The 288,358-nt window shown below is 33.5% G+C and overlaps 6 protein-coding genes and 1 non-coding gene across 13 annotated transcripts in view; 4 read left to right on the top strand and 3 right to left on the bottom strand.

The window, feature by feature from the left end:
- LOC143910016 (uncharacterized) overlaps positions 1 to 44,147 on the bottom strand; it is a 358,729-nt gene extending 314,582 nt beyond the window's left edge. Inside the window, exon 1 of the mRNA XM_077428351.1 lies at positions 44,073 to 44,147. The gene's annotated coding sequence lies outside the window, so the exon portion shown is untranslated. The remainder of the gene's footprint in view (positions 1 to 44,072) is intronic.
- LOC143909550 (kelch-like protein 25) lies at positions 23,889 to 26,650 on the top strand. 2 transcript variants are annotated; one of them, XM_077427592.1, is made up of 11 exons: positions 23,889 to 23,915; positions 24,001 to 24,136; positions 24,214 to 24,353; positions 24,430 to 24,611; positions 24,687 to 24,884; positions 24,958 to 25,131; positions 25,211 to 25,366; positions 25,436 to 25,617; positions 25,688 to 25,907; positions 26,001 to 26,181; positions 26,368 to 26,650. In XM_077427592.1, exons 2-11 carry the CDS (start codon positions 24,024 to 24,026, stop codon positions 26,499 to 26,501), a joined length of 1,680 nt encoding a protein of 559 aa, XP_077283718.1. In that variant the 5' UTR covers positions 23,889 to 23,915; positions 24,001 to 24,023; the 3' UTR covers positions 26,502 to 26,650. The 2 variants fall into 2 exon arrangements, with proteins under 2 accessions (XP_077283718.1, XP_077283719.1); XM_077427593.1 differs by having other exon boundaries at positions 23,892 to 23,915; positions 24,004 to 24,136.
- Positions 44,148 to 70,469: 26,322 nt separating the features above from the next.
- Positions 70,470 to 77,693, bottom strand: LOC143910011 (nucleolar pre-ribosomal-associated protein 1). Its single transcript, XM_077428340.1, has 3 exons — positions 77,358 to 77,693; positions 72,724 to 77,263; positions 70,470 to 71,612 (listed from the first exon to the last, which is right to left on the bottom strand). The coding sequence occupies exons 1-3, from the start codon at positions 77,575 to 77,577 to the stop codon at positions 70,598 to 70,600; spliced, it is 5,775 nt and encodes a 1,924-aa protein (XP_077284466.1). The 5' UTR covers positions 77,578 to 77,693; the 3' UTR covers positions 70,470 to 70,597.
- A 1,182-nt stretch (positions 77,694 to 78,875) lies between these two features.
- Sting (transmembrane protein sting) lies at positions 78,876 to 81,457 on the bottom strand. Of its 4 annotated transcripts, none has more exons than XM_077446507.1 (8): positions 81,019 to 81,457; positions 80,909 to 80,944; positions 80,575 to 80,837; positions 79,802 to 80,086; positions 79,555 to 79,726; positions 79,367 to 79,480; positions 79,212 to 79,271; positions 78,876 to 79,125 (listed from the first exon to the last, which is right to left on the bottom strand). In XM_077446507.1, the coding sequence occupies exons 1-8, from the start codon at positions 81,104 to 81,106 to the stop codon at positions 79,109 to 79,111; spliced, it is 1,035 nt and encodes a 344-aa protein (XP_077302633.1). In that variant the 5' UTR covers positions 81,107 to 81,457; the 3' UTR covers positions 78,876 to 79,108. The 4 variants fall into 4 exon arrangements, with proteins under 4 accessions (XP_077302633.1, XP_077302635.1, XP_077302637.1 ...); XM_077446509.1 differs by having other exon boundaries at positions 78,877 to 79,122; positions 81,019 to 81,135; XM_077446511.1 differs by having other exon boundaries at positions 78,877 to 79,122; positions 81,056 to 81,135.
- A 23,844-nt stretch (positions 81,458 to 105,301) lies between these two features.
- Positions 105,302 to 186,632, top strand: LOC143910010 (long-chain-fatty-acid--CoA ligase 6). Of its 2 annotated transcripts, XM_077428338.1 has the most exons (14): positions 105,302 to 105,369; positions 143,299 to 143,468; positions 174,846 to 174,969; positions 175,044 to 175,187; positions 175,264 to 175,389; positions 176,732 to 176,931; positions 177,008 to 177,208; positions 177,291 to 177,508; positions 181,337 to 181,487; positions 181,563 to 181,673; positions 181,747 to 181,914; positions 182,952 to 183,095; positions 183,169 to 183,342; positions 184,456 to 186,632. In XM_077428338.1, the coding sequence occupies exons 1-14, from the start codon at positions 105,348 to 105,350 to the stop codon at positions 184,591 to 184,593; spliced, it is 2,091 nt and encodes a 696-aa protein (XP_077284464.1). In that variant the 5' UTR covers positions 105,302 to 105,347; the 3' UTR covers positions 184,594 to 186,632. The 2 variants fall into 2 exon arrangements, with proteins under 2 accessions (XP_077284464.1, XP_077284465.1); XM_077428339.1 differs by lacking the exons at positions 105,302 to 105,369; positions 143,299 to 143,468 and adding an exon at positions 149,937 to 150,345 and having other exon boundaries at positions 184,456 to 186,580.
- Positions 186,633 to 200,590: 13,958 nt separating this feature from the next.
- for (cGMP-dependent protein kinase for) overlaps positions 200,591 to 288,358 on the top strand; it is a 214,908-nt gene continuing 127,140 nt past the window's right edge. The window contains exons 1-2 of one of the 2 annotated variants that reach the window (XM_077428327.1): positions 200,591 to 201,062; positions 258,860 to 259,517. In XM_077428327.1, the coding sequence (XP_077284453.1) occupies positions 259,099 to 259,517 (419 nt within the window). In that variant the 5' untranslated portion in view covers positions 200,591 to 201,062; positions 258,860 to 259,098. Of the gene's footprint in view, positions 201,063 to 240,320; positions 240,647 to 258,859; positions 259,518 to 288,358 lie in introns of those variants that run through there. The other variant, XM_077428328.1, reaches the window with a different exon arrangement.
- Positions 276,120 to 276,281, top strand: LOC143910105 (U1 spliceosomal RNA). The gene has a single exon (XR_013260437.1). It is a non-coding gene; the product is annotated as a U1 spliceosomal RNA (small nuclear RNA).

Here is a 288,358-nt window from a genome sequence, read left to right as displayed (position 1 = left end):
GTGAAGAGATTGAAATGGCAATGGGCGGGTCACGTAGCTAGGAGGATGGACGAAAGGTGGACAAAAGAAGTGCTTGAATGGTACCCGAGAGAAGGCAAAAGAGTAAAAGGAAGACCGCAAGGAAGATGGGTGAACGAAATTAGGAAAATGTGCGGAATGAGATGGATGAGTGTTGCGCAAAACAGAGACGAGTGGAAGCGTGTTGGAGAGGCCTTCATCCAGCAGTGGATGGCGAATGGCTGTAAATGATGATGATGATGTCAAATCTGACATTTCACTGTATATCTCCTCAGTCGGTTTTATCTGCGAGATAAGTATTCAATAAGAAGTTATGTTGTATCTAATTGTTAATATGATTTACAATAAGCTTACATACATTTAGTTTTTTACAATAAGCTTACATACATACATCACATACAATTATTTTTAGTTATCAGCTGATTTAATTTATCTGATGATTGAAAAGTTCATTTCTGTAAATACATAAACTCATTTATGGACAATCACTCATTGATAATCTATTCTTAAAGCAAATCATTAAAGCAATCTTAGTATTAATAACCTATTCTTAACTGCATAAATGAGTATACATATGTATCTCCGGCTGCAACTCATAACCTCAAATTTAATTGTTTAATCCTCCAAAACAAACTTTCTAACCAATACAAGTTACATACATATGTACACAGATCAAACAGTGATAGTTTTATTTTTAGTTATCAGCTGATTTAATTTATATGATGATTGAAAAGTTCATTTCTGTAAATACATAAACTCATTTATGGAATTTTAAGATCCAAACATCTTTGCAACTGGACTTGATGACTATGATTTATAGAAATACTACATATTGAGATTTTAAAGTGCCTTTAAAGTCATTTAGATGCGATATTACTCAACAATGAAAATAATTATAAATAATAATTAAATTAATTTGTAAATAATTATAATTAATTTGTAAATGATAATTAAATTACTATGTATAAAATAGTTAAAATAATTTGTAAAATATTGTATTCATAAATAAATGTAGCATTTAAATCAGTGCTACTCTAACATTTTCAGTTATATACACCAGCATATATTTTTATTAATTCTCACGGGCTGCCTGCGGTATTGTAGTAATTTCTGTAACACTAAAAGGTAGAAAGGCCGCCTTGGTATGTATGTGATGATCTAAAAGCGGCCCATACCTCTTAGTAATATATTTAATTACATTAGTTTAAGCCGGGATCATAATTTTGATTGAAACCCCAATCATTGAAATCTTTTTGATTGAAACCCCAATCATTGAAATCATTTTGATTGAAATTTTAATCCCACACATTTGTACATTTGTTGTTGAAATATTGTTTAAATTGCCTTTTTATTTTAATAAATTAATTGTATTTAATGTATTATATATTTATTTAATTATTTATTATATTTAAGTACATTATTTGTTTATATACATTTATGTACGATGTAAAAGCTAACTTGTGAAATTTATTATGTACCTATTGGTAGAAAACAACAGAAATTATATAACTAGTGTTATTTAGAATCATAATAATCTGTTTTCAAATAACGAAGGCTAATTTAATTGTGCAAAAATTGGTCTACAAACCTTTATAATACATAATAATAAAATTTAGTCTAAAATAAGAGTTATTTATGTGAAAAAAAAGCACTTAAATAAACGACAATTTGTCTTGCTTACAACACTTTCTAACTAAAAAACTCAAAGATTTTACTCTCCCTTTTAGATGTTCATAGTTCATTAAATAATTATACGCAAACACAATATCAATGTTAAATTTCAGCCATGTGCTATTTTTCAGTACATTTTCCATTACAAAGGTCGAAATTGTAACTTTTCGATAAAGTTTATGACTGAATACAAGTGAAAGTCATATAATTTTGATTTCATTAAAAGAAAATAAATTCTAAGATACCAATAATTTTTATTTTAAAAGGAAAAATGATTTCAAATGTTTCAGCTTGAGAATGGTATGTCTTTAAGTCTTATTAGAACATAATTTATTTTGCATATATGTAAATAAAATCCAGTTAAATGAAACCAGAAAACAATAAAACACACATCAATTTCGCATGCATCTACTATGACTCATTTTTAACTGTTAATTACAAATGATTAACGATTAAAATGCTCATTATATTATTCGTCATCTCACTGGAATGCTGTCAAAGTATCATAACAATATATCTACTTTAATTTTAATTTAAATAAATATTCTAAAAGTCTAAAAAATTCTAACTAAATCGAAAAGATACCCTTTGTACTTATTTAGTGAGTCATTTAAACACAAAAATACCTATTAATCACTGTTTCATATCAATTAAACACTCATTACTGTAATCTCTAGCTCTCTCTATCTCTCTCGAGGCGCCGAGTATACGAAGTTCATTAAACTGCAATAAATTAAATATCGCAATTCATAAACGTACAACTAATACAGCGTGTAATAAATTTAAATTACGGCACTCAATCATTTAATAAAATTACAAAACGACATCATCGCCATATACGTACAATACTAAAAAGTAAACATACAAACGATACCATCGTCCATTTATATGAAATTTAACAAATTATTTATTCATTTCGAACGAACGTATATGGGGAGAGCTGGCGACAACGCAACACCGCAAATTTGTTTAATTTATTAAATGAATTCGACTCGAACATATTCAAATTTACGCTCGACATTTTTTTCTCATCGGAAGGAATGCCAAAAAATATATTACACATTAAAAAAAAATTAGAACGAGCCGCGCGCATTCGGAGCGGAAAACGAGTTTGTAACAGTTTTTCGATAATGACCCAAACACGCTAATTAAATCAATTTAACCCATTACGTGCTGTCTGCGAAAAATAAAACAAAAAACGGAATGAAAAAACACAGACGTTTAGTACTCGTGTAACCTTTTCAACTACATACATTTTATTGGAGCGATGTTATTAGAACAAAACGTGACGCGAAATAAAAGCCACTTTTGCGTGTATATACATTTTTATGATGCCATAATAATAAAAGTTTTGCCTGTAATCGAAAGACAGGTGCTCTCAATCGTTCAATGGAACTATTTTTCTATATATGTAATAACACTGTTCGACAATTCGTTTATTTTATCGAGGTAAGCCAGTTATCAATAGAATTTTTGTTATTAATCCACAAGACTAGTCGAAATATGATTTTTCTAAGAGGAATTCTATTTAATTCTCATATTAAGACAATTTAATATATTATCCCTATTAATTCAATTCAGATTCGTATAAATACGAGTAAATACTAGTACGAGCTTTTACCTCGCAATTTTGCCGATTTAAAATTCAGCACACTTCCAATTAACCCTTTTAAACAAAAACAAAAATAAGTGTGGCCAGAACATTATCCCAATAAACATGTTTCAATAGAAAAAAACTCGATATAAAATAGAATTAACAGTGGGAATAAATCCCAAGTGAAAATATGTACTTTTGACATTTGATTTAAACTGGACGACTACTTAGAGGGAATTGAAAGCTGAAAAGTGCCACAAATGAAAGATAAAATACCCAATTATAGATTTCAATATTCATTTTGAACAGAAAATTGACAGATTTTGAGACATCGACCGAACAACATCAAGATATAGAAACATCGCGCGATTTAAAAAACACATGTATATCTCCGAATCTCGAGCCAATCAACATTTTTTATTACCAGATTCGTATTTACTGGGCATAGATCTATAAGAAAAGTCATATCTCGTGTCTGAACCATTTTTCGTGTCGAACAGTTTGATATTAGATAATAGAAAGTATACAACTTCATAGTAATTATAAAAATTTAAATCCCGTAATTTTACTCACGTATATTTAAAAGCTTTTTTCTTTATTTTAAAATATATTGAATAACTTCAGCGAAATAACTGTATGTGAATACATGAGATTATCTTAAAACTATTGTTTATTATTGAAAGAATAGTATACTTTCACTTTATAACTGTTATCAATTTAGTATACGTATATGTTACGACGATAGCACAATTCAAGTGAAAATATATTTTCACTGGTATAAATATATTTTCACCAATTCAAGCAGTGAAAATGTATCAATCAGTGAATTTACAACGTACTACCAACCCTAAAAACCAAATCTTAAATGAACAAAACCAACCCTAAATGAACTTAACTTAACCTAACCTAACCTTTAAATAATGCCAACCCTAACATGTAACTGGATATCATTTCACAAAATGTAACTGGTTATGATTTCACTGAAACGACAATGAAAATATATTTTCACTGCTGTTATAATTTCACTGTGACATATACATATATAATACAAAGCTGTTTTCTTATTTTCAATTACTTACACATACGCAACAAAAATATACATCAAAATTCTTTGTTGAAAAATTTGCATCAAACACACCGATTTGTGCCAATTCGAATAACACATTATGCGAATGTAAAGAAGTCCATAAGTATTTTTTATTTGGAACCCTCTAAACACCCTTAATTCGTTATTTTTCAAACTGAAAAATGTATTAATCCTACTTTAACTATTTACAAGATAGACAAGTGTCTTTCCTATAATATATATGTACATACATAAAAACGGATGCGATGTATTTTTGTGTGCATGTATGTGGCGGACGCGTGGATAAGTATGGATATAAAAAAAAAACAAACTTTAAAATGCCAGGAGTATATTGTATATGCCAGGATGTGGTGTATCAACCGATATTGTCGAGGAGACGCGGGGAAGTGGAGGGAGTGTGGAGAGTTTGACATGTGCTCCTGATATTGAGCGCCTGAATTGGAACGAGTCTAAGCATGTGCTGGAGCATACTCACATACACACATTCACGAAGGCACATACATGCATTCATCATTTCGAGCGATTAAAGAGCGCTCAACTTTTTACTATTAATACGCGAGTGCGCCTATAAATTACCTTACACTATATTTATATAACTATAACATACATGTAACTTTATTTTAATTCGTGTATCAATGCTTTTCCGAAGCCACCCGTTGAAATCAACCGGCACAACACTAGTTATATAATATTACATAGATTACCTAAACACAATCTGCTTTAGGTCATCGACTTTAGAGAGTCTTTAATTAATATTATGTATTAGATGTATTATGAGCATTTATAAGAATTGTAAATAGGTTTTTGAGCTCTTTTTCCTATTACGCTGTACATATTAACGTTATACTAATGAATACTAACAAAAGTAAATTAAAATTGTAAAATAGAAAATGATCAGTAGATCAGTAGCTATTAAAATAGATATAAGATGTATTGTGAACATAATTTAGTAATAATAAAAAGTATTTAAAAATCAAAATATAATATTACATATACTTATAGAATACTAGATATATTCGTCCAATTAAAATTGACTAATATTTGTGAATAAGGTAAGCTTTTAGGTTTTCATATACACCACTCATCGATGTCTCTGAGTTATCATATTTTTTAATCATATAATTGAAGAATTGACCACACGTGTGTACCTGCTATTTTCTTATTTTTTCACTCATATTAACCGCAAAGCTTTCCTTCTCCAAATTATACTACGCCATCACTATATTGCACTATCGCAATGGAAAGGGTTAAAAAACCAATTGTGCCGCGGAGTAAAATCATAGTCTGAAGACCGACAAATCCGTATGAACCCATAAAACCAGAGTGGAATCTGTGTGGGTGGTCAGTCCGAAGCGAGTGCGGTTGGCCGGAATTTAACCAGACGCATTATACATACATAGATATGCCACATATTTTTTTATTATTATTTTTAAATCCACAAAAGGGTTGATTTGAGCCGGTCGCGTCGAATGAAGATGTTATCTGAACGCAATTAACTTCCATCGGAAGCCAGGTTGGATCTATTGCGCAACAAGTGCGGCGGCACAGTTGATCAAAATGAAAACTAAAATAAAAAAATGTAAATGTATTCAATTAAAAATAACAACGTTTAACGTCCAATTAAAATGAATTATTCCTACACGAAATACACTGAAAAGGAAATTCAATTTGAAACCTTACGATTCGTACTACAAATAAGCGATGATCATTAAATATGTACATATGTATGTATATTGGATTGTGTCCTTTAGAAATATTACAACTGCGTAAGTACTCGACCTTGGCCTTTATATTATTGATGACTTTGATGTGCTTTTCAATATTTTTTCATCATTCGAACCTGAAGATTTCGATCTTAATGGCTGATGACCGTATCGAACGATCGATCGCCGTTTCGGATTGATTGACTCGCATTGTCGTTCCGAGGATGATCCAAATCAATCGTTGTGAAGGTCGTTAAAAAAGTGCATGAGAAATTGCTGTTAGCTTTGAAAATATGTGTTGACAAAAAATATTCATTGAAAAAACTAGCTTTATTCCCGTTGATATTCAAACAAGAATTGAAGTATTGAATTATTGCATAAATTCGTGCTCGATTTTAGTGAAAGTTTTTAATGGAAAACGGGCATGAACTTATGCAATTATATCATATGTACATATAGTTTTACATAACAGACAAACGCACTTGATTTTAAGAACCATTTCACGTACGATTTTGAATGGAAGCCCTTCAATCTATGCCTCCAAATCCTTCCCAAACCTGATAAGGTTCTAAGTTGAGGTGGTACCTTTAGATAATATACCATTGAAGTCAAAAACTTAACATGTATACATTCAAACAAACATTCATTTGTATACACGTAAATGTATTAGCAATATTATTAGTGATTTTTAAGGCATAATGATTAAATCTGCATTTATATTTTATTTATTTTAGAATACTTGGTAAAGGCGTTAAAGCCGATGAACCCAAAGGGTTTGATAGTCATAGAGTAGTACAGAAATACAAATATCAAATAAGATAATGAAAATAAAAATCCACAAAGAAAATCGAAAGGAAATGTGAACCAGTCAAAATAGATGAAAAAAATGAAAAAAAAAAACAAAGGAAAATACAAAAGAAAAACTTAACTTAAAAAAATAGGAAAAACTACAAAAACCCATTTATTTTAAGGAAATCGTCAAGTTTATTTTTAGAAAGATTTGAGTTCCTAGAAGTTACTAATTCATTGGATAGACTATTCCAAATTTTAGCCAGTCTATTTGAAAAGAAGGATTCTCTTATTATTTTATATTTAATACAATAAATAATCTTTTTTTCTCTTTGAGAACGTCTAAATTTTCAGCACTCTTTCTGTTCGCTAGTAGGTACTTTTATTTTACAATAGGGTGGAAATAATCCATTAGGAATACATAGAATCGCTCTCGGATATGACTCTGCACCTTTTCCATTATATTTTATCTCATTCACCTGCCACGAGAACAAAAAGATCGGACTCAAATCGAGAACATACACGAGCAAAGGTAAGCGATCTCGTAATTTGTTTAATTGATGATACTCGGAGAGCCGCACTCGGGATTATTATACACGTCGCTGAGGTGTTGTAGAAAAAATTCGAACGCGATTATGACTTCAAAAGAGACTGCTTATTATTATTTATATTTATTTTTTTATTTTTCCACACAGACAGAAGTCGTTGCCCAACAACTCGAAGATTAATCGCACGACGAAAGGTCGCATCGCCAAAAAAAAAATTAACAAAGCCAAAATACACATCTCGGGGATTTTCTATCAACACGTGAGAATCCGCGATACGCCATCGTATTGTGAATTTTCGATTTTTCACAGAAACGAGCTCTAAGCCGGAAGTGTTGTCGTGTGAAAAGCGTGTCGCTGATGCGGTTTGCATCATCCCGTGCTCCGAATTAAAGAAAGCGCTCGAAAGTCATCAAAAACCCATCATCCGGAAGTAAAAATAAAAGGTCGAAATGCGCGATCATAACAACCATATTATTCTCGATGTTTATAATGGATCTAATGACCGAATTCCGACGTATACTGCAATCGCTGGCACGATCGTATAAAAATTGTATTTAGGAGAAAAAAATTGTGGAAAAAATAATGCTTCCTCAACAAACATATGACATACATTAAATTTCATATACATAGATGTATCAGTTTGGCTTACAATCTTATTGAATAAAATTTCGGATAAATCTCAATACACCCATCGGACGACACACGTTGTCGTCCAACATCTTTACTCTTTCTTTACCGATGCGAAACACCATAAATCGACCATAATTACACGTCACATATGGCAACACCACGAAGATATGTATGTAGGTATAATACGCACGTTATTTATGGGGAAGTGACACGAGATATGTATGTACGTTGAGATGCGGATGTGCATTGCGCCACGGACCAACAAACGTTCAATTTACACAACAAACCTCGTCCGAATCAAACAAACTGACGATTCTCAATCAAAATAGAACGTTTACGTAATATGATTGCGATCAAAATGTGATCAAAATGTTGATTTATAATGTGCGAAAATTTCAGCTAAAGTTGGGTCTCACTATTATTCACGAAACGCGCGCGCAAGTGTGCGTAAAGGAAAGTGTTATTAAACAATACATTTTTCTTTGGGGTAATGACTGGTGTCAGTGTTCATAATATGTGTATCGATGGTAGATCCGTCCCATGTGGATTATCAATAAATAATGATCCGAAGATTAGAGAAGGCAATGGAAAAAATAAAGCAATGTCGTCGCGCCTCTGTAATTGAACGTTTTCATCGCTGACTGTACACAGACATAAATCAAACGTGGAATAATAATAAATAAATGTGGAGAAAAAAATATGTACGAGCACACTTACGACGATCTACTTTTTAAAACTGGTTTTGTTTCTGTTTTTTGTTATCTTCTTCAATACCAATCTAGGTGTAGCGAAAAGAGATCGCATAATATCCCATCGCGGATATTACGACGTGTGTAGTACGTTGACAGGAGCGTAACTTATTATTTATTTTTTTAATTGAAATAGTGGTTTGCGATTTAAAAAAAATTATATCGATATTGATTTGGGATTATAAATTTCACATTTCATTTTAAAATATTAAAATACTTTCGATTTGTCCAGAAAATATGATCGCTTTAATATTATCATCGTCAATATTTAACATTCATATAATCGGTACTTTTTCTACGATTTTTTTTCAGTATAAATTTTTGATTATATGCATTTAAAAATGAACAGAAAATTAGTTGTACTTGAAGTTTTTTTCATTTAATAAATTATGTGTATTTAACCTTGGATATGTTCGCTTTAAAACATGGAAAAAATCGTACGTATTTTTCATTATATGGGATGTATGTAATAAAGCATATGTTATATACAATTTTTAAGTATGCACGCTAATATTTTATTAACCTACATATTAAGGAAATTAAATAATTACACTGTTTTTTTTTTTTTTAATTAATGTGAATTTAACCTTCAAAACAATCAATTTCCAATAAGCAAAAATTTTTCATTATTTTGCAGTGTTTTTCATAGCTATTTTTATATTTTATACATACATACATATAGCCAGCAGTATGGCTCAATGGTAGCGTGTATGTTTAGCACCAAGAGATCAGTGGGTTCGATCCGCTATACTGCTGGTTAGATTTGGGGGTATTTGTGACTCCAAATCGATCGTTTCTTATCAGAGTTTGCCAATTTTATCAATGTTGAAACGGTTCCTCAAAATTGGCAATAAATCATATTTCCTGTTGTCACAAATCTTCTGTATTTATTGTGTGTATAATTTGTAAAAAATATGTACAAAATCTAAATCCATAGATGTCTCAATGGATTAATTCTGTAATTAATTAATTAATTGTTATTTCGTGTTCTTCAGCTTTTGGAAATACAGTGATTTATGTAATAATAAAATGCTGCATTGTTTGTAATTAATTGTCCAGGAAGGCGCATTGGGATCTTCCTGTCAAGCCTTCCTGGTATATATCTATGTAAAAATAAAATAAAATATACATATACCAGGAAGCCCTAGCAGGTAAACCCCAAATGCACCTTACTGGCCAATTACAAACATCGATATACAATTTTTAGAATAATTTCAACAAAGCATTATAGAAACAATTATGGATACATTTTTGATAGACTTACATGTTCGGAGCATTTTTTTTTTTATATATATGTAAATCATCAAATTTCAAGTTGCTGAAATGCGAAAAATGAGTAAATGTTGCCAATTTGTTGGAACCGTTTCAATAAAATAAATAAATCAAATAATTTGTCAAATTCTGGTAGTAAACGATATGACCTGGAGTCACTAATCAAGGTCTGGCCAGCAGCGGGACTCTAGTGGGAATGGAACCCGTGACCACTATACTCGAAAGAATAATATGCTAACCACTAGTCATCATATTTATTTATTTATTTTATTCAATCAATCTATGTTCACTCGTCATTACAGATCGCTCCAATGCACATCAAGAAATTATATATATATATATATATTTTTAGGGTCTACGTGACGAGACAGAATGTTAAATGACAGAAAACGCAAATATCGGAAGGCAAAGATCGAAAATCGAAAGATCTTAAGTCGAAAGATCAAAAAAAAATGGTGCATGGTAAACGGTACATACTCACGTACATACTCACTTAATTTGTGCGAGCAGGATACAACAGAAACAAGAGGAACAGACTTTTCCTCCCGTATTAATGTGCGCGCGCAGAATACGGGAGGAAAAGCATGTTCCTCTTGTTCCTGTTGTATCCTGCTCGCGCAAATTAAGTGAGTATGTACCGTTTACCATGCACCATTTTTTTTTTGATCTTTCGACTTAAAATCTTTCGATTTTCGATGTTTGCCTTCCGATATTTGCGTTTTCTGTCATTTAACATTCTGTCTCGTCACGGAGACCGATATTTTTAATACATAATTATTAAATAATTACAAACCATACATGACATCTATGGTCCGACATTGCAAACATCATATACAACAAACATAATATACAACACGATCAATAAACATTGTTATACAACAATACGAATTTTATACAATAAACATCCACAGCGACATCTATGGAGATAAACCCGGCGAATCCTGGGATATAACACAATAGCTCAAGATTCCGCGAGGGAAATGGGAACATGGAGAGGGAAAGCCAATTTTGCAGGAATCGTTTCAATGAAAATCAGAAAAATTGCCAAACTATGTTAAAAAATGACCGACCTGGTTACAAACCAAGGTCTGACCAGCAACAACCACTCGAACTCTAACCACACTGACCGTAGCAAGATATGCATATAAATAATATCTTAATCATATAAATAATAATTGAATGCAACTACTTACATATGTACATACATACACACATAGACACAGAAACAGTAAATGAATACGCCTCGCTTAAACATACAACCTTTTACAACCAGCATTCAAAAACACGAATTTATAAACCGACTCCAAACGCGAACAAGAGGGTGCTATTCACGCCTACACTGTTCAATTTTTACATCAAATTCCGACACAGCACTTGCGATGTTCACAACATACATACATATATAAATTCCAGTTATAAGTGGTGTCGCAGATGTTCGATAAGGATCGCCGTGGTGACCCACCACTTCTGCAACTTCAACAACGAATGGGCCAACTTCAGTGGGAAAAACCGTCTACGGTACGATTTCACTCCACTATATGTATGTATTTGAGAATTGTCTAGACTCACCTCGTCAGGTTCGTTGATGGATGCTGTGGAAGCCTGCAGGATGAGCCCCACTTTGGTGACGTCTCCTCTGGCTGAGGCTTCCCTCAGTGCCGCCCCAGATTTGGGGCCAACCCCTGCCGTACCTCCCGTAGGGGCCATAGTGCATCATTTAAGCCCCACAATCTAAAACATAAACAAAATAAAATCATTTAAATATTGATTTATACAAAACATTAAAGTACTTAGTACAGGTTCAGTCAGAAAAATCGGCATAAGGAAAAAATTGTACATATGAAATATCATTTTGCAAGTGTTGACAGTGCCAGTGCTATGACAGGTCACTCTAAATCAACACCAAGGGCGAAAGCACATTGAGTGGAACGTGGTACGTGTATTTTTTTTACATACTTTTAAAAATGCGTAAAAAACACAGCACCCCTAGCGGTACACGGTACACAGTTCTAAAAATCACCCCCTGGAGTGTTTTCAGTGATATTTTATCCGTGTATTTATCCTTGCTTGACAGTAATCGATAACTTAAAATGACAGACTCTCTTTTTTCAAGATCGCTAGTTTGTCTCATCGCAGAAGGGTTTCTGATTTGTTACTTTTATACAAGATTGTTCATTGTATCCTTGACACCGGTCTCTGTGACGAGACAGAATGTTAAATTACAGAAAACGCAAATATGGGAAGGCAAAGATCGAAAATCGAAAGATCTTAAGTCGAAAGATCAAAAAAAAAAAAATGGTGCATGGTAAACGGTACATACTCACTTAATTAGTAATAAAGGCGCTCGGGGTTCGAGCGCCTTTCACTCTAGTTTCATGCGATGTTTCAGCGTTGCAACACATACGAAAAGAGAGTTAGAAGGTGGGGGAGATATTTATATATAAGTAGAGTGCCTTCCCAATACCCCAATTTAGTTTCATGCAATGTTTCAGCGTTGAAAATTTTGATTACACGTTCAAAAATGTCGATTCAAAGCACTATTTAGCCAAGAAACTTTATTTAAATGTCATTTATCAGTCTCGTATGGACTAAAAATAGCATTTCATTGGTATTGACCAGTGGCGGCTCGTCCTAATGGGCTGCCGGGCTGCAGCCCCTCCTATAAAATTCTAAGATATATATTTAATAATACATTTAATATTATATTTATTAATGATATTTTTTTTATTAGTTGGATGGACTTAACTATTGGGGCCTTCGACAGAGTAAATATTACTTACAATATCACCCATATCCAAAAGGGTGATATTGTAAGTAATGTTGACCGTTTTGAAGACCCCACTAACTTGTATGGTGACAGATGAATTAAAATGTTGCTGTACTGGCTGTAAAGTGTTACAGTGCCGAGCTGAACGCTGCGCAGCCCGGAGTTTCGGAACGAGAAAGAGAAAGAGCTATTTGCAACTGCAGATAGCTCTTTCTCTTTCACTCACTCTGCCATTTTGGGCTGGACAGTCGGCAGCCTTCGCCTGTCTGCCGTCTACAGTCGGCAGTCTTCGCCTTCGACATTCATCTGTCAGTTTGTTTAAGATTTCGCGCGCTTGATCTTACATTTGATTAGTTGAATCGCACGATCACAGCTTTATTCGTTTTCGTTACTCTTAATTGGTTGTGTACGAGCCCTCATCAAATCTTCGGTGAGTCGTTTTCATTTTGATAACAGCAAACTTTTTTCAAATCTGTTTAACTTTTTCTCGTAATTTTTTATTTAAATATATTAAGATTTTTTTTCTTTTAAAAATGGAAGAACAAAAGAATTCAGTAAAATATTTACAAAATTTGCACTTTTCGCGACTAGAACTTACCGAAAAAGTCGCTATAAAAGCATTAGGCTGCCTCACGCCCAATTTAATTATTTCACAGCCTGCAACTAGTAGATCTTTTAGTTACTCGCGAAAATTTAATCCAGACATTTATAAAAAATACAATTGGTTAACGAGATGTACAGAAAAAAACGCGTTATTTTGTTATCCGTGTCTTTTGTTTGGAGGCGAGTCTCCAGGCGAAGCATCTTGGACGAAAACAGGAGTTATTGACTTAAAACATTTAAACGATAAATTTAAAAACACGAGGGAAGTGTCGAACACTTAAAAAATTTGTGTAATCTCACGATTTTGGGAAGCTTGTCGGCGGGAAATAGATAAGCATAACGAAAACGTCAAAAAAAAAATCGGGATGTTTTATTTAAAATTATTGATTGCGTTAAATTTTGCGGTAAATTTGAAATGCCAATGAGGGAAAAATCCAGGAGTTTTTCGGGGGCTTCTAGAATATTCACAAAATTTCGACGATTCTTTAAAAAAACATTTTCAAACTTCTTCGGTTTTAAAGGGACATCAAAAACTATTCAAAATTAACTTTTAGATTGTATTTTGAACGTGTGTAGGGAACAAATAAGTGCTGAAATAAAAAAAAAAACAACTTATCTAGCTGTTATGGCAGATGAAACAACCGATGTATCGATGCATTGTCAACAGGTTAATGTTTTTCGTTACGAATTAGGGGGTTAAGTTTTTGAAAGGTTTTGGGGTTTTTTTTAATCCACGTCGCGAAACCAGCAAGAACGATTTTTTTTAGCAATCTTACTGGAGTACCAGCGTATTTTTCGAAATCTTCATCGCGTTTGGACGCACCCCTTTAATGGGTGGTGAATTTTGCTAGTTTTTTTTTCAATAATACTTAAATCCACATGTAAGTTGTCGTACGCCAAAAATTGTGCTTATTTTGTCCTGTTATGACATGATAGAATAATTATGGTGAAATTTTTTAGACATATTTTCAGTGCAGCCCCGCCACTAAAAATTATCACGAGCCGCCACTGGTATTGACACTAATTCAAGAGACATTTTAATCCCATTATATTATAAGTAGATATTATATATAAATATATATATATATATATATATATATATATATATATATATATATATATATATATATATATATATATATATATATATATATATATATATATATATATATATATATATATATATATATATATATATATATATATATATATATATATATATTATATATATATATATATATATATATATATATATATATATATATATATATATATATATATATATATATATATATATGTATATATATATATATATATATATATATATATATATATATATATATGTATATATACATACATACATAGGTATAATATAAAATTAATCGTTATCAGTAAATGTTGAAATAATCTGCAATAAATAACAATAATATTAATAACAATTCCCGATATAAATTGAATGTTCGCTAGCTGTGCGCGCCTACAATTTATAAAATAAACGCTTTCCTCCGCCAGAATCGCGCCTAAATACTCACAAATATACAATATATATCATAATTTACAACGCTAATTTATGATAATGACCACATTATGATTGCGCCATTAGATTTTTCAACATTTCAACGCGACGACAAGATAAATTGGCGAGAAAATACCGAAGATTAACGTCAAAGCGATTACCGTCGTACATTATTCAATGTATAGATACGTATAGACCTACACCTACCAGTACGAACTTCGTATATATGTAATGTAAATATTCGTAATAAATTAGGAAGAGGCATAGTTTATGTTGCGGGGATAAATTAATATACGATAATCCATAATTCGACGTTAATTGATACGTATTATTTTCGATTCGGAACTGTTTTTCCGTAATAGCAGATTTGTAGGTCGATAAATTTACCAAAGAAACCCACGAGATGATCAAATCGTATTGAATTAACAATTCGTACTAATTATAACCGATTATTTTGTTATAGAATACAAATCTATCCATATTTATTTATTTATTTGACATACTTGAGTAGAAGGCAAAGCCGATAGATCAAAGGGGTTTGACTTAAATTAAATAAATTAAATGAGAACAAAAAAACAAAACATTCAAGAAAACAATTATAAAATTATTTGAGGAATATATAAAAAAGAAAAAATACAAAAAAATAAAAAAATAGAACAGTAAAATGATAAATCAAAGAAAACGAAAATTACTATTCAAATTTTGAACAAACTTAATCAACAGGAGAATACTTCAAGCATATGACATATTTTTCATAAATATAAAAATATACTATTCTATTAATTTAATTTAATTTTGAGCAAATTAAATTAACCATAACCGTGACGTCATGCATTGAAGCTACCTATACTGTCACCTATTTATATCCAATTTTAAAAGTTGAAAATAATTAAATCAATTTCTGGCTGAATTTTAGCAAAAAAAAAAAAAAATACTGCAAAATACGGCTACAAAATGATCACAAATATTCCAAATATTATATCTACAAGAAATGAAATGTACTAAAATATAAAAAAAATAATGATAAAAAGTTAGTTATGCCTCGTTTAAAATATAGATCATATTTAGACGTCAATCTAAAGCTAAAGCGCTAAAATGACTAATTTTTTAATTGAATATAAAAAATCAACAGTTACTTATATTACATTCACTATATAAACTTTCTATTAAAAATAGTAATTAGACGACGTATGTAAATAAATAAAAAAAGCATTGTGATGTGCTAAGCTTTAGCACATTTTGATGTGCTAAGCGGAAGTTCCCAGACTTTTCAAAATTGGGATTGGGAAACACAATTTCGACTAAGCTGATGACGATGATTCTATACTGTATTTGAGCATTTCAAATTTTCATGTGATAAAGTGTGAATAAAGCCACAGTTATAACTGTTCAAATGCGTGTGGAGTTGCGAGAATGCGCACTAAAAGGACAGTTGTCATCGCGTCGATCTGACATATGATTCTAATATAATTTTTATAAATTAAATTCCTCTAGCGTCATTTCACAGATATTTTCTTATTTTATCTGCAGCAAGTCCCCGTATTCCAGTAAAATGTCAAAACGATCGAAAGAATCAAAGTGGCTTAAAATCAACTCACAATATTTTGAACCCCATCTAACAAAAAATAAGTATAAATAGCCAATAAAGCAAAATCTAATAATTTCGAAAGAGACTTTATATGTATGTATGATTGTTTAAGCGGTTTTGATACAAAAACTAATGAATATTCAAATAAATTTAAATAAAATAAAACTATTCAAATAAATTTAATCAAATGTTTACTATTAGATTAGCCATGTTTAAGCGGTTTATATTACAAATACCGAGCGAAGCCGGGTAAAACCACTAGTATACAATAAACACTCAAAAAAAATGTTATATGTACATATATAGAAATACAATTTCAACGAAACTTTTTGCAAAAATAAGATCTTCCACTCTTGATTGCCAAAAATAAAAAAAGTCAATCTGAATCATTGAATTCTGATATTATAATTTAAATCAATTAAAGATATCTCGTTTGCGTGAAGAAATTTCCTGTCAAACAGAGTCAACTTTCCATATTAAAAATAATCAATTTAAACCTTCACAGAACGGGCACTGTTGCGTAAAATTGCAATGTTCAGAATTCGTTTCAAATTAATTAAAACAATCTATTAATCTGGCGGAGTCTATAAATTGTCGTAAATTTACATGATTATCATCGCATTTCGCACGGTCCATACATACATTACGCTAAACGACAGGTTCTGAAACCGAGCTACCATTGAATTTCAATAGAAATATTTAGAAATACACCACGTAGCTTTCGCACGTACCCAAGCATTGGCCAGGGTGTATTCGATCGATGGGTAATATACATTTTTTTTTTACCGGTAATGTCGTCCATTAAACGACGCTTGTTATTACCGAGACGACAGTAATTACACGATCAAGGAAGTATTATATTACGAGGTGGTCTGGAGCTACTGAAAGTGCCACCAGATCCTGCATTCAACGATTTTCTTAAATGGAATTTATCAGATTAAATTAATAAAAATTGCCTATTTCCTATCATTATACTTCAAGGGAGCTTTTTACGAACTTTATATTAGTTTTACTCTGTTAATTGTGTAGTTTGTTTCAGACGATCAACATTTGTGAGCTGCTTTTTTGGAATCACTTTTACTATTCCGATCGCTTTGAATATTCGAAGGTTAGATACAGTGCCGGTTTAAGGGGGGTTGGGTCAGGCAGCGCCCGAGGGCGCCAAATAAGCTAGGGCGCCGAACGATGCGCCAAAGGCGCTTTAAAATTTAAAATTAGAGCGCCAAAAGCCATTCAAAATTTTAAATTAGAGCGCCAAAGGCGAAAGTTCTTTCTAAGGGTGTTTAGAAAAAATTGCACGAGGGCGCCATCGGGTGTAAGGCCGGCACTGGTTAGATAGCCAGCAGTTTGGCTTAGTGGTAGCGTATATATTTAGCACCACTGAGGTCAAAGGTTCGAGTCCTCGCCATCTGCTGGTTAGATTTGGGGGTTTTGTGACTCCAAATCGATCGTTTCTCTATCAGAGTTTGCCAATTTTATCTGATCATTGCTGAAACGGTTCCTGAAAATTGGTATTAGATCTAATCCTGTTGTCACAAAAATCTGCCTGTGTATAATTTGTAATAATTATACACAGTAATCTGAAATCTATAGATATCTCTATAGACATCTCTATAATTTCGTATTTATTATATGTATAAAAATTGTATACAAAAAAAAAACAAAAATAATCCATAGATGTCTCTATGTTTATTATTTCTGATTGATTGTTATATGCTATATATTCTGATTGTATATGTATGTATTACTGTATTTCTGATTTCTGATTGTTTATGTATTCTGTATTTCGTTAACGTACACCCGTCGCATTGGAGCAAATCTGTAATGGCGAGTGTATATTGATTTGTAACAATAAAATAAAAAATATATTATGTAATAAACTAGGCAAATCTCTGCGACATTTCTCTTAAAGGTCTATTCATACTATCCAGCATTGGTGAGCTGCTTTTTTGGATCCACTTCCACTATTCCGATCGCTTTGAACATTCGAAGGTTAGACATTATTATGTAATAAAGTAGGAAAATCTCTGCGACATTTCTCTTAAATGTCTATTCATACTATCCAGCACTGCAAGGCAACAGCCCGGCACAGCAGTGCAAAGAAAAGCCTACTTCTATTCATCTATACAGTAGCGCACGTTCAGACAAGTTTTGACCGAGTACAAAGCAAAATCGGCTTAAATTTACATTACAGAGCGCAAGGATACGGCGCAACATTGCTTGCATTATATAATCGAGTCCATTTTGTCACAACATGACGATACCAAAAAATCCACTCGCTACAATGATGTCACATCGTGCGAGAATATTTCCACAGTGGCCAAAAATTTTGCTTGATACGTTAGGGTGAGATGTACTGCTGTATAATATGAATAGATTTCGTTGGCTACTGCTGTTACGTCTTACGTCTAAGATATGAATGTGTCCACATATAATTCACCAAAGAATACTTTTCCTACTGCTGTTTACGTGCAGTTGCCGCTCTGTGCTGTGACACTAAGGAGCTACATAATTAAAATTTTCATCGGAATCATCTGTCAAATCGACGTGATGACATTTGGCTATTATATTATACACACGTGTAATTTATTTACATAAATTAAAAATATAGTATCCAACTTTGAATACTCACTTGTAGTATTATATATGTTGCAGTTGAAGTATATCTTCCAGTTGTAATATATTTTGACTAGTTGGAACATACATATTCCAACTAGCCTGGTTACAACTAGCGTTATAGTTGAAGTGTATTTTCAGTTTAATATATTTTGACTAGTTGGAATATATTCCGTCTAGCCCACGTGAGGTGATTTATATGGTGAATTACATGCCAACTGGTCAAAATATATTACAACTGAAAATACAATTCAACTATAAGTTGGTAGCAGGTTAGATGGAGAGATTAAGTTTTCGTAAAAAAAAAAACACTCGACTAGTAAATTGAGTTGGAAAGTCACATTTTTGTTTTGAACACATTCTTAGAGTTATCGTAATACGATACTCATTGCCATTATTCGTAATACCTAGTAAATATTAACGCATTATTGAATTCTAAAGCATTCGTAAAACATCAATGCTGTCAAAATCCAACTGTTATATTACAACTGGCGCACATTGTTGAAAGTGAACTTGCGCTTGAAGAGATATAATGTACTAGTTGAATTGTGTTCGAATATAAATGGCCTAAAACGCCAGTTGGAATATATTACAAATGAAAAATAATGATAAAACAAAACCTTCCAAAGGAAGCACTCGACCAATTTCAAGGAAAAAAAATAGCATCGCTCTCACGTTCGGAGAGGTTGACGACCCCTGACATAACAGTGCACCGAATAAAATGGAGAATCGTCTCAATATTTAGCAAGAGACCTTGTTTGCACATGGAATTGCAATCGCATAAAATAAAGTCAACTAACATTTAAATCCACAACCTCTTATATGTAAAAACACGTCCGCTTGGCAAAAATAAAGACATACCATTGGATTTTTACGACTTCATCCAAGTATAAAACCAACCAGCACCTTTGACTTCAAATTTACATACATACGTTCAAAGTATGGATGTGTTTTTCTTTTTTCAATATATGCATATAATATAATAGATATATCTATTAAATAATAAAAAGAAATCATCGATTTATATACATATATTTTATGACTTTATAATCGATTGAAAAATCTCGCAGTTTATATTGCATATACATATTATAATATAATAATACTTTTAATAATATAATGTGACTCATCAACGATGAATATTATATGTAGGTTTATTGTAATAAAATATTTTTTTATTAAAATTGACGTCATGTCGATATAGCACTGTTGAATTTTACTATCAGCGTATTATTTTTGTCGCAATGAGCTTTGAACCGCAAATGGTATTTGCGATACTGCTTTTGCCATAATAAATGTGGTACTTTAAATACGCTTATGTGAATTTCGTTTAAATTGTGTATCTTGAATGTGAATTGTTATTGTTTTGAGCGCGTCAAACACAACTTATGCATTAAAATTGCAAATGAGATATTTGCTCGACTCAATAATATTTCGACGTGCATAATAAAATAAGCCAGTATATACTAAAATAATGTGCATTGATGACCGGTTTTGCCGACCGGTTTTCTGCCTCGTAAGAACGTACGCAAAATCGCCATAGGTGTATAATAAATATAATAATAAAATGTTGGATATGTAGGAGTTTAAGAAAGGAGAACTGTCGAAAGTGATGGACGGAAACGGTTTGAATTCGCGCCAATTTTTTTTTAGATTCTTTCAAGGTCGCGGTGTTATTTAATGCATTGAAACTAAAATTAGATGCGTGAATAATGTTGTGGATTTTTTTCAAAATTTTTGCACGTGATTAAGATACTAAACAACAGCATTTTTTAGCACAATATCATGCTAAGGAATACATACATTATTATATGCCATTGAAATATATTTTACTTTATTTATGTACGTAGTAATAACACTGTTCGACAAATGACGACTTTTTTTTGGTTCAGAGACGAGATATGACTTTTCTTATTACTTCTAATTAACCCTTTTAAACGAAAACAAAAAATGGTGTAGTCAGAACACTATCCCAATAAATATGTTTCAATAGAAAAAAACTCAATATAAAATAGTATTAATAGTGGGAAAAAATCCCAAGTGAAAATACGTAATTTTGACTTTTGATTTGAACTGGACGACTACTTAGAGAGATTTGAAAGCTGAAAAGTACTACAAATGGAAGATAAAATACCCAACTATAGATTCCAATATTCATTTTGAACAGAAAATTGACAGATTTTGAGACATATACGGAACAACACCAAGATATAGAAAAATCGCGCGATTTAATAAACACATATCTCCGAATTTAGAGCCAATCAACATTTTTTTTATTACCAGATTCGTATTTACTGGGCATAGATCTATAAGAAAAGTCATATCTCGTCTCTGAACCATTTGTCGTGTCGAACAGTGTAATAGATGAAGTTTTGTGATCGTGCGAAAATTCGAATTCGAGATTTTGACTGATTCGAACACAGAATCGATCACTGATCACGTTTTCACGATCTAAAAAAAATGTGTGTGATAAAAGTTTGGAATAGTCTTTCGAACAATGTAGTAATCTCGGAAAACCTTAATATTTTTATAAATAAGGTGGATGGAATTTTTTTTAACTATGAGGGTTTTATGAGGCCAGCACAGTTCTTTTTCGAATGGCTCCTATTCCAAGAGCTATTCGACTTCTTAATGAAATCGTTGCTGCCGAGACTGAATGTGATATTTTCCACCTTAGTGAGCGTAAATTGTCGGAAATTACTCTAACCCATTTATCTGGTAGTCTGCGCTCATCATTATTTTCATGATTGATTGTGATTTATGAGTGAAATTTTGATTAACTCTCTTCCATTTAGCCCTAACAGGGATGTTTTGTATTTGTAGTTGTTTCTTACATATTTATTGAAACTGGCTGTAGGTGCAAGGCATTCCTTATGCTATATTTTTTTTATTTGATATTTTTACTTTATCTGTTATTATTAAATGCTATTTTTTGTTTATGTATGGATGTATTTATGTTTATGTTCAAATGTATTTTTTTTGTGTATAATTGATGAGTATATTATTTTCGTTATGTATTAATTTATGTTTAATTGTTATTTTGTTTTTTTTTGTGTTATATCATTTGGATTTTTATATCTGAAGACATTTGGATTTTATCCATATCTGTTCCCTAGTGCCTTTGTCTTGGGATCTTTGGGTTTCAACTCCCTGGCAAAGAGAAGAGATTTATTTATTGGGAAACATTTCGTAAAATTACTTAGAGGAGAGATTCACAATCCCGCTATCGTGGAGAAACTAAAATTCTGGGCCCCGGAAAATCATAGAGTTTTAAGAAAACATGATATATTTTTGCCAATTAGGGCTAAATCAAACGTGCTCATGAACTCCCCCCTCTCGAGAGCTGTTCGACTCCTTAACTTACTGGCACATTACTTGGACCTCTTCGATGCCAGTTATGTTGAGTTGGTGGAACACATCCTATGTAAATAGCACGATATAAATTTTTCAATCTTATTTCTTTGTTTTTATTTTGTGTACATATTTTTTACTTGATTTTTATTATTTTTTTATGTTTTTTTTTTATTTATGATTTTTATTATTTTTTTATGTTTTTTTATTTATGATTTTTATTATTTTTTTATGATGTTTTTTTTATAATTTTTATGATTTTTATTATTTCTATTATAATCACATTGACGCTTTGGGGCAACCTGTCAAGTCTCTGTGGTATTGATTTTTTTTTTTTAAATAAAATATTTTTTGACCATTGTGGCGCTTTAGGAATTCCTGTTATGCCACAATGGTCTGTTTAGAATAAAATAAATAAACTACAAAATCATAATTCTCCTTTTTCTATGTACATATCTTCATTTATTTTTATATTTTCGTTTTATTTTTTTTATCGACATCTTTGTACTGTTCTATTTTTGATTTCTTTGTATTTTCTTTTACATGTTATTTGTTTGTGTGGTCAAGTGTCATTGCAATTATCATGAAGGAAAAACATTGTTTGCGGTTTTTAATAATGTGAATACTATCTCATTGATTACTAACTTTGTATTTTGTTTAATACGGCAGTATTCCTTTTAACAGATGAATGGAAATTCAACATATATGAATGGAAAGTATCTACGTGGTTCGCTAAATTCAATCATCGATGATCTTATTACATTATTTATGTACGTAGTAACAGTAGGTGAAGTTTTGTGATCATGCAAAAATTCGAACTCGAGATTTTGTTTTTATTATAATTTAAAGACGTGTGCAATCTGTCTGTTTATATGTATATGTAAATATTGGATGAGTGATAATTTAATACGGTTTTCCAGAAAAATAATTTAAACAACATGTTTTTCTGTGGTATTATTGCACATTCGTGTCAATTTATAATCTAACGCTAACCCTTCAAGTTATCAATGCCGTATATCTTTTGTTATTCGTTTATAAATTGCAGTAATTATTCAAAGTTACATACGCGAGATTGAACTTAGTGGTTTACCTCAAATCCTGACAGATACTGAAAAATTCATTCGATCGGCGAAATCTGTATGGATATTTAATCGTTGTCCTTGGTTAGTGTCAAGCATACACATGCTTACGGTTTTTAATTAATATCTGTTTACCTACATATGTGTTTGGATATCTACATATGTATGTATGTACATACACGGTTAACCGCAGTGTCGTAAATTTTCAGTAAATAATGCATAAACATGTGTACGTTTTATTCTAACAAGAAATGGGTTGAGATATCCTTATCTATCGTGATAAAAGCACAGATTCTTAGTGCCCGACATCAGTCATCGTATTTCTGTCCAGTTGGTAAGTCTAATTTTATTATGCTTAGCATTTACATATATTTCTACTGTATTTATGATGATTGCGAATAATTTTCGATTTTTTTCAGAAGAAAACTAAATCAGAGACAAGATGTTCGTAGCGAAGGCAAAGTCCGATTTTGCTGCGAATCGAATGGAATATCTGTATACTGCCACGAAACAACAAAAGTACTGCGATGCAGTATTTTTCGTTCGAAGCCGGAGGTATCATTATTCGAATCCAAAAATATTTAAAATGCAAACTGTTTGTCAATTTTAAATATCATTTTTCATAATTGCAGCTTCTATGTACACATGGTAGTGCTATCGGCCTGCAGTGATTTTTTCGTGAAAAACCAATATAAGCTGAGTGCGACTTTTTCCCCTTTTGACTTCGACGTTATCGATGCAATACTAAAGTATTGTTACACTGGAGAAATAAGTACGAGTTCATAAATATCAAAAATAATTCATTCAAAACGCGTGTTCTTGTCAATCGTGTAACCATTTGAATAAAGTTTTAGGTATAGACGACCATCACTACAAAAAATTTATAGAGCTAGCCAACCTACTCGGAATGGAAATTCCACCGCGGTATAAAACAGTTGATTTTTACAACTGCCTGGAAGTTTTGAAACTCACGGGTGATTCAAAATTGAAGAAAAAAGCAATGGATTTGACTCTGGAAAATTTTAAGACGGTGAGTGTTGATTATATAAATTATTCACCAAAATGTATGGTCAATTTGCTATGTTTCAATTTCAATTCTGCTTAGCTGCACAAAACACAAGATTTTCTCAACCTACCAGCCTCCTCTGTGATCGAAATCTTGAAGTCGGATGATTTGATCGTGCCTTCCGAAGAAGACGTATTCAATTCAGTGAAATTGTGGGTAAACTATGATGATGCAAGCCGTAAAATCGACTTGGCAAAGCTGATGAGTACCGTGAGGTTGTCTTTGCTGTCAACGGAGGTATTTGAGATTTATTGAATATTCAAGTAAGTATATTGAAAATTTTCATTCGAATAATATGTTATAATTCCAGTTTCTTGTCGAGGAAGTGATGAATTTCTGTAAATCGTGTGAGGAGTGTGTCGCCCATCTTAGACAAATAATTCTAGACAAGATTTCGTCGAATAATAAATCTTTTATCCAGAGAGAGACCCCTCGTAGAAGAAAAGAAATAAAAATAGCACTGGTTGGAGGGACTGATATAGACGTGAGTTTTACACCACAAGTATAATATTTTGATCGGATTATAAATTAATTACATATTTTATTGCATTACTTGTTTTCAGATGGCGAATACCATCGACATATATGACGGAGAAAAGAAAAGCTGGACTCTATCAAAATCTATTGAAATTAATAAATATAGATTTGCGTCTGTCATCGTAGGAGATTGGATTGTTATTATCGGCGGAGAAAATTCTTCTAAACAAACACTGACTTCAGTAAAGTTTTTGGTGTTGTGAAGTACCTTTATAGAGAAATCGGAATATAACAAACTTATTTATTTTCAGGTGGACTACATCGATTTGCAAAACGGTCAGAAGTATCCATTAAGGTCGTTGAATCAAGCTCGTCATAATTTATCATCAGTCACACATTATCGCGATTCGTCCACTGATATCTACGCCATTGGTGGTGCTGAAGTAACGAATATCGAAAAATACACAGGACATTTTTTAGCTTCAGTTGAGAGGTAATGACATTGCAATCACTTTAATAAATTGCTAGCAAGAGAGTTAAACGTTTTTATTGATTTCGGATAGGTGGAACAGCAAGACTGGGGAGTGGAAGATCGTCACTCCATTGTTGGTGACCACTGATTTACATAGTGCTTCTGTAATTGACGACAACATTTACCTAACAGGCGGGCGTGTTATTGAAAATCAAAAAAATATATCCACTAATAAAGTGCAAATATATTCAGTGGTGCGAGATTCTTGGACTTACGGCGCTCAGATGATTCAGGAAAGATGTGATCATTCGGTGAATATCAACTAATAGTATTAACAACTATCGCAAATAACATAAAGCTCTCTCAAAATAAAATGAACTTAATTTTGATTTCACTACTTTTAGAGCGTCGTATGCAAAGGAAAACTTTTCGTCGGTGGTGGCTATAGCTATCAAACAGACACTAGTACAGACAGTGTCGAGTTTTACGATCCGATCGCAAATCTGTGGACAGAATTTACCAAACTGCCGAAACCTCTGAAGTCAATCAGTCTCTGTTGTTTCCGAGATAAAATACTTTGCATGGGTGAGTTTGTCATATACGACTGAATTTGAATTTATATGTCTTCAATGCATAATGTAATGTCTAGTCACCGGAGCCTGAGGGGGCCGTGTATTGTTCAAAGGTTGTAAATGCATTGTTAAATGTTTGCCGAACAATGGATAGCACTGTGACTATCCTACCTCTAGTAATGTCTGTTTTAATTTTCAGGTGGATTTGATGGAAATACTCAATTCAATGATGTTTGGGAATACGATGACAAATCTTGGAATACTGTAAAAAGTCTTAACAAAGGGAGAACTTTGGCGGTAGCTCATGTCATTCCATATGATTCAATCATTTGATCGACTACAGTTCTTTTGTATTAAATGAAAATAAATGTAATATAAAATAATCATTGTACATACTTTTTCTACTGTTTGAATTTTTAATGTACTTGCCTTGTATCTACATATTTAAATAAATACATATAATATATTCAACATAACGTCATAAAAACTTTATTATTTATTTGTGATTATTATACATACATACATACATACGTATATCATATACATATAAGCTGATAAATATGAAATTGGCAAAAGTCAAATTATCAAACACGTATAATACACGATTTATGCATATAAAAATATTCAGGCAATTTTTATACTCATTGATATTATCAAATGATACGATTTTAAATTCTTAAAATTAATTCAAAACTGACTAGAACAACATTTTCTATAATTAAAAATAAATAAATAAGTGAACCAGTATAAACATGCATGTACATACACATATGTGAACAAATATATATTTCTGAACATTTCATCACATCAAATATTTTTCACACGTTTCGTCGATTAAAAAATAAATATATTTTAAATTTCTCTTTTGTCAGATTTTTAGTTACTTTACGTAAATAAGCTTATGCTTTCAAAGAAGCTATTAAAATTTTTTAATTGTTTTTTATTCTAAAGCTCGTTTTAAAATCATGTGATATCGTGAATCCAAATGTTTTGATATGTTTTTGTCATTTTATGAAATTCCTGTTTTCATTATTCATCTATTGTTACTACGTACATACTTTCTACATACATACATACGTACTACGTAAATCGATTGTCAAAGATAAAGTTTTGTCAAATTTATCAAAAATCGTCAAATCTAACTAAACGGAAGTGGGATTTTTTCCTCTTAGAAAAGTCAAAATTTTGTAACCACACGATTTTTTCCACACCCCTGAACGCATGAAGCTGAAAATTTATATTTCTATTTTTATGTACTAACTTAAAGTTAATAAGGTTTTACTCAGAATTCATAAACCCGAAGTAGTAATTTGTTTAAAACAAATTTTCATTATTTTATTTTGACCTTTTAAATTATTTTTATTTTCATGATATTTAATGTCTATAATATTTATGGTGATTTCAAGTAATAAAAAAAATGAATAAAATCCGACAACCGGAAGTAGAACTTTTGTTTTGGGTAAGTTTCCCTACTTTTGCGCTCAATTTGTAACGAAAATGCTATCATAGTCGGTTTGTGTGAAATACATATACATGTACGCATGTTTCACTATCGAAATTTGTTTTTTATACTTCTTACATTCCTCAAATACATAGACAAAGGCGTGGGTTGGTCACATCCAAATTTATTATTATTTATTTGTAATTATTAAATACACATACTTGTATTTAAAACGTAATTAACATCCATTATATGATGAGAATTCGCATAATTAGTACGTACATATGTATATTAGTAAATATTAGTACGACTAATTATGGATGGCTCAAGAAGATTTTAAAATCTTCAAATATTATATTTCATTTTATATGTAAATAGAAGCATATAAAAACGACCATAAAATAAATTATATTTGCTTTTAAGATACAATGATTGCAAAATGTTAAGAAAACATTCATAGGCGTCATCAAATTTATACATACATAATCATATTGAGGAAAATGGAAAACTTTTTTTAAGATTTTCAACATGTATATATTATATTACATGTAAAATTTACATTTTGCGTCGCAATTTAAGTACATTGGTTTTATTTTTCATATTTTACTATGTTTAAATTATGTGTCATGTTCCAACGAACATAATGTACCGAAAAAAAAAGCTTCTTTTTTTATATAAATTTAGAAATTATTTAAAATTCCTACAACACATAACTATATTATGACAAAATATTTAAATAGAACATATTTTCAATGATAACTATTTTTTTCAGATTTTTCAAACGCGTATAACATATATAATTTAAGCCATTAAGACACGCATACGTTCGAAACGCCTCACATAAACTTCACACGGCGATTATGTTTTGGTACGCGATCTCTTCTAATTAATTAAATATTCAATACAGAATTGACTCACTTATTTTCGGAAGGATTCGGACGATCGATCCCAAAGATAGTTCCACCAGAACTGAACATCATAACGGAAGTGAACGCCCTTATAGACGACGACGTTGATGACGCACGTCATTGATCCGAGTCCTCAATCCCAGAAAACACAAAAGACACGGGAAGACGAGCGAGACAATGGGATTGAAAACCAGCGACAGTCAATCTGCATACGAATCAATTAATCAACTAAACAAATCACTAGATTGATAGTTACACAACAATCCGATCGCAAGAATTCCATTACTCATGAAGAATCTCAGTATGTACATATTTCAGATACTAGAATGCACTCTAATGACCGTTTCACATTTTTATATATCGTACATTTGACAACATCTGATAATGCCAAATGCCGATGGCAGATTAGGCATAGGTAGTGTGGTTTATTTTGCCTTTTTTTCCCACGAGATCATACGGACCTTGTCACAGTTGATGATTTTATCTGGGGTATGTCGCAACAGTCCATTGATGCATAAAAGTACGACTTTTTCAATGAAACTGTATTCAATGATAATTTTCATATGTGCGAGCCGATCAATGATGCATTCCCATAAATAAATTGTATTCTTTATTGTCTACTCAATTTCAAATGACATCAAAATAAGACTCAATTCCTTATATGTAAGTTCTATTTGGCAGCTTTAATTTGTGATGTTCAATATTAAGATTAATATTATACATACATTTTTTCATCGAAACATTTAAAACAATCATCTCAAATAGCTGTTGGTATATTAATATTATTTAATTTTTTTAAAACAATATTGAATATGATATTAAAAAGTTAGGTCATTAAAATATTCCTACAAAAATCAAACAAAACTTTCAAAAATTCCGGATAGTATTTATACTTTTATGTAAAAATAAAATAAATCGTATCATCATCATCTACAGCCGTACATCATCCACAGCTGGTTGAAGGCCTCTCCAACACGCTTCCAGCCGTCTCTGTTTTCTTCTAATTTCCTAATTCCTCACACATTTTCATAATTTCGTCTACCCATCTTCCTTGCTGTCTTCCTTTTACCCTTTTGCATTCTCTCGGGTATCATTCTAGCACTTATTTCGTCCACCTTTCGCCCATTGGCATTTCAATTTCTTTACTCTATCCACTATGTCCACAACCATTGTCATACTTCTCACCCATGTGTTCCACTTCCTGTCTTTCCTCGTTATGCCGAACATACAGCGTTCCATACTTCTTTGAGTGCATTGAGCTGTGTGTAGCATATTGATGTTTAATGTCCAAGTTTCACATATATACGTCATCGCTGGCAAAACGCATTGACCGAAAATCGTTTTCTTCAGGCAGATAAATCGTATGTATATTAAAGTTAATTAAGCTAGTTTAAAAAAACTTAAATTCATACATTATTTAGTTCAAATTAATCAACTTCTATATGTAGAATAATGCTATAGAAAAATCGAACGCATTTCCACGGCTTTCCAAGCTTTTATTGCAAATATATAAATGTGCTTTCAATTTTTTATTAAAATTAAAAACTATCAAATTTATTGACACACAAAAAAAAATATTTATGGAATTTAAAAATCCATTGAAAATAATCACCAATTGTCAATCAAATAAATTTGTTTCTAAATAAATGGAAGTTCATATAAAATAATATTTATATTACATATACATATGTATAATAGCGCTATTCTGTCTGTGTTCTGTATGGCTGTGTCTGTGTGCAATAACGCTCGCCGTACTATAATAGTCGTTTCGATTCGACATACATATGTACCTCACTGCCAACAAAATTTACGAAGAAAAAATTCTATATATATACTGTTTGCTACGAATGTTTCCTCCAGGAAAATAGTCTCAGAGCATTTAGCGCCATCTATTGAATATGAATTTAATTAATTAATTTTTCTATTGCTGTTTCATATTTTATATACATATGTATATGTATGTAGGTAAGTAGGTACTTTTTACTTATAATACACCCGATTAAATTTTCATCGGGTATATCACTATATTGCATGTCTGTTTCAGACTAACTATTGCTTACGTCACACCGTATAAAAAATACAAAAATATTATTCGATGAAGCGCGGTTTTGAACCACTTTTTTTCATATAATACAATTAAATATAAACATTAAATGAATTATATTATAAAGGTATTTGCAAAACATACGACCGCGATGCTGATCGAACACAGAACCGACACATTTCTTTTAAATTTTTTTATTTAATAAATTAATATGCCATAATCTATGCGATGATATTTCATCGGGCACAACACTAGTATAATAATACGAGAGCAAATTTTAAATAATATGCGCATTTTTAAACCAGAAAAAAATATATAAAATTCAGGTCAATGAGAGACACCCGATACGATTCCGTGCGTCGATTTATGAATTAATGGAATAAATCATGGATAGAACATATTAATTTGCTTCCAACGCAATAAATCTGATATAGTATACGTCTTTTTATTATAAAATATAAAAATTTCGTTTGTCGGATAAGATTTAACATATAAATATGGCACCATTAGGGTCGCGCCCCGTCCACTAACAAAGCCATTACTGTCACGGCTTGTACGCCAATAAAAATGCTAATAAGAATCCATACTTACGATATGACTCGTATCATACAGATACGTATAAATGTATACATCTGAATTACTACTACAAGCAGACCTGTTCTTTGACGATATTCCTAACAGCGATGTTGCGAAATATGGAATTATGAGAATCATTTAAAATCCATTATCATCTGCGCCAAAACTTAAACCGCGTCTTTCAAATCAAAACAAAGAGCTTTCGGCGACGCAAATATGTGTGTGGGTCCCCTTATTATTCGCGTGAATTGTTCCCAACTTCCGGTGAGTTCCATTGTTCTTGTCACACACACACACACACACCGGAAGTAGACCGTTATCGACTTTGATGATGCTGCTGTGTCGTATCTTAATCTGAGCGACAATTTTTTAACAGCGGGAATGACAAACTATAGCATTTTCAAAGCGGAAAAAATCCACTTCCGGTCTAAAAAATATAATCAAAATTATTCGCATATGAAAACTAAACACTTCAATATAATATAAGCATTATCAAATTATTAAATTTATATTATTTGAGTACTAAAAATTAAATTATACAAAAGGGTCAAATCAATACGCAAAATATGTATGTAAAACGTACCCTATTCATCATTTAAAATATAATAAAAATACATATAAAACTACAGTTTTTGAATTGCCGATTTATTTCGCATGCTTTCAGCTCTATAACGACGTATTTAGCCTGTCGTTATCGTTAATTTTCGCGTCTATAACGAATTCGTTACGTGTGTCGTGCTCTGCGTATTTTTTTACTAACTCGCTGTATAAATCAACGTTCGACGATATAATTCTAAGCAAAAAAAAAATGGATATTATAAATATTTATTACATATTCTGCATCAGACATACGTCTTTAATTATTCCTACGTACGATACATCAGTGGCTTAGTTCTAAAAGGGTCAAAGTCACAATTAACGTATATGTATTATATTTGTATAGCTGAGTCAGTTTCGTAACTCTAGTCTAATCTACATACATTTTATATATGTATACACATCAATACAAGGCAATGTTTTATATACTATTGATTTTAGCCATATACATTATGCACATACACGTACGTGTATTATTATTGAAAATATAACCCATTTGTGAAAAACTAACGAAACGCACGTGCCTAATGTATGGAACGTGCGATGCGCATTTCAGTTCACGGTAAAAGCGTATTAAATATGTGAGTAATGTTACTTTTTTATTTTAAAAGCGTATTAAATACGTGAGTAATGTTAATGTTTGTGTCGGATCAAAACGAATGATACGCATTTAAAGTTCATCTCAAAATAACAATATCGAATAACAGAACCAACTCTCGAGTGAAATAAATCGATTCCGTTGAAATATATCACTTATAAGGCTATCAAGTGGTATCCGAAATCTTCATTTTCGACTTGAAATTAATTAACATACAAATTTGAAAACAGGTATTGAATTTTTGAATGAAAGATATATTATTTTAGATAGAGTTAAATTTTACGATCAATTTTGCATATATGTACATATGTATTTATTGATATTTTTAAATAAAAATATAGAAAATACACGTAAACCACTTCATAAGCAATGTATTGATTATCTTACTACTTGCCATCTCGCTTGCACCCACACTACATATCTGCGTCACAAATGTGTACGGACACGGGCACCAACGAAAGCCTTTCTAACGTAATTACCACTCGAGTTAGTACGCTTAGATAAAAAAAAATATTGAGATGGAAAACCAATCCTTATAAACGTGGTGAAATTAAAAAAAACTGGCCAAATAAACGCATAATAGCATGAAAAATAAATGTGTAACAAAAAATATATATTTGACTTTTAAAATTCGCTAGATAATTAATTATAAGTATTTTAAAGCAATGAAATATCACAATCAATAGGAAAAACATATGACTATTGATTCCAATACTCATTTTGAATACAGCAATACTAGATTATTAGTTATAGATCGCAAAAGCCAAAAAACTGTAAAAATTCCACCTTTTTTTAAACGCTCATATCTCGTAAACGAAAGCAAACCAACAAAAATCATTATCATATTCGAATTTAGTGGGTTAAACTTAGTAAAGATTGATTAATTTCTGCTAAGGTAATTTTTTTTTTGTTGCTCAGTGTAATTTGATCTGTAAAAGAGATAAGCAGATACAACTTAAATATATATGTACACATACTCATATATTGTGAGTTTACTCATATTTATTAAAAAAGAATTGTAAATAGATTTTTGAGCTCTTTTTCCTATTATTCTGTACATTAACATTAGAATAACATGATACTATGATTACTAACAAAATTAAATTAAAATTGTAAAATAGAAAATGATCAGTGGATCAGTAGCTATTAAAATAGATATAAGATGTATTGTGAACATAATTTAGTAATAATAAAAAGCATTTAATATTTTAAAATATGTTGGTATGTATTGAGCTTAACTTTTTAGAAATGATTTCATTAATTGTTTTTTACTTAAAATTTGAATACAAAAATCAATCAGAATGTCCAAGCAGTTTATCCTGCATTCCAAATAATTCCTCCTTTATTCATTTGATACCATCAAGATCACATATGAATAAATTGATGAACACTTATTTTATGAAATGAATCAATTTAAGGCAGGCTTGATCTTTATCATTTACATAACAATAAAAAAATTAAATGATTGTGATTAAATCCAAGCGTCAACTATTATTTCTATATACGTCTGTATATGTAAATCCAAACGACGCGCTCGCGCATGCGACTCTCAATTTTTTTTTTTAACAAATCAATTTCAAACAAAAAACAACTGAAATCTTAACAAAGCAATAGAGACACATTATTCAAATTTTTTCCAGCTCGAATAATTTATTTACAATCTTCGCGTCGGGATTTATACTAATTTGAAATGCGACGCTGTAAAATCGCCTCTCGCGTCGATAAGCCCGACTCTATTTATGGTGTACAATATCGTAAATTGCGCGATTTATACGCCGAATGATCGGACAACGACATGCAAAACCTCATACCATATAATACCCATACAGAACAGATGCAAATTGCGTACTTTTGCCAACGATGCGAAGCCGAGATTGCGAAAGACCCATAAATCAACACTGTCCGTAAGATTGAAGTTAGCTTGAGTGGGTATTTTAAACATTTTCCCAAAAACTCAATACAGCAACGGAAATAATACACCTATGCTTCACCTGTATGGAATAACGCCTCGAATACTAACCTTTCCAAACTCCAAATAATACAAAATAAATCCCTAAAAGTAATTTATAACACACCCATATATACTAACATGAAAAAACTGCATGCCATGAATAATAACATTACTAACAAACAAACTAGTAAATTACATGACAGAATCACTAATAACCATACTAACACACTTGTGAAGAGTCTGGGTGATTACAAAAAAATGTCTATACCCTTCAGGTATAAACACAGATTACCTCAACACAATCTGCTTTAGGTCATCGACTTTAGTGAGTCTTTGATTAATATTATGTATTAGATGTATTATGAACATTTATAAGAATTGTAAATAGGTTTTTGAGCTCTTTTTCCTATTATGCTGTACACTAACATTAGAATAATATAATTCTATATGATTACTAACAAAATTAAATTAAAATTGTAAAATAGAAAATGATCATTAGATTAGTAGCTATTAAAATAGATATAAGATGTATTGGTACATATAAAAATAAAATACACATGTACATCAGGTATGAATTTACCATCCCTGTAAAAGTTTACACTTCAATAAGAGTAACAAAAGCTTCGTACATATATACATATATGATGTTTACTACATGCATAGCATCTTTGACTGATAGTTGATTACAATACAGGCATATTCTTCGTCCACCGTTTATTATAATCAACGTTGAAAGCATTCCTGGATTATCTTTTAGTTTTGAGCGCGCGCATAAATCCATCCGCATAAAATTCTCTACGCACAGTTAACCCTCTGCGCTCGCGAAACATTTTGATTTACAACTTCGGTTACCGCCAGAGCGGATTGTTAATAATTAATTTATTTCGGATGGCCTCAGGCCAGTCCATCCCACGGAGCCCCGCCTAAATCATTCGTTTTATTGCCGTCGAAATCAATACGGACGCGATAATTGTCGGTTCGGTGCAATCGAACATCGAAGCAATCATATACTGTACGTCTACATACATAATATACATATAATACACATTCACAAACGGGAAATTGTCACTGACGAGAGCGTAAGTTACGCAATTTTCATTTTCAACGACGACGTTACGCATCGAAGAAAATTATCGATCATTAAATCACTTTTCCTCTCGATCGAAACGCCGGATGTACGCCTATTATTGAACACGCTTACAAGTCTAGTCGCCAATAATTATTCTGACGTTTAATATTTGCAAGACGGCTCAATCGTCTTATAGAGATTGATGCTCTTATGTTGGGGCAAAAAATGATTAAAATAATTATTCAGTAATTAAATCGATAATAGTCCATGAAATAGACAGCACTTTAATACGGATAAAGAAACACGTCACACATGACTACATATATAGCCAGCAGTTTGGCTTAGTGGTAGCGTATATATTTAGCACCACTGAGGTCAAAGGTTCGAGTCCTCGCCATCTGCTGGTTAGATTTGGGGGTTTTGTGACTCCAAATCGATCGTTTCTCTATCAGAGTTTGCCAATTTTATCTGATCATTGCTGAAACGGTTCCTGAAAATTGGTATTAGATCTAATCCTGTTGTCACAAAAATCTGCCTGTGTATAATTTGCAATAATTATACACAGTGATCTGAAATCTATAGATATCTCTATAGACATATCTATAATTTCGTATTTATTATATGTATAAAAACTGTACACAAAAAAATCTAAAAATAATCCATAGATGTATCTATGATTATTATTTCTGAATAATTGTTATATGCTTTATATTCTGATTGTATATGTATTACTGTATTTCTGATTTATGATTGTTTATGTATTCTGTATTTCGTTAACGTACACCCGTCGCATTGGAGCAAATCTGTAATGACGAGTGTATATTGATTTGTAACAATAAAAATAAAAATATGTACGATGGCAAATATTGATTTATTTTTTGTGAAATTTTAATCACGAAATCATTACATTTCTTTATTTATCTATTATTTTTATAATAACAATAACAATAATATGACCAATGTGACCTGACAGTTTGCCCCAAAGTGTCACACCAATCTTGCAACAAAAGAAAAGAACAATAAAAATTACCAATCATTCATCTCATTCAAAAAGAATCGTGTTAAATCTCAAGAAACTAACCATCTCATCAACATGACAATATAACAGGTCCAAATGTTCATCTATCACGTTAAGGAACCGGATAGCCTTTACAAAAGACGAGTTATTGAAAGCAGACGTTTTCGCAGGAATAGGTTGGAAAAGTAAATGATGACGCAAAGCTCTACCACATTCAGGCGCCGAAAATCTAAATTCCAATAAAATCGAAGAGTTTTAATTCTTCCCTTTAATACTCCAAAGAAATATTAAAAAATGTCAATAGTACTTCTCGAAGATAGTGAATCAAAGCCTAGCATAGCTTGTAAAAAGGCAGTGGGAAATAAATGGGGTAAATATTTATATTTCCTCTTTCTATCAAGAGAGAGAATTTAATTTCAGTGGGACTCCAAATTACAGACCCAAACTCTAATATGCTTCGGACAAGCGAACAATAAAGCAACACCATTATACTTAACTTGGATCTTGGAAGTAGTGAGCATTGCGCAAAACAAATCCAAGCATTTTGGTAGCCCTACAGCACATATCTGAGATATGAGTCGAAAATTTGAAATCACTCCTAAACAGTATGCCAAGATCAACAATTAAATGTCAAACTTCCTAATTATTGTATAAAAAATTTAATAATTCTTTACCATTTACTATAAATATAATATAATAAGAGTCGGAAAATTACAAATAGCTTGTATCGGACTTTCATACGACACTAATTCGTTTTTAATTTTTTGGTATTTTTGATGTTATGACTTCGCGTTCCGCCACTGCAGTCAAATTATCTAATGAACAGTGTTTTTATATCATGAATGCGTATTTTACAAATTTTAGAAGACAGGCTTTGAATGTATATCTACATACATACATTTATACGAAACAAATACACGTAAATAGAATCAGTATGATTGATCAATAATCAAAAAATCTTATATATTATATTGATGTAGACTTTTTCAAATATTGAAAATACCTCTCCTTTACTAATGTGAATAAAAAGAGTTTACACACACTCTATGAAATATAATGTAAATCAACAACTGACATTTAGATCTATTCGAATTTCTGTTCCACAAAAATCAATGCCGTCGCAATGACAGCTAACCATGAATGACAAATGAAAAAGCAAATCGTGTAAATTTGAAGCGCGTGATCATTTAATCAGCAATCAACTCATCTACGATAGTGCATGATAAATTACAAACATAAAAACTTTCATAGTTACATAGTTAAATTTACTCGAATGGATTTTAGTTCACCATTTGTGCACTAAGATTTTAAGCTGTTGAAAAATAGATATAAATATAATAATAAGATGAGATTAGAGCGTGGATATATGTATGTACTAACGCGATAGACCATAAATAATAGATCGTTAAAGAATTTCGTGGGATTTCCGCAATATTCGAGACAATGGAACTGTGGGTGTGTATTGGTAGGAATTTCGACCGAAAATACGTGATCAAAATAACCCAAAGATCTTATGGAAATTTGAGTACTAAGCGAGGAATGCATGCTTCGAAACTGTACATACATACATATGTATGTATGTATATCGTCCTGTTTCTTTACTTTCAATATTTGCCGTTTAATATTTTATTTTTATTTTATTTTACATATTAAATATATACGAGAAAGGCCTAACAGGTAAACCCCAATGCGCCTTCCAAGACAATTAATTACAAACATTGTAGCATTTTTTATTATATAAATCACTGTACATATTTCGACAGGCTGAAGAACACGAAATTAACAACTAATTAATCCATAGAGATATCTATGGATATAGACTTGTACATAATTTTTTACATATTGTACATAAATCAAATTCAGATATTTGTGGCACAGCGAGTAAGATGGTTTTTGCCAATTTTAAGGAACCGCTTCAACAATGAAATCAAATAAATTGGAAAACTCTAATAGGAAACGATCGACTTGGAGTCACAAATATCCAAGAATGATTTTTTACAAAATATATTCAATATATTAGGCATTGAAATACCTTCTAGAATACTTTCAATTGGAATTGAAAGAATTAGACCGAAGTTATACCTTTCGTTTAGAGTGAATTTAGTACAATAACGCTTGCGAGTAGAAGGAGACTATTCTATACACACTAATTTTAACTATTTGTAATCAAATCAACAATAAATATTTCTAAACAATTTTCAATACATTTACATATATAATATATGTATATATACTTCCTTGACTTCATACATAAATTAATTAGTATTTTATTACTCACCATTTACGATCTAGACCTAGTTAAATAATGCACACTACAAATTTCATATGATTTTAAATATATGTATATACATATTAGTATTAATGGGATCTCACTATGAAATTAATATTATAATAAAATCTACCACTATATATATGTATACCTAGAGTCTTCCTACACTCAAAAATCTCTACAAATTCCGGTTCGCTGAGCACGAATACGATCATTAACGACATTGAGACATTCAGACAACGATCCCTTTCCTCGGCCTTAATGAAGGGTTAAAGCTCAACGGCTCGCTTCAACATCGAAGATACCATCTCTTGTCTTCTCCTTCTATCCTCCACCTCCTCTGAAGAGCAAAGGCGACGTGCCGTGAAAAGGACAGGTGTCCAGAGAGGGCAATGAAGCGTGTGTCGTCCCAAATATCACTCAGATAGCGATCTAAACCCTCGAGCACATATTCGTATGTAAGCTACCTCGATATTAACACCGATCCCTGCTTACACGTATTCAGTTACAAAAATAAATTTATGCAAGATTGGAATCGTTTACTTATTACAGTTCGAATTAATATAGAAAAAAGTTTGGATGTGACCAACCCAAGACTTAATGTACATATGTATTTGATGAATATAAGAAGGTCATAAAACAAAATTCGATAGTTAAATATATGTACATACACGTTCACACGTAACGATTATGTGAGCACTTCCGGTTTTTTATTATTTAAAATCACGATAAATATTATACACATTAAATATCGAGAAAATAAAAATAATTTAAAAGTTCAATATAAAATAATGAAATATTGTTTTAAAAAAAATACTACTTCCGGTTTACCAAAACCTTAGCAGCTCTAAGTTAGTACATAAAGAATAAAAATATAATTTTTCAGCTTGATACGTTAAGTGGCGTGGACAGAATCGTGGCGACAACATTTTTGACCTTTCTAAGAAGAAAAAATCCCACTTCCGGTGTATTAAATTTAGTGATTTTTTTTTACTTTCATTACATTAGTACAAGAATTATACTTGAATTTTTTCGTGAAGAACACACATGTTTAAAGGGTCGAAAAAAATAGTGGAAGAAAGATCGAGCAAGGGTAAACTGCCACTTCCGGTTAACGGATGCTTAACAAATTTTATACATAACTTGGTATTAAGTTTAAACTTTTAGATATCAAATTTCAGTTCAATAAACTAAAGGATTTCCGAGAAAAACTTAAAAAACCTCGACTCTCTAGAGTAAAAGTGCTAATTCCGGTTCAGATAAAAATATTTAAAAAATATAAAGTTATAAAGAGTATTATTTTTATTACATGTAAAAAAATTTCAGTCCAATTCAGTTAGCGGTTTGGGAGATAATTGCATTAAAAAACTTAAAAAGAAGAGAACACCTATAAGGGGAGGTACCATTTCCGGTCAACTTATAAATTTGAAAAAAAGTTACGTCGTATCGATAAGAATTCTAGTAACCGATACTAAATTTCAGTTTGATAGGACGAACGGTGTTCAAAAAATCCCCAAAATACACAGACACCCAAATTTCTAGATCATGAAGACGTAATTAATGATAGTGATTCTGAGTTGGAATCAGTCAAAATCTCGAGTTAGTGCTTTGGCAAGATCACAAAGCTTCAACTATTATTACTACGTACATATATAGAAAAAGTAAAAATACTCAATTATGTACATATATAGCGTTATTAATAGTTGGACTTATGCAATTCGGGGGCATGTTTAGAAGCGGTGGCGTTTATAATGACAGTGTTTTGTGTGCCAAATAAAAAATTGTATTAGCCAAAATGAAACGTTGTCGAATTTTAATGGTGGCACTACAACCATCATTGACGCGTTTTATAATTCGATTAAGTGCTCGTTTAATGACGGCAATCGATGAGCGTCAGACGGCCAACGGTAGTTTCGAGCTTTCGTTATATAATATTTTAAATCATTAAATTTATTTCGTCTTATTTTTATTAACTTAAAAGCGACTTACACTATATGTATGTATATATAAAAAAATAGATATATATAAAAAAAACTTCGGATGTGACCAACTCATGACTTTATCTATATATTTGAGGAATATAAGAATGTAACAAAACAAAATTCGATAATTAAACATACATACACGTTTACACATACCGGTTATGAGAGTATTTTCGATACAAATTGAGCGCAAATGTAGGGAAACTTACACAAGACAAAAGTTCTACTTCCGGCTGTCGGATTTTGTTCAATTTTTTTTTATTACTTAAAATCACTATAAATATTATACACATTAAATATCAAGAAGATTAAAATAATTTAAAAGGTCAAAATAAACTAATGAAATATTGTTTTAAAAAAAATACTACTTCCAGTTTACGAATTCTGACCAAAACCTTATCAGCTCTAAGTTAGAACGTAAAGAAAACAAATATAAATTTTAGCTTGATACATTCAGGAGTGTGGAAAGAATCGTGGTCACAACATATTTGACCTTTCTAAGAGGAAAAAATCCCACTTCCAGTTTATAAAATTTAATGATTTTTTGATGACACCTATAAGGGGAGGTAGCATTTCCGGTCAACTTAAAAACTTGAAAAAAATTTACCTCGTGTCGATAAGAATATCAGTAACCAATACTAAGTTTCAGTTTGATAGGACTAACGGTGTTCAAAAAATCCCCAAAATACACAGTCACACACACACACACACACACACATCAGTGATCGATTCCGAGTTCGAATCAGTCAAAATCTCGAGTTCGAATTTTCGCATGATCACAAAACTTCATCTATTGTCACTGCGTACATAGATAAAGTAAAAATTGATCACCTGTGTATATGAAAGGTGACCGCTGAGCGTAGGTATTTGATCTTGTTAAAATATAATATCCAGCGGTGTAAACGCGCCTTTGGACAGGTCGTCATGTCTTTATTATCGAGTGGCTGAAGTCGTGTCTCACTCGCGAATTAATAACCCTTTCCGTCCGAGGCGACGTCGAAAGATGCTGGTACCAATTAACCGGTGAATAATTATCGATCTTATTTACGACAGTGATTCTTACAGAGTTCCTGCATAGCTGCCGTCAATTGTTGTGAACGACAACCTAACATGAATGGAAAAATTGAAGATTATAACTGATCATTTTGGTAAATATCATACATGGGCCCTTATATATCCACTTGTTTGATCCTTTTCACGTATTTCAACTATATGGAATAACGCCTCAAATACTAATCTTTCCAAGCTCCAAATAATACAAAATAAATCCCTAAAAATAATTTATAACACACCCATATATACTAACATGAAAAAACTGCATGCCATGAATAATAACATTACTAACAAACAAACTAGTAAATTACATGACAGAATCACTAATAACCATACTAACACACTTGTGAAGAGTCTGGGTGATTACAAAAAAATGTCTATACCCTTCAGGTATAAACACAGATTACCTCAACACAATCTGCTTTAGGTCATCGACTTTAGTGAGTCTTTGATTAATATTATGTATTAGATGTATTATGAGCATTTATAAGGATTGTAAATAGCTTTTTGAGCTATTTTTCCTATTATGCTGTATATTAACATTAGAATAATATAATTCTATATGATTACTAACAAAATTAAATTAAAATTGTAAAATAGAAAATGATCAGTTTTATATTTGAGCAGTATGCGCATTATGCACATTTTTAGATTTATATTTTTGGATTGTTATTTATTTTATTTGAGTCCAATACATTTTGTTCGAGTTCACTTTTTATATTGTACGCATTTTTTAATTTTCTGTACGGTTTTATCATAGAACCGATATTTTATTACAAAACAAGATATATTGTAATAATACATATGTACATAAGCAATACGTGCTTACATTTTAAGATTCATGGTTAATCAGTTAAATATACGTAGGTATAGCTAAATATATATGACGAATTATTACCGGAAAAATTCAAGATATTAAAAATATACATAGTTTTCAACTGAAATCCAGCCTTGAATGTTAATTTAATAATATTCTAAAACACACATCAAAACTGCTCAATTCAAATCTTACAATTCAGAATACTTTCCAAGCACACATTCCAACAGCACGTTCATGCGAATTTTTATTACCATATAGTTTCAAGCAAACATTCGTTATCCACTTACCCGAAATCACCTACACATTTTGTAAAATAGATGGATATAAAATACACATAAGAGAAATGGTAGTATTAAACCGATCGTTTCGAGCGGTGGTCCACATTCATACAAAAATGCGGCTGTTGGGGATATCGATTAATAATTCTAGCTCGGTAATTATAGGGTAGGTTGGCCCTTGGATGGACCTTCATGCCCTCGAGAGCCACCTCTCCTCGTCCAGGTACCAGAGAGGAGCAATTTAAAAATACCGCTCACGAGTTACTCTCGACATTCTGAGAAAAGTATCTAAGAAAATACGAATTCGAAAATTATACACCATTCGTTTATGAAAATATGTTTTTTTTAAATTACTATACGCACCATTTCACTTATTGGTATGTAAATAATAAGATAATTGTAGTAAATTGTGCATATATTTAAATAAGAATAAAATATTATAACAGGAAGTGAAGTGTATTGTACAATGAAATACGTAAGTGTGCCAAAGTTTCGCACGAAATGTCATGCTTTATAGCTATTTCATCGTCGCACATGAAATATTGCAAATTTTATATGTTTATTACAAATTGTAGATCAAGTTTGGATTATAAAGTTTAATATATCGTATTAACTTTTTTTCTTAAAAATATTTGTATTATAAATAACGGCGTGTTAACATACTTACATATTATGTAGATAAGTAAGTAATTTTAATATTTTACAGTTACGTCAAATATTTATTACGTTGAATCAACGTGTGCTGTTAAATTTTGATTAAAATCCAATTTTGATCACATTAAGTGGCGACTTTTTTAATATATTATATGTAGCATTCTAAGGGAAACTTTTTGCGTTTGACACGCGAAAGGTTAAAAGGCTTCGTTTGACACTTTGACCGCAAACGAAATTCAATATTAATCCTATTTTTTAATCAACCATTTATATGGATACTAACATCATATTCTAGTATTACATTTAATAGGCAGGGGCGCTAAATTTATTCTACAGTAATTATGAAGGAATAAACAATGAAATTTGAGGTTATGAGTTGCTGCCGGCAATATGTATACTCACTTATGCCGGGAACCTTACAAGTTTAGAATAGATTATTAATACTAAGGATGCTTTAAGAATAGTTTATCACTGTATGATTGTCCATAAATGAGTTTATGTATTTACATAAATGAACTTTTCAATCATCAGATAAATTAAATCAGCTGATAACTAAAAATAATTGTATGTGATGTATGTATGTAAGCTTATTGTAAAAAACTAAATGTATGTAAGCTTATTGTAAATCATATTAACAATTAGATACAACATAACTTCTTATTGAATACTTATCTTGCAGATAAAACTCCGTGAAGAGATATACTTTAAGCCGTGAAATGTCAGATTTGACACATTTGGCCATAAAACAATATATATCGTGTATTACCCTACAAGAAGCTACACGCCAAATTTGAAATTTATATATACATATGAGAGTTAAAACTATAAATATTTATATATTAGAGATAACGAGAACCAATAGAGCAAATTTCATAAAATATAGAGTGAATTATAGGCGTTTAAACGATTAAAATCTTATATCGCCATATCAAGGCGAACAGGTTGGAGATACGGGACGAACGCTTATTAAACGTCAGGGAGATTTACTTTCCGCGTGCTTAAAACGCGTTGTATACGATATTTTATCTCCAACGTAATGGCAGACGATACATTAACGTGTATTGATGACCAAAATGAGCAATATGGCAAAGTATGAAAACTATCGGATAAGAGATAAAAATGACCACTGACACGAAAGCCATGTGAAACGTAAAGGAGGTATGTAAAAAAAGCTCTCATTTTTCATATAATTCAAATATCATAGTTCAGCTCATTTGCTTGATTCAAAAACCAATTACAATGATTTTTGGATAATGAATAATTACATGTTAAATTGGTGAATATATGTACATAGTTAAACATTATTGGTTCCGCGATGTTTGGCATTGAATCGACATTTAAAGTACAAATAATGGTTTCATTAATTCCAGTATCATATACAGGAGGTTACATACGTACATGAGGATAAATGCTAAATAGTTATTTAGCATTTATAAACATTATAAAAAAATATAGAAACCAATTTTGACAAAATTATCACTTAAATTACATAAGACTATTTTGTTCATACTAAAATTATTTAAATTCGAATATACTATACAGTAAAAATTTTCCTGTACACTTCTACTATCCCACAGAGGATTCTGAGAATGAATAAATTTACCCGAGCTCAAAAGATTGGTTTGTAAGAAAATAAATAAAAAGCTGAACGTTGAACGTTGAATTAATAGCAGTATGCCGTTTGGACACATGTGATTACTCGGAACTAATCCAACTTCCAAAGCCATTCAAAACAAGGGAATATATAAAAAGAGTAATGAAACAACAATAATGGAAAAAACACATACAGATTAATCACGCTAAACGACCGAACACCAATTATAGTGGTTAATTTAATGCGATACAATTTATTTGCGAACGTGAAATATTGCACGAAGTTGTCTAGGTATTATCTTTATGTATGTAGTACCTATCCGTTCGTACGTTTAATATTTATGTACATATATAAAAATATATACACACATGTCGTGCGAAAGTTTCGCATGAGAAACGCAATGAGAGGGATGTTCTGAAAGTTATTTTGGCATACAATATGTAGCTAGATTTTTTTAATCAGCGTTTTTGATCTATGTATTCAAATCAATGGAAAAGCTATTTATTGTATGGAAATTTTAATAGATTTATTTAAGATAGTACTAAAACTAAAGAATCATATTAAGATTTTTACAGTAATTTAAAAAAATCATACAAAAAGCTTGGAAGCAAATCGAATACATCTTATCTAGATATGTACATATACGAATCAATAGATGGATTATTTTGATCATGATAAACCTTGGCTTTATATTCGGTATTTTTTTAACAAACATAGTAAGTACATCATTGAAAGCATCATATGCTAACCAGCAGCATGGACTAGTGGTTATCATACTATGCTTTCGAGCAAAGTTCGATTCCCATTAGTAGCTGTTGGCCAGACCTTGGTTTGTGACTCCAGATCGATCGTTTCCTTTCGGATTTTGCCGACTTTACACGCTTTTGGGTAACACGCAAGCACTTCTCTTATCTATATTTCATTCGTAATTAGCAGCGTGGACTAATGCTAAGCATATAATGCTTTCGAGCGGAGTGGTCACGGTTCCATTCCCACTAGTGGCTGTTGGCCAAACCTTGGTTTGTGACTAGGTCTTCCGATTTTCATTGAAACGGTTCCTGTAAATTGGTATTTCTTATGCAAATCTCAAGTTATTCAGCGTCTTGAGTTTCGCCAATTTCTATAATAAAATGCTGCAAAAATTTCTCCACAGATGTCACTGTCGATGATCGGCATTGTATAAAAATGCTTGTATTGTATCTGTATTAGTACACTCGTTGCTTTAGAGCAATCTGTAAAGGCGATTGTACATGTTCGATTGAAATAAAATAAAATAAAACAATGAGTACCATGATAGGAATTACCCCAGGCGACATACATACATGGTTAGATTAATTTTTGTACGTAAGTACTAACAATATTTCAAACAGCAGTACATATAATACAAATAGAGACATTTATAGACAATCAACAAATTTTTGATACACAGCAAATTTGCCAGAAATACATTACATATGTTATGTAGGTAGCTTTTATAATATTCAACAAATTCGAGATAATAATAAATAGAATTTGCGTTGAACTCAGAGGAAGGATCGAAAATCGGAAAATTCTAACAGGAAACGGTCAATCTCTGTTTTTTTTTAATAATAACGACTATACCTTTCCAGCAGCGTATTTAGCTGGGACTTGAACCCACGACCTACTATATAGCTACTAGTATGCAATAGCTCTATCATTGAACACTTTTTAGAAAATGTACCTGTATTGGAGAACTAATTCAATCACCGTTTATTTCAATCAACAATGAAACTGCGTACTGGTCAATTAAATTCAAACCGTTGTTATATTTTTTCAAATTTTTAAGTCGACTGAAATTGATACATCTCTTTTTAATTTTACTTTATTGAATTTTTTTTTATGAAAAACCATTTAAGGGATTTACATAGTTGAATCTTTTTCACACACTTATACATATAAGGTATGATAAATTTCAAACAAACCTATATATTCTAAATATTTTATGAAATATTAAATCATTATCATTAATTTAGCAATACAAGGCTCATGTCTACCGCACCGATACATGAATATTTAATACCTACACTAATCTAACGACCCTCGCAAAAAATGCTTGCACACATGTACCCATTTGTTTCATAGTACAAATTGTAATTTTACGTCGACTTTTTATCACACCGTTACGGATCGTTATAACTCAAATTTACACACGAAAAAAAACCAGCCAGAATTGACTTTCGATCCGCCTATATATGCACATACGAACACGTTAACCCTATCTCCGTGAAATAATAATAATGGTTAAAAAAAGCCATACAACTGAGAGACAGCCCGAAGGTGTGCGGTTCAAACCGGAATACAAAACATACTAGAATATGAAATTACATATCTCACTGGAAATGCACTCACCTACTAAACACTTGCATTGCATGTGTATTGTAAGCCATGTAGTGCATTCTTCAATGACAAAACGTTATGTTATATTATATGTATATAAATATTTAAACAATGCACAATTGTAATGCGATACAAACCACTATAAGGACAGTTCTAGTACATACATACTAAGGGCTTCCAAGCCGGCTTAAGCCGAGACCGAAAAACCGGCTTTTTTGGCTCGATCAACCGGCTTTTTCCGTTTTCCTTTTATTAATGTTTTAGACTAACAATTATGAATTTCAAATTTCTATAAAAGATCAAAAAAAATGTGTATTGTATCCAAACTGTCTTAGGGAATAGGCGTATGTATATTTCTTTGAACAACAAAAAAAAAGGTACGGCACTTAGCGGTGGCTTTGATATATAGTAATAGATGAAGACCAGATCATAAACCACTAGAATATAATATAATATTATTGAAAGTAGTTTCAATAAACTACACAAGGCCTTTCAAAATTTCGACAAATAAGGTTTTCCATTTTTTGTAGCTTTTGCGCGTTCTTCTTCTCGATAGTACATAGGCTTATTTGTGCGTATTCAGGATCTGCTATTTTACGGCTGACATATTTGTAATAATGATCTTATGAAAGTTCATAATATTTATAACTCATTTTAATTCATAAGCATTTTTTTACATAATAAAATATATATTTACAATTTTTTTTTCGATATAAAAATTTAATCTTAATTTTCTGAAACCGGTGAAAGTCGGAGAATCGGCTTTTTATTTGTAAAAAAGCTGAAAACCGGCTTTTTCTTTCGGGCGGTTTTTTGGAGCCCCTACATACATATGTATGTACATATATTCGAGATGAATGATTTGAATTTTCGTTGGTAAGATCTTGGGAATCGTCTCGGGACTGAATCTAAGTCATTTTTAATATACAATACGCTATCTATATTAGCTTTATAATACTTAAAATATGTTGGTAAGTACGTTTGAATACGAAAGCTTCGATCGAATATAAGAGTGCTACCTCGAAGATCAAGTTCTTGGGTTTTTACTCTCGTCTCTAGAGGTCCAATAAACGGTACGATTGAGGAATTTCAGCCCTCGGGCGATTCGCCGATGCATTATTATAATATCGGCGTGTTTTCGTGCACCTGTAAAATATGCAGTATGTTGCATCTTGTACATACATACATAGATATATACGTTTAAATAACAATCGTACGGCTTTCCAACTACGCATATTACTTATATGGAATAAAATTGATTGAAGTGTCTGATTTAAATCGGTCGGCGTTTTGTACGATCGGGCTTTCTATTCCCTTCTAATCCACGGTCAATATATTATGTATCTGTAATGAAATCTGCTGCTGTTCCAGTTACCGGACAAACTACTGAAAATTAACGATCGTATCGCAATTAGATCCGAATCGACCGAAGTCGCAGTATGCATTGCTCGCCGAAAATACAAACACGATTTGTTTTGATACGATTCGTTCTTTTGATTGTAGTTGAGTTCTGATGTGGTTACTTATAAGGTATAGGAAATTTGCAGTCGATTTCAAATTAAATAGTCATTTTGTATGATTATTTAAGGTCATATAATATGCTTTAAGATATTTTTAAATGCTCATTATTTGAGTAAAGAAAATGTGCATAACTGTATCGACCTTTTTATGTTAAAAAGTGATTCGCCAATACGTTGAACGGTAAATATTTGTGTACGTTATACTAAAAATATAGATAATCAATTTCATAGAAAGAGTCGTCAAACTTAATATATTGATTTTCAATATATGGATATAATAATTTTGGAATTAGAAAAGTAAACACAAGGTCGAATATATCCTATATCCTCCCTAATAGTCGAGAATATAAATTCCATCTATGTACATATGTAGACATGTTTTTCATAGAATTACGTATTTTGAAAATATTCGGTGTTTTTTTTTTTAATTTTATATAAATTTAATACATAAAAAAATAATTATATTTAGAAGCGTATATACATACATATACATATATAAACAAATAATTCAAAAAAGCTTAATTTACTAAGTACCTAAAAATAAATATAATCTTCAATATCAACATGATATTTAGACTTTCATGTTTGTATATTATTAATTGTGTTCATATTTGTATATCCCTGAGTTACAAACCCATCTAATTTCTTACTGAATTACTCTTATATGTATATCAATTAAAATCCAAATAACATTGAGAATAATGAAAATCAATGAAAGACATCGACGAGCGAGTAAGATTCAAACCTAAAAGCCCATATTCGGAAATTTTTAGATTTTTCCAACTTTAATACATCTAAAATTTTAATACATAATACATACATTAAAGAAACAACTACTTGTATTCTTTCTCTACTGTACTCCTTGATCTATTACCGCCGAGTTGCGGTTTCGAGCTATAATACACCTATTGAGAGATCATTTCGTGCGTCGTATAAAAATGAGCAACACTGCAACGCGGCAACAAAGCCCATCGCTCTTTTATTTTTTATACACACACACACACACACATACCTACTCTTTTGTGAGTTCTCGTTTTCGACAAAACAAAAAGAGGACTACCCTTCCCCCACCCTGCAAGAAGAGGAAGTGCACTGGCCGACAATTAACGCGTTTCGGTCCACATCTGGATCGTGATTCGAAGCGGGAGGGCCTCGCATGATCTCGGCCAGTTCCCAACAGTCGCCAGTGTCCTCGTAAATCAAAAAAGAGAAAGTCTAAATTCGCCATTTCAGCGTGGAAACCTTTTACTTTGTGATCTATAAATGCACGCTATAAATTTACGCCGACTAATTTTCTAAACGACCGCTAATGGCTCCAAAATCAATAAAGATTGGCAAACAAACCGAAGAAAAAAATCATTATGACTCTATCGATCCCAATCCAGACCACTTTAATGGACTTCTAAACGCTACATATACATACATATATACGCTTTCATTATAACCAATAATTCATTGAAAAATATACCTACATATAATACTATCATATCGTAGAGGCTTTTCATTGAATTTTTATTACCAATCCGGAAACTTTACAGTGGGATCTACATACATATGTACATATATACATATCTAAGTGTGAGACGTTCTTTCAATCCACATTTCAAAATTGATCTGGGCCGCGGGCCATAAATGGCATTAACGATCCACGCTAGTCTCCAATGCGGACCCGTCTACGTCGACAGCGTTTATATAATTACACCTGTCATAACTAATTGTTTCGAAAATTAAATTGGCGTCATTAAAAATGGAATTCGCCATTGTTAAAAAGCGAAACGGCGAAATCGTAAATTCGTCGAAAAGAAATTCAATCATAGACGCGCATCTATTATAATTCCAAATCTAATTAAAATTAAACTTTCCCCTATTGAATGGAAACACATGACTCAAAAATGCTTTAGTGTTATGCTTATGAAGAATAAATCTATTTAAAACCAATAGCATAGATCATTGGTGAGTGCGCAATGCTTTCAACTGAATGGTCACGGGTTCAATCCCCGGGCCGGTACTTCTGGTCACACCTTGGATATGTGACTAAAAGATTTAAATTTATCTGATTTCATACAAACGGTCCCAAAAAATTGGCAACCTTGTCCTATTTCTCGCAAAATTCTAGGTCAAATCAACATCTTGAATTTTTTGATTTATAAAATGTTAAAATTTTTAGCAAATTTATCCATAGAAGTCTCTATGATGCTCTTTAAAATAACTCTATAAATTGTTTAACGATCTTTTTAACTGGCCAGGAAGTCGCATTGAGGTTTACCTGCTAGGCCTTCCTGGTATATACAATGTAGATACATACATACATATACGTACATATGTATAATAATAAAAAAAAAGATTACACATGCTCAAAAGTTACGTCGTTTTTTTGTTTTAAAAAAAGGCTAGGATACTGCGAATTAACTGTACATATAATAATAATATTTTTATTGAGTCTTTTTAATCTAAATATAAATATCACCGGTTTTATTATTATTTTTTTTGACGCATTTATATTTATATAAAAGTTAAAACTAAAAACGCCACTCTTCTACATATGAGCAGGATTAATTCAATAAATTTAAATGTATACGTTCACCGTCGAATATTAATATATTTAAATATTAATCATCATTTAAAATATGCGGCGTAATGCTAATTTTTAACCCTAAAATAAACGAATCAACTATTAACACTCAATATAAAAATATATTCTAACTTAGTCCGTAGACTACAAAAGCTCATTCGCCAAACAATGCCAGGCATTTCGACTAACAACATACATTTATAATATAATAATGGTATTCACCTGTTCGTATTTTCTATATTTTTCATTACAATGTGAATAAAATCATTTATTTTAAATTTTTATTAAAAATTATTTCGATTATCAAAGCTTCAGCTCTACTATCTACATACATTGCAATAAGTAGTGTGAATATTTATACTATCCACTACTCATTACAATGTATAATAGCTAGTTTAAAAAAAACCCTAGTAGCTAAAGTTTTGATGTTTAAAATAATTTAACTAACAGCTAAAAACGAACATTAGAATGCTAATTAGAAATCATTAATACATCCTGTCGTAAAAGAGGACCCAACTATTACTACCTCATAAGTAGATGAGTACGTCGTTAGAAAATGTCGATTCTTCGAACACGCGAACTGACAAAGTGGAAAATTGGCATCTGAAGGGTTAACGAAACTTCCTTACATACACATCATAACATTACATAACGAATTTGCCTTGCAAATTAGCGTTTAATTGAATTTTACCTACGTACGTTTTCGTGTGTGTCTGTCAATACAAATTAAGTATCTCGGCAACGAATAATTTAATAACAAACATAGTGTAAAAAAAAATATGATAATAATCGACACAATCGTGCGAATTAATTTCAATCAAGCTCGTATGGCAATTATGCAAAAACGAACGTCGAAATCGGGTTATGCAGATGCCTTGAAACGGATTATACACAGTTTTACGAAATGGATCCAAACCACACGAGTGACATTTGATCTAATGAATAAATTTACAGTCGGTTTCAAAAATATATACATACATACATGTAAACAAGCTGAAATGTCTATCGTAGCTTTTTCTTTAAAAAAAAAAACAACTAATATAAATTCATAAGGCTTTTATTCACAAAGAAATACAATCCAACTTGTGATCAATTCGTTTTTGAAAAATTTACAGAGAACTCTGTCGAAATTGCCGTAAGTGCGAAAGAACGAGGAAGAGCATCCCTTTAAGGTGAACCAACACTCACTCCGTGTCTGCACAATACAAAAGACATGAGCATCAATCAATATCTTCAATATATAGATACTTATATGTGTGTATATACATATGTATGAGTACTCGTGTATTGTGTTGTAAAATCGATTAGCGTTCGAAGCGGTCTGGCTGGCAAGCGATCCGACCAGCCGCCATATTGCCGAGATCTCCCCGAAACCTGTCCTCGGCAGCACAGCTTTTTTATCCGACTTCTTCGTGGTCGACGAGACGTAGAGATGCGCTCGAATCGCGACAATCGCTCGACATTCGCACGAAAATCGAGTCCGCCATTTTAAATGGTAGTTCGGGACGAAAAACGCAACGGCGCGCCCTGATTGGTCGATCGGATCAGCCGTCGACCAATCGTCGAGCCGTATTTGAATTTGAATTAATTCTAAAACAATTCTACGATTTAAATATGGGTTTGATATTGCAATAGCGATAGAGCTGACTGTGAGTCACTTTATTGAATCTATTTAAAATACAAATCGAATTGCCAGGCGTTGCTCGGTCGGTTTTAAGTTACATAGTAACAAATAGAACTTTAAAAAATATATTTTGTATGAAGGCTCTTTGAAAGTACCGTCGCGGTCGAGAGCGAAACCAGACTCTGGGAAAATAACAATTCCGGGAATTATTTTAGAATTTCAAAAACAAATTATTGCCTGTATTCGATATGTTTAATCTAATAAATAATTTGGAATGAGACTTTGCATATATGTATGTATGTAACCTTCGTTCGTAGTTTTTTTTCGATTCAAAGGATTCGAAGTCCCCGGGGGGCGAAGGTGCCAAGTACGAAGCCCTTCGCGCCTGGGGCGAAGGGGGCGCCGAGGGCGAAGCCCTTTTGGTACTGGAGGCGAAGCCCTAGGGGGCGCAGGCGCCGGGGGTGGAGCCCTAGGGGGCGCAGGCGCCGGGGGTGGAGCCCTAGGGGGCGCAGGTGCCGGAGACGAAGCGCAGGCGCCGGATTCTGGTATACATATAATTTCGTATACATATATTTTTTTATAAAAGACTTATTATATAATATATGTTTGTTTGTTAGTGACAGTCAATTTAATAAAAAAAACAAATGAGTATTCAAATAAATTTATATAAAATAAAAATATTCAAATAAATTTAATAAAATGTTTACTATTGGATTAGTCATGTTTAAGCGGTTTATATAATATAACAAATACCGAGTGAAAAAATGAGCTGTTTAAAGCATTGTTATTTCGGCGGAGCCACAACGATCTACCCGTCGCATTACATGCTACCAACCTCATCATTCTTTCTACTCAAATGTAACAACCTAATCTTTCATATATGCATATATTTTTTATTATTTCATATATTTTTATTATCCCGGGTTAGAAAACTAGATCTGCAGTACTGCTGGTCAGATTTCGGATATTTGTGACACCAAGTCGATCGTCGATTTTGCCAATTTATCTGATTTCATTGAAACGGTTCCACAAAATTGGCAACCTTTCCCGTCTCGAAAAAACTCGAGTTAACAGCATCTTGCAGATTATTGAATTTGTCCATAGATGCCTCTATGATACTATATAAATATAATTGTTTATCCATGTTTATAATTGACTTCGAAGGTCTGCCTGTGCCTTCCTGGTATATATAAAAATAAATAAAAATAAAAATATATATTTCCATGTATTATTTTACTGTAATATAAATTACTGAAAGAATTACGGCTAATTTTCCAAGCCAATATATTATTAAATATTGAAATATTTTAATGGGTAATAAACATTTGTATTTCATTGACTTACCATCATCTACCGTGATTGATGTTTAATTGGTGGATGCGATATTCTAGCTCTAACTATCTGACTTTACAAAACCTCATCCGAGAGACATATGTACATAAATATTTATATGCCTTACGAACGTGTAGCAATTAAAAATAAATGGCGAACGGGAAATGTTCAATGTGATATACGAAGCTCGATTCTTTCCACCGAGCTATCGTTATTTCCTTTTAAATTGCGCTTAAGGTACGATTGTTGATATTTAGAATAGTCAATGTTGAACTACGACAACCTTACGGTCTGGTTTTGCTCTAGCTTCAATATATAGTATCTTTCTATCTTAAAATACGGTGATCCTTGATGAGTATGTATAGCAAGAAAGTAAGTATTCTTCAAAATAGCACTCTTTATAGTTGAAGTTGGTTTCGAATTATTAACCCTGAAAATACTTCTGGGTCTCAATTACAATACCTGATTCATGTTCTACGTTTAAGACTTGGTGTGGTGCGGATTGAAGATCTAATATTTCAAATCTACATTTACGTATAGTAATCTGAAATTAAATTTGAGACCTCAAACCAAGTATGAAAAAGAAGTAGCAAAACATAATACGATATTATCAAATACTGAACTAGAAAATTCAGCTTTATTTTTGAATATCTTTCACAAAAAAAAGGTATAGCATTATTTCATAATAAGTTCATTTTAGTTCGCATTTTATGGAAACCACTTTTTGTCATCCTTTTGTCAAGTGCTACAATCCCTATCCAATGTTCGAAATGTAGAGTTTGATTACTGCCAAGTTAATTTAAATGTAGATATGTATGTACGTTTGTTGAGATCGTAAGTAAGTTTAGATGTTTGGAAATGACTCGTCCATTACCAAAAAAAGCTTTGATAACACTGTTCGACACGAAAAATGGTTCAGAGACGAGATAAGACTTTTCTTAAATAACTATGCCCATTAAACACGAATCTGGTAATAAAAAATGTTGATTGGCTCGAGATTCGGAGATATATGTACATATGTATGTATTTTTTAAATCGCGCGATTTTTCTATATCTTGGTGTTGTTAGGTCGATGTCTCAAAACCTGTAAATTTTCTGTTCAAAATGAATATTGGAATCTATAGTCGGGTATTTTATCTTCCATTTGTAGTACTTTTCAACTTTCAAATCTCTCTAAGTAGTCGTCCAGTTCAAATCAAAAGTCAAAAGTACGTATTTTCACTTGGGATTTTTTCCCACTGTTAATACTATTTTATATTGAGTATTTTCTATTGAAACATGTTTATTGGGATAGTGTTCTGACTACGATATTTTTTGTTTTCGTTAAGCGTTAAGTGTGCTGAACTTTAAATCGGTAAAATTGCGAGCAAAAAGCTCGTACTAGTATTTACTCGTATTTACACGAATCTGAATTGAATTAATAGGGATAATATATTAAATTATCTTTATATGAGAATTAAATAAAATTCTACTTAGAAAAATCATATTTCGACTACATATTCTTGTGGATTAATTTAAATTAAAATTAAATTTAAAGTCTCACTTATTTAAATTCTCCGTTCCATAATTAAACCTGTCGGTTTTCGGGTATATCTACCAATAAGATAAATGTAACGTTTTAATAATAATAAAGAAATCTTGGTTAGTTAACCGAGTAGTTTTAAAAAAGAAAAATTATTTAATCTTTCATTGGAACGTGACAATGTATACTCATAATATCAGGGGTGTCCAAACGTATGATAGCGGTAACGAATTGGTGGGCAGCCCTGCTACGTGGCAGTTGGATTTTTATACACAGAATCGTCGAGTTATGTATTATATTGTCTGCATTTCGAGAAATTCAAATTTTAAAGCGTAAAAAACCGGACATTTGCCGGCGAACAATGGCCCGAGAGCATGAATATGAATTGATGAATGGCAACAACAGACACCCACGCGAATTTATTACCCAAAAGGCAGGCCCCTTGAAAGAGAAGATCACGGTCGTATATGAAGTTATTATACATATGTGATTGTATTGTATTGTATGTAGAGAGAAAGACATCATAGCGAGTCGCTTAACACTTTGACATCGCTCGGGTACCGTGACTTGTCTGCACTACGAGACTATAGGCTACTATACTTGACCATTTGTTGATTGGAATGATACACGCATTTATTCAACGTAAATGTTGATTTATATGTATACATAAACCAGCAATATAAATCAGTGGTTATCATGTAATGCATTCGACTGTATGGTCACGGGTTCTATCCCTGGTTTGGTTGCTGGTCGGACCTTGGATATGTGACTCCAAAGTCGATCGTTTCCTTTCACAGTTTGCCGATTCATCTGATTTCATTGGAAACGGTTCCAACAAATTGGCAACGTGTCCTATTTCTAGCAAAATTTTATAATTTGTTGATATTTAAAAATGCTGCAAAAAATTGTCCATATGTGTTTCTATGATGATTGTATAATGTTTGATGATCGATGTTAGAAATTGGTCATATAATAATACCTATGTACAATATTGACCATAGATGTCGTGTTAGTAAAAATGGGTGTATACCTGTATAAATAAATAAATAAATGTACAAAAATTTTACCATACATATGTGTCGTTTTGGGACAACCTATGATAGAAATGTAGAATGTATAATAAATAATAAATATGTTTTCGTTTCGTGAAAATGCAATAAAAATGCTTACATAGTTCAGGGATAGTGCAAGGTTTCGTGAATTTGTCAAAATTAACCGTCGATTTCGTGAAATATATACATACATAGATATATGAAAGAATTCATTGTTTAGTTCGTGAAATGAGTAATGCATATGATGAGCTTTTTTAATTTAATGTAAAATTTTTGTTTAATGTTCAGACCAATTAATGGGAATAGTATATTTTGAAATACATGCATAGCAAAGTTTTTCTACCTATAGAAATTGAGATTTAGATTTTTGCTTTGGTTACTTTAAATACTATAAAGAAATGAACTATATAGACTGTAAAGAAAATGAACTATATAGACTGTAAAGAAAATGAACTATATAGACTGTAAAGAAAATGAACTATAGACGTGCTAAATAAATCAAATGATATTTCGCTGTATAAAATAGTCCGTCTATTAAACATTTAAGTGTCAATATGATAGTTGCTCTATCAACAATGTAAACTAATGTACCCGAAGTGACTTTCAATAAAAAACTGTTTTTCGTGCATTTTTCTTAAATAATTCATATAATTATGAAACGTTCTCAATTTTATTACAGAAATATTTTAATAAATTCCCAATAGGCATCCATCCTCTAAAAAGGATGTAGTAACAAAAATAAAGGAGCGAACTCCGGTGTTTTATCGTCTCAATCGCCTTATGAGATTCGAGCGATAAAAAGAATGATCGATTAAAATTCTTGATAAATTGTAATTTTATGATAGGAATTCCTTTAAAGGACGCTGAGCTTCAAAGTGATGTAGAATTCTGAGAAAGGACATCGTTTGCCGGTATAAGTATGAGTTGTTTACGGTTAACAACTGGGTATTAAATTAAAAGAACATTATATAATATGTACAGAATTTTTAAAATGTTAAATAGATAGAGATCGAGAGATCTAAGAATATGATGATTGATTGAACCAATCCGATTGAATCGGCTTTAAGATCGATAACGTTTCCTGCTTTAATCAAATTCATATACACTCGAACCAGCAGAATAGACTAGTGGTTGGCATATAATGCTTTGAACAGAGTGGTTATGGGATCAAATCCCACTGGTTTCTGCTGGCCAGACCTTGGATTTGTGACTCCAGGTCGATCGTTTCCTATCAGAGTTTGCCAATCTATCTGATTTTCATTGAAACGGTTCCAAAAAATTGACAACCTTGCCCATTTTCTCGCAAATCTCGAGTTTTCAGCAATCTCGGATTTCAATGAAGTGTATAAAATGCTGCTAATTTACAAATTTATCCATAGATGTCTCTGTGGATGTTAATTGATATGTATTTACTGAATTTCACTGAATTGTTTAAAAAATGCTGCAAATTTACATATTTTACATGTATTGACATGAAAATTGATATGTATTTACTTTTATAATAATACTTGTATCAAATGTACAATATTTCTGGCCAGGGAGGCGCATTGGGGTTACCTGTTAGGTTAGGTTTGGTTATGTATTCCTGGTATAAATTAAAGATAAAATAAAACAATTAAAATATACTGTTGTAGTCGATAAATTAAGTTGGATATTTTGTTGGAATGACAAAACATTATTATAAGTATAACTTTTACAGGAAAAACAATCAAGTGGTCGAAAATATGAATAAAAAGACAAGAAAATTTTTGAGACAAAAACTGTCATTAATTCAGAAGTATTTCAATGTTGTGAAATATGTTTAATGTGTAACTATTTTAAGTAACATTATTTTTCTCTTTCCTCCAAAATATACTGATAAATATTTTCTAAATAAAAGCAGTAAATAAAAAAAAAAAGAAACTAGCCTCTCTAACTTTTGAAAACTAGCCTCTTCTATGTTTTATATATAATATTAAGATATATAAAAAAAATAATTATAAAAAAAAGTATATTTAAATAAACGTATATAAAAAAACCTAATGTACTAAAATATAACTAATAAAATAAACCTAATGTACTAAAATATAACCAGCAGCGTGGTCTAGTGGTGAATGTTGAATTATTTCGTACTTGATGTTACGAGTTCGATTTCCCGCTAAGTCTCGCTGTTAGCCAGACCTTGATTTGTCTAGGTCGATCGTTTTTTATTAGAATTTGCCAATTTTTCTGATTTTCATTGAAACGATTCCTGTAAAATTGGCGTTTCCTTCCCAATTTTCTGTTGCGAACCTTTAGTTATTGTTATGTCGTAGGTTTCGCCATATTGCTCACCATAGATGTCTCTGTGGTTGTTTATCGAATATAAAATTCGTATTGTTACATGAAAGTTATTCATCGTTATTTATCGTATTAATACGATGTTTGTAATATATGTATGTATACTGACCATAGACGTCAGATATTATTTAGATTTACATGTATCTATGTAATAATTATGTGGACCAGGAAGGCGCATTTGGGGTTTACCTGTTAAGCCTTCTTGGTATATTTGTAAAATAAAATAAAATAAAAAATAATTATTAAATAAAATTGAAAGACAATTCAAACAATATTTCAACAACAAGTGTACGACAATATAAATATATAAAATGTGCGGGATTTCATGATTTGGATTTCAATCAAAAACATTTCAATGATTGCGATATAATTAAATATATTACTAAGAGGCTTGGGCCGCGTAAAAGTACGTACGTATGTAATGATATAAAGGTCGTTCAATTTCATTCAAAGATCGAAATTTTTATCTCCGGAAAAAATCTTCTACGACGCATTTCATTTGATGATATTAAACTATGATTTTATAATTACTATTATATATCATATATGTAAGTGAATGTCTCTAGAACGAAACCCTGCAATATATGTACATATGTAGACGCATATTGACAGACATTGGAAGACATAAACGACAGACATTCACCCGAACGGGTCGCATTCCAAGGCGTCAACTTGCGTCGTTGGTTCTCACTTGAAAAATGAGCCTCGAACCCTGAAGCCCTGCTTACTTCACCACAACATAATCGAAATAATGACAACAAAAAAAAAACAGCACCAATTAAGTCATTTCGAGGGGCAGTTTGAGCAGCGCTGAAATGTCGTGACCGACACGAAACGACGGACAGTCTCAAATTGCTCCAGTTTTTCCAGTCTTCTTCGCAAACAACGACGCCAAGTAAACTCAACGTCGATAATAATCGGTCGACTCGTTCCATTCCGGGCAATAAACAAACTGTGGGTCGCGATAGACCACCCCTCTCCGTTCGGCAAACGTGGGAAAACAACCTATTTGAAATTCCCCTTCTGCGCATACATTTCTTTATTATCTACATACCTCGTATTTAATAACCAGTTGAAATGTACGAAAACACAATGTAATTAATCGCGTCGAGTTTACGACCCCTGGCTTTTAATAACTTAATCACTTTACGGGCTACTTCTAGGGAATTCTTAATCGTAATGCCAATTTGTGTCTCAACACGTTATTACGCGCCATGCTAAATCATCATCAGATTTATTATTATGCAACGCTTCTCAAACTGCTATACGCTAAATAATAACCAGAATGATCCAGACTTCAAATTAATATACTCAAATACATATGTATATATGTATGAATATACCCACAGAGATAGACTGTCCCAAATAAACGACTTACCCAATTGAACGCAAACTAATATGATAATTAATTTATTACCTGTATAAATCTAATATATAATTTCGAAAGAGACTTTTTATGTAAGTATGTAAGTATTTTTGATTGGGAACTTCGAAAAAAAAACGACAATTCAATTGCTTGAATATTATATTTTTTCGATTCAAATAAATTTAATGAAAAAAAAAATCTATATTTACTATTAGATTCGCCATGTTTTAGCTGTTTATATTACATACAAATACTGAGCGAAGCCGGGTAAAACGACTAGTAAATAAATAATAAAATAAAACCGCACACGAAAAATCCGAACGGATAAATTTTAGTAAAAACCTTGTAATAAGAAAGAAGTTCATATAGAAAATTCCGCACAGCTAAATATATGCATTAATTTTCAATTGAAACATGGTAAATGTATAAATAAGTATATACATCACTGAATTTTGAATATTTGTATCCGAATTTTTATTCAAAAGTCGAATCGATGCATTCGAAAAAGCATGAGAAAGTTTTCTCAGTGCTCATTTCATAGAAATTATCCGTGGAATATTTATAGAGTCAGGCGGTAATAAAAGTAATGAATAACCCATTGAACACTGCTGAGGGAAAAAAAGGTATATCGGAAAGTAAATAAATTGTTAATACCTACAGCAATCCATTGGAAAACTAAATGTCCAATTAATATACGAGAGCTGAAGTTAATTCAAGTCCGTATAATTTATAGTCCCTTTGTGTTTGTATTGAAGTTCGATTTTCGTTTTTTTTTTTTTTCGAAATGAAAAAATAAAATGTAAAATAAAAATTAATCGATGGGAACGAACGAGACTCGTTTTCGTCGACTTGCTTGTGTGTTAAAACAGTGTAATTAACCCGTTCACGTTCACGATTAATTAATTAATTATTTATACGTACAATCATTTCTGCTGTACTATATATATGTATGTAGTAAATTCTGAAAACCTTTATATTTTTTAAACAAACAGGATAGATGTATTTCTTAAACTAATGAATTTTGCAATTCTTGTTTTCCAATAGTTCTTCTTTAAAATATCTTTTCTATGTTTTTGTTTTCTTTTAGTATGTTACCATTCCAGATATATACTTTTTTTTTTGTTATTTTCTCTTATTTCGTATTTTTCGTGTTTTTCTTCTTTTCTTTAATCTTATTATTGCTATGAATATTTGTTTTTATTTTATTATTCATATAATATATAATATAGATGTCTATAGATTATTTATATAATATAGATGTCTCGATGGATTAATTCTGTAATTAATTAATTAATTGTAATTTCGTTTTCTTCAGCTTCTGGAAATTCAGTGATTTATCTAATAATAAAATGCTGCATTATTTGTAATTAATTGTCCAGGAAGTCGCATTGGGGTCTTCCTGTCAACCTTCCCGGTATATATCTATGTAAAATAAAATACAATAAGGCAAACCCCGTGGTTCTATAGTCTTTGCCGCCTTCCCCGTGTATTTTTAAATAAATAAAATAAAATACGTATATACCTCAATGCTTTTACTAAAATCGGGCATATTTCAATTACGCGAAATCATAATTATAATTTACACTACATATGTATTTAAAAACGGAAAGAAAGTATGTATGCTTTTTTTGCATGGACAAATATGGAGATTTCAAAAATAAATGTTACAATTATCACGAGTCCATGATAATGTAGGAGATCACGCTGACAAGAACAGGTACTCGTTTGTATATGTTCGGCTGGGTGAGAGTGCGGGGATGGAATTCAAGGGCAGCGCTGGGTGTGGAGTGAAAGGTTCATGCGAATGCTGAAACCACTAGCGACAATAGCCTCGGGTGTGGTTTATGTAATCAATTGCTTTCCAAAACCACCCGTTAAAATATAAATACATAAAAATGCACTATAAGTTGATAATACTTACATTGAAAAAAATCCAACGAAATCGGCACACTTGAATTATCAATTTTCACAACACTTTTTCCACGCTAAAATTCTCCAATATTGGGAAAATTTTCACATCATTTTATTGACTTTTTCGTCAGATTTAATCACATGTAATTTCACAGATTTTTTTTTATAAACTAACAAACAATTTTACATTAAGTTTGTTATTATTATTTGGTTTTCTTTCATTTGATTTACCTACGACGGAAAATCTATCATTCTTAAAATGGAAAATCTATCTTTAAATATTTAAACTATCTGACAAAACTGTATGAGCGTTCTTTAAAAGTGTTACCAGTCATGTTCGTATATGGAATTACAATTCAGAAATTTATTTTTATTCTATTTTTTTAAACAATATTTTTTACTATACTGCTTAGCATTATATCTTGAGCGCTTGTTCTGACAATCTTTTTTTACTATTTAAATTAAGTACGAACTGTATTTAAATAGTCAGGAGCTTTGTAAACGTAAAATGATGATCATAGTAAATTGTATTATCAATCACTGACTATTTTTCATAAAACATTATGCGAAAATAACAACATGTAGTATTTTTCGCTGAATTCCTACAAAAGTTAATGACCATGTATTGAAACAAATTGACCATTTAATTCATCAAGTATATATGTAAATATACATACATATTTGAAATATGTATTATAATTTATAATCTAATAATAGTAAGCAAATGAATACACACACATAATATATACAAAAATACAACACGTATGTATGTATGTATGTAGATACAAACAGCTTCTATTTGATTTGTTACGAATTTATAACGAATTCAGATTGATTCCATTCAAAATTGTACCTAGATATAGTGCGTTCACACATAATATGCAGGCACTAGTATTACAATACATGTAGGAATGTCACACGTCGTTGATTCCGAGTAATTTCTGTTTTATTTATTTCGCGCCAAACGAGCGCTTCCATCCGCGTCGATTTCGAAACCGAAATTGATATAATCAGCACTTCCGGTGGGGATTTATCAACAATAAAAACATGTATCAAACCGTCCTTGTTCAAAACAAAAAAACTATTGCAATGACGAAATAACACCAAAAATAATAAGCCGTTACCTTCGAAAGGCTCGAAAACCATCGCTTCGATATACAACTTATAAAAACAAACATCGACCGCAGACTCCAGACCGCAAATGAGTATATGTATATTAAAAAATAAATATAAAATAATAATTAGACCGATCGTAAAAATCACTAAATACCATTTGAACATTTCGAGTGCATTTTCAACACACTTGCACAATTTTGAAACACACTCGTATGCACTACACAGCGGCCGGCGAAACTTTGCACTCGGATTTTGCACGCGAAACTTGGCCGAAATCGGCCGCTTTTTTTTGGCACTCGTAGGGCACGCGTTTGAGGATTTAATCCGCGTGTAAAACGCCGGTCGGGGTGCGGAAAACGCGCGTTTCGAGCGTTTGTTTGCGAGCGATTAGAGAGCGGCAGGTGCGCGCGGAACGCGAGCCGCCATCTTCTGCCGTTGAAAGCGCGATTCGAACGCGGCGAAGGAGAGCTTGCGGTGCTCAAACCGTGGCTCGGAGCCCCCCCTCTTTCGTCATCATCATCACTCTCATTACCAAAGATCGGCATTGGGACGATGCGTTTTATGCTGCGTACGGACCAAACCAACGACGATTTTGGTCCAACGTTTTAACCAGCAGGATAAAACCAGTAGCGTACAAAATATCGAAATAAAAATTAAATTTAAAAATTGAAATTAAATATCAAAATTAAAAATATTATTATTATATTAAAATTAAATTCAAATATCAAAATAAAATTATAATCAGTATATTAAATTTAAAATAAAATATTGAAAGTTAAAACAGAACATGCCCAATTTAAATAAATTTTCGAGATTGACCTAAAATTAGATCATCAACAATCACATACAGGTAATCTTCGACTTTTGTTTGTCGAAGATGTTTTGACTTACGAAGATACGCACTAAGATCGAAAAAAAAATTAAAGAATTATTATTTTTACTTCCCCGTAATGCGCAGTTACTGAGAATATATCATGTGTTATTATGGGTGACCGAGCGATGGTCCCAACCCGGCACGTTGTCGGTTTATCAAACGAAATTTTTTTAGTCTTCAATTGTTTCTCTCGTCGAAATAAATCAATTAATTAAATCATTTCAGAGGTAAAATTTATCGGATAATGTGTGATTATTAATTTTATTTCGACGAAAGAAAAAAAAACCCTTTGACAAATCACCGACATTTTTTTTATTAAATATGTCATCGACGGCGAAACCCAGTAGTATATCGTGACGACTTATAAGAAACAATAACAAGGTTTTTTTCGCTCGTAATTATAATATTTCTCTGGTTGTAATGCGTATCGTCGTAATTCAAAACATTGTTGTAATTCAAAACATCAACGATGATCTAATTTTAGCTCAATCTCGCTCGTTAGCTTAATTTTGATATTTAATTTCAATTTTTATTTCGATATTTTGTACGCTACTGGTTTTAAAAGTTGGCCCAAAATCGTCGTTGGTTTGGTGCGTACGGACCATTATGGTGCTTACGGACTAAACCAACGACGATTTCGGGCCAACTTTTTAACCAGCAGGATAAAACCAGTAGCGTGCAAAATATTGAAATAAAAATTAAATTAAAAAATTGAAATTAAATATCAAAATTAAGCTAAAGAGCGAGATTGAGCTAAAATTAGATCATCGTTGATGTTTTGAATTACAACAATGGTTTGAATTACGACGATACCCATTTAAAACCAGAGAAATATTATAATTTCTCTGATTACGAGCGAAAAAAAATCTTGATATAATTTTTTAAAGTCGTCACGATATGTTACTGTATTCGACCGTCGATGATCGATAAAAAAAAACAATTCATAAAAAAACGCGGTGTCGGATGTCGGTGATTTGTCAAAGGGTTTTTTTTTTCTTTTATCGAAATAAAATTAATAATCACACATTATTCGATAAATTTTACCTCTGAAATGATTTAATTACTTGATTTATTTCGACAAGAGAAACAATTGAAGAATAAAAAAATCCGTTTGATGAGACAACACCCCGGGTTAGCAAAAATCGTTGGATCACCCATACTAATACATGATGTATTCTCAGTAACTGTGCTTTACGGGGAAGTAAAAATAATAATTCTTTGATTTTTTTTTCGATCTTAGTGCGTATCTTCGTAAGTCAAAACATCTTAAGTCGAGGATTACCTGTATGTGATTGTTGATGATCTAATTTTAGGTCAATCTCGAAAATTTATTTAAATTGTGCATGTTCTGTTTTAACTTTCAATATTTTATTTTAATTTTAATATAATGATTATAATTTTATTTTGATACTTGAATTTAATTTTAGTATGATAACAATAGTTTTAATTTTGATATTTAATTTAATTTTTATTTCGATATTTTGTACGCTACTGGTTTTAAAAGTTGGCCTGTGGGCCGTTCGTTGGCTTGGTGCGTACGCACCATTACAAAAACTATCGTCAACCGTGCTTTTTTGCTCTCTTGCTTTGTTAACTAATGGAAAGGTCTATTGTTATTTAACCCTTTGATTGCTGACCAACGCCGATCGGCGTTTTTTTTATACCAGCAATGCGCCTTCCTGGCCAATTACAAACAATACAGCATTTTTATTATTCAAGTCACTGAATTACGAGTCACTGAAAACTCGCAAAATAACGAGACATCTATGAATTGTACATAAATTTTATTGTACATTAATCATACTCAAATAGTGGTGACAAAGTAGGTTTTTAGCCAATTTTTAATCGGGGGCCGTTTCAACAATGAAATCAGAGAAAATTGGCAAACTCTGATAAGAAACGATCGACCTGGAGTCACAAATATCCAGGTCTGACCAGCAGCACTGCAGATTTATTTATTATTTTTATTGTTACAAATCAATATACACTCGCCATTACAGATTTGCTCCAATGCGACGGGTGTACGTTAACGAAATACAGAATACATCAACAATCAGAAATCAGAAATACAGTAATAAATACATATACAATCAGAATATATAGCATGTAACAATTAATCAGAAATAATAATCATAGAGACATCTATGGATTATTTTTAGATTTTTTTTTTGTGTACAATTTTTATACATATAATAAATACGAAATTATAGAGATGTCTATAGAGATATCTATAGATTTCAGATTACTGTGCATAATTATTACAAATTATACACAGGCAAATTTTGTGACAACAGGATTAGATCTAATACCAATTTTCAGGAACCGTTTCAGCAATGATCAGATAAAATTGGCAAACTCTGATAGATAAATGATCGATTTGGAGTCACAAAACCCCCAAATCTAACCTGATATACTCAGAAAAATTCTTTTCAATCGAGGTCAGCTCATTGGAACGAACCCGGCGCCTCTCAACGCTAAGCAGAAGCTTAACGACCGAGCTATGCTACTGGCTAAAGCAAGTTTTACCAACAATTCCATGGGACTGAAATACGCCGATGGGCGTTGTATTATATTTTGAGTATGAAAAAATGAACAAGAATACTACCCGCTAAGTTTTTCCAGGTAGCATTGAAAAAAAATGCATTGAACATGGTTCGTGTAATCCATGTCAATGTTTATAAAGACTGGTTTATGCCGGAATTTCTGAATTTATAACTAGAGATAGGACTGGAAGCGTGCTTTTTCCAGGAAACCGAGCGTTTTGGGTCTATTTTCCAGGAAATAAAGCATACTACAAAGCTAGAGTGCAAAAAAAAGGTTCATCATAAAAATGAACAATAAACAAAGAACGACGCAAACTTGGTCCGCTCTTTATTTATAACTAGAGGTAGGATAGCCAAGGGGCCGCTCATTGTTCCATTGTTGTAAATCCTTTGTAAAAAAGGTTCGGCAAACCTTTAACAATGCATTTACAACGTTTGAACAATACGCGGCACCTTCTGGGTCCGGGCATTATTTATAACCATAGCAGAATTTCCCATTAATACTACCCACTACGCCTTTTCAGGTATCTTTGCCAAAAAAAAAATGCATTGTACATTGGTCATTCATTTGTCAACGTTTATGAAGACTGGTTTACACAGGAATTTCTAAATTTATAACCATAGCAGAATTTCCCGATGGAAATCCCTAACTGCCGAGTATTTTAGATTGTGGCTTGGCATTTAGATTGTGAGCATTACATTTTAACAACAATGAAGAAGATGGAACTAGTTTTGGTAAAATATATTGTAACGCGACGTTCTCCCCATCGTCCCATAGGGCAACACTCGCCCTTTATTTCGAGTGGCCACACAGGAAAAAGCCTTATAGGCGCGCGCGCATGGAGAGCGACTCTCTCACCCGCCACCCACCGAGGAAGAAAGATCTCTCCTGTGCACGTCTCCACGGGGAGACGGGGCCCAGAGATCCGCCATCTTGCTGAAGAACCGCTGTGAGGTCGAGTGCAGCATCACGCCCTCCCCTGAGTTCCAGCACAACGTCTCCGGTATTCCTCACGCCGTTTCCGGAGAAACATCAGCCGTGAGAGGACCGCAGAGCCAGCTCCCAACCACGGGGAAGCTGTTATCAACGAGACGATTTGCAGTCAGGAGCCTCCCCGACTATATATAAACTGTATCCCAAGGTTAGTCCACGTTTCCATATAACCCGACCCTTGGAAGAAGAACGACGTAAACGCCCTCTGCATCACCCATCGCGAGATCAGATAAGCGCGCGTAAAACCGTTCGTTACAATATTAATTAACGATGAATTCATATGAAAAAGCTAAAAGTCAATTTACCGTCGGCAATTCAGTACTCAATTTTTGAGCAATAGGCCGATCGATTGATTGCTGATACTTTTTAAAGACTACTCTCTTAACCTTAGTCCACAACACAATACGATAGATCAGATGCAGGGCCTTCTCCAAACGAGGGTTCGAAAAGACATTTAGAAAAAATGTAAGCAACACCTACCTTAACAATTACATAGGACGACTCTCGTCTTCAGACCTTGGGTACTTGAGATGGCAATGTAATTGTTTTTATTTTCATAAAAAATTTAAAAATAAAATTCATTTATTTTAATTTTAAATCTAATTATTTTTTTCATTCAAAATACTTCTTTTTCATGAATTTTATTGGAATGCCTTGTGTCCGCCGCTCCGACTTGCTCAGATGATATTTATATATGTAAATATGTATCATGCAAAACGACGAAGCATCTTATTTTTTTCTCAATGTAATTAATCCCAAATTGTGTTTGTTAAAAATAAATAAATAATAAATAGTTTGGTAAATCAGTTGCTTGTAGGATTGCCTGCTACGAAAACTACCGTAGCATACAATTTAAAAAGTGACTTATCGTTAACAAATTACACTGAGCAACAAAAAAAAAGTTGCCGGAGCGGAGACTAATCATCTTTACTGAATTCGACCCACTAAGTTTGAATATGACAATGATTTTTGTTGGTTTCTTCTCGTTGGTGAGATTTTTTGCAGTATTTAACTCAAAATTTAGTATTGATGTGCCTTAGGTGAGTATTGGAAGTAATAGTCAGGTGTATTTTCCGTTGATTGTGATTTTTTATTGCTTTAAAATACTTTAAAAACGAATTTTAAGTCAAAATTAAATACATTTTTTTGAAGTTCTTCCTTTTTTAAATTAAGTTTATCCTTCATATTGTTGCGTGGACGTGAAGAGGGGGCTTCCAAGGACGGAGAGAAAGACGCGGGAGGGTTGTAGAAGTTGTTTATTGGTCTGCTCTCGTCGGCGCTCCAGGTCGGAATGGTTTCCAGGCCGAGAGCGCTCCATATTTATACCTGTTGGGCTCAACAACTATTGGCCGATGAGTCAGGCGATCCCATTGGCCGTTGCATACGGCTCATTCATTCGTAGAGGCCATTTTGGCGGGAACGAGAGGTCAGGTGATCGGCGGTAGTAAACCATATTTTGTCTTGTTTATTTTATTTTTGTATACTTTCAGTTTTATTTTTTGTTATCTTATTTGATATAAGTATTTTTGTACTACTGTATGTATTATCAAACCCCTTGGGTCCATCGAATTTGCCACCTTTCCCAAATATTCTTAAATAAATAAAATTATATTCTTTTTGTACACATTTTTTTCTCGGGCTATCGTGTATTTGTTAGGTCAGTTTCATATTTCAATACGTTATCAAGGATTGGTTTTCAATCTCTATATTATTTTATCTAAACGTACTAATTCGAGCGGCAAATGATTTTAAATAACATTATAAAATGTTCTAGGGCAATCATCGCTAGTGAATGAGGGTGAGCGAGTGAGATTGAATGATGCGCTAGAGTAGGAATCTTCAATCTTCATCTCGCTCTGACATTAAGACAACAGCATTTTTAACACAATTTAAAATCATTTGAATAAAAACCTTTCGAATTAGTACGTTTAGATGAAAAACAAATATTGATAGAAAAAAAATCCTTATAAATATCGCCAAGTAAAAAATTAGCGAAATAAACTCATAGTATTACGGAAAAAAAATACTTATTCAAATAGAAAATTTTTCTTGATATTAAAATTCATTAATTAAATTTCCCATACTCAACTCATTAAAAACCTCCAGAGTCTGTCTTAAAACATGTATTGATTAAATTACGAAACTTGTTCTAAAGCATTGAATATTTTAGAACCAATCAACAAATTTAGATAATACAGTCATAATAAAACAATCAACGGAATGAATGTCTTAACCGAGACGCCTTCTATTTTGCGTCACACTTTGAGAAGTGCCAACACTAAACACTTCGATAGCAATAAAAAAAAAGCTACCCAAAAAATCAATATGAATATAATAAAAAAGAATAAGAAAGAGACAGACATATCCTTTTTATATGAACGTTTCAAGAAAGAAAAAATCAACTTCATTTTTTTTAATTATTTAATTTATAAACAGATGATATTTACAATTTGCATAAAATTTCTTATGTTATATTACGACAACCAATTCAATACAATATTATGCAAATACTTGACAGATGTTTCTCCATCTGTCGGCGATTTTATATTATCCATCAGCGCAAGTGAAGTCGACAACAAACCGGGCTTTTTACCAGAGATGGCCAAGATGATAGTCCTGCATCGCCTTTTGGACGGATCCACAACAGATTCACACTCCCGTACCAACTTTGCAATTTGGACTGAGCTCAACTGCTTCACGGTAATGCCAGATAGTTTCTTAAGAACGTACAAATAGGTCTTAACATCGGCTACAGTCGTCGAAGACAACCTATCCAACAAACCAAGCAACAAAAACAATATTTCAGATTGTATAACTTCGCTTATCCTAAAACACTTCCCGCTCAAGATCATATCAAGGCCGTCCTTTTCAGATCCGTTCAAGATTTTCGCCGCCGAATCCAAAACCAGAGAAACGAACAGGTCGTGAACCAGCTGTATATTCTTCGATGTGATTTCTTTGCTTTCTTGATTCTTAAAAGTAGTATTCAACCAAGGAATCAAACCGTAACCGTCGGTTAGAATCTTAGCAGCTCTCGGTATCCGAATGGAAGCGTTCAATATATCCAAGATGATCGACCTGGTCTTCGCATCGGCCAAACTGCACGAGTAATAATCGAGCAGTATCTTAAATGTGACACTTTTGAGCAGTACTTTGATGTCGTCGAAGGTCCTGATGCCGTCTCGTAAAACTTCCAGGATCCAAAGCCTCCGTTCTGCGTACGTTATGTCCGTGTTGTGGAACAGGTCTAATAAATCGGGCACCACTGAGAAGTTGACGTATTGTTTTGATATTATGAAGTTGTTGATTGGTTTGAAGAGTGGATCTAATGGGTTGGTCATGACTATTGCCGCTCTGGCTAGGTACAGGGCGCAAACTGCTGGCAATCTCGGAGTATTGCCGCTGCCTTCGTCGATGACTGCCGTATTCAAACTGCTCCTGATTGTATCTAGAAATTGTGTCCATAGCAGTTTGTCGTTTTTGTAGAATCTGAAAGGCATTAAAAGTATTATAGATAGATCTTTCAATGTAGTGACGAGCTGACAATATTGCACTTCTTAAAATCTTAGTTTGTGTGTGTCTGTGTATTTGGGGATTTTTTGAACACCGTTAGTCCTATTGAACTGAAACTTAGTATCAGTTACTGAAATTCTTATCGATACGACGTAAATTTTTTTCAAATTTTTAAGTTGACCGGAAATGGTACCTCCCCTTAAAAGTGTCCTTTTTTTTTTAAGTTTTTGAATTCAATTATCTCCCAAACCGCTAACTAAATCGGACTGAAATTTTTTTACATGTAATATAAATTTTTATTTTATAACGTAATATTTTTTGAATATTTTTAGCTAAACCGGAAGTAGTACTTTTACTCTAGAGAATCAAGCTTTTTTATGTTTTTCTCAGGAACCTTTTGGTTTATTGAACTGAAATTTCATATCTAGAAGTTTAAGCTTAATACCAAGTTACGTATAAAATTTGGTAAGCATCCATCGACCGGAAGTGGCAGTTTACTCTTATTCGATTTTTCTTCAACTATTTTTTTCGACCCCTTAAACATGTGTGCTCTTCACGAAAAATCACTAAATTTAATAAACCGGAAGTGGGAATTTTTCCTCTTAGAAAAGTCAAAAATGTTGTAACTACAGTTCTGTCCATACCCCTAAACGTATCAAGCTAAAAAAATATATTCGTATTTTTTACGTACTAACTTAGAGCTGATTAGGTTTTGGTCAGAATTCGTAAACCGGAAGTAGTATTGTTTTTTAAAACAATATTTCATTATTTTATTTTGACCTTTTAAATTATTTTTATTTTCTTGATATGTAATGTGTATAGTAAATATAGTAATTTTTAAGTAATAAAAAAATTTCGAACAAAATCTGACAACCGGAAGTAGAACTTTTGTCTTGTGTAAGTTTCCCTACATTTGCGCTCAATTTATATCGAAAATGCTCTCATAACCGGTATGCGTGAACGTGTATGTATGTCTAATTATCGAATTTTGCTTAGTGACCTTCTTATATTCCTCGAATACATGAAGTCGTGGGTTGGTCAATAAAGTCATATCAAATTATAGTATAAAATCTAAAACAACACTCACATTTCTGCTTCTAGCTGGGTGTAGAATCTATAAAGTACATTATAAGCCGCTGTACGCATGATGGGACAGTGCGATGAAAGAGCCATCAACGGCACGGCTAGAATACCTCCACGCAGGATCCGATGGCAAGACACAGCCGACCCAGGAGCCAAGATATAGCTCAACAGCGGCATCATAAACGACGGATCGTACGTCCCACAATCGGCCGACTCGAACGAACGATCAGCACAATCGTTTCTCTTCAACTCTCTAGAGCACTCCTCGTACTTCGGCAGCATCATCTTATTCCGCACGAGTTCCTGAACATCGGTCGTATTCAAATTCAACACCTGATCATCGATGACTTTCAAAACTTGATCCGATTCAATCGCAGAGTCGGAATTCAACTCGGTATCGATCGGGAAGTGTTTTATAGTACGTTCGATGATTTCTCTATCAAGTAAATTCAGTACGTGATTAACTGTTGGATTTCCCCATAGACTCGCCTTTTTCCTGCTACTCCTCAATGCGAAGTGATTTGCACCGACGTCGCTCCAAAGATACGGCCTGTATTCGATCATTGACTGTCCACTGCTCTCGTACAGCTTCAGCAACGATAACAAAGTACGGTCTGAGCGATTCCTCGTCGCCTGATAAGCGCTTAAATACACCGGAATATGAGAGGCTTTCATGACATTCTTGTTTTTGCCAACCATGACGAGCAGCAATCGGACTAAATGCGTCTTTATATCCGAAGCCTGAGTGTTCAGCATCACATTGAGGAATTCCGAGTGAGACGTCGTCACATCGAACAGTTCCACAATGCCGGAATCATCTACCGGATATATCAAATCGACGAGTTGAGCCACATCTTTGATCAGATCTGAATTATGCTCTCCGACTCTTACGAAAGACTTCAAAGCGGCTTTGAAAAAGTTTTGCCATATTGTGCTTTTGATTACGTTGGTGAAATCGTTGCCTTTTGCCAAAACTATCAGCTGATTCAGCGTTGATGATATTTTCGATATTTTATCTTCACTCGGGTCGTCCCGTTTCAAGGCAACTACCGATAATTGAAGTATCGTCAGTAAGAAATTTTCAATATAAATAAAGTTCATATTAGATTTATCAGCTAGTGCGTGTTTAAAGAACATAGCTTCGAGCAAATGTATGTGGAATACTTCGGCAGCGTCAAATTTATGCACTTTCTTCAAGAATGCATCACACTCGGCAACGTCCATACAATAATAGACCAACTTCACAAACAAATCGACATTATCTACGTAGATTTGTGTAGCCTTTTGAGGCTTTTCCACAATCTTGGTAATGTTGGATTTGTAGTATTTATAAACGGCATTCAAAACCTCTAGATTATATTTGAACCTACCGTGATGAAAAGCGACTAGCGTGAGCGGTATTGCAAACTCCCTCTTTGACAATACATCTTCGTTCACAACATACTTACAAAACTTGTTCAATAAGTTTGAATTCGATTGCAATAATATTCCGGCTAATTTAGCCGTATATTTACCGACATGCTTAGCAGCGAACATAGTCTCGAAGACGGTTCCAGGCACGGCCTCGATAAAATCAGGATACGCCAACAAGTACTCGTACATACTACGTTCCAGTTCCGACACGTTGATTATAGAATTCAGCTCGGTGATGATCTTCGAATATAGATTAGTCACGTCGGTGAAGGTTTTCAAGTTCAAAGCCGTATTATTCTGCACATATAGATCAATGACGTGACATATTATATAAATCCAAGACGATGCTTCGTTGGCGCTCGTCTCCATACAAGATACATCCATGTCTAAAACGGCCGATAGAAGTAAAGAAGCATCGTTCGAGTCTAACTTAAATGACTTTAATACATCTTCGACGTTGTTGAATTTGATTCCTTTACCTTTCAAAGTCTCCGCAGCAAGTATTAAATAAATCTTATGCCGATACGGCTTCAATACTACTTCCAACAAAGTCCTATCAACGTCTTTATCCCTGCAAAAGGCAACCACATCAACTACAAACTCAGTCAAATGCGACTGGGTCGATTCAAACGGTGCAAAATTCAACAAAAGATCACCGTGTCCTAAGCATCGTCTAATTCCATCCATATAAGACGTAGTCGAAGAACTCAAGCATGATTCAAAAATGAAGAAAAGTGCTCGTTTCGCATTAGACAACTTGGCACGGTTCAAAGCGTTCAATCTCTGCTGCTGAACAACATAAAACAGAACCGTATTCAACAACACGTTCAATTCCGATTGATTCAAATCAGTATTACAATCATTGAACACTTCATCGGTGTCCAATTCGGAATCATTTAACAACGCACGGCTCAATTTAAACATGCGAGTCTTTTTATCGAAGACATTCCTTCCGATGCTGATCGGATCACTTTTCCAACTTGATACATAATCATCGACCTTAAACTCCTTAACAGTACTGTACAAACGATCAGGATTGTCTTGGAAGTGAAGCAAACATACAGTAAATTGATCGCTGAAATCCTGCAAGCTTTCGTGTACTTCAACAAGCTTCTTAACATTCTTTAACAATCCTATTATGAAGTGTGTAAAATACGGCCGATCCTCTACAAAATGCAGCTCTTCTTTGTTCTTATTGTAACGTTCCAAATTATCAAAGATTATATCGAAATTTTCAATGCTTTTCAAATCACATTCGTTCGAATCGACGGCGATCTTCTTAAGCTGCTTCTTATACTTATCATCATTTAATACGACGGCTTCTAATACGTCAACGATCATCGGAACGATGTCTGCACCGTACTTTTTAGACGTACAATGCGCCGCATAAAGAAACGCATCTATCTCAGACTTGTTACCGTCGAAGATACCCGTCGTGTCGAGGATTCCGCGCAATACATCACGAGAGGCTTCCGCCAATTGGACATCATTTGAAATCAGCACTTCGAACATAGCCGGGAGTATTTCTTTGAACAACGGCTTATCAGGAGCGAGAGCGAATCTATCGGCGCATAATAAAAACGACGTAGTCTTTAATTTCAATTCGATTCTATCATCAGAGTCTAAGAATTCAATCTTTTCGAAGAGTCTTTTAGTATCCAGCATCGTAAGGACGGGATCGAATGAATTCGGCACTAAATCATTGTATAGTAATAATAAATCCAATACGTTCAATAGAAATTTGCTTGTCGGAATCTCATCGTCGCTTTCTACGGCGACTTTATCTAAAACGGAATGCAGCGTCAATATTAATAAATCGACCGTCGGGAATACTTTCGGAATCGTCTCCTCCAGTCGGTTCTTCAAATTAATCCTTACACGTTTCAACGATTGGTCGGATTCGTTCAAATAATGTTTGATACATTTCAATATAGTGCTTAATAGGATGACTATTTCATTACGCATAACATTTTCGGTAGACTTCAAAACAGTCGTCGATGTCTTTAATACGGCTGAGGGTAGATAGAATTGTCTTATGAAGTTCATTAGGGACGAAACGTCCGAGTCAGTTGAAATTATGCGTTTCGGATCGACGCTCGTTAGTACGCTCTTGAGAAAGTTTACCGTTTTGAACCACTGCTCCGACTTGTTGGCATCGAACGACTCTTCTATGATTCCGCGGATCGGTCTGTATAAATCAGGACTTTCAGACAGTATCTTGATGATGCAACGTCCAGCACTTTCGTTATTCCACGGCGCTTCCAACGACTCAATAGCCTTCCATAAATATTTATTCTTCGGCACGTCTCCGCTGCCTAGCGTCTTATCGGTGAAATATATTCCATACTTATGAGAAGTGAACAGTATATATAATAGCTCATCGACGGCTTTGTCGATTTCGTCGCTTTCTTCCGAGCAATCGTTGGATTTCGACGCATGTTTCCTCCAATTGAATAAATTAAATATGTAAGAAATCACTTGATGAGTGAATGTGCAAATTTTTAACGTCTTCGAAATCGATGCATTGTTCAAAACAGATGTTTTTAACAGCCGTAAAACGACCAGGACGACGTCGGCTCCGTCTCTAGACAGATCCGGAATTATCAGCGCGATCAATCCATGCTTGTCGAGGATCGTCTTGACCAAAGTCGTATTGCCGTCTATAAGAAAAGACATTAAGAATTGTATGAAGCTTGTGCGTACATCTTCCTTGGCACTCTGACGATTTACTAAATGCCTCAGCATTTTCGGCTGCAACGTCAGTTGATTCAGGACGGTCAGACCCAGCTCGGAATTGAGTGTGACGATTGACGTCAGCAATTTCAACGCGACTCGTTGCTGCTTCGGGTTAGATTTTTCATTCAGCATCAATTCTATAGTCGGTACATATGTGTTAAGAAAGTAACGGCACGTGTCCTCTATTGATTGGAGCAAGTGAGCGGCCGATGATTGAATCTTCAATATGATCAAATGGAATATGTGGAATACGGTCGTTGCCAGGATCAGATCCTTTTGGCTCTGGCCTTCTAGTTGTTTCAAAATTTCTCCAGGACTTCCACCATTCTCTAAATATTTCATGATATAGTCAACCGATCCGTCATTGTTGCACACGTTTAAAAATTGAGTGAGTCCTGAAATATATTAAATTAGTGCTTTAATAATAATATTTAATATTAAATTACTGGTTTAAAGTTTAAGTTGTGGATCTATCTGAAGATAACTTACCGACTAGACGAGTCGACACGTTGTTGAGTCCTTTGCGGAAATGTTTGATGTCAAACTTCAGTGCTGACTTTGGATCTGCATCATTAGTTTGTGGTACTTCAGTAGGTTCAATTTCAGTTTCCAATTCAGTATTTGAAGACGATTTCTTTGATGGAGGGGCTCCTTCTTTGTCCCCATCTTCTTTTGCAGCTTTTCGCTTCTTTTTATTCATCACAGCCATGTGGAAATTAAGTAAATTTCAATAGTCGAGAGCACACGTGAGTCGTATCAACATAACCTATGAGCTAAACGTCAAAACAGTTAAACTTTTTTGGTCTAAGAACGACCAGTTTGTACAACCAAATCATATTATCAATGAGAAGTTTTTTAAATATTTATTTGTTATGGATAGGTATTTAGCTCAATAATTAGGGCTCGAAATGTATGGGAGCACATAAAATATTTTTGTGAAATCCAGAAGCACTCCCTCTCGTGAAAAATCCAAAATTTCCATAACTTTTGAAAAAAATTGAAATTCAATCATTATTGCCGAAAATAATGGCTCGGTGATTACTAGTCAAATGTGAACCGGTCACAGGACAACTGGTCGCTCTAGATCGGTCACTCGTGATCATCCGTCACGCTAAAACTGGTCACACCTGAAAATTGGTGACGAAAAAACTGGCCACACCCAAAAATTCGACCAATTTTTAATTTTTGCGTGTGACCAGTTTTCTCGTGACCAGTTTTAGTGTGACGGGTGATCACGAGTGACCGATCTAGAGCGACCGGTTGTCCTGTGACTGGTTCACATATGACTAGTAGTCCGTTTACCAAAATAATATGACAATATTGACTTTAGTGTATATCGATATTGACTATGTTAGAAGGCTAAAAAAAATTTCTTACATTATGAGTCATAATTTATTTTATTTTTTATTTATACCAGAAAGGCCTAACAGCAGTACCGGTTTTAGGGGGGGGCTAGGTCGGGCGGTGCCCGAGGGCGCCAAATAAGTTAGGGCGCCACACGATGCGCCAAAGGCGCTTTAAAATTTAAAATTAGAATGCCAAAAGCCATACAAAATTTTAAATTAGAGTGCTAAAGGCAAAATTTTTTTCTAAGGGTGTTTAGAAAAAATTGCCCGAGGGCGACATTGGATGTAAGGCCGGCACTGTCTAACAGGTAACCCCAATGCGCCTCCGTGGCCAGAAACATTGTCTGTACATTTGTATTATTATACAGAGTAAATACATATCAATTAACATCCATAGAGACATATATGTAGATGTCTCTATGGTCAAATTTGTAGATTTGGATCATTTTTAAAACAATTCAGTAAATACATATCAATTAACTTATATTAAATAAGCCTTATAATTTATTTTACTCATGAATATAAAAAGAAAAGCCTTGTGAAAATCATCAGCACAACCACAAAATTCTTTAATTAATATTGAATAATGAAACCCAATGCATCCTCAAAATAAGTAATTATTTCCAACCAATAATAATATACAAATTAAAAAAATATCATTATATAATATCATATAAAAATAAGAGAAATTTATTTGTAAATTTCATACATCAATCGCACATACATATACTAATATACATACAAAATATATTGATCTTATCAAACTAATTGTAAAATTACATCACGTTATTTAAAAATATTTGTACACAATTGTATATCATTTGGCCTGGCGTCAACTAGATCAAAATTTGTTTTTTATAAACTTGATTCATTGATTTGATAATAGTAGCAATTTCAGTTCGATATATCTGCTGATAATAAATAAAAATATACATTATAACACCAACAAAGGGCAATTTCACAATAACTTCATGCAATTTTTATTTAAAAACCGCACTTTGAATCTCAATAACTCTTCGGTACAGCAATTCACCTACATTAACATTTTCTTCAATATCTAAAATTAAAAAAAATCAACATAAGCAACAATCAAAATATATACATATATGTTTATATTTTGTATATACAAAACATATAGAAGCATATACTTACTATCATAATACACTAATTCACAAATATCTTTACATTCTACACTACTTTCAATTAGATGTTTCAACGTAAGATAAAATTGCAATATTATTTCATCCTGATTTTCACGATAGTACTCTGCAAAGATAACGAGTCATTTAGATCATACAATTATCCGTTTGTTACATAGAAAAACATGAATCACATCTCACTCTGATGAACACCATCATTTTTTATCGTCTCGAATAGAGTCAAGAGAGGTGTTGCACCTTCAGCGGCTACATACATAGGACCTTTCTGATCTCGGACATGGATTTTATACACAGAACTTGTATACATCCTTGACTTCACACCAGCTCTGTGTCTTTCTACAGCTTCCAAATTCTATAAAGACAAAAAATATATATATTAGCATATTAAACTTTCATCTTATGTAGATTATAAACATCTGGACAATACCTTTGCAGCTTCCATTCGAAATTTCGGTCCTTTCGAGACTTCGCACAGGTTCGGTGGACAGTATAGAGATCTTGGTATCATTATGAAGAGTTTTTTAGTGCCGAATTTGATGCGTTCTGAGCTTTCGAATATGTCCATTAGTTCTTTGAGGCCATAGTTTTGATCTCCCTTATTAGGTAATATTATATTGAGATAGCCGTAGAAAAAGCTGTATGCCATTCCGGATCCATAATCGAGACCATTTGAGTTTTCTATCCAAAGACTCTTCATATAAACACTATCAGACTATGAAAGAATGAATCAATATATTATAGAAATATGCATATACATACAATCAGTAAATTATTGTTTTATTTATATGAAAACTACTATGATTATTTTTAATATAAGAGTTCTGATACGGATACAAAGTAATAAATAAATAATAATGAATGAGCTTCAACAGTTAAAACCTAAATATCATTCATTCATATCTAATGTTCTGAATTGATGGATCTTTCAATTTAGCCATGCCATAAGAAAGTAAAAACTTGACTAGTTCTTGAATTCAAATTATGAGTAAGATTGATGCAAAAATTTTAAAAGGGTGGCTTTTACATGATTAAAAATACTAGAATAATTAGAATAAGAAACTATCGAAAGATAAATTAGCGATAAAGAGACTGTAGAAGTAGTAAATAGACTAAAATGCTTAAATGCAACCGATAAGAGACAAAAATGAAAGATCAGTCAGTCTATCTAACAATAGCTAAACAATTTGATACATCACTTACAAAGTTAACAGCTCTTATAAAGACATAGGCACATATCATCGGCAACAAATGGCGGAGATCAAAAAGAGAATTTGTCATGCTGAGACTGGTGACCAAAACCGTGACTATGAACACCGTGAATAAAGAAGCCTTGTTGAAGTTCCATATTTGATTGATAGTTCTTGTAGATATTGAATGTCTTCCTTCTAAACTCATATCATATTCAATCACTTGTGCAACTCTCAAAAGTAACTCGGCCACAATACACCATGTTGTAAATTTCACTGAAATACAATAGATGTGAAAATCAAGCTTGGTTTCAGTTGAAATTGGAAAACTTTCGATATAAACTTACAAATTTCAACCAATCCATTTAATATACCACTACCAGCTGAAATTTTTTAATAAAATAATATATTATGCTATCATAAATACAAATGTTGATTTATATATGTTGTTATTTACCACATGTAATAACTAACAAAACTACGAAAGTCCATACGTTGTAATTCTTCGGTCTTCGTGAGAGTGCCTTTTTACTGGCCAATTTCATGTTGACGTAATGAAATTATATCGAGAACTAATATTTATCATGATTCCAGACTCGGTAGTATCGATGACGATGAAAAGGAGATAAAATTTATCGGCGAAACGTGATAGTGAAATTTAAGTATGTATCGTTTTAAACTTTTTTTCCATTTGCATCAGAATTTAAAAGATAATCCGTTTAATACAATGGTCCAGTGTTTGACAAAGTTGCACCAATACAATTGGCGCCTAAATACATGTGCGTTTGTAATGTATGAATTGTGTGGTTTAAATGCGTTTAATTTGCAACAAAGTTTTTCTTATTGGATCTAATTTAAAACACGATACAAGTAGAAAGAAAGATTTAAACCTCAATGTGCCATAGTTCTAAAAAACTGACCTGGCAATGTTATTCTTTTTATTACAATTCATATGCAAAACACTTCAGTTGTTGGGCATTTGGATTTCAAAGTTAAAAAATAACAAACATGTGTGATTGCTAAGCACTTTTTATACTCTCATTCTGCCAAGTACTAACATTCATTTATTATTCAAATGGCCAATATCTATCGCATGCAAATAAAAATAATATCTTTTTTATTCCAGACGAAAGGGAGAATAGTGCAATTCCCATCGTCCATATAAATAATATATATGTAGATAATAAATACAATAATATTGAATCATAATAAAAAATTAAGTAAAAAATAAAATTAAAAAATATATAAATAATAATAATAATAAGAATGTAGGAATCTCGTCACCGCAATCGAAACATCTATTCCGACGGAGGATACATTTCTCACGCTCAACCATTGACGTCATCTCGAGTCGAGAAACTTCCACCCCAACAAATCAAGCGGAACGATGCGAAGTCGAAGAACAACTGCATCCATTAAAGTGCAGCTGTACAAACAACAACTACATTGTAACCCATTGAACAAACATCCAGACTCACTGGAGCAAAGGGTGATAAAAACAAAATCGAGTGGAACGACGCCACATATTCGAGAATGTTCCACCCTGACAAATCAAAGGAAACGAACCGCATTCCTCGCATCCCTTGCACACGAACCGCACACAGCGGACTACTATATAAACCCGCACAGCGGGCTCAACAGTCAGTCAACAGCCAGCAGCAGACCATGCTATACCAACAACCAGTCAGCTAGAAGCAGCCGACCAGCAACAGAGCCAGACTCACTCAACCTGCAACAACCAACATGGAAGAACCGCTCCAGAACACAGCCGCTTCGAGAACTTCCAGAACATACCCGCTTCATCGACATAACCTTTTATACACTTGTATACCCAAACTATATAATAAAAATAAATTATTCAAACAAACACAACAGTGTTTCGTTAGGCTGGGATACGGTCAACACCACCTACCCCCGCCTACAAGAAGAAGAATAATTAATTATTTATTCAATTTAATGTCTATTTAAAGCGGTCGGTGGAGTAGTTCCATCCATCGAACATATGTACAGTGTAAATGAGAAGACGCGTCAGCAAGAAGACAATTGGACGGTAAAAATACACGAAGACGTAGAGAGGCCGCTCTCATCCTGAGAATGACCTCAAAGTGAGGCACGTGCCCTTCCACGAACATTTGCGACGCGCTGCAACCCCTCGGTAGCCTGAAAATAGCACGGTAGCAGTTGTTATATTGAACCTTTATCTTCCTTATCGTCTCCCGCTTGTATCTGGTCCATAGTTCTCCAGTATAGAGGCTAGTACAAAAGGACATAAATAATTGTCAGCATATTTGCCCTTACACAAACAGCTCTCCCTTACCTTTCGATGGTCACCAGAGAGATCCTCCTGTTTCTTTCTGTAATTCTTCTGTAATGTTTCTCCTACATTTAAAATGATCTATGGCTATATAAAAGATTTTCTTCCATCATTCTAATAAGACTAGTGTTGTGCCGGATGAAATATCATCGCATGAGTTATGCCTAGAGACACGTATTTTGGGCATCTTTTTTTTCAATTTTAGCATTTTCATTTTGCATTTTAGGGCATTAAAAATGTTCAATTTTAGAGTCTATTTAGCATCTATTTTTATGAAGAGTTTAATTTTAAATAATAAACAATTTCGATTAATTTTAATAAAATTTATATACGTATATACAAGTTAAAGAAAACTCATCAATTAAAAAATAATAAAAAAAACATGAATAATAAAATACAAAGACAAAAAATATGAATATAAAAATATAATTCCAATTAAAATTTATTAAAACTCAACATGGAGCATATTTCAACAGATTCGTGCGACGATCGATAATAATTATAATATATTTACTAAAATACCTTTCAGCATCCACACTATTGACGGGACACAAAATAAATTTTAGAGCCGTACAACCAAAATCTTCATATTTAATTTTTGTTGCCATCAATAATAGCAATATATCCAGCGTGGATTCACTTTTTATATTCTCTATTAATTGTCTAAAAAAGTGCTGATATCCTTCCAAACATTGAGCCTCGGTTAATACAATAAACAATTGCAGGTTTCTAAAAAACAAAACTGTATCTTTAACATTAATATTAAATTTTGTATCTGCCACATATGGATTGAATAGTTTACTCAATGTTTGAAGGAATAGATTTGTCTCATTTAGTCTTGATTGCGATTCAAGTTTCAAGACGCTTTTTTGAGCAGCCTTTTGGATACACAGCTCCAACTGTCTTCTTTTGTTTGCAGTAGTAGACAAAAACTTGGTTTCGACAGAAAAAACACCGTCTATGGTAAACTGCAAGCTTTGTTTTACCCCCTCAATTTCTTCACATAGTAAACGGGCAAAGGGATAGGAAGGTTCTTCTAAATTGTCTTTTGATTTTATTAATTTTATGCAAATTTCACTTTTGTTGTCAAAACATCTTCGACAAACAAAAGTCGAGGATTACCTGTATGTGATTGTTGATGATCTAATTTTAGGTCAATCTCGAAAATTTATTTAAATTGGGCATGTTCTGTTTTAACTTTCAATATTTTATTTTAATTTTAATATATTGATTATAATTTTATTTTGATATTTGAATTTAATTTTAATATAATAATAATATTTTTAATTTTGATATTTAATTTCAATTTTAAAATTTAATTTTTATTTCGATATTTTGTACGCTACTGCTGGTTAAAAAGTTGGCCCAAAATCCGTAAGCACCATTACACGGACACAGAATAGCGATATTGTATATATGTATATATGATTATCATAGAAGTAGAATGCATAGAATCGCTCTCAGCCTCCAAAAATGTTGCTACAAAAACTGCGCGGCAGAATTTGTTCATTGTTTGCTTATTGTTTGCTAAACTTCGTCTCTCTCTCTCTTGTCTCTCTGCTGACTTTTCGTCTCTCTCTCTCTCTTGTCTCTCTGCTGACTTTTCGTGTCTCTCTTCGATGGCTCGCTTTTAGACGATACTTTTGTTAACAATGACCATTCTATGCATTCTACTTCTATGATGATTAGAGGTAGGACCGGAAGCGTGCCGTTTATTATTCAATTGTTGTAAATCCTTTGTAAAAAAGGCTCGGCAAACCTTTAACAATGCATTTACAACATTTGAACAATATACAGCCCCCTCAGGGTCTGAGCTTTAATGACGATTATTATATAATTCTATTTACTTAGTAATTAAATTTACAATTTATGTACATCATGTATGGTAAAATATGATAATATGTATACAATTTGGTAAAAATTTAATGAAAAAATTAAATAATCTGAAGAATTCAGGGTTACGGGCCAGCCTCGTCCCCAATATACCGAATTATGCACGTTTCTTTAATATATTTATTTTTCAATGAAACTGCCTCATAATTAGCATTCCTTTACGCATCTGCCCTTTTTATTGAATTTTTCATAATTTTATTTCTATTGAATTCCCTACGCAACGAGCTGAAAAACGAGGTTGGCAATCGTGACTCTGTGGCCTTCAATGACGTGCGAGAAGACTCAAATGATGACGCACACCCCCCTCTACACTACACATTGGCCATGTGGTGCTAATCGCGGAGAGCGGTAGGGGTACAAACTATATCGCTCTCTTTCTCACTGCGTCATTTGGCCCTAAGTGAAATAAGGATAACAAACAAGCGGGTGTAAATATTTCATCATAGAAGCTAAACCTTTTTCATTTTATAATGTCGTTTATTTACGGACAATTGAAAGCACATAGAGATATTAAAGCTAAACGATTTAATGTCGTCCATGGAACACACTTTTCAAGTCTTTGGAACATCGACTTGTTATCTAGCTCAAATTTAAGTTTCGAGATTTTTAAATCATAAAATATACATATGTAGTTTCTCTTGTTCTGTGTGATATTTTCAATACTTTTAATGATGATCATTAGAGCTAGCAGTGAAAGGCTTTGTTACAAGTTACATAATATGTACCTTGAATATACGATAATTGGATTATTAGTCACATTGCGATCGCCCAAAAGACAATTGTTGACATGAAAATCGCGAATACGGAATATTTGGCACTCAAGTTCTCGTTAGTATGATTGTTATCGTTAGTTTGATGGACTTTTCGGCTGCCAGATGTTCCGTTATAGAGATTTTAGTGACTGTTGGGCGAGCACTTTGTGCGCAATAATCACCGAACCGAATATACTTTTTTACATATGTATTTGTTACACCGAATCCGTGAAATTGTCTATTACACGCATTCGGCAAGAGAATTGACGAATGCGTGAAAAATGCAAGCACGTTGCCCAGTTCACGGATTCGGCAAATTAGAGCGACAAATGTTCTGGGACATGTGTAATGAAATTAAATATTTATAATATAATACTGATTCTTCACAAGGTATAAAATTCCGACTGTTAAAATATTGATCAAAATGTATAAAAATAGCATTAATTTATGTATAAGTTATATGAGATGATCGAAACATATGTATGTAGTCATATTATACATAATAATATGTAAATTAAACTAAATTAAACATCCTCATTCAGCTGTCACTTTGACACTTGGTTATAATATAACACGCTGTCCAGTTTACGCATTCGGTAAAGAATTTGCCGAGTCCGTGAACTGGGCAACGTGCTTGCATTTTTCACGCATTCGGCAATTCTCTTGCCGAATGCTTGTAATAGACAATTTCACCGATTCGGTGTAGCATATATATGTATATAAAAAGAGAATATCAATTTTATGAGATTTAATAAAATTTTACTTACTTATCGATTGAATAAAATTGTACTTAAAAAGCATGATATAATTTATTATAAAGATTTGAAATAGAATTTTCTATATCAATTTATTTTTGGTGTGTTTCCGGAAAATGAACAACTCATTAATCGGCAAACATAAGAATGAACATGCTGCATTTTAAGATGAAAATTCACCAAGAATTTTTTTCAAGTGCTCTATGTATCAGCTCCATATACAATTCACACATAGAACTCTTTGATGATAGAATACCTGGTGAATTTTCGTGTCGTAATGTATGGTCCACGGTTGCTCCATAATAGTTGAGAAGTGGATGAAATATCTTATTTGTATTTATAATGATCATAATCGTAGCAATTTATAGGAAAAAACTAATAGACATTAATCTGTAATGTTATCAACTCGTATATATGTTACAGTCGAAGTGTATTTTCAGTCGAAATATGTATATATCAACTGGCGTTTTAGGTCATTCGTATCCGAATACAATTCAACTAGTAAATTATAGCTCTACATAAGCAAATACTTTTTCAATAATGTGCGTTAGTTGAATTTTGATAGTTCTGATGATTTTACGAATGCTTTATAATTCAATAATGCGTTAATATTTGATTATTATTTGTTTGATTTGAGTATTACGAATTATGGTAATGAGTATCGTTTTACGATAACTCTAAGAATGTATTCAAAACAAAAATGTGACTTTCTAGCTTAATTTACTTGTCGAGTGACGTTTTCACGAAAGCCTAACCTCTCCATCTAACCTGGTACCAACTTATATGTAGTTGAACTGTATTTTCAGTTGTAATATATTTTGACCAGTTGGAATATAATTCGCCATATGAATCAACTTACGTGGGTTAGACGGAATATATTCCAACTAGCAAAATATATAACAACTGAAAATACACTTCAACTAAAACGGTAGTTGGTACCAGGTTAAATGAAATATAATCCAAATAGTCAAAATATATTACAAACGGAAGAAATGCTTCAACTGTAACATATATAGATATGGTACGTAGTGACTGAGGTACTGCAGCGCCCCAACTAAACCAGTTTTATATTTATAAGAAATTATAAACGGGTACATGCAATACCCGCAAAAATTTTGTTATGAACCACCACTGCCTAAATGTATAATTACGAATTATTTAAATTTTTGTATGATAATGTATATCCTTAATTTTTAATGCTCAAGGAAAATACATAAATTTAACATTTAATTTTTAATATTACTTATAACATACTTATTTTTATGTATCTTTTCTATATTCTTGATATATGCATCGTGATTCATGGTCCGTGAAACAGCATATACTCGTACATTCTTAATCAAATAAAAATACCAAATTTGCTGTGATTTCAAAACCAGACGAATACATTCAATGTATTTATACATAGAATATTAATAATACATATATAATTTTTATTATTTCTTCACCATCCCATGTATGCGTTGATAAGATACAATAATCACGTTCAAAATATGCATTTGATGTGCGATTGGATATGGAAACAAAGTTGGACACCGTCACATACATATTCCACGTAGTCTCGTATATTTCAAATATTTTTGTGATGGTGCGTCAGTTCCGGTTTCGGAGACCATTGTTCATCATTCGAGGAGATTTAAATTAGATTCAAGATCTGTTTAGTATTTATAATATACAAAATTGCGATTTTGTCGTGAATATGGTCTGCTGACATAACCAAGATGAATACGCTTGAGTTAACAATAACAATATCTCCCAAAAGTGGTACCCAGCTCAGCCTTGAGGATTTTTGTCGAAGCAATTGAAATGTGCTAGACGTTGTGTCACTTGGAATACATTTAAAAATAACACGCTGAATTTATACCACCGGATAATTGGCAGGTCTTTCACCTTCTCTGTCTTTTTTTTTCAGTTTTACGCCGGTCAAGAATGAAAGAAGGGAAAAACAAAACATGTAAGAATATTCCTCAGTGCTGAGTTTGCCAAACAAAGAAATAACACATTTAACTTTGCATTGTCCACTCGTTGTTTGTCCGCGTACACGCAATTTTCTGCATTAATCACAAGGCAACGGCTTCAGCGCATATGGTAAATGCCGATTTGCAAAACAAATATTAAAATCATACAAAAGAATTTGAAACGGTGTTGTATCACTCTTATTTTCAAGTCTTGTGAATTCGCTACAATGTGCTAAAAAATTGTATATGCGCTGGAATGTACACACTGCCATTATATCGTATAAATGTCCTTTATGCTGAGCATATTAATTGTGCAGTTTTGGTTCAGTGACCTTCTATGATATAAGTAATCGAATTAATGTATTTAAATTTTGATTTAATGAGTACATTATTCATATGGCGACACTACCACTATTAGCAATTCTAAAAGAAACCTAAAAGGAACGATGCCAAAATTTGCAAGAACGTACATACTCTACATATTCATTATATGCACATTAAGCGTTTAGAACTAATATGATTAGTACATTAAATGCAAATCACAATTTTAATTATCCATAAAATCTACATAAATATTCTTGAAACTGTTTTGTCGCATCCTCCATTTATAAATTTCAATTCGTTTGTCCTTAAAAAAAAAGAGTGTTTTTTTGTAAAATTAGCACTATTGAAAAAGATAAATAAACAAAAAGCAAACAATAAAACATGTTGCATTTGAATTGAGCCATAAAACATAAATAAAAATTAATATCCACACTAAAATTTAAACAGATAAAATACCCAACATTTATTTTGATTATAAAATTGCCAGATTATATGATTAAGACCATACAATTTTGAGGAATAGAAAAATCACCTATTTTTTAAAGCACATTTATCTTTATTAAATTACACAAAGGAAACATTAATCATTATCATTTTCATATACATATATTTAGAATGAAAAACTATACAAACAATAGTATCGAAGGAAGCATCTTTAGTAATTACCAAAAACGTTTATTATCAGAATTTTATCGTTGATTATATATATTATATGGTGGTGCAATACAACTAAGTTGGTAAGTACGGTGAAAATTGGGGATGAAGTATACATATTTCTACAGGCAAACGGATAATTTCGCACATTGTGATCCCGCACACGACAAACGTTGCCACGTAAATCGTGAATACGGAATATTTGGCACTCGAGTTCTCGTTAGTATGATAGTTCGCGTGGATAACTTTCGATGTATGGAGTTTTCAGGTTACAGATTTTCCGTGATCGAGATTTTAGTGACGTGTGCGAGATCGCTTTGTGCGGAACAATCAACGAACCATTTCTACACACAGGAGCGTCTTTCGAGAGTAGACCGACTCCATCAGCTTGATTGGTTCATATTAAAAATGCAGGCCAACTTTAGCAATGTGCATAATTCTAATAGCTTTATATTTACTATTTATTTATGTTGTATGTTGTACGTATATGGGGCTGCCAGATTTATTGATATCCAAACCGGGATATTTTAATTGTATTCTCCCCTCCCCCCCTAGGCATAGATATTACAAGAATGATAAAAAACTTTGTAAAAAGCGTAAACTTAACTAATTAAATTTAAGATCCTTCCTTTTATAAACCAGTATTTCCTTTCTTTTTTCCATTTTAATTAGTTATCTTAATATCAAATGAAATTAATTACACATTGCCAAAGAAGATTTAAAAAAAAATTGATTATCTCAATCTCGTTTTTTTAACCATGGATGTGGATCTACGGTGAGATTAGGATTCGTGCATTTTTTTGCAGTTTCATAACTGCGGGGGGTCGGTATTTCTTAACAATGAAAGGTCAATAAGCAGCAATCAAAAACCGGGATATTTGGGTGTCCCGAAAAGTTTGGTCCATCCACTCTAAAATCTGATAAACGAACGACAGATTAACAGAACGGCGGCTTTAAACGTAATTCTCGTTTTCTCGAATGATAGATTGCACATCAGATGACGAGTAACCTTTCGATGTGCACAGATGCAATTATTAAAATTGAGTTGGATCTTTCTGGCGAGATTAATAAGGCAAGAGACAGAACTTATCGAATCTTGCCTTATTAAACTCGCCTGAAAGATCCAACTCAATTTTGATAATTGCATCTGTGCACATCGAAAGGTTACCCGTCATCTGATGTGCAATCTATCATTCGAGAAGACGAGAATTGCATTTAAAGCAGTCGTCCGTTAATCTGTCGTTCAATTTGTCTGGCGATTTTAAAGCGGATGCACCGCATCCATATGAACTCAGATTTTTTTTTTAATTTTGGAAAACAATTTTCGAACAGGATGAACTCTAATTTTGCATTGCGGATGTGAATAAACTGCGATGATTCACGTCTCAATCAATTTTTGTCAGTCACCCTCTGTCGTGACGAATATTATTTTTTATTAACATACGCAGTGGATATTGCGTGTTTGGCGGACGGGTGACGTAATAATCCCCGTAGATTGAGTCACAGGTGGGGCTCGCGGACCACAGTTTGACTAGAGCTGGCGCGCCAAATCGGGGGTTGGAGTCGCCTTCACCCCGGCATGCGTCAGTATGGATTTTGACGCGGTCTGGCAAAGTCTCGCGAACGGCTATAATGTGCGCACGTGTCGGTAAATTGCATATACTTCGAATGGGTATGGCCATTTAGGTCGGTGTTAGGTGCTGATAGTGTACACTGGCGAGCATGCTGTTCGCTTGCTATTCGGTTTTCAGGCGTGCCAACGTGTTAATAGTGTTAACTTAAGCGCGAAAATCCGTTCAATGCATCATATGTTGTTTATTTCTAGTAAATTTACACATTTTTTCTTTAACATTGACTTTATATAATTTGTTTATCCGTTCTGAAAATTCATAGTCTTCAATTAAGAATCATCAAATTTAGTGTACATGTGTATATATTTAATGGTAAATAGTCTGAAAAAGTATTTTTTTTACTTTTATTTCAGAGACGCGCCGGGCATTTCGGATACTTAAACCTACACATATATAAATTCGAACTGACAGTCGAAATGAAATATCTCTGTGAATATTTTATTAAAGATTTGTTGTTGAAAAGCGTACTAAAGTGAAACTAATCTATGTAAATTTCATTTGTAAAACCCATAAATGTCTGTGAATTACAATTTCAATGACCAGATTGCAATTGAAATGGGTTGGGGAATGACGTGGGATCTGTTTTTAAAAGAAAAAAGAGAGCTGGGGTTTTTTTATAATCTATATTTAAAAATATGGTTGCCAAAAACGTTTAAAAACAACAACATAAAAAAAATAGAACAGGAACTGTCCAAGTTCCAAATAGCGTTAAACGATAATAGCACAATCTTTCAGAAGTAGAAACAATTAATGTAAGAATTAAAAGGAATCGTCAATTATTCAATGTTCAGATCTTATTGATTTATTCACTTGACCTCAATTTCGTGATTTATTTGTTTATCGCATGAGAACTCTATCGTCAAATAATAAAAATATACCAGTCGATATTACTTTTCAGAAACAATACACATATAGAGATAAAACTGGAAGCTTAACTATTGGAAAACTAACAGTCGAATTGGCGTCAAGTTACCTATTGAATATTTAATAGAGGATTATTTCAAAATAATATACGCCTGAGAAGTGCCAATAATTTCTGCTAGTAGATTGAAAGATTTAGCCCTTTGAGTACTGAAGTCATTTCTGTTGAAAGCCCGCCACGCTGAAAATTTCGCCCACATTTCCAATTAGAATTATTTAGAAATCCAATAGAAAGCAGGTATAAAAATTGTAGTTAATCCAAACAGATAACTACCGCCGAGATTTCGAGTTTTGTAAAGGCGTGTTTAGACTGTCTAATATATCTTGAAACAGTATGAAATAAACAAATTATGTCTATTAATGAATGAATTTTTCCAAAACTAATTCCATCTTCATCATTGTTGTTATCACGTTAACGAAATACAGAATACATAAAATATCAGAAAATCAGAAATACAGTAATACACATACAATCAGAATATATAGCATATAACAATTAATCAGAAATAATAATTATAAAGACATCTACGATTACTAGATTAGACTACTGTGCATAATTATTACAAATTATACACAGAAAGATTTTTGTTACAACAGGAATAGATCTAATACCAATTTTCAGGAACCGTTTCAGCAATGATCAGATAAAATTGGCAAACTCTGATAGAGAAACGATCAATTTGGAGTCACAAAACCCCCAAATCTAACCAGCAGATTTTGGCGAGGACTCGAACCTTTGACCTCAGTGGTGCTAAATATATACGCTACCATTAAGCCAAACTGCTGGCTATATTATAAACGTAGACAAAGAAATTTCACGGATTACACGACTCACGTTCAATGAATTTTTTTTCAATGCTACCTGGAAAGGCTTAGCATGTAGTAATCTTGTTTATTTTATACATGCTCAATGTGCAGCGCACATCGGCGTTCTTCAGGCCCATGGTCTTGTCAGCAAAACGCCGATCGGCGTTGTTCAGCATTCAAAAGGTTACACATAATACACATTCCTTATGTAGATTGAACTAATTTTGTAAAATTGTAAAACGTCTCTATTCTAAACTGTCTATAAGTATAGAATAAATATCACATACATATATCGTTTTCAGTTCGGTTCAGTAAATCGATATGCAAGTAGTTGAAATATCTTATTTACTAATAAGTTTATCCTTGATTTTGTATGCATGCTTGAAAAAAATCTGCTTATTATAACACTTTTGACTGTTTTTTTTGTAGAGTGGGTCAAGCATAAATAACAAGTAAACATACGTACATATTGTAAATAATATGAATTGCTATTTTTAGCACAGAAGAGTGTTTTTAATGCGAAATGCTACGCATTTCAACACAATCAGAATTGATTTTCGATAAGCAGTAGAATATCGTAATGTCAATAAACGTGACCCCCTCTCCCCTACGGAAATTAGTTTGTTTGAAATTTTGCAGAAATATCGTGTTTGCATTGAAAAGATAGGCCAGACGAATTTAATCGCTGAAAAAATAAACACCTGCTTCAGTTAGTTAATACGAAGTCGATATTTTTGAAGTATATATACATATGTGTGTACGTAGTGCTCATTTTGGTCACATGTTTTTTTTTTTTAGCATAATTAAACCATTCGAGGACATTATCTAGTTATTTCTTATCGTGTTGTGACGCATTACATCAGTCAGACTTGACTTGCATTTATTTTGGCGTTTATTGTCATTTATTCGTGTGTAATTCGGTTCGTTTTGGCTTATCAGTGAAGTTTTGTGCTGCTTTCTCAAGAGGAATAAGAAATCGTTTGCGGTATTTTGTGTATTCGAAAGCATAGAAAGGATTTTTTTGGCATCGTGCAAACGCCTTTCACTTTTTAATAAATTTAATAGTCATCGTCATTATATCACATATGATAGAAATCAGCCTATACTGCCCACTGCTTTCCCAGTAGATTGAGAAATATAATACTTTCCAATAGTATAATACTAGAATGTATCAATAGTATCATTGTTTTTATGAGAAATGTCGACTTTGTGATTGTGAAGTGAAGTTCTGATTATTTAGTGTCTTGTTTATGTATTTTGTGGATAATTCAATTGCACAATAACGAAAACGAAATATTAAATTTTAGTTCTTTTCGATTTTTGATGGAACAAAATTTAAAACGTAGTAATGGTTTGATAAAACTTATTTAAATTTGGACTTCTCCAAAACAATTTTTTTTGTTGCTTTCACACTTTTTTTTTAAATTTCAATATTTACATTACATATGTTTGCTTTGCTCATGACTCGTATATCCAATTAGTTCGAATTGTATGACATATTTTATTTATGTTTGGATGATATTCATTTAAGTTTACCGACATTGGTTGCCTAGGTTACAGTGCGCTAGTTTATATGGGGGTTGGGGTAATTTCACCCCCGAGGTTTTTCAAATATAAGACCCATTTCTTTGGAATATTTAGGTCAGAGAGAGGCAAGATTAAAAGTTTCGGCAAAATTGTTCAAATTCAAAATTGAAATTTGGTCCTGGTATAAAGCTTGAAATATGCCCCCCCCCCTAATTTTTAAAAAATATTAATAAGTGTAAATTTTGTGTATATGAAATCATTTGTTGGTAATTTTTATGAATTATTTATATTGAATATGTACGTTAAATAATCATTAGCGGTTAGTGATTTGAAACCAAGAGAATATTGCAACTTTCAAATTGTACGAAAAATTCAAAACGGTTTAAAAATAAGGAAATTCTTAATAAAAATAAGTGCCAGTTTACTTTAAAATTAACACAAATAAAAAAATATATATAGTTAGAAAATAGTATAAATATAAATTCTCAGCTTGATACGTTCAGTGGTGTCGAAAATGTCGTGGGGTCACAACATTTTTGACCTTTTTAAGAGGAAAAAATCCCACTTCTTTAGTGGTTTATTACATTTAATGATTTTTTTTATTTTCATCTCATTAATACAAGGATGATAGTAGAATTTTCTCGTGAAGAGAAAGCGAGGTCAAGGATAAGGAAGGAAGTGTCAAGCAAGGATAAAATGGGCCAAAAGGTCGTATTTAACGAAACAGCTCCTTGTGTTTCGTTTTGAAAGGACGGCACCATGTATGTATATACCACATGATACCACGTATGTGAACCATATGTTTAAAACTATGTATCTAAAAAAAAAACGTCCCATATACCGCGCTGTGTGATTTCACCCTTATAAGATGTAAGCCAGCACCGTGGATTAAGTGGTCACGGGTTCGAGTCCCACTAGTTTCTGCTGACCTTCGCATATAACACCTAAAACCAATACAGTAACTTGCGGTATAATATTTAAATATAAATAATAAAATTCAGAAGCGTTTTCTGCGCCATTTATCCCATAAGACGGTGTGATTTCACCCTAAGGGCGAGATCACACAGGTCGGGACGTCCCTTCATGCTATATCCAGTACATTCTTGCGATGCCCGGTATACAGTGTCTAAAGAGCGGACCCAGAGCGCGCCGTTCATTGTTCAATTGTTGTAAATGAATTGTTAAAGGTTTGCCGAGCCTTTTTTTTTGACTCTAGCTTTGTAAATAGAGCCAAACCACCCCGATTCCTGGAAAAAGCACGGTATCTTTTCGCTCTCAAAAAAAAGACCCCCTGGGTGTGTTCGGTAAAATTGTAGTCTTGTATGTATCCTTGCTTGACAGTGATCGATAACGGTTTTAAGAAATATAGGAGGACTTGTCGACGTACCACATACCTAATGTGACCATTTATTTTTGTCCTCAAAACGGGACATCTACCAATTTTACGTAATAGTATGTGTATTCAAGAAAACGCGTATTTTTTTATAGTTTTTATTTATTAATAAAAAGAACAGGACTGTTGATGAAGAAAAGAAAAGAACAGGAATGAACAGAAAAATTTATCTTGTTTTATATTTTTCTAATGAACAAATTTTCTTAAGTATTACTGGGTTTGCTTTTAAATAAGAATGAAATTCTTGGCAGGATTTCTTAATTTTCTTGGTTCCGTGGTTTGAAGCATCAGTTAATATAGTAACACGAGTGCATTCGTTGAGACGATCTTTTAATTCACCTATTACTATTGGCGCTAAAATATTTACAACAATAGCTTCTGTTTTCGTACGAGCACACCTAAATTTTTGTTCAAACCATGTTTGAATTAACTTAGAAGCATGAACTGTTTGAGCGAAAACTATGGTTCTCTTGCACCGTATGATAAGCCCAGACGGCTTCCGTCGCAGCAACTTCGAAAGATCTGGAAGTTGGTGAATCCGTTTTCTTAAAAAAATCAGAATTTCTATGTTTTTCTGATCTTAAGTGTTGCTCAATTACGCACTTTTTTTAAATTATTACCGTGTTTTGCTGGACATTTCGACGTCCGAAGCTGGGCTTGGGGACAACGGGACAGGCTACCTAAAAACGGGACGGTCCCGTTCAAAACGGGACGTATGGTCACTTTACACATACCACATCCTGCGCTGTTTGATTTCGTTAAGACGCGAACATAGATGTATAATACATAGATACGCCCTCACGCTTTATGACGGTCTCCCTGTTGGGGCTTGCAAAATACATAGCGCATGCACACTTTCTCTCAGTAGGTAGTTAGCTTCTAAGTAGAAAAGTTCGATTGGATCTTGTCGATAGATATGCGGAGATCTTGTCGTCACTAACTGAGGGGTGCGGGGGGTTTAACTAGCGGGGAAGTGGTGAAAAAAAATGACAACCGCAGCGTCGTAGGGAAAAAAACATTTTTTTTCCCAACTTTCCCGCTAGTTAAAACCCCCGCACCCCTCAGTTAGTGACGACAAGATCTCCGACCAAAATCACGCGTCAGAGCCCATCTATGTATTATGGGTCTACGTGACGAGACAGAATGTTAAATGACAGAAAACACAAATATCACAAGGCAAAAATCGAAAATCGAAAGATTATTTATTATTATTATACATACTCACTTAATATACTTAATTATATATATATTCACTTAATTATATTACGGTACATACTCACTTAATTTACGCGAGCAGGGTACAACAGGAACAAGAGGAACAGGCTTTTCCTCCCGTATTCTGCGCGCGCACATTAATACAGGAGGAAAAGCCTGTTCCTCTTGTTCCTGTTGTATCCTACTCGCGCAAATTAAGTGAGTATGTACGTGAGTATGTCCCGTTTACCATGCACCATTTTTTTTTCATCTTTCGACTTACGATCTTTCGATTTTCAATCTTTGCCTTCCTATATTTGCGTTTTCTGTAATTTCACATTGTGTCTCGTCACGTAGACCCATTATGTACATGGAGCATATTGACTGATACTACATAATATACATATGTATATTAAGAGGGCTGTATACCCGAAACCTTAATTTTGTTGCCGTTCCTTTCTTTGATATATATATTGAGTGAATGCGACAATATATATCAATATATATATTGAGTGAATGCGACAGTTGCGCTTCGATCAGATAATACGTATTTTCTTATTTTCGTATAATCTTTCGACTTTTCGATTTTCGATCTTTGCCTTCCTATATTTGCGTTTTCTGTAATTTCACATCCTGTCTCGTCACGGAGACCGATGTATTATGTATCTATGGACGCGAATTTCCGTACCCGGTACATAGCACACAGCGTCACCAGAACGCAAACGCACATCTCCGGCCGGTAAAGTGTTCGCGACTTCAAGTTTTCAGTCAACATATGATTGTTTTCGACATGAAAACGTATGTTCTCAAGGTACCCTGCCCTGCCCTATTGGGCCACGTGAGCGCTATATATTTAACCTGCGCGGCCCTGATTCGACCTTTGCCTATATAAATATATATATAATACACATGTAAGCATTTGACAAATTCGAAAGGCGACCACCTGAAGATGTGCACACGGAATGCGCAAAGTGCGCACCCCGCAAATTCGAGCTTTGGCACGAAAGCCTGCAGTAGACTGAGAGACAGCGAGCTTTGCGCAGCGCAACTTAGCCTAAAAATAATGCCAAAACGGCACACGCCAAAAACCACTAACTGTACATACAATACTCATAGCGGCGCTCGCACGCGGAAACCACGTCAGTGTATTTTTACCATAGCGCGATCGCGGCGTGTCAAGACCGACTCCAGATCGATAGACTGATCCCACACGTGGACACGTGCATATTCATATGTAAGACAAACGACGTGTGTTGTGCCTAATCGCGTTCGACGTGACGTACTCACGTGACGCTCCCGGCTTTTGAGGTTATGTCCGCGTTACGTGTCGGATCGATACGGGATATTGCGACGTCCGTTTTTCGGCCGGTTTTCTAGACATAAATGAGGCTTGCATGGAAGTGAGGCGCAATCATGACCGGTAGTCCGGTTTTCGGTTGTAGTTTGTGCGCAATGAGGCGGTTTCGGGCGGCTTTGACAGATGGCTGGGTTGACAGATCGAGCGGCCGCCATTGATTTTGGTCTAATTGTGTGTTGATTTGATGCATTGATCGACGAGTGATTGCGAAATGTGTGTTTCAATATTTTTTGGCGATTTAATTGTGAAATAATTCATTAGCAATTTGCTATTTAATAATAAATAATTAAATAAATTCGGGTAGTGTTTGCCAGTTGAATTATTTTTAATTTATTTGTTGCGTAAATTTTTCGATTCGATTTTATTGCGATAGTGTGTGTTGTTTTTGACGTTTCAAATAGCGTCAGTGCTGCCAGTCGAAATATTGTTAGTTGTGTGTTGATTTGATCGATGAGTGATTGCGAAATATATGGAGTGGGGTGTGTTTAGATATTTTGTGGCGATTCGAGCAGTGTTGCCAGTTGAATTATTTTTAATTTTTTTGTTGCGTAAATTTTTCGATTCGATTTTATTGCGATAGTGTGTGTTGTTTTTGACGTTTCGAATGACGTCAGTGCTGCCAGTCGAAATATTGTTAGTTGTGTGTTGATTTGATGCATTGATCGATGAGTGATTGCGAAATATATGGAGTGGGGTGTGTTAGATATTTTTTGGCGATTCGGGTAGTGTTGCCAGTTGAATTTTTTTGTTGCGTAAATTTTTCGATTCGATTTTATCGCGATAGTATGTGTTTTTGACGTTTCGAATGGCGTCAGTGTTGTCAGTCGAATTATTGTTGTTAATTGTGTGTTGATGTGATGCATTGATCGATGAGTGATTGCGAAATATATGGAGTGGGGTGTGTTTAGATATTTTTTGGCGATTCGAGTAGTGTTGCCAGTTGAATTATTTTTAATTTTTTTGTTGCGTAAATTTTTCGATTCGATTTTATTGCGATAGTGTTGTTTTTGACGTTTCGAATGGCGTCAGAGTTGCCAGTCTAAATATTGTTGTTTTTTTTTAAGATTGCGCAAATTGATTGATTATTTGGTTGATGCGTGTCGTTTTAGAAGTTTCGAATTGCGTCAGTGTTGTAGTCGAGTGGATGTAAAGTGAGATTTATGAGAGCCGAGCATGCTGTCGCATTCGTGCAATGTGTTGTAACATTGTAAGGACGTAAAATGATTTCTTAATTTTTTTTTAGTTATTTCTTATTTAATTATATAATATTATTACAATTCAAAGGTCAGGTCTTTAATAATGTTATTGTAAGTTTTTCTGTCCATAACATGACGTTGATAATTACTTTTGTCGTCTAAAAAATATAAATTTCCATTAACATAAAATATATACGCATTTCATAAATAAATTAATAATATTAACAACTTACGTATTTTGTATTAACATATGTAAATATTTCAAAATACGAAACAGGAACTCAAAACTAATAAAAGTTAAAAGACAAATTCTACCGGCCGCTATATGCACGAACAATGTTGTATTTCTTGACCAAAATGCAATGCGAAACTGAAACGAAATGTAATTGGCCATCACGGGCTGAGTGGGGGGTGAATGCGATAGCATGTACATTTTACTTAAGTCTCGTGCTAGATCGGTTTGTCTATGTTCACAATACATTATTGAATTTTTTATAGTGAAATATTGTCAATTTTTTTCAAGGTTACGTGAATTTTTCGTTTGTATATAAAGTTAAATGTATGTTTGATTTTGTTGATTTTTAAAATTGCGTGAATTTTTCATTTTGATTCATAGTTAGAGTGGTAAACTGGTTACATCCCAAATGTGAATCCTAAATATTGCTCAACAAATGCTTTTTTATACGAGATTTGGGCAGTTTTGAGCAATATTTGGGCAGTTTTCTGTACGGAAATTTTTCTGTGCGACGAATTTTCGTGCGACAGGAGACCCGCGCGAGCGATTTTCGTAGCGGCGGTTATCCTGGTAGCGATTCACATTTGGGATGTAATCACCGAACCAGTTTGAGTGTTGTGCTGATCTGTTGTTTTTGAGTTTTAGAATTATTGCGTCAGTACTGCCAGTCGAAATATGGTAGAATTTTTCAAGGTTGATATTATTGAATTCATGTTACGTCGTTAAAAATTCAATTTAATTTTGATTTTTTTATATACATTAATGTATGTGAGCCACCGCCGTATCCAAGGGGGAGCTAAATCCAAGGGGGGAGTTATATCCAAGGGGGAATTATATCCAGATGTATCACACGAGCGTGAATTAATTCTTTGATTGCTTTGAATTTACATAGTACATACTAACTTTTACATAATACATACTCATACTAAAACCAACAGTAAAAGCTGTATAATATTTATTTTGCCCCCCCCCCTCCCTTTAAATAAAAACCTGGTTATGATTATGAGACAGATACTAATTAGAGCAAAATGCTTTTGGGGTATTGGGAATATCTACTGTTAGATTCGTAAAAAACATTTTTTTGTATTGTTGGAACGCGTATTGTTATTTGGGATTGCCCTGATGGCCATCCGCTCTATAGCAATGATATTTCACATTTCATCAGGGTTGCCAATTGAAAAAAAATTAAACTAAGTGTTGTAATATGCAATTAAATTTAAATGATACGTTGCTGCGTAGCAGATGTTTTTGAGAACTTTTAATTATCATTGCGACAGTTTCAAATTTTTCGGCTAATTTATTGAATTGATAGATTCATTAGTTTCATGTGAAATAATTTTGTTTAGGCAAATATATATGTGTATTAGAGTAGCCAGTCGGAAACTGTGTGAAATTGCGATTTTGATAATAATTCACTTGCCCACTAATATCATTTTAGGATTTTATTTCTCTATCAGCGTGATATTGACAGAATGACGGAGTGACAGCTAATATTTAATATGTAGCCAATCAAAATGGATGATTACCTTAAATCTGACTCAATCTACCTGTAGATAGTTGATGCGATTGCATCATAATAAATCCTCGTCGATGTGATCGGCAATCAGCTGGAAACTTGGCAATATATTCCGATGACTTCAGACTGAAATTACAGTTTCTTAGCTTTTAGTTTTAGTTTAGTTTATCTTTTTATGATTATTCCAAGCAAAATATGATCATACTTAATGATTATATCGTTACGTAAATCGAGGTATTGACCGTTGGCCTAATCATATACAATATGTTATCTAGAATAATTACAGGAAAACTGAAAATACAGGAAGCCATTAAAATAAATAATTTCAAAGATATTCTGAGAATGATAATGACTTTGGACAAATCCAAAAAAATGGGGTACATTTATTTTTGGAAAATTACAGTTTAATTAATTACAAATAATAATAAAATATAATTATTAAAAGATTTATATGAACTATTTGTATTTAAGACAATAATAATATAATATATGATGGGCTGAAAACCAGACTGGTACAAGTGACATTTTTAAAAAAACCTGGTTTAAGTGCTAAAATAATAGAATTTCATATATGCTATTATTTTAGCACTTAAAACAGATTTTTTTAAAAATGTCACTTGTACCAGTCTGGTTTTCAGCCCGTCATATATCAAAACGGAAGCGATGTGTGTATGTGGGTATGTGCCAGACTGTGGACACACAGCCAATCAGAGTCAAGTGGTCAAGGAGACGCGGAGAAATAGAGTGGGGGGGGGGGGGGAGTGTCATATGACGTCAGGCCGAGCGACGGGTAACACATACACACACATTCATTCATCATTTCGAACGGGTTGGATTGGCAAGCGTGTAATGCGCGCGCCTATAAATTACCTTACATTATATTTATATGTAACATGTAACTTTATTTTAATTCGTGTATCAATTCCTTTCCAAAGATTGTAATCAACGGACACGACACTAGTATAATATATTTGTATTTAATACAAGTAGTGCAATGGGTTGTCCAGGGTACAGTAATAGGCCACTGTTTTATTTTTGTAGATTTATAATTTCCCCTTGATTGATGGACTTTAGTATATTGTTTCGATTAAAATGGCCAATAATTATGCACAAATTGGCCAACAATTGTCGTTTTTCCTCTTTATACAGAATTATGAGTGTTTTTCTGAGATCTATTGTATTATATTTCATTTTAAGCTGAATCTATTACGTATAAAAAATTCGGCATAATCTTGGATAAGCTTAAATACACAAAAAATATACATTTGTGTACTAATAATATTCTTTTATATTTAGTTATTATTTGACCGCGACAACTGACATATGTACTCTATGTCCCCCAAAATTACTTTTGGCTATACTTTACATCCAGGCAATGACCGCATCCATTATTTGCACATTATATACATTTAAATTTTGTAAGGCTGATAATTTATATCTCGGAATTTATTCTAGTCATATAGAATATACGTACATATTTACTTTAAATTGCCGTGAATTATACATATTATATGGCAAACCTTCATCACGCTCAATTGGTTTCTTTAATTTCAGTATAAATACTCGCTGATGATTCAGTCGTCTCTCTTTGTCTAGAATGGCTTGTAATAAGTCATAAGTGCTTTGTGAAGTATTGTGTCGACACATTGAGTGCATGTAAAACCACGAATGACGTGTAAAATCGAAACTATTCAAATTTCACACACAAACTCGAAAACACTTAGATAGTATTAGACAAATATTAATAAACTAGTGAAAATTATAAATAATTTAAATATATTTAATTAAATTGAGTGAAAGTTCAGTCGGTGTAGCTTCAAGTGTTTGATATGAATATTACTGCCGCTTCTACTTCGAAAATGATGAGCCGATATTGTAAGTATTACTTATTGATATGTATTTAATGTGATTTCAAATTTTTGTGTAACTTTCAGGTGTTCGGACGTCGAGTTGTAAATTGTTAAAATATTTGAAAGATTGATTCAAATGTTGCAAAAATATCCAGTTTTAAATTGATTATACATATCGAGTGTGAAAACGTATGCAAATTTGATTGCAAACATTCACGAGACGTTTATATGTAATTAAATATTTTTATTCGGTTTGTATTATTTGTTGAAATTTTATATTATTTTGCATAATTTATTTATTTATATTTAATTCATTGCGGCTGCCAATAATGTAACCATACAGGAAATTTTTCTGGGAGGGGGGGGCTGATTTTATTTTAATTAATCGTAGAGGAAGGAGGGTCTGTTATATAATATATTTTTAAGATAAAATTTCGAAAGAGACTTTGTATGTATGTATGTATGTAAGGTTTGGGTGGTAGAATCCGTGACGTTAAATTTAATAAAAAAACAAATAGAATATTCGAGTAAATTTAAATAAAATAAAACTAAAAATATATTTAAATTTAAGATATGCCATGTTTAAGCGGTTTATATAACAAATACCGAGCGAAGCCGGGTAAATATATTAGTATAGTATACTAGTATAATATATTTTATAATACTACAATACTAGTATAATATATTTTTAGATTACAATACCTGAAAAAAAATTTAAATCCCCAAATTTAATATTTTCAACAGCAAAAACATGCGCCACAGCCGGATTTTTTTCGAATATTCTTAAATATATACGAAATTTACATTTTAGATATTAATAATTTTTTGGTTTAAATATCCATTAATATAGTTGCAACCCAAAGGATTTTTTTCTAATTACATATATGTATTATTAAAAAAAAAAAAGCGAACATCGGCTTTAATTTTTTTCCCAATATCCAGCATTAAAAAGGATAAATATTAGGGGAGAGGGGGGGGGGGGTAGACTTGATTTGCAAAACTTTATTTGATGCAAATATTTTAAAATCTATATACATATATAAAAATGAATGTCTGTCTGTCTGTCTGTGTCTCGAATAGGCTCCTAAACCACTGAACCGATTACGATGGAACTTTCAGGATTTGTTGTATGCATGTCCGGGAAGATTACTGTGATAAAAATACGGGACAAAACGGGAACGTGTTCGCTGCCTGCGTTTTTCCGACCATTGGGAACGGGAACGGGAATTGCATCGGTTATTGTGGTATTGCAACGCATGCCGGGTTCAGCTAGTTGTATTATAAATTTAAAATATTTAGTCATTATTTTTGTTTAATTTTATATGTACATTTATAATGTTTTATTTAAATAATTAGAATGGAATGCATTTGGATGCGGATTTTAAATCAAAAATGCCACTCTGTCGGAGGAAAAAGATCTTGCTCAATGTGTTTTGCCAGTGATGACGTATGGATGTGAAACTTGGACATTGAATGACATGTTGCTACACAAAGGCCAATGCACTCAAAGAAGTATAGAACGTTGTATGATTGGCATAACGAGGAAAGACAGGGAACGGAATACGTGGATGAGAAGTATGGCAAGGGTAGTAGATACAGTGGATAGAGTGAATAGATTGAAATGCTAAAGGGCGAGCGACGTGGCTAGAAGAATGGACAAAAGAAGTGCTAGAATGGTACCCGAGAGAATGCAAAAGGGCAAAAGGAAGACCACATGGAACAAATTAGGGAAATATGTGGGGTGAGATGGATGAGAGTTGCGCAAAACAAAGACGAGTGGAAACGTATTGGAGAGGCCTTCATCCAGAAGTGGATGGTGAATTACTGTAGATGATGATTTCAATAATATAAAAAAAAAAGTTAAATGTTTGTTAAATAATTTTCTTGCTTGTATAGTTGTTTAATTTATTTTAAATAAAATGACATCTATGAATTAAACGAAAAATCATTACAAGCAAATCACAATTAGGTTTGCGTATTGGATAATTTAAATTGAGTTTTAATCCATATTTATTTTTATTATTGCTTTGCCTTTATTTATTTTTGTTGAATATGAATATCTAACAATTTACACACCTTAATTTTTTCTTATAATAAACATCGTCTGAAATATATATAGGTTTTTGTATGTTTTTAAGTAAAAAAATCTCAATGCATATAAATTGTAATGGCAATTAAAATCAAATAATATACACATTATCTTTACATGTCGCAATTTTTTTGCGTTCCGTAAATGTTCAGATGCATGTACATACATAATTCGTCAGGTAAATTGTATGAGTAAATTGGATATCGATGGGTTCACAGACATACATAGGACAACAATGAATGTTGTGTTTTTAAACGAATGCCGGCAATTTTCATTTATCTAATTCCATAGTGCACAATAATGTAATCGTTTCGACGTTATCAAACAATAATGAGCAGAACATATATAGAGACTCTCTGACTTTGTTCAGTACACTATCCGACACTATCAATTCAACTGCTCCTCTGCCAAATTTTCAACATGCAAAACATGTGGAAGTGCAGTATGTACCTATATATAAATATTTCTATATTAATATGTTTATGCATATTATTCTGTGAATTTATTTAAGTGAATTATTTTGATTTGATTTTGTTTTTAAATGCTTTTTATTATTACTAAATCATGTTCACAATACATCTTCTATCTGCTTTAACAGCTACTGATCTACTGGTCTATTTCTATTATACAATTTTTTAATACATATTATATTTTATATATGAAGTCAATTATTTTGGTAACAAAATATTATTTTTTATACAGTATTGCTTAAAAAAAGTATTCCTATCTAAATATTAAACAATATGATTATAATATTAATTGATAAAGTGTGGGATATTTTAATTGTCAAAAAATAGTCATTTTCTGAAACTATTTTTTACTAGCCTCTTCTTAGCTTGCCTTCGATTTTTTCGTCTGACGAAATTTTTTTATAATGGTTCATAAAGCTTGAATACTATATAAAGTTTGTCTGTAATGCAAATCTACAGTTTTCAATTACATAGAACCACCAAAATTGATGTTTGTACTATTTCATGGTACATATTTGGGTTGCGTTACAAAGTTTTATGTAAAAACTTGTTTCTTTGTTGCTCAACTTTCAGTCACCCGAGCAATGCTGGGCAATTCGACTAGTAATATAAAAAACTGAATGTTTGTACTTTTGTGCAATTTGAAATTCTACAGCTTTCCATGTATGTAGAACTGTTAAATTAATATTTTATACCGAGGTACTCTAATTCAGACCTAAAAGTGCAAAATTTTCTATAAAGTTTAATTTTTAACAACTTTACCGCCCGAGCAACGCCAGGCAATTCGGTTTGTATTACATATGTATGTTGTTTATATAAATTAATTCCCACTAAGATTTTTTTTTAGTAGAAAATGTAATGATTATTTCATTGTTCAATAATAATGTATATTATTTGGCCTTAACAGCTACCTTATAAAACCAAGAGTTTAATTCATCCGAATATATTATAATATACAAACGATTCCAAAATGTTTTTATATATATACTCGGCGTCCCCCAAGCCATAAATTATCATTCGATAATGGAAATCTATTAAATAGTTTTATATAACTTGACTAAGTTGAACGTAGACAAAGATTCTTGGCCCATTATCAATATTTGGATCCATTTACTTCCAATTTTCTTGAAATTTAATAATCAAAATTTGAGTTGACCTTTCCCCAATACAATTATTAACAGAAGGTATTTTTACATTAGCCTGACAATTTTTTATGTATTCTTATCTTCTACGTATGTTTTTTGAACTTCTTCATGTGATTGATTCCGCAAATGCATAATTACATTATTTTTTTTAATATTATATGTAGATTATATGTATATCTACCTTTTGTATAATAAAACAAGTAATAATAATCATAACATAATTAGCTTTATTTTTTTTATTACCAAACCGAACTCTAAGTATACCCATATACCTATGTATGTACGTACATACGTATAATATTTAATCGCTTAGAATAGTGTTTCCCAATCTTTTTCGACTCGCATACTCTATGATATCTTATGTATTTCCAAAAATTGTACCTTTTATATTATATATTTTTTATATTATAAGTTTAATAATCCCCCTACTCCCCCCTCTTTAAATATACTTATGGAACTGGCATATATCCGGCATTCTATTTAAACTGTTCATTATTTATAAGTATTTGATGTAAACGAACATATGTATCTATGTATGTAGGAAACCGTCCCATGTAACGTTTGGCAAAAGGAACGAAAATAAATATTCGCAATATTTTTCGCGCGTCCCTATTTGGGAAACCTTAGCTTATATATGTAAATTTTTTTTTAATAATATGTCGCGTCGAAAAAAAGATAACGTAATAACATTGATATTGATGCAAATTTGATGACGACGATCGCTATCACTCTCATCATTGAAAATGTCGATTTCGGAAAAAAAATCCATATTTAATAACAGCATAATTTTATGGTTCAGTCTTGCGCAACGCAGTTTGGGAACATCGCCTCTTGGGACCGTTGCAAAGTGATCCAAAACTGTTCTTCAATATACATATATATATATATATATTTTTTTTTTTTTTACGGTTTGAAAACGTGATCGACCCTAGGGTCCGCAATGGCGGGCATTGAACTCACTTTTTTTTTTTTTAATCTCAACGTATGTACGCTTTTTCTTATTCGCGAACGACTATGGCTATCAGATGGATTGATCTGCCGGTCGAGCATGGAGATGGTGCTCGAGAACCTCTTCAGAGCCGTGGTTTAAAAAAAAAAAGAAATGGCCGGCACTGAAGGGGTTGTTAATGTGTCGTTAAACTGCGGTGCAGGTTTCGAGTTGATGACTTTTATTCGAAATGCGAAACCACATAAATTTTGGATCATAAAGAAGATTGCTAGATCCTAGGTCTAGTTAGCGGAATTTTTCATGGGAGTGGTTGAAGTAGTTAGGCTTAAGTTAGGGCGAAATCACACAGGGAAGAATGGCACGTCGTGTGCTTGGCTCCCCGCTGTGGGGGTTCTCCTACATTTCTTCAAATATGGAATACATCGTTATCGATCACTGTCAAGCAAGGATAAATACAAGGATAAATTTTTACCGAAAACACTTCAGGGGGTGATTTTGGGACGGTGTGTGTTGGCCGTGACATGAATATGTGCAAGGCATTCCAAATTTTTTTAAAAGTATCTAAAAAAAATCGTGTGCCACGTTCCTCGCTGTGTGTTTTTGACGGTTCGATGATTATCGCTCACAAAGCGCTCGCCCAAAAGTCACTAAAATCTCTATAACGGAACATCTGGCAGTCGGAAAGTCCATCATAAGAACGATAGCTATCATACTAATGAGAACTCTATTGCCAAATATTCCGTATTCGCAATTTTCATGGCAAAAATCGTCTTTTGGGCGATCGCAATGTGAGTAATAATCCAATTACCGTTTTCGATCTAAGAGTTTTTCATACTAAGATGTGTTGTAAGATATTTTGACCTGACCTAACCTCTTCTATGTGTAATCAATTTCACAACTGTTTACAGGAGAGAGAAAAATACGCGATCCTATTGGTAAGCTAAATTGTTCTGACCAATAGGAATTGCGTATGCTATTCGATTATTTTATTTTGTGTTTAGAGCCAACCCTTGACACTACCTCATGAATATATCACAAATTAACGAAAAATATTGATTTTTTTTTTCAATTTCATTAGTGTCACAGGATATTTTTAGATGTCACTGTGAAGAAACCAAAACTAATTTCGAGTCATAGCCTTAAGCACGAAGGAGCTCGCACCGGTGCGCTTATGGCTATTAAGTGGTTAAATCAGCCTGAAAAAAGAAAAAGTTATAAGCGTTTAAACAATTAAAATTTGACATCGGGTGGCGAAAAGGGAAAAAAAACGACCGGAAGAGTGTGGAAAAATACTAATAAACGTAACCGAGAATGATAGTGGAGTATTTTCATATGTGTATTACGATTATTTTTCACCATCGTAATGGCGGATTTGATTTCCACATATATTGATGACCAAACCGAGCAAAATGGCAAAGTTTGAATACGATCAGATAATAACCCAAATTTTGTCAGACGAAAAAATCGAAAGCGAGCTAATAAAAACGTAAAGGAGGTTTGTAAAAACTAACTCTTCTACATTTTGTTTATAAAATTAAGAAAATATATAAAAAACCTAATTAAGAAATCACCAATTCTTTCCGTAAACTTTGGTCATGAGTAGAGGTAGGATAGTCACAGTGCTATCCATTGTTCGGCAAACCTTTAACAATGCATTTACAACCTTTGAACAATACACGGCCCCCTCAGGCTCCGGTGACTAGTCATGAGTATCGCAAAGCGCTTAATCTGCCATAGCGAGAAGGGGGCGAAAAGGGAAGAAAAACGATCAGAACAGTGTCGACAAATGGGACAGTGTGGACGATAGACGTCACCGTGAATGAAGATGCAGTATTTTCAAACGTGTCTATTACGATTATTTTTCACCGTGGTAATGGCGGACGCCATTTCCACTTATATTGACAACCAAACCGAGCAAAATGACAAAGTTTGAAAACGATCGGACAAGAACCCAAACTTCGTCAGACGACAAAATCGATTCTGAACTAAGAAGAGGTTAGTAATTATTAGTAAAAAAAAGGTTTCTAAAATTGATCCTATTTGGAATATAGTAAAATATCTTTCGGATGACCCAGAAAGGGATGAGAAAATCAAATGAGCCCAATCTATGAAAAGTTGAAAGCAATAGAAGATATTGCAAGTGGGCTTGAATAATCGGAATAAGATGTTGGGTCGCCAATCCAATATTGGATAGAATGTTTCAAGAAGATAAGATGCAAACACTGGTGTTAAGTACATAAAAGGACTTCAAGACTACAAGCAAGCAATGCTTGTACACATTTTCTGAGAATATTGATTGTATTGAATTGTAAGATTGGGATTGTGTAGCGTTTAGGGGGTTAATTTGGTATAAACGGTTGTTCATTAGCCGCTTGGTGATATACATTTTTAACAAACGTGGGTGTGGAAATCGATCGCCGTTCTCTAATGGATTACACACACATCGGGTCGATGAGATGGTGAATCGTGCGTGGGACAAAACGTCGTAAGCGCCAACAGTTTGCTTTGTCCCCCCCCTGAAAGCGTGACGCAATTTAACATTTGTGGCTTTATTGTCTCATTCTATGACTAATTATAATTGACGCGTTCTAGTCGGGGAACGCATGTATGCGTCTTTCGATTTTTTGCGCTGGAATAGGGAAACGCATTCATATTGTGTGTATATGGAAAGAACGCGGCACATGGTTTTTTTAGATACTTTTGAACATGCGAAAAAAATATATAGAGTAAAAAAAGAATAAATCAGCTGATAACTAAAAATAATTGTATGTGATGTATGTACATATGTAAGCTTATTGTAAAAAATTAAATGTATGTAAGCTTATTGTAAATCATATTAACAATTAGATACAACATAACTTATTATTGAATACTTATCTCGCAGATAAAACTCCGTGAAGAGATATACTTTAAGCCGTGAAATGTCAGATTTGACACATTTGGCCATAAATCAATATATATCGTGTATTACCCTACAAGAAGCTACACGCCAAATTTGAAATTTATATATACATATAAGAGTTAAAACTATAAATATTTATATATTAGAGATAACGAGAACCAATAGAGCAAATTTCATAAAATATAGAGTGAATTATAGGCGTTTAAACAATTAAAATCTTATATCGCCATATCAAGGCGAACAGGTTGTGGAAGATACGGGACGAACGCTTATTAAACGTCAGGGAGATTTACTTTCCGCGTGTTTAAAACGCGTTGTATACGATATTTTATCTCCAACGTAATGGCAGACGATACATTAACGTGTATTGATGACCAAAATGAGCAATATGGCAAAGTATGAAAACGATCGGATAAGAGATAAAAATGACCACTGACACGAAAGCCATGTGAAACGTAAAGGAGGTATGTAAAAAGTTACAGCCTTCAACATCAAGAACATGGTTGAATACAGCTATGCAGCGTCAGGAGATTCCTTTTACGGGGAGGCCAGGGATTGAAGTTGCTATTCAGGGAAACGAACCCATAGATTTTTTTGATTTATTATTAGATCAGGCATTTTATAATCTCGTGATTGAACAAAGCAATTTATATGCAGTAGAAATATTAACTAGATCGAATTTAAAATTTGGGTAGGACTTTTCCTGCACATGGGTACCATACGATTGAATCGTCAAAGTGATTATTGGAAAAAACATTATTTATTCAATCTCACCACATTCTCCCAATTTATGTCTCGTGATAATTTTTTTTTGATTCAGAGGGCTTTGCATTTTAATAATAATGAAGAAGATGATACTAGCGAAAATAATGAATAAATATAGGTACTGTATAGCGTGCTTTATGCAAGATGCAGGTAGACGCGCCTTCCAAGAACTGTCTAGACCTCCACACTGTCAAAACATTTGTGAGACAGAGCTATTTTATAAAATATCAGCATAGCACGGATTCTAGCTCAGCATTGAAAGTGTTAAAAAATTAAAATCTGACATAGCGAGAGTGTGGCGAAAAGGGAAAAAACGATCGAAATAGTGTGGATAAATCCGGCAATGTGGACAATAGACGTCACCGAGAAAGATAATGGAGTATTTTCAAATGTTTCTATTATGATTATTTTTCACCATCGTAATGGCGAATTTGATTTCCACACATATTGATGACCAAACCGAGCAAAATGGCAAAGTTTGAAAACGATCGGATAAGAAGCCAAATTTCGTCAGACGAAATCAGACGGAAAAATCGAAAGCGAAGTAAGAAGAGGCTAGTAATAAAAAATGTGGCGTGCCCAGCACAAATTCAAGGCACGCTCAGCACAAACCGTCCCAAAATCACCCCCTGGAGTGTTGTCGGTAAAATTTTCGATCGATAACGGTGTATCCCATATTTGAAGAAATGTAGGAGAACCTCCACAGCGGGGAGCCAAGTATACGACGTGCCGTTCTTCCCTGTGTGTTTTTCCCCCTGTGTCTCATTTGCAATTGGGAGTTTCGTGATTGAAAAAATCCAAGATGATGGCATTATTTTTTATTATTAATTATTATATTAGTTTTTATTACTTTTATTTAATTTTAATATATGTATGTATAGTAACTTTTTGCAATCAAACCTTTTTACTCCATTTTACCTCGGAATTTTGTTTTTTTTTCTCTTTTTTAACCTTTAAATATATTTAACATCTTTTCATATAAAAAAAACATTCAAAATAATGAAAATACAATAAATAATTGGCGGATTTCACATTTCATATTGGCGTTTATCAGGTTTTTTTTTTCAGAAAGACAATTTTCTCAATCTTCAAACTTCGAAAATCTTATCGCCATCAAACTTTTTGACAAAAAATTCCATAATTATCGTTTAAAAAGCAATCTCTTTGAACAAAAAAACCTTCTTTATGCCCAGAGATCGGCGGAGAAGTTTCTTTTGCCCACAAGAAAATGGTTCACTATTGTCAACCTCTTTTTTGCTCTCTTGCTTGGTAGGGCAATTGCAATTGACTGATAATGTAATTCTTTAAATCCTAGCCGCCGATCTGTAGGTATGTCATTTCCTAAAAATCAGGGATTCTTAAAATATTCAGTGGTTCTAAAACTTTTTTATTAGTATTTTATTAAAACTGAATTGAAAAGCCTCCAGCAAGCGTTGTCGTTTTAATACGTAAACCCTGAATCGTACGCCATGCACGTGCTCGTGGTTTTCAGCTGGGAAGGGCGTTTCTTCAGTTCATTGTTAATTCGTACGATCTTATTATTTCAACAAGTCTCCTACACTTCTTCAAAAATGGAAATCACCGTTATCGATCACTGTCAAACGATAAAGGATCAAATACTACCGAAAGCACTCTAGGTGGTGTTCTTTGTGCCATAACATATGTATGTAGATCAGGCATGCTAGCGCTTCTTTTACATGTGCAAAACTATCTTTAAAAAAATACCAACCCCTTTCCAATTTGGTGGTTTTACATACTTACATATATAATATTTAAAACTGTGGATTTACAAATCGGCAAAACACACCAGCAGAAAGTTTCTTAGGTTTGCAAATAAGTCTTCTACATAGTAAAGATAGTCCTTTAGACACAGTTTTCAAGTAACTTGTTCTTAGTATGAGTCAGAGTGGGACCTTTTTGGTTTCCCCTACCATACGAAATTCTGCTATGGTTATAAAATCAGAAATTCCGGAGTAAACCAGTCTTCATAAACGTTGACAAATGAATGAAATTGGTTACACGACCTATGTTCAATGCATTTTTTACTTTATCTATGTACGTAGTAACAATAGATGAAGTTTTGTGATCATACGAAAATTCGAACTCGATATTTTGACTGATTCGAACCCAGAATCGATCACTGGTCACGTTTTCATGATCTAGAAAAAATGTGTGTGTGTGTGTCTTCGTCGAAGACTGCCGTGCCGTAGTCAAACTGCTCCTGATTGTATCTTGAAATTGTGCCCATAGCAGTTTGTCGTTTTTGTAGAATCTGAAAGGCATTAAAAGTATTATAGATAGATCTTTTAGTGTAGTGACGAATTGACATTATTTAACTTCTTAAAATCTTAGTTTGTGTGTGTCTGTGTATTTTTGAACACCGTTAGTCCTATCGAACTGAAACTTAGTATCGGTTACTAAAATTTTTATCGATACGACGTGAATTTTTTTTCAAATTTTTAAGTTGACAGGAAATGGTACCTCCTCTTATAGGTGTGCTCTTTTTTTTAGTTTTTGAATTCAATTATCTCCCAAAACGCTAACTAAATCGGACTGAATTTTTTTTTCGTGTAATAGAAAAAATAGTCTTTATAACCTTATATATTTTTAAATATTTTTATCTGTCTGGTGGCCGAACCAAATTTAATCAAATAAATTAAAGTTACAAAAAAAGTGGATCAATTTATTCATAAAATAAAAGAAATTTTAACATTTTGGTATCTATTTATTTAATAATAATGCAAATGGAAATTGCTCAATACTCCTTTCTTCCAATGCTAGCCGCATTGCTGCTTCTAAGTTTGCGTCTGTGAGCTGGTTTCTAAATTTGTTTTTAATAAAGTGCATTACACTGAATGATCTTTCGCAATATACGGTAGTGGGAAAAATAGACAATATTAATACAGCAATTGTTGCCAAATCTTTATATTGGTTTGTTTCATTGTCAACGTATATTTCCGACCAAAGTTTTTGAACCGAAATATTATTAAAATGGTTATTAAGTACTTGATCATGACTAATTTCTAATAATGCATATTTTACGTTAGCCCAGTTAATTAATCTCAATACTGAAAATGATTTTAATGTATTTTGTAGTACTATGATATTTCCATTTGTCATCATGATGAAAGGGGAAGATACAAAAGAAACAGTTTTAAAAATATTCAATTCTTCGAAGTTTTTATCAAGTTCCAGATTCAGAGATTTAAGACACTATTATTTTAAGTTTTAATTTTAATTTTGAAGTTGTTTCTGTCATTTTACATATCTATGAAATCACTAACAGAAGATAAAATTGAAAAATTGTCATTTTCAACTTCTGTCACAAGGCTTTTCGCTATAATTTTAGTTTTTCAATGATGAGCATGGTTTCTATTATTGTTAAGTTACATTTTTGTAGTTTTTAAAATATATAAATTTTTTTTTAAATATTAGTATTATTTACTATTAAGTCGCTGGTAGCCGCAGTAAAATCCACTAGTGGGCCGCATGTGGCCACCGTGGCCGCACTTGAGAACCACTGCTCTAGAGAATCGAGGTTTTTTGTGTTTTTCTCAGAAACCTTTTAGTTTATTGAACTGAAATTTCATATCTAGTTTTTCAATGCTACCTGCAAAGGCTTAGCGGATAGTATTACTGTTTACTTTGTACATGCTCAAAATACAACGCCTATCGGTGTTTTTCAGGCCCATGGATCGGCGTTGGTCAGCATTCAAAGGGTTAAAACTATATAGGAAATCCAAAAACTGTATTATTATCTATTTTTGAAAGGATTTGATCCTAGGACTTGCATTCTAAAGAAAACAGCCTAAGCCACAATCTCTAATGCTTTCAACGATCGTCAGTGAGATTGCATTTACACAACTGACATGATAGACCGTATACGATAATAACACCTGGCTTCGGGTTTAACCGAAGATGTAGTATGTACATATATGATTTTCGATGGATTTCCAATTAAAATTCTTGACTCGTCTCTCCGCGAGCGTTTCGCTCTGGGATACGTCACGTACTCCAGACGTGCTCGTCGTGCAGCACGCGTCGGATTTATCTCCTGGTGGTTGGTTCAAGTTAGTCACTGGTCGAGTCCGACCAGACAAAAAGAGCTAAAGCGTCGGAGAGTGGCTTCGTCGACCAGAAATGAGGTAACTGTTCCGAGTAACGGTGCTTTTGCGCCACCTGGGCGGCTTCGGCGGAGCACCGGGACCGCAAGCAAACCTGACACCGCGACCAAGTCCTTATATTATCACCTACCCATTACCCATGTATACCTACGTACATTGAGACAAAGCAAAAATTGAAAAATTTTGGTTACCCATTCTGGGTGCATCGGAAAAGTAGTACCTCAGAGAAGAGATCACGGAAGGTGACCATAATACATATGTACATACATAGTTACTTACTAGGAGCTTACAGCTAATACCCATGTATACCTACGTACATTGACACAAAGCAAAAAATGAAAATTTTTGGCTGCTCAGTCTGGGTATATCGGAAAAGTAGTACTTCAGAGAAGAGATCACAGAAGGTGACCATAAATTGACATTTGTTTATCTGCTGTTCTTGCTCAAGATCATGACTTAATTGCTTTTTCTGAAACTTGGATTTGCGATTCTGTCTTAAATGGCGAACTTTTCGATGACCGCTATTTAGTTTTTCGGAGGGATCGTTGCAGCAGAGCCGGGGGAGTACTTCTCACTGTACGAGCTGCTAGTTTTCAATCTGTTCGCCTTTTTGATCAGCTCAATACCATCGGTGAACATATTTGGGTTGAACTTCGCTTAAAGAATTTTTCTATTTCAATATGTGTACTGTATTTTTCTCCGAATGAATCTCCTCCGAATTATAAATTCATTTTTTTCAAATTTGCTAAATAATTTTAATGTTTTGGCTGGCAGGAAAGTCATGATCTTGGGTGATTTTAATCCTAGGAGTTTGAATTTTGTTCCTAATGAATTAATTTTTATGTCAGAACTATATGATATTAATATGAGTCAATTGAACTCAATAACTAATTGTAATGATTTATGTGTTTATGTGTATATGCATGTATAATGTTTGTATGTATATGGATGTATGTATTGTATGTGTATGTGTATATGTATATATATATATATATATATATATATATATATATATATATATATATATATATATATATATATATATGTATATGTATGTATATGTGAATATATATATGTGTAGGTGTGTATGTATGTATATGTATATATGTGTATTTTTATATTTATGTATGTATGAATGTGTATTTGTGTATACGTGGAAGTATTTGTGTATATATGAATGGTGTACATATATGTTTATATAATTGTCTTTGGCCAGGAAGGTGCATTGGGTTTACCTGTTAGGCCTTCTTGGTGTAAATTAAATAAAAAATAAAATAAAATAATACATACATATTTACTTACAAAGAGCTTACAGCTAAATTAGTGAAGTAAAAGTATATAAGAGAGATAATGAGAGCCTATAATACAAATTTTATAAGATAGTGTGAAAAAGATAAAGTTATACGAGTTTAAACAACTAAAATCTGACAAAACCAGTGGGGGCGGAAAGTCAAACATATAAGGCAAAGGGTTAGCTGTCACCGACTCCAAATTTTTGGCATATTTAATCATGTTTTTTGCGATAAAATTTCACTATCGACTTGGCGGACACAATTGAAGTCTCTATCGGGGGCCAAACCTCGTAAAATAGCAAAATTTCAAAGCGATTGGAAGAGTTTAGCAAGGAATGTCTTGTGAGCGCACAAGGTGAAACTAGTAAAAACCTTGTAAAGACAAAAACCCTGTAACAGTACTGGCTTGTGTGTCTATATAATGGTGTTCACTCCAGAAACACAATATGTACATTCATTTTGGGATGGCCAACTGATGTTTAAGAAATTGGAATCCTTTGAACTTACCCGAAATTCAGAACTCTGAATAATATGTAGTGTGGCCAGGGCCGGCTCAAACTAGGCACATGCCTAGGGCGCTGCGAGGCGCCCCCATTTTTATTTTTTTGATTATTACATTGAAAAACTAAAAATAAAAAAATTGGCTTTCTTTGAACTTATAAAACATTCCATATACTTAATTTTTACTACTCGAAGTAACACTACTGATTGTAAAATATTATAATTTAAGAGGGACGCAGGAAGTCGACTGTCTAATATCAACGACTCACGAATAAAACTTGTAAAATAGCAAACTGTCGTCGGTACAAATGGTAATTTGGAATTGTATCAGGGATGGATTTGCTTCACGTAATTAAATTAAGCAATCATATTCTAAAGAATAAATGTCACCGTATAAAATTCTTCAATTCATTGTTGAATATAAATTAATGTCTTCATTATCGAATTTATTCATCGTTATGTACATAAAACGCGCATATTTTGAATAAAAAAAATTAATTTATTTTTGTCTTAATATTATATATTTTTCTTCAACATAAAATTTCTTTAGAACTTTAATGAAATTTATTGTTTAAAAATTTAAGGGGGGAGGGCGCTGAAATCAACCTGCCTAGGGGTGCCATATACCAGCCGGGCCTGAGTGGCAATTGAACCTAAAGATTATTTTCAGTCAGGTGTGATTAAATTGGGCTTTCAGTACTTTTAGATGTGTCACTCGATAGGTTCGATAAGGGTAATCTGATTATTCGATAACGAGTTGCATGCTTTCTATAATGTATATAGTTTATCATAGCAATTATGCTTGTAAGTTTGCGTAGATAACTGTATATTGTCGGTTTACTCGCACGAAATTCGACACGATAAAACAATGTTTTTAACACATTTGAAATTATTCAATTGTTTGTTTATTTTACCCTAACAACGCAGATCGTGACGCGAAACATTTGAAATTATTGCCTTGCAATGCCACTCATTCCAGTTTTTCCCGTTTCCGTTCTCAGTTTTTGGTCGATTTTTTACAGTAAGCTTCCCGGACATGCATACAACAAATCCTGAAAGTTCCATCGTAATCGGTTGAGTGGTTTAGGAGCCTATACGAGTCGAGACTGGCAGACAAACAGGATTTGATGTACCCCGACCGGGGACGCGACAATTGGTGAAAGTCCAAAAGGTTCAACGACAAAATGTACCCGAAAATTAGTGCACTGACAAAATGTACCCGCGACAAAATGTTCACGCGACAAAATGTCCACGGAAATAATGTTCAAGCGACAAAATGTTCAAAAATCCTAAATTTTCCTATTTTAGTGGAAAAAGTAACTTTTTATTGTATTATATATATCGATGTATATGGTATCTTGTACTGGTACTTTTTATCGTATACATCGCGGGCGTTATTAAATTAGTATAAATGACAGGTGTTCTCAACTGTATCCAATATTTACTTATTTAAATTGAAAAAAAAACTTTCTAAGCTAAACTAAAACTTTCAAGTCCAAAAGGTTCAACGACAAAATGTATCCGAAAATTAGTGCACTGACAAAATGTACACGCGACAAAATGTACCCGCGACAAAATGTTCACGCGACAAAATGTCCACGGAAATAATGTTCAATCGACAAAATGTTCAAAAATCCTAAATTTTGAATGGAAAAAGTAACTTTTTATTGTATTATATTTATCGATGTATATGGTACTTTTTATCGTATAGATCGCGGATGTTTTTAAATTAGTATAAATTACAGGTGTTCTCAACCGCACCAACATATTCTTATTTAAATTGATCAATTACATTTTAAGCGAATGTCATTGTGACTCATTGAATATCATTTTAAGATGTCATTGAATTAGTTTAAATGTTAGGGGTTCTTAGCCGTATCCAATATTTACTTATTTAAATTGAAAAAAAAAAACTTTCTAAGCGTATGAACTGCAGATTACATTTAAATAGTTTATATGGCAGGGCTTCTCAACCGTCTCCAAAATTTTCTTTATTTCAAATGCATAATTTACTTTTTATCGTATACATTGCGGGCGTTATTAAATTAGTGTAAATGACAGGTGTTCTCAACCGTATCCAATATTTACTTATTAAAATTGAAAAATAATAATAATTTATAATTAACTTTAAAAATTTAGGATTTTTGAACATTTTGTCGCTTGAACATTATTTCCGTGGACATTTTGTCGCGTGAACATTTTGTCGCGGGTACATTTTGTCGTTGAACCTTTTGGACTTGCACCAATTGTCGTGTAACCACCCCGACCATTGAGAGGACCTTGTCAGCATAGCCGCTGCGCTACAAATGGTTGCAAACCACGTGGCCGCATGCTTATTTCGCTGCATGTTCATTTCATACTTTTATCTCGGCTTTTGCCATTTAATTTTAAGAATTGTCAATCATCAATGTACATCGAAATGTCATCTGCGCAACCCCATGAATATCTGGTCTTTCGTACATTCTGAAATTCAAACAGTCAAAATTCAATCGAAATGAGCATGCAGCCGCGTGGTTTGCAATCATTTGTAGCAAACCCCAGCATAGCCTATTAAAAATATTTGTAATTCTAAGAAGAATTGGATTTAATGCTGTCAAATAAGGAATTAGAAAATGGACTGAGAGCCTTAAGGTTTTTGACCAAAAACTCAACCTATTTACAATGAGAAAGAAGTGGATACAAAAAAATTAGATACCCGTAGTCTGGCGGTAGTTTGAAAAGATTCAGATGTATAATTCACGGCTTAGATCGTCGTCGTCACAATGACCCAGCTACATAGACCACTTACTTCCTAGAGAGCTTTCACAACAGGTTCGCTAGAATAAAAGTTCCACAGAGAATAATGGGTAGCTTGGGCTGCTGCACGCCCCCGCAAATGGTGAAAAGCGGAACCGTTTGATGAAGCGAGATGCTGCGTCTACTCTGAGGTGACTAATCGTCGAGTTGAGGAAGGCCGGATGACCTTCTGTAACGTCATTTGACCAAAGATGTTCGTTGACCATCTGACCCAGTGCCGCTGGTTCGGCTCCAGGCAACGCCACATTTTTTTCTTCCTTTCTTTCTTTCTTGGTGATGGGTCGTTGATCTCGCGCTTCTGCATGTTGTACTTGGCCTTCGTAGACGTCGTCGACCCACGCTGACGGTGAACATTTTGAACCAATACTCGAAATAGTGCTGTAGCTCATTATTCACGTGTTGATAAAATGGACCACCTATAATCGATTCAGCAGTTATTGAATGTTGGAAAATGTATAACTGATCATCCTAAACACCCATATATGTACATATACAAGAAAGTCATAAAATAAGTAACGACATGGTGAATTCAGCATGTTGCAACATTGATATCAAGAATTACGACTTGTACTTAAAACAAAACTTTAAGTACTGTAGGAGACAAGTTGATTGTTCAACCTTGCAGTTGTATTATGTGTTTGAGAGATATTTCATTTTGAAGAGTCAACATCTAAAGAATAACGGGATTCATACCATTAGGGCGAAAACACACTGAGCGGTACGTGGTACGTGTTTATTTTGTAGATACTTTTAAACATGAGAAGAAAACGCAACACCACTAGCCCATATACACGGTACTCAGTCCCGAAAATCACCCCCTGGAGTGTTTTCAGTGATATTTTACCCTTGTATTTATCCTTGCTTGACTTTATCCTTGACTCCTTTATCCTAGGAGAAACTTGTCGGTTGCATGTGGATATGCATACACGTGTAACCTCCCAAACATATATGCATTCTGCACGTGCAACTACACCCGAATTCGGTTTGGGGAATACCCACAGTTTACGGTCGCGGAACACTCACTGTTTACAAGATAGGGACGTGACGTCCCATACCACTCGGTGTCTTTTCGCCCTAATATCTATGTATGTAGACATGCTTTTCATAGAATTACGTATTTTAAAAACTGTGATAATATTCGGTGTTTTTTTAATTTATATAAATTAATACATAAAAAATTATATTTAGAAGCGTGCATTTACATAGATAAACAAATAATTCAAAAATACTTAATTGAATAAGTGCCTAAAAATAAATATCTATAATCTTCAATTTTTACCGTCAAGTTTACGGTTACAGCCAGCGGGAAGCTAAGGGCAAGTGACGTCCCATACCACTCAGTGTGTTTTCATCCTTAGATAGGAGTCGTAAGTCGCAATGGATATGTTTGCTTTGTTATCTTATAAAAGTTAGCTGTGTCGAAAATCTCGGGAAATAGAAGAATCCGATTTGTGATAGGACAATACTTACCAACCATCAGCCTTTAGATGGAAGGAAGTTTCATAAGATTCTTCACAAAAAAATTGATCAAAACGTCAAAATTGACCAAAAACCATGACTTGATCCGTTCAATTCAAAACTTTGGCAATGGCTCAAATTAAAAGCCTTGATTCTGCAAGTTCGTTGCACCAACGAGTCAAGTAACAGGATAAGCTCACTTGCAGTGCAATCAAGCGTTATTCTCGCAATCTGCAACTCTTGTGTTTACACGAGAAGATCGACATGAAATAAATTGAACTGTGTACATGTGCCAATTGTGAACAAAGCCGCGCAAGGTCCGCACACGGAGACAATGCGAAAGTTTCAATGTCACTGCGATTGCATTATCATTCAGCGAATGCACTCGGGTGCATTCTGTGCACCGATCCTATCACCTGTCTGAGGTGTCAACCTTCAGACCCACCGGAGAATAGAGCCTTGTCCGGTGCAATTTTTTAACCCCACGCTCGCTGAATGCAAATAAATGGTAGCGACCTCGATGGATATACAAGCGCCCCCATCGAAGCGATTGAATGTAGCTTATGACCTCACCCAAGAAGGCTTATGAAGCCTTGACTTGAGGAATATTTGACTTTGGTCTGTTTAGATCCAAAGCCTAGTGGTTGGAAGTTATTATGCAGGAAGTTGAGCTATCGCCTGCTTCGTTACTACGACTGCTCGTTATCCATACTTGGTTGTCAACTACAACTTCTATAGTATAGAAACTGTAGTTATAGGACCTATTCCATTTCAACATTTTAAACTTCGATGGGAAATACTGTAAATCAGGGGCTTTCAACCTACATACACAGATATTATATTTGTGGCGTACGTGATCGTCAAAGTATCCCATCGTGCTTTGAAATATTTTAGAGTTGAATAATATATGTAAACTTAACTGGCGCACGGAAACCAGTTGTGAAGTTTATACGAGATTCGGTTGAAAGAAATGAGTGGAAAAAAAGTCAGGACCAACGACCGTACACTCTTTGTTCTCTGTGGTCATTGAATTGACCGTTAACACCGGAAATCAAAAACGAAACACTCGTTAACCTTGAAGATGATGACGATGAAGTTGGAGAGTGAAAATGAGGATGAGATCGTAGAAATTGTACGCTACTTATACCTACTCTATGTAAATTTCGTCAACGACCGAACTGTCGAGGCGACCTCCATTTTAATATGTTCAAAATGTATATGACAATTAAATTGATTGCTCTTTTTGAAAGTGGTATAACTACAGTTTACTTCATCGCGTTGTGTCATGTAGTGTATAAGGCCAGACCCAGCTGTTAAGTATTTTGCTAAAGTTGGGTTGGTAGACCAAAAAAACGTATGCCTTTTGAAAAAACTACATATTATCTTAACTTGTCCTCTCTTTAGAAACTGGTCTTACTCCCCTTTTAAAACATCAACCCATGGGATCTTTCTGGGTAGTAGGGATTGCAATACCGGTTTACCGGTAAATCGTCAAAATTTGGCCATCGGTAAATTAAATAATTACTGGTATGTACCAGAAACTATTTTATCGCGATTTAAGTACATATACAGGGATAATATTACATTAAAAATCGCTGCAAATAGCACATTATGGATTAGGTTGTCTGGAACTTAAATAAATGTGGCTATTTCAAATTGTTAAATTCACTGGCAACACAGACCAACTAAATCTCAATAAATGTGATCAGATAATTGTTTAAATTATGATCGAAACTTTTAATTGGTCCGAACTTCAAATAAATAAATATGATTGACTAAAAATAAAAAATAATATTTATTTATTACGAATTTAATTGTATTTATATGACATTATTCACCTGAGATTTAGTTTTAATCATTTACGATTCAATCTAGGCTAACGTTTTTAGGAATAGTGACCACATACAGTTATCTAGTCTACGAAAAAACACTTTTTTCATTTACCGGTAAATACCGGTATACCGGTAGTAGGAAAAATTATTTACCGTTTACTGGTTTATGATATTTGATGGTAATTGCAATCCACACTGGGTTAGTTATAGAGAATAAATTAATAGACGTCAAGATCAATCTTTACTCTAAAATGAACGCACATATCTGAGTACTGAATTAAAATTTGTGTGTTTATTTACAACCAAAGTTAGCTGCTATACTAAGAAATTCTCATACGTATGATTTTCCTGCAAAATATGGAAGCTGTTAATTTTTTATATACCGTTTTTTCCGGAAAACAATGTCGGAATCTTTTGTTTCTTTTGGTTATATCAAAGGTTGAAGGGTTAGTTGTGAAAATTGAAGCTGATCTACATAATTTGTCCTTGTTGATATCCCGTGACTAGAGTTTCCCACTCTCGATTACCCCACCCAGCTTCCAGAAATTTTGCTGTACTTGCCATACAGTCGGGATTGAACTGCAGTGTAAAGTTGCGTGTTGGTCTCATTCGATTTTTATTATTTTTTCGTCCCAGTTCGGGTTTTCACCGTTACGCCATCCATTGTCGCTTGAGATAAATCATGCCGGTCGGGTAGTTGGTCTGTAGATATGCTCGATGGTCTCTCGAGACCACTAATAATAATGTGGAGTACCGTTTTGGATGTGGTCCGTTAATGACATTGTCTTCGGCGACGAAAAAGTTAAATACATTTCCCGAAACGTACAATTCCGGCGAACGGCTAGTAATAATAAACTTTTACGTGTCCTGACTGACTATATTCACGACTTAAATGCCTTATCTGGTTGTCTTTATAGCTGATTCGGTGACAGTGAGTTGGTTCAGGTATTTTCCGTATTAAACATTGCGAAATGCTTGATTTGGGTTTGAGGTGCACACATTCGTTCAAGTCTCCGGTGAATTTTCCACGACTTTTCACGTATTTCTTACAGTTTTTTGATTTGTTTCTTAAAAAATCTAGGTGATTCCGTTTGTTTATTTATCTTAAAATTATAATAATCCTAATTTTTTTATTACACGAAAGTTGCCATGACAGGAATTACCACATGGCGATACATGCGGTTAGATTATTTTTGTACATAAGCACCAACAATTTTAACAGTACATGGAATATAATAGAGACATATGTATATGGACAATCAATTTTTTTGATATACACCATATTTTGCGAGGATTATTACACATTATGTATGTATGTAAGTAGCATTTATAAGATTCAACAAACTCGAGATGCTAACTCGAATTTGTGAGAAACTGATTGGGAGCATATCGATTTATTGGATTCATCGCAACAATTATGCCAGAAAAATCTGGAAATTCTAACAGAAACTGGTCGATCTGTGTTTCAAGATCGACCACAAGATCTCGCCAGCAGGGTTTTTTGTCGGGATTTGAACCCACGACTTTTATACTGGTATGCAATAGCTCTACCAGTGCATTACGCTGTGGTTAAGACGAGGATTTAAGTACAATAATTAATTGTATGTACGTATATTAAAATTATTTTCAGCAAAAGATTCTAACATTTAGTGCATATATGTTTCCATGAAACGAAAGCGTCTAAAAGGCTTTGTACAAAAAAAAATTGTATGAAAGCCCTTTGACGTCTTAGTCTGTGTTTTGACTCTTTCATGATTAGAGTTTGACTGCTATGAGATAGTATGAAAAATTTGATGATCCACAAAACTGCAGCTTTACTAAGCGGCCAAACCAACTTGCCCGGCGTTGCCCACGGATAATATTCAACATTAAATACACACAAAGTAATGCTGCTAAAATATTTTGAATCCTTGGAAAATCTGCTATCCACTGATTTGTTGTTCGGACCATGGTATTAAGCGTGGACAAAAGTCTACGAGCAAAAATCGTGCGATAAGTTGCACAACCGGTAGCGGGTCCCATTAAGTCAATATTTTAACGATTTTTTGCAGCATACCGTATACGTATTAACGCACGGTAGCCAAGTTGAACCGTTCGCGAACATTACGGTTAACGGTAGTCGTCATTTACTATAATTATACTTATTACATTGCTATTATTATTTTTTAAAGTTTTTTCCTCATTTGTGTCATCATTGATTTTTTTTAAATAGTATATTTTGACCTATACACATCCTGTGGTTTGTGAATACCATTCGGCTTTGTGGAAAACAGAACAATAAATCATATTTCCTAAATTAGTATAGTGTGGTAGAGAAATGTTAACCTTGTCGTTTTGATACACATGTATGTGCAATGTCTCATAAATTATTTTATGGTGTTGCATTATTATGACGCCTATGATTATATAAACTTGTGATGGAATGATTATGTAAATTAATTACACGGTGCACTGGCAGACCCACGGTCATTGTCAATGATGAACGAACTACATACGTATACTTGTTAGAAGTGTCAATATGTGCATACTATGTAGATATCATTTTTTTTTTTACATAAAACAATTTTAGAATAAAATAAATAATGCTAAGGTATGTTTCTGTGCACGCTATGGACGATAATTATATGTATGTATGTATTTTAAGTGACATTTTTGACATGTAATTTTATGATAAAAACAGTATAGGCTTTTGTTTCGCTTCTAATGGTTTTTAGATAAACCAAAGTACCCATATATTATATTAACTATGAATGAAGCTCAAACTGTTTTGTTTTTGTCTTTTTAAATTATTTATGTATTCGTACGAATTTGCTTACAATGACTATAGGCTTGTTACAAATTGTTTCATCAATGATTTCCAATCCTCTTAAATTATAATAGGAGTAAAACCCTTAATAGTATTTGCAGTGTCAATTTTCTAGTAAAATTGTTTATTTCCAAATAGTTTGTAGATCATTTTAGCACTTGGTTTTTTATTAATGTATATTTTGTTTTTCGAAATTTATTCTACATATATCCAGTTTATCATCTCTTATTCTAGAAATGCTCGGCTGCCAATTTCTTAACATAGAGTTTATCAGGGTGGTTTTTTCCCTAATTGTGATATTAGACAAAATTGCATAATTACTTATTTTTAAAAGATTAAAAAAAAATATATATTTTCATAAAAAGGTAGGTATAAATTAAGTTCCATCCTTAAATATTCATACTTAAGAAACTGATTCACATGGAAACCTCTGCTCTATACAGCATAATTTTTTGTCTTCGGTGAGTTCACCAGAACGAATCCCTTATTGAAATTGCCAAACCAGGAATTGTTTTTTCGTATTTTGTATAGCAAGCATAGAGAGCTTCTCAATTAAATTTTTACACTCAATTTCTTTTTCAAATTTATTACGGAGCAATTTCTATATTTGTTTAAGAATACTTGGAAATGGTGGCATAGCCAAAGGACTCAATTTTTAATACATAAAGTTATAATACGAAAAAGTGCAAAAAGCATTTCTTCGTTTTCTTTATAAGAAAGAGTATGGGTACTACCCATATCTCTATCCTACTCCTTTCCTTTTGGGCATGCTTGGGTATAATTCCCTTGAACTTCGGAGAAACTTCTCGTTAATTCGTTTCGTTCTCCAGCTATTGCGTGGTAATACGTTGTTGCTGGAACAGTTGGGACTTTATGTCCCTAATAATTATGTGCGTGGTAGACATCATCATTTGATGGCTGTACCTGCTGCTCGCACAGTTCTTTTTCGAATGGCTCCTATTCCAAGAGCTATTCGACTTCTCAATGAAATCGTTGCTGCCATCCCTGAATGTGATATTTTCCACCTTGGGGAGCGTAGATTATCGGATGTTATTTTAACATATTTATCTGGTAACCTGCGCTCATCATTACTTTCTTAATTTGAATGTGATATATAAGTGGAATCTTAATCTACTCTCTTCCATTTGGGCCTCGCTGTGATTTTATTTTTTATTCATATTTTGTTGATTTATTTTACTTTTTCTTTCTCCTTTGTACATTTTTATGTACTATTTTAATTGTATTATTATTTTCCTTTTGTTACTTTTTTATTATTATTTTATTTTACCATGTTTTCTGCTTTAATTTTTCTGTTTTTTACTTGTATTATCTTTGTTAAATGTAGGCCATTGTGGCGCATTAGGTTCTCCCTGTAATGCCACAATGGTCCAAAACTATTAATAAATAATAAATAATATAATAATACAAATATCAAATGAGGTAAAAAACAAAAATAACTGAAGAGATAAAGAACTTAAAATGGAGAGAAAAAATAAACAAGTAAAAAAGAGAAGAAGAGAAAATACAACAGATATAATGGAAAGAACTGCAAAAACCTTAAAAAAATTTAAAGAAATCATCAAGTTTATTTTAAAAGGCTCAAGTTACTAATTCGTTGGATAGATTTTTACTAAATTTTAACCACTCCATCGAAACGAAGGATTCTCTAATTATTTTAAAGTAAACATCTTTCTAGAGTCTGAGAGTATGACATATTAGATGAGTGAGGATAATCATACTAAAAATATTGTAATGTTTACTTTTATAATTGTATAGACTTCAATTAGATCACATTTTTTTCGTCTCCAAAGTGGAAAGAATCATTTTCCATGTAAAATCATATGACAGTGATTTACGTTTGGAAGGCATTCTTCGTTGGACTTTTTCTAAACAACATAAGTCTTTTTTAAAATGAGCGTTCTAAATGGAATATGAAAATTCTAGTTTTGGTCTAATATGAGTTTTATATGTAGATAGTAAAAAATACACTTTTCATAGTAACTGACACATATGCATATATATTTTAATCATTCAAGTTACTGATTGTATCATAACTTTTAGCCCACTTTGTAGGTACATACATTGTGTTATAAGTATAGCGATAACATTCGATCTAATCCCAAGATTTCTACGTATTTACTAGGTCGCATTGGAAAATTTGCACGGGCAGTCTCCTCGTTTGATCATATTTTCCCCGACCGGTCACTGACGATATCAGCCGGTCAGTCTCGCACGGAACGCTACGGCCAACGGACAACATGTACACACACACAGTTTGAGAGTACATAATAGTATACATAATTACACGTTAAATTTATTAAGAACCTCTCGGGCTTAACCTCGGCGAGAGGTTGACCATCACTGGGTCGACTTTCGCGTCTCGAAGGGCAAATCCTTATATAGGTGTGGGCAGTGACGTCGTGTGAGGGCAAGCGGGGAGGCCTCGCCTAAGGGCGGCACGTTTTAAGGGGCGGCGTTTGAAAAATATGTGAAAATTTTCGTGCACAACGGTATTTTTTGCATGGAGATTTACATATTTTTTTCTGTGACGCATTTTTTAAATGCAATATGTAAATAAAAATACATATTTCAATACTAAGAAGCGGATGGTTATATGTAATTGCTTAGAATTTCTTACAAACAATTTGATTCATAGTTTTTAAACGTTGTAGTTTTTTATCTTTATTAAATCTGGGTGTATTTTCATACATTTCACTTCACTCGCTTTATTCATATTTATAGTTGCGAAAATAATTAGATGGAATTTTACATAGTTCTTCAATTCAATCCTGTGTATAAAGTCTATTCGGATGTTAAATCTGATGGATCGTTTCTATCAAAATGACCTGATTTCATTTGATTAAATTTCTCTGCATCAAAAATCACCAATAAAATTAATTTACCTTTATACGAATATATCATCCATTATATAATAATATTGATTGCAATATTATCGGTGTTATTATTAGAATAAAATTTATTATAACAATTTCTTAAAACTTCAATAGAAAAATGTTTTATTAATAATACATATTTAAGGCATACATATGTAAGTCACAGCTAAACCACTGCCAACAAAACGTATACGAAAATAATAACAAAAGAAAAAAAACTTCTACATTCTTCTGTTTGCTAGCAATATTTCCACTAGGCAAATAGACGGTGCTAAGGCTCGTATAATATACAAACTTTCGTAAAACACGGTTCCTGTATAAAAATTTTGGCGGGAAACTGTTTATATACATTATACTTATTTTATGGAGTTATAGAGGGCGGAAAATTTGAATCATTATAACTAGTCACCGGACCCAGAAGGTGCCGCGTATTGTTCAAAGGTTGTAAATGCATTGTTAAAGGTTTGCCGAACCTTTTTTACAAAGGATTTACAACAATGGAACAATGGATAGCACTGTGACTATCCTACCTCTAATTATAACATTAGCCAGCAGTATGGCTCAATGGTAGCGTGTATGTTTAGCACCAAGTGATCAGTGGGTTCGATCCGTTATACTGCTGGTTAGATTTCGACAAATCGATCGTTTCTTATCGATCGTTTTTTATCTCATCATTGTAGAAACCTTTTCCCAAAATTGGCAAAAGAAATCATCTTTCCTGTTGTCACAAATTTTCTGTATTTATTGTATGTACAATTTGTAAAAAATATGTGCAAATCTAAATCCATAGATGTCTCAATGGATTCATTCTTTAATTAATTAATTGTTATTTCGTGTTCTTCAGCCTCTCGAAATACAGTGGTTTATCTAATAATAACATGCTGCATTTTTTGTAATTAATTGTCCAGGAAGGTGCATTGGGGTCTTCCTGTCAAGCCTTCCTGTTATATATACATACATATATGTATGTAAAATAAAAAAAATAAATTGAATTCAACCACGACAGGTACATAAAAGGCTACACTAGTGCAAGAAATTTTCCAGATATAACAGTATATTTATTCGGTATATCCTCTCCAAAAGGCAGTGTAAAAATATTTCCAAATTATATATTCGAGATCAAAATTTCAAAATGGGTCTGAATAAATTGCTGTTTTTTTTTTTAACAAACAGTAAGTGGTTTTAAAGTCTGCCCAAGGGTCTAACTTCGCCTGGCGACGTCACTGGTTGCGTGCAAGCTTTCATCAATCGCGCCCCACGGTTTGGGAGCCATTGTCCCCCCTCCAGATATGTGTGTTGTGTGTCTGTATGTCTTCTTCTCGCAGGTTTGGTTTGGTGGGGCGGTCCGGCAACCTCTCTCAACACTGCCGCTTGCTTCTTCATTTCAGTTCGTCCCCTTTCGGGTTACTCTCTAGACCTGGGTACCAGGCGTATTCCAAGACCCACCTTTGGTCTGTGTGTGTGTGTGTGTGCGCGTGAGAAATGATCGTGTAGTACCGGAAGTGCTTGTGTATCATTCTGTAGTTGATATATCTGTGTGTACGATGGTAAGTGGCAAAACTCGCCATCCCAAAGACAAGAAGGACAAGAGTGTTAAGAAGCAAAAGAAGATATGGTGGCAATGTAAGTCACACTTATTAATAAAGTATGTGTGTGTGAAAGTTAGAAAATGGTTTAATAAGCGGTCGTTTTCTAATGCGTCGGTTAAATTGTTAACCAGTTACAGTTAAATTGGTCTTACGGTGGTTTTCTCCGTGCGAGTGAAAAATCTTCTGGGTCATCGCGATTACATTTTCCGAGACTCGTCCTACGTATGTCCACCGAACGGTCTGCATTTTCCGCAGCTTTCAAGAAAATAGGTTCTGATTTTTAATGTCAACAAAAGTGTGTGTAGCAGAGGTGTATGGGTTGTACTATTATTATTTTAAAAATATTGTAATTGTATATACATACAGTAAATGATCCAAATGGGCTTTAAATTAATTGATAAATATTGTGATTATATATTAGAATCGTTGCATATGAGTGTATACGCAGCAAACGTTTAGCCTATATTTGTATCTAAACCAATTTTTTTTTATCGTTTCCACATGTTTTGACATATGAATCATTGGAGTTTTAATTTTTTATTAGTAGTAGTAGAAGTAGTGAATAAGTTGTACGCTACGTTCAGTCGTAGTTCAGTCCAAATCTACCCATACATACATACGTATAATATTAAGAAATCATTCCTTTACATATGTGCATATGTACTGTTTATAACTGGCGTTACTCGGCCGGATATAATAAAAATGCACAATCTATGCTATGGTACCCAGTCCGAAAAGCATTGGTTTGACAGTGATCGATAATGGCGAGTCCCATATTTGAAGAAATGTAGGAGAAACTTTTCAAAAAGTAACAATCCCTGTTGTGTGTTTTTTTTCACCACAGAAGGGCAATAACGAGCCTGTGCCGTACGATTCAATTTCTTCGCGGCTTTGGATCGTTGTGGCACTCCGCCGAGTAAACAATGTTTAAACCGCTCAAAGAATCTCATTTACTGTACCGCCTATGTCTCCTGACAACCGGATTTTACATTTTTATAAAAATTCAAGCCCTTGAAAAACAGCGACTATACTGATTTATGAAAAAAAAAAAACCATATTTGGCAGACAAGTTCATCGTCTCATTGGTATAGCAAATTGAAAATTGTAGATTTGTCATTTACGCATAAGAGATGCATATATTTATTTAAACTAAATGTATTGGATTATTTTATATTTACTTATCACGTTTCGGAGACATTTTTATGACTTATAAATTGCATGCATTTTATCGTTGCACTTTTATGTCGATGCAATCGGATTACCTTGAAAGGCTAATTTGACATGTGGTGCATTGGTTTTTCAGCATTTATTGCATCTGAGCGACCCTGGGGTATGAAAGTGCATCTCGAAATATTATATTTATTACCACACGGACATTTCTATTTTTATTTATTTGCATATTCATTACGAATGCAATTCGATTGCATCTGTCATGGCAAAAACAAGGCCAGGCTTGCAGAACGTTATTGCGGAAGAGGAAAATGCATCGTATGCCAAATTATACATAGCAGAAAAATCCGTGATTGCCATTTTTCATTTGGGGTATAATAGACAGCATACCTTTCTCAAAAAAAGGAAGATAATTTTAGACGTTATGACTATATCTTTGCACCGTTGTTTCAGTTTACATAAGATACGTCTGAAATTCTTTGTTTCCCGCGTTTTATCGCAAGTAAGCCCAACCGGCAAGGTAAGCCCAACCGGCCTTGTTTTCTGCAAACTTAGTTCAATGCGGCCCAAACCAGGTGGGATTCGGCGTTCCTGAGTGATATACCCCCTCCTTTCCCAACTTTAATGAACAGCCCATTAGAACGCGTCCCTACTTTTTCTAAGCAAGTCAATTATTTTTTTATATATCCCGTGGAACGTATCTATCGCATAAAAAATTAGATTAACCTAGTAGAAAGACTTGTGTACACATTTTGCGTGCTGTAACTTTAAAATTATATACATACGTACCTAAAATTATACAGAATGGATTGTAGCTATGTAAAAAAACATCTTTTCGCAAAAGAAACAGTTGGTACCATTGAAAAATCGACTTTTGAGTTAATAGACTGAGACTTCAATCTATTGTATTATATAATACATGATTTTTACCCCGCACGTAGCTGTTTACAAGTAATATACATCCTTCAATATATCTTTTGTTGAAATTTTAATAAACGAACATGAATTTCACTTAAATATGTGTAGATAGTGAAAGATTTTGCTTGATGACATTTAAATCTCAGTTTAATGAAACGTGTCAACTAATAGGTATTCGTTGTATGTTGTTTGACGATAAGTCGAATGCCAGACAATTTTTTCCATTTCTATTACAATAATATAATTGTATCAACGCATGGTCGAAATAGATGAAACGTTTAATTAATAAACCAAAAATTCGTAGCAGGGGGCTGTGGAGTCGGTTCAAAATTTACCGACTACGACTTTTTACCGACTCCAAGTTGAACGATTTTAGTAAGATGTAATTTTCTTGGGAACGTATAAAATTATGAGTATAGGGCGGATAGGAAGCGTGCTTTTTCCAGGAATCAGGGCGTTTTGGGTCATTTTACAAAGCTAGAGTGCAAAAAAAAGGTTCTTCATAAAATTGGACAAAGCACAGCGAAGAATTAAAAATTAATGGTACGCTTCCAGTCCGATCTCTAATTATGAGTAAAGAAAATAACAGCGATATTCAAAATATAAAAATTGAAGGAATTAAAAAAAATCACTAAAAATTAATATGCAATCCCATTTATTGGATTATTCGTAATGCAATCAATAGGTATAAATAAAAGGTAATTTCATATATAAAGAAATAAATTTAATAAAAACATCCTGATATGAGGCTTATAAAAAATGGGAGTAAAAATGAAAAAAAAATGAGAAGGAGGAAACAATCGGTTTTGGCCATAACACATAAAAATATTGCAATTCAACGATTTTATCTATAATTTAATTTTAAATCATGATTTTTATGAAGAAATTATAAAATTTCAATTTATTAGTGGATGTAATCAAAATAAAATTGGGAAGAAGTCGGATTCCGTTAATTTTTAATGACTCCACAGCCCTGCTCTTGAGTGATTGAAATATAATATATATTCGATTATTTCTATAGACAATTTTTTTATCTTTTCCTATACATACATATTTATTTATTTATTTATTTTTTAAACAGACCATTGTGGCATAACAGGAATTCCTAAAGCGCCACAATGGTCAAAAAATATAACACAAAAAAGAAAAAAAACAAAATAACAATTAAACATAAACATAATACATCCATACATACATAAAAAATAGCATTTAATAATAACAGATAAAGTAAAAATATCAAATAAAATATAGCATAAGGAATGCCTTGCACCTACAGCCAGTTTCAATAAATATGTAAGAAACAACTACAAATACAAAACATCCCTGTAAGGCCCAAATGGAAGAGAGTTAATCAAAATTTCACTCATAAATCACAATCAATCATGAAAACAATGATGAGCGCAGACTACCAGATAAATGGGTTAGAGTAATTTCCGACAATTTACGCTCACTAAGGTGGAAAATATCACATTCAGTCTCGGCAGCAACGATTTCATTAAGAAGTCGGATAGCTCTTGGAATAGGAGCCATTCGAAAAAGGACTGTGCGGGCAGGAGGTACAGCCAGCAAATGATGATGTCTACCACGCACATAGTGATTAGGGACATAAAGCCCCAACTGCTCCAGCAACAACGGGCATGACGTATTACCACGTAAGAGCAGGAGAACGAAACGAATTAATGAGAAGTTTCTCCGAAGTTCAAGGGAATTATACCCAAGCATGCCCAAAAGGAAAGGAATGGGGTAGAGATATGGGTAATACCCATATTCTTTCCTAAATAGGAAACGAAGAAATGCTTTTTGCACTTTCTCAATCATCAGAGAGTAATTTGCTTCATGCGGATTCCACACAATCGCATTATACTCTAGCTTACTTCTCACAAGCGAATTGAAAAGCAAGCGAGAAGTCAAAGGATTGGAGAATAATCTTGCATATCTCAAAACAAATCCAAGTCGACGAAAGGAAACGTCAGCGACTTTTTTGATATGGTTGTGAAAGGTGAGCTGAGGATCAAAAGTGATACCCAAATCGACAATAGATTCCACACGCTTCAACAAGACTGATCTAATGGAATATCCGTGAAAATAGAGCGAATGTGCACGTCCATAGCTCATAATTGCACATTTGTTTAAATTAAGTTCAAGGCCTAAACTAGAACTGAACTCCAAGACAGCGTTAATATCAGCTTGAAGGAGAGAGGCTTGCCTCTCATCCTTGACAGCAAAAAATAATTTAACGTCGTCAGCAAACAAGAGACATGATGCATTACATAAAACTCTAAGGAGGTTATTAATAAGAATTGTAAATAGTAATGGGCCTAAAGTGGACCCCTGAGTAACACCAGATCGAGTAAAAAATGAAGGAGATTCATAAAGACCATATCTAACAAATTGCTTCCTATCACTAAGATAAGAAGCAAAGAGTTTAAGAAGACGCGTTGAAAAACCCACTTCAGCTAACCTGATCAAAAGAGCGTCATTATTGACTTGATCAAAGGCTTTACGAAAGTCAAAGTAGGCTACATCAACTTGCCGACCAACGTCAACTTTAGACATGATCAAATGTGTGAAGCAGGCGAGATTAGTGGTAGTGGAACGACAGGGTGTAAAACCATGTTGCTCATCACACAATAATCTTTTAAACTGCGCAAGAATCAAACGGTGAAGGATGATGTCAAAAATTTTGGGAATAGCCGAGATAATAGCAATAGGTCTATAATTTTCAACCTCATTTTTAGAGCCACTCTTATGAATAGGGATGACTCTAGATAATTTCCATTTTTCAGGATAATTACCAGAAGCAAGAATAAGGTTAAAAATAAACTGAAGAGGCTCTAAAAGCGAATTACAGCATACCTTTAATACGTCAGGGGGCACACCGTCAGGCCCAACAGACCCCTTCAGCTTCATAATAGCCATCCTAACATCTCCCAGCGATACCCGTGGAATGTCTATACCGACACCCTCAGTACCAATTTGTGAAGCCAAACTAGCATTACGGGATGGTTTTCTCTGGTCAAAGTATTATACATATGTATTTTTTATACGAAATTTCATCATTTTTTTTATTTTACAAGGTTTTTATTAGTTTCACTTCATCCATTAGTCTGACAAACTTCCTAAACTCTTCTGATCGCTTTGAAACTTTGCCATTTTGTGAGGTTTGGCCGCCGATTGCCCATAGCCAGTAGCCTTGTTTTTTTGACATTCCGCCTACACCATTATCATTTTCACACAATATCTTATACAATTTGCATTATAGGCTCTCATTAGCTCTCATATATATTTTTACTTCACTAATAAATATGTTATATAATGAATGTTAAAATATTTATAATTCGATATGCTTGTTATGGCCAACACAATAACAGTTACTTTTTGACGTATCTCTGCTCGAACCAGTCGATCTTTGTTTTCAATTATCTGATTTTGACTTTTTGGCTTGATTTTGGACTGAGAGCGTCTATTCGGAACTGCGATATTTTACGAACTTAATATTATACTATTTTTATAAGCCATTTTTAATATTATTTTATCTTCAAAATTTCCTGGAGTGTCCTTTAAAAATTTAACCAAAATATTGCTCACACGAGGCTCCCACACACAAAAAAAACCATAGACAATCCTCTTGTGAGGAATAATTCGTTCACCGATTCTTACATACATATACAATTCTTCAAGAGCAATGAATATAATGAGTCGATGAATAACTGTTCGGACGCGCTTTTCGCTCAAGTCCGGATTCAAACCGGAAGTACGACATTTTTCCGACATTTTGGGATACCATTTGGTCGATAAGGATCAAATCGAAATTTAGAGACGTTTAACGCGCACAGGTTGTTGCATGAACGTCGACAAACATAATCCGTATTTCGTGACTAGTCGTAAACTGGATGCGAGTCGTTAACCTCTCGGTAACCGGTTGATTGCTGTTCCATTGAACTAATCCCGAGTCATTAAAACAAAACTCAAAAAATAAATACAAACGCTTGTATATTCTATGGTACATATATATGTACATCTTTGTATATCGCATGCCCTATGATTTATCGCACCTGCTTAACGGTTAAACTTAAACTTGTATACGTGCGTGCAGAGCCAGGCTGCATTTGATTTTTGTTCCCAACTAATGATATATACAAGTATATATGTATATATTAGAAAAAACAATCATGTCTATTTTATTATTTATTCGCCACCCCCCCTTATATTTATTAATAATTTAATATAAAATTAAATCACCTTTACAGTATTAATATAAAGTTGCCTTAGAGATTCAATACTGCATCCGCATGTACTGTACTGTTTTCAACTGTTATTTATTTTTTTTAATTTATACCAGGAAGGCCTAACAGGTAACCCCAATGCACCTTCCTGGACAGAAACATTGTACATTTGATGCAAGTAATATTAGTATAATACAAAGTAAATACATATCAATTAACATCTAAACAAAGACATTTATGGTAAAATTTGTAAATTTGCAGCATTTTATACAATTCAGCGAAATTCGAGATTGGTGAAAACTCGAGATTTGCTAGAAAATGGGTTATTTTGCCAATTTATTGGAACCGTTTCAATGAAAATCAGATAAATTGGAAAACTCTGGTAGGAAACGATCGACCCGGAGTCACACATCCAAGATCTGGCCAGCAGAAACCAGTGGTATTTGAACCCGTGACCACTTTGTTCAAAGCATTATATGCTAACCACTAATCTATTCTACTATTTCAAATATATGCGAACCAATTGTCTATTCTGCTGGTTATGGTAAGAACATACTCAAAAGTGCGGCACGGCACGCTTAGGTCGATTCTAGTTGTGATTCCGTGAATTTCCAACGGAAAGTTTTATTAATTTGCGTGACGTCACCCCTTCAAGGCCAACTTTACGATATGCTGAAAGCGATTGCATACAGACTTTCGATGCATTTTTTTGCACTGCACTAATTGCACGCTGAGGTTTTTGCTAGACTTTCGATTGTCGAGAAAATGCGCCTCGTAAGGACCGAGAGCGATTTGACCTTAATTATCCGACAGATTTGACGGCTCTGACCTTCGTGCAAAAAGTGCATTTTTTACAATTTATTTAGTCATTGTGTTTACTTTCGCGTGCGCGGTAAATTAGCACGTGTTTAGACATGTGACTTTTCTTACTATTGTATTTCTTTGTCATAGTTAATATATGGTTATTCAAAATATCTCTACACACACATATGTGACGAAATATTTCATCCTTTTCTGAAATATTATGCTCTGTTTGAAATCCTCGTACTTATTAAACCACTTTTTATTTATTTTAATTGTGAATCCTTTGTAGTGTCCATCTATCACATGGTAAACGGACTATTTCGCATATAGCAAGCTTGCACACGAAAATTGTTGCCATGAAAATCGTGAATACGAAAAATCTAGCACTTGAATTCTCGTTAGCGTGATGTTCGCGTACGTGACTCTCGTTGGGTGGACTTTTCGAGTGCCAAATATTCCGTGCTCGAGATTTTTGCGACGTGTGCGAGATCGCCATGTGCAAAATTGTCACCGAACCCATATATTTTACAAATCTACAGTTTTAAAGTTAAGCCACCAAATTCGGTATAGTACAGTAAAATAAAATAAAATAGTCTCAAAGTACTGCAAATTAGAAATTGTAGAAAATTATTTAAAAAATATATATATGTATAACTTACACCCATCCAACGCCTGGCAATTCGGCTAGTATTTGAAGACTTTGTTAGTTATTTTATTATCACATATACATATGTACACATAGCTATAGATTGCTAGTAAATTTTGTTTTTTAATATTTTTCATCCCTTTGAACGAAACTCTTTGTATATAACATCTAAAATGAATAAATTACCTCCCGGTATAATATTTAAATATAAATAATAAAATATTTTTATTAAAATGAGCAAAACTTAAATTGCCATAAAAGCGTTTTACATGAAAAAATTGTCCGCGGCGCATTTTTTCACATCGAGCTTCGAGATTTCCTTGGATTATTCCAGAAAATTTACGATTTCACTAATATCATCTCTCTGTTCCATTGAAGACTAGCATTATGGACTAGTGGTTAGCATATAATACTTTTGAACAGAGTGGTCACGGTTCGAGTCCCACTGGTTGCTTCTCGCCAGACCTTGGTTTGTAACTCCAGGTAAATCGTTTCCTATTAGACTTAACCAATTTTTCTGATTTTCATTGAAACGGTTCCTGCAAAATTGGCACCCCTCTTCCATCTCTCTCACAAAAAAAATCGAGTTAATTCAGCATCTCGATTTTTCGCTGGTTTGTATAAATGTTGCAAATTTCTCCATAGATGATTTGTAAGACGAGTGTGGATGATTGATTGAATAAAATAAAATGAAAAATCTCCATTGAGGGTGCTTTTCCTCGTTTCTTTGTCCGTTCTGGACGTAACAGTGTTAAAAAGCATTGTGGCGCAACAACTGTCATTCTTGCGAATAAACCAGTTATTCGCACACCGCAGTCATTCTTGACATTGACAAAGAAACAACAGTTCTCAGCGTACCAGCAGCTTAACAAAAGTTGGACAGCTTTTTAAAACGCAAATTTCGCAAAAATTGCACACTCCCAAAGTTCCAATGCAATTGTTGTAATCCAGCAGAAGGTCGTAAGCGACTGTTGATGAATTTCTACATATCGTATGACAGCAGTTACCACATTTGACTGACAGATGAATTTTTGTTTTGGTTTTTGGCTATGCACATGCAATTAACGCTATGCAGTTTTCAACCTATTACCATTTAATTTGGTACATCTAATATCAATTATAATTTAAATGAGTTTTTCTACACTGCAAATCTACAGTTTGAACTGGGTTGAAGCTCTTTGTTGTTATTTTTTTTCAATTGTCATCCGATCCCTACATAATAGCACCGTATGAAGATGAATGTTAGTTCGTCTCGATTGCAAATCTACAGTTTTTAAATTAGGGCTTTTTTTAAGGGGCCTTTAATCCTGGTTCAATCCAAACACGCTCAGGCAACGCCCGGCATAATAAATTTGTATGATCTTAATTGGTTTTTGGAAGGGGTCTGAACCTAAGGTCAAAGGGACCTTCAAATCAGACAATTCAGTCAATTTTTAAATTTTTTGAACTATTTTTTTCACTCACGGCGCATTATTTAAATATAATCAATTATTGGATTGGATAAATTGGGAAACGATCGACCTTACAGTCACATATCCAAGGTAGGGCCAGCAACAAAGCCAGGAATGGAACCTGCGACCACACAATCGAAAGCATTACATGTTAACCACGGTTGCTAGTTAATTGACAATAGTGAACTATTTTTTGTTCAAAAAGCATCCATCGAACGCCGATCTTTTCTTATAACTATTTTGATTTTGATTTTTAAATGCTTTTTATTATGTTCACAATACATCTTATAACTAGTCACCGGACCCAGAAGGTGCCGCGTATTGTTCAAAGGTTGTAAATGCATTGTTAAAGGTTTGCCGAACCTTTTTTTACAAAGGATTTACAACAATGGAACAATTGATAGCACTGTGACTATCCGGTGTCTACTTATAACTATTTTAATAGCTACTGATCTACTGATCATTTTATATTTTACAATTTAATTTAATTTGGTTAGTAATCATAGTATTATATTATTCTAATGCTAAGCATAATAGGAAAAAGAGCTCAAAAACCTATTTACAATTCTTATTTCTTATAACTATGATTACATCCTTAGAGTTGAAAATTTGCAAAAAGTCACATGTTTTATTACTTTTATACCTATATTATATGTATAGTGGTGATACCCGGCTTCGCTCGGTAAATGGAAATGAAATAAAAACCACGAAAAAAATCTTCATTTGTTTTTTATTAAATTGGATCGAAAAAACATAATATTATTTAACTACCGACCAATCACAAACGTCTTTGACCAATCCAGCCAATCAGAAACGACTATGACGACAGCCAATCAGAAACGACTATGACGACAGCCAATCAGAAACGACTATGACGACAGCCAATCAGAAACGAATTACATACGCCGTTTCATTTATATATACAAGATTTATTTATTATAAAATTATTATAAAAACATGATTCAATCTGGCATTGCAACATCTCTAGATTTTTTCTAAAACTAAAATGTCCGCCAAAGAAACTATAATATGTGTATAAATAATTTTAACTTGATTCGCGTTATCTAACATATTTTATTTGCATATACGTATGTATCCAGCTGACTTTATTTAATATCGTGTTATATTTTATTGATAACTATGTAGTTGTAGTTGGCCAGATTGTCATACGTCACACCTCGCCAATGTACAATGGCTCCACTTCTACCGTGCATGTCTTTACACACTCAATCAGATATAAGTTTAGAGTCCTACGTACCAAACGTTTTGTAAACTACATATTAATATATTCATCGCATCAAATATACGTAGCATCATGCGAATATTTTTAAGACTCGCTTCGATAAATTATTTTCGGCCATCTTATTTCGGATTAGAAGTGTTTTAGGAAAGTCTTTCGTACATATCTGATGGCCTGTTTACACTAAACACTACCGCAACACAGTATTATGTAGCTGTGGCCCACTTCCTACATTTCGAACAACAAACACCTTTGGGCTTTAATGTGGCACGATCATCATCATCATTATTATTTTTACTATCGATTTATTACCATCCATGAAAGTAATCTCCGTTCGTAACACTTTGGCCGTCGACGAAAGTCAATAGCTATACTCGTTTTCTAATTCGCGATCTGCATTCGTTGCAGTTTAGCGTAGCCTCGTTCGTGCACGCGGTAGATGCGGCGCATGTCTTTAAATCCTAATATTTAAATAATTTAAAAAAAAAAACATAAACCGACCTCGCCTTGGATATAATTTTTCCATATTTTTCAGAGCATTTTTTTCACAGTTTATAACATGCATTAAATAGTAACGTTATTTTGTGCCCTTGAAGTCGTTAAGGAACAATTTTGCATGTTTGATTTCTGTTTGAAAACATCTGTCGGTATTTTGACATTGTTGCATCTACGTATACAAGATGATGTACAATAATTCTGGTGTGTCGAATTTGCGGCCCGCTAACCAAATTTGAACTATTAATATATTTAAAACTAGTGGTTTTACCCGGCTTCGCTCGGTATTTGTAATATAAACCGCTTAAACATTACTAATCTAATAGTAAACATTTTATTAAATTTATTTGAATAGTTTTATTTTGTATAAATTTTTTTTAATATACAGAGAGAAACTTACAGCTAAAATATTATTTGAATATTCATTTTTTTTTTATTAAATTAAATGTATTTACAAAATTGACTGTCACGAACAAACAAATATATATACTACGTCTCTTTCGAAATTATATGTATACCAGAATCCGGCGGCCCCCCCCCGGCGTGAAGGCGCCTTCACCCTTGGCGCCGTCGCCCCCGGCACCTTCGCCCTTGGAGCCTTTACCCCTGGCGCCTTCGTCCTTGGAGCCTTCGCCCCCGGCGCCTTTGCCCCCGGAGCCTTCGCCCCCGGGGACTTCGAATCCTTTGAATCGAAAAAAATCGAACGTGCCGTCTACGAACCAACGAACGAAGTTTACATACATACAAAGTCTCTTTCGAAATTACATATACATATATTAGATGGCTATTTCTTCACATTGATTATTGTTCGTACAGGCGTTACACCGACAATGCGCATGCGCTGTGAATAATCACCGAAGATCAGCGTTCGATGGATGCTTTTCGCACAAAAAAATGGTTCACTTATTGTCAATTGCTTGGGAAAATAGTGCTTTTTTACTCTCTCTTGCTTTGAACACTAATGGAGTGATCATTTTTTGCACGAAAAGCAACTGCACTTAGCCTAAGTCTGCTGATCACTCTGATTGTTCGTACAGATATCATAACAACAATACTCACTTTTTATCAAGTGCACGAATTCGTGCACCTGCTTACGTTTTATCAGGTGTATGAATGCGTGGGCCACTAGCTATTTTTTATTTCTTTTGATCGTTGTTGTAAACGACCAGTTCCACTTTCCGTAACATCGTTTTCGGACCTTTTTTTGTGTAGCTATTTTATTATTATAGAGATTCGTGGATTATAATGTCAATGTTGACCTGAAATGCCACGCCCTCTGAATATCTATAATGAAAAAAAATGGTCGCAGTTCTTGTTGCTGGCCGCGGAAAGTGGAATTGGTCCTAAATTCGATCCTCATTCTATTCCGTACTCCATGGCTAGGTAATTATTCTTCAAGGACTGTCAGAGCTCAATTTCATTGGTTGCGAATAAATAATGTATTATGTTTGTATTGCACATCGGAACTTATCTCAAATATTTTTATATTACGGCATGTTTTTGTTAATTAATCAGAATTATCTTTGTTTTTATTAATTAATCACAAATATATTTGTATAGCCTAATAAATATGCAATGACAGAGCAGATAGAGACAGTGTGCAATGAGACCGGTAAAAGAGACGACATCGAAACGCATTTGACATTCGGAAAAACGACCCAGTGCGTGGAAACAGTTGACGACCCCTTCTTAGGGTCAATTTAAGAATCGCCACGTTTTGGCGCCAATTCAAATTTCTATTTTCGAGCTGCAGGTCCCGCCGATCAAGTCCACAGACAAATTGTCTTCTATTTCTCTGTTTTTTTTTATTTCATAATGGTTCTTATGACACGGATCGGGTCTCCAGCAAACACAATAATTCAAATTGATTTTTAATGTATGCCTTTTTCTGTTTGCAGTGGAAGACTTAGATCAATATCTGACCTATGTCGGGGGTCCAGCTGGGGCTTTGGCCCTTACTGGAGTGGCTGCTGCTTCAGCCTTCTACTTGGCTTCTAGACCCTCACCTGAAGCTCCCCTGGTGCCCCTGGATGGACAGAGTATCCTGCAAAATAAAGATACACCTTCGGTAAGTTATCAACCATTATATTTGTCTGTCATATACATACAACCAAATATCGTGTCTTAAGAGCACAGTTAGGATAAGTCCACAAGACCCAATAAAATGGGGCTTTTAAGATTGAAAGCAATCAAATATTATACCAGAGCTTACTACCTTTCAATTCTTAATTCCTTCGGTGTTTATTTCTACTAGTATTTTGCCCTTTGACATTTCAACGTTTGGTTTTGGAATTGAGTTGATCTATTGGTGAATTGAGTTGATCTAAGTAAAAATGTGACTTTATTTTGAAAAGATGCTTATGTGCGCTCTGATATATTATGAAAATAGTAAAATAACTAGTGGAATAACACCTTTGCGCTATAAGGACACGATATCTGATTGTTTTTGCTAAATATGCATTATCGCACTTGAACCATTGTTTCAAGACCTTTACTTCACCTTGAACTGTTGCTACTTCAACGAAGATAAGTTATCTACGGTTTGTTTTTGAAAATAAAACATGTTAAATTGAATTCAGATTTTAAATTGGAATTTAGGTTTTTCGAAGCCCATTTGATTTGCTATTTCAACTGTTTTTTTGGTTTTATACATACAAACCCAGCTAAGCTACTTAAGCTACTTTAAGGTTCAGATAAGCTATTTTCGATAGTATGAGTTTTTAAGGACGATCCACTTTTTACAAGGTTTATATTAGTTTCACTTTGTTCTACCTTCCCCTAATTATGAAAAAATATCCAATCTCTTAAGAGTAGACTTAGGTGTTGTCTTGGGGCTTTTCAAATAACAATAGACCGCTCCATTAGTTAGCAAAGCTTGAGAGCAACAAAGCATGGTTGACAATAGTGAAGTGTACACCTTGATTATAACCTGTTGAATTTTCATTGCATAGAGTAGCACATTTTATTCAATAATATTGACGAAACTTGCTATTAAAAGATTGAGACAAATTATCACCGTTATAACTAAAGTAGATATGTACATAAATAGTAGCTCTTCTGTAAAACTATGGCTTGGCAAGTTTATAAAAAATTAGTAATACAACATTTCCTAATTTTTTTAAGCCAGCAGCATAGCTTGGTGGTTACGTTAACGTTATACACGCGGGTTCGATCCCTTGGGTTTATATCGATTATAAGAATTTATTCCGAGTATTAGCTGTAGTGCTGCTCGTCAGACTTAGATATTTGTGTTCGTTCATATGTATGGATGTACATATGTATGTATATACGTCACAGTGGCAATGCTGCATGCGAGGTGTGTCAGTTATTTAGGCCGTGCACGAATGCGTACACCAGACCACTATAGTCGAACCGATGTAGCGTGAGAAACGAGCATGCTGTCGCATTCGTGCAATGTGTTATGACATTGTAAGGACGTCAAATAATTTCTTTATTTTTTTATTAATTTCTTATTTAACTATATAATATTATTACAATATGATTCAATGCAAGGTCTTTAATAATATTATTGTAAGGTTTGCTTTCCATAACATGACATTGACAATTACTTTTATCGTCTAAAGAATATAAATTTCCATTCATATAAAGTGTACACACACGTATTCCATAAATAAATTAATAATATCAACAACTTACTTATTTTATATTAAAATTTTATTAATGTAAATATTTCAAAATACGAAACACGAACTCGAAACTAACAAAATATAAAAGTCAAATTCTACCGACCGCTATACGCACGAACAATATTGTATCTCTTGACCAAAATGCAATGCGAAACTGAAACGAAATGTGATTGGTCAACGCTAGTCGAGCATTTCTATATATGTATGTAGATATCGATAGCATTTCTTTAAATTACCAATAACCCTTTTCCTTCTTTTATTTATTTATATTATTTAACCCAATGCGCCTTCCTGGCCAATTACAAACAATACAGCATTTTTATTATACAAGTCGCTAAATTACGAGACACTGAAAACTCGCAAATTAAGGAGACATCAATGAATTGTACATTAATCATACTCAAATAAATAGCGGTGACATAGTAGGTAGGAAGGATTTTTAGCCAATTTTAATCGGGAACCGTTTCAACAATGAAATCAGAAAAATTGGCAAACTCTGATAGGAAACGATCGACCTAGAATCACAAATATCCAAGTCTGACCAGCAGCACTACAGATCTACCCACAAAAATTCTTTTCAATCGAGGTCAGCTCATGGGATCGAACCCGGCGCCTCTCGGTGATAGGCAGAAGCTTAACGAACGAGCTATGCTGCTGGCTTTTAAAACTATGAACCGGATATATGTAAATACATATTTATGTAATTGCTAGCATCTGAACACTGTATATTCAGCCCACGTACAGTTGTCGCAGCTTAGGTATGTTTCCAGATATAAATGAAAAATTGGCCCACTTATCTAATTTACGCAAATTGCCTTACTTTTTACGATTGTCTCGCGACTTTTGATCGACAGACTATTTTAATTCGGCGGAAAAATAACAAAAACATAAAATAAAATCAAGAAAGAGAATGGCGTGACTGATGACAAGTCATCAAGATGAATTATACGTTTTTAATTTTGAACGCGTTGTGATTTTGAAAATCAAAAACGATTTTGACTCCACGAAGAATTGTGAAGTGTCGCCGTTCTAACTAATGAATACACGTGGGTGCATTACTTTCAACACACTTTGTGTCTGTCTATTACATATATTTTGACCGTTTGTGTTGTTTGCGAGTGCAATATTTATGTGTGCAGTAGCGTCTATTAAGCTTGACACCTCGGATTAGATCAGCGCTCCCGAAAGATGCAAACCAATGATGAGTTTTATCTCAGAGACACGGCACGGCGCTTGTAACTTTTAGCGCAATTCGAAATTTGGCGAAGATGAAAAATTTATTCAAATTTCTTCTGGGTTATTGAGTGTCTTTATTAACTTTTGAAAACTTCTATCGTCTTAATTTTCTTTTTGCTTTATCTACATATGTACGCAGTAACAATAGATGAAGTTTTGTGATCATGCGAAAATTCGAACTCGAAATTTTGACTGATTCGAACTCGGAATCGATCACTGATCACGTTTTAATGCTCTAGAAAAAAATGTGTGTGTGTGTGTCTGTGTATTTTTTGAACACCGTTAGTCCTATCGAACTGAAACTTAGTATCGGTTACTGAAATTATTATCGATACGATGTAATTTTTTTTTCAAATTTTTGAGTTGACCGGAAATGGTACCTCCCCTTATAGGTGTACTGTATTTTTTTATGTTTTTGAATTCAATTATCTCCCAAACATCTAACCGAATCAGACTGAAATTTTTTTACATGTAATAGAAATTATAAATTTTATAAATTAATATTTTTTAAATATTTTTACCGGAAGTAATACATTTTTCTCAGAATCCTTTCATTCATATTCCTTTAATATGGCTGTACAAGTGTACTAAACCGCTGTTGCAGTTTTTCCATTCATGATTATTATGGATTATCCTATTATCGGATTAGGATTATGCGAAATTTTCTAGGTAATCCAGACATTAAATGTCTAGATTACGATTTTTCACAATTGAGCGGCTTACTCAATTATGATGATGCCCAAATTTATCGGAATTTAATGTGTTCATCTGAAATTCAATACTAAGACCCAAAACTATTGTCTCAATTTTGTGAAACAGACATATTCACATATATAGATATGTACATTTACACCGCTATCGAGTTGCCTCTGAGCGACACCTATGGTGTTAAACTTGTACATATGTATACATTTATAGATTATAAATTTGAATTCACTTTCAAATAGTAGGAAGGGTGGTTTTTGACAATTTGATTAGGAACCGTTTCAACAATGAAATCAAATAAATTGGCAAACTCTGATTGGAAACGATCGACTTGGAGTCACAAATATCCAATTCTGACCAGCAGCACTGCAGAAATACTCGGAATAAATTCTCTCCAATCGAGGTCAACACAGGGCTTGAACTCGGGAAGCTCTCGGTGGTTAACATTAACGCAACCACCGAGTTACTATTTATGGTGGTTATTCAAAAATCACCCATATAAAAAGTGCTGTGACGATTGGCCGTTGTCCCAATTAACAGAAATATATTTATTATATGTAGATCTAATCGAGACTAGAAAAATTTACCTCAATTTTTCAAAATGTAATTGGCAAATTCTTAAAAATTGCAATTTACAACATATGAACCAATTAACCGGTATGCACCGGATAAAACTCTTGGGACTAGAATTCTTTGATACGAAACTTTTTCCTCGATTTTATGAAATATAATTGGGCAGTTCTCTGAGATCGGTATGTACATATGTAATTTGATTGAACGGACTGAAGTATAAAAAACGGATTCCACTTAATTAAGTCTAGAAAATTTTGGCTTGACCTATTTTTCCAATTTAGAAAAATTGGGTAGTCATTCATAATTATTTTTCAAGAATTGTTTCTAATAAATAAGTCCTTCGATCAAACAATGACCCAATTATCCGAGCACGCTGCATAAATTTGATATCTTATATTTTAAACTATAAAATTATTTCTTTTTTAACTTTATAATATTATTGCAATATAATTCAATGCAAGTTCTTTAATAATATTACTATGAGTTTTGCTGTCCATAACATGACGTTGACATATCTTATTTTATTACATAAATTAATCATGCACACTCGCCTAGCAGATTGCTCCAAAGCGACGAGTGTGCTAAACAGATCAAAACTCAAGAAATTATATACATATATTTTAATACATAATTATTAAATAAATCGAAACCATACATGACATCTATGGTCAGACATTGTAAGCATCGTATCGCGATCAATAACATTTTCATGTAAAAATACGAATTTATACACAATAAACATCCACAGAGACATATATGGAGAGAAACCCGGCGAAACCTGAGATATAACACAATAACTCAAGATTTCGCCAGAGAAATGGGGAGGGAAAGCCAATTTTGCAGGAATCGTTTCAATGAAAATCAGTAAAATTGGAACTCAACCACGCTGACCATAGTAAGACATGCTAACCACTAGTCCATGCTGTTGCTTTGCTTTTATCGTCTAAAATATAAACTAAAAAAATATAAACTTCCATTAATATAAAGTGTACACGTATTCCACAAATAAATTAATAATATCAACAACTTAGGTATTTTATATTAAAATTTTATTAACGTAAATATTTCAAAATACGAAACACGAAGTCAAAACTAACAAAAAGTAAATGTCAAATTCTACCAACCGCTATACGCACGAACAATGTTGTATCTCTTGACCTAAACTTAATGCGAAACTGAAACGAAATGTGATTGGTCATCGCGAGTCGAGCATTTCTATATATGTAAATATCGATAGCATTTCTTTAACAATAACCCTTTTCCTTCTTTTATTTATTTATATTATTTAACCCAATGCGCCTTCCTGGCCAATTACAAACAATACAGCATTTTTATTATACAAGTCGCTGAATTACGAGACACTGAAAACTCGCAAATTAAGGAGACATCAATGAATTGTACATTAATCATACTCAAATAAATAGCGGTGACATAGTAGGTAGGAAGGATTTTTAGCCAATTTTAATCGGGAACCGTTTCAACAATGAAATCAGAAAAAATGGCAAACTCTGATAGGAAACGATCGACCTAGAATCACAAATATCCAAGTCTGACCAGCAGCACTACAGATCTACTCACAAAAATTATTTTCAATCGAGGTCAGCTCATGGGATCGAACTTTAAATTCTACGATCGACTAATACGCACGATCAATGTTGTATCTCTTGACCAAAACGCAATGGGAAACTGAAACGAAATGTAACTGGCCATCGCGGGTCGAGTGAGGGGTGAATGCAATAGCATTTACATTTTACGTATGTCTATAGCTATTAATGAAAAAAAAATATATATTTTGGCGTTTAAAAGTAGTTTTTGATGTTGAATATCTGTCGGCAAAAAAATCAAACGTGCGTACATTATCATATTTAGATTATATTCTATATGTTCATTTTTACGATTCCGAGAATTCGAATGATCTATAGAAAAAGACTTGTTTAGTCGTTCCTTTTCCAGTCCGTAAAATAAACATACCCTCTTATCATATATGTATATATATATATATATATCAGCAACATATCTCAGTGGGTAGCGTGTAATGCTTTCAACTGAGTGGTCATGGGTTCATTCCCTAGTTCGGTGATGCTGGCAATACCTTGGATATATACATAGGTATGCATCTATTCGATTATATTTAGTTGAATGGAATCCACTGCGTGTTTACATTTATAACTTACTCATCGCTTTGGCCACGAATACATTTGGTATCCAAGACTTCCGGCAAATTTTTTCACCCTCGTTACATTCCCAACCTTCAGACGTCCAGATACGTAGCAGTTTTGCTCGGAACCAGCAGTTGTGGCATCTCTGATCTAAACGTCCCGCTTTGAGCCAACTTTTTCGGGCTCGCAACCAAATATCCCATCCAACCAATCCCCAGTACAGATCGGGACGTTCGTCGCGCGACACTTCCTTTTACATCCGATCGAACAGTTTCCGCACGAATTTCACCGCGAAATATCAACAAGTCAACTTTCGAACCCCTCTGTAGCCCACGAAGCCTTCTAGTCGAAAGTTAGGACCCGGATTGTGGCGAAGCGCGTTACGTAATTTCGGTTTTGGGACTTTTGGGTTTCGAATGTGCACGTGGACACGTAGACCGGTGAATATGGATACGTGAGGTGAAGTGCTACGTTTCGGAAAGGGGCAGTTCGTAGTTCGTATTTTGAAGTTTTGGTTCCTTTGGATTAACCTCAACGTTCCAAGATGGCTTGCTGCGGATGCTGCAATTCGGCTCCACCGATCACACCACCGATCGATATGAACAATCAAACTGATTTCATTAAAGTTAGTGTAAGTTTTCCTGCATCGTGTCCTGCACTAGTAGAATCAACTTGGTTTCCAATAAAGCATGTACATACGGTAGTTATTTACTAACATCATGAGCCATATTGAGTCGACTGATTTGTTTCAGAATGCCTTTTTATTCGCATTTTCAAAATAGTTGCACAACTTATTATGGCGATTTAGAATGTGTCCACACACGAACAGGTGTGATATAAAATATGTCAAAAAATGTGTTTTGCAGTTTGTGCATTTCGGCATTAAAGGGTACCATTTATCGGCCCGGCAAATGAAAAGAATGCTTTTCTCTAAAATCACTCGCATGACAGATTCGGTTTTTGACCGGCAAATCAAACGTCAAATGAGTTGCCAGTAACAGAAATAAAATTTGATAAAATAAATACCTATCCTAACAACCTAATCTTACATGAATAGGGCCCTAAGCTAACCCTTAAATAAATAAGTGTTGGCTGCTAAGATATTACGATTAACCAGTGAAAATGTAACTGGTTATGATTTCACTGAAACGTCAAATTTTATTTTTGTTACTGGCAACCCGATTGAAGTTCGAGCTAATTTAGAGATATTAATTTGACATTAAATTTCGTTTTGACATTTGTCATATAATTTATTTTACAGCCGTGGCAAAAATATTATCCCTTAAAAAACTAAGATCCACTGGTCGTTATTTCAAAATGTCAAACATATTTTTCATTTTCAATCTTTTCCAAGTACGATTTAAAATATAAATTAAGTTGATGTTCATAAGATAGGTCAGCATTTGTATACATTTTCGAAATCTAAATGAAATGAGGTACAATTTGTCTTACAACTTATTGAGCCGATTTATCATACGTAGAATTGTCTATGCACAATGTGATTGTGTTCTATAAATATTTCTTACACTTAAAAGTGCTGTAATACTTTAAGCATTACTGATATATACATACATAATTGCTTCAAATTTTGAATTGTTTTTCATTGTGAATCCTTTTAATGATGATAGAAGTTTAGATTACTTTTAACTAACGCCTGAATTCAGTCAAATAGTATGAATACAAACATTTTGAATGACAGCCAAGAATAAGCAAGGAAGCCACAAGAAGAAGAGGAGTTGAATTAAAGAAAACGTGTAATGAGGTTTGCTCTAGATGGGCGATGTAGAATAGAAGTGGATTGGAGAGAGTTTCTTCTGGCAGTCGATGGTGAAAGGCTATGACTATGATGATAATTGGGGGAGGTCAAAATGTTACTTTTAAAACCGAGCAAAAACTTCTGGGTTACTGCATTTTTCACCCATTACTTATAGTTTCTTCCAAAAGTGACCTTGTATTAGGTTGATTATTTCTCACCATGTTTTATTATACATAATGTTTAATGATTCAAAGTGCATTCTGAAGTGTGTCAGTCGATTTGGTCCTCTCCATTGGATTTAAAAACATACATATTATAATAGTTAGATACTAATATTTTGTGTTTTTGCAAGTAGTTGCCATATTTAATTTAAACCATTATGAATTTGTTGCTGTTGTTTATTATGTAGCTGATAGTTCCTAGTTTTATTCCTAACGTGTTCTGGTAATGCTTATTTCAAATGCATTCGATGCTATTGAAATCGGAATCTTCTTGTCTGAATTGTTGATTTTATCTGACATATGTTAGACAGTTCTGTAAAAAAATTGGCAGAATGAAATTGTACATGTTTATTTAGCGACGGACAGTAGAAATGTTTGTAATCATTAAATAAATGGCAATATTGAGGAACGCTTATCCACATTGTGTGCTACAAAGTAACCGAATTGGATTATTATTGGGATTAAAAAGCATCAAGGAATTCTTGGAATAAAACATGATGCGACGTTTTGAACCATGTCTTGTGACCTTGTTCTATAGATGATGTTGACATTAAGCTTGTGAATACATTAAGCATGTATGTACGTATATATCTATGTGTTTACATACTCGTATATACATATAATAGGTACTATTTCAATTGTAATATGTACTTAAAAAGTTTGCTTTCAAGGAACACTCTTACCAATGGTCCCTCTTCGTTTTCCTTTTAGTACTATTCTACTCCTGCATTCCCTGCAATTAAGTTTATTCTTTTACATACATACATCCTCCTCCTTTATCCTTCTTTTCCTTTTTTCTCATCTTTCTCATCCTCTTCCTTGACTTCCTTTTTCTCCTTCACTTTCTCTCACATGCGTATGCTCCCATTCTTCCCTCCACCCTTTTTTATATTTTCTATCTTAATCCTCTCTTTTCTCCTCCTCATTATATTCCTTATTTCCCTTCTCCTACTCTAAATACGTATTTTGGTCTTCTTTCTTTTTACGCTGCTTCTATCCTTCTTCTTTAACCCTTTGATACTACCCTAGATAACTACCGCCGAAGATTTGGAGTTAATAATTGTGTGTTTAGACTCTATAAATTTATCTTGCAACAATATAAAATAAACAAAACAAGCCTATTAATGAATGTATTTTTCCAAAACTAGTAGTTCCATCTTCTTCATTGTTGTTAAAATGAAATTAGTACCATAAATAACCAGTGCACTAATTGGCTACAACCCCATAAGTGACAGACTTATACACTTAAAACTCAACACGCATCCGTATAAACTAAACATCCTTCAAATATATGCTCCTACTGCAGATGCCGAAGATATTAAAATAAATGCGTTCTATGCTTCACTACTCGATACATTGTCAAATATCTCAAACAAAGAAATGACCATCATTCTTGGTGATTTTAATGCCAAAGTCGGTAATAATAGCAACATTGATAACATAGTAGGTAAATATGGATTGGGTATTCAAAATGAGAGAGGAGAGAAACTTATAAGTTTCTGCATTGAAAATAAAATGTCCATTATGAATACTTGGTTTCAACATCATCCTAGGCGATTGTACACTTGGATATCTCCTGGGGATCGTCACCGCAACCAAATCGATTATGTATTAATAAATTCTAGATGGAAATCATCGATACATAACGTCAAAACATATCCAGGTGCAGATTGCGGATCGGACCATAACTTACTTGTTGCTAAATTTCGACTGAAATTGAAAATGATTAAAAGACATCAAAATAAAGCAATTAAACTCACCAATGATGATGTAATTAATTTTGGCAATGTAATCAGAGAAAAAGATGCAGAATTCCAAATAAATCCTAATGTAGATGTAGAAGAGTCTTGGAAAATTTTTAAAGATCTCATAATTCGGTATGCCAGAAAACATCAAACACCGCAAAATGAACATCGTAAGTCTTTTATCTCTGATTCAACTTGGGTTAAGATAAAAGAACGTAAAAGACTTAAACAAACTGGCATAACATCGACAGAATATCTTGAAAGGTATGCAATATTACATAAAGGTACGAATATTACAATATTCGTTTCGTTCTCCTGCTCTTACGTGGTAATACGTCATGCCCGTTGTTGCTGGAGCAGTTGGGGCTTTATGTCCCTATTCACTATGTGCGTGGTAGACATCATCATTTGCTGGCTGTACCTCCTGCCCGCACAGTCCTTTTTCGAATGGCTCCTATTCCAAGAGCTATCCGACTTCTTAATGAAATCGTTGCTGCCGAGACTGAATGTGATATTTTCCACCTTAGTGAGCGTAAATTGTCGGAAATTACTCTAACCCATTTATCTGGTAGTCTGCGCTCATCATTGTTTTCATGATTGATTGTGATTTATGAGTGAAATTTTGATTAACTCTCTTCCATTTGGGCCTTACAGGGATGTTTTGTATTTGTAGTTGTTTCTTACATATTTATTGAAACTGGCTGTAGGTGCAAGGCATTCCTTATGCTATATTTTATTTGATATTTTTACTTTATCTGTTATTATAAATGCTATTTTTTATGTATGTATGGATGTATTTATGTTTATGTTAATTGTTATTTTGTTTTTTTTCTTTTTTGTGTTATATTTTTTGACCATTGTGGCGCTTTAGGAATTCCTGTTATGCCACAATGGTCTGTTTAAAATAAATAAATAAATAAATAAATAAATAAAGATATTCAAAGGAGTTGTAGGCGGGATAAAGCTAAATATATAAATGACATATGTGAGGAGATAGAAAAACACGCATTAAAGAATCAGGCAAGGGATATTTTTCACAAAGTAAAAATCGTCACTCAAAAATTTTCACCCAAAACTTGGACAATAGATGATCAATTTGGAAACACGCTTACAGATATTGATGTGATACTCAACCGATGGAAAGAATACTGTTCGGAATTGTACAGTGGTAGTTCGTCGACCTCAATTGTTTCCCTAATTGATGATGTCAGGGAGCCTGACATCTTGACATCTGAAGTTGTAAATGCCATAAAGAAACTGAAATGTAAAAAGTCTCCTGGCAGCGATGGTATACAAGCTGAACTTCTGAAAGAGCTTGGTGAAACTGCGATAAAGGCGCTATGTAATATGTGCAACAAGATCTGGGTAAACGGAGTATGGCCGAAAGATTGGGTCAATTCAATATTCATTCCCTTACACAAGAAAGGATCTACAAAAAAATGCGAGAATTACAGGACCTTAGCCTTAATATCGCACTCTAGTAAAGTATTGCTGTATATAATTAAAGATCGTTTGAGCAGTTACCTTGGATGGCAAATACCGAACGAACAAGCAGGGTTTGTAAAAGGCAAAGGGACGAGGGAACAAATACTGAATATACGTCAACTCATTGAAAAATGTCGGGAGTTTCAAACTCCAGCCGTTCTTTGTTTTATAGACTATAAAAAAGCTTTTGACTTTGTGAACTGGGACTATCTGTGGAAAGTTCTACTGGACATGGGAGTCCCCATGCATCTTGTAAAGATAATACATAACTTGTATAATGATAACAATGCAGTAGTTCGAATCAATTCGCTAAACTCGACAAATTTTCGAGTACAACGTGGAGTAAGGCAAGGGTGTATATTATCTCCAGACCTATTTAATATATATGGAGAGTATATAATGCGTAGAGCACTGGATGGTTGGAAGGGTGGAGTGTCCATTGGTGGAAAAAAACTATCCAATCTTCGGTATGCGGATGACACAACGCTCATAGCTAATAATCATGAAGAAATGGCCGAACTGATCCGTCGTGTTGAGACAGAGAGTAATGTGCTTGGCCTCCAGATAAACCGCCCCAAAACAAAAATTATGATAATTGACCGTCACCAACAGCTGCAAAACAACAAATCAGCTTTAAACGGTATAGATGTGGTTGATAATTTTGTCTATCTGGGGTCACTCATATCTAACAACGGCGGCAGCAAATTGGAAATACGGCGCCGGATTACATTAGCAAAATCGGCAATGTCACAACTAACGAAGATTTGGAAGAATAGAGCCATTACAACTGCTGTCAAAATCCGTCTCGTGAAGAGTCTCGTTTTTTCTGTCTGCCTTTATGGTGTCGAGACGTGGACCATGAAGGCGGCGGATAGACGGAGAATCGATGCCTTCGAGATGTGGTCCTGGAGACGGCTACTGCGCGTGCCTTGGACCGACAAACGCACGAATGTGTCTATTCTTGAAGAATTGAAAATCAAGGATAGATTGTCAACAATATGCCTGAAACGTATATTGCAGTTCTTCGGCCACATTGCACGAAGAGGTGAGGAGAGCCTGGAGCGGTTGGTTGTGGTTGGTAGCGTCGAAGGCAGAAGAGCCAGAGGCAGATCCCCCGCACGCTGGACTGACCAAGTATCTGCAGCGACGGGCGCTTCCACGGTAGCAAGTCTTCGCCTGGCCGAATTTAGAACTGAATGGAGGCAGCTGGTTGACCGCACATCATAGTCACGATCCTCAGTGATGAGGGAACCGACAGCAATAATGCTCGCAATCTAAATTCCAAGCCACAATATAAAATACTCAGCAGCTAGGGATTTCCGTCGGGAAATTCCGCTATGGTTATAAATTCAGAAATTCCGGTGTAAACTAGTCTTTATAAAGGTTGAAAAATGAATGACACGGATTACACGACCCATGTTCAATGCATTTTTTTTCAATGCTACCTGAAACGGTTTAGCGGGTAGTATTCTTGTTTATATTTTACATACTCAAAAAACAACGCCGATCGACGTATTTCAGGCTCATGGGCTCGTTGGCACAACGCCGATCGGCGTTGGTCAGCATTCAAAGGGTTAAAGAAATTGACTTAATTTAACTTATGCTGAACTAGTTGATTCATTGTTGAACAACACTCATTGTTGATTTTATGCAATATGAATGTTGTTGAGCACGAATGTTTTATATGCCTATATCTGTATTATGCTTATATGTATGTCTGGCCACAGTGACACGTTAGAGTACTCTGTAATGTCACCGTGGCTAATATGTTAAATAATAAATAAATAAAATACGTAAAAGAGCAATGCTCTAGCAACACTTGCGAATGACAACGTAATGTATGTAGCTGATGTGTTACAAGTTTAATGCCAAGTCAAGTTGTATCTCAATTATGATAAACACTTGTACTGCCCATATTTCATCCAGTCTTTTGAAAATTGGCACCAGTTTTCAATATTTTTCGTCGTCTTTAAAGCGGATATGGGGCTTCCAAGCCGGCTTAAACCGAAACCGATAAATCGGCTTTTTGACAAATTTTCAAAAAACCGGCTGTTTTGCTCGAGCAACCGGCTTTTTAAGGTTTTCTTTAATTAATGCTGTTTTTTCCTCAAAACCAACAATTATGAATTTCAAAATTCTATGCAAGATAAAAAAATGTGTACATCCAAACTTTCTAGGGAATAGGCGTATATTTCTTTGAACAACAAAAAAAAGGTACAGCACTTAGTGGTGGCTTTGAGATTTTGTAACGGACGAAGACCAGTTCATAAACCAATAAAATATTAATAAAAGTATGTAGTATCAATAACCTATACAAGGCCTTTCAGAATTTCGGCAAATTGGGCTTTCCATAATTTGTATCTCATTTAAATCATTTAATTATCTGTGCGGTTTCAAGATTTGCCATTTTACGGCTGTGATATATAGTACAAATTTTATTATTTGTAATGTTTGTAATAATCTAATATATAATTTGGAAAGAGACTTTGTATGCAACCTTCGTTCGTTGGGTCGTAAATCCGTGACGTCATCGAACAAATAATTCGATTTTTTTCGATTCAAAGGATTCGTAGTCCCCGGGGACAAAGGGCGAAGCTGCATTCGGGGCGGGCGCGAAGCCCTAGGGGGCGCAGGCGCTGATTTCTGGTATACATATAATTTCATATCCATATAATTTTTTACCCGAACAAACAAAGTATATATGTATGTATGTTTGTTTATTCGTAACAGTCAATTTAATAAAAAAACAAATGAATATTCAATTAAATTTATATAAAATAAAACCATACACATAAATTTAATAAAATGTTTACTATTATATTAGTCACGTTTAAGTGGTTTATGTTACAAATACCGAGCGAAACCGGGTAAAACCACTAGTATAATATATTTACAATTTTTTTTCTATATGAAAATTTAAAACTTAAAAAAAAATTGAATTTTCTGAAACCAGTCAAAGCCGATCAACCGGCTTTTTATTTGTAAAAAAAACGACAATCGGCTTTTTCTTTCGGGCGGTTTTTTGAAAACCCCTAAAGCGGATAGAAAGAAAAGAGGGAAAGAACAGTACATCAATATTATTAAATTGAAACCAGTTTACTAACCAAGTAATCGAAACTAACCGTAAGCACTTCTGATCTACGATGTGTACATATTATACGTGTCCATTTTATATTATAATATATGTATGTACATATGTATGCGCGCGGTCCAATTAGGAGCCAGAATGATTTATGCGCTGACCCCAGACCTCTAATGACGAATCATCTTGTGACAGATCGGATGCATCTGTCCGATCTGCACCGAAAATAAACAATGCAACACAATGCAACTCCTCGTAGACATGTCACAAACATTGTCTGCCAATCCAGGAAGCTGCGTCGAGCCAAGTCGTGGAGATTAAGTATGCGGTTTTATCGACCATAAATGCCGACGATAAATCAATCAATCATTCAATCCCTAATAGACGAATGCTCAACTTTAATAGGGGAGTAATTGAATCATTTAGCGAATATATAATCGGTATTTGGTGTTTGAATGGCTACCAACCTACATATTTGAGACTACTAAATAGGACCTTGTTTTACAGTATCAATGATCCAAATGGGCTCATTCTAAATGTTGATGAAATTTGTCTAAGAATACATTAAATCATAGGGCACGAGCACGATCTCGGCCTCCTGTGGTGAAAAAGCTTGTCTAACACCGCAGGATTTTTTTCCCGACAAGTGTCCCCTATAATTCTTCAAATATGGGAATAACCGTTATCGATCACTGTCAATACAAGGATTTTTGGTCTGGGTGACGTAGCATAGATCAGGCGTGCTAGCGTTTTTTTATTACATGTGCAAAACTATGTAAAAAAACACGTGCCACGTACCTCTTTGTGTTTGCACCTTAAGAGGGCTGGACAGCAGCCCCTTGTCCATACAAACGTACTATACTTCTCCCTTCGTCAATTATGGCACTAGAGAAATTGTTTTTTAATATGCTATGGATATCCACCATTGGGGTGCATCTATCGTTTTATTTTTTTGATTAATTATTTTTTATATGAGCTAGGAGCCGCCAAACATCTATAAAATCGCCTCTTTTTTACACCCACGAAACGAGTCCAGCGTGCTTATTTAACGGTTGATTTAAAAAAAAATACGCCGATAGATGCACAGAAAGTATCTTTCTCATACCGATGATGAAATTTTTTTAAAAATTGGTCCAGTTTTGGATGAGAAAATAGTAGAATACGAAACCTCGATTTTGTCAATTTAAAATACGTTTTATCTGGTCGAAGCGCAACTGTCGCATTCACTCAATATATATATATATATTGATATATATTATCGCATTCACTCAATATATATATACACTCAATATATATATCGAAGAAAGGAACGGTAACAAAATTAAGGTTTCGGGTGTACAGCCCTCTTAAGGGCGAAATCACACAGCGGTGAATGTGGCACGTATTTTTTTTAGATAGTTTTAAACGTTCATGGCACACGTTCTTTCAAAACGACACTTTCGACCTATCTCGTTTAAATTGTATGGTAGTATTTATCCTGCTTGACAGTGATCTATACCAAAACGACCATTTGGACTATTTTCAGTAACAATTTTCGGATACAATTTTACCGAATATGGTCCAAAGGGTCGTTTTGGTATAGATCACTGTCAAGCAAGGATAAATACTACCATACAATTTAAACGACATAGGTCGAAAGTTTCGTTTTGAAAGGACGTGTTCCACCGTGTGCCATTCATGCGTGTCATGAACGTCTCATTTTTTCTATATGTTTAAAACTATCTAAAAAAAGCTACGTACCACATTCGCTTTTTGGTTTTGTTACGTCCGAACAAATCCGGTCGTGTTTTGACCTGTCTGTGTTGATATTGCTCTGAGCGTGTCGAGACAATAGCGTGATCAGAAGCGTGCCGTTCAATGTTAATTGTACGCCGTGTTTTGTTCATTTTTATGATGAACCTTTTTTTGCACTCTAGCTTTGTAAATAAACCGAAAACGCCCTGATTCCTGGAAAAAGCACGCTTACGGTCCTACCTCTAGTTATAAGTCACTGTCAAGCAAGGATAAATATAAGGATACACTTATACTGAAAACACTCCAGGGGGTGATTTTGGGACGGTGCGTGCTGGGCGTGCCATGAATCTGTGCAAGGCACGCCACATTTTTTTCACACGTTTAATACTATCTAAAAAAACCATGTGCCTCGTTCATCGCTGTGTTTTCGCCCTCAACATTGTGTCACCGTGCGCGTCTTGTGTCTCCGCTGGCGCGCTGAGCCCTAATTCGTATGCATATTGATAATTCCTAACGATGACAAAATTTCGTGCAATTCCTTTGAACGTACCAATTAACTGCGAGACTCGCTCTTGGGAATGTAACCTTTTCGCTGCACAACAACACCAGAGCACTGGTGTCTGTTATTCATAATCCTCAAGATTTGGACCAGTGCCTACTATCTCGGTTCCCGCTATAGAAACCAAGTGACACTGACCGCATCTGCGACTCTCCCTCTCGTGTAAAAATAAACGTGTTGAATGAACTTTAAGTGTTTCGTCACGATCGCTACTTTTTCGCTCCACTATGTTGCTGTTAGGGGTTGAAGTTTTCTTGACAAATCGAAATCACGAGACCTTCGAATCCCGTGCTCTGATGATCAGCTGACGTGTGAGACAGGCGACCTCGTGCTCCTTGGCGATGTGCCAAAGCGAGAAATTTTCGGGAAAAAAATTACACGAATTTCTCTCGGTTATTATGTACAATGACGATCCACTTACGTAACTGGCTTCGTTGAAATCGTGCGAAAATTAAACTTGTGGGTGTTGAAAGCTCGACGAAACACTGTGGTCACCCTTGATAGAAAGCTCTAACCGAAATTGGCACGAATTATTCATTTTTAACATGCATAATGTATCTGTTATGAAATTGGAATAAATCATTTCAAATGAAATTATTTTTTTTTATAATTTATGTAAAAGTCAATGGTTGACTTGGAAGGTAAATACAAATGTACATATATTAGGTTCGGCCCAAATGCCTCAGAATCAGTTCGTATGGAAGGATTCTGTCAATAAAGAATGACTTAAACATAGACGAGTCTATTCGCCCACCCCGTCCACGTGTCCCATCCGATTACCAAAAATTATGTTAAATTTTGTTTTTTAAATAAATTCTAAATAGTATATAAATGGTTTATTTTATTTTTCATATACATATGTATTCGCACATATTATTTATTGTTAATAATAATAATTAGAGTATGGACCCAAAGCGCGCCGCTTATTGTTCAATTGTTATAAATGCTTTGTAAAAAAGGTTCGGCAAACCTTTTACAATGCATTTACAACATTTGAACAATGAACGGCGCGCTTTAGTTCCGGGCTTTAATAATAATATGTATTAAAACGGACGGGATGTATGTATGTATGTTTGTATGGGCGAGTGCAAGTATGGAGATTTCAAAAAAATAAATTTTAGTTATATCTATTTTGACTGCGATTTCAATTTCGATTTTGGTTCCAGTTTCGGTTCTGGTACCGATTTCGATTCCTATTTCAGTTCCGATTCCCGATACTTATTTCAGTTCCGGTTCTCGATTCCTATTTCAGTTCCGGTTGCGGATTCTTATTTCAGTTCCAGTTCCGGATTCCTATTTCAGTTCCGGTTACAACTTCGGTTGCGACATCGGTTTCGACATTGATTCCGACTTTGTATTTTGTTATTTTTATTACATACATATACATCTAACTTTATTTTAATACATGTATTAATTCTTTTTCCGAACCCATCCGTTAAAATTTTGTAACGTACGCCGCGGATTGAGCGAATAGAATCCCAGAGACTGTGACCGTTCAAAGATTATCTGTAACGGATATCTGTTAACGGATTAACTAAATGCATACCGTGCGACTGGTATAAGTGGGTTTTAAGGATTAGCGACAAGCTAAGTGCATGAAACAATGATTGCACTTCTCATACCGTGGGAATACATATCCGAATACGTGACTATACAGTAGGTAAACAGATAAGACGTCCTGAGAGACCGTGAGACCGGTGTAAGTGGTTTTAGGGATTAGCGACAAGCTAAGTGCATGAAAGCTAAACAATGATTGCACTTCTCATACCGTGGGAATACATATCCGAATACGTGACTATACAACAGGTAAACAGATTAGGCGTCCTGAGAGATCTACCCTTTATAAGGCGGTACGTAGGCGATATCATGTCATTCTGGACTTAGCAGTGACACTGCGTGTATCTCCTGAATCATCAATAAATGCTGTGAAACGACTGTTGGCCTTTTACTTGGATCCTCCACCCACCCCTACGCAACAATATCAACGGGCACAACAATTGTGTTGTTGCGTAGAGGTGGGTTGAGAATCCAAATGAAAGGCCAAACTCGCTTCACAACAGTTATAGGATGATTCGGGAGGCCCACGCACAGCCAAAACTCGTTCCAGAATGATCTGATAAGTACCTCCTTAAAAAGTGAAGGTCGCTCACTACAGCTTCCCCGATCCGTTTGTAGTGAGTCTCACGCTTTCGCGGTCTTACGCTCTCAGGGTTCTAGGAATTTTACCGACCACTTGTAGTCCTGCTAGGCCAATTCGGTGGTCTCCATTGTTAGCCCCCGAATGCACTTTAGGCGGAAGATAATCCCCATAATGTCCCCATGCTACAGTATTATATAATAATGTGTAGTCATTAATCATTATGACAGTGTGATTTTGCGGGGTATTTTTCTAGGACTGGATTGATGAATAAATTGATTTATCGCCGTGTTAACTTCTTTGTTCTGTTCAATTCCGTTACGGATTTGGTAACGAATAGTGTGTGCTTTCCTTTCCAAACGTACCCCCGTCTAGTCGTGTTTCATTTTCTACTCAAAATTTTCACTTCTGCCGTGCGTTTTAACGGTATTCGTTATTTTTCTTACTAAATGATAACAAGTTATCAATCCATTGTCATGTTTGTCAAATACTAAATATCTTATGAAGTATGTAAATGATACGTTGCCAATTCAGCTGTTAGTATTCCAAAAGCGCCCGATCCGATCCGATCCTAAATCTATTCATATAAGTTGCAACGCGCAACTATGTATGTAAATTAATTCTGACAAATATGTTTCAGTCATAAATATGTTGTTTACATTCTACTAATCTGTTTTTTAATATATTCCGGAAATTATGTGTCAAAATGAAGAGAGAATATAATTTTAAAATATTAAAAAAAAAAATCTTTGAAGTACGTAAAAATATATCCTACGTTAAACTTGCCAAGGTGAAAATTGCATATGACATTGGCAACGTTTCCCAAGTGTTGTCCCGTAAAACCCTGGAATATGTATTATATATCTAGCTACCAATTAAAAATGAATTATCATATAGTTCTGGGACATGAGAGAGGAGAATAAATTATTATTTTGAATAAAAATGCTAATAATTTTATTTTACTACCGCCATCTCTGTTTTTACTACCGCCATCTATGTATGTATGTATCTAAAGACTACATAGACGTCACCCAGATTTAAAATTTTCAAACTTCAAACGCGTCTTAAACGATATTTTATCTCTATCGTAATGGCGGAAGATCCATTTACTTAGTATATTGATGACCAAAATGAGCAATATGGCAAAGTATGAAAACGATCGGATAAGAGGCAAATCTTTTCCTGAATTGTAATCGTAAGTGAAACGTAAAGGAGGTTTGCAAAAAGTGTAACACTTCGATATTTAAGTCACTTGACCTTGAATTAAGAAAATTTTTAATCTGCAGCGCATTTTTAAATACATATGTATGTATGTATGTACATTAAAAAAATATCATGATTCTCAAATTGTGTCAAAATTTAAATTGTGATTGAATGACTGAGAATCGTCCCGTCTTTATTTTTTCAATCTAAGCGCCAAGTGACCATAGTTTCATTTTGTTAAAAAAAAAATCATGTTTAATCAATGTTTTAATTCAATACTTCTTTCTATATGTAGATAGATTAATGCAAAAAAATGCAATCGATAAAATTCGGTACAAAGCCGTTACGAAATTGTTAACAAAATATGCGTGCTGTTTATTTATGGCACTTGTGGATGCACTCTGTATTAACCAGCTAACCACTTCATCGCCATAAGCGCACCGGTGCGCGCTCCTTCGTATTTAAGGCTATGGCTCGAAATTAATTTTGGTTTCTTCACAGAGACATCTAAAAATATCCCTTGATACTAATGAAATTGAAAAATGTCAATATTTTTCGTTAGTTTGTGATATATTCAAGAGGTAGTGTCAAGGGTTGGCACTAAACACATAATGAAATAATCGGTTTCTACAAACGCGTGGCGATTAAGTGGTTAACTGCCACTCTTTTTGCACTATTTATTAACCAGTTAACTGCCTCTAGCAAAATATTTGATCTTTACCTGTACGCCAGCAACTTTTAAATTAGTTGAACATGCCAAATAATGATTTGACTCGCATGATTTGAGGCTCCCAAAGGTTTGATGTGACTTTGTGTCTTTTTGCAAAGTGACTCGTGTCATGATTAGTCTTCGGCGTTGGCTGGATACTTTTCAAATAACAATAGACTTCTCCATTAGTGTACAAAGCAAGAGAGCAAAAATCATGGTTTACAATAGTAATAGTGAACCAATTTTTGTGCGAAAAGCATCAACCGAACGCCTACTTCTAGTCATGATGCACGAGAGTATATGAATACTTCACATTTCTCTGTATAATTGATTAAGTAGCAGCTCGAATGACATATTACATTTTCTACCAGGAAGGGCTTACAGGTAAACCCCAATGTGCCTTCCTGGCCAATTACAAACGATGCAGCATTTTTATTATACAAGTCGCTGAATTACGAGACACTGAAAACTCGCAAATTAACTAGACATCTATGAATTGTACATAAATTCTATTGTACATTAATCATATTCAAATAGTGGTGACATAGTAGGTAGGAAGGATTTTAGCCAAATTTAATCGGGAACCGTTTCAACAATGACATCAGAGAAAATTGGAAAACTCTGATAGGAAACGATCGACCTGGAGTCACAAATATCCAGGTCTGACCAGCAGCACTACATATATACTCGGAAAAATTATTTTCAATCGAGGTCAGCTCATGGGATCGAACCCGGCGCCTCTCGACGCTAAGCAGAATTGTAACGACCGAGCTATGCTGCTGGCTAATGTGTTGCTCTTATGTTAAAATAATTCTGAAAAACCCAAATCATCATTTTTTTTCTTTTTTAACCAAGCTCGTCCATAGACAGTGCTTATAAAACCTTTTTTAAACGATTTAAATGTACGTTTCGGAAAAGAAATCGATGCGACTCGCCTGTGAGACGCTACAAGGCGAGTCAATGCGTGACTCGCGGGTGAGTCGCTGGCGTACAAAGGGTTAAAGGTTGAGCTGAAGGTCGAAAAGTCAACTTACGTATGTGTCCTGCCCACCTTCTCGTTACATGCATATTTACGTCAACTCGCGATTCAATTTGGAAGTTTCACTTTGAACGTGCGTTGTCAAAGCGGGCAAAAGGTTAACAAAGTGTGAATGCATACGAGAAGATGTCATTGTTTGTTACGTCGTTTATTTTCGAACGTCTCGTGACATTGAAAAGGTTTTTCAGCCGCTCTTATTATAAATAACTAAGTTTAGCTATTCGAGTCACGCGGTCTCACAGCTATTTCTAAATTCCTGCTGAAACATACATACATAAATAAATAATTCATATTCGTAACCGATCACGTTATGCGTGTAATCGAATTCGGTCTCCGGCAACTTGTCACTTTCGAGCGGGATGTTATTTCCGATTAATTTCAAAATGTCGTATGTCGCAAACGGCCAGTCAAACTATTGGCCAGCATTCATGAAAATCTTACTACTTGGAAATAATCACGCTGAATCATATATGTAAGACGGTAAAAGAATTCACAGGTAGGTTAGGTAGGTGGTAAAAAAAAGGTTATGCATATGTTAAAAAAACGCCAGCACGCATTATCTTTCCTGTAGCACCCAGTCCCAAAAATCATTCCCCAAGTGTTTTTGGTGATATTTTAGCCTTATATTAACATTTGAAGAAATGTGGGATAAACTCAATAATAAGATCGTACGAATTAACAAAGGCCTGAAGTAACGCCCTTCCCAGATGGAAGCCACGAGGATTAAAAAATCGGTAATTGGATTATTAGTCACATTGCGATCGCCCAAAAGACAATTTTCGCCATGAAAATCGCGAATACGGAATATTTAGCACTCAAGTTCTCGTTATTATGATAGTTATCGTTAGTATGATGGACTTTTCGGCTGCCAGATGTTCCGTTGTAGAGATTTTAGTGACTTTTGGGCGAGTGCTCTTTGACCAATAATCACCGAACCAAGAAAAACACGTGCCGCGTGCCTCTTAGTGTGTTTTCGCGTTGCCAAGTATCTTCCCAGTGCCGTCATATCGTCACTTTGTGCAGGATACGATCATAATAACAAGTGTCTTGAAGTATCTATAGGTTGACCATTTTGATTGAGGCATTGTCAAAGTTTGGTAGGTTAATTAATTATAAATATTTAAAGTTGGACCTTTTGAAAGCTTGCCAGTGGATTTATCAATTCGAAATTGCCACATTTACTACTGAAAATAAACAAATTCCAGATAACCTTTTCCCATACCATGCCATTAGCATCAATTTTTAATGTATGCAATAATATGTATGTACTTCATTAGCGATAAAATAGTTTACGGTAAATTTTAAAATTCACCGGTATTGACCGATGGCGAACTTTTGGCCGATTTACCGGTATACCGGTATTGCAATCCCTACTTAAGCCACTTTAAACATTCTTCTAATAAAACTGGCTCTTATTTGACAAATAAATAGTTAGCTGCCACCAGATCGTTACTTTATATAGGAATAGTGGTTTTACCCGGCTTCGCTCGGTATTTGTAATATAAACCGCTTAAACATGACATATCTAATAGTAAACATTTTATTAAATTTATTTGAATAGTTTTATTTTATATAAATTTGTTTTTTTTTTATTAAATTGACTGTCACGAACAAACAAACATATGTATATACTAAGTCTCTTTCGAAATTATATATATATAGCAGAATCCGGCGGTCCCCCCGGCGCCCCTCGGGACTTCGCCACCGAGGACTTCGCCCCCTAGGCCTTCAAATCCTTCAAATTGAAAAAAAAATCGAATCGGCGCCTATGAATCGAAAAAAAAAAATCGACTGTGTTGTTTACGAATTCCCAACCAATGTTACATATATGCATATGTATGTATATACAAAGTCTCTTTCGAAATTATATATTAGGTATGACTATCTATTATACTACATATACATATGACTATCTAGAGAATCGCTGGGTTAGTGTAGTCTTATTTTCATTGCAGATTTTATATATAATCACTTTTCTATACACATGTCTTAAAATATATGTATCCTATATATTTTCCTATAGACAATTCTGTTTTCTAGCATTTTTAAATCATTTATTATACAATACATACTTCGCAAAACTCATTATATAATAATATGTATGTGTATGAATGTAATCACTTCGAAGCTCGCTATAAGCTTTTTCAAATCTATCGTCTTTCGATCGATTTTCCACGAATCTATAATGTAATGTATCTATTTTCAATTTTCCGAGTGGCATCACCTCGTTAGTAATCATGATTCTACAAGCGAATAAATATTTCAACGCCGTTCCAAATGTACAGATTTTATCGACCCACTGATGACACACTTCAGAATATTTCTGGTGTAGTTAAATAACGTTAAATGCTTTGTATCATTATATGTGGTGACAGTTCAGAAAGCCACGACGAACGTTTTTACCGTCTGCTAATGTTGCGAAGTGAATTAAAAGGGGGGCTCTAAATACGCATCTAGTTGACAAAAATAATTGCCTCCACTTCCAAGCTAGCTGGAATGAGATATAATTGTGTATTGGCTTCGGGTAGCGATTGTACAATTATGATATACAGAAAGCTGATGAAAACAATAAAGGTGAAATCACACAGGGAAGAACGGCACGTCGTGTGCTTGGCCCCCCGCTGTGGGGGGGTCTCCTACATTTCTACAAATATGGGATACACCGTTATCGATCCAATGGTCGTTCGAGCTTTGTTATGAACCTCTGAATACGTATCTACATAGTTGACAAAAATAATTGCCTCCACTTCCAAGCTAGCTGGAATGAGATATAATTGTTTATTGGCTTCGGGTAGCCGTTTTACAATTATGATATACAAAAAGCCTAAAAAATACAATAAGGGCGAAATCACACAGGGAAGAACGGCACGTCGTGTGCTTGGCCCCCCGCTGTGGGGGGGGTCTCCTACATATATTCAAATATGGGATACACCGTTATCGATCACTGTTAAGCAAGGATAAATACAATGATTAAATTTTACTGAAAACACTCCAGGGGGTGATTTTGGGACGGAGCGTGCTGGGCGTGCAATGAATCTGTGCAAGGCACGCCACATTTTTTTCGCACGTTTAATACTATCTAAAAATAATCATCTGCCACGTTCATCGCTGTGTGTTTTCGCCCTAAACACAAACATACACAAGGCGCGGATAAGAGTGAAATTGCACAAGGAAGAACGGCACGTCGTGTGCTTGGCCCCCCGCTGTGGGGGTTCTCTTACATTTCTTCAAGTATGGGATACACCGTTATCGATCACTGTCAAGCAAGGATAAAATTTTACCTAAAACACTCCAGGGGGTGATTTTAAGACGGTGTGTGCTGGCCGTGCCATAAATGTGTGAAGGCACGCCACATTTTTTCGCACGTTTAATACTATCTAAAAAAAAAAACATGTGCCACGTTCTTCGCTGTGTGTTTTGGTCCTAAATATTGTGTCTCCATGCGCCCCTTGTGTCATCGTGCGCGCCTTGTGTCACCGTGCGCGTCTTGTGTCTCTGCTGGCGCGCTGAGCCCTAATTCGTATGCATATTGATCATTCCTAAGAGTTTTTCATATTAAGATGTGTTGTAAGATATTTTTACCTGACAACCTATTCTATAATCGATGTGAGGGGCGCCGAACGCGCCCCTCGCCTATATTTTTAATAAAACATAAAATTTGAGATTAATGCGATGTGTTATACATATGGTATTTCAATCAATTACAAACTTTTCACGAGCGTAAAGACCCCAGGAGAATGTATCACATTGATATTTTAAATATACTATGTAGATAGATAGGAGTTACAAGAATCCTATCTCAATATCGAATTAGCGATACGTATGTTTATCACTGTAATGCCTGCAATAGTGGCATCGGCAGATAGGACCTTAAGTTAACGTTGATTAAAGGCTCAAGTCTAGAGCGATTATCAATTCCAAGTATGTATAGTATCAATACAAGTGGCAAGTAATATAAATTTTGATAATATAATAACAGACTTTGCTAACGCCAAATTCACGGAAAATTCGTCTTCAGTTTTTTTCTATCTGTAATAATTAACTATCCATTGTTCGGCAAACCTTTAACAATGCATTTACAACCTTTGAACAATACACGGCCCCCTCAGGCTCCGGTGACTAGTAATAATTAATAGTTAAGTTGTTAATAATGTAATAGGTTACCGTTCTAGACAAATTTTAAATGACAAAAAATAAAAACCACAAAATTTTAATCGTGTTCAAAGTGCACTGATTCCTTTTATATACATAATTTGATATTTATTGCGAAATTTTCAATGTGGGACATTTGTTATATAAAAATTAATCTTGTTTTTTTTTATTTTATTTTAAAATGTTTAATAAATATTATTTTAAATGAAAAAAAGTATTTTAATCTAATGAATAAATAATAAAGGGGCGACAAATTTGATATTTTCCAAGGGCGCCACAAACATCGCCACGGCTCTGGTTGTGTGCATGTATGTATGTATGTATGTAAGAGAATTTTGATTTTGATACTACTTATATTCTTAAAATATAAAGGTAGATTTTTTTATATAAAATATATGTACATATGTACATATATTTTATTCCGAGTATAATCTCTAATGCTTATGGTCAAACTTGGATATTTGTGACCCCAAGTCGATGGGTTGGATCCCGTGATCTGACCGCGATTGAAAAAAAATTATTCCGAGTATAATCTCTAATGCTGCTGGTCAGACTTGGATATTTGTGACTCCAAGTCGATCGTTTCCTCTCAGAGTTTGCCAATTTATCTGATTTCATTGTTGAAACGGTTTCTACATCAAATTGACAAATACCATCCTACCCACTATGTCACCACTATTTGAATATGATTTCAAAATTGTATTATCTACATACATATAACATAAATATCTCGCTAATTTTCTTATATATAGTATTTGTATTATACTTATTTGTCTGGTCACAGTGAGGCGTTAGACTATTCTGAAATGTCACTGTGGCTAATATGTAAATAAATAAAATATAAATAAAAACATGCATACGCTCAATTGTACGTAGACGGTCGGGCAAATTGTGGGAGTACATAATATTGCAGAAGATGTCGCTGTGACTAATAAAAAAGACACATACGTGCTAATTTGTACGCAGATGGCCGGGCGAGCGTTTGGGGATGGAATGAGGGACAACGCGGGGTGGAGTTCGACGGCGATGCGAAACCGCTAGCGACAATAGCCTCGGGTGTGGTTAATTTATCAATTATTTTCTAAAACTACCCGTTGAAATATCAACGGGCACGACATTAGTTAATTTATAATATCATATTTTCCTTCTAGTATTATTTAAATCATCTTGTTGATTAATTTGCGGAATTGTCCAACTTTCTATTTAACTTTGTGTAGTAAATTCCATTGATAGCGAATAAAACGATCTGGAAAAAAATATGGCGTCGCTCCAAATATTTTCTCAAATTTTTAAAATCGCTCCGAGGACCACATTAAGTCTCGACAAGTTTACAACTCTGTTTATTGCATTGTAAAAAAGCCAAATCTCAATTCGACTTGATTCTAGAAGTTTCTTCTTTGCCAATAGTGTTTACCATGTTTCCACCTTTATTAGGAACATTAAACGTACAAAACACGCTTTTCAAAGTATTTTCACAGCATATCTGCGTCAGTTACATAAATTAATATAAATAGAATTAGAATAGACCAACTGTTTTGTATTAATCACCCTCCCCCTTGGGTTCTCGAGCGGATTATTTGAGACATTTTCCACTGAAACGTGTCCGTTGCCAAGTTTTGCGGATAGTTCAACGTCAACGCCTGGCATTCCAGTGACCGGTTGAACTATCTGATGATTCGCTATGGATAAATTCAACTTTGTTAGCTATCAATATATTAATGGTATGTTTTTCGTATCTAAATTTGACTTCATAAACACCAAAACTCAAATGCAATTAACAAAAAGGCGATGCAGTATTATCTTCTGAGCAAGTCATACGACTATAGTGCTGTTCATGATTAATCATGCACGTTGACCCAAAGCTATTGATATTGATAATTGTATATATATATATTTATAATTGAGCAATTACAGTCTAAGAATTCAATCTAATCAACAACTGCCTCAATTACATAACAGATGTATGTATTTTATTTTATTTTTATTTATACCGGGAAGACCTAACAGGTAACCCCAATGCATTGTACATTTGATACAAGTATTATACAAAGTAAATACGGTAAACGGATTATTCCGCAAAAAGCGATCTCGCGCACGTCAATAAAATCTCGATCACGGAACATCTGGCACTCGAGTTCTCGTCAGTGCAATATTTCGCGTGGGTGACTTTCGATTGATGGAGTTTTTGGGTGCCAGATGTTCCGTGATTGAGATTTTAGTGACGTTGATTGATATGTAATCAGCGAACCAGTGAATACATATCAATCAACACCCACAGAGACATATATGGTCAAATTTGTAAATTTGAAACATTTTTAAACAATTCAGCGAAAATCTGTAAATATATATACAATAAATAATAGGTACATAACATCCACAGAGACATATATGGTCAAGTTTGTAAATTTTCAGCATTTTATACAATTAAGCGAAATTCGAGATTGCTGAAAACTCAAGATTTGCAAGAAAATGGGTAAGGTTGCCAATTTGTTGGAACCGTTGAAATGAAAATCAGATAAATTGGCAAACTCTGATGGGAAACAATTGACCTGGAGTCACAAATCCAAGGTTTGGCCAGCAGAAACCAGTGGGATTTGAACCCGTGACCGCCTTGTTCAAAGCATTATATACTAACCACTAGTCTATTCTACTGGTTCTATGAATTATCTATTTCAAATGAAGAATCCCAGCTGAATGTGACTAGAAAACTTTTCTCATTTATTACTTAGTTATTTTTTAATAATTTTCCTGTCCCGATTAACCGAACATCTAGTTAAATATAATCGACTGCATATTCGATTTTATTGATGATTTTAAGTATTCAATGTATATCTGCTGGCGAGATTTAAATAGTTAAAACGAAATTCGACCGTCTCCTGTTGTAGTTTGTTGATTTTATCTGATTTATGGTCTATTCATATTGGCACAGCACAGACCGGCAACTGCACTTAAAAGCAGTACGAAAAGTATTCACATACATATACATATGTTCCGCAATATGTACGTGTCGTAGACGGAACAGCCGTAGCCGACAAATTCTATTCATACTATACAGCAGTACATGTCACCGTAACGTATCAAGCAAAACCGGTTTTCTTTGGTCAGTGTGAAAATATTCATGCACGACGTGACGCCATAGTAGCGAGTGCACGCGTACTAACGAATGTGCGCATTCGCATATGAATATTTTCGTCAATTTGTGACAGTATTGATACGACGCAAGCAATATTGCGTATCGTCGCTCTCTGTAATGTGTATGTAAGTCGATAAACGGACTACTAGTCAAATGTGAACCGGTCACAGGACAACCGGTCGCTCTAGATCGGTCACACGTGATCACCCGTCACACTAAAACTGGTCACGAGAAAACTGGTCACACCCTAAAACTGGTCACACCCTATAATCGGTCACGAGAAAACTGGTGTCCTGTGACCGGTTCACATTTGACTAGTTATCACCGAACCATGTAAGTCGATTTTGCCCTTCTCTAGGCCAAAACTTGTCTAAACAGGCGTTGCTGTGTAGTATGAATAGAAGTAGCCGTTTCCGTGCACTGACAAAAATCACGATTGATTATAGTGACGCGTTGGAGATACCCATCGCATTGTACTAAAATATTGAAACTACATTAGATTCATTTTACGATTAGTTCAATAAACTTCTTTGGTTATTACTTTGTAAAGTTAACGTAAGGTTTCGCGGCTTTCCGACATTCTTTCTTCGACTTAACACATTACAAATCGCAGTTTCCTTTTCTAAAATTACTAGCTACGTAGATGTATTTAAATCAAAGATGAAATGAAAAAAAAACCAGTTGAATGAGTAGCTGTGTAATTTTACATTTTTAAAATACGCTCTCCAGCTGGTCTTCTTCGTCGTATTACATTTTTATTAAAGCTTTTCATAAACTTGATCTGTTATTTACGACGTTCAGCTGTGAAGTGTATATTATTATTTTTATTTCCTACTACTAAAAAGCCGAGATGTATTTTTAATGACTTTGACGCCCCCGACGTTTGTCTTTTAATTAATTCACTGTCCGTGGAAACTTTTATATTGTATAATAACACGTATTTGTGAGTTTTAATGGATCGATCAAAACAAACGTTTGTGTAGATTCATTTTAGAATGCATGTACATATGATAAATCAAGATTTGAAACAAAACCTCTACGATATTTAAATAAAAACTAACAACAGTTCAAATTGAAAAAAAAAACCTAACCTAAAATATTATAAAGTTTAGACAAAATTTGAATGAAAACTTACATAACCTATAATACTTAATTTTATTAATTTTAGTGTCAGAAACAATCCCGGCAATCCCTAAAAGATGTGTATTAGTATCCTTAATTTTATTTTGATCCTTAATTTATACCAGGAATGCCTAACAGATAACCCCAATGCGCCTTCCTGGTCTGAAACATTGTAAATTTGATACAGATATTATTAGTATTATACAAAATAAATAAATACATATCAATTAATATCCACACAGACATATCTGGTCAAATTTGTAAATTTGTAGCATTTTAAACAATTCAGCGAAATTCAGTAAATATACATATATCAATTAACATCTTCATAGACATCCATGGTCAAATTTGTAAATTTGCAGCATTTTATACAATTCAGCGAAATTCGAGATTGTTGAGATTTTGCGATAAAATGGGAAAGGTTGCCAATTTGATGGAACCGTTTCAATGAAAATCAGATAAATTGGCAACTTTAATAAGAAACGATTGACCTGGAGACACAAATTAAAGGTCTGGCCAGCAGAAACCAGTGGGATTTGAACCTGTGACCACCTTGTTCAAAGCATTATATACTAAACACTAGTCTATTCTGCTGGTTGAATAAAATTAAATGACTGTCTTCCTCATTAACTTTCTACCACTTGATCCAATTTGGACCAAACTTTGTAAACTTACAATGTATGGTATTGAAAAGAACAGTATATATTGAATATTTGTATACAAGACCCTTGTCCTTGTATTAAATCCTCTACATTTACAAATCCGACTGAGCAAAGTTGTGCTTTTCAGCTAATCCTTCTGTATGTTTCTTAATAACATACATAGTTTGCTTCGAAATTTACTATTTTGTATACCGTGTATAGTAAAATACACGAAAACAATTATAAAGAAATACTATGGGTTGATAAGTATGCAATAAATTCCCAGGCAATGCCGGGTACTATATGTATATATATACAATCTAATAAATCATAAAAGTTTTTTGTATAAATGCAAGCATTTTACTCTCTGGAATTGTGACTGATAAAATTATTGTTGTTGATTTCAGGGTCCGGAGATGATCCGAGTCTCGAAGTTCTACAAAGAAGCCAAGAATGGAAAGTTCCTGAGCTACTTCCACGAAGACACGAAGACACTCTACGAAGGATTCAGACGAGGCGCCAAAGAATCAAGTACGACCATCTCGTTAGATACGAATTTTCATCAAATAACAGCCGGATTTATGACGATTTTAAAACCTTTTCAGATAATGGACCTTGCATCGGATGGCGAGAAGGCCCCGGCAAACCATACATTTGGGCCAACTATAACGAAACCCTTTTGAGGGCCAAGAACTTCGGTTCTGGACTCGTCGCCCATGGATTAAGTCCCGGAACGCAAACGTTCGTCGGTAAGATGACACATTTATAATCGTTTATTACTATAATGGTTATATTTTTATTATAATTTTTCGGTTTTTTTTTCAGGTATATATGCCCAGAATTGTCCGGAATGGGTTATCACGGAGCAAGCTGTCTATTGTCATTCCATGGTTTTAGTTCCTCTGTATGATACTTTGGGACCGGACTCGTGCTCTTTTATTATTAATCAAGGTATGTCATAGATTGATAGATTGACAACTAAAACAAGCCAGCTTATGTAGCTATCAGCTTAGAAAACATGTGATAAATTTGATTCAAACCTCATTGTTTGACGTAGCCAGCAGCATAGCTCGGTCGTTAAGCTTCTGCTTAGCGTCGTGAGGTGCCTGGTTCGATCCCAGGGCCGGGCCTCGAGTGAAAATGAATTTTTCAGAGTATGCTGTTGGTCAGACCTGGATTTGTGACTCAAGGTTGATCGTTTCCTATCAGAGTTTGCCAATTTTCTCTGATTTCATTGTTGAAACGGTTCCCGGTAAAAATTGGCTGAAATCACCTATAATTTGTGATTGATTAATGTGCAATAAATAAGTTTGTGTACAATTTGATAGATGTCTCATTGATTTGCGAGTTTTTCAGTGTCTCGTAATTCAGTGACTTATATAATGAATAAAAAATGCTGCAATATTTGTAATTGGCCAGGAAGGCGCACTGGGGTTGCCTGTAATGCCTTCCTGGTATGTAATTAATAAAATAAATAAATAAAAGTATGAGTGACGTATAGAGGCTATTATGACTGTAATTTTAATGTCGCAAATATGTACAAATCAGCCCGTTGTTTGAATTTGATTTAATCAGTGTTTTCATATAGGATTTGGCTTTAAACTTTTAATTACAATCATTTTAATTTGAATTATTCTGTTTTTGAATCCATTCTCTTGGGGTAACCCTTTGAATGCTGACCAACGCCGATCGGTGTTTTGCCAATATTTCCATGAGCTTGAAATACGCCGATAGGCCTTGTTTTTTGAGTATGTAAAAAATAAACAAGAATACTACCTGCTAATAAGCCTTTCCAGGTAGCATTAATAAAAAAAGCATTGAACATGGGTCGTGTAATCCGTGTCAATTTTTATAAAGACTGGTTTACACCGGAATTTCTGAATTTATAACCGTAGCAGAATTTCTCGATGGAAATCCCTAGCTAGCTGCTGAGTATTTTAGATTGTGGTTTGGCATTTAGATTGTGAGCATTACATTTTAACAACAATCAAGAAGATCGAAATAGTTTTGGAAAAATACATTCATTAATAGACTTCTTTTGTTTATTTTATATTGTTGTAAGATATATTAGAGAGTCTAAACACACCTTTACAAAATTCGAAATCCTCGGCTGTAGTTATCTAGGGTTTGTTTGGAATAGCTACAATTTTTATACCTGCTTTCTATTGGATTTCTAAATAATTCTATTTGGAAATGTTGGCTTTGAACAGAAATGACGTCAGCACTCAAATGGTTAAATAAGTCAGATTTCCCTGTTAAAATTTGAAGTGTTCATTATTTGGGTTTTTTTCAGCGGACATTTCAATTGTCGTCTGCGAGGACGACAAGAAGGCAAACCTGCTCCTCGACAAATCGCCAAAGAGTCTGCGCAAGTTGGTTGTCGTCAAAGAAGTGAGGCCGGCGACATACCAGCGGGCGAAGAACCGCGGCGTGGACATCGTCAAGTTCACCGATGTCGAGCTGCTCGGAGCCCAAAAAGACTATCCGCAAACGGTCAGCATCACAAATCGACAGATTCATCACAAACTAAAGATTTTTTTGCTTAATATATTTATTTTTCATGTTACAGCCTCCTAAAGCTCAAGATCTGTGCACCGTCTGCTACACGTCAGGCACAACCGGCAATCCCAAAGGTGTGATGTTGACCCATGAGAATGTCATGGCGGCGCTGTGCAGTGTCATGGCCCAGCTCGGTCCGCACAAACCGAACAAAACCGACGTTCTGTTGTCGTTCTTACCTTTGGCTCACATGCTTGAAAGGTGTTGTGAGGTAATTGAAACAATGCTATTAAAATTTAATCTCATTTAGTGGTCTTGAATTTAGTTTCATGCGTGTGTAAATTTGATTACAGAATGCTGTTTATATGGTCGGAGGTGCTGTGGGTTTCTTCGGAGGGGATATTAAGAATTTAGCTGATGATATGAGAGCGTTGCGACCGACAGTGTTCCCAGCAGTGCCACGGCTTTTGAACCGTCTCTTTGATAGAGCACAACAAGAGATTTCAGGGTCGTGTCTGAAACGGACACTCTTCAATATGGCTATGTCGGCCAAAGAATCGGAATTAAAACGGTACTATACTTTTGTTTTATGATGTGTGAGAGCATATATTTATTTATTTTATTTAAATTGGCACACACACAGAATACAATAGAAAAAGAAGCAGTACATTGAGACAAAAGAGATACAAATATAAATGAAAATATTGTTGCGTAGGGGTGGGTGGAGGATCCAAGTAAAAGGCCAAAGTCGTGTCACAGCATTTATTGGTGATTAAGGAGATACACGCACTGGCAGTGCTCCGTCCAGAATGTCTTGATATCGCCTAAGTAGCGCCTTATAAGGGGCAGGTCTCTCAAGGCATCTTCGACGTCCGATTTGTTTACCTATTGTTATGGTCACGTACTAGATGTGCCACGGAAGTGTCCCACGCTACCGCTGTGGGTTCTGAGAACTCTAAGGGAATGCGACCGAGTTACCGCTACCCCCGCTAAGTGCATTCGGGGGAGATAATCCTCGAAACCAATTATAACGGTCACACAGTCTCTGGGATGCTACTCGGCCTAATCCGAGTGTACGTAACAATATTATATTCCAAGTACAGTGAGCACCACATGGTAATATAAAGAAAAAGCTACAAAAACATAGTAAAAATAATAAATAATGAATGACAATGAAGGTGAAGTAAATCAACTTCTTTGAAGCAAATCAACCACAGATTTGCTTCTTCACCTTAGCCCTAAAGGTCGGGGCAATCATCCATATCACTGTAAAGATAACGGTTACACGACAATTGGTGCAAGTCCAAAAGGTTCAACGACAAAATGTACCCGAAAATTAGTGCACCGACAAAATGTACCCGCGACAAAATGTTCACGCGACAAAATGTCCACGGAAATAATGTTCAATCGACAAAATGTTCAAAAATCCTAAATTTTGAATGGAAAAAGTAACTTTTTATTGTATTATATTTATCGATGTATATGGTACTTTTTATCGTATAGATCGTGGATTTTATTAAATTAGTATAAATTACAGGTGTTCTCAACCGTACCAACATATTCTTATTTAAATTGAACAATTACATTTTAAGCGAATGTCATTGTGACTCATTGAATATCATTTTAAGATGTCATTGAATTAATTTAAATGTTAGGGGTTCTTTGCCGTATCCAATATTTACTTATTTAAATTGAAAAAAAAAACTTTCTAAGCGTATGAACTGCAGATTACATTGAATTAGTTTATATGCCAGGCAGTAAATTATTCATTTGAAATAAAGAAAATTTTGGAGACGGTTGTGAAGCCCTGCCATAAAAACTAATTCAATGTAATCTGCAGTTCATACGCTTAGAAAGTTTTTTTTTTCAATTTAAATAAGTAAATATTGGATACAGTTGAGAACACCTGTCATTTATACTAATTTAATAACGCCCGCGATGTATACGATAAAAAGTACCAGTACAAGATACCATATACATCGATATCTAATCTATAATTTGGAAAGAGACTTTGTATGTAAATATCCTTGGTCGTCGTCGTCGTCGTCTTCGTCGTCTTCGTCGTCTTCGTCCGTAGATCGGTGACGTCATCGAACACGTGATTCGATTTTTTTTTTTTTTCGATCCATGGGCGCCGATTTTTTTTTTCGTTTCAATGGATTCACCCCCGCGGGGGCGCAAGGCGAGTAGCTTCATGGGGCCCCGCCAGGGGCGCCACAAGGGGCGCAGCCCCGTGGGGCCCCAGCCTCATGGGGCGCAGCCCCATGGGGATCAAAAGGGGGCGCCACAAGGGGCGCAGCCCCGTGGGGCCCAGCCTCATGGGGCGCAGCCCCATGGGGCTCAAAAGGGGGTGCCACAAGGGGCGCAGCCCCGTGAAGCCCCGAAGGGGGCGCGGGGGGCCCAGCCTCATGGGGCGCAGCCCCATGGGGCTCAAAAGGGGGCGCCACAAGGGGCGCAGCCCCGTGGGGCCCCGAAGGGGGCCCGGGGGGCCCAGCCTCATGGGGCGCAGCCCCATGAGGCTCAAAAGGGGGCGCCACAAGGGGCGCAGCCCCGTGGGGCCCCGAAGGGGGCCCGGGGGGCCCAGCCTCATGGGGCGCAGCCCCATGGGGCTCAAAAGGGGGCGCCACAAGGGGCGCAGCCCCGTGGGGCCCCGAAGGGGGCCCGGGGGGCCCAGCCTCATGGGGCGCAGCCCCATGGGGCTCAAAAGGGGGCGCCACAAGGGGCGCAGCCCCGTGGAGCCCCGAAGGGGGCCCGGGGGGCCCAGCCTCATGGGGCGCAGCCCCATGGGGCTCAAAAGGGGGCGCCACAAGGGGCGCAGCCCCGTGGGGCCCAGCCTCATGGGGCGCAAGCCCTAATAGGCATTAACTAAGGGGGGCGAAGCCCTAGACGGCAATTAATCATGGGGGCGCGGAGGGGCGAAGCCCTAAAAGGCAACTGATCATGGGGGCGAAGCCTTAGACGGCATTTAATCATGGGGGCGCGGAGGGGCGAAGCCCTAAAAGGCATTAACTAAGGGGGGCGAAGCCCTAAACGGCAATTAATCTTGGGGGCGCGGGGGGCGAAGCCCTAAAAGGCAACTGATCATGGGGGCGAAGCCTTAGACGGCATTTAATCATGGGGGCGCGGAGGGGCGAAGCCCTAAAAGGCATTAACTAAGGGGGGCGAAGCCCTAAACGGCAATTAATCTTGGGGGCGCGGGGGGCGAAGCCCTAAAAGGCATTAACTAAGGGGGGCGAAGCCCTAGACGGCATTTAATCATGGGGGTGCGGAGGGGCGAAGCCCTAAAAGGCATTAACTAAGGGGGGCGAAGCCCTAAACGGCAATTGCTCATGGGGCGTGGAGGGGCGAAGCCCTAGAAGGCAAAGGCTCAGGGGGGCGCCGAGGGCGAAGCCCTAGAAGGCAAAAAAAAATTTTGATTTTTTTTTTTGATTTTTTAAAAATTTTTTTTTTAATTTTTTTTTTATTTTTTTTTAAATTTTTTTTTTTTATTTTTTTTTTATTTTTTTTTTTATTTTTTTTTTTTAATTTTTAAATTTTTTTTTAATTTTTTTTTTTTTTTAATTAAATTAGCTTAGTCATGTTTAAGCGGTTTATATTATAAACACTGAGCGAAGCCGGGTAATACAGCTAGTATATAATACAATAAAAAGTTACTTTTTCCACTAAAATAGGAAAATTTAGGATTTTTGAACATTTTGTCGCTTGAACATTATTTCCGTGGACATTTTGTCGCGTGAACATTTTGTCGCGGGTACATTTTGTCGCGTGAACATTTTGTCGCGGGTACATTTTGTCAGTGTACTAATTTTCGGGTACATTTTGTCGTTGAACCTTTTGGACTTGCACCAATTGTCGCGTCCCCAAAGATAACATATCCGTGCGATTGCACTATTAAACGATGTGCTGTTATGACAAATTGGTGGATAGAAAAGATTTGTACATCTGGTGAATCGGGCATTGATGTTAAAATTAATTTAAATGTCAAGGACACCATTAACTATCTTATACATATAAATGTAACAAATCAGAAACTTTTCTGCGATGAGATGATCTTGAAGTAAGAGAGTCTGTCATTCATTATAAGTAATCATATCTGGTAACAATCTTACAAGACCAGTCTTATGGGATAAATGGCACAGAAAACGCTTCCGAATTGTCTCTAAACGATCTATGTATATGAGTTTCGTAATGCGGAGACCATATGACCGAAGCATACTCCATATTGCTGCGAACTAAACTGTTATAGAGCAATATTAGAGTATGCGGATTCTGAATGGGCTTCGAAACTCGGAAGATAAATCCCAATAGTTTATATGAATTAGTACAATGAAAATTGTATTATTTTACTACCCACTTTGAAAGGCTGCTTATTTTATGATCAATTTGCTTGTTTTTTCAGCGGAATCGTTCGTAAAAACTCCCTATGGGACAAATTAGTCTTCAGAAAAATCCAGGAAGGTATGGGAGGGCGGCTTCGTCTCATGGTAGTCGGCAGTGCACCGCTCGCCGGAAACGTTCTGACGTTTGCCAGATGTGCCCTCGGATGCTTGGTATAACTCCAACTTCAAATTCCACACATTCGAAAGCACAATACAGCATACTAATCCAATTGTTTACATCTTCAGATAGTCGAAGGCTACGGACAGACTGAATGCACGGCTCCCGTCACTCTGACAGTTCAGGGTGATCACGTTCCCGAACACGTTGGTCCACCGGTTCCCTGCAACCACATCAAAGTAACACCCTTTAAATTTTAAATACTAGTTTCAAGCGTATTCTGTAATTCTGACTGGTTTTTTAATGTTTCAGTTGGTCGATGTACCCGAAATGGAATATTATGCGACTCAAGGTCAAGGTGAAATTTGTGTCAAGGGCAGCAATGTCTTCAAGGGATATTATAAGGATCCTGAAAAGACGCGTGAAACTATTGATAGTGAAGGTTGGCATCACACCGGTGATGTAGGACAATGGCTACCGGTACGTCTCATTGTTATATGATGTAATATACATATTATAAACGACAGTTTTTATATTTGAACTGTAGTACAATCATTGCATAGAGCAATTAACTTATATCCACCAAGCTGTAAGCTTGAATTAATTTCCAAACGGGTACGATTCAACTGTACATTGAGAAAAATACTTTGTATCTTAAAACAAATGTTTGTGCACAAACAATCTCGTATTGTGCATCGAATACAATATTTTGGCATTATAAAGTGACCATTTAAAAATATGAAATGATCACTCGAAAAAATAGATTTTAGCATTAGAATGGATACATAAAAAAAGTTTTTTAAAAACATACCTTTTCTATAATTTGTATATAAAATTATTATTTTGAATAAAAATAATAATTTTATTTTACTACCGCCATCTATGTTTAAAACTAATAAACAAACGATGGATAAACGTCAACGACTATCTCGCCGGGCAGATATCAAACGCGTCTTACACGATATTTTTGCACTATTGTAATGGTGGAGGATCCATTTACTTATATTGATGACCAAAATGAGCAATATGACAAAGTATGAAAACGATCGGATAAGAGGCAAACTTTTTCCTGAATTGTATTCGTAAGTGAAACGTAAAGGAGGATTCCGCTATTGACAATTGTCAACTGTCAAAAGTGTTTACTTTTGTTTCCAACTACTGAAATTATGATCTCACTAGTGAAATGTAATCTTAAATAAATAAAACCAACCATAACTTAACCTAACCTAACCAAACCATAAATAAAGAAAACCTAACCACACGTTGGTTCGTATTTTGGTATTCGCGACGTTGCCAATAAAGTTCATCTGTCATTTTAATGCACATTTCATCCATTTTTTAAGTAGCAAATATTTTTTTCAATGATCAAAGAAAACTTTTTAATGCAATATGTATCCTTATTTAGAAATGCACACGATTTTTTTTTAAATGAATGTTTATTTGATAAAATGACGTTAAAATTATTCTAAGAGTGGGCCTAATATTGTTTCTTTCTGATTAAATATTTTTAATTCCAGAACGGTACTCTAAAAATCATCGACAGAAGGAAGCACATCTTCAAGCTATCCCAAGGTGAATACATCGTGCCAGAGAAGATCGAAAATATCTACATAAGAAGTCAATACGTCGAGCAAGTGTTCGTATACGGCGAGTCTTTGAAAGTAAGTTCTTCAGATGAGACTAAAATCATTTAAGTATTTGTGGATTTATATTAATTTTATACCGTTTGTTTAGTCTTGCATAGTGGCCATCGTCGTTCCTGACGTTGACGTGGTCAAGTGCTGGGCGTTAGAAAACAAGATTCCCGGCACGCTGTCGGTGTTGTGCAACAATCCCGAAGTGAAGCAGCTCATCCTACAGGACATGGTCGCTTGGGGAAAGGAAGCCGGACTTTCCAGCTTCGAACAGGTGATTATTTCATCCAAACTTTGGCTAGCATCAGATTTCACCAAAACAGCTGCCCAAACTCGGTCTCCTTATGGTCTTATTTTGGGCTATTCTGTATCTATTCTACATACATATAAAGATATACACAAGGCCTATATCATGGACAATTTTTTGTTAATGTACAAATTTTATTTTTTTATTAACAATTTTTCAAACTGCATAGAATTCAATAGACATCTATGGACAGTTAAAAAAAAATTAATACACATCAAATTTGCGAGAAATACATTATAATACAGGACGTGGCTATTTGCAGGTACTATATCTGCGACAGTGGCAAAGCCTTCTGCGCATGCGCGTGAACTGTCACTGTCAGCGTGTTTACTGTTAAAATTTTGTTTTAAACCTTTTCAAATTTAGTTCGAACTCGTAAAGTGACGTAGAGTAAAAAATATAATCCAAATTAATTAATATTATTAATTGTTAGAAAATTATTATCATATACAACGTATAATACCTACATACAAGTACAGGCCGCGAACTGGCTAAATGATAACGTGCGAAATTTATTTGCCTCATGTATAATGAACGATTAATTAAACAAGTCTAGCATACATTAAATGTAAGAAATTATAATCGGATTATAAGTTCACACGCATGCGCAGAAGGCTTAGCGCCTGTCGCAGATATAGTACCTGCAAATAGCCAATAATTCGCAAATATAGTACCTGCAAATAGCCTCAACCTATAAATATATGTAGGTATCATATTTTTTATAAGTTTCAATAAATCCGAGAGCTAATAACTTAGATTTGTGAGAAATTGAAGGGAAGGATACCGATTTATTGGATCTTTCACAACAATTAACCTAGAATAATCGAAAAATTCTAACAGTAGACAGTCAATCTATTTAATTAACCACAAGATCTCGTCAGTAATGTATTTGGTTGGAACTTGAAGCCACGACCTCTGTACTGGGATACAATAACTCTATCAGTGCACTACGCTGTGGCTATATGCCCATTGACATAATAAGTTTTTCTAATTCTCCAATACAGCGTATTTTGAAGTTTCAAGAAGCCATTTTTGATTTTGTACTCTGTATCATTATTTTAATTATTGTTTTTGTTTCAGATCAAGGACATTTACCTTCATCCGGATCCATTCTCCGTGCAGAACGGTTTGCTCACGCCGACATTCAAATCCAAACGACCCCAAATCAAATCCTATTTCAAACCGCAATTGGAAGACATGTACAAAATCTTAATGTAAACGTGTTGTATAAGGAAAATTGTACTCATTAATTAATCAAGACGTACTTGTCCCATCCGCCCTGTCCTCGCTGGTGTGAATGGTGCATTATATTAAACTATCACTTCATTTTATTTATTATATATCACTTCACGGCATATCTTCATAAAAACTGGCTGTTGTGTTGTTTTATTTTATTTTTTTAGATTCTAAATTTACAATTAGTATTTACTTACATACATATGTACCCGTATGATTGTACCTTTTCGCAGATTCGATGACGCCGACGGGTCTGCTTAAGGGTATGCATATGATCGAGTACGTTAAATGAACATGTTTGGTTTTAGTGAGATTTGAGTGGTTAGAATGGATTGAAAATAGGCAAGGACCGAACAACGGTCGCGTTTTATTTCTACTATACTACAACTATCTTATGTACTTTATGAACCTATTGGCAAAAGAAGATAATGATGATGATTTAGATTGTTAGACTATGTAGTGCTCGTTGAATGAAATGCAATACGTCGGTTTAAGGTTGTTGATGACCGCCCCCCGCTTGTTTGGCGGGGCCGTGTTGCTTAAGATATTAAAGTATGTGCGACTTATGTTCAAAAGTCAATTTGTATAGTGTTAATTTAGTTTTTTTTTTGTATTAATTTAAAGCTACGTTCACACGAGCAGTGCAAATGAGTAGATATTTGACATGCCAATGAAGCTTATGCTGTAAATCTGCGTTAATACTGTCCGTGTGAATGTGGCTTGATATAATTGAAGGCTTTTGAAGACTGGAAATTTGATTTCTCAATTAAACGAATTACGTAGGGGGCCGTCAGTCGTTGAATCAAATTATACATGTTTTTATTTTTATGTTGAATACTTATTATTGTTGATTTGCTTCAACGACCGAATCGGAAAACAATAATAATATTGCAGAAATGTGTGTGTGTGTGTGTGTCGACGATACTGTACTTACCGTGCTGCACTACTGTGCAAATTGACTTTCATTCTTCATTCTGAAAAGTATAACCTCTTACAGTTGATAAACAAATAGTAAATATGTTGTAATTTAAACGTATAATAAAAAAAATCAATTCTAGTTTAAATTTTGCAAATGTTTTACATTCGGTGGAAGCTTAAGCCTTTAAGTCCACATTTTAAAACACTGACAGTTATCATTTAATAATAGAACTTAATGTAAGGGTGTATAAATCAGTTCATGTTCGAAAAGTGTCTGATGTATGGGGACGCCATTTTGAATTATATACATACATACATAACCTTAAATATTTCTTAGTGCATTTTAATGCCGGCTGATATTTTCTTTTACAATTATTATTGGACAATTTAAAATAGACATCATTTAATGTGTACAAATGTATGAGTGAATAAATCAGTTTGTTCAATAGGGGTTGCCATTTTAACCCTTTGATTGCTGACGTCTTTTCTGTTGAAAGCCCGCCATGCTGAATATTTCGCCAACATTTCCAACTAGAATTATTTAGAAATCCAATAGAAAGCAGGTATAAAAATTGTAGCCAATCCAAATAAACCCTAGATCACTACCGCTGAGGATTTCGAGTTTTGTAAAGGTGTGTTTAGACTCTCTAATATATCTTGCAGCAATATATAATAAACAATATAAGTCTTCTTCGTTGTTGTTAAAATGTAATGCTAACAATCTAAAATACTCAGCAGTTAGTGATTTCCATCGGGAAACTCTGCTATAGTTATAAATTCAGAAATTCTGGTGTAAACCAGTCTTTATAAACATTGACACGGAAACCTGTCTTTATAAACAATGACACATGTTCGATGCATTTTTTTTCAATGCTACCTGGAAAGGCTTAGCAGGTAGTATTCTTGTTTATTTTTTACATTCTCGCAATACAACGCGCATCGGCGTATTTCAGGCTCATGGAATTGTTGGCAAAACGCCGATCGGCGTTGGGCAGCATTCAAAGGGTTAAACGACATAACCAAAAATATTCATTCATTTATACGACCATTCAAAGATTAAAAAAATAATGACAACTGTCATTTATGAATAAATCTGTTAATTCGAATGCAGTCGCCATTTTGATTTATATAACCTAAAACATTTCTTCACGCATTTGATATTTGTTTGCTAAACTACGTACACATTATTATATGATAATAAGTAATATGAATACATTTTGTCATCAACACTCGTAGTAATAAATAATATTATTACTACACATTGTATTAAAAGTATAAACTAATCCTATTCGTCTGTAGATTTCTTACCGTTGAAACACTTGCGTATGTATTATTCTTGTTACATCTTTGTTTTAGTACACATTTTGCAATCTTAATGAAACGAACTGTCGAATGATTCTTATCATCAAATTTACAATAATGTGACGTGTGAATGTATGTTTGTGTTAATTGTAATTTGCATTTATCATCATTTTTACTATACATATGTATATGTAATATACTGTGCTGTATTATTATTATAATTATATATTGTATACAATAGATTGTTTGAGACAACTGAATTCAAATAACGGTTTATTTTAGTCCGCTTTAAAAGTGCCTTATGTTATCTGTGTGCTAAGAAATTCTCAATGATAAGAACTCTTCCTGAATATAAGCTCCCATATGTGCGAACGATGATTTGGAATGAACGAAGATAGTTAGCAGTCTTTGCGTTATGTTATTATTACTAGAAAAAATAGTAGAACTTCACCAGACCAACTCAAATTATATAGAATAAATCAGTTTTTCGAACGACGAAGGTACGTCTCATGAAACGATAATATTTTACTATACATATATTGTTAAGTATGTGTTTTTATTTTTTTGTTTGTATTGAATTGGCGTATTTGAGGCGTCAAGAATATATATATATATATATATATATATATATATATATATATATATGTATCTCAAAACAATGAAAAATTAATAAAATATATAAAAAGGTGCTCTTGACGATAGTATGAGCGAATTTATAGTAAAATAAAAAATTGCTGTGAAACGAATTGAAATTGAGAGTGTATTATTTTTTTGAAACAGAATAAATTTATTAATTTGCAAATTAACAATTTATAGTGTTGTATATCAAAAATTAACTCGTAGTATATATGTACATATATATATATATATATATATATATATATATATATATATATATATATATATATATATATATATATATATATATATATATATATATATATAAATGAATGTAGTGACTTTGTCGCAAATATTGTGCAATATGGAGTCGTCAAAAGTCAAACATGGTGTTTATTTCATCGATAGTCGTTTTATAATGTACTTTGGCTGGCTGTGTTTGAAAGTTTAATCTGAATAATCATCACAGTTGATTAGTAAATTCGTGTTTGATCGGAAAATCAGTTAAAACTCATCAAAACCAAAGAAATCATGTAAATATTTGAACTGAAGCATGTCACATTAGCGAATCGAGCATGTCAAAAAGTTAACACGAGATGATACACACATAGGAATAATGTACATATTTAAGTTGTTTATACTTACATATATTATTATTATTATTATATATATATATATATATATATATATTACTTACACGAAAAATAAAAAAAAATAAACACTTAAATTATTATTAATTAGCGTGAATATTTTCTGTAGGTTAGTGCAGGTGTTAAACACATTAGTCACTTTATTATTATTACTATCTATTTTTTTTTTGTGAGTATGTTTTGTTGTTACACACATTCTCATTTAATATTATTGTTTTTGCAATGGCGTAAAATATTAGAAAATTCATTCAATAAAAACTTTTGAAAAATTCATATGTATTTTACTACCATTAATACCATTTGTATCCTTTGCGACTCTTGTATGTACATTCCGAAATCTAATAAAAATACTAAAATACACTTAAAACAGTATGGCTCAGGTCAAAGAAGATACATCTAGTTTTTCCATTATTAGTAACTTAAGTTGATAGTGTGTACACAAATTTATCTACATATACATATATAAAATTGAATGTCTGTTTGTCTGTCGCGTATAGGCTCCTAAATCACTCAACCGATTACTATGGAACTTTCAGGATTTGTTGTATGCATGTCCGGGAAGATTACTATGAAAAAAAAAACGGAAAAAACCTCTTAATAATATTCGTAATTACGATTTTACCGACGCGAAAGTATGAAGCGCCATTGTGTAGTCAAGGAAATGTGTTTGTTGGTAACCACGATACCAGTTGGTCTGAAGAAACTTTTGGCTTTGAAGAGACGTTAGTAGAGCTCCAACCATCACATGAAACGGGAACGGGAATTGTATGCCTTAATCTGGCATTGCATTGCCGGGTTCAGCTAGTATTTTATATATGTATATATTTATCATTCAAAATATTGCAATTCTCAAATGCTAGCCAGCAGCATAGCTCGGTTGTTAAGCTTCTGCTTAGCGTTGTGAGGTGCCGGGTTCGATCCCAGGGACGGACCTCGAGTGAAAATGAATTTTTCAGAGTATGCTGTTGGTCAGACCTGGATTTGTGACTCCAGGTTGATCGTTTCCTATCAGAGTTTGTCAATTTTCTCTGATTTCATTGTTGAAACGGTTCCCGGTAAAAATTGGCTAAAATCCTTCATATATACAATATGTCATCTGTAATTTGTGAAAGATTAATGTGCAATAAATAAGTTTGTGTACAATTTGATAGATGTCTCATTGATTTGCGAGTTTTTCAGTGTCTCGTAATTCAGTGACTTATATAATGAATAAAAAATGCTGCAAAATTTGTAATTGGCCAGGAAGGTGCACTGGGGTTGCCTGTAATGCCTCCCTGGTATGTAATTAATAAAATAAATAAATAAAATTTCACACAATACATATATGTGCATACATTGTGATCCATTGATGGAAAGTAAACTTGTATTTCAAGGTGATTGTTATCGCTGATGTTACAATATATGGTTGTTATTACATAAAAAGATAAGAACGTCCCGTAAACGGATAGAAAATATGTACATATAAAATGATACAATACAAGATGTGGCTGAAAGGTGAGGCAAAATTTAGCTACAAATTAACAATAATCCGTATTATTTATTACTAGTGTTGTGGCCGTTGATTTCAATGGGTGACTTCGGAAAGGAATTGACACGAATCAATATATATATATATATATATATATATATATATATATATATATATATATATATATATATATATATATATATATATATATATATATATATATATATATATATATATATTATATATATAAATATAGTGTAAGGAAATTTATAGGCGCATGCGCATATTAATGCGTCGTTGTGATGAATGAATGTGTGTGTGTGTATGTGTCACCCATCGCTCGTCCTGACGCCACATGACGCCCCCCCCACTTCCCCGCGTTTCCTCGACCACTTCACTCTGATTGGTTGTGTATTGACAGTCTGGCACAAGCACACATACCCACACACATCGCGTCCGTTTTTTTTTTTTATATATATTACTAACTGAAGCCGGCACGCGTTGCAATACTAGAATAACGCATGCAATTCCCGTTTCAATTAATAGTTGGAGCTCAACTCGTGTCTCTTCAAAGCCGTGTCGTCATAAACCAACTGGTAACGCGGTTACCAACGAACACATTTCCTTGACTACACAATGGCACTTCAAACTTTCGCTTCGGTAAAATCGTAATTACGAATATTATTATTAAGAGGTTTTTTCCCAGCAAGCTTCCCGGATATGCACACAACAAATCCTGAAAGTTCCATCGTAATCGGTTGAGTGGTTTAGGAGCCTATACGAGACAGACAGACATACATTAAATTCTATATATATAGATATTACACTTTCGATTGTTTTTGATAGATGAAGAAACCATACATACAAGTGGTAGATGCGGAATTAAAGTTAAGGTCTATTAATTCAACAGCCCGGCACAGTAGTGCACGGAAATGACTACTTCTATTCATACTATACAGCAACACACGTTCAGATAACTGTTGGCTGAGTGCAAAGCAAAATAGGCCTAAATATACATTACAGAGCGCGACGATACGGCGCAATATTGTCACAATATAACGTTTCCGAAAATATTCACATGTGTATGCGCACTTTAGTAAGCCACTATGACGTCACGTCGTGAATACATATTTCCACAGTGGCTAAAAAAAACCGGTTTTTTTTTTGATACGTTACGGTGACATGTTCTGCTGTATAATATTTTATTTATTTATTTATTTTATTGTTACAAATCAATATACACTCGCCATTACAGATTTGCTCAAATGCGACGGGTGTACGTTAACGAAATATAGAATACATAAACAATCAGAAATCAGAAATACAGTAATACATACATATACAATCAGAATATATAGCATATAACAATTAATCAGAAATAATAATCATAGAGACATCTATGGATTATTTTTAGATTTTTTTTGTGTACAATTTTTATACATATAATAAATACGAAATTATAGAGATGTCTTTAGAGATATCTATAGATTTCAGATTACTGTGCATAATTATTACAAATTATACACAGGTAGATTTTTGTGACAACAGGAATAGATCTAATACCAATTTTCAGGAACCGTTTCAGCAATGATCAGATAAAATTGGCAAACTCTGATAGAGAAACGATCGATTTGCAGTCACTAAAACCCCAAATCTAACCAGCAGATTTGGCGAGGACTCGAACCTTTGACCTCAGTGGTGCTTAATATATACGCTACCATTAAGCCAAACTGCTGGCTTAATGGTAGCGTATATGAATATGAATAGATTTTGTCGGCTACTGCTGTTACGTCTACGCCACGTTAACTTTATGAATGCGGAATGTACCAAAGAACACTTTTCTTACTGCTGTTTATATACAGTTGCCAGTATGTGCTGTGCCAGTATGAATATACTTTATAAAGCTGTCCTACGACTGCGTATGCGCATCAAACACAAGTCATTTAAATGCGCAAACTTCTTTGCATACGCGTTCAAACAATCCTCGACGAACTTTGACTATATATACCTATAATATGTCGAATTTTAATAGTATGTCCATAGTATTGTGTCGTTTGCGGTTTTTTCCCTGACCACACATCCTGTTTTTGAAGTTACCGCACGCCACTGATTTCAAATTGTTACCATTAATCTTTTCGATCAATTGTTTGACTTATCAAAGAGCAAATAATGAACTTGAATAGTTTGCGTTTGAGACCGCTAGTCAGCGCCACTTTCTATGTGATTAAGATTCAGTTTTGCGGCATATTAATTATATCAATTAAAAATTCAGAAAACTTTCCTACAATGTGTTCATAGAATTATTACCTTACTTCCTTTTACTTTACCTATTTCGCAGATATTTAATTTGTCAAAAAAACTTACGTATGTATCATAAATATTGTTGCGTAGAGGGTGGGTGGAAGATCCAAGTAAAAGGCCAAAGTCGTGTCACAGCATTTATTGGTGGTTGATTAAGGAGATCCACGCACCGCCAGTGCTCCGTCCAGAATCTCTTGATATGGTATAAGTACCTCCTTATAAAGGGCAGGTCGCTCAGTGCATCCCCATTTTTTAGTCACGTACCCGGATATGTATTCCCACGACACTCAGTTCCACGCTATCGCTGTCACTTCTGAGAAGGGACTGGGTGCCGTTACTACGCCAATTCGGTGGCCATTGTTTAGCCTACTTGCACTTAGTCTGGAGATAATCCTTGAAACCAATTATAACGGTCACACAGTCTCTGGGATGCCTAATCCGATTGCACTTATTCGGCGGTGTACGTAAAAATATCCGGGCTTTGCTTGATAAAGAGGTAATAAAGGAGAAGATGATTTATCTGCAACACAGTGGTTTTAGGCGTCATAGTGTTGTATGATTGTGGTATGGCTGTTGCCATACTTAATTAGTTTCCGCCACAGTCATGTATGGTGTTCGGTGTTCGACGTATGTCTGATAAATATTTGTTCATATTACTCGCAAGATGTGGAAGTACATCGATAAAAGCTGCATAATGCACATCAAACACGACTGTGATGGAAACTAATTAAGTATGGCGACAGCCATACCGAAATCATTCAACAATATGACACCTAAAGTTACTTCTATATTACTAATAGATTTCTTTGTTCCAATCGTTTATGGTAAGGGTGGGCGAAAAAACAATTGGACTATTATCGACACGTTCGGACAAGTTTTGACACGTCCAGACCTGTCTCCATTTGTCCGGACGATACAATACATACATATATATACAATACAATACATATATATATATATATATATATATATATAATTACATATATATACTACTACATATATTATTCTATATACTACATATATATATTCATATATATAATATATATATATATATATATATATATATATATATATATATATATATATATATATATATATATATATATATATATATATATATATATAATATAATACAATACATATATATACTACTACATACTTTATTGTGTTAACGTGTCTTGTATCCTGCATATTGCTCGCACACACACAGCTTGAATCTTGCACGCATATAGTCTTGAGCAGGGCTTTTTTTTCCATATATCGCGGTGGAACGGCGTTCCGGCACCTTTTTGTTTCAGTATTTTTTATGTTTCAAACGAATATTCTATATAATACTAGCTGAACCCGGCATGCGTTGCAATGCCACAATAACGCGTGCAATTCCCGTTTCCGTTCTCGTTCCCGTTTTCGTTCCCGTTACCGTTCCACAGACATTCAATTTTATGCATAGTTATAGATATATTTGTTGACGTGGGTCTTCCGTTGTGTGTTTGCTGTACAGCCCTGAATTGTCAGTACTTTCGAGTGCAAGGTAGGCGTGGCGCGATTATTGTCACACTCGCGGCGTGATGAGTAGATGTAAGATAGTCACAGTGCTATCCATTGTTCCAATGTTGTAAATCCTTTGTAAAAAAGGTTCGGCAAACCTTTAACAATGCATTTACAACCTTTGAACAATACGAGGCACCTTCTGGGTCCGGTGACTAGTGTTGAGTTGAAAGTTTTACTTTCGCGTCAGTAAAATCGTAGTTACGAATATTATTATTAAGAGGTTTTTTCCCGTTTTTTTTTCACAGTAATCTTCCCGGACATGCATACAACAAATCCTGAAAGTTCTATCGTAATCGGTTCAGTGGTTTAGGAGCCTATTCGAGACACAAACACACAGGCATTCAATTTTATATACATATATATAAATAATTTGAATATAATCTTTTCCAATAAATACTTGACAAGATGTGAGTTCCGGAACCTTCTCCCTGGTCTTGACTATGTGCGAGCAGGAAGCAAGATATCGAAATGTCACTAGTTAAATTTTCAGAATTGTTTGTCATTGTTTTCAAGAAAAAAATGAGAAACGTGTATTAATAGGTATGTATATGTGTTCAAGTGCTCAATCCGGTTCGTTCATGAGCATACTAGTTTGTTCATACATAAACTATTGGTTTAAGCTGCAGTCAAAAGCTATGTATCTTCAAATTGACTCGCACCAGGTGTCACATGATACTATTGGCTGTCAAAACCTTTGAGATGTCAAAACGCCAAGTATTTAAAATGGGAAATCCCATTGAAACCGTATTACAACGTTGCTATAATTTCCGTTTCCGCTAACATTAAAAATATTGCAACCCAGAGTAAGCATTTAAAGTAAGTACAAAGAGGACGGGAAAAACGATTGAGAATACTTATTATGCCTAATAGTTTTTGTATGAGACTTACGAGAACCGATAATGCTGTCGCATTCGTGCAATGTGTTGGTACACTGTAAAGGTATGAACGCACTATGCGTCGGCCAACCGCTACGACACGACACAACACGACAAAGTTGATACAAAAGGCAACTCTGTCGCGTGACACGTAGTGCGTGATGTCTCATACAATGTCATATTTGGTCGCGTACCGACGTGTCGTGTCGTATCGGTCGACTGACGCATAGTGCGGTCAGACCTTAAGGACGTAAAATTATTTCTTTGTTTTTTTTTTAATTATTTCTTATTTAACTATATAATTAGAATATAATTCAATGAAAGGTCTTAAATAATATTACTGTAAGTTTTGCTGTCCATAACATGACCTTGAAAATTACTTTATCGTCTAATAAATATAAATTACCATTATTAATATAAAATATATACATACGTATTCCATAAATAAATTAATAATATCAACAACTTACGTATTTTATATTAAAATTTTATTTGTTGTAAATATTTCAAAATAAAAAACACGAACTCAAAACTAACAAAAAATAAAAGTCAAAATCTACCGAACGCTATACTCACGCACAATGTTGTATTTCTTGACCAAAATGCAATCCGAAACTGAAACGAAATGTAAATGGCCTTTATGTACATACATACATAGATCTAATCCTGTTGTCACAAAAATCTGCCTATGTATAATTTGTAATAATTATACACATTAATCTGAAATCTATAGATACCTCTATAGACATATCTATAATTTCGTATTTATTATATGTACAAAAATTGTACACAAAAAAAAAATCTAAAAATAATCCATAGATGTCTCTATGATTATTATTTCTGATTAATTGTTATATGCTAAATATTCTGATTGTATATGTATGTATTACTGTATTTCTGATTTCTGATTGTTTATGTATTCTGTATTTCGTTAACGTACACCCGTCGCATTTGAGCAAATCTGTAATGGCGAGTGTATATTGATTTGTAACAATAAAAATAAAATAAAATAAAATATATGTAAATGTAAATGGCATATGAACAAATTGACTATAGTTGTCAATTTATGTGCATTATAAATGGCCAGATCGGTTTGTTTATTAATATAACATTTATATACATAATTTTAAGGTATTTATTTTAATTTATACTTTTACATATATAAATAGTAGGTAATTCCCATGACTGGTATATTATAGGTATATAAAATGATTCATATTGTTGACAGTTAGTCAGTCGTCTTAAATGAATGGTTGTTGTTTGAAAATTTCAACAGAACAGTTCGTACATTAGATTTTAAAAATAGCTAAAAAAATCTCGGACTGACAAATCATCAAATGTCGCAAACTTTTCACAGCTGCTAAGCGACTTTCATCCTTTTAGCAAAATAAGAAAGAGTATGAAGTTACTGAAAACAACAACGTTTCAAGGTATCGCTAATATTAGATGATATTTATAATTCAAACCTTCCGCCGACTGTTTTCAACGAGACTTCCTGTTTCTGTCGACTTTTGAATACGCTTCAGTGCTAAAAAATTAATAACACTTTCGATCTACAGAAATGAAAATTATATATAAATTCAAATCAAAGCAAAATTTATAACCAATCATCGTTCACTTCGATGAACGAATGACGTTTGTTTTGCTTTGCATACTTCGTGGCGACGTTTATGACGCAACTAACGCCACTACAAATCATCAAGAACATATTTAAATGTTCTATGTAGGTTACCTAAAGACTGAAATTTCATCTAAAGAATCATAGGGAACGAAATTTATAATATATACTAGCTGAATCATACACTAGCTGATACAATAAAAGACGTAGCTGAAAGGTGAGGCGAAATTTAGGTTCAAATTAACAATAATCCGTATTATTTATTACTAGTGTTGTGCCCGTTGATTTTAATGGGTGACTTCGGAAAGGAATTTACACGTATCAAAATAAAGTTAATATTATACATAAATATAGTGTAAGGAAATTTATAGGGGCGTGCGCGTATTAATGCGATGAATGAATGCGTGTGTATGTGTGTGTGTGTGTCACCCATCGCTCGTCCTGACGCCACATGACGCCCCCCCCCCGTTTCCTCGACTACTTCACTCTGATTGGATGTGTATTGACGGTCTGGCACAAACACACCTACCTACACACATCGCGTCCGTTTTTTTTTATATATTACTAGCTGAACCCGGCATGCGTTGCAATGCTAGATAACGCATGCAATTTCCGTTTCCGTTTCAATTAATGGTTGGAGCTCAACTCGTGTGTCTTCAAAGCCATGTCGTCATATACCAACTGGTAGTGTGGTTACCAACGAGCACATTTCCTTGACTACACAATGGCGCTTCAAACTTTCGCGTCGGTGAAATCGTAATTACGAATATTATTATTAATAGGTTTTTTCCCGTTTTTTTTCACAGTAAGCTTCCCGGACATGCATACAACAAATCCTGAAAGTTCCATCGTAATCGTTTGAGTGGTTTAGGAGCCTATACGAGACAGACAGACAGACAAACAGACATTCAATTTCATATATGTATATAGATTAAAAAAATTATCATATAATATCTTCACAATGTATAGGTTTGCTATGCAAATGTATGTATGCAGAAAAAAGTTGATTAATTCCAAAACTGGTCTTTCCACGGATTCTGGCAATGCTGGCCCGTTTTAGAAGTAACTGCGTGACGTGTTTTCATGAAGTAGTTGAAGTCACTGTTCGCCATGCTTGACATGGTCGATTTACATCAATTCAAAAGCGGCCATTACGCTCAATTTTTGCTGAAATTTGCAATATAAAAGTTAGCTTTATAAATTATTAATTAGTGCACAATTTTGATCTACTTTCACAAAGCATTTCTTCTTTTTTGTTGGTTGAGGAAAGCTATAATTAAAATATGTATATTTATTTATTTTACATATATATATATATATATAACAGGAAGGCTTGACAGGAAGACCCCAATGCGCTTTCCTAGACAATTAATTATAAACATTGCAGCATTTTTATTACACAAATCACTGTATTTCGAGAGGTTGAAGAGCAACAAATTAACAATTAATCATATAATTAATCCATTGAGACATCTATAGATTTAGATTTGTACATAAAATTTTACATATTGTACATAAATCAAATTCAGAAATTTGTGACAGCAGGTAGGACAATTTTTTTGCTAATTTGAGGAACCGTTTCAATGAAAATCAGACAAATTGGCAAACTCTGACAAGAAACGATCGACTTGGAGTTAGAAATATCCAAGTCTAACAGGCAGTATTAAAGATTAGCACGGGATCGAACCCGGAACCCCTCGGTGCTAAACATAAACGCAACCACCGAGCCATACTGCTGGCTAATATATATGTCACAGTGAAATTATATTTCAAGAGAAAATATATTTTCACTGGCGTTTCAAATTTTTAGGGCTGGTTTTATTCATTGGTTGGTATTATTTAAGGATAAGGATAGGTTAGGTTAAGTAAGGGTTGGCCCTATTTATTTAAGATTGGGTTGTTAGTGTTAAATTTATAGAGTTAAACGTTGTAAATTAATTGTTTGATACATTTTCACTGCTTGAATTGCTGAAAATATATTTTCACTTGATATGCTTTCACTGTAACATATAAATGTGTTACAGTTAAAGTGTATTTTCAGTTGTAATATATTTTGACTAGTTGGAATATATTCCGCCTAACTCACACAAGTTGACCGGGCAGTTTACAGTGAAAAAACCTCATAATAATTATATTCGTAATTACGATTTTACCGAAAAAAAAATCGGTAAAATCGTAATCGGAAAGTTTGAAGCGCCATTGTGTAGTCAAGGAAAGGTGTTCGTTGGTAACCATGTTACCAGTTGGTTTGTGATGACACGGCATTGAAGAGACGTTAGTTGAGCACCAACCATCACTTGAAACGGGAACGGGAACGCAACGGGATCGGGAATTGCATGCCTTATTCTGGCATTGCAACGCATGCCGGGTTTAGCTAGTAAAAATAAAAGTCAAATTCTACCGACCGTTACACGCACGAACAATGTTGTATTTCTTGACAAAAATGTAATGCGAAACTGAAACGAAACGTAATTGGTTATCGCGGGTTGAGTGGGGGGGGGGAGGGGTGAATGCGATAGCATTTACATTTTAAATTTTATATTTTATTGATAACTTACCTCGCTAAAATAAACGAATTTTTGTTATTAATCCACAACAATAGTCGAAATATGATTTTTCTAATTTTAATATTATTTAATTCTCATATTAAGACAATTTAATATATTATCCCTATTAATTCAATTCAGATTCGTGTTATCACGAGTAAATATTAGTACGAGCTTTTAGCTCGAAATTTTACCGATTTAAAATTCAGCACACTTCCAATAATTAACCCTTTTAAACGAAACCAAAAAATAGTGTGGCCAGAACACTATCCAAATAAATATGTTTCAATAGAAAATACTCAATATAAAATAGTATTAACAGAGGGAAAAAATCTCAAGTGAAAACACGTACTTTTGACTTTTGATTTGAACTGGACGACTACTTAGATAGATTTGAAAGCTGAAAAGTACTACAAACGAAAGATAAATAGCCCGACGATAGATTCCAATATTTATTTTGAACAGAAAATCGATAGATTTTGAGACATCGACCGAACAACACCAAGATATAGAAAAATCGCGTCAATCAACATCTTTTATTACCAGATTCGTGTCCACTTGGCATTTTGCTCGCAATTTTACCGATTTAAAATTCAGCACACTTCCAATAATTAACCCTTTTAAACGAAACCAAAAAATAGTGTGGCCAGAACACTATCTAAATGAATATGTTTCAATAGAAAATACTCAATATAAAATAGTATTAACAGAGGGAAAAAATTTCAAGTGAAAACACGTACTTTTGATTTTTGATTTGAACTGGACGACTACTTAGATTTTTTTATTTATTTTTTTTTTTCATACATATATACCAGGAAGGCCTTACAGGTAAATCCCAATGCGCCTTCCTGCCCAATTACAATTACAAATGCAGCATTTTTATTACAGATCATTGATTTACGAGACACTGAAAAACTCGCAAATTAACGAGACATCTATGGATTGTACATAAATTTTTATTGTACATCAATCAGACTTCAAACAGTGGTGACATAGTAGGTAGGAAGGATTTTTAGCCAATTTTTTTTCCGGGAACCGTTTCAACAATGAAATCAGAGAAAATTGGCAAACTCTGATAAGAAACGATCAACCTGGAGTCACAAATCCAGGTCTGACCAACAGCATACTCTGAAAAATTCATTTTCATTCAGGGATAGAACCCGGCACCTTCTTGACGGTAAGCAGAAGCTTAACGTTCGAGCTATGCTGCTGGCTAGATAGATAGATAGATAGATAGATTTGAAAGCTGAAAAGTACTACAAATGAAAGATAAAATACCCGACTATAGATTAGAATATTCATTTTGAACAGAAAATCGACAGATTTTGAGACATCGACAGAACAACACCAAGATATAGAAAAATCGCGTCAATCAACATCTTTTATTACCAGATTCGTGTTCACTGGGCATTTTGCTCGCAATTTTACCGATTTAAAATTCAGCACACTTCCAATAATTAGCCCTTTTAAACGAAACCAAAAAATAGTGTGGCCAGAACACTATCCAAATAAATATGTTTCAATAGAAAATACTCAATATAAAATAGTATTAACAGAGGGAGAAAATCTCAAGTGAAAACACGTACTTTTGACTTTTGATTTGAACTGGACGACTACTTAGATAGATTTGAAAGCTGAAAAGTACTACAAACGAAAGATAAAATACCCGACTAAAGATTAGAATATTCATTTTGAACAGGAAATCGACAGATTTTGAGACATCGACCGAACAACACCAAGATATAGAAAAATCGCGCTTTTTAAAAAACACATATCTCCGAATTTCAAGCCAATCAACATTTTTTATTACCAGATTCGTGTTCACTGGGCATAGATCTATAAGAAAAATCATATCTCGTTTCTGAACCATTTTTCGTGTCGAACAGTCGAAATAGTCAGTTGATATATGTACATTGTAAAAAAATCTGCATCACTCGGTGAACTCGCACCTTAAAATACAATTTAATCGAATCGATGCATAGTATCCAAGCCTTTGGGGCGGATTTGGTAACCCGGAGCTCGAAGGCGCATTTAAAATGGCGCCCCGGCGGCCATCTTACCGGCAGTTGAGCATCCCTGTTGCCGCACAGTGATGCTAATTGCGAGGAGATCACATTCACGTCCCGAACAGCCAGTCGGCCGAGAGCCGCAAAGCGCGCGGTTCGTGTCTATGGTTTCATCCTTACACGAATAACGAATATATCGCGGCGAGCGTCACAGATTACAGAGAACACACATTTTACACATTACATACATGCATACAGTTCAGTGAAACGTCTGTGTTTATTTATGCGCGAGTTTATCTTCGCGGCGATAAAGGTCTATATTTAAAACGCGACCGCCATGCCGTTCGAATAATGTAATAATATAATACAAAAGTACATACTAATTAATTAAGTGATTTCTTTTGTTTTTTTTTTTTTTATTCTTAATATTACGGTTTTATCTATGGTCGAAGGGACCACTCTGTGAGTGATGTGACGTGAAAGATGGTTGTGTTTGTGATCGGTTTTTGGACCGGAAGTGGCCGGATTTGAATGGGGCGACGAGGAGAGGGGCCGCGGGGCCCCTTTGGATGGGGCTTCGCCCCCGTTTCCGGTGACGGTGAGTTGATTTTTGCACTCCGAGTGATTGTTTTTTTGACGTTTGATGTCCACGCGGATAACATTTGCCTTTAACACGCTCGCGGCGGCCGCTGCTGCGGCAGTTTGATTTGATTTTGATTTTTAAACGCTTTTTATTATAACGAAATTATGTTCACAATACATCTTATATCTATTTTAATAGCTACTGATCTACTGATCATTTTCTATTTTACAATTTAATTTAATTTGGTTATTAATCACAGTATTATATTATTCTAATGTTAATCTAAAGCATAATAGGAAAGAGCTCAAAAACCTATTTACAATCCTTATAAATGTTCATAATACATCTAATACATAATATTAATTAAAGACTGTCTAAAGTCGATGACCTAAAGCAGATTGTGTTTAGGCAATCTGTGTGTTATACCTGAAGGGTATAGACATTTTGTTGTAATCACCGAGACTCTTCACAAGTGTGTTAGTATGGTTATTAGTGATTCTGTCTTAGAATCTACTGGTTAGTTTGTTAGTAATGTCTGTAACAAACGGAATATTATATATGGCATGCAGTTTTTTCAGGTTAGTATATATGGGTGTATTATAAATTATTTTTAGGGATTTATTTTGTATTACTTGGATCTTGGAAAGGTTAGTATTCGAGGCGTTATTCCATACAGGTGAAGCATAGGTTAATAATGGTAATATGAGCGCGCGATATAATTTTATTTTATTTAGCTTTGATAAAGAACTAATCATAGTATTATATTATTCTAATGTTAATCTAAAGCATAATAGGAAAAAGAGCTCAAAAACCTATTTACAATCCTTATAAATGTTCATAATACATCTAATACATAATATTAATTAAAGACTCTCTAAAGTCGATGACCTAAAGCAGATTGTGTTTAGGTAATCTGTGTTTATACCTGAAGGGTATAGGCTGCGGCAGTTTGAAGAGTGACTTTTCCTTTAATTTACTACTATTCGTTTGTGTGTTGAAATCTATCGTTGAATATAAATTAATCAAACGGCCTGGTGACTCGCAGTCTGCAGTGTTATGCGGAAAATGTTAAAACGGGCGCGAAAAATCAGTCCCTGAAAATGGCTGACATAGAAAATCACACATACTATGTATGTATTTATTTATTTTGTTAGGAAAATTTATAATTTTATTGATTTCAAAATTGATAAAAAGAAATAATTATTAGAAGATAAACAATTTTAAAAAGTTTCGTATATAGGTGAGAGAAAAATAAAAATTTAAACATTAAAAATAAAAAATAAAAATAATAATAAAATAGTACCAATGACAGTGGTAAGATAATAATAAAAATAATAACCTGGATTATAGTTATTTATTTATTTAAAGTTTGGACCATTGTAGCATTACAGAAATTCCTAATGCGGCAAAAATAAGTTATAACAACAATGAACTAATAATCCTAGTATTGTACCCGATGAAATATCAACGCATGGGTGTCGGCATATTAAGTTATTAAATAAAAAAAAATAAAAGAAATGTATCGTTCCTGTGTTCGATCCGCACGCGGTTGAATTTTTTCAAATACCTTTTTAATATTTATATTTAATTGTTTAATATGAAAAAAAAATGCTACATATGTATGTATAAACAGGGTCTACGTGACGAGCCAGAATGTTAAATTACAGAAAACACAAATATCGGAAGGCAAAGATCGAAAATCGAAAGATTTTAAGTCGAAAGATCAAAAAAAAAAAAATGGTGCATGGTAAACGGTACATACTCACGAACATACTTACTTAATTTGCGCGAGCAGGGTACAACAGGAACAAGAGGAACAGGCTTTTCCTCCCGTATTCTGCGCGCGCACTTTAATACGGGAGGAAAAGCCTGTTCCTCTTGTTCCTGTTGTATCCTGCTCGCGCAAATTAAGTGAGTATGTACCGTTTACCATGCACCCTTTATTTTGATCTTTCGACTTAAGATCTTTCGATTTTCGATCTTTGCCTTCCGATATTTGTGTTTTCTGTAATTTAACATTCTGGCTCGTCACGGAGACCGGTATAAACAATATAAAACACCAATAAAAAAATTAATTAATTAAATAAATTTAATGGTCAGAGACTTGGCGCCGTATATTAGCCTAGAGGTAACATTGGTAGCAAACAGTATATATAGAAGATTTTTTCTTTCGATATTACTACTTACAGTGTCATATTGGGGTGACCTGTAAAGACACTGTGGTATACTTATGTATTAAACAAATAAACCAATATTCCTACATTTTGTTGGCAGTGGTTTAATTGTGACGTGCATATGTATGTCGAATCGAAACGACTATTATAGTACGGCGAGCGTTATCTCAGATACACAGACAGACATAATAGCGACATTTTATATACCTATGATATAAACAAAGTGTAAACGATGTTTCATGGGATCGTTTGGTTTAAATTTAATTCAAAATTTGTTGACGTTGTCTCAATTATTTTTGGCTTTAACTTCGATTTTTGTGCCGCAAGTTGTGTTTTGTTTGAAAACTAGCCGTGCAATAAATTGTTCGCTTTTTTTCTATCCGCAATTTTTGGTGACTATTTTGCGAGTGGTTTTGTTCAATGAGTCAATTTGTATGGAATGTCTAGTTAACGAAAATATTGTTCATTTCAATGATGTTCACAAAGAAAATGTACAAAACAATATCGTGCTAGCGATTGAATAAACACATCTTTAAAAAGTATGCAACTTTAGTATATGTAGTATTATAAGTAAAGTTTTTCCGACAAATGGGAACGGGAACAGGAACGGGAACGGGAACGGGAACGGAACGGCAATTGCATGCTTTATTGTGGCATTGCAACGCATGCCAGGTTCAGCTAGTTATGTATAAAATATGAATAGAATTCGACAGGGTGTGTATTATGTTTAGTTTGCATTTATTTTTTCATAATGGAACCAGCCAACATGTGTAATTTTATCTTCTATGTATGTATGTATGTATGCATGTATATGCATTCAAATCTAGATAGATTCAATGATTCCTACATATGTATATAATGATATTCTGAATCTTCGAGGTCAATTGATTAGTTTTTATACATTTGTTTAATAAAACTTGATTCAAGTTCATTTATTTGCTTAGCAATCCTGTTTTTATATCATTCATGACAAATGTTTGATATTTTTTCCACATATTTAGAAAGAAATTTGGAACAAAAAATAACGGAGTTCCATAAAAGAAAATTGCGCAATGTGAATATGTAAGTGAAATAAAAAAAATAAAAAAAGTGAAAAAAAAACACTAAGCAATTGAAGACAAACATATGGTATTTTTCAGTAATATAAAGTATGTGTTTTTCCTTCTATAACTTTCGCAATACATTTAAATGTGTCTTCAGTGTATATTTTAGTTCTCATTTGAACTTTAACTTAACCTAACCTTTATTACGTAATATTTATCCATTTAAATATGTATATATTATATATAATTCATGCATATTATAACTTGAAATACAATTTTGAAATAATTTTGTCATTTTTATAATAAAAAAAAAACACGGGATAATGGCAATGACATTGTCCCATGGAATTGAATGCAATAAATGCATAATCATACTTACGTTTAAATCGATTATATGCTCACTATTGAATTGTTTTATATATAGATCAGTTTTATTATTCTACACAATTTTATTTACAATAAAACAAAAGTTCTGCAGATTGTTTGTACCGTGTAAACATTTTGTATATTTTTACGCAATGTAATGGCTTCTGAATTAAATGAAATTATCCACGGTTTGGTTCTAAAAGAGTCAAGGTCACACTTTGGGTTAGTAAATTGCGTCAAACACGAATTCCATAAATAATTTACATACACAAGTATATATCGGAATATAAACGTTGAAAAAAGATAAAATTCACGTGTGTAATTCCAACAAAATGGCGAATTTCAAAACACTCACATATATTTGCACAAAGTTAACCTACTTAGATACCGGTTAAAATATAATATAATATAATATTTCACGTGTTCAAGATTAGGTCACGTTCGACACATTTACTATTTGCTTTCCAAGGGTGTCATTTTTTTTTATACAAAAATATAGAGATTCCAAAACTAGTGACATTTGTCGCTACCGGTACTGCCGTAAAAAAATCACTATCCGTTGTACCGATTTCTATCAGTATTTTTAAGGATATTTTCAGCATACGTATGTACTTTATCTTTGATATTAACCCTCCCTCACCGAGGTGGGGTATGCAAGTGCCTCAATTTTTACGTTTTTCGTAATAACTATGTGGTTTTCAAAGCTATACACCCTATATTTCTTGTATTCCTAGAATGAACTACAAGAAATTTATTTTAATAGATTTTGTATGATTTAGAAAAGGGGTACATCGTAAAAAAATACATTTACACATTTCTACGTTCCAAAGTATGATTTAAAGGCGGTAGCGATAAGTCATGTTTTTGACTGTTCGCTTGCATATTCTTTTTGATCGATGAATCAATGCGAGAAAAAAAGACAGATATATTTTCGTAAGCTATTGTTTTCGTCGCTTTTGGCGCGTGGCTATTGAGTCATGCAGCCGCCTGTTGGCCTTATCTATGTGCGTTTGCGTGTTGATACTTGTCGTTATTTTTCAATACAAAAATAGTCAAAAGCATGCTATAGGACTAAAACTTTTTTGTGTTGATGTATAAAATGATTAATAAGATATATATTGAACGCATTTGTATTGAGAAAAGCTGTAGTTTGATTAAAACATACTGGGGTCTTACTCGACCCCGGTTCGGGACACTCGTTCGATCGCGACGCTCCGTCCTTCAAAGGTTAAATTCATGATACACTGTCTCCTTTGAATAGCAGGTCAAAAAATATTTAAATGTCGACTCATTCTTCGACCAACCCACACTAACTAGCCGATTCAATGTTTTATTATGAATTCAAAACAATATAAAATCGGCTATTTTTTGTAAATAACTGTTTTAAGGTTTTATCTCACTTTTGACTGTCGGCTATTTACATACATACATATGTTTTCATAGATTTATGCATACAAAATGATACAGTTAACTCAGATCCAGCAAATTTGATACACTTCATCTTTCAAGGCACTCTAATTTGGATTGTAGACGGGTTTTGGAATGGCTCGGAGCTCTTTGAAGACTATTTTTCCATGAACAATGCCAAAAATGCAAATTATCATCGCAATTTCATCATTGGATATAACCAGCAAAATAGGCAAGTGGTTAGCATATAATGCTTTGAACAGAGTGGTCACGAGTACAAATCCCTTTGGTTTCTGATGGCCAAACCTCGGATGTGTGACTCCAGGTCGATCGTTTCCTATAATAGTTTGCCAATGTATCTGATTGAAACGGTTCCAACAAATTGGCAACTTTTCCTATTTTCTCGCAAAATCTTGAGTTTTCAAAATCTTGAATTCCGCTAAATTGTTTAAAATGCTACAAATTTACAAATTTGACCATAGATGTCTCTGTGGATATGAATTGATATGTATTTGTTCCATTTGTATAATACTAATAATATTTGTATCAAAAAATGTACAATGTTTATGGCCAGGAAGTCGCTTTAGTGTTTCCTGTTAGGCCTTCCTGGTATTTTATTTTATTTTATTTTATATAGATATATACCAGGAAGGCTTGACAGGAAGACCCCAATGCGCCTTCCTGGACAATTAATTACAAATTATGCAGTATTTTATTATTACATAAATCACTATATTTCCAGAACCTGAAGAACACGAAATAACAATTAATTAATTAATTTCAGAATTAATCCATTGCGACATCTATGAATTTAAATTTTGTACATAATTTTTACAACTTGTACATACAATAAATACAGAAGATTTGTGACAGCAGGAAAGATGATTTTTTTTTTGCCGATTTTGAGGAACCGTTTCAACAATGATCAGATAAAATTGGCAAACTCTGATAAGAAACGATCGATTTGGAGTCACAAAACCCCCAAATCTAACCAGCAGTATAGCGGATCGAACCCACTGATCACTTGGTGCTATACATACACGCTACCATTAAGCCATATTGTTGGCTAATGTACAGATTGAAATTGAAAAAACTGTCATGTATAATTTAAATGCACATATTTATTGCCGATTTATTACAATCGTGTCATAAATCCAACGATAGTAATAAATTTAATCAAAAAATGTATTTAGATTAAAAACCATTGTCAATGCTATCAATAAAGGACGAGATAAAACTTACACTGGGCTATCAATTTATTACAGACTTGATTTTTACGATGATTTATTGAGGAAAGAAAATTTTTGCCAATTTTAAGGAAGCGTTTCAACAATGATCAGATAAAATTGGCAAACTCTGATAAGAAACGATCGATTGGGAGTCACAAAACCCACAAATCTAACCAGCAGTATAGCGGATCGAACCCACTGATCACTTGGTGCTAAACATACACGCTACCATTAAGCCATACTGCTGGCTAATGTACAGATTGAAATTGAAAAAACCGTCATTTATAATTTTAATGCACATATTTATTGCCGATTTATTACAATGGTGTCATAAATCCAACGATAGTAATAAATTGAATCAAAAAATGTATTCAGATTAAAAACCATTGTCAATGCTATCAATAAAGGACGAGATAAAACTTACACTGGGCTTGATTTTTACGATGATTTATTCAGGAAAGAAGATTTTTGCCAATTTTAAGGAAGCGTTTCAACAATGATCAGATAAAATTGGCAAACTCTAATAAGAAACGATCGATTGGGAGTCACAAAACCCCCAAATCTAACCAGCAGTATAGCGGATCGAACCCACTGATCACTTGGTGCTAAACATATGCGCTACCGTTAAGCCATACTGCTGGCTTATATATTAAAAGATAAATGTGCAGTTGCTTACAATTTTGCCCTAAACCACTAGGCGTTGCCCGAGTCGAAACGATTCAACATCCAACCGCCCGAACGTACTTTTTCGAACTATACATAAGTCTTTGAGGCTATATTCATTGGAGGGATGTTGAGGGTTTTATGGGGTCAACTTCGTTGACCTTTAAAATGGCTCGAAAATAATTATGACGTGCGCACAGTCGAATTATATTCTGGGCTTAGGGTTCAGACTATTCGTATGTGTGTGTGTGTGTGTGTATTACGCATACGATTAAAATTGTTTATAGTATATGCATGTGTATAGTATATTCGGCATGTATAGTATGCATACTTGTAATATGTATGGTATATGTATATGTGCGTAGGTGTTGTTTGGCGAAGGTCGCGCAACAGGTAAATTCCGAGCGCCGGTTGCGCAAGAGTTGCTCGTCGCTAACGTGTTAGCCGGTATAAAGTGACTTGCTCGAGTCTGTCCGTATGTCTGTATGTCTGTCCGTTTGTGTGTTTGTTTCTGTGTGTGTGTGTGTGTGCGTTTGTGGTCTATTTATAGAACACAACGGCGAGTGGAGTGGGCGGCGGCCGCTCCTACTATATGATGATGTTCGCTGATGGCTCGTCATACAAATAACCCTAAGAATATGCAAATAGCCCCGGAAGGTCTAGACCTGATGTGCCATGTTTTGGATTTTGGGCAGTTCTTAGTGCGGTTGGGAGTTTGATTTTCTTTTTTTTTTATGATTCATTTTTAGTTCAGGCCCGTGGAGTCGATGAAAAAAGGGACTTCAAATTCGATTCCGGTTTTGAAAATGTCAAATTGAAGTTTCAAGTATGCATCGAAGAATTCAACTATGTATTTATAAATATAAAATAATTAATGAATCGTATTTCAGGAAAATGTTGGGAGTCGGACATCTTTCTTCACGAATCCACAGCCCTGATATATTTATTTATTTATTTATTTTTTACATATATGTATACCAGGAAGGCCTTACAGGTGAACCCCAATGCGCCTTCCTGGCCAATTACAAATTACAATAATTACAATGCAGCATTTTTATTACAAGTCGTCGAATTACGAGACACTGAAAAACTCGCTAATTAATGAGACATCCATGAATTGTACATAAATTTTATTGTACACTAGCTGAACCCCGGCATGCGTTGCGATGCCATAATAACGCATGCAATTCGCGTTCCCGTTCCCGTTTTCGTTCCCATTCCCATTTGTCGGAAAAACGCAGGTAGCGAACACATTTGAAATTATTGCGTTGCAATGACACTCATTCCCGTTTTTCCCGTTTTTCCCGTTTTTTTTCACAGTAATCTTCCCGGACATGTATACAATAAATCCTGAAAGTTCCATCGTAATCGGCTGAGTGGTTTAGGAGCCTTTTCGAGACACACACACACAGACATTAATTTATATATATATATATATATATATATATATATATATATATATATATATATATATATATATATATATATATATATATATATATAGATTAATTAAATAGTGGTGACATAGAAGGTAGGAAGGATTTTTTTTAGCGAATTTTTAAACGGGTACCGTTTCAATAATGAAATCAGAGAAAATTGGCAAATTCGATCGATCTGGAGTCACAAATATCCTAGTGTGACCAGCAACACTACAGATGTACTAAGAAAAATACTTTTCAATCGAGGTCAGCTCATGGGATCGAACCCGGTGCCTCTCGACGCTATGCAGAAGCTTAACGACCGAGCTATGCTGCTGGCTATATAGGTTTTTCATTCCAAATTGACCCTTTTTCATTTCAAATTGACTAAAATTGACCATTTTTCATTTAAAATTGACCCTTTTTGATTTCAAATTGACATTGAAAAAGGGTCAATTTGAAATGTGTAAAAGGTTTAGTTTGAAATGAAAAAAGGTGAATTTGAAATGAAAAATGGTCAATTTGGAATGAAATGGAATGAAAACCTGTATATGTGATACATATTATGTATGTATTGTCAGTTGATATAAATCATTAACTTTTAAAGATCAGACTTTTTTCTATTAATATTAACTGAATTATAAGTAGGATGACCATATTTCCCAGGACTCAAAACTCCCCTATATAAAACAAATAAAAAATGTACTGTACGTAAAATTTCCCTCAACTGACCATTACTATTGATAAGGTATTGGAATATTTTTTCAAAATGTACAATTTTTATGTACAAAGAAAATAGAAAAAACTTAAAAAATAAAAAAAGGGGACACCTATAAGGGGAGATACCATTTCCGGTCAACTTAAAAATTTGAAAAAAATTTACGTCATGTCGATAGGAATTTTAGTAACCGATACTAAGTTTCAGTTCGATAGGACTAACCGTGTTCAAAAAATCCCACAAACAGACACAAACACATTTTTTTCTAGATCATGAAAACGTGATCAGTGATCGATTCTGAGTTCGAATCAGTCAAAATCTCGAGTTCAAATTTTCGCAAGATCACAAAACTTCATCTCTTGTTACCAGTGGTGTCACCCTAATGGTTTCCATGGGTTTCCGGAAACCCGTTATTTAATCTAAAAGTTCATATAATCTTTGTCAAAAATTATACAAATCTTGAAAATTTAACAAACTTGCATGTAATCGAGACTTGGTCGAAAAAAAATGTACATATTGTATATTTTTTGAAAAAAAAATTGGAAACCCGTTGTTCCAAAATTGGGGTAACACCACTGATTGTTACTACGTATATATGTACATAGATAAAGTAAAAATATATATTACATACATACATATTACATATGTTTATATTAGCCAGCAGTATGGCTAATATATGTATGGTGGTTGCGTTTATGTTTAGCCCCAATAGGTTACCGGATTCGATCCCGTGCTTTCACCCAATAAAGGTCTATTTATACTATCCAGTAGTCACGGCAACGGTACAGCACAGCAGCTCACGTAAATGACAGTTTATATTCATACTATACAGCAATACACCTTTTGGTACGTTCAGACGTTCAATTTGGCCGAGTGCAAGCCGAATTCGGCTTACGTTTACAATACAGAGCGCGACAATACGGCGCAATATTGCTTGCGTCGTATCGTCGGGTCAGTATTGTCACAATATAACAATTCTGAAAAATAGTCATATACGCATGCGCACTTTCGTTAGTGCACGCGCTATTATAACGTCATACATGCGTGAATATTTTCACAGCGGGTTTGCTTGATTCGTTACGGTGACGTGTACTGATGTATAGTATGAATAGATTTTATCGGCTACTGCTGTTACGCTTACGCCACATAAAACATGAATTTGTCCATATAAAATGTAGCAAAGAATACTTTTCGTACTGTGGTTTATGTGAAGATATGCTGTGCCAATATGAATATGCCTTAACCCTTTTTCCCGTGGATGACCGCTATAAGAGTCATGCGTTTTAAATGTCAGTATTGATAATGGGGTGATTCACTTAAAAAAAAAAATACTGGTGGTTATGTTCCTGTATATGCTGTGCTAGAATGAATGGACCTTTATGCGGTTGATGCAAATTCGCCCAGAATCAGAGAAATGTAGTAATAATAGAAGTGGCTATAGGCGTCATGGTGTTGTAAGATTGTGGTATGGTTATCGCCATACTCAATAGTGTGACACGGGATGGTCTCGTAGTTTCCAGCTGTGATGGGCGTACCTTCACGTCATTGTTAATTAGTAAAATTTTGTTATTTTGACAAGTTTTTCCTAGATTTCTTCAAATATGGGAATTTATTTCAGTACAAGGATAAAATATCACCGAAAACACCTCAGGGGGTAAGTTTGGTGAAGGATTGCGACGGTATATACCAGGCGTGTTAGCATTTAAAAAAAAACGTGCCGCGTACGTCTGTGTATTCACCTTAGTACGATTGTGCATCTAAGGCAGGTATTATTCTCCGAAAATGTTTCCAAATAAAGGAATAACCACATCTTACCCAATTTAAATACTTCGCGATAGATCCAAATTAGTTAGGTCACTTTTGGGTTAGAGCACTCATTCAATTATGCGGTTGATCCAAATGCGCCTAGCGCGAGGGCAGTTATTCCTGACGATATCCACTTCAAAACCTGTCTCAAACAAACAATTAACCGTTTAAGCGACCAGAAGGAATAAGTCAGACCAGAATACATACGTTAGATCTGAATGAAAATGAGAATTGAAACCGCAGTCTGATCTGAGAACTATTTTATGTGTGTTTTGGTTCAGTATTTGTCTTTGTTTGTTTTGGAATACTTGTATATTGACCTTCATATTTATGGGATCCTTGACCTATAAACGATCAAGGACCCCTGTTTAACATTGAGACTATTAAGAATAACATGTCTGTGGAACAGGAGCTTGCTGGACACAAGTGGTACCCACTCGAATCGGAGTGGTTCCTGAACCACCGTTTCTGGTAAATAGCTCGCAGTTCGTTCAACCTAGCGTTCAATACGCAGTGGTTCGTAAAAACCCATCAGTTTTACTTTTTATTCTACTCTACCACTTGGACTATTCTGGACATTGGACCAATGACAATCATATATTGACAGCGAAACCATCAAATACCGTAAATATGTAAGTAGAATCTGTCTACACCTTAAGACCTGCATTTGTATTGCTCATTTAGCTGGGTTTTGAGAGTAAGGCATTGGACACGCTCGTCAAGTACATAAGAAGCAAGCCCTATACACGTAGTAGACTCTCGATTATCCGGGCTAATTACTGGGGAGGAAGGGCACGGATAAACCGAATCATCAAATTTTGACTTGGCTTCGAATATAATATCATATTTACAGCACAATTTTTTGTTTAATAATTTTATTACAAATTATTTATTAAGAAAAGCGCTTATAGTTAAGCAGATACATAAGTGGCCGTTAGTAGGTAGACTAGTGTTGCAAAAATATTGAAAAAATTTAGTCAGCCAGCCAGAAGAAGCATTGAAGTTGTCTTCTAATCCTAATCTCTCATGGAAAAACTTGGCTGTTTCCATACAAATTTGACCGCTAACACTGTTCGACAAATTAACTTTTGATTTGAACTGGACGACTACTTAGAGGGATTTGAAATCTGAAAAGTACTACAAATGAAAGATAAAATACCCGACTATAGATTAGAATATTCATTTTGAACAGGAAATTGACAGATTTTGAGACATCGACCGAGCAACATGAAGATATAGAAAAATCGCGCGATCAAAAAAACACATATATCCGAATCTCGAGCCAATAAATATCGCGTCAATCAACATTTTTTATTACCAGATTCGTGTTTACTAGACATAGATCTATAAGAAAAGTCATATTTCGTCTCTGCACCATTTTTCGTGTCGAACAGTTTAATTGGTATTTCTTCTGCTCGTTTTTGATAGTTTTTAGACATTTTCATACTTTTTCGTTTCGGAGGACCTGCAGAATTATTACAAGCTCTCGCGAACGCCTCTAACTTATTTTTTTGTTTAACTACATATGTATATCTCGAGCAGGTATGTAAATCTGAAATATTTTCGAATATGTATATAGCAAAAAAAATAATTTCACGCAGAAAGTAATTGATAATAATTGAACGTACGTACATATGTTACGAAAAAATCTGCTCTGAATACACGCACTTCAAATTTCAAATGCGTGTTTACGATCAATCGCAATCAATCGGTGCGTCTCATAATCATATAAGAAATAAATTAAATTAATTTAAAAAAAATTGATTAATGTATTGATATTCTGTAAACCGTATGATCGAGAGTTTACTGCAAGTCGAATCTGTCTACACCTTAAGACCTGCATTTGTATTGCTCGTTTAGCTGGGTTTTGAGAGTTAGGCATTTGGCACGTAAGAAGCAAGCCCTATGCATATGTAGAATACAAATTTGAAATAGACTCTCCACACACTAGTTAGGGTGACCATTGTCCCCAGGCCGATAGAGACGGCCTAGAAAGAGACACGCAAACTGCTTCACATTTGGAAACTCGATTCTATAATCCACACAGCACCGATCAAAGGTACGCGAGCATAAATTAGGAACACAGTTGGCGAACAGCATGCGAATTGCGATTCGACGACGCAACACTTTTCGAAATGGTACCCAACTCTGACGCCACTTGCATAAATATAAATTCTAGCGTATGCAGATACCCTCTGCATCATAAATCCGTTCGCGTTATCTCATTGTCATTTCGGGGCCAAAATATGACACACACACACACACACACACTCAACGACAGAAAAAACAACCATGACCGATTAGATACTTGCCCTAAAGGTGAGCGTTCACCGAGAGATATACGTGTGTGTCTAGCTACAACGATTGTCGTAGCTAGACCACACTACAACAGACTCTTTATCTAGTAAAAAATATTTAAAAAAAAAACAGCAGAATATACTAGCCAGCAGCATAGCTGGGTGGTTAAGCTTCTGCTTAGCGTCGAGAGGCGCCGGGTTCGATCCCATGAGCTGACCTCGATTGAAAATAATTTTTTCGAGTATATCTGCTGGTCAGATCTGAATATTTGTGATCCAGGTCGATCGTTTCCTATCAGAGTTTACCAATTTTCTCTGATTTCATTGTTGAAACGGTTCCCGATTGAAAATTGGGTAAAAACCTTCCTACCTACGATGTCATCACTATTTGACTATGATTAATGTACAATAAAATGTATGTACAATTCATAGACGTCTCGTTAGTTTGCGAGTTTTTCAGTGTCTCGTGATTCAGCGACTTGTATAATAAAAATGTTGTATTGTTTGTAGTTGGCCAGGAAGGCGCATTGGGCTTACCTGTAAGGTCTTCTTGGTATGTATGTAAAAAAAAAAAATAATGCTTTGAACAGAGTGGTCACGGGTTCAAATCCCTCTGGTTTCTGCTGGCCAGACCTTGGGTTTGTGATCGATCGTTTCCTATCAGAGTTTGCCAATTTAACTGATTTTCATTGAAACGGTTCCAAAAAATTGGCAACCTTTCCCATTTTCTCGCAAAGTCTCGAGATATCAGCAATATAGAATTTCGATGAATTGTATAAAATGCTGCAAATTTACCTATTTGACCATAAATGTCTCTGTAGAATTTTTTTTAAAATAGGTGAGGGACGCCTTCGGCGCCCCTCGCATCGAGCGCCTTTGGCACTCGCCCATTTGCTATAACCTCGCTACGGCACTGATAGATACGTTTGAAAATACTCCATTATCGTTCTCGTTGACGTCTATTTTTTACTAACCTCTTCTTATTATTACTTCGATGCATTGAATTAAGATATTTTATATATACGTATTTATTTGCCACTTTAAAACAATATCATCTGGGTAATCGAGAGAAATCAATTCTTCAATCAACAACATGTCATTATTTTCCAAAACCACGCGTTGACATATCAAAAGGCAAAACACTAGCCTTTTTACAAACCTCCTTTACGTTTCAAATATCCAAGTCTGATCAGCAGCATTACAAATATACTCGGAAGAAATTCTTTTCCATCGAGATCAACTCACGGGATCGAACCCGGCGCCTCTCGGTGCTAGGCAAAATCCCTACCACCGAGCCATGCTGATTTTCACATACCTCCTTTACGTTTCACTTACGATTACAATTCAGGAAAAAATTTGCCTCTTATCCGATCGTTTTCATACTTTGCCATATTGCTCATTTTGGTCATCAATATAAGTAAATGGATCCTCCGCCATTACGATAGAGATAAAATATCGTTTAAGACGCGTTTGTAAATGGAAATTCGAAATCTGGGTGACGTCTATGTAGTCTTTAGTTTTATACATAGATGGCGGTAGTAAAATAAAATGATTGGTATTTTTATTCAAAATAATAATTTATATATTTTAATATTATATACAAAACTAAAAAAGAGGTTTGTTTTTTTTTTTAAACTTTTTTTTACAAGGCTATTTTTGTATTTTCATTAATCATTTACGTACATTTGTAAAATGCTTATCAGCGCTACGAAGAAAATATACAATAATAAATTACTATAAAGATAGCTCGATGACTAACGATCTTAAATATAAAAGAGCGCTGTATTTTTAAAGGGTTTTTTTTACATTTGAAGTTTGATTGACTAGGACGTAAATTAAACCAGGCTTTTACACGTAGCGCGTGTCATCTTTATACATATTGTGCACGCAAACGATGATCTATTTTTGTGCCTTATCGTGTTGCACAATGCAAACGGATAGGGTCAACTATTGTTATTCAATAATTGTCACCTCGCTGTTATAACGAGCTCGCAATACGCGCATCGAAAATACTAATTGCATACTGATTTATGCGCTTGCTGTTGCCAATGCATTTCGCATGTGTGTAATTGCGATGGAACATTTTACAATTGCACGACCGGGTTATTGTTTTGATGCCAACCTTTACGTGCCCTTTGAAGGATAATTCTTTGAGTTGACATGTTGTTGATACGATCGATGGTTGTTGTTATGCGCGTTATTGTTCATTTGAATGATTATTTTTGCCCGACAAGCTGGTAAAAGCCTTTTTTTACACACACATTTTTTTTTAGCTAAAATTGTACAATTTCGCTACAATCTTTGAATGATTAAATTTTTTGTTCTCTATATTTTTATTTATTTTTTTATGCATATATTAATACACCTAATGCACTACAATGCCATTGTAGTGCATTAGGTTCTTCTTGTAATGCCACAATGGTCCAAAGCTATGAATAAATGAATAATATCAGCAAATTCAAGATGCTTATAAACTCGAATTTGCGGGGTATAAGTAAGATAAACTGCCAATGCATTCAAATCGGTCAGTAATTATAATAGGATGTGGTTATTTGTACATACAGTATCAACAAATTATTGGCTATTTGTACATACATACAGTACATAGTACATAAGAAGATTATAAGAATTAGGATTTAAGATTAATAAATTATAAGATTCGAAATTTAAAGTCAATTACGAAACTTTTCCTTCGTCCGTTGCACATAGCCTAAAAGCGCAACATTTGACAGCGAAAGTGACGTTTGGTACTTTGGTATAAATTTTTTACAAATAGGCAATAATTCGTCGATACTGTATGTACAAATAGCCACATCCATTATGATATATTGCTAATAATACATATATTAATCGGTTAATGTTTTATATTTAACTATCAGTTGGCTCGTTATTTACCATATAAAGTTCTATTGTGCTATTATGTATAATGAAATGAGTATTTGAAGTCAAAAGAACGTGAGTGTATGTATATATGTAGAATAAACATTTCAATGAATCTAATAAAGGTATTTATTGATCAAGAACTGACCAAATTGATGAATAAAAGAAATACCAACAGACTGAAAATAATTTGCCTTTAAAATTGTATTTGATTAATGTCTGTATAAATGGTCTAATAAAAAAATTAATATATGTATGTATATTTTTGTATTAAATATATAATTTTACACCGCAAATAAAATATATGAAAGCCCAACAAACAGGTAAACTCCAAAGCGCTTTTCTAGCCAATTCCATGCATCGATAAACAATTATGTTTATACAGTATTTATGGATACATTCGATAATATTAACATTTCGAGAAATACATCAATTTTACAGAGTGGGTAGCATATTTATAATATCGGCAAATTCAACATGCTATACACTCAAATTTGCGAGGGAAATGAATGTATTTGGTGGAACCGTTTCAATGAAATCAGATAAATTGGCAAACTCTGGTAGGAAATGATCGGCCTGGAGTCAAATATGATCATATATCCAAGGTCTTGCCAGCATCGCCGAGCTAGGGAATGAACACATGACCACTCAGTTGAAAGCACTACACGCGAACCACTGAGCTATGTTAATAAGAGGGTTTGTTTGTTTTACGGACTGTAAAAGGAACGACTAAAATTTGTTTTGAACGACGTCTTTTTCTATAGATTATTGGAATTTTCGCAATCGTAAAAATGAACGGATAGATTATAATCTGCATATGATAATGTATGCATGTTTGATTTTTTTGCCGACAGATATTCAACGACAAAAGCTAATTTTAAACGCCAAAATATATTTTTTTCATTAATATCTATAGACTTACGTAAAATGTGTATATGCTATCGCATTCACCTCCCACTTAACCCGCGATGGCCAATTACATTTCGTTTCAGTTTCGCATTGCATTTTGGTCAAGAAATACAACATTGTTCGTGCGTGTAATTTGAATTTTAGTTTTTGTTAGTTTTGAGTTCGTGTTTCGTGCTTTGAAATATTTACATTAATAAAATTTCAATATAAAATACGTAAGTTGTTGATATTATTAACTTATTTATGGAATACGTATATATGTATTTTATATTAATGGAAATTTATATGTTTTAGACGATAAAAGTAATTGTAAACGTGATGTTATGGACAGCAAAACTTACAGTAATATTAATAAAGACCATACATTGAATTATATTGTAATAATATTATATTGTTAAATAATAAATAGTTTAAAAAAATAAATTTACTTCCTTACAATGTTACAACACATTGCACGAATGTGACAGCATGCTCGGTTCTCGATACATCGGATCGACTGTAGGCAAAAAAAAATGCATTATACATACATAACCAGCAGCATGGACTGGTGGTTAGCTTATTTTGCTATGGTCAGTGTGGTTGTGAGTTCGAGTCACACTGCTTGCTGCTGGCCAGACCTTGGTTTGCAACCAGGTCGGTCGTTTCTTATCAGAGTTTGCCAATTTTTCTGATTTTCATTGAAACTATTACTGCAAAATTGGCTTTCCCTCCCCATTTCTCTCGCGAAATCTTGAGTTATTGTGTTATATCTCAGGATTCACCGGATTTATCTCCATATACATACATATGCATGTCTCTGTGGATGTGTATTGTATAAATTTCGTATTGTTGTATAAAAATGTTTATTTAACGTATTGTATTTCGATGTTTACTGATCGTATTGTATATCATGTTCGCAATGTCTGAACATAGATGTCATGTGTGGTTTCGAATTATGTAATGATTATGCATTAAATATATATAATTTCTTGATGTGTATAGTACACTCGTCACATTGGAGCGATCTGTAATGACGAGTATACATTGATTGATTGAGTAAAAAAAATTACACATGGACTATAAGCTGTGTGTTTCGCAGACTGTAAAATAAACGACAAAAACGAGTTTTAAACGACATGTTTAAATTTTTTACGTACAAGATAGGAATTGATGGGTAAAAAAGGGTAGAAAAATGTATACATTTAATTTTTTTTATTTGCAAAACTATAAATGAACGATAAAAGGGTGTGTTAATAAACGACAAAAAATTACCATTAAACGGCAACTTTGGACTATTTACGATGTATAATACTATAATAAATACAGACATATATTATATTACTAGTGGCTTTACCCGGCTTCGCTCGGTATTTGTAATATAAACCGCTTAAACATGGCTAATCTAATAATAAACATTTTATTAAATTTATTAGCCAGCAGCATAGCTCGGTCGTTAAGCTTCTGCTTAGCGTCGAGAGGCGCCGGGTTCGATCCCATGAGTTGACCTCGATTGAAAACAATTTATTCTGAGTATATCTGTGGTGCTGCTGGTCAGACCGTATTTGTGAATCCATGTCGATCATTTACTATCAGAGTTTGCCAATTTTCTCTGAATTCATTGTTGAAACGGTTCCCGGTAAAATTGGCTAAATATCCTTCCTACTATGTCACCACTATTTGAGATTGATTAATGTACAATAGAATTTATGTACAATTCATAGATGACTCGTTAATTTGCGAGTTTTTCAGTGTCTCGTAATTCAGCGACTTGTATAATATAAATAAATCAGCTGATAACTAAAAATAATTGTATGTGATGTATGTATGTAAGCTTATTGTAAAAAACTAAATGTATGTAAGCTTATTGTAAATCATATTAACAATTAGATACAACAAAACTTCTTATTGAATACTTATCTCGCAGATAAAACTCCGTAAAGAGATATACTTTTAGCCGTGAAATGTCAGATTTGACATATTTGACCAAAAATCAATATATATCGTGTATTACATTACATGAAGCTAGACGCCAAATTTGAAATTTATATATACATATGAGAGTTAAAACTATAAATATTTAAATATTAGAGATAACGAGAACCTATAGAGCAAATTTTATAAAATATAGAGTGAATTATAGGCGTTTAAACAATTAAAATCTGATATCGCCATATCAAGGCGAAAAGGTTGAAGATAGATTATGGTAGCTTGCCGTACCGTCATAGACGTCACCGTACCCGATATTCTGGATATTTGATACGCATTGTATACGATATTTTATCTCCAACGTAATGGCAGACGATACATTAACGTATATTGATGACCAAAATGAGCAATATGGCAAAGTATGAAAACGATCGGATAAGAGATAAGTAAAAAAATAAATTGAATAGTTTTATTTTCTATAAATTCATTTGAATTGTTTTATTTTCTATAAATTTATTTGAATAGTTTTATTTTATATAAATTTATTTGAATACTCAGTTGTTTATTTTTAATAAATTGACTGTCACGAACAAACAAACATATATGAATACTAAGTCTCTTTCGAAATTATATGTATACCAGAATCTAGCGCCTGCGCCCTCTGCATCGGAAATAAATCGAATCGGCGCCTATGAATCGAAAAAAAAAATCGAATGTGTTTTCTACGAACCAACCAACCCAGGTTATATATGTATATGCAAAGTCTCTTTCGAATACATATTAGATTATTTTATATGGTACAAAAATTTGTCGTAAAAGCACCAAAACGTTTCTTCAACACAAGATTAAGAATTGAACCATCGGGATTGTGACATTTTGATAGACTCAAATCCAACTTAATCATTTAAGTGCCTCACACATCGAAGCCTTGACCTGTTTCTGGATGGAGATTATAAAGCGCAAAGTTCCAATTTATTATACAGAATGGCGTCGCTCCAAATATTGCATGCACGCTGTTTATTTTGCCGATATTTATTAAAACAATAAACTGTTGAAAATGGCTTTTGAATAAACAAATAAATCCAACGTGTGTGTTTCATATTTGAGCCGACTTGCGGTTTATTTTCGTTCGATTGAATGCAAAGCGAAACACGTGTTCTAACGCGACCTGCACTTCCCAAACTGTATTACATATCAAAAGGGCCAATACCGAAATATCTATGTACATACATACATACTTCATACAATATTTGAGTTAGTCAATCAACATAATATTTACTTTCTATTCATATTTGAATATTATAAAGTATATACGAATGTCGGGAAAATCGACCTTCCTGGATGAATTGAGTGAAACAAAAGCAATATTGAGGCCTACTGCAATTAACTCTTTAGTTTTGCTCGATGAATTGGGAAGAGGAATATCTACATAAGACGGAGCTGCTATAGTGGCTTCCGCAGTGGAAGAGTTGAGTGGCAGGGGTTGTCGCACAGCGTTTTCAACTCGTGTTTTGTGTATAATCATTATGTATAATGATGGTATTTGGTACTTATGTACAAATGTCTGATCATAGGTGTCACCTTGGGAGACCTGTAGTGGCACCTATGGTCGGGGTTAATATATAATCGATAAATAAATATCTTTCATATTTTGAATCATTTAATATCCCCAATACATTGATGTATAATACACTAGATGGGCCCAGACGTGTTATTTTGGTCGGAGATCTTGTCTTCACTAACTGAGGGGTGCGGGGGGTTTAACTACCGGGGAAGTTGGGTTTTTTTCCCTACGACGCAGCGGTACCTATCTACCTACTAAGAGAAACTGTACATGCGCCATGTATTTTGCATGCGCCAAAAGGGAGACAAGTATAACACGTGAGGGCGGATCTAGTATATTATACATCAATGCCCCATTATCAACAAATTTACTTGTGAATGAAAATTGATCTCACACTTAATGAATTGCCTGGCGTTTCTCAGGTAGATAACTACAACAAAAAAAATCCCTCCGAATCCTTCTAAAAACCGTATATTATTTAATATTTGGTGGTTCTCAATTTAAAATTGTAGATTTGCATAGCTGAATAAGAAATTTGACGAAAAAACATGTTGTCTGGCATGCATGGTTATTCCTGGTGTTACTCCATTTGAGGAAATACATTTAAAGGATTCCGACTCCTTTTAAAACCCGTTTATAGTTTGGATATTGTGATATTACATATACATATATCATACGAAATTTAGCAGTATTGCATATATTAAAAAATGTAGAATTTCATAATTGATAAACATATTTTCCTGGAGGTTTTTTTTGGGAGTCCTTCAATCCCGGGCTCCGAGCCATGTAGTGGATAAACATAGAAACAAATAATTATTTTATATACATATACATACATATGTTACAGTTGAAGTTCCAATTATAATATATTTTTACTCGTTAGAATATATTCCAACTAACCTGGTACCAACTACCTTTACAGTTGAAGTGTATTTTAAGTTGTTATATATTTTGACTAGTTGGAATATATTCCGTCTAGCCCACGTTAGTTGATTCATGTGGTGAATTACATTCCAACTGATCAAAACATATTACAACTGAAAATACAGTTCAACTTTGAGGTTTGATGGAGAGGTTAGGTTTTCGTGAAAGTAAAGTTTCCAACGACTAGTAAATTGAGTTGGAAAGTCATATTTTTGTTTTGAACACATTCTTAGAGTTATTGTAATACGGTAATAATTAGTTTTATTCGTAATTCCTAGCAAATATTAACGCATTATTGAGTTCTAAAGCATTCGTAAAAACGTCAGAGCTGTCAAAACTCAACTGTTATATAACAACTGGCGCATATTATTGAGAGTGTATTTGCGCTTGTAGAGATATAATTTACTAGTTGAATTCTATTCGAATATGAATGACAGAATAAGTATATTACAACTGAAAATACACTTCTACTGTGACATACATATACTCGAAAAAGAGTATGAAAACGAACAATATATCGGTTTGGGTGTAATAAAAGAGTAAGCATCTTGATTTTGAATTAACGGTAGTTTGTGAATATAATTGTATTTGTTATTGGTATTTTTGGAATCCAACAGCAGTCATAATTCATTAATTTTATACATTTAAGCAAATCTATTCGCAGTTGAATAATTAAAACAAAGTGTGTACACACTATCTGTACAGATATTATCAAAACGTTTGCAATAATAAAAAGTTCGTTGACCACTGACTGATATGCGCCTGCGAAGCTTAAACTTTTTACACCGAGCACCTCTCAATCAGCGCGTTCATAAGCAATTCTCAAAGTTTTAATTTGCCGTCGATATGTATATCATTACACTTTTTGAAATAATTTTTCATACTTATTTTCATCTTATATCTTTCGTATACTTACAATATAATGTCCCAATTAAATTGCGTATCATCATTTTATTAAACGTATCATCATTTTTGCAACTTCAAATGCCGATAAATTCCTCAACTTATAATTCATTACAATGTGGTTTATTATAAAATAAAGTCCAAGATCTGAAGCTTTGATATTATAATTAATTTGAAAAAAAAAACTTGTACATAATATATTTTATTCGCGTTTCAATAACAACATTGCCCAGTGATTGGGTCATCATGAATTTTTGCAAAATTTGAAAATTAAGTGAGACTCCAAATACGTACATAGGTCATCTGTTGGGGCGCTATTTACATATCATACATATTACTAGCACAAATAGAATCTTATCTGTGATACAAATCGAGCATAATAGTGTCTGTATGTAAAATGCGTGCGCACTTAACCTTTATCGCGCAGACAAGAGCATTTTGTGTAAACAGCGTGCGGGAATATAACAAAATGAACCGGAATAAATTTCGTTATCGACGAAATGCCCAAGCGTAGTGATTATATGCTATCAGAAATTGACATGTCAAAGATAGTCTAAGCAATACTTTTCCAAGGGAATTAGAATGCAAAAATTCATGAGAAATTCTATTTTTGTTCATTCATCTTATGGAAGCACTTATGGAAACTTTTCTTTTAATTCATAATGTTTAGTACACTTTTTAGTGTTAATAGAGCATTAATCTAGAGAATTTTCTTATGAAAAGTCTCTAGCAAGATCTCTGGTTATAAAATTTGTCGTAGCTAAAGATGCTACTACGGACGAATCGAGAAATAGATCTCTTGGTATAATTTCTGAGTATCGTTTGCCCGTTAAAAATTATTTTGAAAAGTGCAATTTTGGGAAAATATTACGAAAAAAATCGACCATACTCCAAAAACATGAAACTTTCTTATGTAAAGTCTACGGGTCTACGTGACGAGCCAGAATGTTAAATTACAGAAAACACAAATATCGGAAGGCAAAGATCGAAAATCGAAAGATCTTAAGTCGAAAGATCAAAAAAAAGGGTGCATGGTAAACGGTACATACTCACTTAATTTGCGCGAGCAGGGTACAACAGGAACAAGAGGAACAGGCTTTTCCTCCCGTATTCTGCGCGCGCACATTAATACGGGAGGAAAAGCCTGTTCCTCTTGTTCCTGTTGTATCCTGCTCGCGCAAATTAAGTGAATATGTACCGTTTACCATGCACCCTTTTTTTTGATCTTTCGACTTAAGATCTTTCGATTTTCGATCTTTGCCTTCCGATATTTGCGTTTTCTGTAATTTAACATTCTGGCTCGTCACGGAGACCGAAAGTCTACATATGTACATACATGCACACTAAGTGAAAACTTTCCATGTCAACGAGTTGAAAACAAACGCAAAAAAATCGACCGATTCGTACAGCGAAATATCAGTGTCCTAAATGTTACAATGACAGTTGAGATTAGAGCATTTGGCCATAACAAGCATATCGATTTATCACCATTATAATATAAACATTTTAACATTCATTATTAACACTACGAGTGAAGTAAAATGTATATGAGAGATAATGAGAACTTATAATTGCAAATTTTATAAGATATATGTAGTGTGAAAAAGAAAAAGCTATAGACTTTTAAACAATTAAAATCTGACAAATCGAAAGGGTGGCAGAAAAACAAATAAATACGGCAACTTACCATTAGACGTCAAGATGTTAGATGAATTGAAATGGTTGGATATTAGAAATAGTCTTAAAATAAGCACTTCAAAATTTGTATATAAGCTAGATAAGAATCTATTACCCAAATATTTTAATAATCACATAGTTAGGAATAGAGATATACATAATTATAAAACTAGAAATAGGAATAAATTAATTATAGGTAGAGTTAAGAACGCAAAAACTGCAGGAGGTGTTCAAATATATAATGCCCTTCCTGAGAGCATTAGAGGTGCTAGTAACATAAAATTTTAATTATATATGTATGTAAGTTTAATAAAATGGTTGGAATTATATTATATTATTTTAGGGTTACTAATTATAGTTTTGTTAACTATGTTTTATTATAGTTGTTAGTTTTAGTTTAAAATTGTTAATTGTTAAATAATTCATTAACAATTTGCTATTTAATAATAAATAAATAAGATTGTAGCATTTTTAAAACTTGTCTTTTACGATTATTTTTCACCATCGTACTGGCGGATTTGATATGAATATATATTGTTGACCAAACCGCACAAAATGACGAAGTTTCAAAACGATCGGAAGAATGTAAGATATCAAATCCAAATGTTGTCAGACGAACGAGCGAAGGCAAACATAGAAGAGGCTTGTAATAATATCGTAAGGCTCATTACAATGGGATTAAGTATTCTAGCCGAAAAGAATGTATGTATGAATGATTTAGTTGGAACGTTGAATCGTCGTTTTTTAAACACTTTTTTTGTCATTTTTTAGAATTTTGATTGTTTTGTCTGACCCTTACAATCGCACCCAACCCAAAAATCTTTGTTTTGAGATAGCTTTGACAGTGATCGATAACGGTGATTCCCATATTTGAAGAAATGTAGATGAAACTTTTATATAAGATATACTTTTTCACCACAGAAGGCCAATTACGTGCCCGTGCCGTGAAATTCAGTGTGTTTTTGCCTTTGGATCGTTGTGGCGCTCCGCAGAGTAAACAACGTTGTAAACCGCTCAACGAGTGTCATTTATTGCATGTTTCCTGACAACCAGGTCCTACATTTGTACAAAAGTTCTAGTTCTTGAAAGACAGCGACTATTACAAGTAAGATCACCATACAGATTGTATTATATTTAAAAAAAGTCTTAAGTTCCTCGTCTCTAAGAAAACTCTTCGATAGAAAATTTGCTAGAGATTTGTCCCACATAGTGATAGCTAAATTCAACATTTAACGAAACTCTTCTGATGATTGATTTTATTATTTTTGAATTAACTATCAATTTGAATAATTATTTTTTATATCAAAGTAAGGTATTTAGTGAAATGATGGGTTTAAAAATTGATGTTGAATATTTAAAATTGGAACTACGTATCTGAACAATGCTATTTATACTGTTTATTGTATTTTAGATAAGCGAAATTGAGAGTTTTCATAAATATATGCACGAATATAAAGCATAATATTATATTTCACTGTTAATGAAATATAAATTAATGCAAATTTCTGGATATATAGAAAATTTATAAGTGTGCTATAATTTAGAATGCTATGTATGTATATTATGTCACTTATGACCTTCTTCAATCCAATTACAACGTCGAATTGTTTGAATTGTGATCGTATCTTCGCCATATATATAATATAGTACCAAGCAGAAACGTCTCATTTACAATTTAAATAATCTCTTTTCACCCAAATAAATAAACGTTTCTAGAATGTGAGCTTTGATTTAGAGATTTATGCAAACGGTGACATTTAAACGACTGTGTCGTCGGTTTGTTTACGATTTAGTTTTGCTAATATCTTTACTTTGACAGTTTGTTAACCCGATGTTAAATGGTTACATGTCTATAGATGACACATTGACACAATTTATTCAATCAACATTGGAAAAGTTTATGCAATTTTTTTTTACATTTTCTACACTCACAGCAAGATCAATTTATGCGAGTGGTAGCAAACCTTTTTATGATTAACATGTACATATTTTAAAAACGATCATTTTTGGCGTGCAATAGAACGTCAAAATCGGTGGAGTCGGATCAAAATTTGCCGACTCCGGCTTTATGATTCGACTGCGACCCCGACTCCGACTCTGACTCTCACCCCAAACTCCGACTCCAACGATTTTAGTACTTTTAGACTTTTCTTGCTAGCGTATAAAATTATTAGTTGTAAAAATAATGAGTTTTCAAATATAAAAAAATAGCTCAATTTAATCCAATATATTGATGAACAAATAATTCAATTTAATACAATATATTGATGAACAAATAAGTCATCGAACAAATAATTCGCTTTTTTCCGATTCAAAGGATTCGAAGTTCCCGGGGGCGTAGGCGCCGAGGGCGAAGCCCTAGGGGGCGGAGCCTTGGGGCTCCGCATATGCCGAGGGCGGAGCCCTAGGGGGCGCAGACGTCAGGGGCGTACATATAATTTTTTATAAGAGACTTACTATATATGTTTATTTGTTCGTGACAGTCAATTTAATAAAAAAAACAAGTTTTATTTATTCAAATAAATTTATATAAAATAAAACTATTGAAATAAATTTATATAAAATAAAACTATTGAAATAAATTTATATAAAATAAAACTATTCAAATAAATTTATATAAAATAAAACTATTCAAATAAATTTATATAAAATAAAACTATTCAAATAAATTTAATAAAATGTTTACTATTAGATGTTTAAACGGATTATATTACAAATACCGAGTGAAGCCGGGTAATACAGCTAGTAGGTATAGAGACACGTTTGAAAATACTCCATCATCTTTCTCGGTGACGTCTATTGTCCACGTTGGTGCATTTGTCCACGCTGTTCCGATCGTTTTTTTCCTTTTCGCCACACTTATGTCAGATTTTAATTGTTTAAACGCCTATAACCTTTTCTTTTTTCACTCTAGATTTTAATACGACTCCACTAGAAATGTTCCGACTCCACAGCCTTGGTATATTTTGAAAAGTACACAAATAAAATTAACTTATGTATTGAATAACGTTACAAAATACGAAACAATCAACCGCAATAAATATATAGCGACTGAATATTCAGAATAAAAAAAAACAACAACAAAAAAAATCTAACGCGATGTAAACGCATAATAAATATCGAATTTGATCACGGCCGCCATTTTGAATTGTAAGTAGGCAGTTACGTTGCGTTTTTTATTTATTCCTCTTCATTGTGTATGCGTGTAGTTTTTTTTTTATCCACACAGGTATTTATATTTATGATATGCAAATGGTATCAGATTTGTCGACGTTTGACTATTGTCGTCAGTCGCTCGGAGAACGGTGTTTGATCTGATTGTTTATTTTCGATTTGTCCAATTTATACTTCGCCATTTTAAATTGGGTGTAAACATATGCAAGTTTGAGAATCGCTGATTATTCTAATTGCGTATAAAAATAGGCTGTTATCGCCGTTTAATGATAAACGCCATTATCACGATCGTGGCTAATGAATGTTAACACTACTTGTCATTGTCGAACTGCATTCTTGCGATATGCTTGTGTGAAGTTGTAGCGTTCGCCGATAGATGGTACTCGTCGCTCTGTTTTTATATTTTATTTATTTATATAATTAAGAAATGTTTATAAATAATACGTTACACTATCGTCGATGTGTACATACATATATATTATATATAGCAAAGAATTCATTTACTGCGTCAACCTTTTTTTTTAAGTTTTGGTTGTAAAAATTTGCAACGCTGAAACATTTCATGAAACTAAAGTTGAAGGATGGGGAAGGCACCCATCACCTTCCCTTCCTCATCCATTTAACTTGTGAAGAATTACTTTTAATCTATTTATTACATTTTTAATAAATATTTTTGAAGTAAATCAACTTTTTGACGGTATATTAACACGTTTATGGCGAAAACGTGATACAAATATATATATCAGCGGACTTAAAAATATATTCTGCACGAAAAATATATTCGCGCAGTCGTGAATCATATATGTATCAGCGGCCAGTTGTGCACCCAACATGATACAAATATGAGTCAGCGGCCACCATAGTGTTAAATTGATTTTACGTTACGTTTTACGTAGTTTTGCAACTTTGAAACATTGCACGAAACTAAAAGTGTTTAGATAGAGAAGGTTTGTCTTGCTTGAAACTCCTTCCCATTTACCAACCCCTCCTCTACTATTTCCCACCCCCAAACTATCCCCTCCCATATTCCTTTGCTCTTTCTTGAGGATTTCCTCACAAATCTAACCTATATCTTATATTATTTTATTAATGTGTCATAAAACCCTTTTGAATTAAAACTTCTTTACGAACGGTATAATGAATTGTTATAATTATGTTGGTACACGTTGTGAAAATTTGTAACGCCAAAAAATTATAGGGAACTAAAATAAGCGGGTAGGAAATGTACTACTTTGCAACTCCTTTCCATCTTCCAACCCCTCATTTTATTCCTTGAGGTTTTTTTTTTCATTTTGCCTCAAAATGTAGGATCTGTTTGTCAGGAGACATAGGCGGTAGATTAAAATGATACTCGTTGGGCACTCTACAACATTGTTTATTTGACAGAGTGCCACAACGAACTACTCGTTCGCCGCGTTACATGTTACAAGATGACAACCTGACCATTCTTCAACTCATGCATACTTACCTAATCCTTGATACATGCATTCTTCTAGGTTAGAACACTAAATGCCACATATGTTATAAGTTATAATGTAAACCATATTACCACGACAGGTCACAGTTTGTAATTAATATACATATATTAATTTCGAATCGCAAACAAAAATGTAATAGTGGTTAGCATATATGCTTTCGAACATAGTGGTCACGGGCTTGAGTCCCACTGGTTGCCAGACCTTGGTTTGCGACTCCAGATCAATCGTTTGCTATCAGAGTTTGTCAATTTATCTGATTTACATTGAAACGGTTCCAACAAATTGGCAACCTTTACCCATTTTCGCAATTTTTGAGTTTTAAGCATCGCGATTTTCGCTGATTCGTATAAAAAATGGTGCATATGTGTCGATAAATGTCTCGCAAATTTCCAGTTTTTCAGATTTATATAAAAAATGCTCCGAAAATGTAAGTTTATCAAAAATGTATCCATAAATGTCTCTATGATGTTTTGTTAAAATTTACCTGTTAGACCTTCCTGGTATATATGTATGTTCCATTGAAATTATATTTCAAGTGAAAATATATTTTCAGTGAAATCATAACCAGTTACATTTTCAGGGTTGGTTTTATTCATTTAAGATTATGTAGATTGTTAGTGTTAATATTATTTAAGGGTTAGGATAGGTTAAGTTAAGTAAGGGTTGGCCTTATTAATTTAAGATTGGGTTTTTAGGGTTAAATTTATAGAGTTAAACGTTTTGAATTCATTGTTTGATACATTTTCACAGCTTGAATTGGTGAAAATATATTTTCAATTGAAATATGCATATTATATTATATGTACATATGTAAGAATAAAAATAAATAAAATATATGTTGCAACAAACAGCAAATTTGGACTAGCCGAATATGTTACGGTAATTGAGTTAGATAAATTGTCAAATTCTCATAGGAAGAAGATCTGGATTTAGTATTTACTCAAATCTTGTCAACAGTGATAGACGTACTCGTATCATAGATTAAATCCAATAAATTTTTCAATTCCGGTCGGGATTTTAACCCATGACCTCTAATTGTTTCTTACCTAGTGCGTATTTAATTTTTTTTTCGTAAGGTTTTACTTCTGTAGATCAAATTCTTGGATTTATTTATTTTTATTTTCAATTAATCATGCACACTCGCCTAACAGATAACTCGAGTGTGCTAAACAGATCAAGACCCGAGAAATTATATATTAAATACATAATAATTACATACATACACATGTAAATTGAAACAATACCTGATATCTATGTTCAGACATTACAAACATCGTATACAATACGATCAATAACATTTTTCATGTAACAATACGAATTTTTACATTCAATAAACATCCACAGAGATATCTATGGAGAGAAATCTGGCAAAACCTGATATATAATAACAATAACTCAAGGTTTGCGATAGAAAATTGGAGAGGAAAGCCAATTTTACAGGAACCGTTTCAATGAAAATCAGAAAAGTTGGCAAATTCTGGTAAGAAACGATCGACCTCGACAAACCAAGGTCTGGCCAACAACGAGTCTCTAGTGGGAATCGAACCCGTGACAGCTTGCCCGAAATAATACAACACTCACCACTAGACTACGCTGTTGGTTTATTTATTTTATTTATTACAACTGTTTTGAGTTTCGAATGACAACTGGCCGTCGGCATCGAATGTATGTATCTGTGTTCGAGATAAGGCGATGTCTATCGAGGTGGAAGAACGGATTCGTCTGACAAATCTGTTGATCGAGAGAGATGCTGTTGCACAACCGTGCATGTGCAACAAACTGCACTCCGATTACGGTCGACCAGTTTGCGCGGCAAAAACGCACGACGAGACGGACGGACAGACCGGCCAATTATTTATTAATGCCTGTTACACATCGGTTCCAGCTAAACGGAAAATGCACTTGCATTTCGTTCTCAGAACCAAGATCGCAATCATCTCCAGAATTTCTTCTCCTATTCATTCACGCAACTAGTGCATTCTTATGGGGAAAAAAAACTATCATCTCTAGAATCAACTTACAATTACATAGTATTAATTTTGGAGTAGAGAAGAGTTTAATTCAGTGAAATTTAAGACAAAATTAATTTATTTATCAGTAATGGCCCCCGATCTACATAACTTGAGCTAAGATTGATTTTGATTTTTAAATGCTTTTTATTATTACGAAATTATGTTCACAATACATCTTATATCTATTTTAATAGCCACTGATCTACTGATCATTTTCTATTTTACAATTTTAATTTAATTTTGTTAGTAATCATAGTATTATATTATTCTAATGTTAATGTAGAGCATAATAGGAAAAAGAGCTCAAAAACCTATTAACAATTCTTATAAATTCTCATAATACATCTAATACATAATATTAATTAAAGACTCTCTAAAGTCGACGATCTAAAGCAGATTGTGTTTAGGTAATCTGTGTGTTATACCTGAATGGTATAGCCATTTTATTGTAATCACTGAGACTCTTCACAGGTGTGTTAGTATGGTTATTAGTGATTCTGTCATAGAATCTACTGGTTAGTTTGTTAGTAATGTCTGTAACTAATGGAATATTATATATGGCATGCAGTTTTTTCAAGTTAGTATACATGGGTGTGTTATAAATTATTTTTAGGGATGTATTTTGTATTATTTGGAGCTTGGAAAGGTTAGTATTCGAGGCGTTATTCCATATAGACATCATCATTTGATGGTTGTACCTGCTGCTCGCACAGTTCTTTTTCGAATGGCTCCTATTCCAAGAGCTATTCGACTTCTCAATGAAATCGTTGCTGCTGTCCCTGAATGTGATATTTTCCACCTTGGGGAGCGTAGATTATCGGATATTATTTTAACATATTTATCTGGTAACCTGCGCTCATCATTTCTTTCTTAATTTGAATGTGATGAATGAGTGGAATCTTAATCTACTCTCTTCCATTTGGGCCTCGTTGTGATTTTATTTTTATTTATATTTTGTTTTATTTAATTTTACTTTTTCTTTCTCCTTTGTATATTTTTATATACTATTTTAATTTTGTTCAGTGTAAACAAAGAATGGGATTTATGGATTTATTTTTAATTTTTACACTTTTGTTATTTTTTTTCTCTCTGAATGATGTATTATTTTCCTTTTGTTACTTTTTTTTTATTATTTTATTTTACCATGTTTTCTGCTTTTGCTTTTTTCCTTTATTTACAGTTTACTTGTTTTTATATCATGTTTTTATATCTTTTTCAAATGTAGGCTATTGTGGCGCATTAGGTTCTTCCTGTAATGCCACAATGGTCCAAAACTATAAAATAAATAAATAAATATAGGTGAAGCATATGTTAATAGTGATAATATGAGCTCGCGATATAATTTTATTTTATTTTGAGTTGATGAAGAACTATGACTATTAAATATTGGGTATATTGAGGATATATCCCGCATCGCCTTGCATTTCGCTGCTTCAATGTTAGGTGCCAATCTCATTCTTTTATCGAACGTTACTCCTAAATATTTTATTACTGATTGCCGTTTCACACTTTTTCCAGAGAGGATTTTCAGATCTAAACTTGGCTTATGCTTTTTAAAACTAAAGATCATCGTGTCTGTTTATTGAGCTAGGGTTAAAAAATTTCACCTCAACAAATTTTCAGCCTTTTCCTATTAATTCTTACAACCCATTTTAATCTATAACTTTGTCCTTCGGTAATCTTCAGAATTTAGCTAAATTGATATTATTAATAAGTTTTGGAATTTACTCTGATCTCTCTTCAAATCTTTTGGGTTGCTTCAGTGGTTTTTGAAGTTTCAGCAGCTCTTCAATGAATCTTGCCAGTTGCCTTTCGTAATTCCACTAATCTTTGAGGATCTTCAGAAATTCGTCTATGGTTTTACAAGTTCGCTGACCCAAAATTTTTTGGGTCAATTCACTTATTTTTAGGAATCTTAAGCATTTCCTCAACAGCCTTTGCATGTTGATTCTTCAAAATATTATACCTTTGAGCAGCTCTAATGATCTATGAAAATTTTCAACATAATGTGAATAGGTATAATATCTATATAGCTTCATAAATTGATTCTTCCATGACTTATTCTATTATATATTATTATTTTATATTTTTATATATGTATATACTAGGTACATATGTATACCAGGAAGGCGTCACAGGTAAACCCTTAGGCGCCTTCCTGGCCAATTACAAACATCAATATACAATTTTTTTTTAATAATTTTAACAAAGCATCATAGATGCATCTGTGGATAATTTTTTTTTGACAAATTTGCAACGTTTTAAGACGAATCAGCGAAATTCGAGATGCTGAAAACTCGAAAATTGCGAGAAATGGGTAAAGGTTGCCAATATGTTGGAACCGTTTCAATGAAAATCAGATATATTGACAAACACTGATTGAAAACGATCGACCTGGAGTCACAAACTAAGGACAAACCAGCAGCAACCAGTGGGACTTGAACCCGTGACCACTATGTTCGAAACCATATATGTTTTGGTTTCAATAGAATGAAATTTCCTTCTTTAAGTCATTCACGAAATGTAAAGCTTCTTGAAATTAAATATAACGCAAGGACTCCTCCAAAAGAGAACTTGTCTCGAAGTGTCTGTGAAACAAAGTCCATTTCTTTTTTTTTTATCTAAGTTTTGACAAATGATTTTTTTACAGGGAAGCTTAACAACCGACTAAATTGTTTTTAGAAACCTTCTAAAGCAAATTTTCTCATTTATACGCTGCCAATTCTGTATCTTCTGAATTTGCTCCATCCAATTTCATGCTTTTCTCGTTTAAATATTGAGATTCGCCAAAATTTGCGATCGTAAATTCAATTCCACCATTTTTTCGGTGAGAGTATGAAATTAATTTTATTGACTTCAATCTGAGTTCATTTTCGAGAATGATATCCGTTCTTATAGCAGAGTGTACTTAAAAAATGCATTTTTGATAGCGAGCCAAACTCTCGCCTTCAAGATTGACAGTCGATTTACATTCTGATAATATCACAAATGAGCGTGTAGTTAATTGGTTTTTACAGAATATTTTTTAATGTAAAGTTTTGTTATTAATAGTTTGAACAACCGGTTTAACTTCGCTCATATCGCATTCTATTTCTGTTCTCGAATTATCGCTTTGCATTGTTTCACAGTGGGACTGATGGTACGAATTTAACAATAAAAATACTATTCATTTGTACAAAGTTTCAACACACAATTTAGACCCTTCAAACGATGAAATAAATATTTTTCTATAACAATTTTCTGTAACAAATGTTAATAAAAGCACAAATTGGAATATAAAAACACTAAACAAGTCATGTTTTTCTGATTTTTCAGTGCGTTCACTCCACTGTGCGTCCCTCTAATTTCGTCAAATTAGGAAATAATGTGTTTTCAGCTTGCGATCGTTAGTTTTAACAGCGTAGTTTTAATTTAGTTAATTGAAAGTGTTGTTAAATGCTTATTATTGTTATTATGTGTAAATATAGAGGTGTCCGATAACAGGAACTTCCTTTCTAAACCGCTAACAATGTCGATAAAATTAAAAATTCACTGGGCTATATTAAAAGAGCAATTTAAACTGACGCACAGTAGGTCGTCAGTGTATTTTAACGATGAAAATATTTTATAATAAAAGACACTCATTGCACAATACATGTTATTAATAGTTTTTATATGGATAAGATCTCATTTTTTATTTTATAAAAGTGATTTTCTTTTTTTTTTTAAATAATTTTTACTGTGCAGAATTCATTTTAGGTTTATTTTTATAGCTGCTGATGCAGTAATCAATATCTACTTTTCCCATTATTTTTCTTGTTAGTATTATATGTATGTAGTGTTACCTTATTTTAATGTTAGTGGTATACAGCATATTGAGAAAAAAGCTTTAAAACCTAATTAAAACTTTTATTCATTTAAAACATATTATATATAACTAGTTTTTAACTAAGGACTTTTCAAAGTCGACAATTTACAGCAAATTGTATTTAACGATGTATAAATGTGTATACTTAACAATGCATTATGTATTATAATTGTTTTGAAATATCTTAAACTGTGTTGGAATTAATACAAGGGACTCGATGGAGTTTATTTTGTCTCATTGTTCGTTGGTGCGCACCTTGAGTATCCGTGCGCGTCTTGTGCATCCGTGCGTGCCTTCTGTGTAAAAATTTGACAATGGTAGCTCGTCTATATGGGCTACGGGCCTGCAGCCCTCCCAGTATAGAACAAATGCATGCTATTTTGGTCGTCCATATGGGATGCGGGGCTGCAGCCTCCCAGTATGGTAAATATGTATGCTATTTTTATTTTCATTTGATCACCGAGCTACTAGAGCTCATCTCTGTAGCCCCTCCACTACGAGTTTTCACGAGCCGTCACTGCATTCGACTTATAATTTAATTATGGACGAATCGTCGTTGATGATTAGAAAGAGCTGATGAAACAGTGCTGTTTTTACCACCAAAAATCATGGTCTTTAACACTTCGATTACTTCAATAGGGAATCAGAGAAATGTTATAACAATAGAAGTGCCTTTACGAATAAATAAATTGTGTCAATAATACGCGGCACGTCTCCATAACTAAGCTACAACGCACGGGATATAATCAGGGTCATCACATATTCACTACAGAAATTAAAGTTTTATTTTGATATAGATTTATTTATAATTCGAGTATATGGTGGTGTTGGGCGTTGGTGACCAATCCGTTTCTTTTCTCAGTTGGCGAATTATTTTAATCCACTTTTTTTATATTTTTCTGTCCTTGGGAACTCTTAAATTAACGTGTAATTTATAGTTTCAACAAAAATATGTATAATATAAAATGAATTATGTTTATATTAATTAAACTTAAATAATTGGATATTAATATAATTGAGTATTCGGCGCCACCAAGAGAAATGTTTTTACATTTATTTAAAAATAATTTTTACATTTCTGTGGTGCCACCCCTGAAATTTTATGTAGAATGCGGGCGATCACCATGACAATTTTAAAAACTGCCAAACTACGATGTTAATTGAATAATATATTACTTAAATGATCAATTTACTTATAAAAATGTATCCCATGTTGTTTATTGTGTGTTTTTGAATGCATTTTTAACGATGCACTTGCCCATCTTGCGAGTAATATAATAACAAACAGAGAAGTTTTTATCGGACATACATACATATGTATGTACGTCGAGCACCAATCATCAAATACGACTGACGCCAAAATTATTTGAAAAGGTCTGCGGACATTCCTCACTTGACAACAATGTGACGACTAAAGCCACTTCTATAAAGGTCTGACCGCACTATGCGACAACCGAACGATCCGACACTTCACAACAGTACGCGACCAAATATTGTTCGTATGAAATTGTATGAGACATAACGCACTGTGCGACAGTCGCATGACGTAGAACGACACCGTGCGACAAAGTTGACTTTTCGACCAACTTTGACGCAAGGTGTCGTTCGCAAAGTGACGCAAGTGTCATTGAGTGGGGGTTGCCTTTCGACAATTATTCGCCTTCTTCATATCATGACTTGAAATAACATGTAGCCATAATCTTTTGGGTTTTCTCGATTGTTCTTCTTCCTCGCATATCAAATATACTATAATAGCTTCCGTTTCGTCCATCTTGCTCAGAGGTACAGAACGAATTATTGACATAATTTACTGCGTAGTGTCGCATCGCTGTCGTTCAAGTGCGGTCGCACCTAATATTGTCGCACACTGTTGTGAAGTGTCGGATCGTTCGTTTGACACATAGTGCGGTTAGACCTTTATTATAACATTTCTCTATAGGGAATGCATTTCCTAGCCAAATTTTGATATTTTGGCCAGTTTTATCTTGTTTCTGGCATACCGTGATTGTGATTTAGATCTTCGAACCTTTAAAAACATTAAAAGTTTTCGCCGGAAGTGAATTTGCCTAGTGGGGCTTAGCGGTTTAGTTCTAGAACAGGTTCGACGTGAAATGTGACACGTTAACACGCGTCTCATATCCGCGCCGATTGCGCAATACCAATATTATTGCACGTTTGTTATTATTATTTATTGCGGTCGGTTAATTAACAATTTCTAACGGTTAAGTCAACCTTCCATGTGTGGACTGTCCGTGCACATGCTCGTATTTTGCATCGGCTCGTATTAAAATAATAATAAAAAATGATGATAATAATAGTGGCTATGGCTTTTTTCGAAACGCATAAACATTAGCTCTTCTGTTATTCGAGTATTTATGTATGTGCGGACGCGGTAGGTGTATAGAAAGCGATACAAATTTATCATGACGCGTGTTACCGCGTGTTGTGACAGTTTATGTGCGATAGTCGTTCCTAATTTATATAAAAAGTTTTTATTGAAAATTGTCCCGCTGATCCGCTTTTGATTGAAAACTTTGTTCCCGCTTTTGATTGAAAATCTTCAAAAAATAAAATCGAAAGTCGAAGTCTTTGGATTAATTAATTGATTTAATTTGACAGCAAACTGTAAATACTTCGATCCGGTGCACCGGATCGACTATAACTGAATTTTTTGAAGATTTTCAATCAAAAGCGGGAACAAGGTTTTCAATCAAAAACGGAATGAGTGGCATTGCAACGCAATAATTTCAAATGTTTTCGCGTCGCAACATGCGTTGTTAGGATAAAATAAACAAATAATTGAATAATTTCAAATGTGTTTTTCCGACAAACGGGAACGGGAACGGGAACGAGAACGGGAACAGGAACGGAAACGGAATCGGAAATTGCATGCGTTATTGTGGCATTGCAACGCATGCCGAGTTCAGCTAGTTATTACAATATAATTCAATGCAAGGTCTTTAATAATATGGTTTTGAGTTCGTGTTTCGTATTTTGAAATATTTACATTTAAAATTTAAATACAAAATACTTAACTTGTTGATATTATTAAGTTATTTATGGATTACGAACATATTTTATATTGATGTAAATTTATATTTTTTACAAACCTCTTCTTACTTACACTTCCGATCCCTAGTCAAAAAAAGTTTGGGTTCTTATCCGATCGTTTTCATACTTTGCCATTTTGCACGGTTTGGTCATCAATAGACGTCCACCGTTACGATGGTGCAAAAAAATCGTAATAGACACGTTTGAAAATATTTCTTCCTGACGTCTATTGTCCGAATTGATCGTTCAGACTGTTCGTCCAGTTTATTCTTTTTAGCCTCTTCTTACTTTTTAGATGATAAAAGTAATTTTCAACGTCATGTTATGGACAGCAAAACTCATAGTAATGTTATTAAAGAACTTGTATTGAATTATTTTGCAATAATATTATGAAGTTAACCAAGAAATCATTCTGTCTGTGTATATGTGTCTGTCTGTCTGTATGTCTGAGATAACGCTCAGCGTACTATAATAGTCTCGATTCAACATACATATGTATGTACGTCACAGCCATTTATAATATATAATATCGCTATTCTGTCTGTCTGTTTGTCTGTCTGTATATCTGTCTGCCTGTCTGTCTGAGATAACGCTCGCCGTTATGCTGCGTACGGACCAAACCAACAACGATTTTGGTCCAACGTTTTAACCAGCAGGAAAAAACCAGTAGCGTACAAAATATCGAAATAAAAATTAAATTTAAAAATTGAAATTAAATATCAAAATTAAAAATATTATTATTATATTAAAATTAAATTCAAATATCAAAATAAAATTATAATCAATATATTAAATTTAAAATAAAATATTGAAAGTTAAAACAGAACATGCCCAATTTAAATAAATTTTCGAGATTGACCTAAAATTAGATCATCAACAATCACATACAGGTAATCCTCGACTTTTGTTTGTCGAAGATGTTTTGACTTACGAAGATACGCACTAAGATCAAAAAAAAAAATCAAAGAATTATTATTTTTACTTCCCCGTAATTCGCAGTTACTGAGAATATATCATGTGTTAGTATGGGTGACCGAGTGATGGTCCCAACCCGGCACGTTGTCGGTTTATCAAACGAAATTTTTTTAGTCTTCAATTGTTTCTCTCGTCGAAATAAATCAATTAATTAAATCATTTCAGAGGTAAATTTTATCGGATAATGTCTTCAATTGTTTCTCTCGTCGAAATAAATCAAATAATTAAATCCATCTCAGAGGTAAAATTTATCGGATAATGTGTGATTATTAATTTTATTTCGACGAAAGAAAAAAAACCCTTTGACAAATCACCGACATTTTTTTTGTTAAATATTTCATCGACGGCGAAACACAGTAGTTATCGTGACGACTTATAAGAAACAATAACAAGGTTTTTTTCGCTCGTAATTATAATATTTCTCTGGTTGTAATGCGTATCGTCGTCATTCAAAACATCGTTGTAATTCAAAACATCAACGATCATCTAATTTTAGCTCAATCTCGCTCGTTAGCTTAATTTTGATATTTAGTTTCAATTTTTTTATTTAATTTTTATTTCGATATTTTGTACGCTACTGGTTTTAAAAGTTGGCCCAAAATCGTCGTTGGTTTGGTGCGTACGGACCATTAGATAGATATGATACGAGAGATCTTCTCGGATTTATGAAAGGCGATAGATTTTCTCGTATGTAGTTCTTGGTCAAAGCCGAAATCAGCACAGTGAGCGCATGCATATAATGCACAAGTCATCAGGGCATGTTTCGCTTCCCGTGTCGTGTACATGATATGATATTATATACATATATATGCGCGCGCACACTGGCTCAGGGTCCGGTTCGTTTCGGCCGCTCAGTGTAGAAGCGCGCCTGGTGCGAGACGCACGCGTGTCCGCGACCCCGTACGCCCCTGTGCACCCCAGCCCCAATCGGATCTCAGCACCAACCCCCACCCCGACTCAGGCGACCAATAGCGTGGCGCGTCGCCGCCCCTCGTCAGTGCCGTGCCCCGATTTCTCACCCCTTTCGCCGTAGATAGTAGTAATTAGCGACGAATTTCGCGTGCCGTTTTGTTTATACACGTGCTGTGCTTTGACACACACGCAGTGTGGATCAGTGTTGATGTTTTGACAAGTGCGTGAGTGTGTGGGTGTCGTGCGAGTTTAAATTAATTACACCAGGTTTGTTTACACGTCGATTGTTACATAATAATAATAGCGCTAATTTACTGTTGGGCAGTTTAATTGCAACAATTTAATTGCAAATATTTTTACAAAACAATACCGAATTGTGACTCATCGGCTTTCAACGATTACTGATTAAAATAAGCTAAATTTGTTTACAGTGTTTTGAACTCGTGAAGGTGTATATTACAAAATCTGACAAAATTACTTGTACATTGAAATTATAGTGTGAATTATGAGATGAAAATACTATATATAAATATATTAGCTTGAAAAGTCACTCTTCATTATTTTAACAATGTACATACAAAAATTACGTATTTCATTAACCAATGCAAAGTTTCAATGCTAAGGCTATTAATCCATACGAGTTTATTATTTTGAAAAGTTTTTCCTACATTCCTTCAAATATGGGAATCACCGTTATCGATCACTGTCAAATCTATATCAATAAAAGGATAAAACATCACTGAAAACACTCCAGGAGGTGCGTTTTGACCTGGGTATCATAGCATAGATCAGGCGTACTGACGTATAAAAAACTGTAATAAAAACACTAAAACTAAATTGAAAAAAGCACGTGCTGCGTACGATTCTGTGTGTCTGCACCTTTATGGGATTAATGGTGTTCTAATTATCCACTAAAAACATGATTAGGGATCGATACTAGATACAAAGCAGTCAAAATCTTAAGGTCGAATTTCCTCAAGCTTTATTTATTGATACTTCGTATATAAATAAAGTAAAAATCGCCTAGTATAGTAATATAGTAATGACACATATACAGAAATGTTCATTCTGAAATGATAATATCTATGTATTGAAATTTTTGTCGATGAAATAAAATACAAATGCTTGTATTTTTATCAAATGATTAAATTACATAGGTATATGTATAATGTAGATAAATCAGATTTGATGATTGACGTCTAATCATCTGCTAGTCTAGAATTGACGGCTGCTGTTTGATAATACTAAAGTATGATAAAAAAGAATGATTTAACTTTTTTTTTAAATGGATTATTTTTAATTGGATATTTAATTGTATTTCTATAACAATTTTTATTCAATAATTTATTACAATACCGTCTAGAATATTATTAAATTTAATTATTGTATGGCATTGATTCTATATGCAATTTTTAACCTACATATAATCCTCAATTTATAATAGTTATAATGATATTACGTAATTCAAATTTGAATTTTTGTCTACCTCAATTCAGATTACAATAGGATAATTTGTCTGACATCAATAAAAAAGTTCGGATTCACAGCATTTTTATTACAAAAACACATACACACGCTCTGCGAGATAATATCATGAAAATCAAACGCGTATTATATGTTTTTTTATTTATTATTTTGGACGAATCGAACGTCGAGCCACGTCTAATTGGTTTGAATATTTCATTGAAGGTTTTATATGTTATACAATTCGGCTAAAATCGCCTTTCTCGGAACAAACGTCCACGGGTTAAATCGGTGTTATATTATATTATGACCTGTCTGTAACATCAAGGTTAACCCTCTTCTCGTCTGGTCGTAAAAAGGTCGTTTTTTTGGCAATATAAGTACGCAAGAACTCTTATTCAAGAGCAATAACCGCGATAATAACAACGGCCGAAAACACTGCTAATAAAAATGTATACTTTTGGCTCTTTAATTGATTGCTGATTTTTTAACACGTACACTGCCAATTTTTAAAGTGGTCAGTCCGGTAGTTTGGGAGCGTGCAAATTTTTAAATGTTGCTAAATTTACTTTAATTATTTCCTAATTTATTTCGAAGACGTTTCAAAAGCGCATCTATTCCGAATAAATATGTATATATAGGCTATATTTTAGTAAAATTTATTTTATTTAAAAAAAGTTATTAAATATAAATTTTATTATTTTTATTATACAAACAAATACTTCTTACTTTATTTAAAATTTAGATTTAACTAAAAAAATAACATTTTTTGAATTTGGGTGATTATTTTTGGCCCACCTTTTATATCGTGTGAACATTTTTGACATTTTAAATTGATCAAAGACTAACTTAATTTTTTAAAATTATTTAAAATAAAACATAGATCTGTACGCATTATTTTGATTAAATTAAAAGAAAGTGAGGACGCCAGTTATTTAAACCAATGTTTATTTAACTAGCACGATAGTATTACATAGATCATCAAAGGCGCTCTTTTAAATTTAAATTTAAACGCTTAATTATAACTACGTATTTTTTATAGAAAAATATATAGTTTTTGGTACAATTTAAATTAAAATTTTATTTAAAATATGCATTTATAACAAAAGTTACGATTTTTTAAAAGTGGGTGATTATTTCTGGACCACCTTTTTTTAGCGAAATGTATAGAAATGTGCTAGTTTAAGAAGGCCTACGAATTATGAAGGGCTGATTCTGTATTCCGATGAAGTTCGACTATAAGTCTAGCCATTTTTCAGTCGTACCGAGGTGTTGGTACAACATTTTGGTCCATCGTAAGCGCCGTAACAAGTTACGACCGGGCGATAATTGAATATTCGAATGGCGCACATGTAAATTGATGTATTGTGTGACGTATCGACCGCTCGAAATAGAACCCGGAGAACTTTTCGATTTAACTTTTCAACGACAGCCGAAAGGTTAAGGGCATTTGTATGACAGATGAACTGTCAAATTGATGGGTAAACTTCCTCGATAGAAAAAACAAAACTAGACACTTAGCACAATTTGTCGTGAATATCGCAGTGTGGGCGCGTGTGTGTGTGTGTGTATGGATTTCGAGTCAATGTCAATAACAATTATAGTTATTATTATTATATACACGCTAGTCGATGGAGAGTCGCATTCAATGATAGTTGGTGGTTTTTATTTTTAGATTTGAACAAAAATAAACTCTAGAAATAAAAATAAAAATAAACTCTAGAGCAGTGGTTCTTACACTTTTCAGTGAGCCGCACCCCTTGGAGTCTGAAAATATGTTCCCGCACCCCTTTGAAAAATGAGTTTTGGAATCTTTAATTTAGAAAAATACATTTAATGCAAGCTTTTTTTTCTTAGGGCACAGATATGCACACTTCTAACAAGGGCTTTTGAATTGTTGCGCCACATTATTTTGTGATTGTACCATTGGCATCAAATCGAGCCTTCTTTGACGTCATGATGTTCAGACAATGACCTGCACCTTCACCACCATACACATTGTTGAAATGTTCTAAAAATTTTGATGGTTTAAGATTAGAGTTTGAAAACATCTTGGATCATAAGATGCATTGAGGACGTTGTGTACCATATTTTTTTCTATTGTACAAGTGAATCCGTAACCAACATAATCGTCTTTCTACTGGCGTTTTTTTGACATGATCGGGTCAAATAATAATTAATAAATAATAATTAGAAATAACGTATAAAATAATAGTAATATGTACTTCAAAAATTCCTCGAGAAAAATTCTTACGTTTGTGTGAGCATTATATCCTATTCGGACTTTAATCACTGAACATTTAAGTTTGTATTTGTTTCTGCTTTAATATGGTAGATAACGTTTGCAATCTAACTTACGTGTGTATACACATGCTAGTCTCGAGAAGTTTTTTGCTATCTATCTATCTATCTACATATCTATCTATAGTTTTTTTATATATGCCACTGTCGCAAAAACAATTGTAAACAGTATACCAGTGGAGACGACGGTGTGCAAATTATGAGAAAACTGTCGTTATTATTTGCGAGAAATGAGGAGAGAACTTGGCGCAATATCCTGCCATAAATTATATTATTTCAGTTATAGCTACCCGTCACGAAAAAAATTGGCCAATATCATCCAATATTAAAATAGTTTTCAAATATCACAAAACTAAATTTATATTGTTAGAAACGCATCTCGCACCCCCGGTTAAGAAACACTGATCTAGAGCAACTAGCATGTAAGTAGTACATATGTACATGTTACAGTGAAACTGTTATTGTCAGTAAAATTATAATTTAACTTACTCGAGCAGTGAGTACGGATGTAATAATAGAATTACAGATTCACTTCTCAATATCAGGAAATTTATCATTCGAACGCTAATGCTCCATGCGTTCGAATTACAACGTATTACCAACCATAACTTAACTTTAAATAAATAAAACGAGCCCTAACTTAACCTATCCTAACCTAACCTTAAATGAATGAGTGTTGGCTCGCAACTGATAGTGGACTTTGAGGAAAGTGGGAATGGATAGGAGCGGGGTTGTGACGTGGGGTGGCGCGATTCGTGTCGGCGACGCACTCACAATAATCTCAAAATAATGGCATTTTCTCTCACTTACTCAATGCTGAGCGTCATTGTCATTGGTGTCATCATGGATACGATTGACGATCCATGATGACACCAGTGCTAAGTTTTCCTTGATTGAATGTTTGATTTCAACCTTTCCAGGTAGTCGAACTAAGCATTGCAATATAAAAGTGACCATTCCGCGGTTATCGCACTAATCCTCAGTTTAACTTTTAAAAATGTATCTGCCAAAATATGCCAAAAATAAGTCAAATGCCAAAAATAAGTCAAATGCCAAAAATAAGTCGAAAATAAGTCCTTATAATTTATGGCCTAGTACTAGCTTTTAGCAAGAGCTGACTTAAACATATGTGCCGTTGACAATCGATGTACTGCATGAAAGTTTGAACACGTGGAGTTTGCATATGTCTACTTTCTAAGGTCATATATCTTTTTCAACACTTTATTTTGTTCAATTTTAAAATGCTTCCTACCCCCTTGATCATTACCTGGATCATTAGTGCTCCACAATCAGTCTGTTCTAAGCTTTCGGGAAGTTAAGCTCGTTCAGTATTGTGCTTGTGATTACGTTGTTGATACATTTTTCATAGTTTATTTACATATATATCAATCAATAATAGCATCATATCGGATAAATCAAGGTGAGAACTATTTAAACATGAAAGTTATAAATTGTAACGATTATCCTTATTGATATTTACAACACTAAACTGCGAACAAATCTGGAATTTGAAACTTTTAATGTACTTCTTTTTTTTTAATTTAAATACTTAAATATTGTTGTTATATATAAACAATTAACAATAAAGGTATATTTATAATGGCACAGTACAGACCGAAAACTGCAAGTAAACTATTCTTTGTTACATTATACATATATGGATACACGGTCTCCGTGACGAGACAGAATGTTAAATTACAGAAAACGCACATATCGGAAGGCAAAGATGAAAAATCGAAAGATCTTAAGTCGAAAGATCAAAAAAAAAATGGTGCATGGTAAACGGTACATACTCACGTACATACTCACTTAATTTGCGCGAGCAGGATACAACAGGAACAAGAGGAACAGGCTTTTCCTCCCGTATTAAGGTGGGCGCGCAGAATTTTTTTTTTGATCTTTCAACTTAAGATCTTTCGATTTTCGATCTTTGCCTTCCGATATTTGTGTTTTCTGTAATTTAAAATTCTGTCTCGTCACGTAGACCCATGGACACATTCATATGCTCCGTAATGTGTACGTGGCGTAGATGTTACAGCAGAAGCCGACAAATTCTATTCATACTATACAGCAGTACATGTCACAGTAACGCTACTATGACGTGACGTCATAGTAGCGAGTGCACGCGTACTAACGAAAGTGCGCATGCGCATATGAATAATTTCGGAAACGTCATATTGAAACAGTATTGATACGACGCAAGTAGTATTGCGCCGTATCGTCGCGCTCTATAATGAATATGAAGGCCGACTTTGCCTTGCACTTGGCCAAAATTTATCTGAATGAGTGCTGCTTTATAGTATGAATAGATGTAGTATTTTCCGTGCACTGATATGCCTTGTAGTGCCGGATACATTGCAGTGCACCTGTCATTACCGCCGTTTGACATATATATTTTTCATTTACATACATATATTTATCAATGCTCTCTTCAATTTAAAAATGCGGAATTATTTTTGATCTTTTTGGTAAAATTTGGCACATGTATTATATTTCACACTAGATATAATGATAGATATATTATTATTATACTCATATTTCGAGTATGCAATATAAGCTATGAAGAGTTACAACATACATATGTGCATATGTAGTGAACGATAAAACTATTTTTATTTAAATCGGCGACACGCCATACGATTTATTATTATTATTTATAATTTTGCATTAACAAATCCAATAAATAATATTAACGAGCAAAAACTTCTCAAACAATCAATAATAATAATCGAACGGGCTACGAGAGAAAAAAAAGAGAAGAAATCCGTCGGTTTTCCAATCTCGTGCTTTTCATTCATCTATCATATTCTCCAGTGCCTCTTCAATTTATATTTATTATACCCCCCTTTTGTGACTTTTTGGAGCGCACGAGAACAACTTTTAATAAGCCGCTCTTTTATAAAACAGGTTCTCAAATTGGGATGTTGAGATGCACCGTTATATCAGAGTACATATTATACATATTTATTTTTATACCCACCTATATTTTGCTTTCCACGTTGACTTGTGTATCCTTTAGCCATTATTATGATTATATACTCAATTCTCACTTTAATTAATTAAGCATATAATTCATTATTAGTGTATAATTATCTGGACAGTATTCGTTTGATCAATTTTTCAGTATTTTTTTGATTAATGGTCTGTACGGTCAGAATATCCGAATCAATTGGTCAGTATATCATATACATATTATATACATATGTATATTAGTAAATATATTCAGTACGATATATATACATATTTGATGATTTATTTAATTTGATATATTTTATAATAAATACCATTTACTAGTAATAATTCATTAAATGAAAAATGAGTCATATAAATGTATGGATTAGTTACATATATTCTACCTTTTTAGTAAATTTATAAATAAATACAAACTCAATGCTAATTTTATATATGAAGATATGTACTCCTTGGTGGTTCTTTTGACTTTTAGATGAAATTGAAATGATATCAATTTGTAATGAATATGTAAAATGGGTTAATAATATTAAAATAAACATTAACGTACACATACATATTTAATTTCCTACATATTACATGATTATGCATAATCTATTAATTATAGTACGTTTTGAATCAGAAAGTTTGTCTGTTTATTTATTTATGTGCTCCTTTTAGGAGAAAAATCCGCTAGATAAGACATCGCTTAGTTTAGCATACTCATTTTAACATAAATTTTATATAATCAATCATTTTAAAAATGTTATTTTGTAACCAATTCTGATATATTTAGTATAATTTTTACAAGCTTTTTATTATTTTATTGTATGAGCCATATATTATGAAGTTATTTCTTAAAGTTTATTCTAAAAACGTCACTTTTTATAGTCGTTTTATATACATAAATATACTATTGATGAATCAAAAAGAATGTACCGAAAAATTGTATGATATTAAATAGCCCAATAATCTTCTTTATTTTGATGAATGTCTGTTTGTATTTTCGCTATGCAAATCTACGATTTTTTATTAGGAATTACCACATTTGGCATGGTATACCAAACTTCGATCATAGACGATTTTTGAAAGGTATCAAGAGATCATATACAAAATTTTCTGAAAAGATTTGTTTTTATATACCTTTTGACTTTTTGAGCAACGCCGGGCAGTTTCGCTAGCAACACATAATTACCAACACATATCTGTGTACATTTGTAAAATAATTTCAATCCAAACATGAAGCCGAGTAGTTTGGTTATAATTAGACATAATAATAATAACACGTGTCAATTGAATTTTCAGTATAAAAAAAAAGCGAAATAAATTTCAAATGATTCATCTTCATTTTCTTCGCACTAAACAGTTTCTTAGAATTCATTGCTTTCTAATCCAAGTCCACATACATATGTACTCCAATTTAGAATAAGGATATGACCGTTTATGACCATGGTATGCATAGAGTCGGCCGCCAGACGGACGACGAGGTCCCTTTTGTGTCATCGAAATTTCGATTATGACTTATTATTGCCATTATTATGACTCTGTCGAACGGTAATTCGTCCACACCTGGCCCATATAGAATTTTGCACGTTTCTCACTTTTCTAGCTCTCCGAGTCCGGTGTGTACAAATTAAGTGCTCACGTGATTGTTAGCACTGCTTTGCTAAAGGCCAACACAAACACGCTCTGCCTACTCCTTTGGTTCTCAATTTGGTATATTACTCATACAATAGAGCGAGAGGGCGAGAAAAGTTTGAGAATTGCTGCGGGTGAGGATTCGGGATTCGAGATTCGATCGTGTCAAAGTTCAAAGTGATGCACCTGATAAAATTAATAACAATGTTAATGATATATTTTTAAATTTTAGCAGATTTTAATAATCTTGATGATTAAGTCGTTCTATTTGTGAAGGCTCATCCCGTATTGCTTATAAAAGATGCGCATGCTCGAATCAAGTACTGAACATTGCGTTTGCGCATCAGTTTTGAGGAGTGGGGGTGGGCCGTCGTATTTGAAATTACTGCTACTGTGCGTTTGTTTGTGTTTTATATATTTTTATTTTTTATTGACAACATCATTTTAAATAAGGCCACATTGTCAACATTCCTTGTCGTTGTCATAGCCATCAAAAATGTACTAAAAAACCATATGCCTATGTACCAAAATCTCTCGATTTGCTGCTTACTTTTGCATCTAGCTCGCAGACATGCAACTAAGACTGTGTGATTCAAATATAGAGATTTCTAGATTATAACTAATAATCTAGAAATCTATAATTTATTACATTCTGAAATAACTGGATCACGTTTGAGGAATTCTGCATAGTTCTGTCGATAACTTTTTTACATATAATAATAATACTGGGCCATCCTTATCTAATCTGATTGGCGATAAACGCTGTTTCACAACACAGAGCTTGTTTTGTGTGTAATAATGAGTCGTTGGCATAATTGACATTATTTATATTATTATCGTTCGCAATTTACTCACCATATCATCGATTTAACCTAAATATTTTTATTTGGACAATCTTAACCCTTTGACGTCGATACTCGGACATTCCAAATCCATTCCGGTCGAATGTCTACGTGAGTAAGCCCACATAACTTCTGGCGATTTTAGTGCGAATTTCGCATATTTACAAGATATCTTGATATATTTACCTATATATTATCGAATTGAATATAATTAGTGATAAAACTATTTGATTTGATGATTTGCTTCTATGAAATGAGAAGAAAGTATGGAACATTTACTGCAAAGTGATATCAGAAAATTAGTTCAAACCATTGACACTACATATGTACATACATATACATTTTAATTTTTATTTTTTATTTTACATACATATATACAAATATACCAGGAAGGCTTAACAGGTAAACCACAAATGCGCCTTCCTGGTCAACATAATTATTACATATTACATATGTAAATCTAAATATCTGACATCTATGGTCAGTATACATATATTTCAAACATCGTATTAATACGATAAATAACGATGAATAACTTTCATGTAACAATACGAATTTTATATTCGATAAACAACCACAGAGACATCTACGGTGAGCAATATGGCGAAACCTAAGATATAACAATAACTAAAGGTTCGCAACAGAAAATTGGGAAGGAAACGCCAATTTTACAGGAATCGTTTCAATGAAAATCAGAAAACGAACGACCTAGACAAATCAAGGTCTGGCCAACAACGAGACTTAGCGGGGAATCGAACTCGTAACATCGAGTACGAAATAATTCAACATTCACCACTAGACCACGCTGCTGGTTAAAAATATACATATACACATATATCTAAAAATATACATATACATATGCATGTATATGTATATTTTTAGAAAGATGCACATTTTTAAAAGATAAGTTTAGAAATAATTAAATTACTTGAATGTTTCATTTGAAAAAAATGCTGTTTTCAAATGAAACATTCATTGGTACGTTTCCTTGAATTGTTTAGTAAATTTTTGCAACATACTTGAGATAAATCTCATTCTTTGTTTTATAAGTGCTATGGCGTTGTTTGTTTTGTAAATTTCGAGTGGTTTTAATTTATAAATCTGAGTGGAATTTGATTTTTGATTAAAAACTGGTCCGATAAGACTACTTGGTGGTTAAATTTGAATTCTATTTTAATCGATTCAAATTACACTGCGCCAAAATTTTATTAGTGTTCTTTCTATTATAGAGTATAGCTTGTGCGTAATAATTACATACTGAGAATTCTCAGAAATGATCAAATTTACATATCGAAACCATCTCTTACTTGAGGGCATCACAATGCAATACTATTGCCAATTAGGAAAATTGCTACAAACATTAATATGTGATGGAAGTCCTTGAAACTACATATTCGTTGATTAGCAAACTACATACATACATACATACATACATACTTCACATACAAGTAATAAATAAATTAGTATACTTGATAACTTATGTATGCTCTTATCAAACGCACAACGGTAATAATTACAGTGGAAACGATTGTAAAACGGAATGTACATACATACATTATATTCATATTACTTAGGTGCGGCAGTGAAATGGGACGCCATAAATTCGCATCTATGTCATAACGTTTAAGTTATTGCAAAAATTAATATACGTAATATTGAAGTGGATATTACGTTTTGATAATATTCGCCGATAGTTCTTTCTCAAGTATTTCAATTGGGTGGTAAATAGTTGTCCAATCTTTGATGACGTGCGTGAAGTACTGCAAATCCGTCAATATTGACAGTGCATACAAGGAATCGATATATTCTACATACATACATTTATTTATTTACATATATACATAAATAAATGTATGAAAAGAATGTAAAGAACAAAAATAATAGAAAAAATAAAAAAATAAATGAAGTATGAGCAATTAAATGTGAGAACACATTTATGATCTCAAACTAAACAATCCATATCAGCATATTTTAGATTGAATAAATCCAAGCAAACAAAAATCATGAATGTGCATTCATATGTATTTATATATTTATTACAATTTTGCCATAGTGACGTTACAGAGTAGTTTCAAGTAGTCACTATGGCTAAACAAAAAAAGAAAAAATATATACAATAAGTTGAAAATAAAATAAAATAATTCAAAACAAAATAAGCATCAATATAAAACAAATATAATAATAGAAGATGTTACGATTCAAGGTGAACAACCCCTCAACCAGATCAATATATTTTAGATTAACCTTTGAAGGACGCAGCATCGAGATCGAACGAGTGTCCCAAACCAGGGTCGAGTAAGAACGCAGTATTTTTTAATCAAAATACAGCTTTTCTCAATACAAATGGGTTCAATATATATCTCATTAATCATTTTATACATCAACATAAAAAAGTTTTAGTCCTATAGCATAAAAACTATTTTTGTATTAAAAAATAACGACAAGCATCGTCACGCAAACGCACATAGGTAAGGCCAACAGGCGACTGCATGACTCAATTGCTACGCGCCAAAAGCGACGAAAACAATAGCTTTCGAAAATATAGCTGTCTCTTTCTCTCGCATTGATTCATCGATCAACAAGAATATGCAAACGAACAGTCAAAAACATGACTTATCGCTACAGCCTTTAAATCATACTTTGGTACGTAGAAATGTATAAATGTATTTTTTACGATGTACCCCTTTTCTAAATCATACAAAATCTATTAAAATAAATTTATTGTATTTAATTCTAGGAATACAAGAAATATAGGGTGTATAGCTTTGAAAACCACATAGTTATTACTAAAAACGTAAAAATTGGGGCATTTGCATACACCACTTCGGTGAGGGCGAGTTAAACAAATCCAATCTAATAGAAATCCGGTTGAAGAGCTTGATGCCCCTAGCAACAGGCGACGAAACCATAAAATCGTACATACATATATATTATGCTGTGTTTGTTCAGGGCTTTATGAATCAAACTAATCAATTTAAACTATTCATATTATTAACGCATTTTTTTATTATGAATCTAATATATACATTTAATTTCGAAAGAGACTTTGTATGTACATAACTATGTTACTATTGTTGGTTCGTAGAATTCTTGACGTTCAGTTTAATATAAAAAAACAAATAAATATTCAAATAAATTTAAAAACATGTTTACTATTAGATTGGCCATGTTTAATCGGTTTATATTACAAATACCGAGCGAAGCCGGGTTAAACCACTAGTATTATATATATTTATTTTCCATTCAATAACATTATATTTCTTAATTATTTAACTAATTTTTATACACCTAAAAATGAATTTGGAATACATAATAGAAAAATGTTACAATTACACTGAAATCAAGAGGGTTATTTTTATTTGTTTATTTTTTTTTACCACAAAACGATTTAAAATGTTAAAATGTAAAACATTTACATACTTTTGTATATATATTCAATATTTTTTACGTAATATTATTTTAAATAATTGAATTTTAAAATATCCTATATTTACGCTGCACTTCCTTAGCATTCAGTATGGCGTTTGCATTTGCGTCGCATCGAATTATTTCCGCAAAGTAATTTCTTATTATACAAACTATCTTGAAATCCTCTTCAATTTAATTTATAATAATACTCAATATATTTAAAATTAGATGTGTTTAAAAATAGTGGTATAATGAGAAAAATATTTCAAACAAATCAACGACGACGATCGCTCATATTTTTGCCGCACGTGTTGCTCATTGTTCAGATGCACTTTCAGGTTACGACCCGACCATATATACCCATTTTAAATACGCTGATTTTTACAGACATTGTTTGCGAATTGTATATTTGAAAAGTTTCAGAGGTTATCTGCGTAACAATCCCACCATTGTTAAATGGCGCTTTCAACGATCTTCGTACGCATTCGTTTCTACGTAATTGTGTATACGAGTATCGTTATTGGTGGTGTATTTTTAGTAAAGCGAACAATCGCTTTGACATTTTGCGCAATGATTGTTTGATGACTCGTTTGTTGATTGTTGTGGATCTTCTTGCGAAGTTGTCTCTGCGTGTCTTCTCAATACAAAGCAAAAGCTCCTGAATTCGGTGATTTTCATGCGAAAAATCCACACGAAAAGATCGATGATTTTTTAAACGCATTTCAAACCGTAAATCTTTTGTCGAATGAAATCCGCATACTGTTGATTCGAATGTCGTGTTTATATTGTAGAATATTTATCTTCAGTACGTACATATATACATATGTACGTACTGAAGTACGTACGCATATGTATGATATTTCCGCATATGAAGAAGTTTAAATATACATATAACTTTTTATTATTGTTTGCGCTTCATATGTTTTGTAATACATAAAATATGTAAATATCATTGTATGATTCATGTAAACATTATAAACAGTTTTAATCAACAACACCTATGTACATATGTGTATGTATTTGTTTCTAGAATATTAATTCATGCAATCTTTGGTCTTTCTTTATTGGGTTTCGTCAATTGAATATCTTAAGTTTTGGGATAATCTACTGGTTATCATCTGCACAAGACCCAGCTACATACATACATATGTATGTACATAGATGGTTAAAAGTTTTTAGTTTCTTTCTAGTTAGTTATTTCTACATCATTCTATCTAATTATATCTAATTTATTAATCGAATTGCTTCGTCGGCCATCTTTATTAATTTTCGTTTCTACATATATATACAAGAGATCTTTAATCTTTCCTTGTCCAATTTAAATCTACAAGTCCAATTTAAATACAAGTTTTGGGATGCCTAACGTGATCATTTATTTTTTTCTTCAAAACAGGACATCTATCAATTTTTACAAACCTCCTTTACGTTTCACTTACGATTACAATTCAGGAAAAAATTTGCCTCTTATCCGATCGTTTTCATACTCTGCCATATTGCTCATTTTGGTCATCAATATAAGTAAATGGATCCTCCGTCATTACGATAGAGTTAAAATATCGCGTTTGAAGTTTGCAAATTTGAAATCTGGGTGACGTCTATGTAGTCTTTAGTTTCATACATAGATGGCGGCAGTTAAATAAAATTATTGGTATTTTTATTCAAAGTAATAATTTATATATCTTAATATTATATACAAAACTAAAAAAGAGGTTTGTTTTTAAAAAAACTTTTTTTAGGTATGTGTATTCAAGAAAACGTATATTTTGTCATAGTTTTTATTTTTAATGAAAAGAACAGGAGTGAACGCACGAAAATAAATAATTATGTGGTCTAATATTTTTCTGAGGAACAAATTTGCTCAAGTATTTTTGGTATGAATTCAAATAAGAATGAAATTCTTGGCAGGATTTCTTAAAATTTACTTTGGTAATAAATTATGTGCGTTAGTTTTATCGTGCGTTGCTATCTTTTTAAAAACGGGACATTTCGACGTCCCGAAGCAGTGCTTGGGGACAACGGGATAGGCTACCTAAAAACGGGACGGTCCCGTTCAAAACGGGACGTATGGTTACATTAGGGATGTCCCATAGTTTTTTTCCATTTTGATGAAAAAATCTTTAAATCATGTATAGATCATGTCCCAGCCAATCAATGTTAATGAAAAATACGAAGGGATTTTACTATTACCATGTCTCTAAATCATCCCACTTACTTTTATTTACTAATATGTAAACATTATTTGAATGTAACTGCTCAATCGGCTGCTTTGGTTTACATAATTTTCAAATTATTTCTACAAAATAGTCTGCATATCGTCATTTCTGGAATTTTGATGCTTTCTTTGCAAATGTTGCCATCTAATCAACTCGGTGTTTGCGTTGATACTAAGCACCGATAGGTTGCCAGGTTTGATCCCGTGAGCTTACCTCGATTGAAAATAATTTATTCCGAGTATAATCTTAATGCTGCTGATCACACTTGGATATTTGTAACTCCAAGTCGATCGTTTCCTATCAGAGTTTGCCAATTTATCTGATTTCATTGTTGAAGCGGTTCCTCCATCAAATTGGCATAAACCATCCTACTCATTATGTCACCACTGTTTGAATATGATTTCAAAAATTTATTATCTATAACATAGATGTCTCGCTAATTTTCTTATATACATATATAGTATTTGTATTATGCTTATATGTCTGGTAACAGTGACGTGTTACAGTGTTCCGTAATGTCTGTAATGTAGCTAATATGTCAATAAATAAAATAAATCTTTTCTGACAAATCTCATATTTATATTATTATAACTTATATTCTTAATTAAATTAGAATTTGAATTTTGTACTCTTGATTTGACGCAAATTAGTCGTTTCCTAGAGTTTTTATTTTTACTAGATTTCAACATCACCAAGATCAAATTTTATCACAATTTTGCATCGAAATCGATTGAATTTTATCTTATCAGTCGTTCGTTGTATAGGAGGAGGATGAAAACGTTACATCTAGCATATTAGATAGATTTTTAGATACTACAATAAACTAAACGAACGTTCCAAAGTGTGCCAAGTCCATCTGACAAGACCGTTGTTTATTTTTCACGAGAAAATAATACACATGTAGTTACGTCACACTTTTTCAACGGCGAAACTTTAGCACGGACTATGGTAACTGTGCAGATGCAAAAAAGTCTAAAATAGAATTAGTCCACTGTTTAATTTTCATCATGGCTTTTAATTAGGTATTCAAATCGAACATATAGACGTTTCGCGGTTTTCGACGATGTCAAATTCTGTCGTCGCATGTTCAGCGTTTCTCAATCGGTTTAATATGTAGGTTTTTTAATGTGATTTTATAGCCCACGAAACGGTCTATCGATTTACACTTGATTTATAATCCGAGCATTTGTTTTTATTGCCGGATTGAGTGATTTATATAGCGCGGAGTCCATTTTCGGCGCCAATGAATGAAAGATTGAATTCGATTATGTTTTATCTCGTTATATTAAATTTTACATTCAAGCTGTAAATATTTCTCAAACGGATAAATATTAAGATTCACTGTTCGAAAAATTAATTTATAAAATTTATCCCGTACGTGCAAATGGAATAAATCATCGTAAAAATCAAGTCTGTAATAAATTGATAGCCCAGTGTAAATTTTATCTCGTCCTTTATTGATAGCATTGACAATGGTTTTTAATGTGAATACATTTTTTGATTCAATTTATTACTATCGTTGGATTTATGACACGATTGTAATAAATCGGCAATAAATATGTGCATTAAAATTATACATGACAGTTTTTTCAATTTCAATCTGTACATACCCAGCAGTATGGCTCAATGGTAGCGTGTATGTTTAGCACCAAGTGATCAGTGGGTTCGATCCGCCATACTACTGGTTAGATCTGGGGGTATTTGTGACTCCAAATTGATCGTTTCTTATCAGAGTTTGCCAATTTTATCTGATCATTATTGAAACGGTTCCCCAGAATTGGCAAAAAATCATCTTTCCTGTTGTCACAAATCTTCTGTATTTATTGTGTGTATAATTTGTAAAAAATATGTACAAAATCTAAATCCATAGATGTCTCAATGGATTAATTCTGTAATTAATTAATTAATTAATTGTTTATTTCGTGTTCTTCAGCTTCTGGAAATACAGTGATTTATGTAGTAATAGAAAATGCTGCATTGTTTGTAATTAATTGTTCAAGAAGGCGCACTCAGGTCTTCCTGTCAAGCCTTCCTGGTATATATCTATGTAAAATAAATATGACTACTACAAATATGCATATATTGAACAATCTCCACTTTGTTCTAGTTTCAAATTCTGTTTGTCTTCCTCTAATTCTATTTGCCCATATCAATACTCATAAAACCAATATAGTCTGTTATTTAGCTCTCGGATCTATATAATCCATTAAACAGCATACATTCGATTCCTTATACTTTTTTTCGCTGAATCATCTCACAATGTATTAGTATTTTATTTTATTCCAAATGTCTTCTCTAAGACAGTCAACTCATATATACTATATGTACGTTACTTAGGTCGGGTTTCAATATCTTCATCCGTTTCTTGCTACAATCTACTCTGCTGTGTATTCGTAACAAATCTTAGCACTTATTTAACAATAAAGTCCTTCTAGACTACTTTTGTATTTTATATTTTGTATAGTCAATACATTCTTAAATAGTACCTCAGATAGCTTAATTGAGATTTAGACTTCTCACTTAATTTGATTCTGTCTCATCCAAGAGTGACTCTCAATGATTTTACTGGTATCGAGTTCTCCTGTTGTTAAAACTAACATTTTCTCCAACACGCTACTGATAAGTTCTTTTGCAGTAATATGTAATAGATATAGCCAGCAGTATGGCTCGGTGGTTGCGTTTATGTTTAGCACCGAAAGATTACTGCTGATTAGACTTGAATATTTGTAGCTCCAAGTCGATCGTTTCTTATCAGAGTTTGTCAATTTATCTGATTTTTATTGTTGAAACGGTTCCCCAAATTGGCAAAAATCATCCTACCCGCTGTCACAAATATCTGAATTTTATTTATGTAGAATATGTACAAGTCTATATCCATAGATGTCTCAATGGATTTATTAATTAATTGTTAATTTCGTGTTCTTCAGACTGTCGAAACACAGTGATTTATATAATAAAAATGATGCAATGTTTGTAATTAATTAAGTCTACCTCTATCAGGTCTTTCTGGTATATATGTATCTATGTAAAAATAAAATAAAATAATCTATTATATATACATATGTATGTACATAAGTATTGTATTTTAAAATTGATTTTATTTCTGTCGTAAATTAGGTTAGGTTGTGTTGAATGTTGCTTCTTTATTAACTGTCTATGTTCATACGTTCTCAATTCATTTTCTATTACTAAGAAGTTTTAGGTTAGAATAGAATTTTAAATTTGATTTAATTTCTATAAGAATCTATTAAATTTGGCTAGGTTGGCTTAGTATTATAATTAATGTTAAGAACTACTCTGGTTCTTAACTTCTTAACATTTTCATTCACATACATATATGGGAAGTTAGATTAGGGTTAAGTTGGTTGATCAACTTAATAATATCCAAATTTTAAAATTGATTCAATTCTCAATACATATAATAAATTGGATTAGAAAAATTAAAGTGATGTTAGACATATCTATGTAAAATATAAATAAATAAACCACACACAGAAGATTGGTATCAATGTTAGTCACATTTAAGCAGGAGTGCTTCAAAATAAGTCTAATTAAAACTCCAATCTTCTGAATGTATTCTAGTCGGAGTAGACTTTTTTGCGCACTAGCACGCTCTATTTCTATTTAGATTATATATTTTAACGTGGAATATTTGCTTGTTTCAGGTTTGCCCGTTGCCAAGTGGCACTTGCCAGCGTCGCAGTGTCTGATTGCGTTGTCTCTCAAGTTGTCTCCTAGAGCTAGTTTTGCGTGCCATCTCGGAAGTGCTTCGTAGTCGAACCTGTGCCATAAATATATTTAATAATACACTTTGGACTTTCGAGTTTCTACACAACTCGTTTTCAGTTGAGGTGGTGGGAGTTTGAAGGATAGCATCCCTCAGCAGGAAGGACACGTCAGGTGGATGCGAATCTGCTTCGACGCCCTATGCTTCGCGTCACAGCAACTGGCTGAAGACGATGAAGCGGGCATGATAAACCAAACAGTAGTTCAAAACGGCCACCACCCACCAGTGGTGAGCGACCCATCCACGATGGCTGCCCCAGCAGAGGATGCCGAGGCGCTGCTGATGATGAAAGATACGAGGATCAAAGAGCTGGAGACGCAGCTGAGGCAGCGCGAGGCTGAAATTGTGGAGCTGCGTTCCCACCTGGACAAGTTCCAGAGCGTGTTTCCGTACCATGTGAACGTGGCTAGTCCCAAGCACAAACCAGTAAGGACCAGAAAGCAGAGGGCTCAAGGAATCTCCGCCGAGCCTCAGAGTGAGTCCACTCTGCAGGAGTTGGCGCAGCAGACCTTCCCAATTTTCGAAAAAGACGAAAGGTGAGTCAGGCTTTAATATTACTAGCAGAGTTAAGAACGAAAGTAGTGGGTCTGATAGTTCTAAGTATATAGTTCGCGCTCTAGCTTCAACTGACTCAACGGCCAATGAGCTAGCAGCGCTCAACAGCCAATGAGATCTCGCGATTAATCGACCAATGGCTCTCACTGCGTTTAGTATACGTTTATGGTAGAACTGATCTAACACGAGACTTTGAATCCGAATATAATTATATTATAAAAAAAAGTTTTTTAAAAACATACTCTTCTATAATTTGTATATAAAATTATTATTTTGAATAAAAATACCAATAATTTTATTTTACTACCGCCATCTATGTTTGAAACTAAAAACTGGATAGACGTCAGGCACTTTTCAGAAATTCAAATTTCAAAAGCGTCTTAGACGATATTTTTGCACCATTATGGCAAAGTATGAAAACGATCGGATAAGAGGCAAACTTTTTCCTGAATTGTAATCGTAAGTGAAATGTAAAGGAGGTATGTAAAAATCAGCATGGCTCGGTGGTAGGGAATTTGCCTAGCACCGAGAGGTGCCGGGTTCGATCCCGTGAGTTGACCTCGATGGAAAAGAATTTCTTTCGAGTATATCTGCAATGCTGCTGGTCAGACTTGGATATTTGTGACTCCAGGTCGATCTTTTCCTATCAGAGTTTGTCAATTTATCTGATTTCATTGTTGAAGCCGTTCCTCCATCAAATTGGCACACACCATCCTACTCACTATGTCACCACTATTTGAATATGATTTCAAAAAATTATTATCTATAACATAGATGTCTCGCTAATTTTCTTATATATAATATTTGTATTATGCTTATACATACATTTGTCTGGTCACAGTAACGCGTTACAGCCAATTTTTCTGATTTCATTGTTGAAACGGTTCCCGCATTAAATTGGCTAAAATCCGTTCCACCTACTATGTATGTCAACATTATTTGAGTATGATTGATGTACAATAAAATGTATGTACAAGTTAAAATTCATAGATGTCTCGTTATTTAGAGTTTTCAGTTTCTTGTAATTCATCGACTTACATATGTATGTTATAAAAATGCTGCATTGTTTGTAATTGGCGCATTGGGGTTTACCTGCTAGGCCTTCCTATTATATTTGTATATAATAAAATAAAATAAAACAGGTTTTGTTGGCTTCTTCTCTTTATGAAATATAAGCGTTTAAAAAAAAGGCAATTTTTATAGATTTTCGGCTTTTGCAGTCTTTAATTCAAAATCTAGTATTGCTGTGCCAAAAGTGAGTATTGGAATCAGTTGTCAGATGTTTTTACTATTGCAAAATTAGCAAAATTTTAATCGAAAATTCACACCCCACTCAACCCGCGATGGCCAATTACATTTCGTTTCAATTTCGCATTGCATTTTGTTCAAGAAATACAAAATTGTTCGTGCATCGGTAGAATTCGACTTTTATTTATTGTTAGTTTTGAGTTAGTGCTTCGTATTTTGAAATATTTACATTGATACAATTTTAATATAAAATACGCAAGTTGTTGATATTATTAATTTATTTATGGAATATATATATAATTTATATTAATAGAAATTTATATTTTTTAGACAATAAAAGTAAATGTCAACGTAATGTTATGGACCGCTAAATTTACAGTAATATTATTAAAGACCTTGCATTGAATTATATTGTATAGTTAAATAAGAATTAATTAAAAAAATAAAGAAATTGGATCACGCCAAATTGGATCGACTATAATATAAAAGGCCTGACTGAAATGTGTCTAAATTAATTTTTGAAAGTTTTTTTAAATAAATCTTATTTCAATCTTAAAAAAATCCATATTCAACTATGCAGAGATAGATGTCTTATCTTATCACTTGTATGATAAAATAGTGATATCGAATGAAATTTTTCCAATCAATTAAGTAATCCAAATATTGAACTCGCCGTCAGTAAAAGTTATAAATAAGCTAGGCTAAGCTAAGTTACACCTGTCGATTACAATATGGTACAAATTTGAATACGTAAGAAAGTCCTTAGCATCGATTAAAAATTACCCAAGAGCCGAAGAGGTGGCGGTGCGCTTTAGTTTTTCTCAGAACCAATTAAACCGATCGATTACAATCCAGATGCAAATTTCGCAATCTTTACCGCGTAAGGGAGGGGTACTATTGCCAATTTTGCGGCAATTTCAAATAATAAGAAAAAAAAACCGCTCAAATTATACGCTTCGGATAAACAAATGCTTTCGATATGCAAATCGCTTTTCGGGAACCGTTATTATTGAAATCGAAAAAAAAAAATGTGTACACACAGACACGATTAACAACGTATCTACATATTATATTTAATATATGTAGCGTGTCACAAAAAGATTATGGACCGGAGTGAGCTTTTTTATCGACCGGTTTTTTTTTTCTTCAGTAGTACGAAATGTTTACTAGAAAATTTATCGATCGAGAAAATGTATATCGTATGAGTATGATAATGATGTGAGGATAATGTCTATTTCGATTCGCATGACTGTGCAATTCGGGGATTTGTCACGTCGAATGAAGTCTTTACAATGCTCAGTTGGCCGATTTGTAATAGTCTGTGTATTGGGAATTGATTAAATTGCGGCTGACAAAAGTTCTTATTAAACTTTTCACTTCACTTCATATTTAGAGACAAATTTCGCTGTGCTGTTTCGTCAATGATTCAAACGAATGAAATTCAATACTAATTTGATAACACCGATGGACAAAAAAAAATTACCGAAGCGGAGACTAATCAATCTATCCTATGTACATATTTTTTATTTTTTTTATTTTACATATATACCAGGAAGGCCTTACAGGTAAATCCCAATGCGCCTTCCTGGCCAATTACAAATACAAATGCAGCATTTTTTTATTATAAGTCGTTGAATTGCGAGACACTGAAAAAACTCGCAAATTAACGAGACATCTATGAATTGTACATAAATTTTTATTGTACATCAATCAAATTTCAAATAGTGGTGACATAGTAGGTAGGAAGGATTTTTAGCCAATTTTTTTTCCGGGAACCGTTTCAACAATGAAATCAGAGAAAATTGGCAAACTCTGATAGGAAACGATCAACCTGGAGTCACAAACCCAGGTCTGACTAACAGCATACTCTGAAAAATTCATTTTCATTCAGGGATTGAACCCGGCACCTTCTTGACGGTAAGCAGAAGCTTAACATCCGAGCTATGCTGCTGGCTAATATGTAAGTTGGGCCCATTAAATTCGAATATGACGATGATTTTTGTTGGCTTTTTCTCGTTCATGGGATACTAGTGGTTTCACCCGGCTTCGCTCGGTATGTGTAATATAAACCGCTTAAACATGGCCAATCTAATAGTAAACATTTTATTAAGTTTGTTTGAATAGTTTTATTTTATTTGAATATTCATTTGTTTTTTTATTACATTGAACGTCAAAGAATCTACGACCCAAACAAACATACACACATACAAAGTGTCTTTTGCAATTATATATTAGATAAGCGTTTAATAAGAAGAGGTTAGTAAAAACATGCTTATTTTCTACAGATTTTTGGCTTTGGCAGTTTTTTACTCAAAATCTAGTATTTCTGTGCCGAAAGTGAGTATTGGAATCTATAATCAGATGTTTTTCTATTGATTGTGATTTTTTATTTCTTTAAAATACAAAGTTTTTCTTACACATTTTTTCCGTAATATTATGAGTTTATTTCGCAATTTTTTCAATTAACCACGTTTATAAGGATCATTATCATTGTTAACAAAAGTATCGTCTAAAAGCGTGTCATCGAAGAGAGAGACAGAAAGTCAGAAGAGAGACAAGAGAGAGAGACGAAGTTTAGCAAACAATGAACAAAATCAGAGTTTTTGTAGCAACATTTTTGGAGGCTGAGAGCGATTCTATGCATTCTACTTCTATGCTAAGCGCACTAATTCGAGCAGTAAATGATTTTAAATCGAGTTAAAGAATGTGGTTTCTTAGACTTTATGCATATATCAAGAGCGAGATAGAGAATAGAGAGCGCATCATTCCATCTTACTCGCTCACGTTCGCACAACATCACTTACAAGCCTAGAACACTTCATATTGTAATTTAAAATAATTTATCGCTGGAATTAGTACGTTAAGATAAAATAAAATAAAATATATTGAAATTGAAAACCAACCCTTGCTTAACTTGAACTGGCTTAATAAATTCATGATAGCTCGAGAAAAAAATGTTTAAAAATATATATATATATATACATATTTTTGGCTAAAATTTGGTAGTTAATTAATTATAAGTATTTTAAAGTAATAAAATATCGTAATGAATAGAAAAAACATCTGACTATTGATTTCAGTACTCACTATTGGCACATCAATATTACATAGATTTTGAGTTAAGGACTACAAAAGCTAAAATTCGGTAAAAATTACACTTTTTTAAACGCTTATAACTCATAAAGAGAAGAAGCCAACAAAAATCATTGTCATATTCGAATTTAGTGGGTCAAACTTAGTAAAGATTGATTAGTCTTCGTTCCGGTGTGAAAAAATCGTGATTTTTTTTTGCTCAATGTAATTTGACTTTTTCTTGTAAAGAATGAATATTATGTCCCGTTGTCAGTATATATATGAATAATTGATCTATCTATTTTTACATTCAATACACCGTTTGTCATAAAGTGTCAAACGTGCACAAAGCGAAATCAGACAGTTCAGATTTGGTACAAGCCAATTGCCAATCTGCGATACAGCTATGAAAAGGTCGTCAAACGCAATTCATAAATCATAATAATGGATTGATTTGCCGTCATATTATTATGACGAGAAACACCTATCATTGATTGTTTGTTACAATAATGATAGTAATAACAGTCTAGTATTATATTGTATCAAAGCTTCTAAATTTCATTCGTTGAAAGTATTTTATTTATAATTAATTCATTCGTCATAAAATTTCCATTTGCTATATAACAACACGGAAAATGTCTATGAAACATTGAAATTTGGATAATTTGCTGCTTGATAATGTCCGTTATTAGACTTTTAATGACACTCAAATGTCAAAGATTGACTGTTATTAAATATAAATGTCAATAAAATACACAATATTTATGCTTTATATATATTGTTTTTTTTTTACAAAGTTTGAGCAGGTACGTTTCCGCCGTATACTTTGCGCACGGGATTAATAATTTTAATCGATCCTCGCTAATAGATACGGTCGTTATGACTTTTATGTCGGTCAGCATATATCTATGCATGTATGTAGTGTATAGAAATTCTCACATGTTCATTTTCTAAAACACGAAACTAGTTTATCAACAATTTCTCAAGTCGAAGCAGATCGATTCGGTGCGTATAGTACATAAACATAATAAATATGTATAGTACATATAGGCTTGTTAACTTGATTGCACTTTTATTTCAAACGCATTTATGTTTATGTATCGTAAAATTGAACATATGTACGACTTACGCGAAGTTCAAGATCATCGATTGATTGATTGCTTGATTCTTAGTCAAGTTAAAACATTGAAAAAAAAACCCTCATCCAAGGGCTTTAACTCATTCCAAAATCATGAACAATGCTACTGTCAGATGATATATGAAATTGGTGATTCTAAATTTAAAATTGTAGATACAAAAACCTTTTAAAATCCCATATACAACATAATTTACAGTATGATCAGATAGTATTTACAAAATTTGGTGATTGTAAGGGCACAATTACACCGAATTGAACGGCACGGGCGCGTTCTTGACCTCCTGTGGTGAAAAATCATGTCCCACACTGCACGCGGCTTCTTTTTCGACACGTTTCCGGATAATCGGGACACATTGGAGTAATGAAATTTTGACCCAATTATGCGGTTGATACAAATGCGCCCAGAACAAAAGTGTGACACGGGACGTGCTTGTGGTTTCCAGCTGTGATAGGTGTATTTTCATGTCATTGCTAATTAGCACGACTCGCCGTTATCAATCACTTACAAACCTATGTATGTCAATACAAGGTTTTTTTGCCCGTGTGCCATAGCAAAGATTATGCGTGCCAGCATTTTTTTCATATGCAAAATTATCTATAAAAAATACGTGTCGTGTGCCTCTCTGTTCGTCTGAGCCCTAATCAAATATATGGAACTTAATGACTGATGGTTCAAATAAAATTGGCATCCCCTCCCTTTACTCGAACTCGACTATTCCACATTTGTTAATTGTTGCAAGTAATACCTATGCTTGCGGTTTGTAATTAATATTTTTGTAAAAAATTGTTTGGATATGTATGTACATACATAGTTAGCCATAGTGTCGATTTTGACCTGTCATTGTACTATGGCATATATGACAAAAACTGTAGATTTGCAAATAAAAATACATCAGAATATATTTATAAGCATAGGCCGGCGAGACTCTGCGCCGTTCATTGTTCATTGTTCACCGTGCATTGTTCATTTTTATGGTGAACCTTTTTTTTTGCTCTCTAGCTTTGTAGTTTGCCTTGTTTTCTGGAAAATAGACCCAAAACGCTCTGTTTCCTGGAAAAAGCAGGCTTTCGCGCCTATCTCTGTTTATAAGATAAATATTCAAGAAAACCCTTTCAAAGGCCTCGAACTCTTCCGAAATCCGTTTAAGGTCTTAGTAAAGGTCAGGGCTGACGAGAAGGGGTGCATATTATTTAATTTAGTATAGTTTTTTTATTTAAAATTTGTCATAGGTCCTGGATTCCTCTCGACGACCCTGGTTAAGGTACTAAACTATAATATTTATCAAATTTGGTGAAATACGTTTTAAACTGTGGATATACAGTTTAAACAGAGGATGCATACATGTATGCATGTAAATATATAAAAATATTAATTTAAATACTTATAAATATGAATTTTCATGTACAAATGTATTATCTTTATAATATGTATGTAGATTTGCATATACACACAGTATGTACAACTGTGTACGTATGTATGTATGTATAATGGAAAATAAAAAATGCGCCACATCCGAAATTTTTCAGGCCAGTTCTATGAAACGGTGCTAAATAAGGCACGAAACGTTTATGGCCGAACGTTACAAGTCATGTAATTTTTTTTTCGACTTGAACGCTTCTCCGGCTGGCAAGTGTTAACCTCCAGGTTGCGGCTGATGTAATCTGTCTGCTTGACTTATTAATATTGCCCGTGGCTCTAGTTGCTCTCTGGGTTTCCGTCGATACAAGGTAAACGCACCCGTTTTAGCTTTTTGCGTTTCATTTCCATCTGATATTCCAGTCGTGGATACATATGCACGTCATGAAATACTTTGAATTTTTCAACAATGTCATAAAGTACCTGGATATTGTTCATATGGATATGACAATGCGAAAGATCACTTTTATGTAGGGTTGTCATAGTTGTCAAGCATTGATACGGGACATTTAAGTGCTACATAAATAAAACATGGAAAAGTAGGTAGGTAATAGTTTATTTTAAAAGTCTTTTTTAGCCCAATCGTATTTTAACTTTTTTAATTAAATCGTTTTCCTCTTTTACATGATGATAAAATTGGGCGCAGGTCATTTTAAAATTATACTGGCAAACCAAAATTGCCTCAACTGTCTCAACTGCCAGCTTACATATTTCTTTTATCCGACCATTGTGTTGACATCAGGGAAAATATTCTCTACACATTGGCATTGTGGGCTGGAATGGCAAATATATACTCACATAGTTTTATTAAACATGACTTCTGTTCAATATGCTTGGTATCTCTAAAAAACTTCAGCCATTTCTCTTCCATACTCAATTTCAGCGTTGTCTCTCTCAGTTTTCGTTAGTATTGTTTTTATTTAAATAATCTTTTAAATATACGAACTGGTTGAAAGGAAGCTCATTGTTTCCAACATCGATGTTCCTTACTTGCAAATATTCAACGGTTCGTTCTATTTCCCCCCATTCAGGAACTAGCTTGAGAGTCATCCAATCGAAAGCATTCAATTTTTTGAATGATTGGGACCACTTATCAATGTATTCCACAGCAGTGTTAAAGAAATCGACAGTCTGTTTTTGGAGAAAAGTTTAGGGAGAAATCGGGACAAATACGGGACAAATTGTAATGTAAATACAAATAAATTGTCCCGTAAATACGGGACGTATGACAACCCTACTTTTATGTATGGTAGTCCTTCGGTCCTGGGCTCCGAGCACTTTCAACTTTGATCGTTTAAGGTATGTGAAGTTAAGTTAAATTAAGTTACCATGAGATAGTATACTAAATATTGTGGGAATAAGATGAATAACTGTGGATTGGTTGTGAATAAACATTTCGTTGCTACGATACAAAAAAAAAAGTCGACTGCGATTCAAAGGTAGATCGCATACTAAAGTAGCACCTGTGGATTTGTATAGCACATAAATACACAATTATTTATTTTTATGTATATATGTATGTAAATACATATGTATTACAATTTATATATTTACACATTGCCTTATACATATAATAATAATTTTTATTCAGACAATAGTGTAATCCCTATCGTTTATATAATTAAATATGTATATACATACATAGATAATATAAATAGTAAAATAATAATATAAACATAACAATAATATAAATATAAAAATAATAAATAGATAATTTGTAACAAGCAGAATAGACTAGTGGTTATCATATAATGCGTTGAACAAAGTGGTCACGGGTTCAAATCCCACTGGAAATACGAAATATTCATATGTTTTTTTGTATTTTTTATCTATCTATATATATATATATATATATATATATATATATATATATATATATATATATATATATATATATACATATGTATATGTATAATATATAAACATGAATGTCTGTCTGCGTGTCTCGAATAGGCTTCTAAGCCACTGAAACGATTACGATGGAACTTTCAGGGTTTGTTGTATGCATGTCCGGGAAAATTACTGTGAAAAAACCTATTAATAATAATATTCGTAATTACGATTTTAATGACACGAAAGTAAAGCTATCCTCCCGCCTTCAACGCATCACGCCGCGAGTGTGACAATAATCGCGCCGCGCCTACTTTGCACTACTATGGAAACGGAAACGGGAATTGAACTCGTTACTGTGGCATTGCAATGCATTCCGGGTCAGCTAGTATGTAAATAAATGTATATATTTAAAAACAAGCGTAAAAAGTTTGTGTTTTATGTTCTGATTTTTTGAGTATGGACTGTGCATATAAATCCACACAGAGATTTATGGTCAAATTTGTAAATTTGCAGCATTTTATACAATTCAGCGAAATTCGAGATTGCTGAAAGCTCTATATTTTTGCGAGAAAATGGCAAAGGTTACCAATTTGTTGGAACCGTTTCAATGAAAATCAGATAAATTGGCAAACTCTGATAGGAAACGATCGACTTGGAGTCACAAATCCAAGGTCTTGCCAGCAGAAACCAGTGGGATTTGAACCCGTAACCACTTTGTTCAAAGCATTATATGCTAACCACTAGTCTATTCTGCTGGTTCTATGAATTATCTAATTAAAATGAAGCATTTGTAGGTACTTTTCCTAATTTTTTTCATTATTAATTATTAATATTATCTGACTTTACTTATTGCGATACTTTCACTGAAAGAGTGTCTTCACTGTGTTATTTTTTGTCTTTACAAAATAAAATTGATTTAAGCTGCAGATCAAATTTAATTTGGGTTAATAAGCAACAGATCATTACATTCATCTACCTACATACGTATGTATGTATATAATTTCCATTTAAACGGTTGATTCTTCATATTTGATTTAAAAATATAAGTTTGTAGCTTCCCTATATATTCTGCAATGGGAAATTCCTCATTTGCTTGTTGATTCAAATCACAAGTTAAACTTACATAAAATCAGCTGGCAAACACATGATTGTTTGAGTAAATGTCGTCATTAAAATAACCAAGCACACGTGTTTAAAATAATTACAGTAATAATTTTTTCACAAAAAATTAATCGAATCAAGATCCAAGTACCAATACATATCCAGAACTATAATGCCAACTCCTCTCAACCGTACACAAGCGATCTTTTTTGTTGGAACTCAGTGGGCCTCCATGTTTTTAATTTGCGATGCCCGGTCAAGCGTATGGAGTACTTTGACCGCGAATTTTACTGGCCAATCACTTAACCTTCGAGGCAAAACCCTTGCGCTAATCGCACATGAGAAAAGTCATAAAAACTAAATTATACAACCTTCTTTAGCGAATACACTCGATGGTACTCGTAGGTACCTGATCTAGGTCACCACCTATGCTCGTTCGCTAATTATTGTCGGCCTATTGTTTATTTATTATCGCTTCGGGCACTTACGAATGTTTTCCTTTGAGTCTATTATATGTGAATTGTTTAATGAAAGATGCATGATAACAACAATACTCGGCGATTATGTTTAGTACTAACTTTAAATGAATAATAACACTGTTCGACATGAAAAATGGTTCAGAGACGAGATATGTATGATTTTTCTTATAGATCTATGCCCAGTGAACACGAATCTGGTAATAAAAAATGTCAATTGGCTCGAAATTCGGAGATATATGTATGTGTTTTTTTAAATCGCACGATTTTTCTATATCTTGGTGTTGTTCGGTAGATGTCTCAAAATCTGTCAATTTTCTGTTCAAAATGTATATCGGAATCTATAGTCGGGTATTTTATCTTTCATTTGTAGTACTTTTCAGCTTTCTAATCTCTCTAAGTAGTCGTCCAGTTCAAATCAAAAGTCAAAAGTACGCATTTTCACTTGAGATTTTTTCCCACTGTTAATACTATTTTATATTGAGTATTTTCTATTTTATGCGCAATTTTTACAGTTGGCTTTTGCGGTCTTTAACTCAAAATCTAGCATTGCTGTGCTCAAAGTGAGTATTGGAATCAATAGTCAGATGTTTTTTCTATTGATTGTGATTTTTTATTATTTTAAAATACTTATAATTAATTGTCTAGTAGCGAATTTTTAAAGTCAAAAATATATATATTTTTTTAGGGATTTTTTCTCCGTGCTATTTTTAGGATTGGTTTATGCTATTATAAGGATTGGTTTTCTATTCCAAAATATTTTTTTTATCTAAACGTACCAACTCGAGTGGTAATTGCGTTAGAAAGGCTTTCGTTGGTGGCCGTATGTGAACAAATTAGTGACGCAGAAGCGTTGGTGCAAGCGAGATAGCAAGTAGTCCAACTAGTACGCGCGTACCTCAACCACTTGATTCTGATTGGCTATATGTCTACGGTATGGCACATACTCACATACATACACACATCGCGTCCGTTTTTATATATATTTTTAATTTATACCAGGAAGGCCTAACAGGTAACCCCAATGTCCCTTCCTAACCAGAAACATCATACGTTTGATACAAGTATTATACAAATTAAATACATACCAATTAACATTCACAGATATATCTATTTTATACAATTCTCGAGATTTTGCGAGGAAATGAGTAAGGTTGCCAATTTGTTGGAATTATTTCAATGAAATTCGGATAAATTGGCAAACTGATAGGAGTCACAAATCCAAGGTCTGGCCAGCAGAAACCAGTGGTATTTGAACCCGTCACCACTTTGTTCAAAGCATTATATGCTAACCACTCGTCTATTCTGCTGGTTAATGCACATTTGACTAGATTATTTATTTACCAAAGAAATTTATCTCTGTTTATATATGTTTTTTTTTGTTTATTTTTTTTTTTATTTTATTTTATTTTATTTTTTTTTTATTTCATACCAGGAAGGCTTTACAGGTAAGCCCCAATGCGCCTTCCTGGCCAAATTACAAACAATACAGCATTTTTTTATTATATACATAAGTCGCTAAATTACGAGACACTGACTTAAACTCGACAATTTAACGAGACATCTATGAATTGTACATACATTTTTATTGAAATATTTACATTAATCATACTCAAATAGTGGTGACATAGTGGGTAGGAAGGATTTTTAGCCAATTTTTAATCGGGAATCGTTTCAACAATGAAATCAGAGAAAATTGGCAAACTCTGATAGGAAACGATCAACCAGGAGTCACAAATCCTGGTCTGACCAGCAGCATTACAGATATACTCAGAAAAATTCTTTTCAATCGAGGTCAGCTCAAGGGATCGAACTCGGCGCCTCTCAGTGTTAAGCAGAAGCTTAACGACCGAGCCACGCTGCTGGCTTTATATTATATATTTTAAATTTTACCTTTCCATATTGAGGATCGATGCCCAAATTGAGACTGAATTATCAGCTGGTATTCCGATATGAATAAGTATAGCAATGATAGTGGACATAGTGGATAGAGTAAAGAGATTGAAATGGCAATAGGCGGTCCACATGGCTAGAAGAATGGACGAAAGGTGGACAAAAGAAGTGCTAGAATGGTACCGGAGAGAATGTAAAAGGGTAAAAGGAAGACCGCAGGGAAGATGGGTAGAAGAAATTAGGAAAATGTGTGAGATAGATGTAAGTTGTGCAAAAGAGAGACGAGTGGAAGCGTGTTGGAGAGGCCTTCATCCAGCAGTGGATGGTGAGTGCCTGTAAATGATTCCGAGATACTTGGTCGTTGATCCTTTTATGTGGTGATATACTACAATACGAAATAAATTTTGAATACATCTGAAATTTCTTATTGACCTTCAGCGGTCGAAAACCTCACGAATGCCCACAATTTACCGTTGTTTATCCAGTGGGTGTTTATTGAGCAAATATTTTACTTTATATCAACTCGAACGAACCGAAATAGCTTCGGATGAGCCGAATTTTGTCGTTTTCAAACATGCGGTCGAAAGCGACATTCTGTCAACCTTTAACCTCTATAAATAGATTGAGATCTAAGTAAGTGCACGTGGTTTTATGACTAAAAAAAAAGTAAAAAATAAAGACACACAGACTAAAGAGTAAAATGCGTGGGAATTTGTAAGTAAATTTATAAGGCAATTAAGTCGGATACTAAATGCAATTTTCGACGTTTATGACCTCGTCAAGTCTAATTTTGAATGCACATTTGTTTAGGTGAATTTTGGTTTTATTGGTTTTTATTGAGGTTTTAGCGCACATTAAAATGTTGCTTTCTAATATGATTTATATTTATAGAATACGTATGTATATATAATTATGAATACCGTAAGTGCAATTTTTCATAACCATTTTACATTTATTATTTGACTTCATTCAATATGATAACTTCATTGAAAGATAAAAAATAATTTTATATAATATTTAATAGGCAATATCATAAATATGAATGTTTATTTTTTTTTACCTGTTTGTCCACTATGTAAACCTACGGTTTTAATTTGGGAACATCAAATATGATATAGATTCCATTTATTACATTTTATTCCAACTTTTATAAACCGAGCAACGCCTGGTAACTTAGCTTTATTATAACTGTACAGTAATAATAATGAAAAAAAATGTTGAAATTCTTTTTGTCCGATAACAAAATGTTTTTTGTTATTAAAATCTTTAATCATACTTAATATATATTATTATGAGTCATAATAATGTTCATTCAGTTAATGGCTTTTCGTTGTACATCTATAAAAACATAAATATAAATATGTATATGTAATTCTACATAGTTCTAAAATGAAAATACATACACTAGCATATAATGCTGAATCTTTGACGATGTTTTATATTCGTTTGTTTTGACTTTTGGTATTATTATTAGTTATTTTAGGTTTTGGCACTCATTAAATATTGCTTTCTAATTTGATCATCGTCTATTATATTTGTGAATTCATTATCAGTATATTATTTTTAAATTTTAACAAGATTTAAGTAAGGTTTTCCTATTATATTTGTAAAAATTGCTCATTTTATAAAATTGCTTAATTCATGAATTGTGCAGGTCCGTTGCCTTTTTTTGTAAAATTGCCAAAATATTTTCAGATTTTACGAAATACAATGTAATTGGTATCCCGATTTCGAAAAATTGGCTAGTCAGATTTTTTTATGACTGCAGATATCAATACTTGCCTCACTGTGATGGATTCCGAGTAACCAGGACAATTATATTTTATTTCTCCAAATATACTGAATGCAGAGTATTTATATTTTATATATGGTTGCGGCTATTTGCAGGTACTATATCTGCAAAGTATTGGCTATTTGCAGGTACTATATCTGCGAATTATTGCGCAGAAGGCTTTGCGCCTGTCGCAGATATAGTACCTGCAAATAGCCAATAATTCGCAGATATAGCACCTGCAAATTGCCACAACCTTTATATATTGCTCATCAAAATCTCTACGATTCAAATTATGCCAATACGAAATAACAACACTGATCAATGTCAACAGAAATATTTTTTTTGCGGGAATTCCCATCTACAATGCAAAACTACATATATGTATGTATACTTCTACGAAATGTTTCCTCGTGCAATTCAAAGCCGCACTTGATTCTACGAAGTGCTTCACTATATACTGCCGAAAATGTATTTTTGGAATGCAAACGAGTATTGTCGTTATATGTAGTATGCGTTTTGTGTATAAATTTCTACAAAAATCGTGACGCCATGAAAGCTATGAAAAGTATTTGTTGCAACAGTTCTCTTTGGTCTTGCCTCGTGAGTCGTTATAGGATTGAAGTGAAGACAATTCATTTATCATTCATTTTTAATCTACATATAATATTTAAGTATTATATTATAATTATTATATAATAATTCATATAATATTTCGGTTCCAAAAACACTATTTCTGTTTGACTTATATAATTCACAAATTGCTATCACTTCTTTTAACAGAATAAGCAGAATAAACGTATTACAGTCTATCAGTATTTTTTAAATATAATCAAACGCAAAATGTTATATTTAATGTTTAAGAATTCTAAATAGGTTTTTGAGCTCTTTTTCCTATTATGCTGTACATTAACATTAGAATAATCTAATACTATGATTACTAACCAAATTAAATTAAATTGTAAAATAGGAAATGATCATTAGATCAGTAGCTATTAAAATAGATATAAGATGTATTGTGAACATAATTTCGTAATAATAAAAAGCATTTAAAAATCAAAATATTTAATATTTTGCGAAATATTTCTCTAAAGTAAGAAAAATGGACTTTCAATTCCATATAACGGCTCATATAGGTATTTTTATAATAATTCTGATATATATTTGTAATATATCTATCTATAAGATCTTTTCTTTTAGTTTGTCATATGACTCGGAATTATTTTTTTCCCAGGGCCCAGGATTTCTCTCGGCGGCCCTGAGTGCATGTTATTTTTTAAATAGATTCTTAAATTAATTTTAATTTTTAAATTCAATGAAACATATTTTTAATGGCCAATCGTTCGAATTTTCCACTATTATCCTTCTATAATAATCATTCGAGTTTTCGAGTTTAATACAAATCATAATAATAACTAGTGGTGTAGTGCTAAATAAAAAAAGAACCAGGGAGGTGTTTAATTTTTACGCCTCCATATGTTTGTATGCTTTATATGCAAATAGAAGTATTTAATAATCGGCTAATGAAATAAATTTTTAAAAATAGAGGGGAGAGGGTGGCGAAAATATTTTCAAACACGGGCCGGAACCCTAGGGGTGGGCCTGGTTGTTACAGAGTCTTGTTTGATATCGATATTATATTTTTCTAAAAGTTCCAAAACATTTTTATTACACACTAGCTGAACCCGGCACAATAACTCATGCAATTCCCGTTCCCATTTGTCGGAAAAACGCAGGCACATTTGAAATTATTGCGTTGCAACGACACTCATTCCCGTTTTTAGGCGATTTTTTTTCACAGTAATCTTCCCGGACATGCACACAACAAATCCTGAAAGTTTCATCGTATTCGGTTCTGTGGTTTAGGAGCCAATACGAGACACACAGCAGACATTCAATTTTATATATGTATACTAGCTGAACCCCGGCATGCGTTGCAATGCCATAATAACGCATGCAATTCCCGTTCCCGTTCCCATTTGTCGGAAAAACGCAGGTAGCGAACACATTTGAAATTATTGCGTTGCAATGACACTCATTCCCGTTTTTTCCCATTTTTTTTTTCACAGTAATCTTCCCGGACATGCACACAACAAATCCTGAAAGTTTCATCGCAATCGGTTTAGTGGTTTAGCAGCCTATTCGAGACACACACACAGACATTCATTTTATGTATTTATTTATTTATTTTTTGTTTACTATTTTTCAATACTTTTTTTTTTTTTTTTTTTTATTATCTATATATTATTTATATGGGCGTTGGGGATTGCACTATTCTCCTCATCGTCTGGAATAAAAGCTATTATTATTATTATTATTATTATTATTATTTTTATATATGTACATATATAGATAGATTCCTATATGTTTGTCCATTAATTCTTTCATTCCCAAAGTATATATAGGTACATTTATTTTACCTACCAAAAAAAAAATATCGGTTCGGTTTCAGTTCCGATAAAAATAATGTTTACTCCGGATTTCGGTACTGCTCCGGTTCGGGTTCCTGCTATTTAGTTCGTTCATTCGGAGTTAGTTTGGCCGTCCGCCGCTAGATGTCAATGCATGTACTTGCGCAATCCAACATGTAGTCTCCGTCAGGCAGATATAAGGCCATGTTAAAGTTCTTAGAGCATACTTACCTGGCGTAGGGGACACCGTGATCAATAAGGCGGTTCCCCCAGGGCGAGGCTCTTCCATTGCACTTCGGTTGAGCTGACCCTTGCGATTGCCCCTAATGCGGGCAACTCGGACGCGTAATTTTTGATAGCCGGGACTGCGTACGCGCTGTCCCGACCCTAAACATGCACATGAGCCTCTTATATTAAAAGCTTTGTAATATATTGTTACTAAATTATGTTCACTATATCTTATATCTATATTAATAGCTACTGATCTACTGATCATTTTCTATTTTACAATTTAATTTGGTTAGTAATCACAGTATTATATTATTCTAATGTTAATCTAAAGCATAATAGGAAAAAGAGCTCAAAAACCTATTTACAATCCTAATAAATGTTCATAATACATTTAATACATAATATTAATTAAAGACTCTCTAAAGTCGATGACCTAAAGCAGATTGTGTTTAGGCAATCTGTGTTTATACCTGAAGGGTATAGACATTTTGTTGTAATCACCGAGACTCTTCACAAGTGTGTTAGTATGGTTGTTCTGTAATAGAATCTACTGGTTAGTTTGTTAGTAATGTCTGTAACAAACGGAATATTATATATGGCATGCAGTTTTTTCAAGTAAGTATATATGGGTGTATTATAAATTATTTTTAGGGATTTATTTTGTATTACTTGGAGCTTGGAAAGGTTAGTATTCGAGGCGTTATTACATACAGGTGAAGCATAGGTTAATAATGGTAATATGAGCGCGCGATATAATTTTATTTTATTTAGCGTTGATAAAGAACTAATCATAGTATTATATTATTCTAATGTTAATGTACAGCATAATAGGAAAAAAAGCCCAAAAACCTATTTACAATTCTTATAAATGCTCATAATAAATCTAATACATAATATTAGTTAAAGAATCTCTAAAGTCGACGATCTGAAGCAGATTGTGTTTAGGTAATCTGTGTGTTATACCTGAAGGGTATAGACTGTTACGGGGACAAGTAGGAGATGGTGTAGAAATATTATAGTCACAGTTTTTTTATAAGATCTTCTTTAATAGTAGTAAGTATACACGAGATAAGTTTGTATTACACGTTACTATTTAGTGGTTACTAGTTAAGTCGTCTAATCGCGAGTCACTAGTTAGACGGTTCAATTGTAAGTCAGTGATTAGTAAGAGACGGTTCGATCGCAAGTAACTATGTATGTATGTAGTAATCACAAGTTACTAGTAAGGCAGTTTAATCGCAAGTGAGGTTCAATAGATCTAACATGAGCATTTATACACAAAAGAATGATAAGCTTTAACCAATCACAGAATTTTGGTAAATAACAAAGTGATTAAGATACAGAGCAACATCCGTGTGTAAGACAGTTTTAATATTTGATTTATGTATCCTTTGAGAGTATCGAGACATTTTTGAGTAGAAACACAATTTATCATAGAGATAAATAGAGATAATAATATTTTAGGGTTTACACGTATCGTGGGACAAAATGCAGCCATAGCAATAAAGATTATTAAAAGTAATACTTTGTATTTCAACAGGTCATTAACTGTGTCGTCTTATATAGCAATCGTGTTAGAAACTCGCATAAATTATAATAGATAAAAGTTAAGTAGATAGGATTGAACAGAATAGTTGATTGTACAGTGTGGAAGCAATAAAGATATTGAAAGTCTCATAAATAATAAGGATAACTTAACATCATAAGTAGTTAAAAATGAAACGGATGTTCAAACTTGAGATTAAAGAGTATACATAAATCCATACAAAGGTTATAAGATCATACCACATAACAAGACATTTTGTTGTAATCACCGAGACTCTTCACAAGTGTGTTAGTATGGTTATTACTAAAGCCCGTACCCTGAGGGGGCTGTATATTGTTCAAATGTTTTAAATGCATTGTTGAAGGTTTGCCGAACCTTTTTTATAAAGGATTTACATCAATTGAACAATAAACGGCACGCTTCCGGCCCTACCTCTAGTTATTAGTGATTCTGTCATAGAATCTACTGGTTAGTTTGTTAGTAATGTTTGTAACTAACGGAATATTATTTATGGCATGCAGTTTTTTCAAGTTAGTATATATGTTATAATTAGTCAGCGGACCCAGAAGGTGTCGCGTATTGTTCAAAGGTTGTAAATGCATTGTTGAAGGTTTGCCGAACCTTTTTTACAAAGGATTTACAACAATTGAACAATGAGCGGCCCCTTGGCTATCCGGCCTCTAAATTATAACTAGAGGTAGGATAGTCACAGTGCTATCCATATTCAACAATGTGTGCCAATTGTAATATGATATCTTAAGCGGTTGAGTTTTGACAGTTCTGATGTTTTTGTGCGAATGCTAATTGTGGTAATGCATGCGTATCGTATTACGATAACTCTAAGAATTTGTTCAAACCAAATATGTGACTTTCCAACCAGGGCTTTGGATTCGGATCAATATTTACCGATACCGACTCCGACTTTATTTTTTGATTCGACCCGACTCCAATGATTTTAGTAAAATCGACTTTTATAGTTGTTAGGGATTGCAATACCGGTTTACCGGTAAATCGGAAAAATTTATAAATACCGGTATCGGTAAATTTTTACCAGAAACTATTTTATCGTGAATTAAAAGTACATATACAGGCATATAATTGCATAATATTACATTAAATGGCGTATTGTCGATTAGGTTGGCTGGAATTTGTTTATTTTTAGTATTAAATGTGGCTATTTCAAATTGATGAATTCACTGGCAACACAGCCTAACCAAATCTTAATAAATGCGATCATACGGTTGTTTCAATTATGATCGAGACTTTCAAATGGTTCAAACTTTAAATAAATAAATATGATTGGTTAAAAATAATTTTATTTATTACTACGAATTTACTTTAATGCATTATTCACCTGACATATATTTTTCAATTATTTACGATTCAATATATGTATGTTAACATTTTTAGAAAAAGTAACCGCATACGCTTAGATAATCCTCAATTTTTTCATTTACCGGTAAATACCGGTATACCGGTAGTAGAAAAAATCATTTACCGTTTACCGGTTTATGAAATTTGACGGTTAATTGCAATTCCTATCTGAGACATGCTTGGATCAAATTGAAAGGAAGCTTTATATTTGACAAATCCACTATGTCAAATGCCTACATTCTACCTATGTATATTAGTTTTGGTGTACATATTATACATAAGACAGCAGTATAGCTCAGTGGTTGCGTTTATGTTTAGGAGCGAGAGATTATTGGGTTCGCTCCCGGGCAAATCTTTAACATACTGCTGGTTAGATTTGGATGTTTTCGAGTCCATGTCGATCGTTTCTCATCATCAGAGTTTTTGCCAATTTTATCTGATCATTGTTGAAACGGTTCCTTAAAATTGGCAAAAAAATTATCCTACCTGCTGTCACAAATCTTCTGTATTGCGTATAATCTATTAGTTTCGTTTACATATTATATATTTGTATGTACATACATATAATATGTACACGACATAAAAAAAGTTAATGTCAATCAGCTCACTATATATACATATACATACATATGCGCTATCCTGTGTGAGTAGGAGAAGAAAAAGGTTGAAAATGGCTATTATAATTTTTAAGCAGGTGTTATCATTATATAATTCACAACTAGATAGTTCACAAGCGTTTGATCTACGAGCATGTGCGGCATTGGTCTGTTTATCGGCTGTCACCGGCACTGACATGTCACTGACATCTTGATCTACATACAATATTAATTGCTCGTATCGCGGCCTGACACTCACCTCCGCTTTAATTACTCATTGATTTCGTACGGAACCGGTTCTCAGCGTCAAAAGGTCACAAATGCAACAACTTCACATGTACCTATACATACATACATATTATACAATACTCTTATGTCACATTTTTTTATGCACTTTTTTGGCGAAACGTTACACAAGCGGCAAAATTATTTTTTTACGGAATATTAATATTTTGGGTTATATTTTAAATTAAAATTAGAAGTTGCAAGTTTTAATTCAATCTTTAATTTTAAATTAATTTTTTTATTCGTCAAAAATGTTCAATGCTAGAATAAAATTGTTCAGTAGAATTATATAATGCTATATTCTTGTTGGAATGAGTAGAAAGCAATGTATGTATTCAGTGCCGGTTTTAGGGGGGTGGGCTAGGTCGGGCGGCGCCCAAGGATGTCAAATAAGTTAGGGCGCCGTTCGATGCACCATAAGCGCTTTTATATTTAAGATAAGAGCACCAAAGGCCTTACAAAATTTTAGATTAGAGCGCCCCCTCTGGAGAAAGTCTGAAATGGCAGTCAGTAATAAAATATTTAGGAGTAACGTTCGATAAAAAATGAGATGGGCACCTCACATTGAGGCAGCGAAATGCAAGGCGATGCGGGGTATATCCTCAATATATCCAATATTTAATCGCCATAGTTCTTTATCAACTCAAAATAAAATAAAATTATATCGCGCACTCATATTACCATTATTAACCTATGTTTCACCTGTATGGAATAACGCCTCGAATACTAATCTTTCCAAGCTCCAAGTAATACAAAATAAATCCCTAAAAATAATTTTTAACACACCCATATTTATTAACTTGAAAAAACTGCATGCCATATATAATATTCCGTTTGTTACAAACAAACGAACTAACCAGTAGATTCTATTACAGAATCACTAATAACCACATTTGTGAAGAGTCTCAGTGATTACAAAAAAATGTCTATACCCTTCAGGTATAAACACAGATTACCTAAACACAATCTGCTTTAGGTCATCGACTTTAGAGAGTCTTTAATTAATATTATGTATTAGACGTATTATGAACATTTATAAGGATTGTAAATAGGTTTTTGAGCTCTTTTTCCTATTATGCTGTAGATTAACATTAGAATAATATAATACTATGATTACTAACCAAATTAAATTAAATTGTAAAATAGAAAATGATCAGTATATCAGTAGCTATTAAAATATGTAGATATAAGATGTATTGTGAACATAATTTCGTAATAATAAAAAGCATTTAAAAATCAAAAATCAGATTAGAGCGCCAAAGTACTCAAATATTTGTACTCGGCAAATTCTATTCATTGGGTGAATTCGCATTCCTTTTTGTATTATAATTAGTGTGGTAGACACATTATATGTACATCTTGTGCTATACGACGCTATTAAATCTTATGTAACACCGCAAACTTTTTTCAATATTCTACAAAGATTTTTTACACTATTATCAGCTTCAATATATCGTTGGAAGATTCTAACTGATTACGTGCAATCATATTCCTAAAACAATTATCTTAGATTCGAACAGTTCAACTAATATTCAAAGATATGGGGTTTTTGTATTTTGTAAACAATCTACTGGAAAGAGCCGATCTTCGAATTAAGCTAACCGCTAATTCAAAATATGATATTACTAGCAATGAACTTATCAATTTCAAATAAAGGTCCAAGGTAAAAAATTCCACTCATTCTATTAAATTTTATAAAACAGCATAATTTACAAGAATTATATCTAAGGGTGTTTAGAAAGAGGGTAATTTTCGATACCATATCACCATTGAATAGAGTGTAAAACATGCCAAGTGAGATAAATAAATTTATTATTTATATTTAGTTCAGAATTAATTATATTTTTGAATAATCGTTACAATAGATAAACATAGCTTGTTTTTAAAAATAATTAATCTCAATATTATGTACATATGTACAATACATTATATAGAAATTTGATTAGTTATTATCTATTAAATTACTGTTATCTTTAATTTACTTTATAAGTCAATTTTTAAAGCAATGTCAAATATGTAACAGAATTAAAATTATTTAACCATTAATATTTTAGGACTTAGTTCTTTAAATTCTATATTTCATCGGGAAGCAATTTTATTAAGTCAAAAATTATCAAACGTTTATTTAAAACGTGACTTGATTAATTTCTATAATAAATTCCCTAATTTGTTTAATTATATTATTATTAAATTTACTTTTGCATTGCATTTTTTTTTTTTTGATTTTTAAATGCTTTTTATTATTACGAAATTATGTTCACAATACATCTTATATATATTTTAATAGCTACTGATCTACTGATCATTTTCTATTTTTACATTTTAATTTAATTTGGTAAGTAATCATAGTATTATATTATTCTAATGTTAATCTACAGCATAATAGGAAAAAGAGCTCAAAAACCTATTTACAATCCTTATCATTGCATTTGAAAGTGTACACTTCCTATGTATATATTTATATATTTTAAAAATAAATTTTGATCCAATACGTAAACCACTTAAAGTAGACTGTAACTTTCTTCAAATTTCAATAGATGTCTCATTTTGATTGCAATATTATTTTTATTCAAATTATTTTCCATTCTAATATTATATATGTATAATTATGTGTATAATTTTTTAACCCTTTGATGCAACACTTAAAGTAATTATAATTTTTTTTTATAAATATTTTTTTTTGCGCTTATCTAAATTAAGCAAGCCCAAAACTGGGTCAACAATGAAATACATAATATAAAATTACCAATGCCATATTCGCACCATGTCATTCCAATTATACTTGCAATTCGAAACCTGTCGCGGCTTTTGAACGTTATCGCCTAGTTCCGTCCTAAATTTATTTTAAACCGGAAGTAATTAAGGTAAAATTACTGAACTCATACACCATGTACATAATATGTATGTATCGTAATCTATTGGATACGACGTCGTATAATAAATTATCAAGGTATCGTTCGCGGTTAATTGCCTCGTTCATAAACTATTTGTTTCAGGTGTTGACAATTTTACTGCCGCTAATGTGTTAATTCGACACTTGACACATTTGAAAATTATTTCGGATTATGCTACAGTGGTGTGCGTGTGCTATTGGTTATGAATTTATGGATGTTTGCTGTTGTATTTGGGCATTGGCATTATCGTATTTCAGGTTTCTAAATGGTAATAGGCTACTATTATGGATCCGGCAACATAAGGTGCTGTTGCCTGCCATTTAAGGTCGAAAAATATGTGTTTTTGATTGAAAATTACCCTTTTACGATTTTAATTTGATGTGTGATCATCGTTTTTGATGATTTATGGCGTATACAAGTTTTATTGTGCGAAAATTGTATTTTGAAGTTTTAACGTTCAAAACCAGACTGATAAATACGGTATGCAAATTTGACTATATATTTATAAAATATATAAGTTTTAGTTAGGATTTTAATGATTCAAATTAAGTTCCTATATTTTCTGACGTTCGATTATTTAAGAAACGACATTTCAATACATATGTATGTAAATACAGAGCTATGCAAAGGTGAGGGGGGGGGGGATTTGAAAAAAATGGACTTTTGAACTTGAACTTCGATTCATTATTAGATTTGACTTGACAGCATGTGTTATTAAGATTTCCAGTATAAGCTGAAAGCTTAATAGGCTAATAGCTTAATATAAACTAATATCTTAATATAAACTTAAATAGTCTCAGTTAATAGCTTAATATAAACTTCAAATAGTCAAAAGTTATTTAATATTTTCAATGGTAAGACAGATTTTGATTAGACAAAACGGATTTGTCAAATATGAGTCCTCTCCTCAATTTGACCTAAACATGAGAAAAAAATCAAAGATAAATACACTCTCAGATCAACTTCCATTGGGTAAGTTAGTAATTCAATATACATAATACATTTTTAAGTTAAACAATAAATTCGATATACATAAATGCATAATCGTAGACTTTTTTAAATTTTACCGACTCTAAACGAATGCATCAAACTAAGACCACACGACTCCAACTCTGACTTCATAGCCTTGATTCAGCTCATGTATGTTATTAAATTATGGCCAATATGACATTATTCACCTGAGATTTATTTTTCAATTATTTCCGATTTAATATATGCTAACGTTTTTATGAAAAGTGACCACATACAGTTATTTAATCCATTTTTTTTCATTTACCGGTAAATACCGGTAGTAATTAGAAATTAAATTTGACGGTAGATTCCTATCTGAGACATGCTTAGATCAAATTGAGTCTTTATATTTGACAAATCCGCTATGTTAAATACTTATCTTCTACCAATATTAGTTTTGGTGTACATATTATACATAAGCCAGCAGTATAGCTCAGTGGTTGCGATTATGTTTAGCACGAAGAGATTATTGGGTTCGATCCCGGGCTAATCTTTAACATACTGCTGGTTAGATTTGGATGTTTGTAAGTCCAAGTCGATCGTTTCTTATTAGAGTTTGCCAATTTGATCTGATCATTGTTGAAACGGTTCCTTAAAATTGGCAAAAAATTATCCTACCTGCTATCACAAATCTTCTGTATTATTGTACATATATACAATTTGTAAAAATTTATGTACAAGTCGTAAGAGATAGATGTCTCAGAGATAGTCTCAATGGATTAATTCATTGGATTGATAAGTGTTGAAACGGTTCCTCAAAATTGGCTAAAAATCATCTTTCCTGTTGTCACAAATCTTCCGTATTTATTGTGTGTATAATTTGTAAATATTATGTACACAATCTAAATCCATAGATGTCTCAATGCATTAATTCTGTAATTATTTAATTAATTAATTGTTAATTTCGTGTTCGTCAGCTTCTCGAAATACAGTGATTTTTGTAATAAAACTGGTGCATTTTTTGTAACTAATTGTCCAGGAAAGCGCATTGGGGTCTTCCTGTCAAGCCTTCCTGTTATTTATCTAAGTAAAAAAAATGTATGCATGTATTCATAAATAAAAATACAAAACATTGAAATCAGACGGTTGTTTCAATTACGATCGAAACTTAGTCAAATGGTCTAACCCAGTGGTTCTCAGGCGAAATTTTACCGTGGCCGCACAAGTGATAATAGTGGTCCCTTGGAAATGTCTGGTGGCCGCACCAAATTTAATCAAATAAATTAAAGTTACAAAAAAAGTGGATCAATTTATTCATAAAATAAAAGAAATTTTAACATTTTGGTATCTATTTATTTAATAATAATGCAAATGGAAATTGCTCAATACTCCTTTCTTCCAATGCAAGCCGCATTGCTGCTTCTAAGTTTGCGTCTGTTAACTGGTTTCTAAATTTGTTTTTAATAAAGTGCATTACACTGAATGATCTTTCGCAATATACGGCAGTGGGAAAAATAGACAATATTAATAAAGCAATTGTTGCCAAATCTTTATATTTCCAACCAAAATTTTTGAACCGAAATATTGTTAAAATGGCTATTAAGTACTTGATCATAACTAATTTCTAATAATGCATATTTTACGTTTGCCCAGTTAATTAATCTGAATACTGAAAGGGAAGATACAAAAGTAACAGTTTTAAAAAAATTCCATTCTTCGAACCTTTTATCAAGTTCCAGATTCAGAGATTTAAGACACTCTATTATTATAAGTTTTAATTTTAACTTTGAACTTTTGTCTGTCATCTTATCTATCAAATCACTAACATACGATAAAATTGAAAAATTGTTATTTTCAACTTCTGTCACAAGACTTTTCGCTATATTTTTTAGTTTGTCAATGATGAGCATGGTTTCTATTATTGTTAAGTTACTCTTTTATAGTTTTTAAAATATATTTAATTTTATTTTAAATATTAGTATTATTTACTAAGTCGCTGGTGGCCGCAGTAAAATCCACTAGTGGCCGCACTTGTGAACCACTGGTCTAACCTCAAATAAATAAATACCATTGGCTAAAAATTATTTTTTTAATTTTTTTATTATAAATATTTGCAATCGACCCGTCGGTCGTAAGCAAATTTTATCACTGGTCAATTTTATTTTAGAAGATTTGGCAATCCATTAATTGCCAGCTTTTTATCAATATTCGAGCACTCTGCGGCGCTTTAGTCTAGTGTCTTTTGCACTAGACTTTATAAGAGCTTTAAATATAAAAAATAAAATTTATTTTTTGTTACGAATTCATCTTATTTCGCCTGAAATTATTTTTTTACTATTTACGATTCAATATAAGCTAACGTCCATGAAAAAAAAAGCTTTTTTTACATTTACCGGTAAATACTGGTATTGTATTTACCGGTAAGTGAAAATTTTTCCTTAAGATTAAAAGTTAGGATTGTTCCTACTACCGTTAAATACCGGTAGTAATCGTAAGAACAATCTACTACCGGTAAGTGCCGGTAGTAGGAAAGATCATTTACCGTTTACCGGTTTATGAAATTTGACGGTAAATTGCAATCCCCAGTCCCGATACATACTATGATTTCAATGATTAATCGAATCGCACTTCAGAAGCCCTTGACTCGACTATTTAGTATGCTAAACATAGACACTTTGCTTTGACCTAGTCGGGAACAGTTCGTCGGGACCGGAATCAGGAAATCGGGATACGTAACTGGCCCGCGCTCTATCACATTTGCCAAATTTCGATTTTTTTTTCTCGCCATGACGTATACATACATACATACACATGTATACATATTTTTATTTTTCAATGAACGAGAGGTCTCGGCAGAGAGCTCGTTAACGAGAGACCGTCAGTCTGGTTCGGGACGACGCGACGCGCGGTACTATTTGCCGTTACCATATATTCTTTATCACTGTTGTCACTTTTGCACTTTCCGCCATTCTCGAGTGTGTCGTTATCTCACTGCTATCTGGGTATTGCAGTCGATTGCCATCACACGTCTGTCACGAGTGTCCAATTACATCGATAATACGTGTGGCCGGGTATTTGGTGATCGAAGGGATGACAGAGCACGCTCCGTTATCACTATATCATCACGGACGCGCGATCGCACTACCGGGATCGTATCCTATGCGCTTTAGTGAGATGATATGAATGATAGTTGCCTTGTGTCAATTGTAAACAAACATAGTAAAAGTTCAACTGTCGTAAATTCAAACGAAATTTGAATATAGTCCATGTGAGATTTCAGGATTTATCATACCGATACATTACATATGTACATACATAAGTTTTAAAATGATAACATATATGAAAAGTTGGTTTTTCTTTATTATTTTTTTACAGTTAAAACTGAATTATTTACACTATTTTTGTGCTATGTTTTTGTTTATTTACATACCGAATGCAATGTGATATGATTATAGAACGATAGTGAGATTTTGTTTGTAAAAATCGTATAATATTATCATTATATGTATGTACTTTTTTTTGAATGTGCGTAGTAAGTAATAGAACATTCCATTCTTGTTTATTTTGAATAAATATTGATATATTTATTATAACTAATATTTAAATGGATTGTACTTTTATCATATACAAACTTATGTATATAATCATATGATATGAGTTTGTCTGTGTTATACGTCAAATGATAATGCAAAATTAATAATCATTCATGCGTATGTTTGTAGGTGTTTAGGAGCCTTTAAAATAATAAATTGACAGTTAAATGAAAATAATACAATATATATATATACACTTATATAGTTCACTATATTGAACTATTTCTTACGTTTTCAGAATATAAAATATAATAAGTATTTAATAAATATATTAATAAATTTTTATAGTGATGCAATCAGTTAAATAAAATGGTGTAATTATTGTCTTATTGCGAAAATTGTACAACTTATTAATATAATAGAACAATTGCGCGAGATTTCTCAATGTTAAGACTGGCATACACGTTTGCTAAATAAAAATTAATTATGTCTATAATATATTATCAAATAATTGAGGTATGAATTCAGTATGTCAAATATAAATTTATTTTAATTTATTTTTTTACAAATAAAACTTTTCTTTCCAAAGTTTTATTTTGTCTAGAAAACATTTTCTGAAATTTGTTCAATAGACACACTTTCATATAATGTTTACAATACATCCAAGATCTATTTTAATAGTTATTGATCCAGGGATCATTATCTACATACTAAGTATCACATTATTTTTCTTGTTAGTATCTTATTTAAAATAAAATGCTCATAAACCTATTGATGTAAAATTTTCAATAGACGTATGTATGTGAGACAAGTTATTTAATGAGATAGTATTATATACATATAAAATATAATATTAAGCTTATATAGGATGTGAGTAAATGAGATTGAAAAAAGTAACTTTTACGATTGTTAAATTGAGTTGCAAAGGGGCGGTAGAAAGCCGCGTATGGATAGCTAGCTGTTATCGCTTCGATCTGACAAAAGATTCCGATGTAAACTGTAATGAGTTTTTTAATGATGATATAACGAATAAACTCTTCTAGCTTCATGTT

The sequence above is a fragment of the Arctopsyche grandis genome, chromosome 3 (assembly GCF_051622035.1).
Source record: "Arctopsyche grandis isolate Sample6627 chromosome 3, ASM5162203v2, whole genome shotgun sequence".
NCBI lineage: Eukaryota > Metazoa > Arthropoda > Insecta > Trichoptera > Hydropsychidae > Arctopsyche > Arctopsyche grandis.
Note: the sequence above shows the minus strand (reverse complement) of the source record. Positions and strands in the feature narration are given on the sequence as shown.

What these genes read in the sequence shown, in the direction of transcription:
- Sting (XM_077446507.1), bottom strand. Translation starts at nt 81,106, where the DNA reads ATGAAATTGGCCAGTAAAAAGGCACTCTCACGAAGACCGAAGAATTAC. An exon ending in AAATGGATTGGTTGAAATTT is followed by an intron (nt 80,838 to 80,908) that starts GTAAGTTTATAT and finishes ATTGTATTTCAG; the next exon opens with TGAAATTTACAACATGGTGT. An exon ending in AAATGATGGTGTTCATCAGA is followed by an intron (nt 79,481 to 79,554) that starts GTGAGATGTGAT and finishes TTATCTTTGCAG; the next exon opens with AGTACTATCGTGAAAATCAG.
- LOC143910011 (XM_077428340.1), bottom strand. Translation starts at nt 77,577, where the DNA reads ATGGCTGTGATGAATAAAAAGAAGCGAAAAGCTGCAAAAGAAGATGGG. An exon ending in CGTGTCGACTCGTCTAGTCG is followed by an intron (nt 77,264 to 77,357) that starts GTAAGTTATCTT and finishes AATATATTTCAG; the next exon opens with GACTCACTCAATTTTTAAAC. An exon ending in ACCCAGCTAGAAGCAGAAAT is followed by an intron (nt 71,613 to 72,723) that starts GTGAGTGTTGTT and finishes AATGCCTTTCAG; the next exon opens with ATTCTACAAAAACGACAAAC.
- LOC143909550 (XM_077427592.1), top strand. Translation starts at nt 24,024, where the DNA reads ATGTTCGTAGCGAAGGCAAAGTCCGATTTTGCTGCGAATCGAATGGAA. An exon ending in TTTTTCGTTCGAAGCCGGAG is followed by an intron (nt 24,137 to 24,213) that starts GTATCATTATTC and finishes TCATAATTGCAG; the next exon opens with CTTCTATGTACACATGGTAG. An exon ending in CTAAACAAACACTGACTTCA is followed by an intron (nt 25,367 to 25,435) that starts GTAAAGTTTTTG and finishes ATTTATTTTCAG; the next exon opens with GTGGACTACATCGATTTGCA.
- LOC143910010 (XM_077428338.1), top strand. Translation starts at nt 105,348, where the DNA reads ATGCAAAACATGTGGAAGTGCA. An exon ending in AAAATAAAGATACACCTTCG is followed by an intron (nt 143,469 to 174,845) that starts GTAAGTTATCAA and finishes TGTTGATTTCAG; the next exon opens with GGTCCGGAGATGATCCGAGT. An exon ending in ACGAGGCGCCAAAGAATCAA is followed by an intron (nt 174,970 to 175,043) that starts GTACGACCATCT and finishes AAACCTTTTCAG; the next exon opens with ATAATGGACCTTGCATCGGA.